The sequence below is a fragment of the Marmota flaviventris genome, chromosome 8 (assembly GCF_047511675.1).
Source record: "Marmota flaviventris isolate mMarFla1 chromosome 8, mMarFla1.hap1, whole genome shotgun sequence".
NCBI classification, from domain to species: Eukaryota; Metazoa; Chordata; class Mammalia; order Rodentia; family Sciuridae; genus Marmota; species Marmota flaviventris.
Genome location: NC_092505.1, coordinates 84,464,280 through 84,752,637, shown reverse-complemented (window position 1 = coordinate 84,752,637; position 288,358 = coordinate 84,464,280). Strand labels below are relative to the sequence as shown.

Genomic DNA, 288,358 nt, shown 5'->3' with positions numbered 1-288,358 from the left:
TCTGCACGTTCAAAAGCAGGAAAGTTTAAATTTTTAATTGAGGTTAAAATAATTTTTGAACTTCACTCTTATTCTTTATTTCACTGTGAAGAGCTAATGTTCCCACTTTTTATTTTACTCTGCAGAAGAATGGCATAGAGTGAGCACAGTTTCAAGACTTGACCTAATTCCACTCAGGCTGCAACTTATGAACCCTTAAAATTCCCCATCAAACCATAGGCTATGTTATCAGCAATAGCAAAAATAAGTAGCTAGCACACATTGCCTGCAGGTAAAGCATTGTGCTAACTTTCTTGCTTCAGAAAAAGTCACATCCCATGCACTGACGGGCTTATGTGTAAGGCATTGTATATGAATTTAAAAGGTAAAAGTTGCCACACGTATTATAGACAAGAACATCTTAAAGAATCTTAAAGAGAATTAATCACCATACTTTATGTAGGAGGAGAGCTCCAATCTGAGCCTTAAAAGGTGAAAACTTCGAGCAAGAAGAGGAGCCATTTCAAGCAAGGGAGTATGAGAGAAAAGGCACAGAAGTGGGAAAATGTATACCTTATTCAGACCAATGAACAAACTGTGGGCCTTCCACCCAAGATGCTTTAAGAGTAGAGATCATCACAGAAAATAATTAGAAAAGTGGTTTAAAAACCTGTAGCAAAGACTGCTGTTTGTCTACCTCCAAAGTCCTTCCTCCCCTTCCTTTTTTTAAGTAGAATACTGACTTTTGGATAGAAACATTAACAAGTGGAATAAAAGGTCACATTTCCTCAACTTCCTTAGCAGCTAATTGTAACCAAGTGACAGGGTTGTGGACAGTGAAATGTGAGAGGAAATGTCCTGTGAGATTCTGGGTAGTCTTAAAGTGGGGGCCCCAAAACACAACACAGGTCTACGTGAAGGAAGAGCTGGGCCAGAGACACCTAGAGGCAGGTATGAAAAGATGAAGGACAGTTCTTTGCTCTCTGTCCAGCCCCAAGTGCCAGCTGTGAGCCTTGTGGGAGACAGGGCTTCCATTAGAAGACAAAAGAGTCACTTTCATGAGGTCTTTGTGAGACGTTGGACCAGGATAGTGTTTTTTTGATGGCCAAGTAACAAAGAGCACTATAGTAAGAACCACAGTGCGGTTATAGAAGAAAAGGAAAGATAAATGTGAAGCTATTTTTGGCATCTCACAGGTTTGCAGCCCTGCAACACACTAGGAAATCATCCTGGTGAAGATTAGATAATTGGGAGCCATTCCTATGTGGCATGACAAATTTGAATTTGATGGCATGGGCATCGATGAGGCTCTGGATTAGAAGAGGTAGTTATGAGCCCATGGAAGTTCCCAGAGAGTAAATGAAGAGACACTTAGGTGACACCAGAAGTACTGAGAGAGGCTCTTAGTAGAGGAATGGAAGACTTAGGTTACATGGAAGAGCATAAACTTAGCCATTGAAATGTGAGTTATGCTATTAATGTCAACTTATTTTCTCAAAGCTTATTTGGCTCATAACAGCCTGCTACCTAAATATCAGTGATTCTAAGATGAGAGCCCCCACTAAAGCAACAAAGGGAAAACATAGCCAGAGGGAGCCAGGGCCTCCTCCATGGAGTTGAGATTTCCTTCCTGGGGATGGTTAACAGTGGTGACTGGGAAAGATGAATGACAACTAGGAACAATCCAGAACAGGAAGTAGCTCTATGGTAGGGAAAGAGCACTGGACTTCCTTAGAAAATCTGGAGCCCTGAGAAAGGACAAGTTCTTAGTAGCCTCACAGGAATTTTTGACACCTAAGAGATAAAAATGGACATTAATCTGGAGAAGGACCCTAACCTCTCCACATAAATTACTTTAACAGCCTCCATAGTTTCTAGAACAAGAATAATTTGAGGTTTCCAGAACCATACCCAAACTGCTCACAGGACTGAGTCACATTCTTTGCTGTAAACCCCAGTGCAGGGAGGACCAGAGGGCTCACCTGCTTCTTCTACTAATATGTTGTAGCATCTGATGAAATAATGAAGGCTCCTGACTGCCCATAACACCACAGGTTCTGACATTTTGCCCTACAAGGATGAATGTGCTGCTGAAACAATATTCTTACATTCAAAACATTCTTATATTTTACATGGACTGCTTATCAAACTGAAACTATATTTCAAAAAGACCCTTCTAGCATCTGTTCAATTTAGCTAAACTACTCAGTTGATCATTCCCAATTTCCTCAAAAAGAATTTGATATGCAAAAACAGAATATTGATTTCTCATTATGAACATTACTTGATGTGCACCACTAGGGTAGGGGAAGGAAAGGAAACAAACTTTTATGGTTGACTCTTTAGAAGGTTCCCGTGAACCAGAATAGAATATACATGAAATTTCTTTGGATTGTTGTCATCCTAACATTTTCCACATTCAAATAGAATCTTTAGCTAACCAGAAATCTACATATTGTTTTATAGTATGTAGGCACATATATAACCAGTCATTTGTTAGTGATCCTCAAAAATTATTTGAAATCATATATAGGAATCTGAATAACTAGTTATTTTAAATAACTCATGAGAGTAAACTCATTACCTCCTGGCAATTGGCATAGCCTGGCATGTTCTTTTACTAAAGATTGTGAACCCAATCTTTAGTAAAAGAACATGGCAGAGACCACAGAGTACAATATGGCTTAAGAGAAACTAGGCTGTTCCCCAGATGTCTTATTGCACATGGTATTTACTATTTGGTCTGATCTATTGGATGGCTATTTGGACCACTTGTCCCTCTGTTATTCAACAACCATTTGTTGAGCACCTACTATGTACTCAGTCTTAGGCTGGATGCTTAGGATAAAGATATAAATAATATTTACATAGTCCCCACTCCCTTTAAGCCTAAAGTCTGATTGAAAAAGATGCTAATAGCTAATTTTTATGGAGTGCTTACTCTGAGGTGACCACTGTGTTGTGATTTATGCATTTTATCTCAGTTCCTTTCCACAATAGCTCAAGAGATAAGAACAATTTTTTGAAGTGGAGTTTGAGAGATCTGAATTTTCCATAAGCAAAGTAGGAGAAAAATCAACCCTACAAGTTGAGGAAATAACATAAACAAGAACAAGAAAGTGAAGCTTGTAGATGTGGTCTGACAGAATCAAGGTTGGGGGTGGGGCAGGAAGGACTGAAAAGTTCACTGGGAGTCTTAATTCCCAGGCTAACAGGGTTTGGAAATCTATTCAAATAAAATAGGCATGGATAATGTTTGACATTTCTTTCTGCTTTTATTTGGACTACTCAAGATTGTGAACCCAATCTTTAGTAAAAGAATATGGCAGAGACCACAGAGTAGAATTTGGCTTAAGGGAAAATAGGCTGTTCCCCAGATGTCTTATTAATGAGCAGAGGCTACAGTTACAACTTTATTCAAGGAACCTACTAAGTGCCAGACTTGAGTCAAAAATCTGAAGATGAAAAGGCAAACAATGGAATAAGTTCCATGCCTGTGAAAGCTTGTAACCTAGCAGGAAATAGAGAGAAATTGAAATTTAGCTAAGTCAGTATCTTGGGAAGCATGAAGCACGGGGGCACAGTGAACAGGAGTATCTGACTTAGTATATTGGAGCCCAGGCCCCTGAATCAAAGGACTCTGAGAACTGAGGAGCAGAAGTTACCAAGTTAGAGGGGAATACAGCGGGCATAAGTGTGAAGGAGGAAGACTTAGTATTATTCTTTTTCTGCAATTTGTGTTTCTTTCTCTGTGAACCATGTATCTCTCTTCTAATAGTCTTAGGAAATAAATGGAGGAGTGGACAGCAAGGTATGGGGTTAGAAAAAGGCCAAAATTAAGTAGAAAAAGAAGAAACGGAAGAAGAAGAGAAAGGAAATGAGCAGAGAAGAATGGAGAAGAAAGAAAGGGGGTAGGATTGCATACACAGGCAGGGAAAGGGACGATGTACCTGCAGTTACTCCTAAGCCACACGGCCCTGATAGAGGCTAAAATGCTGAGAGCAGAGCAAGACCCAAGACCCAAAAGTTGTTTTTTTTGTTTTGTTTTGTTTTGTTTTGTTTTTGAGAGAGAATATTTAAATAGAAATCAGAAAGAAGAAAACAATCATTGATCATCTAGTGTGTACTAGATATTTTCACGTGTCTTCATAAAAGCTCTGCTTGATGGATATTATTGCATTATTTAGGGGAAAAAAATCTAAGCCTTTGGAAGACTGAGTGGCCAAGTTGACACAGTTGGTAACAAATGGCAATGACATTCACACCTGGGTCTGCTTTAAAATCTCCACTGATTCAAACAGGGAAAACACAGGGACGAGAGGGTGGAGGGCTGCACACAGCATGTGCCTTTCTCACCATTTTACTTGAAGCTGAGAAAAGAGTCATCCACATTTCAACAAAAATACAACCCTTGGAAATCATATAGGATTCACATTTATAAATATCTTTCATCTACTCCAGGCTCTACAAGTGATCTATGATCAATGGTCATAAAGAAATAAGAAAAAAATGTCAGATACATGAATTTTGACCCTAATCTTTTACCTTAGATTCACCAAGAGTTTCTCAATAATTTCAATTTAAAATGCAGAGACAGACACACATACATACACATTCACTTATATGCAAAGTTTTTAAAACTAATGTGATCATATCATGCATATTCAGTCCCCTTTCATATTAAATATAAGAATATTTAATATAAGAATATTTAATATGCAAGGGGATATTAAAGAATACACTGGTTTTACCTGATTCTTTTTACTTGATGAAGAATAGTCCCTTTTATGGATATATCATAATTTTTTATCTATTTGTCTATTATGGACTTAAAATGACTTCTGATTTTAATAATAACAATGTGGTATTAAGATTTTTTTTTCTATACTGGGGATTGAACCCAGGTCCCCATGAATGCTGGTCAAGGACCCTATCACTGAACTACAGCCCCAGAGTCTTTAAAATTATGGCCATGCACAAATGTATCTCTGCAAGTTAGACTTCTAGAAACAAAAATTACAAGATCAAAGTGCTTATACTTTTCTTTATTTTGGTAGATATTCTTAAGTTGCCTCAAAAATCTAAACTATTTCCTTCTTCAACCAGGATTAATGAGACCTAAAATTTTGGTAAAATTATCACCTTACGAGGAGTCTCGCATTGTTACAAAAATGAAGTTTTGATTTTCTGAACCTATGTTTTTTTTTTTCCAGAATAACTGGGAGTTTTATTATAACTAAATGGAAGGCTTGGAAGTTTTAAAACAAACTACCTGACATGAATTCCATCAGAACCTCAGCACAGGCAGCAGAAATTGAAGGCCAGGACGTGGGGGTCCAAGTTGGCCTCCAAAGACAGACAAAATCCTAGGGGTCCAAAAATAAGAGCAAGATCAGAAGTGGCAATCCTAGAGGCAACCATCAGGCAGAGCCAACAGTTTACACTTGAGAGCTTGGCCCATACAAAGCTGGTGAGGTTAGTAAAGTTCCACACTGGCTATTATTCTGTTATTATGCATGTTCACCCATTGCAAATATTTGCTGAGCATCTACTACATGCCAGTTACTACAATAAGCTTGAGAAGTGAAAAAAATGAATGTGCATCCCCAACCTTGGAGTTGTGCCTAATCTAGTAAGAAACCTTCTGCCTTGTTTTTGGGAACTTTGAAATTCTCCCTGATTCCAAGCCTTTGTTCTGCACTCTCACTCTACCCCCAGATTTCTTTCTTCCCTCCACATTGCACAACACTTTACAGCATGGTACAATACCAGAATGAGGAGGCCTGGCCAGGATGGGGAAGAATGTGCCGTGAAATCTAGGGTGCATTTCAGCCCCAGCAGGGTCACTAGCCAAGGCGATGGAAAGACACCCGCCTTTTCCCTTCTCCAGGCATGAATCAGTCTCACCAACCTGTATTTTTGGGTTCATTTAACATGTTGAACATTTAAATGCTTCCTGCTGCCCTGAGAAGATTAGGACAGTCGATTTGAAATTGCCATTCACACTGAAGTTTCTGGAACTGAAGAGAAAGAGTTCTGTTTGTCTCCATGGAGACAGCTCTGCAGCTGGAGGAACAGGTCCACCCATTGCATGTATCGGGTAACCTAAGGCAGTCTCTGAGGCAGACCTCACAAGGTGACACCTCAAGCCTGTCACAACATCTCCCTGCACTGTCACATGGCCAATTTACAAGAGGGAATAACATTTTCTTAGCTCATTACACTGAACCTGCAGGATGACTAATCCACCCATTCAAAGCCATCTCTGTATTCCATGGGTAATCTCACTCTGTGCTCAAGATCAGAGTTCAGGGCAGGCTAGAACCTCAGCCCAGAGTTAAAGTGTTTGCTATTCCTCTCCTAGAGACTTCCCTGAGGACCTCCTCTTCTGAAAGAGGACAGCTGGAAATTAGAAAGTCTAGATTCTCGGGTCTGGGGCTCAGTGGCACAGAGCTTGCCTAGCGCACGTGAGGCATTAGGTTCGATCCTTAGCACTGCATAAAAAATGAAAATAAAGGCATGTTATACATCTATAACTAAAAAAAAAATTAAAAAAAAAAAACCAAGAAAGTCTAGATTCTCTTCTTTGCGCTGACATTGGATGTTTGGTTTCAGAGAGTGCATCTAAAATGGTGACACAATCCCCAACCTTTTGGACATCACAGAACTGCCTTAGTAACTAAATATGGTAATACATGCAAAAGTCCTTATAACTGCATAATGCAATAGATATGAGATGATGATGATAGAGGAAGAAGGCTTGGCTTAAGCCTACCCAACTGGATAACAGGATAACATTGGTCAGCAAAATATTTGATTTTGTTAATGATAGTCAGCAAATTATTTAATTTAGTCAGTGTTAATACAACACCTCTCAGCATTAAAGCTTATTTTATTAACTGTTCTAAGTCCCAATTTTAGCCTTTTAGAAACCCAGACACAGAGTTTCTTGGATTCAGAGAGCAATATTTTGTGGAGCTAACAGTTACTAGTGAGGTCACAAAGGCCAGAATATGTGCCCATAGATATGCAAAAATAAAATTATGAAAGCTTCGCGTGGGAGAATCCTGAGGCCACACACGTTGCTTAACCTTTGTGCTAAATAGCTTCAATCCCCAGGGAGTGGCAAGACAAAAACAGCCGCACACTCTGGCTCCCGACCCAGCTGTCAGGGTGTGTTTCAGTTCATGTGGATTCTAACCTTATTGGGAAGTGGAATGGTGTGACTTGGCGGGACACTAAAAAAGTGTCCCTCCTCTGTGGAGCTCTCATTGCATACATCAACTGTCTTTTTTTCTTTTTTAATTGAGAAAGCTAAACTCTTCCTGCCTCAATCCTATGATTTCCACAGTAGGCCCTAAAAACTGGAAATGAGACTCCAACGCCTCCTTCAGCTAGGATGTTTAGAACTGGCTTGCTTTTCCAATACCAGAGGAGGAATAAAAAGGGGATGAGGGAGACAGGGGAGTGAGTGGATGGGACCACAGCCACAACCCCCTCCAATGAAATTACTACACAATGGGACTTTCTGCAAGACCAAAGATTGTATAGGACATAAAAGAAACGACTCCAAATCAACACACTTTATTTGCCAGTCACTCAAACAGTTGTTGAAAGCCCAATCACACACACACACACACACACACACACACACAGAAGAGCGCACACACACACACACACACACACACTGTTCTCGAAAGCGTGGTATTTTCTGCCTAAACCTTTTCTTCTCACTTGGCAGCCCTGTTGTGTACACGATCTCTACAGGAATGCAGAAAAGCCACCTGAGGGAGAAAATTACTAATCACTAAAAATTACTAATCACTCTCTCACACTAAACAAATCCCACCGGGAGGTTTTTAGTTACACGCCAGGATATGGGTTCTTTTTTTTCTCCCCCTTCTTCTTTTCAGGTTAATGATACAAAGGCACACAAAATTAAAGAAAAGGAAGCATGTCACATCTTAATATGCATTAGCACGGATATTTTTACATGATAGCATCTAGGTCTGAATCCAAAATAAAGGAAAAGTAGACTGAAAGTCTCTAATGCCCACCACTGGGTCTCTGGAAAGAAAGGAGTTGGGAGAGACTCATGCTTTGCCACAGCTCCGAATTCAGCCTGTCAACCACCCCCCCCACCCGACCCACAGGGCGTCCCTATCGCTTACACTAACATTCAACGACCTTTTTCTCACATGATATTCAATTTGCAAAGCTCATCCGGCGCCTGTCATCTATTCTTTCATTAAATAGATTAGCATGTTATGTATGGCGGGCCCCACCAATTTATACCCTATCTTCATGGTGTTTATCTCAGACTTGTTTATCTTCTGCTATTTCTTTAGTTGTTGTAAATAGCCTGAGCCCCTGTGCCTACTTAGCCCATCAGAGGTTGAGTGTATCCAATTCAATGGTCATATTACAAATGAGAGAGATTACTGGAAGCAGTAGAATTAAGACTTTCATCTGAATGCTCTTTGGATTCTTTTTTCTTCTTTATGATTGTTGTTTTCACTGATTATAAGACATGATATCATTCTCTATTTTTTAAAAAGTTTAAGCAAATCAATAGTGTATCAGCTGCAAAGTGACTGCATCTTTAATAACCCCTGCTTTCAGAGACCATTATATACAAAATATTCTTTACATGTACAAATATAAATATAAACATAGCTATAAATTTAAATATACCATGTAAGGTGAATAATATTAAATGTATAGGTCTATAATTTTCTTTTCATTTAACAATGTTATAGATGTCTTTTCATACCAATGAACATACAGTTACATACTACTTTGAATAACCACTGGGTCTTAATTGCATTAAGGGGTATATCATAACTAATTTAAATAATTTCCTATTAGTGGGCATGTATCTCATTCCTTATTTTGTACTCGCATTAATAACGCTTACATAAACAAACTTAGAAATATATCTTTGAATATCTTTCTAACTTTCTCCTAAATAAATTTCTAGAAAAGGAAAATTAATTCATCAAAAGACATAAACATTTTAAATTTTGAAATGTCTTCACCATGTACCTTGAGACAAAAAGATCCAACACACCCACATCCTCACAAACACTGCGTATGATCAATATTTTTAATCTTTGACCATCTGAGAGATAATGATTGAATACAACATTATATCTCTTAGGTTGTGAGTGAAATGGAATATTTTCAGGTGACTACTATAATAATATTGTAATGAAATCTAACTTGTTAAAGTAAAAATTCTTTACATTACTTTATAGATTGAAACTCCTCTTTACGTTGATTGGCTTCTGTCCATCTATCACAATATTAAGAAATCATTCTCATTTTATAAATGAAGAAGCTGAGTCCAAAAGAAAGTTAGCATATGGCTAGAAGAGAGTAAATAGTTGACAAACATCCTGCTATTTCTTTAAAAAAAAAAAAAGAAAAGAAAGAAAGAAAGAGAAAAATGGAGCATACTCTGAACTCCAGACAGAAAGTAGAAAGCAAAAATAAACTCACTTTTATCCTCATTCTCGTCCAAACCAGATAGAGTCTGATTGTAATTGCATATACAACAAAAACAACAAAAATATTTGAACTACTAAAGAATTTGAGTTTGTGTCCCCAAGCTCCAATATGTAGACTCCTTGTCTGTAGCAATAACATCTCAAACGCCAGTCATAACCATAGCCTATATTTTGTTCTTCCTTAGGGTGTGTGGTATAAAAATTGGGATGTATTACGTATGGTGTTTAGTAAAAAAGAAAGAAGTGACTTAACCCCAACAAAAAATTAGCTACTCTAGAGGCAATCTACTGTTGACCACGGGCTCCAGCAATGCATTGGGTAAACTGAATGGAGTCTCTTCGCCTTTAGTTTTCCTCCATAATGTCAAGTAACAGGAGGTACCTGGAAAAGCACATGCAGGAAGCAGTGTACTTCAGAAAGAGAGAAAGTGTGTGGGTGTGTGTGTGTGCAAGTGCACGTGTGTTAAAACGCCCATGTTACATTGGACTTTCTTATTACATTTTGTCATTCAGAACATTTAAACAACATCTGCTAATAACCTTGTCTAAAGTGTCTCCTTCCCCATTCCAGCCCCCACCTCCCAATGCACAGGCTTTGTTTTTCCACCAACCTTTATTTGGTTGGTCAGGAGCCTGTTGAGGCCTCCCAATCACCACCTGTGTGCAAAACCTGCCTTCCTCAAGATGGGCTCCTCTGCCATGGCACACAGGTGTGTCCTGAGGAAATGCTGGTATGCTCATTCTTCACTTGGGCAGAAAGAAAACAAAAAGGCAGGAGATTGAGTTATACACAGCCACAAATAGATGAAGAAGATATCTCAGGAGAAACCATGTAAGTCTCAACCAGATTTAGATAAATGCTGCCGGATGGTCATCGTGATGCAATTGGGACCAAAATAAACGCAGCAATCTGACTTTCATGTGACAGCACCAATTAATTTTAGTTGCTGTGGCAATGGAAATGCTATGATAAATAGGATTAAATTACTGGTGGGAAAGAATAGAATTGGTACGCATCATAAACACCTATCATGTGACATGTAGCATTTATGTGAAGACTTTCTATATTTTTCCTAAAAGGTTGCACTTTGTCTCCAAGACAAAAAGTACATGAATCTACCAACTGAAGTCTTTCTGATATCCTATCTCACTCCTCACCAGTTTGCTGACTGTTCTTCATGGCTCTATTCAGCTATCTTTCAAAATGAAAATATATCCCTAATCCTGGTGTGTGTGTTCTCTCTCTCTCTTTCTCTCTCTCTCTCTTGCACACACACACACACACACACTATATATATATAGTGTGATAATAAGTATGAAGATGCTGTGCTCTTGGGAAGGCCCTATGCAAGCCCTAGGATCACCCTGTCCTGTTAATATCATACATGAATCCAAGGGTACTAACTATAGTATTTACTGTACCTGTTGTGTTGAAAGAAGGCAAATTAAAATCCTGAAAGAAAAAAAGATCTTTTCATGAGTGGACAGGAGACTGCTTGTTTGCATTGTGTAGTTCTGTATTCTTGTATTTATTTATTTCTGGGGTCTGGCTCCCATGTTGCAATCAGCTTTCTAAGCCTTGGGCAATTGAAATACCAGTCCTTAGTTCCAGAGTATTACTCATTCTGTGGGTTAAGTTTTCTCAGGCAGGCATGCCAGGACATCAGAGGACCACAGGATAGAAGGCAGAGCAATTAATTTTTCATGTCTATAAGAAGAAAAATTATCTTAAGCAAATAGCATCAGTCAACATGAATACCGAATCATGATATTTTAAAGAGAGATCCTTGTAAAGGGAAACTCGTGCTTGTTGTTGTTGTTGTTGTTGTTGTTTCTGGGTTTTTAATTCCTAAATGTGGAAATGGTGATCCCAAAACTGACATTAACCTGTTTCTGACAGAAATTTGCTCTTGCTCTCAGAATGTTTTCAGACTATTTCAAGCAGGTCAGCAGAGCTGAAGGAACCTCAGCTCGGGGGTAAGACAATGAGGAACATAGTCACACAGGCTACACTAATGTTGAAAGGCCTGGGCATGGTGCTCCCCAGGCCTGGGAGTGAATTGAATTGTGGCAAGCCATAGACCCAAACGGAGTGCAGGGTTGGGCATGCGCAACATTACAGCACTGAGGTTAGAAGCACAGGCATTCGGACCTCTTGGTCTCAAATCCCACCCAGCTCAGCTTACAAATACCATATTTTGGTTCATGGTTTCAGAGGTTGCAGTCCACAGTCTCTTGGCCCTGTTGCTTTGGATCTATGGGAGCACAGTTCACATCATGGCAGGGATGTGTGGCACAGGTCTTCCACCTCATGATGGCTGGGAAATAAAGACAGAAGATGAAGGAGTAGAGTCCCAATACCTCCTTCAAGATCATGTCCTCATAGATCTGCCTTCTAAAGGTTTTGCCACTTCTCAATAGTGTCACAAGCTGGTGGCCAACACTTTAGCATGTGGGTCTTTGGGAAACACTTCTGAACTATAGCAGCAAGCCACTTAACCACTCTAAGTTACTAGGTCTTCACTTGTAAAAGGAGCACAGCAGTAAAACCTTCCTCATGAGTTTGTTGCTATAACAGAATGGGGAATGCTTAGGATGCTGTTAGCCACACACACTCTTGATAGGCTGCAAAAACTGACATTTCTATCCAGTGTTATCCTCTTGGAGGATACAAATGACTTGCTCAAGGTCTCCCAGTTAGTTATTCAGGACTAGAACTCAAGCCCACCTCCTCCATTGCCATTAGTAGGTGGCACTTCCATTACCTAGCAGCTCTCCCATCACCAGGGCCAACTGGCTTAGAAAAACAAGTCAGTTTCCCATGCAGCCCAGCCCCACCCAGTTCTACTCACCCCACCTTTGCCCTCGCCCTACCTTGCCCTGCCCTCCCCTCCCCAGCCAACCTGGGTAAATCACAGCAAGAGACTCTAGATCAGTCAGGCCCAAGTACCAGTCTAACTGGAAGGTGAGGCCAAAGTCCAAAACCAAAATCTTGCCGCACAAAACCAGGTTGATGATTGTTAACTATTGTAAGAAAAGGGAAGGGGCTCCCAATCTGAGAGGAAGGAAAGTGGAGGCAAATTATGGGAACCCCAATCAGTTTTTGCCAAGTATGTAAGTATGTGAGAGGATTGTCAGGATCTTGTAAACAGTAATAAGCCAAAGAAACAAGCCAACCTACACACAAGAGTGGAATGGAAAAGTAAAGGGCTCAGGCTACCAGCCCCAGGGTTCTCGAGAAATGGGAGCAGTGTTAGAAAAGTGAAAAGTGGCACAGGGGACCTGGGGGAGCCCCAGTCTGGGCAGGGAAGGGACTCCAGCATGTCACACTTGCACCAGTTCTGTCCCTGTCGGACTCACACAACACTTTGTGTTCAAGGCTGTCTGCAAGAGAAGAGAGAGAAAATCCCTGGGCAACAGGCCAGTGGCTAGCCTCAAGGCCATGGGAGAAGCAGAAAAGATTTCAAGGTGTTCACCCTGCAAGGAGGAGTCTTGATGGGAGATGGCAGCTTTCCCTGAATACATGAGGTTTTCCCAGGTGGACTCACTCTTTGTGGCTCCGAAGAGCAAAGCTAGGCTTGGTATACAGAACTTAGAGGCAGGCAAACCTCAGCACCCACAGTTACGGACTCCAGTGGGAGAGCTGAGCTCTGCTGGCGGTTGAGGAGACGGTGGAAGAGTGCCAGCAGGATTTTTGCTCAAGACAAGGCAGTTAAGGGAGTTGACCTCTGACTCTTGAAGACCCCTTAGGTTCCTGCAGGGAAAATGGGGCAAGTCAGTGGGCAGGCTCAGGTTACTTTTATTCAGAATGAGTCCCAATTTATGTGTCTTCCCTCCTCCCACCACTCAGGGTTTTTCTAAATAAGTAATTGGGACATAATTATTTTCTACACTTAAGTCCAGTAACATTTAGAAGCTGATTATCAACTATCTGAAATGCTGAATTAAAAATTCTCTCTCTCTCTCTCTCTCTCTCTCTCTCTCATTGGAAGCAGGGGACAATCAGAGGTGAGAAACACATTTTTTTAAAAGGTCAAAATTGAAAGATTCAACTATACACAGTTAGAACTTTCTATATGGTCAAATCAACATTAAAAAAAAAAAAAAAAACTAAAAGGCAACCATACTAGAAAACAATAATTTTTGAAATGTACGAGGCTAAAGTATAGTGTCTTAATATACAAGTCGTTCATATAAATCAAAACAGAGACAATACTACTTCCACTTTTATTGTTAAATATTCAAATAGATAAGGGTCACCTTCTTTTGTGTGGACCCACACAGTGGGGTTTTGTGCACAAGTATGTTCCCTTCAATGCAGGAAGTCATCCTGACCTCTCTTTAGACAGAAATGATTGGCACTGAACTTTAGTCCTACCTCTATTATTCATCTTTGGTGGGCTCAGTGACAGACTCTTCTGGTTTTTCAAGTTGAAGAACTAGAAAATCAGGTGGCACATTTTTTTTAAATTTTTGCAGAGACATCTTTTGCAAGAACTTCATAAGCATTCTGCATTTTATTTGCTAAAGACAAATATCTTTTTGAGAATGGTGCAGACATATTTGGTGAAACTTACTAGGAAAAAAGCAGGTAAGAGTCACAATTTGCTAGTTCCAGCTCTTCACAAGAGCTAAACTATAACAAATATCATTAAGTGTATGATGTCAGGGCCCCTTAGGCTTCTAACAGGAAATTTGATCAAAGGTCTCAAACAAAATTTGAAATGGCTAATTTCTATATTTCTTGCAGTACAGGTAGATTTTTTTTTAATTGCTAAAATTCCATTTTGTTTTTTTAATTTCTTTTTAGATATATCTGACGGTAGAGTGTATTTTGACTTATTATACATACATGGAGTATAACTTGTTCTAATTAGGATCCCATTGTTGCAATTGTACATGATGTGGAGTTTCACTGGTCGTGTATTCATATATGAACATAGGAGAGTTATGTCCAATTTGTTCTACTGGCTTTTCTAGTTCTATTCCCCCGCCCTTCCCTTCATTCCCTTTTTCCTAATCCACTAAACTTCTCTTCTTCTCTGTCCCCTCCCCTCGTATTGTGTGTTAGCATCTGTATATCAGAGAACATTCAGCCTTTGGTTTTTTGGGATTGGATTATTTCACTTAGCATGAAAGTCTCCAGATCCATCCATTTACCAGCAAAAGCCATAAAGTCATTTTGGCTTGCGGGAGGGGGGGATGGGGTATACCAAGGATTAAACTCAGGGGCACTCAACCACTGAGACACACCCCTAGCCCTTTTTTGTATTTTATTTAGAGACAGGGTCTCCCTGAGTTGCTTAGCGCCTTGCTGTTGCTGAGGATGGCTTTGAACTCACCATCCTCCTGCTTCAGCCTCCCAAGCCACTGGGATTACAGGCATGTGCCACCATGCCCCGCTAAAGTCATTCTTCTTTATGGCTGAGTAAAATTCCATTATGTTTATATACCACATTTTCTTTAACCATTCATCTGTCAAAGGGCACCTAGGTTGGTTCCATAGCTTAGCTATTGTGAAGTGAACTACTATAAACCTTGATGTGGAGGCATCACTGAAGTGTGCCAATTTTAAGTCCTTTGGGATAACTGGGTCAAGTGGTGGTTCCACTCCAAGTTTTCTGAGGAATCTCCATACCGTTTTCCAGAGTGATTGTACCAATTTGCCCTTCCATTAGCAATGCGTGAGTGTACCTTTGTCCTTACATCCTTGACAGCATTTATTGTTACTTGTATTCTCGATAATTGCCACTCTGCCTGGAGTGAGATGAAATCTCAGTGTAGTTTTGATTTGTATTTCTCTAAATGCTAGAGTTGTGAACTTTTTTCTTTATATATTTGCTAACCATTCCTATTTCTTCTTCTGTGAAGTGCCTGTTCAGTTTCTTTGTCCATTTATTATTTGGGTTATTTGGGGGGTTTTGTGTTAAGTTACTAAAATTCCATTTTGATGCTTGTATAGAAAAAGGTGTCAAAAAGCAGGGCATGGTTTAGAAAATTTCTAGACACTAACTCAAAAGGAGTCCCTGATATCATAAAATTTTAATCTTATGTTTTCCTTGTTCCCCAATAGGGAGAAAAACTCAGGGGTAATGGAGTAGAAGATTAGAAAGAAATATTTGTGAAGAAAAAGATATGAAGAATGGAAAACCTTCCCTGCAGGAGACATAACCACCATGACTGGCACAATGGTCAGAAGGGCAGGTCTGGGTGGAGAAAGAAAGAGGTGGTAGAAAAGAGGGAAGGAAGGAAAAGGGTAAGAGAGGAAAGAAGAAAAGGAATGGAAAAAGGAAGGAAGCGGGAAACAAAAACAAAACCTTCCTTCTTTATTTTTGTTCTTTTTTTTAAAGGGGAAAGCAGAAGGATGTGGGTATAGCTCTGTGGAAGAGCTTACCCAGCATGTGCAAGGGCCTAGGTTCCATCCCCAGCATTAAAAAAAAAAAAAAAAAAAGTGGGGGTGGGGAATAGAAGTTACAGAAGTTAGGGTTAGGAAAGTTGGAAGGAAAAGAAAATGAAAAAGGGGAAAAAAAATCAATGCAGACACTGTGATCAATTAATTCCCTGGCTGCATATCTCCTCAAAGGCAGACACAGACCCCCATTTTTTATATTCTTCCTTCCCAGTCCTCCTTGGTTGTAGCATTCTGTCAGTTGGAATTAAGTGGAAAGAATATTGACATTCTCCTTGTTTTCTTCTTCTTTTTAATTTTTTCAACTTTTTCTGTCATGTTAATTGTAGAAAATTTAGGGAGATGAAAGCAACAAAGAGTGAAATAAAATCCACCTTTACTCACCTCTCACAGATAATTTGGTTAGGCCAAGGTAGAGTCCTGCCTTTTCCCATCATTTTTACCTACAAAATGAGCACTGAAACCAGTGAGTGATAGCCGAATGTTGTACAACACTGCTTCCAATACATTTTTAAAAAGAAGGAGTAGAAGCCATTGACATTTTTTCTTTTTAGTTTATTTGTTTATCCTTATTTGTTATACATGACAGCAGAATGCATTTCAATTCATATCACACATAGAGCACAAATTTTCATATCTCCGGTTGTACACAAAGTAGAGTCACACCATTCATGTCTTCATACATGTACTTAGGGTAATGATGTCCATCTTATTCCACTGTCTTTCTTACCACCCCTAACCCAACCCTTCCTCTTCCTTCCCTTTGCCCTATCTAAATTTCTTCCATCCTCCCATACTCCCCCATCCAATCCCCATTATGGATCAGCATCCTCATACCAGAGAAAATATTCGGCATTTGTTTTTTTTTTTTTTTTTTTTGGCTTACTTCACTTAACATAATATTCTCCAACTCCATCCATTTACCTGCAAATGCCATGATTTTATTTTCTTTTATTGCTGAGTAATATTCCATTGTGTTTATACAACATTTTCTTTATCCATTTATCTACTGAAGGGCATCTAGTTTGGTTCCACAATTTAACTATTGTGAATTGTGCTGCTAAAAACATTTGATGTGGCTGTGTCACTGTAGTATGCTGTTTTTAAGTCGTTTTGCTATAAACCAAGGAGTGAGATAAGTTGGGTCAAATGGTGGTTCCATTCCCAGGTTTCCAAGGAATCTCCATACTGCTTTCCAGATTGGTTGCACCAATTTGCAGTCCCACCAGCAATGTATGAATGTGCCTTTTTTCCCACATCCTCACCAATGCTTATTGTTGTTTGTATTCTTTTTTTTAACTTAATATTATTTTTTTATTAGCTACCCATGACATTACAATGATCTTGGCAATTCATACATTTGAATCATTGGGGTATAATTTCTCATTTTTCTAATTGTACAGATTGCAGAATCACACTGGTCATAGAGTCACCTATATACATACAGCAATCATAATGTCTGTATTCTTAATAACTGCCATTCTGACTGGAGTGAGATGAAATCTTAGAGAAATGCAAATCAAAACTAATTGCTAGAGGTGTTGAACATTTTTTCATATATTTGTTGATTGGCCTTTGACATCTTCTAGATTTTTCAATGATGTAACTTTTTCAACTCATTGCTTCTTTGAATATATAAATGAATAAAAATTCTGATTTATTTTTGTTCAGAGCTGGCACCAGGGATTAGTAGCAAAGAGAGAAAGAAGGGAAAAGGAAATTGGTGTAATTCAGAAACTGAGTGGAATATTTTGAATAAACAAAGACAATAATGTGTAAATTATTTTCAGTGGACATAAAAATAGCATACCATTTACATAAAATGAATGTACAATTGGGTAGGAAAACAACATTACTCTACAGTCTTGGGTAACAACTTTCATTTCAGTCATTATTAGGGACTGTACTGCATCCTAACACCTTTTTCCAAACCAGTTTAAGGGCATCAGAAGAACCTCCCCAAGAAGTGACATCTATGTTGAGACCTGAGGATGTGTAGACAGATGTGAGTGGGCAGATGAGTGGACCTGGGGAAGTGGTGGCATAAAGAGTATCACAAGTGGATTGCTCCAAGTGCTCAAGATAGAGAAAGCCTGTCACTTTTCAGGACCTCAGAGGGTTTATCATGGGAGATGTGGAGTTGCAGGATGATGTATGAGATGATCCCAGAGATGAGGCCAAAGAGACAGAGGAGGCCAAACAGAAATAGTTATAGAAGCCAATTCTTGGTGATTTATAACAAATGCTCTTTATGGGGAAGGTGCTCATCTGGGGACTTCCTCTTTGTGGCACTCTACCCTGGAGCCTACCATGGTCCTTTGTGGCTCCTGCAAATCCTATCGAGGTTGGTCAAAGCCATCTGGTAATAGCATTTTTATAGCAATTAGAATGTTCTAGGCATTGCGCTAAGAATTATGCATAAATGAATGATCTAATCTTCATCATAATCTTACGAGATAGATATTATCCTTATCTCCATTTCACGGACTAAACTGAAACCCAGAGAAGTTAATATGTCCAAAGTCACATTGCCTAACTTAGCTCTAGCAGCCTTGCTCTAAAGGGTTACCCCACACACCCTCCTCATGAGCGTGTAGTGCCTATCATTTGGCCTGCACTTTAAACCATGTGGAACAGACACATCGACATGGGGAGTGTGTCCCAGTGACAAGAGGTCTCACTCAGTATGCTGTTTCAGGAAACCAAATTACTCAGCAAGTCCTTAGCTGAATATCTCAGTAATTCATCAATAGATAAGCCTCTCTCAGTGGCAACAGAGTAATAATGATTTGCTCTGGTATTTGTGTAGCATGTTATCATTTATGAAGTACTTCCTTGTGTCACCTCACAGTCACGGTGGTCACAACAGTCCTGTCAAGCCAGAAAGACAGGATTACCTGAGAATTATACTCTGTGGAGGGAGGTGCCTACCAAGGACACTAGTAAGGAGACAAGACTCAAACCTTTGGGTCCTGACTCATGGCCAAGGCTCTGGAGAGACTCATAGCTCCTGACCTTGGCTTGGAGTCTTCTTTTAGTCTAGTAGAAGTTACCTGCTAGTTATGTGACCTTTCTTCCTCAATTCTTTACCTCAAAAGTTAGGATAACAAGATCTATGACATACAGTGGGTATGAGGCCTAGATAAGGTAAGGAGGTGGAGGTGCCACTCAATAAATCCTGCATATCCTTTTTCTCATGGAGCAGGTGTTTGTGATGATGAACTTGTAAATGAAATCAGAGTTCAAATATTGTTTCCAAGAGGAGCCCATGTGGTGTATAGAATGAATAGTCAACCTCTCTGCCTTCTTTGCCCACCACCATTATCACAAATTCTGATTTTTCTCTTTGGAGTTTTCTTAAAGTAGATTGCTTAAACAGTAGCTTCCAGAAAATGTGCAGTGGGAGTGGAGGGCCCAGATGCCCCACCACATTTCTGAAGGTGACTAAGTGTTTGTCTGGCTCAGATTCAAACTCTTATGGCCAATAACAGCCAGAAGAGACTTGCTCCAGGACCCCTCCCTGCAGGCAGTACCAGACCCTGGCCTTCCTGATGCTCAGCCCAGCACGCAGCCCTTGGATCATACTCTGTTTTTCCCCAGGCTCCAGGGACTCCATTGTCCCCAGAAGCATAAAAGCCTGCACATGGGGTAAGATGTTCTACCAGACCATTTAAACCCTGAGAGCAAGCATCACGATCCATCTGCCACTGGCCCTTTTGGCTTTGTCCTGGCAGCCACTGTCTGCTAAGAGTATCCCCTGTGTTCCCCTGCAGAAGGCACCAGCAGAAATGCTGAGAATTGAGAGAATTCACTGTCACCTGAAAAATATGTAAGGAGAAGAAAAAAAAAAACACATGTCATGCTTTTTTATGTAAAATAAATTCGGGAGCTGAAATGTCTCAGGGAGAAAATGAGGCTTTGAATAGAAGCCTGCAACAGGGAGGGAATGGAGGGAAAAGGTTGAATTTTTTAAATAACCACACTTCTTTCCTTTAAAAAAAATTAAAAAAAAAAAAAAAAAACCACTGCCTGTTCAAGTGAGAATAAGCATCCTCCCCTGGGCTCTTCCCAGGACCTCAGAAGCTGAGGAGGAGGAAATGGCATAGTTGCTTTGCATCTTTCGGCTGAATTTCTGTAGCATTTGATTGCCCTGGTGGTGTTTACCTCACAAATGCTGCCTAGTTCAGGCCCCAAGGGAGGCGAAGCCAATGAAAAGAACTCAGCGGGCTGGAAGGTGAGCGGGCTGAGCATCCAGCAGGGGAAGCATTTTCAGAAGCAATCAATAAGAAGCCATCGCAGCTTGGGCTGCAGAGGACTCGGGGCTCCTTTGGAAGAGCAGGCACCAGGAGGATGGTGAGAGACAGCCAGCCTTTGGACTCTATTATCTTAGAGGGTGGACTCGGGAAATAGAGGCCTCACCAATCCCTGCCTCCACTGAAGCTTAATTCACCCCATTTTGTAAAAGCAAGAGAACACTATTTAGAAAAAGGTTTCCAGTGGGCTGTCACTTTCCCTTCTCACCTCCCTGCATCCCAGAGCCACTATGTATCTCTGGACTTTAAACTCCATCCTTTCCAGGAAGCCTTTGTGGATCCCCGAAGGCAGAGTCAGAGGCTCCTTTCTAGATCTCTCAAAGCAAGCTGTTTTACTCCTCCAGTGGCACTTCACTTGCTGAATTTTCGCTATCTTTTTGCTAGCCTTTTGCTTATCCCTGGCTCTAGCTTTTCTAAGAGCAAGAACCAGCTTCTTCACTGTCATATCCCTGTACAACATTATGGGTACTCAATAATTATTGGTTGAAAGTCAGAATTTGAAAAGAGCAAAAGAGATATTGGATACCTATTGACCAGAAAGGTGCCCTCCATGGTTCTGACTCACAACTCAGGCTATTTATTGCTTTCTCTGGAATGCTTTGGGTCATTCGCATGCAAGGAAAATGTTCTTCTGAGTTTAATTACGAGCTAGAGCAGATAAACATAAGCTTTGGTGTCAGAACAGCTCTGGTTTTGATTCCTGGCTAGCTAATGCATGCTGTCTGTGCAAGCTTGGAAAATTTTTGTAACCTTTCTTAAGAAATTTCTCACTTACCAAAGAACAGTTAGAAAATAAAACTCACAGAACTAATACAAAGCAAGTGAAATAGTCATGTGGTGGGTGAGACTCAAGTGTCAGCCCAGGCATTGCCCAGCTGGTCTATTTTCCAATCTTGTCCTCTTCTACCCAGTTCTTCAAAAACTAGCCTCTACCACAGCCTCCCAATTCTCACTACCTCATAAGGTGAGAAATGAGATAATTTTCTTGATTTTTGTTTGTTTTCAAAGACCTGGCTTCTAGTAAACAATAGGCTTCAGAAGATTACTGGCTGAGCAGCCCGCCTTCAGCAGAAGATCCCCCACTTCAGCGCCCAAGTATTTCAGGCACAAGAGCCTCAGGTAAGCTGGGAAAAGTGAAGGGAACAAGCTAGACATTGGTTTGGATGCCAAGCCCCTGCCCACTTGAGCCAAGTCCCAGTAAGAGAATCAGAGGAGAGAGATGACAGATCATTTTCAGGTTTGAGGAGCCCCTGAGAGAGGGGCCTTGAATCCCACTTGCTAAGAGGGTCTCCTTGTTAAATTGCAAGAAGCATGAAAGAGGACATAGGGTAACTGTGGAAGGACACAGCAGGTGGGGTTCCCTTGGGGGAGGTAATTAGACTATGGTTATTTCTTATGAGGAATTAAAGTATTTCTCAGGAGATGGCCAATATAGAAAAGAAAGGTACAAAGACCAAGCCAAACAGCTAACTCTCATGGGAGATGGAACAAGATGATGTCAGATCAGAGGAAGGATGTGCCATCCTCTCCTCCAGATCCATAAAGGCCTAAACCCAAATCATAGCAGTTTTGAGATCAGTATTAGGAAGAAGAGGGGAATTCCAGAGCTGTGTGGGTTTAAAGATGAAATGAACTAATCTAATCCAGGAAGGGACCGAGTTGATGTAAATATAACTGGACTAAGGTTTTTACTTTGGGGGAAAAAATGAAGATTTAAGACAAAATTTAAGTTCAGTAAAATTTTTTAAAAAATTTAAAAGCTGTATTCTTGCTTTTTTATGGGTCTTGAAACACACACAACCAATGTAAAGCACCTAAATAGGAACCTAGTACATAGAGGTTCTAAGATACCAGCTCCCCTTGGCAAGATCACCATAAATTTTTATGCTAAGACTTCTTTTTAAAATCTGAGACATTTGTAGCTTGGCTCAAGGAACCAGTTAGGTTTACTCTGAGGATGCAAACAAATCAATCAACAATCATTTACATCCAGCAAGTATAGAAAGAGAGCCCTGTCCTTCCAGGAAGTGATGTTGTAATTAGAAAAAGGAGATGATGTTCATCATTACCAATGGCCACTGCCATCATGGGAGTGAAGTCAGAAAGGCAATATAAAAGCTATGGGCTGTATCTCCTAAGTTGACAAAAATTCCAACTCCTCTTCTTCATTTCTAGATCTCTCTCCATGGTCCACACCACCATCTCCCACTGGATGCTGCTCAGTCTCTCTGCCCTGACGGCTCCTACACAAAGTGACTCTTTTAAAGCACAAATAGGATAGTATCAGTCCTCTATTTAAAATGCTCCCAAGAAGCTTAATTTCCATCCATTTACCCCTAAGGATGAGCTCAATTCCAAAGGCTATACTCAGAAGAAAATAGTTACTCTATGGTGGGAAAATCGGGCAAACCTACCTTAGCCAAGTGATGAAGGTTAGCATCACCAGTACAAGCACCCAGATACTAGGTTCTCACCTCCGGGTATTCTAACCAGAGACTCGTAGCCCTTATCATGAGAGGAGCAAAAGACAAACCCAAAAAGGAATATTCTATGAGATACCAAACTGATACTCCTCAGGGAAGTCAGGGTCATGGAAAAAAAGGGAAAGAGTATCACAGCCCAGAGAAGATTGGGGAGATACAACCATAAATGCATTGGATCTTGGAACAGAAGGAGGACATTGATGGAAAAATTAGTGACAGCCAAATAAAATCTGAAGATTTGTTAATAGTAATAGACCAATGCCAATGTCCTAGTTTTGACAAAGGAACCATGGTAATGTAAGATGTTAACAATAGGGAAAATTGGGTAAAGGATGAAAGGTAACTTTCTTGACCATCTTTGCAACTTTCACGTAAATCTAAATTGGCCTCAATTAAAAAATTTATTTCAAAACTCTGATGCAAACGTAATTTTCTATATACTTTTTAAATTAATTTTAATTTTTGAAACTCCATTTTTGTAAATGAAACAAACTTTTAGTTTTATGACCTCAAGGTATTCAGATACACTCAGAAGAACATTTATTCACTTTGGGCTCAAAAGAAAAAGATCCCAAAGACTCCACATTTTTTCCCCACAATCTCAATTCCTACATCCTCATCACAGCCTACAGCCATCTGTACTATCCTAGGATCTGACACCCTTCCTTCTTCAGCCTCTTTGCCTTTTCCCCAGTCATTCCCCTATTTTGCTATTCTTGGAAAGCTTCACGCAATTCTCTCCTCAGGACCTTTGCTCTTGCAATTCCCAGATACCTGCTTGGTTGCTCAGACCCATATTCAAATGTGAATTTTTCAGAGAGGTTCTCCATGACCACACTATGGAAACTCTGACCCACTCTGACGGACTCCCTCATCCTTTACCTTCCTTTCTCCTGATGCTTCTCATTATCACATTATCTGACATGATTTATTATGGACACATTTGGACAGGGGTTTTTGTTCGTTCTTGTTTCATTCATTTTTCTGTTTGGGTTTTTGTTGTTGTTGCTGTCAATTTTCTCTGAGGAGAGGGATTTTGTCTGCTTGTCTGCTTTGATCACTGCTATAACCCCAGTGCTTAGCAGTTCCTGGCACACAGCATGAGTTTAATCTGTTGACTGAATGAATATAAAAATCTGTGTAGTTCTTGCTTCTGTCCATGTCCTTTCAGGTGGCATTGGGCCATTACAACCATAAAACTGAGATTGCTTTCTGGGCCCAAAAGATACCTAATGATGGACATGTTTGATGTAAATCAAACAAAACCTCCTGCCTTGGACTAATTATAAGAAGCTACTTATAATTAGCCCATTGTTAAATTAATCAGCAAGCTTTTGCTACCTCATGAGTAAAGTTTAATTTCCCAAAGGATTTTGGCACTACTGATAAGCCCATGGGCAATGAACAATATTTAACTGCCAACAAATGTTAAATAAAATTACTTGTTTGGTTAAGATGCTGGTAAAATGCATTAATTAAGCCTTTTTAAAACTTATTTGCATGAATATGCCAGATTTCTGACTTTTATATCAAATATAGTATATATACTTCAAATTATAGCCCCTAACCTAGGGAACTTTATGGAATGATGGAAATGTTCTACAATTTAACTGAGGTGGTGGTTATTTAGGCAAATATCTTTATCAAAATTCATAGAATATTACCCTTGGTGTACATATGAACTGTGTGTAAGTTTTACCTCAATTGTTTAAAGTATGGCCCTAAATTGGTAATAATCGCATTGAACGCAACTCATATTAATAAAATTCATTTTGTATATGTATATGTTTATGTAGTATTCTCAAATGTGCACAGATATATATCATAGAAATCAACTTTGAATCATTTATTGATGGAAGTTTCTAACTGAAAACACTGTACCAGCCCGGCACACTGGCTCACACCTGAAATCTCAGTGGCTCAGGAGGCTGAGGCAGGAAGATCGCAAGTTCAAAGCCACCTCAGCAAAAGCAAGGGGCTAAGCAACTCAGTGAGACCCTGTCTCTAAATAAAATACAAAATAGAGCTGGGGATGTGGCTCAGTGGTTGAGTGCCCCTGAATTCAATCCTTGGTACCCCAAAAAACAAAACAAACAAACAACAACCAAAAAAAAATATTGCACCAATATTTCCAGTTATCATCATCATCATTAATATTATTATTAAACATAAACCATCTTGAAAATGTTGTTCCCTTCATTCAGAAAAATACAAAACAACAGATAGTAACAATTATCTCCCAAAATTAAAAATTAGCAACACAATCTCAAATGGAGGCAAAATTTGAATATTTCCAGTTATAGGGAGAATTTACATAAAAAACATAAATAGAGGTAGGCGGAACTGTGACCACCGACAGAAAAGGCCCAGTGGCCCGTGGCAGGACAGAGCTTCCAATCACTCCTGCAAGGTAGGCGGGCCTGCGACCCACCTGCAGAAGAGGAGCAGCGGCCTGCTGAGAGGCAGAGCCGCCCCCTCCCCCTGCGCCGGCAAGGTAGACAGAACTGTGACCACCCACAGAGCAGGCCCAGGGGCCTGCTGAGGGGCAGAGCCGCCCCCCACCCCCCGCGCCTGCCAGGTAGGCGGAACTGTGACCACCGACAGAAAAGGCCCAGTGGCCCGCGGCAGGGCAGAGCTTCCAATCACTCCTGCAAGGTAGGCGGTCCTGCGACCCACCTGCAGAAGAGGAGCAGCGGCCTGCTGAGAGGCAGAGCCGCACCCTCCCCTGCGCCTGCAAGGTACACGGAACTGTGACCACCATCAGAACAGGCCAGACCTGCAACCGACAGACAGAACAGGCCCAGTGGCCTGAGGAAGGGTAGAGCCGCCCCCCCCCCCCGCGCCTGCAAGGTAGGCGGACCTGCGACCCACTGGCAGAATAGCCCCAGAGGCCTGCCTGCGCCTGCAAAGTAGGCAGAACTGCGACCACCGACAGAACAAGCCTAGCGGCCCGCAGAGGGACAGAGCCGCCGCCCGCGCCTGCAAGGTAGGCGGACCTGCTACCGACCGGCAGAGCAGGCCCAGCGGCCTGCCGGCGTGGTAGGCACATTGCCCCAATTGGAGGAGGGGCACAGCCGCCGCCCGCGCCTGCGAGGGAGACTTTGCAACTATACAAGACCAATATAAATATATAGGGGGAAAATTCAATAGCACAACAGTTTCACCAAGTAGAAAGGAACGCGAACAGTATGAAGAGACAAGGAAAGAAAGGACCACAAGCAATGCAGGTCAACTCAACGTTAGAAGAGGTAATAGCTGCAGCAGATGGAATGTCAGATAAAGAATTCAGGATATACATGCTTCAGATGATCTGGAGTCTCAAGGAAGACATCAGACAGCAAAATCAGACAATGAAAGATCACTTCAACAATGAATTACACAAACAAATCCAAGAAGCAAAAGATCAACTATACAGGGAGACAGAGGTTATAAAAAACAAACAAACAGAAATCCTAGAAATGCAGGAAGCAATAAACCAACTTAAAAACTCAATTGAGAATACTACCAGCAGAGTAGAACACTTAGAAGATAGAACATCAGACAATGAAGATAAAGTATTTCAACTTGAAAAGAACATAGACAGCTCAGCAAGACTATTAAGAAACCATGAGCAGAACATCCAAGAAATATGGGATAACATCAAGAGACCAAATTTAAGAGTCATTGGGATACAGGAAGGGACAGAGTTTCAAACCAAAGGAATGAGCAATCTATTTAATGAAATAATACGAGAAAACTTCCCAGACTTGAAGAAAGAGACAGAATCCCAAATCCTAGAAGCCTACAGGACGCCGAATGTGCAAAATCATAAGAGACCCACACCTAGACACATTATAATGAAGATGCCCAACATACAGAATAAGGAGAGAATTTTAAAAGCTACAGGAGAAAGGAAGCAGATCACATTTAGGGGTAAGCCAATCAGGATAACAGCTGATCTTTCAACACAGACTCTGAAAGCTAGAAGATCCTGGAATAACATATTTCAAACACTGAAAGAAAATGGGTTCCAACCAAGAATTGTGTTTCCAGCGAAATTAAGCTTCAGGATGGAAGATGAAATTAAAACCTTCCATGATAAACAAAAGTCAAAAGAATTTGCAGCTAGAAAACCATCTCTTCAAAACATCCTTGGCAAAACATTACAGGAAGAGGAAATGGAAAATAACAATGAAAACCAACAGTGGGAGGTAGGACAGTAAAGGGGGGAAAAATAATCAAAGAGGAAAACAAACCATGTTTAGTAACAGAAATAAACAAATATGGCTGGAAGAACAACCCATATCTCAATAATAACCCTAAATGTTAATGGCTTAAACTCACCAATCAAGAGACACAGGCTAGTAGAATGGATCACAAAACAAGACCCAACAATATGCTGCCTACAGGAGACGCATTTGATAGGAAAAGACATACATAGGCTGAAGGTGAAAGGTTGGGAAAAATCATATCACTCATATGGACTTCGGAAACAAGCAGGAGTGTCCATACTCATATCAAATAAAATAGATTTCAAGCCAAAGTTAATCAAAAGGGATAAAGAGGGACACTACATACTGCTTAAGGGAACCATACACCAACAAGACATAACAATCATAAATATATATGCCCCTAACAATGGTGCAGCTATGTTCATCAAACAAACTCTTCTCAAGTTCAAGAGTCTAATAGACCACCATAAAATAATCATGGGAGACTTCAACACACCTCTCTCGCCACTGGACAGATCTTCCAAACAAAAGTTGAATAAGGAAACTATAGAACTCAATAACACAATTAATAACCTAGACTTAATTGACATATATAGAATATACCACCCAACATCAAGCAGTTACACTTTTTTCTCAGCAGCACATGGATCCTTCTCAAAAATAGATCATATATTATGTCACAGGGAAACTCTTAGACAATATAAAGGAGTAGAGATAATACCATGCATCCTATCTGATCATAATGGAATGGAACTGAAAATCAACGATAAAAGAAAGAAGGAAAAAGAATACATCACTTGGAGAATGAACAATAGGTTACTGAATGATCAATGGGTTATAGAAGACATCAAGGAGGAAATTAAAAAATTCTTAGAGATTAACGAAAACACAGACACAACATATCGGAATCTATGGGACACATTGAAAGCAGTTCTAAGAGGAAAATTCATTGCTTGGAGTTCATTCCTTAAAAAAAGAAAAAACCAACAAATAAATGATCTCATACTTCATCTCAAAATCCTTGAAAAAGAAGAGCAAAACAACAGCAAAAGAAGTAGAAGGCAAGAAATAATTAAAATCAGAGCTGAAATTAATGAAATCGAAACAAAAGAAACAATTGAAAAAATTGACAAAACTAAAAGTTGGTTCTTTGAAAAAATAAACAAAATCGACAGACCTTTAGCCGTGCTAGCAAAGAGAAGAAGAGAGAGAACTCAAATTACTAGCATACGGGATGAAAAAGGCAATATCACAACAGACACTTCAGATATACAGAAGATAATCAAAAATTATTTTGAATCCTTATACTCCAATAAATTAGAAGATAGTGAAGGCATCGATAAATTTCTTAAGTCATATGATCTGCCCAGATTGAGTCAGGAAGATATAGACAACCTAAACAGACCAATATCAATTGAGGAAATAGAAGAAACCATCAAAAGACTACCAACTAAGAAAAGCCCAGGACCGGATGGGTATACAGCAGAGTTTTACAAAACCTTTAAAGAAGAACTAATACCAATACTTTTCAAGCTACTTCAGGAAATAGAAAAAGAGGGAGAACTTCCAAATTCATTCTATGAGGCCAACATCACCCTGATACCTAAACCAGACAAAGACACTTCAAAGAAAGAAAACTACAGACCAATATCTCTAATGAACCTAGATGCAAAAATCCTCAATAAAATTCTGGCAAATCGGATACAAAAACATATGAAAAAAATTGTGCACCATGATCAAGTAGGATTCATCCCTGGGATGCAAGGATGGTTCAATATACGGAAATCAATAAATGTTATTCACCACATCAATAGACTTAAAAATAAGAACCATATGATCATCTCGATAGATGCGGAAAAAGCATTCGACAAAGTACAGCATCCCTTTATGTTCAAAACTCTAGAAAAACCAGGGATAACAGGAACATACCTCAATATTGTAAAAGTAATCTATGCTAAGCCTCAGGCTAGCATCATTCTGAATGGAGAAAAATTGAAGGCATTCCCTCTAAAATCTGGAACAATACAGGGATGCCCTCTCTCACCACTTCTGTTCAACATAGTTCTCGAAACACTGGCCAGAGCAATTAGACAGACGAAAGAAATTAAAGGCATCAAAATAGGAAAAGAAGAACTTAAATTATCACTATTTGCAGATGACATGATTCTATACCTAGCAGACCCAAAAGGGTCTACAAAGAAACTATTAGAGCTAATAAATGAATTCAGCAAAGTGGCAGGATATAAAATCAACACGCATAAATCAAAGGCATTCCTGTATATCAGCGACAAATCCTCTGAAATGGAAATGAGGACAACCACTCCATTCACAATATCTTCAAAAAAAATAAAATACTTGGGAATCAACCTAACAAAAGAGGTGAAAGACTTATACAATGAAAACTACAGAACCCTAAAGAGAGAAATAGAAGAAGATCTTAGAAGATGGAAAAATATACCCTGTTCATGGATAGGCAGAACTAACATCATCAAAATGGCGATATTACCAAAAGTTCTCTATAGGTTTAATGCAATGCCAATCAAAATCCCAACGGCATTTCTTGTAGAAATAGAGAAAGCAATCATGAAATTCATATGGAAAAATAAACGACCCAGAATAGCAAAAACAATGCTAAGCAGGAAGTGTGAATCAGGCGGTATAGCGATACCAGACTTCAAACTATACTACAGAGCAATAGTAACAAAAACAGCATGGTACTGGTACCAAAACAGACGGGTGGACCAATGGTACAGAATAGAGGACACAGAAACCAATCCACAAAACTACAACTACCTTATATTTGATAAAGGGGCTAAAAGCATGCAATGGAGGAAGGATAGCATCTTCAACAAATGGTGCTGGGAAAACTGGAAATCCATATGCAACAAAATGAAACTGAATCCCTTTCTCTCGCCATGCACAAAAGTTAATTCAAAATGGATCAAGGAGCTTGATATCAAATCAGAGACACGCCGTCTGATAGAAGAAAAAGTTGGCTACGATCTACATACTGTGGGGTTGGGCTCCAAATTCCTCAATAGGACACCCATAGCACAAAAGTTAATAACTAGAATCAACAAATGGGACTTACTTAAACTAAAAAGTTTTTTCTCAGCAAAAGAAACAATAAGAGAGGTAAATAGAGAGCCTACATCCTGGGAACAAATCTTTACTCCTCACACTTCAGATAGAGCCCTAATATCCAGAGTACACAAAGAACTCAAAAAATTAGACAATAAGAGAACAAACAACCCAATCAACAAATGGGCCAAGGACCTGAACAGACACTTCTCTGAGGAGGACATACAATCAATCAACAAGTACATGAAAAAATGCTCACCATCTCTAGCAGTCAGAGAAATGCAAATCAAAACCACCCTAAGATACCATCTCACTCCAGTTAGATTGGCAGCCATTATGAAGTCAAACAACAACAAGTGCTGGCGAGGATGTGGGGAAAAGGGTACACTTGTACATTGCTGGTGGGACTGCAAATTGGTGCAGCCAATTTGGAAAGCAGTATGGAGATTTCTTGGAAAGCTGGGAATGGAGCCACCATTTGACCCAGCTATTCCCCTTCTCGGTCTATTCCCTAAAGACCTAAAAAGAGCATGCTACAGGGACATTGCTACATCGATGTTCATAGCAGCACAATTCACAATAGCAAAACTGTGGAACCAACCTAGATGCCCTTCAATAGATGAATGGATTAAAAAAAATGTGGCATTTATACACAATGGAGTATTACTCTGCATTAAAAAATGACAAAATCATAGAATTTACAGGGAAATGGATGGCATTAGAGCAGATTATGCTAAGTGAAGCTAGCCAATCCCTAAAAAACAATGCCAAATGTCTTCTTTGATATAAGGAGAGTAACTAAGAACAGAGTAGGGTCGAAGAGCATGAGAAGAAGATTAACATTAAACAGGGATGAGAGGTGGGAGGGAAAGGGAGAGAGAAGGGAAATTGCATGGAAATGGAAGGAGACCCTCAGAGTTATACAAAAGTACATACAAGAGAAAGTGAGGGGAAAGGGAAAAATAATACAAGGGGGACAAATGAATGTCAGTAGAGGGGGCAGACAGAGAAGAGGGGAGGGGAGGGGAGGGGAGGGGGGATAGTAGAGGATAGGAAAGGCAGGAGAACACAACAGACACTAGTATGGCAATATGTAAATCAATGGATGTGTAACTGATGTGATTTTGCAATCTGTATATGGGGTAAAAATGGGAGCTCATAACCCACTTGAATCAAAGTGTGAAATATGATATATCAAGAACTATGTAATGTTTTGAACAGCCAACAATAAAAAATTAAAAAAAAAACCATAAATATCCAAGATGGAATTAAACCAAATGAAACCCTTAGTCCTTAAGGGAGGGAAAAAAGACACCTGTAGATAATTAGCATAATCATTAACACAAAAGAGAACACAGGTAATGAACTATGACCTATATGTGCTCAGCTCAACTCTGGGAACAATATTATGAATCAAATCCCAACAGTAAGATAGCTATCCAAATTATTTCAGAAAAAAAACCTTATAATACATATTTCTGTGTTTCAGTTGAAAAGAACTGATATAAGATTTTCTTGTTCAAAACTAACATCAAATTTTCCCAAGAGATGAACTTATATAAAGAATAAATATCTGCAACATTTCTACTTTCTATTCCCCAAAGATGACCTAATTTACTGCCAATTATAATATAAAAAATGTTTTTTAATTATATTTTTATTTAAAGAAGTCCTCTTCAGATGAAGGTAGGATCTGTGAGGCTGACATCCCTTCCCTCAAAAGAATTTGCTTTGACATCCACTGTCCTAATATTATTATAAGTACTATCACCACCTGAAATTACATTACCTGAAATCTCATTATCTGTTTAAGGGCAATTTCCTCCTTTGCCATGTGAGCTCTGTGAGAGCAGGACTTGGATTCTCCTATCTTTGTTTTGTCCTGATACTTTAAACAGTGGCTAGACATAATAAGCACTAAAGTCACCCTATTAGGCCACTATAATGATGGGCATGTGCCCTGGGGAAAAGGCGCCATGGGTAACTGTTTTAGTCAGCTTTTTCTGCTGCTGTGACTAAAGGATCTATCTGACCAGCACATCTGTAGAGGAGGAAAAGATTATGTGAGGGTTCACGGTTTCAGAGGTCTTAGTCCATTCAGAGGTCTTAGCTCCATTCCTGTGGGCTTGAGATGAGGCAAAACATCATGGTGGAAGAGTGTGGCAAAGGGAAGCAGCTCACATCACGGTGATCATGAAGAAGAGAGAGAGATTCCAGCTCCAGATACAAAATATATACCCCATAGCCACCCTCCCAAATCACTTCCTCCAGCCACACCCCACCTCCCTCTAGTTATCACTCAGTTAATCCCATAAGGGATTAATTCACTGATTGGGTTAAAACTCACATTCCAATCATTTCTCCTTTGAACCTTCTTGCATTGTCTCACTCTTGAGATTTTGGGGGACATCTTACATCCAAACCACATAGTAAGATGAAAGAGCTGCACTACTTCAGGTCCCAAACAACGGTGTCTGTCATGTAGGGAAATGGTTATGGCCCGCTGAGCAGGCAACATGATGGCTAGAGGGGATGAGGGCTGAAGGGGGCAGTGAAGGAGTGGTCAGGGTCACGTGCAGTAGGGAAAGTGCCACATAGAGCAGCATGTTTGCATTGGCTGGAGCCTAAGGAATGTGGCATGTGGCAGTTCTGGAGTAGTTGACCTGGGCAAAGCATGTGGAAACACAGCCTGCAAGCAAAGGATGTCAGCAGCAGAGCAGAGAGAGCCCATGAGAGAGGGGTCATGAGACATAGAAAAACTAATGCCAGAGGACATGCCAGTTATATGTAGATAAAAGTTGAAAATGAAAGAATTGGGGGGAAAAATTACCTGTAATCTATGTGCATTTCACAGCCACTGTCCTGTGTGGGCATTTCCATCACCAGCTTGGATTCCCCAGTTCACATACCACAACCCATTACATCCCAGGGAGGCGGCACAGCTACTGCCCTGGGCTCATGCACTGTTCATACACATGTGCCCCAGACATGCTCTGAAGGGTCCCTCCTTGTGTCCAGCCCCAAATGCCCTTTTCCATCTCTCCCTGCCTGCAGTTCCATCTAATTGGCAAAAACCAAATTTCCACCTATGCCCTTGTAATCTGTTCCATTAACCTTGCACAGAGTATGGAAAGTACTGTCTAGGAAATGTTGGACCATAATGATACCAGAGTCAGTGCCTGTATCTAATTCATTGAAAGATGGCAGCCCAAAGGAACCATTGTTAACGCCTACCTCCCAACTTTGAAGAATTGAAACTTACCATAATCAAATTCACACATCTGAATCCAGAACATGCCCTGTGAACTAGACTAGTGCAGATGGCAGCAGAGCCTGGACAGTGCAAGGTGACAGGCACAGTCTTGGTAAGAACATCCTCCACTTCACAGAGTCAGTCAGTATGAGACAGCTTGGTCAGAAATTAGATTAAGGGAAGACAGGAAGGGATTTGTTCCATTCCATCCAAAATCTTACCTTTTATCCATTCCCCAAACCAAGTCCTAAGAGTTGATCATTCCATTCTGAAAGTATGTAACGCAGCTGGCTGTTATCTTAGCTCTAGGTAAAATCAGTATAATATTGAGGTCAATTTACATGAAGCACAGCCTCAAATTTGTGCTCTAATGATGCTGGAAGTTTCAGGCAGTCCTCTAACATAGGATTGCCAACCTGAAAGAAGGGTTTTATTTCATGCTCTGCTTCTTTCACCAAATGTGAGGACACACCACATTACCCCTTGAGACCTGGAGTTCCATATGGCCTAATATAATTGACCTGCAGGACAAAGTACAGCAACGTCTTTGAGTTACAGGTGAATCGCTCCCAGTGCAGTTGTTACAGGATTAGGGCAGCAGGAACGCCAGCAAGACCAGATGTCCTGGATTATACACTAAACACACAGCTTCCTCAGCTGCAGCATGAGAAAGAGGCCAAGGGGCTCCCTCCCAGCTCACTGGGGTACACTGGTTTCTGGAGGGTTCTAAGGCCTAGAGATGAAAAACCTGGTCTTGAGAATCAAGGCACTGAATCCAGGTACATCTTCTAAGCCACTTCAGGAGGACTTTATCCTCCCCTTAAATCTTCTAAAGCTAGAAGACAGAGTGGGTCCATGGGAACAGAGAGCTCAAAGAAGAAACCAGAAGGAGTCCCCTAGAGACCTCAGGGCTTCTGGGATTACTTATCTGATCTCCCCTCCTCATAGCTTCAGGGCACTGGGGTTAACACCCCAGGGAAAGATGGATTAGGGACCGATTACAAAAGAGCCAGGATCAGGTGAGCAGGTAGAGAACAGGACAAAATCCACAGTGCAGAGTTAGTACCAAGTAACAGTGCCAGGAAAAGTTTCCAAAGGTGGATCCCGGATGAGCCCTACAGTTGACACAGCATCCAAATTCTTGACAGGGCAACTGTAGCCCAGTTAAGAGCACTGAGACTATCCAGACAAGCAGCCATGAACCCCAGATCATCTTCACACTATTTCTAACTAAACTAGTCTTTCCCCATATAAGATAGATAAAGAGACTTGTGTGTGCCCATTCGTTGACAGATTAAATTGGGTTTCCTTCTTATTTGAGGATTGTAAATATTTAAGATGTGTGTGTGTGTATATAGAGAGACAAGATTTTTGCATATATTCTACATGTTTTACATATTAGTCAACTATATAGATAAATAATTCTAGTAGCTATAAATATCTATGCATATATGTATAGATACATATATAATGCATAAGTATGTATAAGTATTTAGTTGATGGAGACCTAAGAGGAGAGACACTGAAAGCAATGGAGAGACAGAGAAAAAGAGTGTTAGAGATGGAAAGAAAGAGAAGATGAGAGACAGAGAAAGAGTTCTCCATACAGGAAGAAGCCAGAGTCTTATTTGTTTTTTGAGGTGGGGGTGGAGCACTTTGGATTCAGAAGACCATGACAGAAAAACAGTGTCCACATGCCTGGATGAGGTTTGAGTTATCAGCACCCTCCGATCTTAGTGCAACAGGATTTGCCAGTGGACCATAGCCACTGGAACAAAGGCGTAAAAAGGATGCACATTCCTTCACACACGCCATCCCCCGTGACCTCCAGGGTCCAAGGGCCACTTCTGTCTGTGGCATGTCCATCTCCTGTCATTAAATCTCTATGCCCTCAACCATGAAGAGTTGACTAACAGGGAGAAGGAAAAGGAGCTTGGCACCTTTAGCAATTTGGTAAAAGCCCCGGATAGGTATGTTTTCTTTAGTATTGCTGTTTTCCATCTTTATTACCTAAGGCTGTATTTGACTATAGATAAGGTGGGGGCAATCTTGGTTTTGGTCATTATGCTTCAGGATGTCACTGTTTGTTGATGTATACGGAGTCTTGGTCACCCTCTTCCTTTGCTAAATACAATGCACTTGAGTAAAGGGTCCTATCGGCTAGTTGATAGATCCACTGAGTATCAGAGCACTAAGGTATGCAAGCTACTCTTCAGTGTGGGTCACTTCCAATGATGAAGGCTGGAGGATGTTAGATTAGATTTTCCTGAAATTCTAGCTTTCATTTGTATAAATAAATGCCATCTAATGCTCAGCAGATACGTCAACTGAAATCTTGGGTTTCAAATAGGAATGACCGATGAAGAGATGTGCATCAGAGGATAAGAACTCTTCTGCTTTGCCTTTTTAAGTTAAAGTCTTGTCAGAAAGTGCCTACGTGCTAATGCAAAAATTATTACTAGAAAAAGGGTCAATGTGTTACAAGGAAACTGAATTTTCGTGTTAACAATGTTAGAGAAATTAATTCATAAGAAAATGAGTTTAAAAGACAAATTAGTTGATTTCCACAAACTGTTCACAAAATTATAACCCATCATTTTATGATTTATAAAGGTACCCCCCAAAAAATTTCTGATGGGAAGCATCTAGCGTGCATCCCTACATGTGTTCCTCTTTGCCCTCATTTGTTCCTCCCATTTATCACTGCTAGCTCACCAAAGTATGTAGCTATTCAAACAGAGAGAAAACTTGTAAATCCAAATTGTCTTCTGAGAAATCCCACAAGAATTTATAATAGTATTGAATGTCTTACTTATTAAAACTATTTACATTAACTCATAACTAATCTATTCATTTTTTTACTCATTCAGAAAAGATTTGTTGGCTAGAATATAACAAATTCCCTGCCTTCATGAAACTTACAGTCTGCTAGAAAAGAAGTCATTAAGCACCAAAAAAGAGGTCTTAGAATGTTTCACTGCAAGAAATATTAAATGTTTGCAGTAATGGATACGCTAATTGTGCAATTTGATCATTACAAACATACAAATGTATGGAAACACTATATTGTACCCCACAAATATGCCAATTAAAAATAAATGAATTTTTTAAAATAACAATGCAGAAATGCAATTGTAGTAAGTGATATGAGGAAGAATTACCCAGTCCTACTAAATCTTGGAGGCAACATATTAACCCAGAGAAGACATAGAATACTTTCTTAAGAAAACGGCAATTGCAATCCGTATAAAAAGAGCAGAATAAGAATCAAGGGATTAGGGCAAGAAGAACTACACATGCAAAGACCCTGTGGCAAGAGGAAGTAAGATGTATTTCAGAAATTAAAAATAAGCCAGCAACTTCATTAATCACTAGGAAAATGCAAATCAAAACCACAATGGGGAGGCTGGGATTGTGGCTCAGCGGCAGAGCGCTTGCCTAGCACATGTGAGGCACTGGGTTCGATCCTCAGCACCACATAAAAACAAATAAAGACTGTGTCTATCTACAACTAAAATTAAAAAAAAAAACACAGTGGGATAGCACTGAAAAACTATCAACATGCCTAGAATCAAAAAGACAGTCAATAACAAGTGGTGGCTAAAATGTGGAGAAATTGGAACCCTCATCCATTGCTGGTAGGAATCTAAACTGGTATAGCTACTTTGGAAAGGAATTTGTCAGATCCTCAAAAAACTGAACATAGAACTACCTACCACTTGACCAGGCAATTCTATTCCTAGGTACATGCACAAAAGAATAAATTCACACAAAAACTTTGGATATGGATACTCATACAGCATCATTCATGATAGCCAAAAGGTGGAAACACTCAAATGTGTACCAATTGATGAAAGGATATACAAACAATAGAACATTATTTGACAATCAAAAGAAATGAAGTGTAGACACATGCTACAATAAGGATGAACCTTGTATTTAAGATAAAAGAAGCCAACACCAGGCTAGGGTTGTGGCTCAGTGGCAGAGAGCTTGCCTCGCATATGTGAGGCACCAGGTTCGAATCCTTAACACCACATAAAAATAAATAAACAAAATAAAGATATTGTGTCCATGTATAACTAAAAATATTTTTAAAAAGAAGCCAACACAAAAGGCCAGATATTCTGATTCCATTTATATGAAATATCAACAATAGACAAATTTATAGTCATGGAAAGTAGATTCACGATCGCCAGAGGCCGCAGGAGAAGAGAGTGGAGAGTGACTGTTAATGGGATTTGGGGGTGATGAAAATGCCCTGGAATTGGGCAGTAAAGCTGCCTGCATGAGCTGAGAAGCATTTGAAATAACTGAACCCTATACTTCAAAAGAATGAATTTTATGTATTGCAGTGCCCCCACACACACCAAAGAGTCATAATTAAGCTTCTGCAAAGACCCTTACCATAATTGTTCTTATCAACAGGATATCAGCAAAAGAGTTCTGCAGAGGGATTAATACAGTTTGCAGCTTCCTGTTTCCTGTAAGGACTCAGTTGACCTTTCTTGTAAAAGATAAGTTTGCCTCCAAACTTGATACTGTAAAAAAAATAAATAAAAATTAAAATTACTATTTCTGCTTTCCATGGTAAAATCTTGTGAAAATCTCAGTCTAATATAAGAAAGTGACACAAAAAGTACTTCTTCTACATAAACTCCCACAAAAAAATGTAAATTCCCTCCCAATGGGTATAAAGCCCAAAGAACCTCCAGCCTCAAAGTCCAGACATATTTAGGCATTAGCCCCTTCTAGATTGCTACAGATAAAATAAACCTGCTTCCTTCTAAGTCCTGGGGTGTCCAACCTCATCAGCAAAAAGGGTTATGGGTGGTGCAATACAAAATAGGCTGAGGGAGGGAAATAGGAAGTTTGGGGGAACAAAATTCACCAAGTTATATTGTGTGCATGTATGAATATATAGCAACACATTCCACTATTATGTATAAGTATAATGCACCAATAAAATTATAATAAGGCTGAAACAAGAGAAAGGAGCAGGAACACAAAGGTCTTTTGCAACTTGAGGCTTTGGTCTTCTTTGTTCTAGGAGTATTTTAAGGGTAAAGATATGATTAAGAACCATTCCAAGAACCATTATTTGGGATGTCTTATAGATGAAAAATTAGAGAGCAAAAGTGAATACTGAAAGGCCAGCTAAATGTTTGTAGGATCTCGGGTATGAAAAGTCAGTAACTTGGACCAAATAAGGGAAGTAGAGATAGAAGTAAGTAGATACAAGATGCTTAGGAGGTAAAATCTCTACTATTTCATGCGTGTGATGGAAAGCATTGCCAGAGGCAGCACTCAGGTTTCTGGTTTGCATAACAGAATGAAGTGTACTGTCATTTGCTGAGAAAAGGAACCCTGCAAATAGACTGAGCAAGGGAAAGAAAAGTGCCTTCAAGATATCCAAGCAGAATGACCAGTACCCTGGTAAATATAGAGGGCTCAAGCCCAGAGAAGATGTCCAAAATGGAGCTAACATCGGTGAGACATCTGCATGAGGTGTTCATGGAAGCCACAGGCATGAATGAGAAGAGAAGAATGTGCAATGAAAAGAGGAGAGGGCCCAGGGCCAAGCCTTTAGAAAATATAATATCTCAAGACAGAGCAGAAGACAGTGAGCCAGAAGGAGTACCAGATAGGTAAAAGGGAAATCAGGGGTGTGACGTCAGAAAAGGAGAGAAAGCAATTGCTTCAAGAAAGGTGTGATACAGTTCTCCAGATGTCAATCTTGTTTCATGAAAAACATGTCCTGTGAGAAAGAAAGTCTGTGGTCAAATACTTTAACCAAAGTTATATCATTTTCTTTACTGCAAGACTACCAGATTTTTTTAGATTGTTAATGCATAGCTGACTCTACAATGGTATATAACCTATCCCAAACTTATTTGTCTAATAGAATCCTTTCTTGGAATGGAACACCTATTAATATGGTTCAAACATACTTTGGGAAACAAAGAAGGAGGCAACTTGTAGGTAAAGCTTAGTTTGGGGTCCACTCTCCATAATTCTCTATAACCAATAGATATGGAAGGGGAAAAAAAATCACATGTACCTTTGCTTCATCCTTTTTTTTTTTTTTTTTTTGCCTCCATAACACCAGCACCCAAGACCATTCAGTACATCAGATTAAAATGAACAGCCGAGGTAACTAGAAATAATAAAATAGAAGGCAGTGGAGTGGGCAGAGGGTATTTGATGTCTTACGCGATTTTTTTTTCATGTTCAAGTGTAGATCATTGTCTTAGTCCCTTGGGCTGCTGTAACAAAATCCCTTAGACTGGGCCATTTATGAGCAACAGAAGTTTGTCACTGATAGTCCTGGAGGCCAGGAAATCTAACATGAAGGCTACAGCAGATTCAGTGTCTGGTGAGGGCTGCTCTCTGTTTCATAGATGATGTGTTGTGGTTGTCCTCACATGGTGGAAGGAACAGAAAGGGAAAACAGACTCCCACAAGCCTCTTTAATAAGGGCATTGATTCCATTCATGAAGGCAAAATTTCCATGATCTAATCATTTTTCTAAAGACCTCACCTCTTAAAACTACCATTATATAGATAAGATTTCAATGTGAATCTTAGAGCGATACAAATATTTAGACCATAGCAAGCATCCAAGAAAATGCTTTATGGTAGGAGGATGGTCTTCATGGTCACATGCATCCTAGCCCCTGACCTTTCTCCTCTGAACTTATGGCCATGTCTGTCTAATGGAGCAGTTTTGGAGTATCTCTGCATGGCTCACCTCCTCCCACATCCAGCATTTATATGTCCTTCTGGAAAGAATCTCACCACATGTATCTTCTGCTTTCCCCTGACCATATCTTTCCCTAAGCCTGAGGTATTTGGTCTAGAGAAGAACATTCCCAGGAAATTTCTGAAACAAACTAGATAGCAGTTATACAGCAGGCTTTGGATATGAAGTTGGGTGGAAATAGGGTTGGAGTACAGATGATAGCTGTAAAATCTCAAGACCACAAAGCAATCCAGAGTTGGCCTAAGAATTATAAGTGGTCTCCTTTGGTATTATGTGTCCGCCATACAATCTTTCAGTACATAGCTGTTGTAACACACACACTTTCCAAGAACCAACACTGATTCTCAGAGACAGTATAACTCATAAGGCAGAAAAAAATATTTTCCTAGCTTCCTGTACATCTTCTGAGATCAACCATCTCACAATGGAATTGATACTTCATGTTGGAATGTTCTTCATATTCTTTTCATAAAGAATAATTCTTCTTTTTTAGATAGTTTCTTTTACTGTTTGCATCTAGCCAGTCTTAAATTATGCCCCTCCATACCTACCAAAAAAATAAGAAATAGCTCCATTGCTCAGCAAAGCATCTCTTGATAATTACCAAAACACTTGGTTTACAAGGAACCCCATCAAAATTTTTCTTGCAGTGGGAGAGAGTTTGTTTGATTCTGTTAGGTAAAAATGGTTTGGTTCTTCACTTTCTTAGAAAAATATTTGGGAACAAAGAGTTAGAATAAAGGTTTCTTCAACCCTTAAATGCAACAACATAGCTAAATTCACCCGTATAATTTTAATGTGTCACTGAGTTTCCTCAAAAAGATCCTTGAAATTCTAGAACTTCTGAAAGATAGTAATGGGTTCTCTGTGCCTTTTTCAAGATTTTTAAGTGACTGAAAGAAATCATGTACTTGATCACCATTAGGGAGTCCATGATACCTGTGAAAGTTTCTTTGGTTTGGGTGGGAATTACAGAATTTCAGTGTTGAAAATCTGTTGGCTGCACTTTCATTACAATGACCAACTTGGTGGCTTTAATTGTGTTTGCTTATTAAGATGGAAAAGCCTAATTAATAAGTATAATTTGATAAGAAAAAATCTTTCAAAATTCTCAGGTGATAGGACAAGTGACTTTCAGTGTTAACAATATTAGAAACCATTACTTCCAGTGTCCCCCAAAACAATGCATTCAATAAAACAGCTGTTTTCTGGCTTAGTAGTCATATAAGTGGGTGGTGTTATGCTGACAAATTTTTGTTTTGTTTTCTGTATTTGTTTACAGTTGAAAACACTTCTTCCTTTGCATCTACAAGGTTATAATTATTAGGTGTTCCAATTAAAGCCATGGAAAGACTCATCTATTGTTGCATGATTTTTAAAAACATGCTATCTTTTTTGATGACTATGATATTATTAATCAGCTAATTATCATCATTGGAAAATATGTGTCCAAATAGTTTTAAAAACACCTTCTCAATACAAAGTAATTTAAACTCTTAAAATGTGTATGTTATTTGCAGATAAGATGCATTTTTGTGCACGAATTCTTCCACTCCAAGCAAGGGCAAAAATAAGTATAGGACCTCACAGGAATTATGTGTTACTTTGTTGACTTGTGATGTTTTTGTGACATTCCATCCAAGCTCAGCACAAGGTCTTTGTCTGTCAGCAGTGGTCAGATAAATGATTAGCTGACACAGCTCTTCCTTGTATGGGTCACTGGCAGAACAGATAGGTTCAAATGTACAAGATGTTGGCTCTGGCTCTTCCTGAATGCCTTTCCTACTTCATTAAGCTTTAAGCATAGATGTTTATATAGGAAAATGACACACATTGGCACTCAAAAATATAAACCCGCTGCTTAAATGCAATATGGCAATCCATGTAGGAAGTATCTAACAATTGATTCCCAGGGAAAGTTTTTTATAAGGCTAACTGTGTTTTATTTTGAAGGTTTACTCCTATGGTCACATAATAATGTCAGAGCAACAAAACCCAAATATGGTCACAATTATCTATTCTCCCTCCCTAAATCACAGTCATAAATGCAAGAGATATCAACCACAACTTATTAAAAACAAATACTGACCAATAAAATTTATTTTGTGCTTATCTCAATGCATCTTAGAAGACAAGTGTTTGACTTAGCATTGTATTTTTCTAGGAATGGTTGAGGAAGACCAGCAAGTAGAAAAAGGACAGAAAAATCATGACTTGGAACAAGATGAGGATAATCCAAAGGCTAATATTAAACTAAAATCATAATCAAATGTAATTGTCTGGAATATTACTTAGCAATAAAAGAGAATAAAATCATGGCATTTGCAGGTAAATGGATGGAGTTAGAGAAGATAATGCTAAGTGAAGTTAGCCAATCCCCAAAAAAACAAATGCCAAATGTATTCTTTGATATAAGAAGGCTGATTCATAGTGAGATAGGGAGGAGGAGCATGGGAGGAATAGATGAACTCTAGATAAGGCAGAGGAATGGGAGGGGAAGGGAGGGGGCATGGGGTTAGAAATGATGGTAGAATGTTATCCAAAGCACATGTGTGAAGACATGAATTGGTGTGAATATACTTTGTATACAACCAGAGATATGAAAAAATGTGCTCTATATATGTAATATGAATTGTAATGCATTCCGCTGTCATATATAAAATTAAACAACTAATTTTAAAAAATGTAATTGTAAATCTTCCTTCCATAGAGAGACTATTCCATAGCAATTATAGCTTCAGTCCTAGGGGACCAGAGACCCCATCTCCCTGGTTCACCATTGCATTCTGAGAACATGGATCTTAGTGGGGTTTCATAAACCTTTGTTGGTGAATGAGTAGAGTTCAAAAGAACCTTAGATAGTCTGCCATTAGAACATAGAGGAAAGATGAAGACCAGAGGAATGGAATGATTTTATAAATTCACAACTATGTGGCAATATAGCAAGGGTGCTTCCAGAAGAACCTGCCAACATTTCATGGGAGAGGACTTGATCCTCCACTCTCAGAGGAAGGTCCATACCCTTTTACTCCAGGATTCTATTTCCTGTGGAAGTGACAGAGTTGAAAGTGGTCTCCCTTAACCTGAGATGTGTTTTATGCCTTATTCCATACCACTGGGGACCAGAATAGTTCTCAGAGACTCTTGTGCATCCAGATTGTCCAAACTTTACTTCTCTAAAAGTGGTAATAATTGTTGAAAAAACAAGGGATGGGCACAAGTGATGCTGACCACCCCAAATAAAGGGAAGCATTGTGAAGCTGGAGGAATCTTAACTTTCTGGTGAAATAGAACGTATAATTGAAAGCTAAGGATATATTAGACAGGGAAGATCCTATCCAGTGTCTAATTTTCATGATGTTGAAATGAAAACTAAAATCCTTATTATATCAGAAGAGGTGTTTCCTTTCTCATTTTGAATATGCTTAAGGGGAAATGGCATTAGATTTTGTCACTGGGAAAAACAAAACATTATCCTTTGTACATGGTTTTGTAGTAGAAGGATATTACCCTACAAGCTCAAAATTGGATATTAAAGACATAATCAATGTTTAAATTCTACAGATTTAAGGGTGGGGTTTAACAACCTGCTATTGTGTTAAAACAAAAATATGTAAGTCCACAAATCTAAGAAGCTGCACTTCAGGCTTTGGGACAATGAAAGTAAGACCCAAAGGCCAAATGTTTATCTTTCCATCATTACGATGCAGCTAGGTACATGTGGCCCTAAATGAGCACCATTCAGAAGAAGAGCACACATCCCGAACTCCAGGCCCTTATAATCAAAGACAGCTCTAACACAACTACCAAGTGGCGCAGAGACAATCTGACACACATAAACCAACCAAAGAAATTAATGAATAAATCCCCGCTAATTCCCAACATACACACAGCATGTGTTGGTTTCACAGGGAAGGGGTGGAAGGAAGGAGAAAATCATGGAGTCTATTTGTGCAGACAGCTTTAAGCCTGAAGGAACTCACAACTTGTTCAAGTGTATTCCACATGATATCATGATAGTGTTGGACAATCCAGAAGACCCTGCCTACAGGGGGATTTCATGACTGAGCGAGGTGAAGGTTTTGTCAACAGGAAATAGCTTGGGAGAATGCTCAAGGGGTGAGACTGAGATGATTTGACAAGTTACTAGATAGATTTGCTTGAGAGGCTGAAGGGCCTGAGGCCATAGGGAAGCAGAGGAAGATGGGAGAGGAGCCGAGGGAGACCTACATGGACAGGACTGCAGCCTCCACTGTGAAGAGCTAAGTGCCGACCCTGCAGAGAGCATCTGCTGGGTGCCTAATTTACCTACATAAGCATTTGGGAATTCCAAAGTATTCTCCCTTTGATACCTTTGGTTATAAGCACTTCGGAGGCAACAACAGTAATCTCCTGTTTTGATTGTCTTTATATGTATAGGGGGAAAAAGGAAAATAGGGTACTTAGACACATGACTAGACCTTGAAACCTAGGAAAACCAAATCTCAAAGCTGAAGGGAGTTATAAAAATAAGACTGAAGCAGAAGCACATTCCAGACACAAAGAAGCTCCAGAAGTGAGGTTACTTGTCACTTGCAGAAGTTACTTGTCACTTGGTCTCTTAATCTGGTGTTTAGTTACAGAGTCATAATCAAATATATCTCTGGAGAAATTTTATTTCACTCAATTATATTTACAAAACATCCTCCACAAGATAGTCACCATCCCGGAAAGGGCCAATGTGCTTGTTGATGTGACTCTATAAACACCTGTTGTGCTTGGAGTTCTCTGTGATCACCGCAGTGTGTGCTCTGCTATGCTGTTGCAGTGGAAGACAGTACAGGCGTCTCCCTCCCCACCTCCCACCCTAGGGGCTCCAGATCCCATGACACTGCCTGACATGGCCTGCAGTCCCACTGCCAGCAATCTTAGTGATCCTGTTAAGGCTCATGTCTATAAATACATAATCGAAGTTATTTTTCCTTATGTGTGATAATATGATATTAATCATATATATGAAAATTAGATTTAGGTAAAAAGATATTTGGCAACTGAATCATCTCTCTATCTTCTTTCTCCTCAATTTACTGCTAGTGAATAAATGCATTTCCAAGAAAAGCTATCTAGAGAACTGAAGGGTATTTACTTTTAAGCAAAAGAAAATGAGTTCAGAAGCTAGTAAAAAAAAATGGATTTTAAAATCAATTCAGAGATAGGGCAAGTAGCTAACAAACTCATTTTCTTTTACAGTCCAAAATTTATTTCTTTTGGAAAGAGGACCACACATTACAAAAGGAAGATTTTGCTGTACATCTTCACTTCTTTGGGGCCCAATTACATCTCAGATCTCTGTACTGCTGTGTATGTAGTATGTGCCTGATGTGAGTTTGACGGAGAGAGCTTTATTACTTCTGTTTTGGAAATCACAGTCAGTAGAGACAAAAACAAAGAAATTTTACTCCCTGACCCATTTTGGAAAAGTCACAATTATTTCTATGCAGGAGGGTTAGATGTGAATAATTCCAAACAAATTCACATGAACCGTGATTTACTCACAATTCTTACTCTGGCCCTTTTACTTGTTTTAAAACATAAACTAGACTCAGACCCCCAAGTCCCTCTGACTCAGACCCCCAAGTCCCTCTGGAGGCCATCCTAGTGGGCACACGCTCAGGTAGCACTCCAGCCCCACGCTCCTTCCCTCTTTCATTCCCAGCTGCCAAGACCTTGGAAGCTTTGAAACTCAGCAAAGAAGGGAAATCCATCCAGAACGGTCTGTAAAGAGGTAAAAGCCAACTGAGCCTGCATAGGCAGTGGCCACAGGATTGAAACAGGGCTTGGGAGAGACAGTCAGGACCCACCCGTTGCATTGGTCACCTGGCAAAGGGAACGAATGGTCACCATTTGCATGGGATACCACCATGGCAGAGAACTGACGTCACGAGCGGAGGAGATAACTTCATTGAAACCAGCATGACAGGTGTGTAATCCCCTAGCCATCTCTCTCCACACAGTGGGGAAACCTTAAGGGCCCCTCCCAGCTCTCCTGTGAGCGTGATAGCCAGACCCAGGGAATCAGGAGTGGCGCAGGACTCGCGGCGTGGAACTCCCGGCTACCGCTCCCACCAGTGCTGACAACTGAGGTCTCTTGCACCAGCTACCGGGGGCGTGGCTACCGGAGGGCAAGCAAATTCGCTGGGGGTTCTCAGCCCCAAGCTCTACAAACTTAGGGTCTGAGGGAGGCAAACAGGGAGAATGTGCTCAGGCGTTCATGAAAACAGGGCTCCCAGGAGCAGCAGACCTGGCGTGTAGCCAGTATTGTGGTGAGCGTCACAGGTGAGCGGGGCCTGGCTTGAGGAAACACAAGAGAAGGCCCTAGGCACTCAGGATTGGAGACCCCTCCAGTCGGGGAGGAAGAGCTGCTGCACAGTGATTGGTTCCCACCTATTGAGAGGAGAAGCTTGGCCCAGTGGGCACAGCTCCACCTACTGGAAGAGAAGTTAATCGAACTCTATGACTGCATTTATTATTTTTTTTTCTTTTTCTTTCATTTTCATTTTTTTGTTGTTGTTGTTGTTCTTTAACTTTTTTAATGTTTTCAATTTTTTATTTTATTATGATTATTATTATTTTAAATTTTAATTTTCATTTTTTTATTATCATTATTATTTTTTAAAAAAATTTTCTTTTCTTTCTTTATTTTCTATTTTTTTCTTTTGTCTTTTCATTTCTTTTCAATTTTCTTATTCCCCCTTCCTTGAATTCTACCTCCCTACTCTCATTCTCTTTAGTGACTTCTTCCCTTCCCTTCTAATATCTTTCCTCCCAAGCATCAAATAAATTTATAAGAGTAAACAGTAACTCAGCAGTCAAACAGAACAAGAAGTAACATGAGCAGCATAAAAAAGCAAGGAAGAAAAGGAGTACAAACAATGAAGGACAGCCTAAATATTCAGGAGGACCTAGAGTCAGCAGAAAAATCGTCATATAAAGAACTCAAGGAATACCTTAGACAGATGGAATGGAACCTTAAAGAGGATACGAGACAGCAAATCCAAACAGTGAAAGAACACATTGAAAATGAATTACATAAACAGATAAAAGAAGAAGTTAAGCATCTTTATCAGGAGATAGAGATTATAAAAAAAACTCAAACAATAATTCTAGAAATGAAGGAAACGATAAACCAAATTAAAAACTCAATTGAGAGTTTCACTAACAGAGTGGAGCAAGTAGAAGCCAGAACGTCAGATAATGAAGACAAAATATATCATCTTGAAAAGAGCCTAGCCAACACAGAAAGGCTGGTAAAAAATAAGGAGAAAAACATCCAAGAGATATGGGATAACATAAAAAAACCAAACCTACGAGTCATCGGGATAGAGGAGGGTACAGAGATTCAAACCAAGGGAATGAGTAACCTGCCGAATGAAATAATTAAAGAAAAATTTCCAGAAATAAAAAAAGAAATGGATATACAAATTGTAGATGCATACAGGACACCGAGCACACAAAATCACAGTAGACCAATGCCAAGACACATTGTTATGAAGATATCCAATATACAGAACATAGAGAAAATATTAAAAGCTACAAGAGAAAGGAGGCAGATTACATTCAGGGGTAAACCAATAAGGTTAACAACGGATTTTTCATCACAGACGCTGAAAGCGAGAAGATCCTGGAACAACGTATTTCAAACACTGAAAGACAATGGATGCCAACCAAGAATTCTGTATCCAGCAAAATTAAGCTTCAGGTACGACAACGAAATAAAAATCTTTCATGATAAACAAAAGCTAAAAGAATTTGCAGCCAGAAAATCAGCATTGCAAAGCATCTTGAGCAAAACACTACACGAGGAAGAAATGAAAAACAATAACCAAAACCATCAGTGGGAAGTGCCTCTGTAAAGACAGAGGGCGGGGGGAAAGCTAATCATGGAGAAACAAACTAAGTTAAAAAAAAAAAAGAAGATAAATAATCAAACATGGATGGAAGTACAAACCATATATCAATAGTAACTCTAAACGTTAATGGCTTAAACTCTCTAGTAAAGCGACATAGGCTGGTAACATGGATTAAAAAAACAAATCCAACAATATGTTGCCTCCAGGAGACACATCTGATTGGAAAAGACATACACAGGCTGAAGGTGAAAGGTTGGGAAAAAATATACCACGCACACGGTCCTCATAAGCAAGCAGGGGTGGCCATCCTCATATCGAATAAAATCGACTTCAAGACTAAGTTAATCAAAAGGGATAAGGAAGGACATTATACACTGTTAAAAGGAACCATTCACCAACAAGACATAACAATTATCAATATTTATGCACCAAATAATGGTGCTGCGACGTTCATAAAACAAATTCTCCTCAAGTTCAAGAATCAAATAGACCACAACACAATAATTATGGGTGACTTCAACACACCTCTCTCACCATTGGAAAGATCCTCCAAACAAAAGTTGAATAACAAACTATAGAACTCAATGTCACAATCAATAACCTTGACTTAACTGACATATATAGAATATATCAACCATCATCAAGTGGATATACTTTTTTCTCAGCAGCACATGGATCCTTCTCAAAAATAGACCATATATTATGCCATAGGGCAACCCTCAGTAAATATAAAGGGGTGGAGATAATACCATGCATTTTATCTGATCATAATGGAATGAAACTGGAAATCAATGATAAAAGAAGGAAGGAAAAATCCTACATCACATGGAAAATGAACAATATGTTACTGAATGATCAATGGGTTACAGAAGACATAAAGGAGGAACTCAAAAAATTCTTAGAGATAAATGAAAATACAGACACAACATATCGGAATCTATGGGACACAATGAAAGTAGTTTTAAGAGGGAAATTCATCGCCTGGAGGTCATTCCTCAAAAAAAGGAAAAACCAACAAATAAATGAGCTCACACTTCATCTCAAAGCCCTAGAAAAGGAAGAGCAAAACAACAGCAAATGTAGCAGAAGGCAAGAAATAATTAAAATCAGAGCAGAAATCAACGAAATTGAAACAAAAGAAACTATTGAAAAAATTAACAAAACTAAAAGTTGGTTCTTCGAAAAAATAAATAAGATCAACAGACCCTTAGCCATGCTAATGAAGACAAGAAGAGAGAGAACTCAAATTACTAACATGCGGGATTAAAAAAGGCAATATCACAACAGATGCTACAGAAATACAGAAGACAATTAGAAATTATTTGAAAACCTATATTCCAATAAAATAGAAGATAGTGAAGACATCGATAAATTTCTTAAGTCATATGATTTGCCCAGACTGAGTCAGGAGGATACTCACAACTTAAACAGACCAATATCAATAGATGAAATAGAAGAAGCAATCAAAAGACTACCAACCAAGAAAAGCCCAGGACCGGATGGGTATACAGCGGAGTTTTACAAAACCTTTAAAGAAGAATTAATACCAATACTTTTCAAGTTATTTCAGGAAATAGAAAAAGAGGGAGCTCTGCCAAATTCATTCTATGAGGCCAACATCACCCTGATTCCAAAACCAGACAAAGACACCTCAAAGAAAGAAAACTACAGACCAATATCTCTGATGAACCTAGATGCAAAAATCCTCAATAAAATTCTGGCGAATCGGATACAAAGGCACATCAAAAAATTGTGCACCATGATCAAGTAGGATTCATCCCTGGGATGCAAGGATGGTTCAATATACGGAAATCAATAAATGTTATTCACCACATCAATAGACGTAAAGATAAGAACCATATGATCATCTCGATAGATGCAGAAAAAGCATTTGACAAAGTACAGCATCCCTTTATGTTCAAAACATTAGAAAAACTAGGGATAACAGGAACTTACCTCAACATTGTAAAAGCTATCTATGCTAAGCCTCAGGCTAGCATCATTCTGAATGGAGAAAAATTTAAGGCATTCCCTCTAAAATCTGGAACAAGACAGGGATGCCCTCTATCACCACTTCTATTCAATATAGTTCTTGAAACACTGGCCAGAGCAATTAGACAGATGAAAGAAATTAAAGGCATAAAAATAGGAAAAGAAGAACTTAAATTATCACTATTTGCAGACAACATGATTCTATACCTAGAAGACCCAAAAGGGTCTACAAAAAAACTACTAGAACTAATAAATGAATTCAGCAAAGTGGCAGGATATAAAATCAACATGCATAAATCAAAGGCATTTCTGTATATCAGCGAAAAAACTTCTGAAACGGAAATGAAGACAACCACTCCATTCACAATATCCTCAAAAAAAATAAAATACTTGGGAATCAACCTAACAAAAGAGGTGAAAGATTTATACAATGAAAACTACAGAACCCTAAAAAGAGAAGTAGAAGAAGATCTTAGAAGATGGAAAAATATACCCTGTTCATGGATAGGCAGAACTAACATCATCAAAATGGCGATATTACCAAAAGTTCTCTATAGGTTTAATGCAATGCCAATCAAAATCCCAACGGCATTTCTTATAGAAATAGATAAAGCAATCATGAAAACCATATGGAAAAATAAAAGACCCAGAATAGCAAAAGCAGTTCTAAGCAGGAAGTGTGAATCAGGCGGTATAGCGATACCAGATTTCAAACTATATTACAGAGCAATAGTAACAAAAACAGCATGGTACTGGTACCAAAACAGGCTGGTGGACCAATGGTACAGAATAGAGGACACAGAGACTAATCCACAAAGCTACAACTATCTTATATTTGATAAAGGAGTTAAAAGCATGCAATGGAGGAAGGATAGCATCTTCAACAAATGGTGTCGGGAAAACTGGAAATCCATATGCAACAAAATGAAACTGAATCCCCTCCTCTCACCATGCACAAAAGTTAACTCAAAGTGGATCAAGGAGCTAGATATCAAATCAGAGACTCTGTGTTTGATAGAAGAAAAAGTTGGCTCCGATCTACATATTGTGGGGTCGGGCTCCAAATTCCTTAATAGGACACCCATAGCACAAGAGTTAATAACAAGAATCAACAAATGGGACTTACTTAAGCTGAAAAGTTTTTTCTCAGCAAGAGAAACAATAAGAGAGGTAAATAGGGAGCCTACATCATGGGAACAAATTTTTACTCCTCACACTTCAGATAGAGCCCTAATATCCAGAGTATACAAAGAACTCAAAAAATTAGACAATAAGATAACAAATAACCCAATCAACAAATGGGCCAAGGACCTGAACAGACACTTCTCTGAGGAGGACATACAATCAATCAACAAGTACATGAAAAAATGCTCACCATCTCTAGCAGTCAGAGAAATGCAAATCAAAACCACCCTAAGATACCATCTCACTCCAGTAAGATTGGCAGCCATTATGAAGTCAAACAACAACAAGTGCTGGCGAGGATGTGGGGAAAAGGGTACTCTTGTACATCGCTGGTGGGACTGCAAACTGCTGCGGCCAATTTGGAAAGCAGTATGGAGATTCCTGGGAAAGCTGGGGATGGAACCACCATTTGACCCAGCTATTGCCCTTCTCGGACTATTCCCTGAAGACCTTAAAAGAGCGTACTACAGGGATACTGCCACATCGATGTTCATAGCAGCACAATTCCCAATTGCTAGACTGTGGAACCAACCCAGATGCCCTTCAATAGATGAATGGATAAAAAAAATGTGGCATTTATACACCATGGAGTATTGCGCAGCACTAAAAAATGACAAAATCATGGAATTTGCAGGGAAATGGATGGCACTAGAGCAGATTATGCTTAGTGAAGCTAGCCAATCCCTAAAAAACAAATACCAAATGTCTTCTTTGATATAATGAGAGCAACTAAGAACAGAGCAGGGAGGAAGAGCAGGAAGAAAAGATTAACATTAAACAGAGACATGAGGTGGGAGGGAAAGGGAGAGAAAAGGGAAATTGCATGGTAATGGAGGGAGACCCTCATTGTTATACAAAATTACATATAAGAGGTTGTGAGGGGAATGGGAAAATAAACAAGGAGAGAAATGAATTACAGTAGATGGGGTAGAGAGAGAAGATGGGAGGGGAGGGGAGGGTGGATAGTAGAGTATAGGAAAGGTAGCAGAATACAATAGTTACTAATAGGGCATTATGTAAAAATGTGGATGTGTAACCGATGTGATTCTGCAATCTGTATTTGGGGTAAAGTTGGGAGTTCATAACCAACTTGAATCTAATGTATGAAATATGATATGTCAAGAGCTTTGTAATGTTTTGAACAACCAATTAAAAAAAACATAAACTAATTTTCAATTTCTAGAAAAACAGACTAATATGATGAGCCTGAGTCCTGGGTAAATGAAAACCCCAACCTATAAATATAGTCCAGTAGTTCTCACCTCTTCCTGTCTATGGTTTCAGTATCTGAAGTTTCAGTTATGGGTCACCTTGAGTGGAAAAGATCAAATATAAAACTCCAGAAATAAACAATAACTTCAAATGCACACCGTTCTGAGTGGTGTGATGAAATTTTGCTCCATTCCTTTGCATCACCCCTAGGGCATGAATCATCCCTTTGTCCAACATATCCACATTCTATTCACTACCCACCTATTAGTCATTTAGTAGTCATCTTTGTTATTAGATCAACTGTTATGGTACCACAGTGCTATGTTCAAGTAACTCTTATTTTACATGATAATAGCCTCAAAGCACAAGAGTAGTGATGAGAGCAATTCATGTGTGCCAAAGAGAAGGTAGAAAGTATTTCATTTAAGTAAAAGGGTGAAAGTTTTTCACAGGTATATAAGAGGGAAAAAACAGTATGTATAGGGTTTGGTACTATCTCTAGCTTCACACATCACTGGGAGATTATGAAACATATCCCCAAGGATGAGGAGGCCATGATACTAGACACAGAACAGTTTATTCCCCTTTTCTGGACTTGATTGCACATCTCTTGCTTTCATCATTAATTAACTATTTGTCAAAGAGAATGTTCCTATCTTCTTGATTAAATTGAACATCAGAAATCTCTTGGATCAGAGCAGTGGCTCTCAAGCTTGACTGAGAATTAGAATCACTTGGAAATTTTGTTAAAACACAAACCATTGAGCCCCACTCCCCAGATTTCTGATTTAACAAGTCTGGAGAAAAATCCAAGAATTTGCATCTCTAATAAATTTTTTGCTAATACTGAGACTAATTGGTACCAGGATGATACTTTGAGTACTATTGGACTAGAGAACATGATTATTGACTATTGTTTTTAATAGATATAAGAAACCTTGCCTCCGAGAACTACCAAGATCTATGTTTTCCCACTGAATATTTCAATGTTATCATTGGCATAGTTGACAATAGATTGGTAGAACCAAGAAAACAGTAAACCTCTTGAGGGGAACATTCCAGTGGAGTAGACAAAGGAAAACAAACAAAGACTAACAGGATCAGGTCAAGCTACAACTTGGAATGGGGACATAGGTCAGTAGTAGACTATGTGCTTAGCATGGGGGAAGCCCTGGGTTCAATCCCCAGCAGTACATACACACACACACATACCCACACACTCACACACACACAAGCTATAACTTTAGCTATCTCAAACTCTGACCTCTATTAGAGAATTTGACAGCCAAAAGGCCAAATCTGAACAATTCGTGGTATAATGGTTTAGATAATGGGATATCCCCCAAGAGCTCACATGTGAGACAATGCAAGAAAGTTCAGAGGTGAAATCATTGGGTTAAACCAAAAAAAAGACTTAACCTAATCAGTGCGTTAATAATCCACTGATTCAGATTAACTGGGCAAAACTGTAGGCAGGTGGAGTATGCTGAAAGAAGAAGGTCACTGGGGGCTTTAATCTTTTATATTTTGTCCCTGTTTTGCAGAGTGCTATCTTTGCTTCTTGGCCCCATGTCCTGAGCTGTTTTTCTCAACCACACTCTTCCTCTGTGATGTTCTGCCTCAACTTGGGCCCAGAGCAATACAGTTCACTGCCTATTGACTGGGACCCCTGAAACCATGAGCCCCCAAATAAACTTTTCCTCCTCTAAGTTATTCTTGTTGGGTATTTTGGTCACAGAAACGAAAAATTGACTAAAATACTTGATTCAGAATATCTGAATCACGTAAGTTGGTCAGGATATATATATTGCATGTAGAAGTCCAGGGAGCTGTGAGGCAACGGGAATCAAGTCAAAGATACAACTCCTAGAGATCATGATGGAGATGATGCAAATCCTAATTCCAGGACAGATCGTTCCCAGAATTTCAGTGGAGGGAATAAAGAAAGGCAGTTGTACGTGGTTATGATGTGAAATTGAAAGAAGTTGGGAAAGTCTCAATATCCAGAAGTGCCCATAATACACCACCTGGGAAACATCTCAAAATACCAATGTCCAGACCACAGTTCAGACCTTAAATAGAATCCCTAGTAGTGGAGCCTGGATATTAATATTTTTAAACCTCTCAGTTGATTTTGATTTCTAGCAGACTGAAAAGCACTGGGGTAGAATAGCAATCTTGATATCCTTAACATGTTTAGGGCAGGATGATGGGCCAAAGATGAAAACAAGACAAAATATACCAGTAATTTTTTTTTATGAAAACTTAAGTAGATTTAACTTACCAGTTTAAAGACCTGTACTTGGCTGGGGATGTGGCTCAAGTGGTAGCACGCTCGCCTGGCATGCGTGCGGCCCGGGTTCGATCCTCAACACCACATACAAACAAAGATGTTGTGTCCACCGAAAACTAAAATAAATAAATAAATATTTAAAAAAAAAATAAAGACCTATACTAATTTGGGGTAAAAATGGGAGTTCATAACCCACTTGAATCTAATGTATGAAATATGATATGTCAAGAGCTTTGTAATGTTTTGAACAACCAATAAAAAAATAAAAAATAAAAAAAGACCAATACTAACATACTGGAAAAATATACAAAGATTCAGGTATATTTATAAAAGACACTAAAAAAACTAAAATAAGGGGATATGTTGGGGAATAAAATAGATCTAATTGTTAAGTGAACAAGATGGACCCCACCATGTTACATGAAAGAGTACACTAACTTTTACACCAGCTCATTTGGAAAACTATGGAACTGAAGATCAGTTTCATAGGCCGGTTTTGGTTGGGCAAAGCCTGTTAACTGAATGCTTTAGAACAAGATAGTTCTTCCATTCACAAACAGAAAGGAATTACAATGGCATATGCTAATGTTTCTATTAAGTAATGATTGTATAAAAGATGGGTTAAAAGATAGAGTAAACATAAAAATTAAATGGGAAAGAAAATTCAAATATTTTTCTGCAGTTTTTCTTCTAGGATCTATTTTCAGAAATAGTATGTGTCAGCTTGGAAGATAAACAATAGTGTGTATACCTTTCTATTGTTCTTATATTTTGGTTTAGTATACATAGCAAGATATAAACTGTCAATAGTGGAAATAAAATGAACTCTTCAACTTTTTTGAAATAACATTTATCTTCTGTTTTAATTTCATTTATATGTTTACCTCTTCAGTTTATGCTCAAAATTGAGCTCATCAACTTTTTTCTACAAGCAATTTTTATTGGAATTTCTGTGTTGTGGTCTAATCTTCAAGTTCAGAAACACAGGGACCATTTAGTAATTGTCTTAGGGATGTGTGTGTGATGAATTCTGTTTCTGATTCATTGAAAATGCATCCTAGACTTAAAATCCCTCTATAAAATTTACTTAATAAGTCCTTACTGTTGAAGGAAGCATTAGAAATACAAACAATATGGAGCTGGGTGCAGTGGCATGTGTCTGTAATCCCAGCAGCTTCCGAGGCTGAGGCAGGAAGATCTCAAGTTCAAAGCCAGCCTCAGCAACTTAACAAGGTTCTAAGCAACTCAGTGAGACCCTGTCTCTAAATAAAATACAAAAAAAAAGGGCTGGGGATGTGGCTCAGTGGTTAAGTGCCCCTGAGTTCAATCCTCTGTACCAAAAAACAAATAAAAAAATAAAGACAATATGGAGGAGAGTTATGTGTAGCAATACTACATATAATACTAAAAAAAAATCAGAAAATTTCCATTTATCCACTAATTAGGAAGGCATAAATTAATTGTTGTGTCCAAGAAAGGAAATACTTTCATTTTTTAAGGAATATTTAATATGTGAAAATACTTATAAAATATATTGATATGTTGAAAAAGACTGAAAGATATGTAATAAAATGTTAACTTTTTACATTTCTATATTTTACTAATTCCTCCAATATGTAATTTTATTTACAAAGGGAAAACGAGGTATTAAGAAAGAAGGGAAAGAGAAAGAGAGGAAAGAAAGAGTACGGATAAAAGGAAGGAGAATTTCTTAGATGTTTTCCTTCTTTTCTCCTCATAATGGGACCATCCAAATTCAGTACCAATCATGGCACCTGTCCATCACTGTTTGGCTCCAATACCTCTTCCTTCCATTCTTCTACCTACCGTTGCCAGACCACACTTCCTGTGATCAAGAACTCCACTGAGTCCTAATTTTTCTGCCAAGAGTGAAATGAAATGCACGCTCTCATTTCTGCTGCTGGAAACATAAATTGGCACAACATTTCAGTAAAGCAATTTAGCAGAATATATCAATAACCTTAAAAATATTCATGTATTTTGGACCAAGCTGTCATTCTGATAATTCCTCTTGTGGAGGAAAAATATCAGATTTTTAAAAAAAAATTATTCTCATAGAAGTGTTACATACTTTAGAAGGAAAAAGAAACAGAGCCACAAAAGGTCCAACAATAATAACTGACTTAATAGCAAGGCCACAAAATATGATCTTACACGGCATCACAAATCTTACTTCCAAAGATTGTGTAATGGCGTGTAAAAATGCTGACAAATATGAACAGCAAGTTACAAAAGTGCATGTATAGTATTGTCCCAGATTATGTTTTAATCATAAAAGTAGATATTTTCATTGGGACAAAATATCTAGAAGGCAGCTTACTGAAGTTCTCATAAGCAGTTGATCTCTGGGTGGTAGACCATGGGATATTGTTCTTTTCTCTCCTTTGTTCATGTTTATTTTCTACTAGGAAGAGGTATATTCATTCACCTGGTCAATCTTATCTTTTATGACCCATACCTTCAGTCAGATGGTCCCCTCATTGTCCCTTCAGAACACCATGCTCTTTCCCACCTTCAGACCTTTGTTCATACTAGTTCTCCTACCTAGAATTCCTATCTTTTTCTCCAAGAACAAACTTCCACCTCTCCGTCTCTACAAAGGTTCCCTGGCTATGTTGATCTTCAGACATCACTTCTTTTCTCTGAACCTCTGTTTTTCTTCAGTTAGTGGAATTATATGCCATTATCAAGGGCATGAATTATCTCCTTTAATCCCCAAACCTCCCTGGGAGACTTACATCATTATATCCATTTCGTTGGTGAGGATACTGTGTGAATCAAAGTTATTAGGTGGCTTGTTGGACAGCACTGTTTCATTACTCTTTCATGATTGCATGTTCTTACATGCTTTGTCCCTCTACTAAGAGGAGACGCACTTTGTTTTCAAGGATCTTATTTTATTCAGTGGTGCTTTACTTATCTGGTATCCAATAATTCATTTTTGCCATAAATGTATTGTCCAAACAATTGTTTGCCTTAATTATTAATTATGCTAACCACTTATAACCATTTTAAGTATTGCATGCCTTTTTGAACTAAGTATTGTGAGCCTAATTAAGTTTTTCTCCAATATGTACAGTCAGTTATGGTACCAAGCTGTATCATAGTGATTCTCTCAGAGAATATTGGGGAGACGGGTAATTTGCCTGTATACCAAATGTCAGGCACAGAATCCTAGTGTGTCTTACATAAGTATCACCAGTGAGACTCCTGTATCTAATTCCCTTCCTCTCCTTCCCCCTATTAAAATGAACAGATGAGCTCATTCTAACAAGTACAGTATCATGTCTATGCATTTCCAGCTGCATCTGGCTGTTGCTAAAAGGAACTTAGTACTGAAACACAACTGGACTGACTGTAATTGAAACTGTAATGAAAAATGAGCAATTTAAAGAATGGATGAGATAAAAATCTGCTCTATTTCAAGGATCCTTATATAGAATTTATATTGCAAATTCCCTGTTAAACTCTGGAAAGATAGATAGATGATAGATAGAGTATTATACACATTCAGACACATGAACACACTGCAACTATTGCTACTGAAAGTCAATTCAGATTTTTTTTGTTATATGATTAACTTGCCTTATGATAGGAAACAGAAGAAGCAATTGGAAATATTCAACTTAGTAATTTGAAATATTAAGACTCTAGGACCTTCCCCTGGAAATTCTTTTTCCATTAATCTGGGTTGGGGTCTGAAAAATCTATTGTTTTTAAATAAGTGCTTTACATGATTCCAAGGTCTGCTTGAGAATTTAATCAATTGATGTTTGTGGACAATCAAGTCTCTGAGTCCCTTCCCTGCATGCCAATATGTGTCTTTTTTTTTTTTTTTTTTTCATAACAGGAGAGCATCTTAGCTGAGTTACAGGACACTTTTCCTTTCTTTGACAAATGATGAGTGCTTACTAATGGCCAGTTCTAGATGGTAACAATGAACAAACAAATCCTTTGATCTCAAGGTACTCATATTCTATTGGAAAAAAAAATGCAATAAGCAAATACACCGGACTGGGGGTATAGCTCTTTGCTATCAGTGTCTGCCCAGCATGTGTGAGGCCCTGGGTTCAATCCCTATCACCACACGCAAAACAAAAAAAGAAAAAACAAGTAGACAGTAAAACAGAATATGATGTTCTATAGGAAATAAAGCACAGTTAGGAAGATAGAAAATGACCAGGGTGGAGGGGGCTACTACTTTATTAAAATAGAGGGGGTTAGAGAGGCCTCTTTGATAAAGTAGTAACTAAACAAAGACCGGAGGGTGGGAGGGAGCCTCGTGTAGTCTGGCGAAGTTCATTCCTGGCTGAGGCACAGGCGCCCATTGTGCTGTCAAAGTGTGAGCAAAGGGAGAAGGTCAGAGGTGGGAGATGGGAAGTGCTAAGGGGTTTTGAGCACAGAAGTGATGCGGTCTGACCATTGTTTTCTAAAGGATCATTCTGGCTGTTGTGTGGAGAACAGACTCCAGTTAAGAGGCCACTGCAGTCATACAGGTGAGAGATCATGGTGGCTAGCATCAGTTGTTTGGGGCAAAGGGTCACAGGTTTGTTGCTTTCCCCCCCCCCCTCTCATATGAATCATATTATAATATTGTAGATGCTATATTCTATTGTCTTCTGACTTTCATGTTTCAAAGGGAAAGAACAAGGCCACTCGGACTCTTTTTACTTCTTTATGTAACTTGTTCTTTCTATTTGGAAACTTGTAGGACTTTCCTGTTTATCCTTGAACTAAGGTTTCCAATGTAGTAGACAAAAACAGCATTAAATGGAGTTATAGAGGATAGAGGTGGGTTATCAAATCTAGGTCAGAAAAACACAAAATTGGGAACAAGAAAACTATTGGAAGCCCTGGGCCTGAGCACATAGGCCAAAATGGGTTAAGGGCAGAAAGTCAGCTTTCAAAGAAAGTTCCTGGGGCCTTCTTTACCTGGCAGCAGGACAACTACCTTCCCCCACTGGCCTCAGCTCAGACCAGTTAACTTTAGATCCCAGCCACCAAGCTGTGCTATGGACATCCTAGGCCTCAGGTTTTTACTATCACTCTCCTTTGGGGGGGGTGGGGACAAGAAGAAGAAGAAAGAAAAAAACATGGAGTTTTACTTGGGGGTAATTTCATTGGCCACATATGTTGACAGCATTTAAATTCTCTGTGGCTACTTTCATCTGTATTCATAAGCATCTGTTCTAGATTCTTACTTAGGACTTAGATAGATCTAAGTATCTATTCACACATATCTGTGGCCCTGAAAGAACTTGGATATATTTATTCAAATGTATAAGTAGAAATTCTGCTTTATTTAGATGCATTTCTTGATTTTTTTTATTTCATATTTGGCTAAAAGCTGAGTTCATTCATGTCTATAAAAAGTCGGTCTCATTTGGGATGTAGGCAGGGAAGAGCCCTGAAGAAAGTATTTATGCCTTGTGCTATTTGGTGAGGGCAGCGGGAGGGGTGAGCAGGAAAGCCTGGCCAGGGAGGGGTAAGAGAGACGGAGGAGGCATGCTCCTCTGTTGACGGTGGAGGGTGAGCTAGAACACAGACTTAGGGCCATGCCAAGACACGAGCAGGTATCTGATGGAAGATGGCTGCAGGAAAGCTGATAACCATAATTTCCCTAAAGATGCACAGAAAGATAGAAGTGTGAGACAGACAACGTGCCTCTTTTATTCTGTGTGTCCTTCCCTTCTCTTTCTGCTCCACTGTTAGTATATGCCTTGTTCCTACTTCCTCCTTGTTACCCCAAATCACTGCATATTCTCTCTCATTTATTCTGTGAACATCTTCGTTGGCTGTTTCTGTATTTTGCAATAAAGAAACACTTCAGGGAATGATGCAAATAGAAGTTGCATATGCAACTGCAGATAAAACTAACAGATCAAGGGACACCAGGAGAAACACAGGGACCTAGAGAATTAAGCAGGCAAGACACCCAGGCAATAGAGACAGAGATGAACAATGTAAAATCCAAGGAGCCAGTTGGAGAACAGATGGGAATCCAGGACCGGACTGCTCTTCTCACATCAAATGGAAAATAGTAAGGCTGTCCAAAGATCTGGGGAGTAGGGAGAATGAGCGATGCAGAAGGAATTTTGATCCAGGAGCTTATTTCGAGGCAGAAAGAAGGATGGGGAGGAGGGGTTCCCTTCAAAGGTTTACAATATGCCAAACTGGTTCTAGAGGGAAATCTCAAAGACTGCCACCATTTTCAACCTTAAAATGTTCTTCTTCTTCAATGGCTAAGTTTGTTTTGAAAAATCCACGCCCAGTAAAATATTCCTCATGAAGAGTTATTTTTTGTTTGTTTGTTTTGTTTTGTTTTGTGTGTGTGTGTGTGTGTGTGTGTGTGTGTGTGGTTAAAGAATATCCCAGGAGATACTTTCTGTGTTGTATTGCCACCTTATGTGGAATTTTCTCCTTCTCACTTCATTCCTCATTAGGTTGGACTTGGGATAAAAGAGCAGAATGGGTCATAAGGTCCTGTTCCAAGTAATTAGAGAGTTTTTTTTTTCTCTTATCTAAATGTGCCTTGTTAGAGTATATCAGTGTCAGCCAGGTTAATTGGAACTTTAATACATAATTGATGTTAATTTATGGACTTTTTTGTTCCAGGATGCTACTGCAGACCTTAAAGTCAGGATACAGTTTTCTTGTTATTAATTATATACAGAAAGCCAATATCCCCTTTGAGAAGGGACCCATGTCATCTGTAGCTTATTAGAGATACAGTGTGTCAGCCGTAGGTCACATTTACTGCATAAGTCCTCCCTAAACTCCATACCACTCCTTCATAATGTAATATACTAATCACAGTACATGAAAATTGGAATTATGAGCTGATGCCCTTGCATACTGCATATTAAAATGTTTAATGTGCCATATTAAAAATGCATTATATTTATTTGGATTCTCTGTATCCCACAGGGCCAGAGAACCTAGTTATTTTTTAAAATCAATGTACTATCTTGGAATCAGAATTATCTCCACAAATGTGAAGGCAATAATGCGGCCATAACTGAGGCTGTCATGAAGACAGAATGCCAAGTGGAGACTATAAAATTTAGGTTTCCTTGCACAGTTGTCATCACATTTCAAATTCTTGTTAAGTCGCTCTTTTGGGGGATGAAGCAAAATGGTATGTCCCCCATTCAATTAAAGGTTCTATGTTCTAATTTTCATCCATCATGATGATGAGTGCTGGCTCAAGAACTCAGTGCAAAAGTACAGGATCATGCAAGACTTTTAAGCCAGATAGTCCTATATGTTCTGAATGTTTAGCCAAAAACCTTGAGCTAGAAATTGAGGAAAGACCCAAGTCCAATAGTCTGAACTCACCTGATGAATAGCAGTCCTGGATTTGCTGATGGCTAAAAGATGCCAAATCGACCAACTTGCCTAGACTATTCCATTTTGAAAGAGTGAAGAAGGCATGCTTTATGTAAACCTGATATGCCAGATTTTTTTCTAATATGTCACTACGTTTTGTTCAACTTAACATTGCCACAATGTGATCAGATATGACATAATGTGATAAACAACAGGGGTGTCTCACAATGGAACATGACACAACATGATGTGTCAAGTTTCTTTTGAACCTTTCTTGGGATCCAATATCAGCCAAAAGGAGGTCATTTTAATTATCAGATGATTAATTAATTAGATAGTGAATTGTCAGAGGTAGATGAATCCAAAGACATTGGAGTTCTGTATGTGCATGTTTATACACAGAGGGAAATACAACTTTTTTTAATGTAGTAATAAATGAAAAGAAATGAAAGTTTAAGCATTTGAATTATTTTTATTCAAGTGACATTCAGCACAACTTCTATGTATTATGCCAGATGTTGTATGAAGCACACTCAGGAGTAGAAAATCTGACCTGCCCTCAAAGGGCTGATATTCAAGTTGAAAATACAAACCTTCCCTAGAAACAATCTGGACAAATAGAAAATATTTAGTAAACATATATTTTTGAGCTAACAACTAAGGAACAATTCAAAGGCAATAAATAATAAAAAATAGCTACTTGTAGTACTTTTAAAAATATATTTGTTGTAGTTGTAAATGGACAGAATGCCTTTATTTTATTTGTTTATTTTTATGTGGTGTGAGGATCAAACCAGTGTCTCACACATGTTAGGCAAGTGCTCTGCCACTGAGCTATAGCTCCAACCCTACTTCTAGTACTTTGCCACTGTTTGCTTTTTAGGGAAAGTTATCATATTTCAGGAACAAGGGTGACAAATATTTTTTCGAAACAGCATAAAATATAAGTGAAATCTCAGTATCAAATACTTTTATAAGAGTTAACCAAAAACTTAAGATCCTATGTAAAACTTCAAAAAATCAGTGTTTAACAATGGAATATTATTCAGCCATAAAGAAGAATGAAATTATGGCATTTGCCAGTAAATGGATGGAACTGGAGACTATCATGCTAAGTGAAATAAATCAGTCCTCAAAAACCAAAGGCCAAATGTTGTCTCTGATATGTGGATGCTGACTCACAAAAGGCCGAGGGAGGGAGGAATGGAGGTTCACCAGATTGGACAGGGGGGAACTGAGAGAAGGGAAGGGGGTGGGCATGGGAAGACAGTAGAATGAACTGGACTTAACTGTCCTATATCCATATATGAATACCCGAACAGTGAACCTCCACATCAGGTACAACCACAAGAATGGGAAGTTATACTCCATGTATGTGTGATATGTCAAAAGACATTCTACTGTCATATACAAATTTTTTTAAATGCAAAAAATAAATCAGTGCTTGAAAAAGATTGTTTTTTACATTTCTTTTAAAAGCAGAGACACAGGATACTGGAAATACTCAGTTTTCTGGGAGGAACAGAAATCTTATAGCTCTCTTGGAAAAGGCTGCTAAGATTGTAAGTTCCTTTATACATATTTAGAAGGGTTTTTTTGACAATCAATGGCAATTAATGTATCATGCAGAATCATTGTCAAATGAATTTCTTAAGTATCTATTTGCATGAGATTCCATCCTAGGCATTATTAAGCAAAATAAGCATGTAGTTAATGTTCTGCAATCTAAGATGTAAAGTACTTTTTATTATTCTAAACTAATGAAGTAGTTTTTGTTTGATTTCCCCTCCCCACAGCATTTGTAATTAGTTCCACAGACCTTTCTGGGCCCTGGTCTCTTCGTTTGTAAAATAAGGATATACTACTCACTTGCAGAACCCAGTGATTGCCAGCAACATTTCAAGTCAAAATTTGTGCTGCTTTGTAATCATAGTATGTTAAAAATCAAAGATTACCAGAATGTTAGGAGGGATTTTTAGACAAGAAAAGAGCCATAGTGAACTTTAGATGTTTGAACCAAAATAGTAAAATCTCCAAGGCTTTCATCTCAATATAGCTGAAGCAATTACGATGTATTGCCTCTTTATGAGGTTTTCAAAATAATATTTTCTTGATCCCTTCTTTTCTCTCCCTCCCACTGCCAATCCAAAGCAAATTCCTATCTCCAAAGCACACCTAGAGTCCGGGCATTCTCTCCATGCCTAACAATACCTCCCTGTCCTGATGCACAGCATTTCTCCTGAGCACAACAACAATGGTCTCATTAGGTTGATGTCACTCCATCAAGCCCATCCCCCACATTGTCACACGTGTGATGTGCTGTCAATGAATCCCCGTGAATCTCTCCCAGCCTCTTCACTCTTAATTGACAAAATTTCTTGCTTCTTATTTCCCTGAGAAACTAGAAACAAATTAAAGAGAAATTCTACAAAGTTCTGCCACCTCCTTCCTACAGCCACATACCTGTGTCCACATGTGTCCATTCTGCCTACCTTCCTGTGGCTCAGTGACTTGCTTGCATTCCCATCTAAAGGCAACCTTTGTATTCTAGATCTCGTTCCTTCTTCCCAACTTGATGGCATCATTCCAATGATTCTCCCCTTTTAGGCACTGACAAATTTCTTCTCTATTGGATCATTCCCATCAATGAACAAACACTATAATCTACCAAATGGAAGAACGAAAACTCTTTCCAGACTTTGCCTGTGTCCCCCTAAACCACTACTCCCTCCAGACTGAACCTCTTCCCTGAACTTCAGGTTCAAGTCTTCTACTTCCCATTTCACTCTCCCATGTGCTGTCTAGCAGGGGTCTCAAGGGAGCATGTGTGCACTGAGCTCCCAGTCCTCCCCTAAACCTGTCCTTCACTCAGTCTTCCTTGCCTCCGTGGTAACACCATCCTTCCAAGATGCTCAGGTCAAAAACTTTGACTTCTCTCTTTTTGTCAACAGAAAATCCTCTTTCCTACACTGCTCCCACCTTGGTCTAAGCCACACCCTGACTTCAGAATTATGGTATGCACCAAATAATGTTTCACTTAATGGCAGGCCACAAAGACACTGGTCCCATAAGATTCTTTCACCTAGCGACATCAGAGTTGGCTTGGTTTATACAAGTACACTCTGTGATGTTCTCTCAATGACAAAATCACCTAATAACACATTTCTCAGAACACATCCCCATTATTAAGTGTCCACTACAATGGTCTTCTAATCAGCCTCCCTACAATTTCCACCTCGTCTCCCTTCAATCTCTTCTCAACAGAGCAGATAGTCATCCTTTGACTCATAAATTAGATAACTCCTCTGCTCTGCTCTCAACCCTCCACTGACTCATCTCAAACAGGGTGAAAGTTGGAGTCCTTATAATGATGCAAAATTCCCTACATAATCTAAGTCCCCGTCACCTCTCTGATCTTCTCTCTTTCTGCTTTCCTTATGCACCTTACTCCATATCTACAAGGTCTGCCAGATATTTCTCAAACATGCCAGGGATGCTTCTGCCTCAGGATATTTGCATTTGTTCTTCCCTCTGCCTGGAAAGCTCGCTGGCTAGAGATCTGCAAGGCCACCTTACTTACCTTCTGCAGGTCTTGGCATAAATCCATTTCCTCAGTGAAGCATTTTCTGATGCCCTATAGGAAATCGCACCTCCCCCCACTCCACAAACCAGACACTGTCTTCCTGCTCTGCTTTATTTTCCTCCAAAGCAACTACACCATCTAACATACTCTTTGTTAGCTTCATGAGAGCAGGGAGATTTTTAATCTGTTTATCTGTTTTGTTCACTGCTATTCTAATGCCTAGTAGGCACTTGCATTAGTCAGCTTCCAGTTGCTATAATAAAATAGCTGAGATAATTAACTTACAAAGAGAAAAGGCTTATTTTGGCTCACAATTCTGGAAGTTTCACTTCTAAGAGGGGGAAGAGCAGAGCTTTAGACCTCTGACAAGGCAGCACATCATGATAGAAGAACATGTTGGAGCAAACCACTCACCTCATGAGCCAGGAAGCAAAGAGTAAGAGAGGAATCAGTCAGGATCCCACAGTCCTCTCTAAAGGTACACCCCCAATGGCCGAAGAATCTCCCACTAGGTCCCACCTCCTAAACATCCACAACGTCTCTTAATAGCACCACACTGAGGATCAAAGCTTTAACACACAGACTTCTGGAAGACATCAACATCCAAACCTTAGCTGCATTCAAAAAGTATCAGGTGAATAAATGAAAATCTCTTTCAAAAGCTAATGCCTACTGTTGATAAGGGTTCAGAGCAACAGGTACTTTCACATTCTGCTAATTAAAATATAAATTTTAATATTTTTCTAGTGGCCAGTAAGAAAATTACTGGCAGTAAGAATCCAAAACTTTAAAAATATATATATTATTCAAGCCAGCAGATTCATTGCTGTAATCTAATCTAAGAACATTATTATGGATGTGTACAAAAAAAAACAAGTTTATATAAGAATGTTTATTACAGAACTCTGCAATAATAAAATATTGGAAATAATCACAAATGTCAAAATGAATTTGTTAGAATAAACTACAATGTGGCACATCTATACAGTGAAATTCTATTACAGCTTGTTATGGTAATATTATGAATTATACAATGATGTACAATGTAAATAATAGATACTATATAATAAATTTTTGAGATAAGAATGTATAAGATTGAGAATAGATCCTCTCTGGATGGTGGGATTACATATAATTTTATTCCTTTTGCTTGTCTACATTTATAATGAAAAGATATCACTATAGTAATAGGAAAGTGTGTCCCAGCACAGTGGCACACGCCTGTAATCCCAGTGGCTCAGGAGGTTGAGACAGGATGATCCTGAGTTCAAAGCCAGCCTCAACAAAAAGCAAAGGTGCTAAGCAACTCAGTGAGACCCTGTCTCTAAATAAAATACAAAATAGGGCTGGGGATGTGGCTCAGTGTTAGAATGCCCCTGAGTTCAATCCTGAGTATCTAAAAAAGGAAAGTGTTGCTAAAAATTATTTACTGAGCATTGAAAATATGCCATATACTTCAAATGTACCCTCTCATAAGTCATGAAGAGATACCATGAGGAATGTACTATGATTATTCCCATATTACAGCTTTGGACACTGAAGCTTAATGAACTTAAGAATTTTTACATCACACAATAAAGAGCAAAATCTATGCTCTTAGCTATTAAAGGAGTTGGATAGACAAGAGAAAAAAGTTTTCTTTTGTGATCCAAAGCAGTCACAATCTCAAAGCCAGCTGGGCGGGGATCACCAATTCTTGCCTCCAAATGTTCCTGCTCCCCTTCAACTCTGTTAGCAGCTGCATGAGCCCCTAACCCCCTCCTCACTTCCCTTTCCCAAGCAGTAGTTTCTCCCCTTCTCTTCCTCTGTGGCCTTCACCTGGGGCAGCACATCACCAGTGATTATCACAAACATCTCAGGACCTACTCCAGCACTCTGTGGTTAGGGTTAATGAACTGGGAGGCTTCAGAGTTATACTCTATGAATAGAATATGCAAAAATGAAGTATACTTATAGTGCATCAACTAGGGAAAGAGTATTTCTTTATTGAGATTGCTTTATTGAGATCTAAGTGGGAACTTAACAAAAAAGAAATGGGAGATTGATCTTAGGTCAGGGGTTAGTCATTCCTACTGAAAAATTAAAGAAAATTCACATAATGAATGACTAGTCTGTTTTCATATAACTACGAAAGACCTCCAACCTTTCAATTACTGTATTAAGTATACGACAATGACTAGTTTCAAGGAAAAAAAAAACATTCATTGTAGTGAATGGACATTAAGAAAACACCATCTCATTCATTTTGCAGTTACCCTCTTCCAAGGAGCTTAAATCACTAAAATAGATTCCATACATTGTTCATGATTTTCAGAGTACCACCATCCAGCTCTATACATATATACATATATATGTATATATATATATATATATATATATATATATATATATATACATATACATATATATATATATGTACATATATGTGTGTATGTATAATATATGCATACACACACACACACACACACACACACCAGATACCAGGGATTGAACCCAGGGGTGCTTAACCATTAAGCAATATCCTCAGCCCTTTTTATTTTTATGTAGAGATAGGGTCTTGCTAAGTTGCTTAAGGCTAAATTGCCGAGGCTGGCCTCAAACTTGTAATCCTCCTGCCTTGGCCTCCTGAGCCACTAGGATTACAGGCGCACACAACTAGACCCAGCTACAAATTTTGATTGAGCCCTTGATGTTGCTTTCACTATTGGAGCCTCTGGGAGTGATAAAACAAAAAAGAAAAAAGAAAAAGGAAGAGGAGGAGGAACAAAGAGGAAAAGGCATGGTCCTAACCTAAAGAAATTTGTTATTTCTTTTAGGCCTTAGGACCTCTGTCCTGGCCAACCCCTGCCCTGATACAGCTTGTCGCTGGCCTTCAGTTAAGACGAATGTCCCCATGGAGGAAGGCCTTCCTTACCCATCCCACGTCAACAGCCTCTCACCCCAGCCATGCCCTCTCTACCGTCTCACCCTCATTTTTTCTTCCCTGTACCTTTCACCGCCTGAAATTGCCAGATTTACTTGTGTCACCATTTATTGTGTTCCCTGGTACTTGAAAGCCAACTCCGTGAAAGCACGAACCATGTCTGACTTATCCACAGCACACGCTTGGCTTCAATAAATATTTATGAAACAAGTAAATGATTGAAAAGCAGGCAGATGGAAGAGAGTCGGTGGTGACTAGAGTCACCCAAGAAGACTCCGGGATGGGCTTTGAAGGATAAATGCTAGCAATTCAATCAGAACCTGATGAAGTTAATTCTTTTTTTTTTTTCTTTACCCCTCCTTACCATCTTCAAAAGCTAAACAAGGGCTGGGGTTGTGGTTTAGTGGCAGAGTGCTTGCCTGGCATGTGAGGCACTGGGTTCAATCCTCAGCACCACATAAAAATAAATAATATAAAGGTATTGTGATATATATATATATATATATATATATATATATATATATACACACACACACACACACACAAATAATTTGAAAGTAATTGCTAAATGCTTATTCAATTGAATAGCTTTATTTTTAAACAATTTCCAGTCCTGTGTATCATTTCTGATTAGATGTAAGAGTCAGCTCAGCAACCTTCACTGAGGTTGTTTTTTGGTTTTTTTGTTTGTTTGTTTGTTTGCTTGTTATTTTTTTTTATTTTGTGGTTCTGGGGATGGAACCCAGGACCTCTTGCATGCTGTGCAATCACTTTACCACTGAGCTACACTTCTGCCCTTGAGGGTTTCCTTAGTTCAGTCACAAGGCCAGCAGCATCCCAGACAGTGACCGCTCTATGTCTGGAGTAGGTGAAGCAGCTCTCAAGTCACCCACACTGGTGTCCATGTAAGCAAATGAATGCACTTGAAGCAAGCTCCTTTGCCATGGCTAGACCTCAGGCCTAACCTTAGAAAAACATTCATAATGTGAAATTTTGCCCAGTTTTGTAATTTAAATGCTGTGATGTTGCCCTAAGACAGTTTTTGGCTTCTATTATAGTTTAGATGTGAGATGTCCCACAAAAGCTCATGTGTGAGCCAATGCAAGAACGTTTAGAAGTGAAAGGGTGAGATTATGAGAGCTGTAACCTAATTAGTAGATTCATCCACTGATTAATATGGATTAACTGTGTGTTAACTGTGGCAGGTAGTGTGTACCTGGAGGAAGTGGGTCACTGGAGCGTGCCTTTGGGGTTAATATTTTGACTCCACTGAGTGAAGCAGTTTCTCTGTTCCTTGGAGGTTACGTCCTCAGCTGTTCTTCTACCACACGCTTCTGCCATATGCTCTGCCTCACCTGGAGCCCAAAGCAATGGAGCTTGCCGTCTATGGACCCAGATCTCTGAAACTATGAGCCAAATAAATTTTTCCTCTTTTAAAATTGTTCTTGCCAAGTCTTTTGGTCACAACAATGAAAAAGATGACTGAAATGGCTTCCATACTATTCTTTTTTAAAAATATTTATTTTTTAGTTATAGGTGGACACCATATTTTATTTTTATGCGGTGCTGAGGATCAAACCCAGTACCTCATGCATGCTAGGTGAGCACTCTACCTCTGAGACACAACCCCAGCCCTATTCTTTTATTTTTGGTAATATTTATACAAGGATTTGCAAAGAAATGCAAGATTTTGGTGTCCTCTCCATTAGATACTTCATAGGTTAAACTGTGTCCCCACAAATTTCAGATTTATAAACCTTAACCTTAGAATATCATTGTATTTGAAGGCAAGGTCTTTAAAAAATTAATGAAGTTTAAATTATACCTTTAGGACTTAGGTCCTCATCCTATCTTATAATCTGTCCTTTTAAGAATAAGTTTGGACATAAACATGTGCATGAAGAGGGAAGAGATCATCTGAGGATACAGCAAGGAAGCTATCTGCCAGCCAAGGAAGGAACCTTAAGAGAAATCAAACCTGCCAACACCTTGATTTTGGACTTCCAGCCCCTACAACAATGAGAAAACAAATTTCTGTTGTTTAAGCCACTCAGTCTGGTATTTTGTTATGGCTGCTCTGGAAAACTAGCAAACTAGCCCTACTCATGAAATTTTAAATTGTTACTGCATCAAATACAGGAACCAGGAGAGGAACTCAGTGGTAGATCACTTACCTAACATGCATAAGGTCCTGGACTCCATCCCCAGCACTGTAAGAAAACAAACAGGCCAGTCCCTGATTTATAGTAGTTGAATGTACAATTTTTCAACTTTTACAACCATGTGAAAGTGGATCCATATGATCATTCTGTTGTTCACTTTCAGTACTATAGTCAGTAAATTACACTTTATAAAACAGGCTTTGGGTTAGATGAATTTACCAACCATAGGCCAATGTAATTGTTCTGAGCACATTTAGGATTAGCTAGATATATGATGTATGATCTGTAGGTAAGGAATATAAAATGCATTTTTAACATATGATATTTTCAACTTACGTTGTATATATCAGGGTGCAAACCTATTGTTAGTCAAGGGGCATCTGAAATTGCACCCCATTTCCATCTCATGATTCCCAACACCAGGTGGAATACCAAAGAAGTGTGTTCAATTGGAATGAGATATGTGGAGAAAACTTAAAAATCAAAGATCCTTTTTCTATTCAAATTTTTAACAACAGTGCAGAAGAAAACCAGATAGCTGTTTGGGAAATAAGGGGTTGACAGATCTTTTGATGGTAGGACAGCAAGTTCATGAGCTCAGCTTGGTTTGAGTTTGTCAGATCAACACTGAGATTGAGAAGCCTTTTGTTTTTATGTATTACATCTTGATGAAAATTCCAAGTTCCAGGAAAAATTTGGTAAATAAGGAAAGGATAATGCACTATCCAAATATGTCCAATATATTTATAAAAATACCTCAATTCTTAGATCATAGAATTTTTTTAAAATTTTTGTCCCCCTGGAGATCAAGCCAGGGCCTCTTGCAGGCTAGGCAAGGACTTCTGCTGCTGAGGAACACTCCCAGCTCAAAAAGCTAAACTCTTACTATGTAAAACACAATTCATAAATTTGCAAGAAAGAGACCACTGTCACAATAATAAATAAATTAATAATATGAAAAATTAATTCACAAAATAATAAATTTAAATCTTACTACTTTTTAAAAATCCAATCATAATTATTGGTCATTTGGTACATGCTTAACATTGTAGCCAACACCAAGTACATGATATTGAGCAAAAATGGCCCTGATAACAAAGTACATGTATAAAGACATGAATTAGCGTGAACATACTTTATATGCAAAGATATGAAAAACTGTGCTCTATATGTGTAATAAGAATTGTAACGCATTCCGCTGTCATGTATTTAAAAAAATAAAATCAATTTAAAAAATGGCCCTGATATGCAAGAGTTCACAGCATAACATTAAATCCAATTCACAAAGAAATTCAAATTAATTGTGCTATTAATGTTATTTGTGCCATTTATAATAGAGGAAAGTAGAGACCACTTTAATGTTCAACAGTTGGTGATAGGTTAAGTAAATTGATGCAGACACTAAATTTTTTTAAAAAATTAATATCATTGGAAAATTCTCACAGCACAATATTACTAAGAGAACAACGCAACACAAAACTGGAGACAGCAACAGAATGAAACTGATGTGTGGCTATATGTAAATTCTACATTTTCTAGAGTAAAAGTGTTATTCTAATAAATAAGGAAAAAGTTTCTAAAATAAACAATATAAAGGCTTTTGACAAAGATACCATCTTATATTTTAATTACCAAGTAAATTGTCTAAACATACTCGTTTTATTTTTTAAATTGACAAAAATTGTCTATATGTACGATGTATAACATGAATTTTTGAAATTGTATAAGTACGCTCTTTTGAAAGATCACAATTTGGGTACATTTTGGAGCACAGCGGGGCTAAGAAAATCCTCCTGATGCTAGAAGTGACACAACAATTCTCTTAATTGAGCAATGAAATGCCACTGTCTTGTTTAAATTGTTTTTAAGAGAAAGTCAAAACTTGTCTTGACATTCACCTCTGCCTTTATAAGATAAACAGAGTTATTACCACCACCACCCCCAAAGAAGTTTAAAACCACAAAGAGGTCTGGGATGTCGCTCAATTGTTGCTCCTATATTTTATCTCTTGTACCAAATAAAATTAAAAACAAAAACAAAAACAGCACGGTACTGAGTTTCACTGGAGGCCTTGTATTTCCTCCCTCTTGCCCTGACTTGCTGAGGTCCACAGCTGACCCACAGCCGCAGGTGGCAGACTTCCGCGCCAAGCCCCGAAACACCGCTTCCCGCCCAGGGGAGGCACTTGGGCCCTGCGCCGGGATTTCAGAAACCTGTTCGTACCATCCCTTTTTGGCGGAACGATCTTATTTAGTAAATATTTATTTCGTTCCCTGAACACTCAGAACTAATCACTGCCACTTCTCTTTAATAATAAATGGTGAACTTCAAATGCGACAGAAATGAACCGACTAATCAGTGCTCGCCGGGAGGTGCAAAACTGTCTGAAACCCACCGATGGACATGAAAGACGGAGCATTTCCTGTTCCAGCTCTCGGTGGCCCAGAATAAACTTGAACCGAATGGGAAGATGCGGGTGCGGCCGCCCCCCGCGCGCGGGCCACGGGAGCCCGGGACCCATCTGCCCGCGCGCGGCCCGGCCGTCCGCCCCTTCCCCTGGCACCCCGGGGACCCTCAAAGCCCGCGGCTCTGCCTGCTATGCAATCTGGGCTGCTTCTTTGGGCTTTGAATGCTTCCTTTTAAACTCGCTGTTCAGTTACAACCAATTAGCCCTTTCCTTTTGCCCGGGCGATGAGTGGAAAGCGGAGAGCGCGGCCCGTGCGCCCCTCGCCAGCTCAGAGCCAACGCGCGGGTTCCTCACTGTGGGGCCGGGGCAGCCACACCTCGCCTTGGTGAGCAGGGGTCAACATGCGGGGTGGCCTTTATGCCAGCGTCCCTGCCCTTTGGTCTTCAAAGGCTTTTTTTATTGAATAGGTAAGATAAGGGCAGCCCCTTCGATGGCTTCATTAGGAAACTTACACCACAAATATAAAGACCACCCCGTATATTTTTCCATCATGGTGCGTGTATTGCTGTCCCCACTTTCGTCACTGCTGGTTATGGGAATGTTATAGGGTCTTCAGATATGTTGTATGATTTTCGTCCCAGACGCAGGGATGAAGACACTAAAACTGTGCGGAGACATATTTATTTAAAGTTGTTTATCCAAGATGTAATTTGAATTTCATATTCAGATGAAATCACGAGTGTTTGAGACGAGCTTACAATAATTTTCTGATAAACCGTATTTTAGCTTTAAATGAGAACTTTATCATAATCTCCAAATTATTCAATCTTTCGTATGATGCAGACCCAAACAGATATAGATGAAATTTCTTTTCAAATTTAACATATTTCTGTTATATTTGTAAATGTGAAATAATTAGGAATTGACACCAAAATGGCTTTGTCTCATTCATCCAGAGTTCTACAAATGTACTTTTAATTCTATCCATTTCAAAATCCCTAGTAGGAACCGGGAAAAGACTGGAAGCTCTTGTTCCATCCACAACCAGTCACTGAAAACAATACCGTGGAGTGTTCAGTGCTGAGCTTGGAGTGCCCCTCTGTGGAAGAAGCTAGGCACTACAATTTTTCTTTCTTAAGGTGACTTGGTTGGGGCTGTTCTCTAGGGAGCCTTGTTTCTCATGCTCTCCTCACCATAAAATCAGATGTTACTTTTCCGTTGACACTTAAGAATTGAACCTCTCTTTTTTCCTTATATTAAAACTTGAACATTTATTGAAAACAATGAATGAAGCCTTTTGTCTTCCTCTCTTCCCCAAACTCTCCAACTGAGGGTAAAACATTTTCTTGCAAAACCCACAGCTGTGCTCCTCCCCACCGTGGCATCTTGGGAGCAGATAAAAAGAAGTGGCAAGGAGCAACATGTGTATTGTTTCATGTGCCAGCTTTCCACAATTGGTAGTGGCTGCTACAGAGGCTACTGAGAACTGAGTTTGGACTTAGAAGGAAAAGAGAGGTATAATGCAGAAACTGGATTGATTACTCTGCTTCCAAGAAGCTGAAACCTGTCTTATTGATCTGTAATGGCATTGGCCATTGGCTTATTGTCGCTGAGTCTATTTGACTTATTTTAGTCTGTGTTTTAATCTTAAACTTTTACAAAAGCATTCATCATATCCCCTTTAACACTACCAAACAACAAATCCCATTTTTGTTTATGAGATACTTAGTAGCAAAAATTTCTCCCTCCATAATTATCACTAAAGTCTCTCTCCTGGTTTTCCAGATGCTAGTCCAGTCCATCCTTTCTCTACTATTTTGTTCCTCAATTTTAATTTGATCTGTGTGCCATTATGTGCTGTGTGCCACAATGATGCAGCTTATAAGCAGGAACTGGCAGAGAGTGTTATTACAACAACATAAACTGGAACTATCCTGGGAAAATAGGAACATATGGCTATCCTACCTAGAAATCCTAAAGTTCAAGGGAGAAGGTCACTGTTCCTTCATAGTACATGATGAACCACAAGGTTATCATGCACCTGCTACAGCTCCCCATAAAGTCACCACAGACTATGTTCCTCAGAAACAGGGTATGTGCTGCCTGATCATTTTCTCTTATTTGCTTGACAAGGTATTTCTAACTACAATCTCAGAGTCTTTGCAAGCTTCAAACTAACTCCTGAAGGAATATTAAATATTTGACACAAAAGGTTGCTTACTATTAGATCCTCAGATGTTTCATACAGAGATGACATTAAGTACCCCAGATGTCCAGAACAGTAATGCTTCCACTTAACCCAACTGATATGTTCCTAAAAATATATCAAGTGAATCACATTTTAATTTACTGCAAAACTGACTGAATAGTGAAACTGGCTCATAGTGAACCTCCTATAATTGTTGAACTCCTTTTAAAATGCAAAGAAATTTTTACATGCAAGATTTACTCTTGTAAATCTTGACTTCTATAGGCTTGGTTTTCTTACAACAGAGAAAGTGTGGCATAGAACTTTGGTTTTCATTAGAGGTGATAAAACTGAAGTCAGATGTTCAACTTATCTCAAATAGGAAATGTTTTCATTTGGTTACTTTTTACCACAAGGGACCAAACCCTGACTGGGCTTACAGAATGAAAGTAATACATTGGCTCATGAAAATGAAGCTCAGACATCAAGCAAGTGTTGATCCAGAGGCCCCAATAGTGTCACCAAAGTGCTTCTTTCCATTTCCTTCATTATCTTCCCAGTATTAGTTTCATCCTGAAGGTACATTAATGAAGCCACCAATTCAATCGTGGGTGCTCAAAGGACGTAATTCAGTGTTCTCTGAGAAGGAACAACATTTGAAAACACTGAGTCATCTGAAAAGAGATTTTTCCAAAAAGAAAATAATCTACAGATTGAACAGTATTTAAGAAGCAAAACTTTGTTATGAACCCATTTAAGTCCACAGTGGAGGAACTTAACCTCCTTTTGGTTTTGATGCAAATGTTTATATGCCAGTAGGGGGAGCTGTGGTGAGTACCAACATGTATTCCTGGCCTTACACATCACACCAAACACTGTGCTAAGAGAAACTTGGCAAACATGTGATCTGGCCTCTTCAGTGTCTAGGGAAGTAACTGAGACCCAGAAACGGGAGAACATAAATTTCACGTTATGAGAACTAAAGAGATATTTTAAAGGTGAATGGGTATCAAGGCTCTGCACACTCAAATATATTATTTATCAAGAAACAACTGAAGATCAGTGTCTTACCCAGAATTTCCCACACTCCAGACCAACTAGACCCCTGTGAAGCAGGGTACAGCGTAGTTTTCGAGAGCAAGCACACTTTGTTCTGATATTTACAGCTGATACCCACAGCTTCTTCTTGGCTCAACTTGGTGTTTTCTGAATTGAAAAACATAGAGCATGATGTCATGTATTGTAGAAAATATAATTAGTATATTAAACTTATGATTTTACCAAGATTATCATTTAGAATGAAATTATAGTTTCTCTATCAGCAACATTCTATCTTATATAATCTTTTTAACTTTAAATGTAGGTTCAGAAATAGCCATGAACCTTACACAGAATCAACCTTACACATTGAAAGACACTTTAACATGCTGCCGTATTCACAAAGCTTTGTATGCTCTGGATATTTCAAGGTTTAAGAGAAAAATTTTATAAAGCTTTAAAGACTATTAGTCTCATTAATGTTAGATCATTGATTTTTTTTTTAACTTTTTAAAGAGACGGAGCTCATTGGCTTTCAGTCAGCAATGTTCTCACTCCTCTATTTGTTTTGCAAGGAACTTCAAGTTTCTTCTGTATATAATCTTCAATCTGCCAAATTGTATGCATGACTTGTGTTGGTGTTAAGAGATAATTGCTCATTTGAACATTCTAAATCGAGCCTTCCATGGCAAGTTTACATTCCTCATGCGAGATAAAGTGAATGAGGAGATCAGGAAACTGGAGCTATAGGGAACACTGCTTGATCATGGTGAGTAAGATACATTTCATTGTCCAAATTACCTTGTGTAAACTCATCTAAAGAACTAGTTGTAAATGTTCTAAACACTATTTTTTAAAATTCTCCAAAAAAGGGTTTCAAATTTCTTCTTCCAGCAGTTTGGAAAGATTAATTTTTGTGAAAGACCCCTACCCCACATACACACACAAAAAAAGTCTCAAATAAACTATCTTTTATTGCATTTCTAAATTTGTAAGGATAAAAGAAATCTTCAGCATACTCCCTCCAAAATTAAAATTTAAAAATGCAAGATAGTGAACAATAATAAAAAGGAGAAAATGGGTTGACCTAAAGACAAAAGCCAATAAATACCAGATCTGTATAGCTGAATTAAATCTTGGACTAGAAGCAAGTTCATGTACTGAATCTGAAAGTCCCACATTAAGCTGAGATTTCAAAAAGACACTAAATTATTCTGGGGCAGTAGTTCCCCTGTTTCCTAGCAAAAGCAAAAATAAAAATTTCCTGGGGAAAACCTTTCCTAATGTATTCCCCCAAAATTCCCATAGATCAAAAGGAGGGATCCGGTTGTAGCTCAGCAGTAGAGCACTTGCCTAGCACATGTGAGGCACTGGGTTCAATCCTCAGCACCACATAAAAATAAACAAAGGTACTGCGTCAATTTCAAAAAAAAAAAGAAAGAAAGAAATATGAGCTCAAAACTAAAAACAGCAAATACACATGAAGAGAAGGAACTATTATTGCAAGTCATCACTAATTACAAACAGATGGAATTCATATTTGAAATTGTCAGACACAGATTACAAAATTGCTTCCTGTAAACTGCAAATAATTAAAGATGTATATTTCTGAATCCTATAGATTTTTAAACAATTAAAAATGATTAATTATTAAGAAGCTGTCAAAAATATCTTGCAGATTTGAATAATATAAACAAAATAACGTTTAGAAATAAAACTATAATTGTTGAAAGATAATTTAACAGATGGCTTAAATTTCAGATTAGATGTAGATAAAGAGGAAATTAATGAACTGGAAGATATATCTGAAAGACATCTACAGGATCCAGTATAAAGAAAAAAAGGAGGGCTGGAGTTGTAGCTCAGTGGTAGAGTGTTTGCCTAGCATGTTTGAGGCACTGGGTTCAATTCTCAGTACCGCATATAAATAAATAACAATAAAGGTCCATTGACAACTAAATATATATATATATATATATATATATATATATATATATATATATATATATATATATTTTAAGGAGGTATATATTAAGATAGACAGCAAGAAAGAGAGATTAAAAGATAAAGGCTTTAAAATACAACCAGGTACTAGAGAAGAAATAGAGATGATGGAGAAGCTGAAATATTTGTGAAGAAAATGACAAAGAATTGTTTAGAATTAAACAAGAATTAACAAGAAGTTAATGTATAACAAGCAATATAAATAGAAATCCATGAAGATGTACAATGTAGCGAAATGTAAGACCACAAAAGAAATTAAAATTAACCTGAAAGAAAGGGAATTATGGTTAGACTCTCAATAGTAACAATAGAAAATAAAAGAGGAATAACAACTCTAAAGTCTTAAGAAAATTTGTTAATTTAAAATTATGCATTCAGCAAAACCATCTTTTCAGAAATAAAATGAAAATGTCTCTATAGACACTATCAGTTGAACAAAAACCTAGAGAGTTTGTTACTAACAGATCTTCATCAGGGAAACTTCTAAAAGAGGTGCTTCCATAAGAAGGAAAGTTGTTGCAAAAGGAAAGTCTGAAATGCAAAAAGAATCAATTGATAATGATGTGAATGATCTTTTTTCATCATATATATGAAAAAAGAGAACAAAAATGACGAGGAGGAAAAGTGAAAAAAGGGAAGGAGGAGGAAAAAAGGGAAGGAGGAGTTTAAAAGATAAAGATCAAGCTTTTTAATCAAAAGTGGGTAATATCCTAAGATTCTTATATTTTTCAGGAGAGTATTTAAATACTCTCACTTTAAACTTAAATTTAATATATCTGATAAAATGACAACCTTGATTACTAAAAGAAAAGAGCATACTATTTTAACCAGTGCAGGGGTAACATGTGATTAAGATAAAGATTTAACCAAGGAAAAAAAAATAAATTAATTTTGAAAAGTCAAGAGGAACAAAGAAGCAAGAGCAAAAGACAGGCTGCACAGGGTGGTACACTCTTGTAACCCTGGGGACTCTGAAGGCTGAGGCAGGAGGATGACAAGTTCAAAGCCAGCCTCAGCAACTTAGGGAGACCATAGGCAACCTAGCAAGACCCTGTCTCAAAATATATGTTTTTAAAAAAGGGATGGGAATGTGGCTCAGTGGTTGAACACCCCTGGATTCAATTCTGGTAGTGGAAAAAAAGAAAGTGAAAGACATAGGACAAATTTTATTTTGGTAGGTTCAAGTCCAAATATATCAATAATCACAACAAATATAAGTGAGTCAAACACCAATTTTTAAAATATAGTTCTCAAAATATAGCTATACTGTTTATAATAGTCCCACCTAAAATATAAAGATGTGGAAAGATTCAAAATAGGAACATAAAATAAGAATTACCAGATGAATACCAAAATAATGCACAGAACATATTATTATTATTATTACTATTATTATTAGATAAAATAGAATGTAAAATAAAGAACATTATTGGGAATAGAGACAGGCACTACATAATCATCAAAGTTTTCAGTTCACTGTGATTCTAACAATTTTAAACATGGGTACACAAAATTAAATTGCCTCAAAATAATGTACGACATATCAGCACATTTCCAATAATTATTGAGAGTTTGAAAGACAGCAAATTAACACAGAGAAGTACTATTTAAACAACATATAAGATTGTTATAATTAACATATTTAATTATGTACCCAATAACTAGAGAACTTACATTTTTCTCAGACTCAAAGCAATGTTTCCAAAGATCAACTACTTACTTAGCAATAAAGCACATCTTAACATGTCTCAAAGAATCAGTATCATGCACACAATATTCTCTAGCAATAATACCATACAAAATTTAAAACATAATTACAAATTAAATGGAAGACTTCATTCAATGTCCCAACCGGCAGGACACATCAACGTGGGCGGTGAACCTAGGTGGGGAGGAATGAAGGGACAAGAGACACGAAGGATGACAGCAAGACAGGAATTCTGATCAAGCTGCAAATTTTTATTGTTCACACAGGGGTATTTATATGCTGGGGATAGGGAAGCTCTCTAATCAGCAATTGCTGGATGTGGGTGGTAAAACTGCCAGCTGCAAGATGTCTGATGATCCTGATAACCGCAGGATGTTCCAGGGAGATAGGTAGCTGCAGGATGTCTCCCAGGGGGCTGTTTTTTGTAAATGTCAGGCTATTCTTTGAAGGAGAATTTCCTTCTAGCCCCTGACAATTCAAACCATACATTCAAGAAATCCTATGAATCCAAATCAGAATAAGTACAAAGGAAAGTACATCAGAGTAAAACAGTTGTAAACCAAAGACAAGGAGCACATTTTAAAAGCACCCAGAAAGAAAAAAAGACATTATCTTCAGAGGAGCAACAGTAAAACAAACAACCATCTCCTTAACAGAAACCATGAAAGTCAAAAAACTATGTGCTAAGAGAAAATAACAATAGCATGGCCTTTTATATTCACTAAAAATATCCTTCAAGGATAAAAGCAAAATGTAGTTTTGGACATACAAAAATTAACTGAATTCTTCACCAGCAGACACGCATTAAGGGAAATGCTAACAGGTAGTCTTCAGACAGAAGGCACATGATCCCAGATGGAAGCACAAAGGTGCAAGAAGGAATTAATAATAATAAAGAGGATAAAGTGTGGTGAATATTAGTGAATATTTACTATGTAACACAATAAAAAATTGCCTTATGGGAAAATAATTGATAGATAATTACAATAATAGCACAAAAGTCAGAGAAAAGTAAGTAAAGTTGGAATGTTCTGAAGATTACAATCATTGCAACATGTGCAATTTTATTTACTAGTGTTGTACACATAGTGGACAAGTTCTCATGTAGAATATCTAGTCCATCTATATGTTTAGAAATGCTTGATTCATTTAAAAGTAGAAATAGTAGAATAAAACTTTTATAAACAGCTTTTAAAACCTGATGAGAAACACTGTGTTTGGAATTGTTAAACCACCTCTGAACTGAATACCATCTGTACTTGTTCATTGGGTTGAGGAAGATTGGAGAAAAGAAATTGCAAAAGAAGTTCTGTTGGCATGTGCTAAAAAAATCTCAGCTTATCTATTGTCCTGTTCTTTAGAAATATATATATCTTCATTGTGTTATCTGAGAAGGCCTAAAAGAAACAACATCCTAGAAGCAATGAACACCCCTAGCACCCAGATCTTGATCTTTAATATCAACTTCCAATAAAATAAAAAGAACTCAGAAGGACTTCTCAGAGAAAAGACTAACTGGGACAAGGACAGCAAATATACAAGAGGAACCTGGAGCAACTTGTAATGCCAGAAAGAAAGAGTTCAAATGCACACACAAGTGCGTGCACACACACTGATGGGAATATTTCAAAAGGACATAGGAATCAACTGAAAGAGCTCCCAATGGCCAAAGCTAGAACAATTTATGCAACAAAATAAATGAAGTAGTACTGGGTTGTAGCCCAAAATATTAAATGTTGAATATCTGTGAGCCCATACTGATATAAATAAACCAATGAATAAATGAACACAAGCAAAAAGAAACAAATGTCCAATACAAAGGAATTTCAAATAAATTACATAGGTACTCCATCCTAAAGGAAGAGGAGCAAAGTCTATGTATAAGAAACTTTCTTTCAAAGAACAGTAGAGAAAGTAAGGAAAGGAAGTGAGAAAAGAATATTTTTATGAAACTTGATAAACACTCTTTCAACCAGGAGAGCAAGGTCAACTTCAACAGTCATAAAACATATTGATAGTACTTGATATTATATGATGACAGTGGCCCTTTCTAAAACCTTTTAACAGCAGCCTAATCATTTTTAAAAAAATACAGTAAGTTACAATAGAGGGGCATCCTACACCATACCTGACTGGTATGCCTTAAAATTGCTGAAGTCATTAAAAACAGGGACTATCAAGAAGAATAAAGGAACATGACAACTGTGATGAGGTATCCTGGATGAGATCCTGAAACAGAAAAATTACATTAGACAAAAACTAAGTATACTTTCAGAGCCTATGAAATTCAGTAATAACATATCAATATTGATCATTAATTATACCAATATAACACTAATGTATGATGCTAACAACAGGGGAATCAAGGGGCAGAGGCTAGGTATATAGGAACTCTGTACCATCTGCTCAGTTTTTCTGAAACCAAAATGCATTCTGAAAATAAAGATTAGTTTTTAAAAGGCAAGATAAATGTAAACTAACTGAACAGATGAAAAAAATGGAAAGCTATAAAATAAGACAGTAAGCACATATCCAATTATATCAGTAATCTCATTAAATGTAAAGAGATGAATGTTTCCAATTTTTTTAAATATTTTTTATTGTAGTTGGACACAATACCTTTATTTTATTTAATTATTTATTTATTTATTTTTAAAGAATTTTAATTTTTTTTTCCCGGCGGACACAACATCTTTGTTTGTATGTGGTGCTGAGGATCGAACCCAGGGCCTGACACGTGCTAGGCAAGCGCTCTACCGCTGAGCCACAACCCCAGCCCCAAATGCTTCCAATTTAAAAACAAATATTATCTGTCTGAATTTTCAAACATACATATGTGTTATTTATGAAAGACAACTTTAATAAAAGATACAAAATGATTGAAAGTGAAAGAATGGGGAAACATGTCAAGTTAATACTAACCAAAAGAAAGCTGTGTATCTTTTTCCATGTTTTTACTTTCAATCATTCTGTCTTTAGATAAAAGAGTGATATGTTTGGAATATACTTCATCAGATAAAATAGAGCTTAAAACAAGAAATATTATTGAAGATAAAAGGAACACTCTGCCATAAGGTAAAGGACAATCACCAGAAAGATATGATCAGTTAAAATCTATTATTACCTAATAATGAAGCCTCAGGATTTTTTAAAGCAAAAATTGACAGAATTAAGAAGAGAAAAAAAGCTACAATCAGTAAGAGTTTTTTTAACACTTGTCTTGGTATTAAAAGAACAGAAAGACAAAAGCAAAAAGTCAGTAAAGATCTATACTATTTTATGTTCTTGATGAACAAACTGAATTTAGTAACCATGGATTTAGTAACTGCCCCCACAAATGCAGAATACAAATTGTACCCAGGCTATCTATTCTTCCTTAAAGCAAGTCTTAGCAAATTTTAAAATGTTAAATCAGAATATGTTCTCTCTGACCACAGAGGGATATAACTAGAAATAAATAACAAAAATGATTAGTTGGAGATTAGCTATATGCTTAGAAACTAAACCGCACAGATTTAAATAACCCATGGATCAAACAACAATAGACACTGGTAATTTAAAAATATTTTCAACTAAAAAATAAATGCAATATAACATTTAAAAACATATAGGTTGCATACAAAACCAGACTTATACAAGAAATTTATATATTTAAATACTTAAATTAGAAAAGAGATTGAAAAATCAATTATCTAAGCATTCATTCTCAAGGAGCTAGGTAAAGAAAAGCAAAATATTGCAAAGAAAATTGAAAAAACAAAATAATAAACATAAAAACAAACATGAATGTAGCAGAAAACAGACATGCAATATAGAAGATAGAACACAAGTTATAATATCCAGGAATGAAAGAGGAAATATCACTACAAATACCATTTATATCTTAAAATTAATTTAAAGGATGCAATGAATAACTTAGCCCAATAAATTTGATAATTTAGATGATATGGACAAATTCCTTGAAAAACATAACTTACTAAAAGTGACACAAGAACAAATAAAAAATATTTCACATAGGAAGGCTTTCACTACATGTATCAATATACACAGGAATATTTAATTTGCTAGTTTCTTCTTTCATGAGCTTTAAATTTTGTATCCACAAGGAACTTGCCTATTTCACCTAGTTTGCCAAATTTATGTGCCTAAAGTTGTATGTGATGTTCAATTTATTATCCTTTTAATGTCTGTAGGGCTGGTAGTAATAGCCCCTATTTTATACCTGACATTGACCATTCACATCTTCTCTTTTTTTCCCCCTCACTCTAACTAGATGTTTATCAATATTAAGGATATCCTCAAATAACCTGATTTTGATTTCAATGATTTTTCTCTATTGCTTTTGTTTCCTATTTTACTGATTTCTGCTCTTGACTTTAGTTTTTCCCTTTGCTCTGCTTACTTTATGCCTAATTTGCTCTTCTTTTTCCAACATCCTAAGGTAGAAATTGATAAAGTACTTCTACAAAAAAATTTACAATTAATAATCGTACTTATGATAAAAGGTTGAACATTATCCATTTAAGACCAAGAACAAGACAAGGATGTCCACTCTCATTGCTGCTATTCTGTATCATAAAGGAGATCATAGGATAAAGTAAGAAACAAAAAAGGCATACATATTGGAAATAAAGAAATCTCTCAATTTTTAGAAGCCACAATTTTCTATATAGGAAAATCCTAAAAAATCTACTAAAGAGAATGAATCAGTATAACTTTTCTATATTCAATATAAATACACAATCAGTGTACAACCACATCATGTACAACCACAAGAAGGAAGTTATACCCCGTGTATGTATAATAAGTCAAAATACATTCTACTGTCTTTTGATATGTAACTGAAAAGAACAAATAAAAACTTTAAAAAAGAAAAAAATCTAAAGGGGGAGGTAGTGTGGGGAACAACTGAACGGCAAATAAAATATAACATTTCAAAACATGTAGATTTCAAAACATGTAGAAATCATGATTTTTGCAAATTTGCAGGATAAAGATCACTATTAAAAAGGTAAGTCGTGAGTCTACATATTAGCAGTGAAGAATTGAAAATTGAATATAAAAGCAGAATTATTTATAATACCATCAAAAACACAAGACATTTAGGGGTAAGTCTAACAAACAGAGCAAAAGCTGTACACTGAAAAGTGTAAAACATTGTTAAGAAAAATGAAAGAACTAAATAAACATACTGAGGTCAACTGGTAGCATGCTCAATACTATTCCAGATATCAATTTCTTGCCGAATAGACCTACAGAGCCAGCACATTCCTGAGCAAGTTTCTAACAGGTTTATATGTAGAAATAGACAATCCAATTCCAAAATGCATATGGAAATAAAAAGACCTAGCATAGCATATTTCCCCACCAGGTACCCACAGAGTCCCTAAAACCAAGTTTCTCACTATCCTTAGGATTTAATATTTTCTCTCCTAACTATTTGCTCTGTAATAATTGCTAAATATATTGTATCTTGAATAATAATACATTATTTAAACCACAATCATGTTTTATGATGAGCAAAGATTGACATAAATATCCTCAATTAAAATAACTTTCCCTTCTTCATTGGCTGGTTGGGAAGAACAAAATTCACATGTCAATGTGTGAATTAATCTTTTTTTCTGGAATATAAAGTGTGAATCTGTGCTTCTGCCCTTGCAAGCCATAGAATAGTGTATTCTTTTCCATATTTTCGCAGCAGCTTCTGTCACTAACATCTGTTGCTCTTGGTATATTTATGTGAAGATTTATGCCAGTTATTGTGAGCGCTATCAAAAAGGAAGGTAGGCAGACCATGTGAACCAAAGCCTTAAAATATGAATAGAAGGACTTTATTTTAAAAGCAGCACCTATGCCATAATCCCTCAAACACATGCCTTTGGTTTGAGCTTTACCTATCTTTGTGGACGTGTCTGTCAAATAATTAATGATCCTTCTGATCATTTTGCCTCCTTATCCCTTACATTCCGCCACCCCCCTGCTTGACCCAGTCATCTCCTCAGACTTTCTGTGTGTGGCAAGTCTCTAAACCTCCTAGAAATTCAGGGTGGATCTCTGCTGCGCCAATTTGATTAGCTCATTTTTCAAAGTTTCTGGGTCGATGCGGACCACCACAAAGCCAGCTTGGCCAAGGGACGGAAATCAATAAGGAGGGAGTCCACAGGAGCGACAGGGGTCAGGTTCAGAAACCTTGCCACACAGTGCGCCGGCTTTGTTGAGCATCATGGCATGGGCCCATGTTCTGTAAACTTTTCATCTGCACACAAATTGCATTTCACAGCGATACTAAAAGGGTGGGTTACTTGTGCTGCATGTGGGAGGTATGGACACAAATCCTGTTATCAGATAATGGGATTAGCATGCATGCTTCCTGAGCACACTTACAAAATTTATTCCTAATCTTCATATACAGCTATCATGGGCCAGCCATTTTATGATACAACAAATAAAATTGCTGCCAAATCATGTTTAAAGCCATTATTATTGTTCTCATTATTTCCATCATCACGTCTGAGTTAAACTCCAACAATAACCACATTAAGGTGAATACTATTTTTTTTCCTCCCACATCCATACTGCCACACCCCTACTTGCCCCAAGTAAAACCAACTTGTTTCTATATGTTCTGAAGCTCACAGAAAATTATAGGCCTCAAGAGAATTAAGGGGAAAAAATCAGTAAGGAAAAAAGAAAATACCAGGTATTTTAGCAACACTGATAAGATGTCTTTTATGGACCTTATAACCTAAAAGCTACTATAAGTACTCGTTTAACATCTATGTTGTCATTAGCTTTGATTTAATCCTCTATTTAGTTTTAGGTTATGAGCAGCACAGGTACAGCTTGAATCCTGCATCCCAGTTTCAAAAATTCCATGTCTCTTTCATTTCTTGGGGCTAGGGACACCTCATACTGTGCATCCTGTGCTCTGGCTTCACCACTCCAGCTGGGGAAATTAATCTGCATGATTAATTAGACCATGATCCTCAGGGATGAGGTGACTGTTGATCCAAGTTTCTGAACTAACAATCAGAAAACCCTGATCTATCAAAGATTTTTTTCCTCAAATGTGAATTTATTTATTTAATTTGAAATTATTCAAGGGATGCAAACAAAACCCTTTTTAGATACACATTTAATGAATCATTTTGACTAAAAATTATGTGAAGAGAAACACAAAACATGTACAGATTAAATATATAATTCAGTAGTGATACATATCTATTCAACTATATGCACAATATATAAACATCTGAAATCAAAAGTATCCTAAAATATGTAGGTTGAATGATTACCTCCTATGCAAGATGAGTCTGATGAGAAATTATGAAATGCACCAAGTTTTATTTGGTACCAACACCATAACTCCCTATTTTGTATCAAATGGGATCCTTGAACTAGACAGAGCCTCTTTAGATACCATCAGTCCTTCCAGATGGGATCCTGCATACTCCAGATTAATTGCACTCCTCTATCCATCCTGAATATCATATATCATTCCCCCAGGATTTTTCATTTCATGACTGTATTAGGGGAATTTTTTTTTTGGGGGGGGGTTACTGGGGATTGAACTCAGGGGCACTCTGAACCACGTCTCCAGCCCTGTTTTGTATTTTTAATTAGAGACAGGGTCTAACTGAGTTGCTTAGTGCCTCACCCTTTCTGAGGCTGGCTTTGAACTCGCGATTCTCCTGTCTCAGCCTCCCAAGCCACTGAGATTACAGGAGTGAGCCACCACACCCAGCCATGCCTGCAATATAATAAGAGAATTCCATTCAATACCCGCTGAAGGTGTCAAACTATTGTAATCATCAGTGTAGTTGTGGACTGGAATGTATTTGCAGCTTACTACCTTCTGGACACTAGGCAAAAATTCTAGGAACTCACCCCTGTGCTAACAACCCTTCTGAATTTGATAGGGCAATAGACTCCTGTCTTATACAAGATTTCACTTTTCACCATTTTAATTACCTGCAGTCAACTGTGATCCAAAAATATTAAGTGAAGAATACCAGAAATAAACAATCCACAAGTTTTTAATTGTGCACCTTTCTGCGAAGCATGATGAAATCTCACACTGTCCCACCAGAGATGTGAATCGTCCCTTTGTCCAGCATATGTGCACTGCAGTCACTAACCACCCAGGAGTCTCTTGGTAACCAGCTCAGTTATTAGATGGGCTGCTGTGGTACCACAGAGGTAGAGTTTGAGAAAACATCACACAGTGGCCCAATTGCTCCATCACAGTGCCCACCTGCTGCATCTCACATTCTCCTCGCTCACCTCATCACCTGGGCATGGTGTTAGCCCCCATCACCACAGGAAGGTATGTGCAGTAAAACAGTTTATTCTGACAGAGACCACATTTGCTTAAGTTTTATTATAGTACGTTGTTATGATTCTTCCATTGTAATATTGTTATTGTTAATCTCTCACTACACCTAATTTATAAAGTAATTATACATGTACATGGGAGAAAGCATAATACATACAGGGTTCAGTAATATTCACAGCTCCAGGCATTCACTGTGGGACTTGGAACCTATTACCCCATGGATAAGGGAGGACTGCTGTAATCATTTCCTGGCTTTACTTTATAGTTCTACCATCCCAATATGAATCCTCAACCTATGTAATTTAGTTTTGACTATTTTTGAATAGTCATTCACACAATTTTTACCTTATTTTAAATGGAATACATCTAAATATGTGTTTTTTTGCATCTAGCTTCTTTTATTCAAATTATTACATAAAATTCATCTATGTCCATATGGTGGTTGTTGTTCCTTCACTTTTTCTTGCTGTATAGTATTTCATTTTATGAATATATCATAATTTATTTATTTCTTCCATTATTAATGAGTATTTAGTTTGTTGCTAATTTGAAGCTATTTTAATTCATACTGCTATAAACACTCTTGTACATGTTTTCCTGATATACATAATCACACATTTCTATAGGATATTGTCTTAGGAAAGGTATTTTTTAGTAACAGAATATACAAATCTACAACTTTACAAGATAATGATAGTTTTCTAAAATGGGAGCATCAATTCACCACCTCACCCCCTCCCAGCAGTATGTGAAAGTTTCCATTGTTCCACATCTCAGTCAACTTTTTATGATTACAATTTAAGTTTACCCAGTCTAATCAGTATGTAATTGTACCTCTCGGTAGTTTTAATTTGCATGATCTTAATTACTAATGAGTCTAAATGCCTTTACATATATTTATTGTCCATTCAGATATTCTGTCTTGTGCTTTGTCCAATTCTTTTCCATTTTCCATGAGGGTGTCTTTCTTATTTTCCCCTATTGAATTGTGGAAGGTCTTTTTATATTTGGAATATGGCCCTTTCCCTATTAGACGTGTTTCAAGTGTGTTCTCCCTCTCTGTGATTTTCTTTTTCCTTCTCTTGCTGTGACTTACTGTGTCTTCTGACACATGTAAGTAAATTTTAGCTATCTTTTTTTCCATGTGCCTTATTTTAAAATATCTTTTGCTATATATATTCTCCTAGATTCTCTTTAAAAAGCTTATTGTTTTGCATTTGACATTGAGTTCTACTTTCCACCTAAAATTAACTTTTGTCGTGATGTACAATATGGATCCAGTTTCTTTCTTTTTTTCCCTTTTCTGCATCCTTCTTCTCTTCCTTCCCTTCGCCTCCTCTTCGTCATCTTTCATTTATGGTTCATTTGCCTTTGTACCTTTTATTTAAAAGATAGTCCTTTTCCTAATACTCTGCATTGCCTCCCTTATAATAATAATCAATTCATAAGCATATGTATGAATGCTTCAACTCTATTATCTTCATTTCTCCATCCTTGAACCAAAACAATGTTTTATAATTATTAATGATTTTAAGCCTTAGAATCAAATAGAGCAAGTCTCCCCACATTGGTCTTCTTGATTTAAAGTATCTTGGCTATTTCCAGCCCTGTGCTTTTCCATATAAATTAACCATTAGCTTGTCAAGTTTTACATTCACACACAGAAAAATGGTGTTGCTATTTTTCACTAGGATTACAGGTGAAAGTTAATAGTAGTTTAAAGAGAATTAACATTTTTTAAACATTGGGTCATCAAATCCATAAACATTTAATTTGCCTTTATTTTCTTTCAAGTTTTACAGATTTCTTCACAAAGATTCTCAAAACAATTTAAGATCTAAAAGTAAATGCTATTTTGAATGGTATATTACTTCATTTTCTAAATATTGATTGTGGATATGTAGCAATGCAATTAATTTTTATATTAACTTGTATCCACTATTAAAATTGCTTTTATAATAATGCATTCACAAGTTCTTTCAGATTTTCTGTCATAATCCAATCTTCCCCCCCCCCCCTGTACTGGGGATCAAACCTAGGACTTCATGCATGCTAGATGAGTGTTCTATCACTGAACTACACTCCTTGTACATTTGGAGGACATTCAAGATTCAAACAATAGCAATTCCCTTTATCTCACTCTCACATACCAAGCATATCTCTCCTGGCCTCAATATTCCCAGGGCCAGTTGCCAGGCTACTAGGTAGCTCCCTCTAGCTCTAAGACTGCCATTTATTCTTTCACATAGCCAGTTCTCAATAATGATAATAATAATAATAGTAATATTGATGAATGCTTCATTTCTTTCTTTTCAATCCTTATACAGACCTTCAATATCCATGAGTTCCACTTCCATGAATTCAACCAACCACTGATCAAAAGTATTCAAAAGAGGGCTGGGGTTGTGGCTCTGCAGTAGAGCACTCGCCTGGCACGTGTGATCCTCAGCACCACATAAAAGTAAACAAATAAAATAAAGGCATTCTGTCCATCTACCACTACAAAAAAAATTTTTAATTTAAAAAATATATTCAAAAAAAATTTTCATCTATACTGAACACGTACGGACTTTCTACTTTTTTTCCCCTCAACAATACAACTATCTACCCAGAATTTAGATTATATCAGGTATTAAGTAATTTAAAGATGATTTAAAGTAATGGAAGAGGGGCTGGAGTTGTAGCTCAGCGGTAGAGTGCTTGCCTTGCACGTGTGAGACACTGGGTTTGATTCTCAGTACCACATATGAATAAGTAAATAAAATAAAGGTTCATCAACAACTGAAAAAAAATGGTTCTCTTTAAATAAATAAATAAATAAAGTAATGGAAGAAAAAAGAAGGAGAATTAAAGTACAGGTAAGGATGCGTATAAGTTATATGAAAATACTATGGCATTTTATATAAGGGACTTACACATCTGTAGATTTTGTTATTGGGTAACCAATTCCTCATGAATATTGAGTATTATACATCTTATTTCTTTTTTTTATCTAACTGATTTTTCTCGGACTCAGCTAAAATTATTAATGAAACGTAATAGTAGGCACCTTTGTATTCTCCTAATTGTCTCATTTGTACCCATTGGATTTTAATTTATGGCGGTAACAACACAGAGTGGTTAATGCCATTGAAAGAATAGATTCACCAGGAGAAGGGAACACACCATGTCACCTAGAACCAGTAAAGAGCACCAGATTTGGTGAGGGACAGAAGCAGGAGTAAGGCAAAAGCCTAGGCCAGAGCCTTTATTGGGATTTTCCTTAAGAAACGCCAGGCAGGGGACGGGGAATCGTGGAAGACTAGCTACAGTGGGGGTATAGCTCTGTGGCAGAGCATGGGCTCTGTATGCACGGGGCTCTGTGAATATCCAGTACCACACATAGGATTTGGCTAATTTGAATAGTACACAGCAGACTTTGAGCGATAGGGAGCTACCTACTTGCCCAATACCTGGCTCTCAGTATATTGAAGCCAGGGAAATATGCTTGTGACACATGAGTGTTAGATAAAAAGGAGTCGCTATAGTATGGATCTTGAAGATTCCCAAAGGCCCGTGTGTTGAAGGCTTGGTCCCAGCCTGTGGCACAACTGGGAGTGAGGAGCCTTTAGGAAGTTAGGGCCTTTCGAGGGAGGAAGTTAGGCCATTGGGAGAATGCCTTTGAAGGGATATTGGGACCCCTAGACCTTTCTCTCTCCTCTCTCTCTCCTGGCTGCCATGCAATTAACAGGCTTCTTCTGCCATGAACTGCTACTCTGATGTACTGTTCTACCACAGGCCCAAAGCACCAGGGCCAAGAGCACATAGGCTGAAACCATGAGCCAAAATAAACCTTTCCCTTATTAAGTTGATCATATCAGGTATTTGATGAAAGCCTAACTAACACAGGGGTGGTTGACTTGCGTATTCCCAATTAAGTTGTCTTTTTTTTTTTTTTGAAACAGGGTATGTTACCCAGGCTGGCCTCAAACACCCGGACTCAAACTATCCTCTTGCCTCAACCTCCAAAGTAGCTGAGAACTACTGGTGCACACCACCATGTTCAGCCAGTTGTCTATTGTCTACTAATTTTAGGAACTGTCCAGCTCAGTGAGGACAGTTTCTCCATAGCTAGGAAGATTTTCGAGATGTCAGCACATCATAAGCTATAGAAAATAAAAAACACAATAAACACACTGGTCTAAAAGAGAAAGCTTTTAACATTTCATTAGTTTTTGTTTTGTTTTAGCTATGCCTTATCCTAAAAATGTTCTTTTCTAATCCTAGTTTTTAAAAATATTTTTCCAAATTAGGGACAGATGTTGAATTTTATCAAATATTTTACTGATCAAAGGGCTGGGGATGTAACTCAGTGGTAGAGCACTTGCCTAGCATGCGCTGTGCTCTGGATTTGATCCCCAGCACTGAAAAAAAAAAAAAATGCACATACACATATATAGAACTGCCATGTCTTCTTTGGTGAGTTTAATCTTTTTACCATTATGAAGTAAAGCCCATTAATTCTATCACTGCTCTCTTCCTAAATTCTTTTTTATCTGATATTAATATATAGCTGTAGCCAGGCACAGTGGCTGGAAGGATGTTGAGGCAGGAAGATTGCAAGTTTAAAGCCAGCCTTAACAATTTAGTGAGACCCTAAACAACTTTGTGAGACTCTGTCTCAAAATAAAAAATTTTTTAAAAAGGCTGGGAATGTGACTCAGTAGAGCACCACTGGGTTCAATCCCCAGTACTAAAACACACACACACACACACACACACACACACACACACACACAGCTGCTCCCATTTTAAAACAAACTGGGGAGATGGGAGGGATTGGTATTTTACTTTCAGTCTTTCTATATCTTATCATCTTTATACTTTATGTATATTGCTTGAAAAAATATATTTATTATAAATATATATAACATTCATATATATGTGACTGCAATCATACAGCTTTTTAACTAGAGCACTGAGTCCATTTATAGTTAATGTTACTGTTATGTTTACTATATTACCGCAAAGCCTCTATCTGTGTGCTGGCTTTGGGTTCCTTTTTCTTGCTCCCCTCTTTTGCCTTCTTGTGTAGGGATTGCTTGGTTTTGTTTCATCTTGTTTTTATGGTATTTTTCCTGTTTGTGTGAAAGATATATTCTTTTAGATTTCTTTTATTAGTGACCCCAGAATTTCCAAAATGGATCTTTAACTGACAAAGTCTAATGTAAGTTGAAAATTTATTTATAAGGAAATTTTAAGGGCAACCGTAGTATCATAATCCTCCAGATGTCATTTTCATTTCTTCCTTTAAGGCTTCTGGCAGCATAGGATCAGATCATTTTATTGGGATTTTCCAGGCTGCCCACAGGATCGGGAAAAAATGGTTTACTTTTAGTCCATTTTCAAGCTATAATTGCAGTGAAAGAAGTGGGGACAGGTGTAATTTAGCAGGACACTTATCCTTTCCGTGTCCTAGATTTGGATCTGACACTTCTAGCTCAGCCTTATTACTGCCTCTTCTAAATTATAAAAGTGATCAAATGATGTATTAACATCCTGAACTTCCACCCTCTCCTAGATCTCAACACCATAATTGTTGACTGTATTTTTTGCTATTTAATGCTTTTTTAGAAAAAAAAAATTTAATGTAAACTTTTTTTTTTATTTTAATTAGTTACAAATGACAATACAATGACCTTGACATATCATTCAGAAAAAAATTTTAATATATTCCATTCCACTCTTCAATTCCAGCGCCATGGAGAGATCACCCTCAGTTCTGCAACTTTAGTTCCTGGAGCTATCTATTACCTTGAGAGCCTGGAGATGTGGCAATAAAGTCCTGCTATCAGGCAGTTGACATTCTAGTTGAAGAAAGAGTTGATAAACAGGTAAAAGTATCTGCATGGATTGAGCAGGTAGACTATGCAAAATGCTGGCAAAGAGCTTCTTAGGCAGGTGTTCTGGTTTGGATGTAGAATGTCCATGAAAGGCCCATGTGTTGAGGGCTGGGTTCCCAGTGCAGCAACATTCAGAGGTGGGCTTTGGGGAAGTGATTGGATCTTGAGGGCTCCAAACTCACCAGTGGATTACATTGATGTATTCACAGCTGATTGGACTATTGGATGTGGAGGAAACTGTAGGAGGTGGGACCTAGTTGAAAGAAGGGAGTCCTTGAGGGCCTGCCCTTGGGGACTATATCTTGTCCCTAGCATGCCTCTCCCCTCTCCTCACCCTCTCTCTCTTTCTTTCTCTGCTTCCTGGATTCCAGGAGGTGAGCAGCTTTCTTCCACCATGCCCTTCTGCCATATTTCTACCTTGCCACAGGCCTAAAAACAATGGAGCCAGCCAACCAACCAAGGACTGAAAACTCTAAAACCATGAGCCAAAATAACTCTTCCGGGGTTGGGGATGTGGTTCAAGTGATAGCATGCTTGTCTAGCATGCATGAGGCATTAGGTTCGATTCTCAGCACCACATAAAAATAAAATCAAGATATTGTGTCTATCTAAAACTAAAAAATAATATTAAAAAAAAAAACTCTTCCCTCCTTGAAGTTGGTTTTCTCAAGTATTGTGTCACAGTGACTAACACAGCATGTGAGGGAAGTTCAAAGGGCCTGAGATGGGAGAGTGCTTGGTGCTTAGAACCACAATAGGGAAGAAGAGTGCCTGAGGCCCAGACTGAGAGGAGGAGGGCTGCAGAGGTGAGGCAGGGTGGCCAAGACCAGAATGTGCAGGGCCTGAAAGGACTTCATTCAAGGATGATGAAAAGTTTTTAGTGAGGAGAGACTTGAAATGCCTTGTATTGGTTTGACATTGCTCTGGCTGCTTTGTGGAAAACAGCCTGTAGATCTTCAATAATGATTTAACACACTCTAATAAATTCTGTTTACCTCCTAAATTAACTAGAGTCATTAAACCAAAAAAAAAAAAAAAAAAAATGCTTAACTGACATTTCTACAGAAAAGACTACAGAGAAGTGTGGGGTATTGGGCTAGAAACCAGCAGTCCTGGTGTGTAGAAAACTCAAACCCTGTTCCCCTGGATCTGGCCTCCCAAGGGTCTGGCTGCTTATTTGAAACAGCCCGGCCTACAGCAAGAGACCTGAGAAAAGTGCTGCAACCTGGTCCCAGGCTGCTCAGGGGCCAATCACTCTCTGAAACAATCAAGGTCCTGTTTCCAACCTAGATCACCAGTCCCGATCTTCCCCTCCCTTTTCCCCAGTGGGAGCCTTTGTGTCCTCTGCACCCCATGCTTCATGAGGTCACCTCTGTCACCTGAGATGTCCTCAGAATGGAAAGATATCTGGCTGTTGAACCAGGGATAAAAGTTACAAAGGGCACAAAATAGATGACCATTGAGTAGTAGCTGAACACGTGATCCATCTCCTGCTACAGAAAGAGCACACTCAGACTAGCACAAGACTTCAGAGAGCAGAGAGCAGTTTTCAACCACTCAGGAAAATGAAGTGGAAGTGATCATGGCAAAATTAGAAGATAAATGTTTATGTTTAAAACTCTAAAGAAAATGGTTTTGCAATTCCTCAATTAAATGTGTGATCAGATGTTAAATATTATATATCCCATAATCGGCCATGAAGTCAAAACAGTCATTTTACTCCCTTGTATGATAATACTTCATCTTTTCAGAATCCTGCTATCCAGCTATTTCAGGTATCTAGAATACAGATAAGAAAGGCAGTACACACACACACACAAAAAAAAAAAATTATCCAAAGAATTTAGATAGATTGAACACAGTTTGTTTACTAGGCCTCCTACCTTTAACCATAGGAATGAAACTCACAACCTCTTTTAAAGTGGTTCTTTCTTCATAGGTCATTCCTATTTTCTCAGTTCTCTTGTCTTAGTTTGTTTTTTGTTTTTCCATCTTAGTTATACCCACCATGTTGATACGAGAGGTGAGAAAATGGGTTACCAGAGGAAATGTACAGAAATAACAGTCTGACATCTGGAGGCCAGAATGAAAATTTGAAAAAACAGGTGCAATATATCAAAAGATATGATAGTTTGGACCCATTTTGTCTATTCACAAAAGGTACTAAAGGACAAAAGTTACAAAAGGACATTGTAGCATTGTAGGCCTCCTTAGTAGATAATGATTTCTCATAAAGATCAAGAAAAAATTGTTTTTCTTGAAAAGGGCAAGAAATGGGTACTGTATTTAGCATTAAAACAGTCAAGATTTCTTTGAAGAGTGAGGGCCTGTGGAGGTGAATTTCACCTATTCTGACCACTATTTTACTGTAGAGGTTAAATATCCCTGATTCAAAAGTCTGAAATCCAAATGCTCCAAAATCTAAAATTTTCAAGCACTCATCGATGCCATAAGCAGAAAATTCCACACCTGACCCCATGTGACAGTTGCAGTCAAATACAGGTGCATTAAAAATACTGTATAAAATTAACTTCGGGTTATGTTAAGGTACATATGAAATATAAATGAATTTCTTATTTAGATTTGGGTTCCATCCCCAAAATATTTCATTATGCATGTGCAAATATTCCAAAGCCCCCTCAATATGAAATTTGAAATACTTCCAATCTCAAGCATTTCAGTTAAAAGACTGTAGTAAATTTTTTCGTCTCATCACATGGTGATTAGGTAATGCTTTAAAAAGCCACCTGATTATGTGATTAAGAAATGGGGATCTGGAATCAGACAGATCTAGATTCATCTACTGAACAGCTGTGTGATCTTGGACATGGTACTTAACTTCCTTGAGATCAGGTTCCTGATTTCTAAGATGAAGTAATCAATACCTCCTTCATAAAATTAGTGTGAGGATTAAATAAGATGAAGCACATTAGGCACTTACCATACACAGTAATTGCTCAATAAATGGAAGCTATTACTTCTATTATCTTAATGCTAGATGCAGTAATATCTAATAACCCTGGACTCTGAGCCAAAATGATAAGTCAAATTCAAATCTTGGCTTGCTACTTAACCTAACTGTGACATTGAAGTTACTAAATCTCTCTCTGCCTCCATTTCCTAGACTTTAAAATAGAGAAAGTGGTTGTACCTACTTCACAGAGAAGTGAGATAATATGCACAAAAAGTGCTGAGATCAGGGGCTGGCACATGGTGAGTGCCTTGTAAGTGTTGACTGTCATTGCTGTTAATAATTGACCAAACCATTATTATGAAGCACTTCACCTCCTTTGATTAAGCCAGGACTTCCTGACTCTATTTTCTTCTGGCAATCATGTCATAATCAAAGCACTTTTATGTATATCATCCCAAGCTACTCTCCTTCTGATACAACCAGGAGAATTTGATACAAACACATATATACAAATTTCACACAACTTATTTTACAAGTATATTAACTCAATCTTGAATCCTAGTATCAAAAACACAAGTATATGTTTACATTGTAACAAAATTTTTTAAAGAAATTAATGGTGTATAGTTTTGAAAAAATGGGTTTCTTATTCCTCTAAATCACAGATACTCTCTAAACTTCATACTGAGTCCAGCACAGTGAAATTAGTTTTAAAAAGTGCAATTCCTTTCATTTAGCATATGGGGGCGCCAAAGGATGCTTTAATCTGTGGTTCTATGTGTGGGACAAGGTGTACCAGGAGTCAGCCAATCTAGGAATACTAGCAAGATCTAAATTAACTGGATAGCCACAAGGAGCCTCAATTGTCAGCAGCTTCTTTGAACCTTTCATGTTTAAACTTCTGAAATTGATTCATCTTGGGTACTACCAGGAAAGTTCCTTACAAAAGTATGTCTAAAAGTAACCTTTTGTTGTACTGCCATTATGACAGTGCATTTGATTTTTGCCAGGAAGCTGTACTGTTTTCTGTTAGGCTGGGGAGGAAAACAAAATATATTCCCCAACGAATAATAATATTCATTTGTAAATAGCTTTGCTGAGCATTGGAATGGGAATACACTGTCATAATAAACTATGGGTGTATTTAAGGAAGTTGAAGCAAGGGGATGTTTTTAAAAACAGAAATGAGCAGGATTACATCAGATATTTCAAAACAATAATCCTTAACCACAATAATTTAAAACAAAAATGGCATTAGTTGGAGGATGAAGACAACTGCTGGGTAGATGTTCTTGTAGAAGTACGGTGTGTGTGTGTGTGTGTGTGTGAGAGAGAGAGAGAGAGAGAGGGGCGGGGAATGGAACCCAGGAGTGCTCTAACATTGAGTACATCCCCAGCCCTTTTTGTTTTTGAGACAGGGTCTCACTAGGTTGTTCAGGCTGGCCTTGAACTTTGGATCCTTCTGCCCAGTCATTCCAGGAGTGCACCACCACTCCAAATGGCAGAAGTACTTTTTGTATAAGGTTGTGGTGACCTCTTTGTAAGCTTGTGGTTCCAGCAGAGCCTTTTGTGACCGTTCCTATCAGGAAGTCATGAGTAAGAACTTTTCCTTCATAACCTCTTGGCTTTACTTACTCACTTGTTGACACAATTGACTTTATTTTGATTCTGACAGCTTTCACATTCTGTTTCCTTTATTTCATTTCTGGTAACTACAAGTACAGAAGAGCCATCAAATTTAAAATATAAGAAAAAAATAATCATGTATAATGCTACAACCTAACCCATCTCCAAAATTCAGCCTCCCAAATTCCCTATTTCTAATTTCTAGTCTCCTATTTCCCAACTGTTAATTCCCTCCACCAAAATTTTCCAATTGGCTAAATTCACAACATTTGAGGAATTTTAACTTTTTTATACCAAAACAACAAAAAATATCCATATTTCTACCTAGAACCGTATTGTTGTAAAAATGTTTCACTGTTGGAGTTCTGTGGCACAGTCCTGTGAATGCACTTAGCATTAATGAAATGTACATTTAGAAATCGTTAATTTGGTAAGTTTTATGTTACATGTGTTGTACCACAATTAAAAGAGTTAAAGATTTTTTCCAAAAAGAAAAGGAACAAAGCCCAAAGTGCTTAACCACTAACATTTTGATGCGCTTAGTTTAAATTAACACAAATAGCTCCATCCATGGTACAGAGAACCAGTGGGAAATGGGCCAATAATCAAACTTATGCTAAGAAAATAAATAAAATAACCTTGTGACTTTGGGACTCCCTGGGCATGCATTCTAGGGAATACACCAAACCCATTGCTATGGATAGTAAAAGGACAAGATAAAAGTGAAGATTAAGAATAGACCTTCAATTTTATCTGCAGTTTCTCCAAGGACTTCACCACAAGGTCAAAGTGACCCTGAGCACTTCTTTAAAGGGCAAGTGGTGAGCAAAAACTGGAAATGCCCTAGATCAACTTCTAACAACCACAAAAATTATTGAGTATCTATGATGTGGGGAAGGAATTTAAGAAAAATTCTGGGATACTATCTGGACCTCAGTGTGAGATGGAGATGAGGGGTTTTGTTGGTGGGCTTTAACAGATGGAACCGATTTAGAATTAGACCAAAGCAAGATTATGGACTCTGAGAAGTTCTAGAGGTAGGCTGTGCCTGGGCTAGAAGCTTCTGTCCAAAGCTTTATTTTCATATTGTTTATAAATAAACCTCAGCAGTGAGGCTGGGTTGTACTCAGTAGATGCATGCTTAGTCCTTGGGAGGCCTGGGTTCAGTCCCCATCACCAAAAGAAGCAAAGGAACCCTCAGAGGAATGGGGGTATTTGAAGGAATGAACACAGAATTGACTCTTAACTCTGCTAATCATGTTTTCCCAAAGGGAGATGAGAAAGGGAGACAAGTTCCCTTCTCTGAAGCAGAATCTTGGTTGGGGAAAATAAATGCATTGCATATAAAGTTTTGTATTAGTTTCCTGTAGCTGCTTTGGTGTTGGAACAACACCCAGTTTCTTCTTTGCCCTGTGAAGGTGAGAAGCCCAAACTCCATTTCACTGGGCTGAAGGTTGGCAGGCAGTACAGCCTCCTGGGCTCTAGTGGGGCAGCTATTTTGTTGCTTTTTCCAGCCTGAGAGCAGCATTCCTTACATTCCTTCTTTCCTGGCCCTTTTCTCCATCTTCAAAACCAGCATAGCATTTGGCTTCAGTGTTCACCTTGCCTTCTGCAGTGTCCAAACTCCTTCTGTCTCTTTCTTAAAAGGGCTCTTGTGATTGCCTTTAGGGTTCATCTGGATAATCCAGGATAATCTTTCTATCTTGAGACCTTCTAACTTACTTGCATCTACAAAAATATGGAAGATAACATTCCCAGGTACTAGAGATTAGAACCTGGATAGCTTTAGGACTTATATAGCCTATGACAGGTTTTATTTCTAAATTATGCTTTGGGGGTAAAGGGGAGCAATCCAGTGACCTTTTTTAAACTCATTAAGTATAATGAACTTAAATCACCTCAGGCACACTGGCCCTCTGTATCCTCCTTCACCTTGGATTATAACGAGCTGAATGGGGAAATATCCCTGGCTGCAATGGGCCAGAAAGAAAGTGTCACGAGTCACCAAGTCATAGCAGTGGTATTCAACAAGCCTGGAAAGAGGCCACTGATGGCCCAATAGTGTCCCCACCATTGTTGGTGTCAAACACGCCCTGCCTGCCCAGCTAGGGCTATTGACAAATGCCAGGGTGAGCAAGCAGGTGGTAAACCAACCGAGACCAGCACCAGAGGGCTTCTTGCCTCTTCAGCGCCTACCTGCAGGCCAGCAGAGGCGGGCACCAGAGATTGGGGCTGCACCCCTTTCCCTTCTCTGGTGTGGAGGATCAAGCTCTGGGTGTGGGTCATAAGCTCCTTTTTAGACTACCATCTGTCATGGTTCCCTTTCATTATTAATTATCTCGTTTTTGTTTTTAATTTGGCAAGGCTTGTGACTATGTTGTTCCTAAACCATGTGGTTCTCAAGGATTTTTCTTGGCTGTATCTTATAGACTTGGTGATGCTCTCAATAGAAATAAGGAAGTCTACAAGTGAGTAATCAAGGAAGCAAAGGAGACATCACTTGCTGAGTAGCTACTATGTGCCAGGTCTATGGTAGGTGCTTTATTTACATTATTTCATTTGTTCTTACAACAAATATATCATACAAGTGAAGAATTGAGGCTCCACCATGTTAAAGTTACTTTCACTAAATTACAAAGTTAGTAAGATGTAGGGTTCAGAGTCCAGCTTAGTGTGTTTGACTCCTAAGCCAGTTCCAGCTAACCCCCACCTCATGAAAGGGGAGCCAGGGAAGCAGATGACCACGCCATGTCGCAGTGGCTTTCTCTGCAGTTCCTTAATTCCAGCAGCAGATTATTCCTTCCTCACAGTTTCACACTCCTAACCACCAAACCAGGAGGTGTATGACAAGTAAATAGCACACCATTGAGAGATTGTTTAGCAAACTGAAATCTCGTTTATTCTGCTCAACAATTGCTCTAAGGGCCAGTAGTATATTGATATTTTGTTTATGCATCCTAGTCAGTAAAAAATTGTTAACAGTACACCTTCAAAAAACATATTTAAAAATAAATCATATTTAACTAGGCATGGTAGCACATGCCTGTAATCCCATGGGCTCGTGAGGCTGAAGTAGGAGGATCACAAGTTCAAGGCCAGCCTCAGCAACTTAGCAAGACCCTAAGCAACTTAGTGAGACCCTGTTTCAAAATAAAAAATTTAAAAAGGGTTGGGGATGTGGCTTAGTGGTTAAGTGCCCCTGGGTTCAATCCCTGTTACAAATAATAATAATAATAAATAATAATAATAAATTCTATTCAGGCACTGTTAATTGAAAAAAATAGGGAAGTAAACATTTAGGGCTGGGGATATAGCTCAGTGGTAGAACACTTGCCTACTCTGTGTGAGGCCCTGGGTTGAATCCCTAGCACTACACACACCCACAAAAGTAAATATTTATAATATTCTATATCAGTAGTTAGAAGTTCCAATATCTTCTTTCCATATTTGAATGGGCCAACTTGCATTCATGACTATATGAATAGCCTATGGGATGATGTCCTGTGTAGTTACAGTTCAAATACAAACTCACAGCTATATAACAAAATTCATTTATCAACATCTAAGTCAACCCCACTAATACTTATTAATATCTGCAATGAAAGTTCCTACTTCTAGAGCCAAAGAATTTAGGTGACTCTACTGTACCTTCCACATTGCTGATAAAATCATCTCAAACCCTTTCATGCCCAAGTGGCACATCAGTCTAAATTCAGAGCACACTTTCCTTGCTCTTCCCTCAATATTCTGATTACCTTAGGTAATGTGTTTAAAAAAAAATGGGACTAACTCAGAGAACACACCACAGAAATTTAGACTTTCATCTGAGCAGGGTGCAGTGGTACATGCTTATAAACCTAGCTATTAGGGAGACTGATGCAGGAAGATTTTAAGTTCAAAGCTAGCCTGGACAACTTAGTGAGGCAGACCTTGTCCAAAAATAAAAAGAGCTGGGGGTGTAGCTGGGTTACAGGGTTAGAAGGCATCTGTGTTCAATCCCCCCCCGTATCCCACCCTGACACACACACACACACACACACACACACACACACACACACAAATTGTTCTGAATTTGGGATAAAGAGTGGGTTGTATATCTCTACACTGTGGAAATTCTTCAATCACAAAAGAATATCCATACTCCAAACCACTGATATCTAATTTATGTTTTCTGGAGGAAACATGTATCCCTGAGTTGTCTGCCTTTGGAATATCTAAGATCTTACTCCCTGAGTGAGGAGGCTATCTGAAATATGTTTCCAAGCTACCCCTTCTGAGACATGACTTGTCTGAGCCAAGGAAAAAGCCTGCCCAAGCAGGTGGCCCCACTTACCCACAGAGAATTCTATATCTTGCACCACAGGTGAGTCAGAATAAAGGGAGTGTACTGGGAAAAGCAGCCAATGGTGTGTGTGTGTGTGAGAGAGAGAGAGAGAGAAAGCGAGAGAGAGAGAGAGAGAGAATGAATAAGGGAATGGGTGACTGTCTGGAGAGAACTGTTTAAGGAGGAAATCACATAAGGAGGAAGTGCTGAAGCAAATAACAAGTCAAAGTCCAAGTCCAAGAGGTTAAGGAACCTGAGAATTCCAGCAGAGCCCAAATTGGATGTGTCATCTGGGCAAATGACACAAAGGAAGATCATCCCTTCAGCTGTCTTTACATGCTTATCAAAATATAGGGGAGAAAAAAGATACTCCAAAGGGAAATGCCCTGTCAGACTTTGGTGGGCCTGGGATCAACAGGGAACCCTTTTAAAAATGACATTCCAATTCAGCAGACTTTGGAGGGGGGAAAGGGAACAGTGACCATGATCCTGGATTTTTAACGAGCACACTAAGGGATTCGGATGCAGGTGTTTCAAGGGCCACATTTTTTAAAGCACTGAAATAAATTATAGTAATGTTTAGGTTACTAGGCTACCATTGGAAAAGAACTGCTCTGAGGTTTAAATTGTGCATATGTGCATAAATGATTGAAGCTATCATATAATGTATACTATGTATTTTTCCACTAAAAAAGGTATCCAGAAATTTTCCATGTCAAATTAACTACTACAAATAAAAATGCCAGCACCAGGAGGCCAGGAGTGTAATGAATGACAACAAATTAGGAGAGTATTACCATACTCTTCTTACAGTGGGGTGCAGAACATAAAACACCTTTTAGGGTTATCTTATAACAATTATATCACAAAGTTAACCAGTAAAGTTTATACTAGCCCTGAAATACTTTGTAGTATGGGGCTTTTGTTTTGTTTTGTGGCATAATTCATGGTTTGAAAGCAATAAATAATAAATAAATACTGGGAGTGTAGCTCAGTGGTCGAGTACTTGCCTAGTATGAGCAAGACCCTCGATTCCATCCTCTGATATTGGAGGCAGTTTAGTGTTTTAAGACTTTGAGAAAAAGAACATACTAGAGTTGCCAAAAGTGTTCAGATCTTGCAACAACCAAAAAAATTACAAATACTTAAAGAAGCATTAAGATTGAAAGCAGTGAGTTCATAGTCAAGTAAAGCAAAAGAGAGTGGTAAATAGGTCTTGGGTTTGTTGTTTTTATGTATTGGCCCTATTTGTTGTATGATGATGCTCAGTGATGAAGAGACCTATCAGAATTTAGCAACAAAAAGGGGCTTGGGCTTACTATTGGTAGGGATTAAAGGAAAAGGTTTTCTGGGTTCTAAGGACAAAGAGTCAAGCACTGTGAGGCCCTTTTATGTGGTATTAATTGCATGGCTGGTTTCCACTGGATGCAATTTATTTCCCTGTAGCTTTCTATATACTAACATTCTGTGAACTATTCCATCCAATTGTCTGCATGGCTATGACATTGACATTCCTTCGAATGCAATAATTTACTCCTATAACTTGCACTAGTTTTTACTGAAATATCTGTTTGGCTACATATGCTGTCACTCCCTACAGAGAAATCAATTCAAATTTATTTTATGAGCACTTTTATATTTACTCTGTATAGACTATGTGGAAATGTATTCTAAGCTTTTTTTTTTTTTTTTTTCTAGTACTGAGTTTGAGTCCAGGGCAGTATGTATGCTAAGCATGTGTTCTATCACTAAACTACACTCCCTGCCCCTATAACTCATTTTTTGTACTAGTACTTAATAAAATGCAGTCCCATGGTTTTCCTTTACAGTACCACACATGTGATAGAGGACTTAAGTTACCAGTCAATTCATAATGTTTTACTGCTCTTCTGACTACTAATATTCAATGGTGATTAATATATTTCCTTAGCCCTATGCATTTTTGTATTTTTTCAAGGTTAGTGGAATATTATTATATATATTATATAGTGTTATATAAACAAAACTGTCTTCCGCTGGGGGGAAAAACTTTAACTTTTGTTGGGGAGGGGGTTACTGGGGATTTAACTCAGGGCACTTTATCACTGAGCAACCTCCCCAGTCCTTTTTTATTTTGAGACAGAATCCCACTAAGTTGCTGAGGATTTTACTACAAAATAACTTTTTAAAAAAATAACCCATGGCTGGGCATGGTGGCACATGCCTGTAATCCCAGTAACTCGGGAGGCTGAGGCAGGAGGATCAAGAGCTCAAAGCCAACCTCAGCAAATGCAAGGCAGTAAGCAACTCAGTGAGACCCTGTCCCTAAACAAAATACAAAATAGGACTGGAGATGTGGCTCAGTGGCTGAGTGCCCCTGTATTCAATCCTGGGTTCCCCCCCCAAAAAAATAAAAACTCTTTTTATTGTTTTTGCTAGTAACAAAGTCTAGAAACAATTCTGTGATCTGTAATTTTAATAAATAATAGAAATCTTACATCACAATTCATTACTTTAATCACACTATCTTATTTTTATTTTTATTTTATGCTTTTATTATTGTTTTATAGTTACACATAATAGTTGGGTTCATTTTGACGTAATCATACATATATGAAATTTAATTTGCTCTAATAAAATAACTTCTAATACAAGTTTAGAAACAAATCTATACTGAGTGTTTGCCATGTTGCAGGCAATTTTATGTGAATTATTTTACTTAATCCTTATGATAACCCTATCATTATCCTTATTTTACATATGGTGGAACTAAGACTCAGTGAGAGAAAGTAACTGACTCAAATCTCATAGCAAGTAGGCTTTGAGGAGGACACCAGGACCACATAGGTCCTGCCCTTATCTACGTAATCCTATCTGCCTCAAGGAGATCCTCTGGCTTCTGTTGGCTTCTGTTCTGACCAAGAAAAGGATCAGGAGGAAAATGGAGATTTCTGTGCCTTGTGAGGTAAACAATGAGCATAAAGAGTAGCAAACAAGACTATTATGGTTTGGGTTGCAAATGCTGCCCAAAGGTCATATGAAATAAGTAGTTTGGCTGGTTGATCATTGAAGGCTTGTCAGTACTATATGCTAGGAAAACTCTTCCAAAATTATTAGTGGAGGAATGCAGAGTTGGAAAGTTAAACTCCTTTACCTTATGACACCAAACATTAGATACATCTGTCATTTAATCCCTCAAAGAACTTTAAAGGCTTGGTGGTGCTATTCCTGTTTAAAAAGACAGGAGATTGAGTCTCATAAAAAGATAATTAATTTATTTAAAGATACACACAGAGTAAGTTATAGAATTTGGAGTGGAACCCAGGTTCGTCTCCTTCCAAAGTGCATACTTTGAACCACCATGCAATCGTGCTTCCTCCGCCTGTGCTCTGCAGGGATTCAATGGAGAGATCGGAGGGATCAAACAGAGTGACCAGGAACCCTCCTTTGTTTGTCTTTGGCCATGCTTTTGTGAATGCAAATGTGTATGTAGTGTGACATTTAACCTTCTTTCTAAGTGCTCTGTTTCCTCCTTCTTCCTTCTTCTAAGATGGTTAAGACTAATTGTTTATAGACTATTAAACAGAAAGAAACACCTAGGGAAAATAGAAGACCTGGGTTCTGCCCCTTTCATGACTTTCACAAGTTTAGATCCTCTGTAAAATATAACTTTAGAAAATGTTAAGAACATTTTCTCTGCCTATCTCACAGGACTGTTAGAAAAAAAAATCAACTTCATTCATTCATTTATGCATCTACTGAAAAAAATTTTTATCAAATGTCTGATATGTGAAAGGCATTGTTTGGATGATGATAATAAATGGTGAACAAAACAGACAAGCCCCTACCCTCATATACAGGGCCTCTAAGCAGAGGCTAACAAACAATAAAAATGTGAACAAATAAACAGAATAATTTTAGAGGAGATATTGAACCTGCACCAAACAGAGAAACTATGAGGAAGGGGACTATTTTAGATAAGAATGGTGGGAGGACCAAGGAAAGAATCAGCAAGGTGGTTTGGGTCTCATGCTTTAGTCTTTGCTCCAAAGAGCATTAAGGGCAGCAGGAGGAGCTGAGGGTATTCCAGGAGACCAATAACAGTGCAGCTGGAGCACAGTGAACAGGGGACAAGAGGAAGAAAAGAGGAGAGAGGTATGAAAGGAAATTGTTTTTATTTTAAGTGCCAAGGAGGGTGTTGAAGGGTTTGGAGCTGAGGAGCAACCTGATCTGAATAATTATTAAAGGAGATTTTGATGGCTGGTATGTGGAGAATGGATTGGGGTGGAGGGGAAAGGAAGGGGGTACTGAGGAAGTCTTGGAAGAAGGGTATTGCTGGAGTCCAGGAGAGAGACAACGATGACCTAGACCTAGGTAGACCTGGGTAGAGATAAACCAAGAGGACATATTGATGGATTGCAGCAGAGATCCACAAGTTGGATCTTGGTCCATTTATTAGGACCTCTTCACTCTGGACCATCTCATCTGTCATAGTCACAGGATCAAATTCAACTCTGTCATCACTAATCCATGATGCTTGAGATGGTTCCAGCAAGAAATAATTATGTTTTCCCACACTCTTTTGCCCTTACATGCATAGGCTTGGACTTCTTGGGGTTCCCTTGCTCAGGCTTCTTTGAAGTAACTGTCTTTAAGTATGAAGGTCTTAATAAGGGAGTCACGCCCTGCTTCACTCACCTGCCCGCCCAGTCCTGCCACTGCTTTTTTATTTTCTTCTATAGATTCAAAATGGAGTGTGTCCAAGAGCACAGAGGGTGCCAGGAAGGAACAGGATTAGACTTGAAGAATAATTTGAGAAAGGGGAGAGAAGGTGGGGAGAGCAGGGTGACTGACGGCAACAACCTTTATCAGACAAGCCTCAAGGACTTGCTTCCCAACAGGTTTCTTCCTTCTAGTAGTTTGATCTGAGAGTGAGAAGGAAGGGTGGACTTCCTCCTGGCTCTGCCTCTGATTCATAACAAGTCTTTCTTCTTGTCTGGAAGAAGTTATTACTCACAAAGCTGCCAAACTTGATAATTGGCTTTTCTGGGATCCTCCCAGAGAATGGAGTATAAATTTCACAGCACACAGTTATGAAATTTATATCATGTCAATTAAGTCAGCATAAGAGATGACAAGTTGTATTGTACGTACTATGTCATGATAGGTTGGCACTATCTACTTGTCATGACAACATGAACAATTGCCCTATTTTCATGGAAAGTTACAAAGCTAAAGCATGTAGCTGACTTGTATCCTTTTAATTTTTTTTTCCTAGCTCAAACATCAGTTTTCAGTAACATAATCTTCTGTGAAGTCTCATGGGGAGAAAAGCAATTTGGACATCCACACTGTAATTTGATTCATCGGAGTCTGTTGAATATAGCAGACACCTCGAGTTACTGTCTTACCTATGCTCGCAACAGGAGAGGTGCTTCCTCTTCTGTCTATTCTGCCTCCAAGCATCTCTCTTTACACTCCTTCTTTCATTCTCTCCACCAGTTTCAGACACTTAATGCATGCTACCTTTGCCACCTGCTTTCTCCCCCACTGTTGATCTTGCCTCCTTCCTTATTCTGTTAAATTCCCCCCACCCCCACCCAGTAGCTTTACTCTGTTCTGATCCACTGGCCTTTCCCTTTTGCTTACCCTCTGAATCAAGCTTCTCAGCCCCAGAATAAAACAAACAACCCAGGCTAAGTCGCTCTGTTTTTATACCACCCTGCCCCTCTCCTCTTTCTTTGCCAAACTTCTGGTCTCCACCTACTGATTCTACTTTTATGACGTCTTTTCACTTTGGGTGGAATCTAGTTCCACCTCCTGCATTCGGGTGCATCTACATTCTCCAGTGATGCTCACCTAGTCTCTCTGCCTTCTCTGCTCTTCATGATCCCCTATTTGAAAAGTTCTCTGTTTGAATTTCAAGAATTTTCTAGCATCCTCCCATCTCTTTTATCTTCCCTCCTCACCCCTTTCTTCTCTATAACCACTTCCCACAAAATCTTCAAATACTCAACTCCAGGCTTGCCGGGTACTTTAGAGCAGCTGTGCCTACCCAAGTGGCATGTCTCCAATGCACAGACTTTGCTTCCTGGACTGCAGTGTGTGGAGACTAGATATCTGGCTGAGAAACAACCTGATTCATTCCTAGCCCTGCTCCTTGGGACGGTCTTGTGTATGGGCCCATTGCTCATCCTGTTACAGACTGACCTCTCCCTCAGATCACACTGATCCATCTTGGCAGGACATTCACTTATTATGTTTTGGATCTTAAGTTTTCTCCTGGGGTTTAATTGTACATTTTAACTATCTCCTAAATAGTTCCACTTGATTTATTTATCATCGCCTCAAACTCAAAGCCTAAAAATAAATGTGATTTGCCCCTGGGGCAAAGGGGAACACAGTGCCTTTTCTGACTCACAGATTTCTATCAGTGGTGCCTCCATTCACATCTTAAGTCAGCCTCAAAATTCCAGTCATTTTTGTTTTCTCTTCTTGTTCTAATTACCAAGCCCTCTTTGTTTGAGACAGGGTCTTGCCACGTTGCCCAGGTTGGTCTTAACCTCCTGGGCTCAGGAAATCCTTCTCCTTTAGTCTCCTGAATAGCTGGGACAACAGACCCACCAATCCTGGCTATCAAGTCCTTTTAATTCTTCCTGGGTGCTTTCTTTCTTTTCTATTCCACTGCCACATCTTGCTTTCTGTAAACTATTGGTGACTAGATTAATCTTCACAAAATGCCCCTGCTCAGGAACATTTTTTTCTTATATTAACTAGAAGTTTTCAATTGCAAAAAAAAAAAAAAAAAGTTCAAACTGGAAAAAATTAAAAAAGAAAATGTATTGGCACACATCTAAATGAAAAAGTCAAGAAAACCTACCTTCAACTGTGATTAATATAAATACTCAAGCAATTCATTAGGAATCTCTCTCCCTCTACCCCTTGGCTGACTTGGCTTCAATGTCAGGGACTTTCTTCCTAAGTCACCATTTACAGACTTAATGCTGGTGAAGTGCAGCATCATTAGTAGAAAGAGAGGACTCTTCTTCCATTGTTCATCAAAAATCCTAAGGCTGACTGATTTGTAAGGCCTGAGTCAGGGGCTCAATCCTGGAACTAGGAGCATGATGTCACCCCTATCAAACTACATGGGTTAAAGTAGAGGGGGGAAATAAAGTGGAAAAAAAGCAGGTTCCCGTAGAACATAAAAGTGTTATTTCCAGAGGAAAGCATGTGTTCTGGGTGAGCAAAAGCTACAGCTGTCCAATACACATTCCTGTGACTATCTGATGAAATCAACATTTATTGACTGTAAGCTTGGTCAGACAGAAGCAGGAGACTGTGTCTGCTGTCAGATGTGGACAACTGAAAGCTTGAAAAAGAAAGAAAAAGTGTTAACATGAATATTTATTTAGAATAGGAAAATAAATGACAACTATAAATTCTGAAAGCTGAGAAGTCACAAATATCACAAGATCCAAAATGCAACAATATTTTTTTTAATAATTAACTACCTGGTAGTCCTCCATAACACAATATTTATCTGGTACATTTTTTTTTCCTTTACAGTACTGAGGAGTCAACCCAGGGATGCTCTACCACTGAGCCACATCCCCAGCCCTATTTTGTATTTTATTTAGAGACAGGGTCTCCTTGAATTGCTTAGTGCCTTGCTTTTGCTGAGGCTGGCTTTGAACTCAAGATCCTCCTGCCTCAGCCTCCCAAGCCTCTGGGATTACAGGCATGCACCACCACTTGACATCTGCTACATTTTTGTCTGTATATTCTTTCATCAGTTCATTTGAAAGGCATTTTATAATATTTTCTATAATGAAATAGAAAAATAATTCAGTATTTTGGTTTCTTGCGTTTTATTATTGGTATATTTCAAAACTTATTTAAGCTTCACAACTCATATTGATAAGGTCATATAAATATTTAGGATGTTATCAAATTTGGGGAAAGCTCATCAATCAAGCTTTTTAAAGAATGATCTATAACATTTGAAAAATTTTCAACAGACGAATTTCTGGCTCCTAACATTTTTAATTGCCTCCAGTGGTGTTGTGGAACATAAACACATCTTAAGAATTCTGATTCTGTTCTCCTTTGGGTGAAGAATGACATGTGAGGCAGCACAAAAATTGGGAGAAATATTCTTAGAAGCCATTCCATTTCCTATTGGAACGGACAGCAATCATTTTACTGAAGGTGAACCATGTAAATACAATCTCCACTAAATGTACTTCCAGCTCAATTGTCCCACAACTGGATCTGTAAAGCATTCATGGCCACTCCAAGGCCATGAGGGAAGAAGTTATAAAGGGCAAGTCAGAGGGGAAAGTTAGGGCAAAATTAATCTTTTGCAAAAACATATGACCACATTGCTAAGAAAAAAAAATGTGAACGAGTTTGAGAGGGACTCCTCCCGCCCCCCCCCCCCAAAAAAAAAAGTCACTGAGTGTCTTATCTAGCATATTGGTTGTCTGTCTCTGTAGGAGCCTCTGTTCTTTAGCCATTTTACAACTTAGGAAGTTATAGAAAACATATAGTGATATAAATGATTGCTGTCTAAAGATATGCATGTTATCTTGTAGGATACAATTGATTATGGCTCTGTGAATATTGACTTCTCTTGGGTCTATGTGTAAATGTATCTCAGCAATCCTAATTAACACATAAACATATAAGAAGTTAGATATATTGTTTAATATACATATAAAACTTTTTATATGTTCCTTCATTAATTAATGAGTTAAATAAGATACTTGACAATGTTCATCTTATTTGTACAAGGGTCATGCTTCTATCAGTTTTAAAAAATGTATCCATTGGGCTGGGGAGTATAGCTCAGTGGTGGAGATCTTGCTCATCCCCGAGGCCCTGGGTTCAAACCTCAGTACTGTGAATAAATAAATAAAGTATCTTCTATCCTTTAACAATATAAATACCTTGCTAGGGCCCTTCCTGGGATCTGGGAAGGGGGCTCAGGCATGACAGGAATTCAAATGCTTACATTTCCTTTGTTTCATGGAAAACAGGCCTCTGCTCTTGGTCCTGACATTTGATGACACACACAGATGATAAAAGGGATGACCTTGTGTGCTTTGAAAGGCAGGTAAACTCTATGTGAAATGAAAGTTATAAGGAAAAATTAGAAAAGAAAGAGCTTAAGAACTGACACAATCGTATGCAGGCCAAAACCAGCTTTCAACACCACTTGGGGTTGTATAGCTCCCAAGAATCAAAGTCCAGATCTCTTTCTGGCAGGCTTCTTCACACATTCCGTAAATCTAACTGTGTCATCTTCATTCCAGAACATCTCCCTAAAAAGGAACATTCTAAATCAGCAGCCACAAGTGTCTGGTTGCCGAGGTCTGTCTAACCACTTAGACCAGTTCCATGAGTCCTTGCACTGTTCAAAGAAATGAAACTGGATCAAAAGTCCAAGCTAATGCTTATAGGGGCAAAATAATGATGCTGAGCTAAAACACAGTATCCTAGATGACCAACTGTAAAATTCATATGCCTTTTTACTAAATCATGTTCCCTAAACAATAAACACCTTTCTACACCAGTGCTCAGGCTAGAGTGGCAGCTGCTACCAGCAGACCTGTACCTGATCAACCAAAGGCATTGACTCTTTCCCCTTCCCCTTAATTGAGTTCAGAAAAGTTACAGTGTTTCAAGATGAATTTTAATAGGTGAACCTCAAAGTAGAGTTATATTTATAGTGGTCTTCCATTAGAGCTGAAACTCAACTGCTCAGGGGTCCTACTTCTTACTCAGAATAGTGCTTCTTTCATGGAAGAAACAGACCTCAGAGAACTGTGCAAAGAAGACTGGGCTCAGAATAATCTGAAGCTTTTGAAAAATGCAGACCTTCATCTTTGACCTTTGAGTATTCTTCTGAATGGCTTTAAGGACTAAAATATGTGGTTAAGACAAAACTGGGAGAACTAGTTCGCCAAGAGTCAAAAGGTTTCCTCAGGTTAATCATATCAAGTTAAAAATATAAGGAGAAAAGAATAAAGGAAGAACACTGAAGTTGAGTGGAAGACCTCCAAATTCTTACAGAAGTATAACATTTAATATCAATTGAAAGTTACTATGTGTCAACTGTTATTATAGGTTCTACATTTGTGTTTACCATATCCTACATGAGGTAATTATACAGGATGAATAAGTATTAGGTATTATTGAGTCACATGACAGGATCATAAGGATTAGAAATGGTGCACACAGTGTCCGATACATAGTAGGCACTCAATAAATGTTAGCTATATTGTTTTACAAAAAAAAAAAATGTTTAGGATGAGGTGGAGCTCAGTAGTAGAGTGCTTGTCTATGATATGTGTGGTCCTGGATTTGATCTCCAGCATACACACACACACACACAGAAAAAGCCTAAAGGAACTTATAACCTTTAATATAGAGTGATTCTTAGATTGATGTGATTGATGGATGTAGATATAGATAATAATAATTGTCTCCAATTAATTGTACAAAACAATGGATTTCTTTTGTATGGCCCTAAAGGAAGTATTAAAAAAAAAAAAAACAGACATTATAAGGAGCCCGTAAAAAGAAAGGAACGAATGGAGAAAGAAGGAAGACAAGAAAGGGAAGAACAGAAGGAAGTTAGGGGCTTCCCTGAAAAATGATGATAAGCTCTCAGGTACCTGTGGGGCCATTCTAAAAGGCACAGGGCAGACCTTCAACAAGAATGATCATGAGGGGAATTCAATATCAAATAAGCTTGCAGATATGGAAAGATCTTAATTATTAGCCTAATATCAAATCCCATCACAAATCTACCCACATGGCCTGAGCCTGAGATATGAAAAAGAACAACATGGGGAATTTTCATGGGCTTCCCAGCTTCACAGAACAAACAGTTGTCTATCAGCTGGAGTTCTGATCAATGAAGCAAAGGATAAGGAATTCCTGTACAATCCAATAGGTCATTTATACACCATTCATTTTTAAAAGCTTCTTAGAATTAATAAGGGAGGACACTTTCCCCTATCAGCCCAACATTCCTGAGGCCAGTAACTCAATGACAACTTGTTTTTCATTCTGTGGCCAGAAGACAGTGGGTAATATTTACAAAGCTGTAGGGAGTTCATGTTAAGTTAATGTGATAATTAAATTCTTAGAAAATGCTGGATCTTTTTTGCAAAGTGAAGAATTGTCCCCCCTGTAATTGGGAAATTCAACATCTATAAACATTTCAAAAATAAAATACTAGACAACATTAGATTTTCACAGCCTCACTCAACACATTCCTTTACAAAGTTATTTTTCACTATACCAATTTAGAATTGGTTTTAAATTAAAAAAGAAAAACGAGCTTAGAGAACAAAATCTATGTTCACTGCATAGGGTATGTTTCTACATAAAATACTTTACAAAAATGGTATAAAAGTTCATTGGAATATAGTCACATTTCTGATATTTATTTGTTACACTCAGCCCCGGGGCAAATGCAAATCCCAGCAAGGCATTTTGATGTTAGATCTCACTAACAGAGATCTTAGTGCAGGATATGGTACAATAATAAAACAAGTTAGTGCCATATTCAGATTATCTGGATCAAATCTTGGCTCCACCACTCACAGGCTATTAACCTTAGGCAAATTACTCAAATGAAAATAATGGTTATCCATCTCACAGAAGTGTTGCAAGTTAATACAAGGAAAGAACAGGCATGAAGACATTGGTCAATGAATGATAGATTCCATTGTTATTAGGATTGATATTTAAGAAAGAAGAAAATACATTTCATTTCAAAAGGATTGATTGATGCTATGTTAAAATACAGTATCACAAAAAAAAAAAGCAATGGTAAAATTTGAATGCCTACGTACTAAATGACAATAAAAATTCTTATGAAAAATTAAATTACATTTTTAGAGAGGTTTTCTTGTTTGCTCTTTAGTATGCAAACGCTGAGGCATGCATACTTTTTGCTATGCATGTGTGAATGTGTAGGTATTGTTTGGTGGGTGGGTGTGTAACAGAGAGTCTCATAAGGGTATTTCATATAATTCTATAGTAAGATTTTCCACTCTGATGACTGAGATCATACTCAACAGCTCTGGAAGACAATCACGTTTGATAACACATGGTGGATTTTCTAAAGCTTCACTGTTATTATAAGAAGCAAACATGTCATATATATCATATACAATGATTTTTAGCAAATGAACACGGAATAATTACTCATAATTAGTGGGATGAATTGCATACCATGATCATTTCCAGTGGTGCCTCATTCTATAAAGAAATATTAATAATAGCTACCATTAACTTATTGAGTACTAAACATGTCAGGCATTTCCCCAATTTCTTTATGTGTATTTTCTAACTCTATCCTTATAACAGCCTTGTAAAGTAGATATTATTATCATCTTCATTTTATGGAGGCTCTGTGAGTTGAAGTAGTATGTTCAACATCACACAGTAGTTGTGAAGGTAGAATTAAAAAACCATGCAGTCTGGTTTCTAAGCCTATATTATTAATTCATTCATCACGCTGCAAAGTGATACCTTATCAAGCAACTCTTCACTACCCAAAGAGTTTACCAGAAATTTTATCAGCATATCCAGATATAAATTATATCCTATTTTAAAGAAGGATATAATTTATAAAACTTTAATAATTTAAAATAGGATATAATTTATAAAACTCTGGGGCTAGAGGTATAAAGATCAGCAATTCAGTGCTTGCTTGCCCTTGGTTCCATCCCCAAAACCAAAATCACCCAAAACACAAACAAAAACAAAAAAAAAGTGTTTGACTTAATAAACTAGACTTAAGATAAAGAATTGATAAAGAATTTAAATTAGCAAAAGGAAGACACTTAAGATTTTCACAACAAAATTTCCTGAAAATGAAGCAATTTTCTGTGAATGCAGCTATAATCTTTTTTAAAAAAAATTTAGTTGTTGATGGACCTTTATTTTATTTATTTATATGTGGTGCTGAGAATCTAACCCAGTACCTAACACAAGCTAGGCAAGTGCTCTGCCACTGAGCCACAACACCAGCCCCTGCTAGAATCTTTATCATAGCAAGAATGATGTACAACAATGTCTCTGGGATATACAGAAGGAGGACTATTGAATGCTATTATAAATAAATGTTTTGGAGATTTGTGAAATATAAACTTCATAAACACATGAAGTTTATTATGCCTCCCATGAGCTGCAATAAGAGAGGAAATGCACAATAAAAGTAGGGGACAAAGAGTGCCCAGATTAGAGGCAAAGGGAAGTGTACATTGTTGAATCCCCCAGGTTACCAGGAATAGCAGGTGTCAGGCATCCTTCAGCCTATTGAATAGAAAAATCCTCCTGGGTTAATGCAGAGATAAAGTCTTTTCACAGAATTTAAAGAAAACTTTGAGAGCCAACATTAGCAAAGGCTAAGAATCTAATGTAAATGGGCCCTATTAGAACAAACTGATGTCTCAATATGAGACAAGGTCAGCAGGGAACACACACGGAAGAGGATTGGCAGAAGCTAGAAAAGAAAGGAATGCAGATCAGACCTGAACCCAGGCTCCCAGGTCCTCCCAGCTGCAGCAGGCACTGAACATTTACATTGAAATTGTATATATTTAGTGTAGAGTACAGCAAAGTACACAGAGATTCTATTCTAGAGTAAACTGAATCAATCATAGGTATCTCTATTATCTTTATAAAATTCCACACTTAAAAACAAACAAACAAACAAACAAAATCTTCTTTAAGGGACTGGTATAGATCCATATCTGAATTTTTAAAATTCTAGTTTAGTCAATTCTCTCATTTTTATCCAGTCTCCAGCAAGAAAGAAAATGCTTTATAATTTTTGCCCTCAGGAATTTTTAGAGCTGATAGTGTACATAGGAAGTCAGAGGACCCTTCTAGTTTTCTGTATAAACTAAGTCTACAGTAAACATAGCCCTTGGTGTCTTGGTACAGAACAAGACAGAGGAAAGTAGTTTTTAAGCAGAAAAGAGAGAAAACAGAACTCTTGGGGACTGGATGAGGGATGGAAGTCAATGGGCTCTTAGCAGAGGGATGTGCATTGCATGGTGGCAGTGCCCAGAGGACCTAAGGCCTCCCAAGGAAGACCTGTAGTGTTCTTAGGAAGACAGACCTCAGACACAGGGGCTCCCAGGACCCCGCATGAGTCTCCTATCACTAGCATTGTCCAGAAGCTGCTAAGCCCTCAGACCATCTGATAAGACACAGGCATGTAAGTAGAAACCAGGGTGGATCACTATCATGAACTAGAATGGTCAGTGTTTCCCCAGAATCTCAGCAGGGTCTGTTGAGATGAAAGCCAATCACAACAGTGAGTGAAGGCCCAGCTTTGCTTCAGGATGGGGTGGGGGTGGGGGAGAGGTCTCCTAGTCTGATTTCAGTTGCTGGGATAAAATAAAGGCATGTGATACTTCCTGCACAGCTAGGTTTGTGAACTGAAATTCATCCCCACAGCAGATAGCTATCTGGAATGGAGGGATACTGCCTGGCTTTTACAGTCACAGTCTTGGTGTCCACAGTGGGTAAAATCAGATAACTGATTTCTCTTACAGAATGATGTCTTAATAAGCTTCAATAAGTAGAGAGGTTTTTTTTATTTTTGTTTTTTTAAGTACTTGCTCCATTTAGTAATTTGTTATTATCCCTTTTCTGATTCATTAGGAAATGTTGTCTGGTGTATTAATCTTATAAGGGTGGGAAAATTGGTCAACTGCTCCAGTTCACCAATTTGAACTCTGATTGATCAAATAAGGATCTGAATTTACAGTATTGTATATATCTTGGATACTTGAAGAGATATTTTTCAGGATGTTATAAAGGTAAAACATTTTACTTTAGAAAGGTAAAAACATTTACCAGATTTTATTTATCTTGATCCCTATGGAATGACAGGTAGAATTATTAAAATTTACATTGGAAACAAATATTTCAGTTAACTTTTTAAAATTTATTTACTTTGGTGCTGGGGACCAAACCCAAGGCCTTGAGCATGCTAAGCACAAATTCTACCAATGAGATATGCCTCCAAGCCCTCAGTTAATTTTTAAAGGTTTCATCACTTCCAATTCTTTATTTTAACAGGGAATGCAAACCTGTTTTCATGTATTCCTCATTTCAAAAGTCATAGTTAGGGAGTTATTTATTTATTTTCATACCAGGGATTGAACCTAGGGGCACTTAACCAATGAGCCACATCTCCAGCCCTTTTTATGCTTTATTTTGAGACAGGGTCCTGTTAAATTGCTTAGGGCCTCACTAAGTTGCTGAGGCTGGTTTTTGAATTTGGTGATTTTCCTTCTTCAGCCTCCCCAGACACTGGGATTACAGGTGTGCCCCACCATGCCTGACCAGGAGTTTATTCTTAGCATAAGAAATTTAAGACATTAAAATGAGTATAAAAGAAAAAATATGATACTGTCTCTTGATCTAAAATGAAATTGATCAGCATAGATTCCTTGCCCAAATAAGAAGCATCAATAAAATGTAAACCTTTGATAGCAAATGAACCAAAATTGTTAGATAGATAACCGGAAATTGAATTTTATTTCCCACTCCAGAAATGTGTGTGTGTGTGTGTGTGTGTGTGTTTCCTTGCCATTACAAAATTGTGTGGAAGAAAGGAAGGAGGGTAAAAAGAAGGAAGGAGGATAGAAAGAAAGAAAAGGAAGAGGGAGGGGAAAGAGACGGGAGGGGAGAAGGGGAAAGACAGACTCAGTTTTCTCTTAATCTTACAATCTAATTGAGAGAAAAAAATGGATCTGAAAAAAATTCAGAACAAAGCAAAACACTCACATGCCAAGTTAGATGCTATACTCAGCTGATACATCATTTCACTAAACTGAAAATTAAACAACCACTTTGTATATGTGAAATATTTTATTATCCTCTCTTAGGTGTCAAAATATATATCAATATCAAATAAAGGGCAAGCCACTTGGAAAAGAATTGAGAACCACTGGAATCAGTCATCAAGGACGCAGTGTTCATTCCTGGTGCTGGAGGTCAAACCCAGGGCCTCATGCATGCTAGGCAAGTGCTGTACCGCTGAGCTACATCCCCAATCCAAGGATATTCTCTATTGAATTCAACAAAATCCAAAGTTACCTGTTTATATGTCTCTATCTTTGGGGGGTTGTTGGCTTTAATTTTCTTTGCCCCCTCCTGTCTTCTCCTAAAGCCATAAAAACCTGTAGGCCCAAGTGATTTTGTAGTAGTAGAAAGTATTCAGGGTGTGAGTCTCCCCTGCAGCATTCCTGCTTAATCTTGGGCCAATGAGTTAACTTTCCCTAGTCCCCATTTCCTCATAGGTAAAGGGGCAATAACATTGCCAAACTCACAGAGTGAAGAGAAAGGAAATGCAGCCAGGAGATCGCACCTGGCAAGAGTGGGCATGCAATGAGTGGTGCCCTTGATCCTTTTCTTTCAGGACGGGGGTATGAAAAGTTAGGAGGTCTTTGTTCTAGAGAGTGCTTCTCCAGCTCATCTGAGAGGTTGTTAAGAGTAGGTTCTGATTTCCTATCTCTGGGCGGGGCTTTCACCATGTTGCTAGTCCAGGCGCACACTTTGAGTAGTAAAGTTTTAGAGGTAAAAAGAACATGGAACTGGTAAGGGGACAAAGATGAATATAGAAGGAAATAGATCAACATTTATAGAATACCTACTGTATGTCCAGAAGCATACACACAAATACATTTCTTCTTTTTTTCATTTTATCCTCAAAATAATTCTGAGGAGTAGGTTTTATTTCATAATACACAGCAGGATGTTGAGAATCGGGTGCTCTCACTTCAAAATTTTACATTTGATGCACACCTTGAGAGAGGACACAGACAGCCAGATCAGTAGAAGTAGACAAAGACGGTTGAACCTAAATGGAACAGAATGACCAACAGGGTGGGCATAAGGGACCTGAAGTAGAGAAAGAGAAGGGGCTCAGAGGATTCCGAAGCACAAAGGCAATAAATGCTCTTTCTACCATCTTCCTTCAAAGCCAGAATAGTTGCTGTTCAGGCTTCAACCCTTTACCTTTTGTATTAAATCATCCACAAAGCATGCAACTCATGCAACTGTCACTGCCAACTGTGGATCTGGTCCAACTTCACCTTCCAACGAGTTTCTATGGTTACCAAGATAAGAAAGAAAATGCAAAGAGAGGTCCAAAGGAGAACAATCAAGCCCCATTCAACCACTGAGCTTCGCCATGAGTTCATAGCTAATCTAAGTTTAACAGTAAACTAGCAAACAAGAGCTGGAGCCAAAGGCATGAGTACATGATTACAATGAGGACTAACAGGTGACAGTCACATGAAAAAGAAAAATGTTTCCAGAAATGTTTTACTGTAAGATAGCAAGTACTGTAGTGGTTAGGTTCCACATACTGTGAATTGAATTTAGGGCAGACACATAAAAAATACTAATAAATTATAACCTTAATTTTGTTTTCTGGATGACATACTTAATTCTCTTCAGGTACCATTCAGGAGTAAACCAATTTAGACCCAAATTAGTAAATTTCTTCAAGAGTTGCTGAGCAACTTATAATTATTAAATACTGAGAATTCACATAATGTTTTTTATACTACCAACTCCCTTCCTGGGGGACGCAGAACTTTAGATGAGTAGAATCAAATAGATTTCCTTTCTTGTTTGCCTAGGTAACATCTAGCTAGAATGATGCCCCAGGGTAATCTTGATCCAAGAATTAAAAATAATACCAGGAAAATAGCAAACGAAAATGGTCAAGAAAAAGCATAACCAGCTTCATACAAAAAAACAACAACATGTATTTAGTATGATCAACATGTATTAAATTTATTTACTCTTCACAAAACTGTGGGCCAGATGTTCATTTTACAGATGATGGGACTGAGGGTCATATGAGTTAATTAATTTGCATGTGGACATACTACTAGTAAATGGCAGAAGTGGCAGTCAGGATTTGGTTTTTGTTTTGTGTTTTACAGAGAACATGGAGATTGTGATAAAAAACAAAAACAAAACTGCCTCCCTGTATAAGTTTTCTTAAGAGAATCCCAAATTCTCAAATTTTTATTTGGGCAAACTGCCACTTGGAATAAAAAACTATATCTCCCAGTCTTTCCTGCAGGTGATTGTAGCCAATGTGCTTAAATTCCGGGCAATAAGATATCAGTGCAAACGTTACCTGGAACTTGGAAGGCAGCTATGCTCACCATTATACTACCAACGCCATCCATTACCTGGAACTTGGAAAGCATTGATAGCATCTCTCATATGGTCAGCTTGCCATCACTGTCCTCCATTCTGAATCTCTGGTTCTCATTTCTCAGGTCATTTCCAACTAGGACTCTACACCAAATATGAGCTCCATCCCAGTTGTCTAGACCTTTAACTTTCCAAAACCCAAACTTAATTCCCACCAGTTCTCGTCTGGGGATGATGCTTGTCTGCTCACCTAAACGCCCCATGATGAAAAGACAGTCCCAGATGCCCAAGTGACACCAAGGAGCCATTATTTCTATCTAGAAGCTGACCAAGTTCATATTGGTCCTTGGTGCCCATTCTTATCTCCTTTCTCAGTCTGTGAGAATAGAACCCAGCTCTGAGCCTTGGTAAGCTGCCTGGGGTCCTCACTGTCTCCCAGCTACTGTCCTTATTTCCAGGACCAGACTGTGGTGTATCTCACCTCCTCACAAACACACCTCTTTGGTTTATAATGTAGTCCTCACAACATCCAGAACTGCTCTGCCCTTTCAAATCAGATCCCCTTTGGCCATCAACCCCTGCATGAAACAAACTGATCTTTGTTGTGGCCACTGTCCTAACCCTAACAAGACATCATCAAGCTGTTGTGATTCCAAACAGCAAGATGCCACATGTACACCTTCCCCAGTATATCCCTGGTCAGTAAGTTACAAATCTGTCTTGGCTCAAAATTCCTCTTCCTTCCTAGTGCCATCATTCAGAATGCCATTTTGTGAGGGGGAAAAAAGGACATCAAGGGACAGAAACTCTTTTATGATCATGAAATTTGTATATATGCGCATATATATTACATATATGCATACACACACATATATATTATATACACACCACAGAATTATGCTAAAAATCTGACCATTATTTCTACTTTCTTAACAACAGATGTGAAAATGTGTTCTAAGTAAAGATTCTAATGAAATCAAGAAAGATGCTAGAAGACTCAAGTTGGCAAGGAGTTCAGTGTCTGAGCACTAAGTTCTTGCATGCATTGAAGCAATTGTTTGCTCTTGACTAAATAAATAGGCATAAAGGGGCTGCTTAATGTCAGTTAATCTCATTAATGTCAGTGAAGATCAAGCTCTTAAATACAACTTCCCAGGGAGGGCTCACACAAAAAAATTAATCCAGGAAAGGAGGAAAACTTTATATTTTGAACAATTTCAAACTCCTTAATTGCATTTGAGTGTGGAAAAACCAATGGAGATATGAATCATTTTTATCTGTAGGTCTGATACTGGAGACAGAGGCTGACGTTATTGCTCTGCAGTGCACGAGAGGAAAAGGGACATGATCAAATTTTGGATATGTAAAATTTAATTCAGCAAAATGCTACCATGAAATCCACCCTTCCACTCTGTAAAGGGCAGAAAGAGAAAAAAAAAAAATTGCCCAGGAAAACATGAATTCTTCATGGGTATTTGTGGGGGAAGTACTGGGGATTAAACACAGAGGGACTTACCACTGAGCCACATACCCCGCTGTTTTTGCTTTTTGTTTTCTTTTTAAATTTGAGGCAGGGTCTCACAAAGTTGCTTAGGGCCTCAGCTAAACTGCTGGTCTCTAATTTGTGATCCTCCTGCCTCAGCCTCCCAAATCATGCGTTTCTGTGCCTAACCTTCATGGGTTTTAAGATAGAATACTTATTAATTCTGGAACTAAGCTGAGAAGGCTAAGTAGCAAGGGAAAAAGTAAGTTAAAGATTCCTTTTGTGTTGATACAAGGTGGGTGGTGCCTTTCTTAGGTGAAGATCCAAATGGAATAAGTGTTTAATAAGGGAATAAGTCAAAATTCACTTTTTATATTAAAATTGTTATTTCTAAGGCTATCTTCCCAACTTTCCTGTAGATTTAGACTTCTTTGTACTCACTGCACTTGGGACATGCCTCCCGTACAGCATATATCATATTGTATTGTAATGGTTTAGCTTGTCTGTCTGCCAACTAAGCTACCTGGGGTCAGCAATTGTTTTATGAGGGCTGCCAATTTGTACTAAACTGATAAATAATTTTATTCCATACAGTAGTAGTACAAGACCAATAGAAGGTCTACATTTCTAATATGGAAAAATGGTAATGGAAAAACTAAAACATGTTTCCTTTAGTCTTTTCTCTAAGACAAAATCAAATATAGCAAGCAGGATCATCTGTTCATGGTTTTTAGAAACACATTATTTCAGGAATATGATTCATGGGAAGGAAAGACTACTTTCGTATAAAATGTCTGTCAGTGTTGCAAATCTTAGTGATAATTTAAATACTGCTTCTTTCTATTTGGGTTTCTTGAAATACATTTTTATTAGTCAAGGTTCTCCAGAGAAACAGAATCAATTGGATACATCTACCTATCAAAGGAAATTTATTGTAAGAATTGGATTATGTGAGTATGGAGACTGGCAAGTCATAATCTGCAATGAAAGCCAGTAGGCAGAGATCCAGGAAGAAAGATGATTTTACCAAGTCCAAAGCCAATCTACTGGAAAAGTCCCTTTTAGTTAGGGGAAGGTTAATCTTTTTTGTTCCATTTGGACCTTCAACTGGTTGGACAAGGCCCACCCATTTTATGGGGAACAACTTGCTCTATTCTACCAATTAAAATGTTAATCTCATCCCTTGCCGAGACACCCAGAACAATAGTTGACCAATTGACAAAATTAACCACAACATTCATGTGACAATGTCTGAATAGGCTGTTTGCTGTATATTGTTCTGCATAAAGAAAGTCTGCAAGAAGGCATGATTGAATAGGATACTACAAGTTTTGTGTAATCACACCTAGCATGGACTTTTACTTTAGTAAGACCTGGGTTCCAACCTTTGCTATGCCAGTCTAGTGTCTATGTGATGTTGAGCAATTATCTAGGTTTTTATACTTCAGCTTCCTCAACAGTATTTCAGGAATAATAACAGTAGTAACTCTTCATGGAGTCATAAGGACCAGATACACAAGTCACTTAGCCCAGGACCCACACACAGTAAAACATCAATAACATCCATGTTGCTATAGCCATTTCCACATTATTTTGTCCTTAAATGGTCCATTCCTCAAGACAAAGACTTTTTTAAAAATATTTTTTAGTTGTAGATGAACACAACGCCTTTATTTTATTTATTTTTATGTGGTGCTAAGGATCGAACCCAGTGCCTCACACATGCTAGGCAAGTGCTCTACCACTGAGCCAAAACCTCAGCCCCAAGAGAGAGACTTTTTAAAAAAACTTTTCAATCACACTTCTTGTTTAATCCATCATGTACATTTGATAAGGTCCTATAAGTTTAATTGGCCTCCAATTTTATGGCTTTCCTTTATGATAACAGTGCCAGGTTCAGAATATACTTTAATAGCAGAATTGTTTGAGATTTTTTCCCCCAAGAAACAAATCTGGGAAGTAGTTCATATGCTATTGAGATGCTGGGGAAAGCTAGACAAAATTCTTAAAGCAGAAATAAGCTCTAAATAGGCTCTAGTGAAGAAAGATAAGGAGTCCTTCAAATGTGGTAAATTAATTTGCAAATGGAAAAGTGTGGTGAATACAAGCCACATTATACGGGCTTCAATCACAAAACAAAACTGATGTGAATGAGTGTGGTGGTGCACACCTGTAATCCCAACAACTCAAAAGGCTGAGGCAGAAGGGTCACAAATTCAAAGCAAGTCTTAGCAACTGAGGCCCTAAGCAACTTATTGACACTCTGTGTCAAAATAAAAAAATAAAAAGGGCTGGGGACATGACTCCATGGTTAAGTGTCCCTGGGTTCAATCCTCATTATCAAATGAATAAATAAATATTGATGTGAATTTTCTTTTGCAGTGGTAGGGATCAAATCCAGGATCTCATGCATGCCAGGCAAGTGATCTACCATGCAGCCACATCTCCAACCTTGATGTAACTTCTATTTGAAGAACTGCCAAATAATACATATCACTTATTCTATATATTTCAATACATACCTTTTTGAAAAAGACTTTTCTGGTTTTTGGTACCAGAGATGGAACTCAGGGGTGCTGAGCCCCAGCCTCAGCCCTTTTTCATTTTTTTATTTTGAGACAGGGTCTTGCTAAATTGCTTAGGGCCTCACTAATTTGCTGAAGCTGGCCTGGAACTTGCAATTCTCCTGTCTCAGAGTTCCTAGCCACTGGGATCATAGGTATCCACAAAAAGGACTTTTAAAATAGCCTCAATACCACTACTTCCCCATAAATCAAGAAGAATTACTTAATACTTTTAAATATCCAATACTCACATTTTCCTTTTTGAAAGTATAAAACATTTTTAAGAACAGTTTATGCAAACTACACACAATGTCTTTACATTGTTATTGTTTGATGTATAATGTATATATACATGATATATATTGTTTGATATACACACACACACACACACATATATCTTGAAGTTTGGTGTCTGTTCTATTTTGCTTTTTTTAATCTATAATTTCCCCATAGGTCTTCTTTTTCCTTGAAATTTTGATTATTGAAGAAAAAGGACCATAGCCTTATAGGAGTCCCCACTGTCTAAACTTTGACTGAATATCCATATAGTAATTGAACATGTTCCTCAAGCCTGTGCATTTTCTATAAATTAAAATCTAAGACTTCATCATTATATAAATTTTTTTTTGGTGGGGGACAAGACTGCCTCACTGTTACATATTTCTGTCAGAAGCCCAGAAGCCACACATTGCCTGCCATCATCCTGGCATGCTAGCAGCCATAGTAATGCCTATATAGTGATATTCTAACTCTATTATTCCTTCTTCATTTATTGACTATAATACTATAATAAAGAAGCATTTCAACAATAAATTTGGCAAGGATGTGGGGGAAAAGGTACACTATGGCTATTGGGACTGTAAATTGGTACAACCATCTGGAAAGCAGCATGGAGAATCCTCAGAAAAGTTGGAACCATCATTTGACCCAGTTATCCCACTCCTCAGCATATATACAAAGGAATTAAAATCATCATACTATAGTGACATGGCCACATCAATGTTTGCAGCAGCTCAATTCACAATAGCTAAGCTATGGAACCAACCTAGGTGCCCTTCAACAGATGAATGGATTTTAAAAAGGTGGTATATATACACAAAGGAATATTCCTCAGCCATAAAGAAGAATGCAATTATGGCATTTACCAGTAAATGGATGGAACTGGAAACTATCATGCTAAGTGAAATAATCCAATCCCCCAAAACCAAAGGTTGAATGTTCTCTCTGATATGTGGATGTTAACACACAATAAGGAAGGGGGAGAATAAAAATTCATTCGATTAGACAAAGGGAGGGGAGTGAAAGAGGTGAGAATAGGAAAAACAGTAGAATAAACTGAACATAACTTTCCTGTGTTCATATGTGAATATACGACCAATAGAATTTCACATCATGTACAACCACAAGAATGAGAAGTTATACTCCATGTATGTATAATATGTCTAAATACTTCTATTATCACATATAACTAAAAAGAATAAAAAGATATCAAAAAATTTTCTCATCAATTACTAGGTTACTCTGAGAACCAGGTTATATTAGGATAGATGACTATTGAAACTACAATTTCATTAAAACTTTAGTAACTAAGTTTTATAAATTTGATATTATATTATGGAATGGATCATTATTCATCAGTGTCAGCTGCTGGATTGTCTGCAGTGTCTGTAATGCTCACTTGTATTATGAAATAGGCACTCAGTTTCAATTAAGGTTGATGAAGGAGTGTGGTACCTAGTTTCTACAGGCAATTAATAAAAATTTTAGTCTATACCCTAATATTGATTATTTTGCTTATACTCATTTCTTATTATTGTGTATAAAGAGATAATGAGTGTATTCATTTATCTATCTTTTTACTTTTTTGAATAATTATATTGGGATAAATTCCTCAAAGTGGAATAACAAAAGTTTTGACTATATTTACAGCTATTGTTTCTTATTGCCATATTCCTTTTTAAACAGATTGTATTAATTCATAATATCATCAAGAATGAGCACAGTCAGAGCACAGTCATCCCACTACTAGGTATGTATTCAAGGGACAGGAAATCAGAATATCAAATAGATATCTGCATCCTGATGTTTACTACAGCACTATTCACAATAGCCAAAATAAGTTATCAACTGAGGTATCTATCAATGAATAAATGCTTACAGAAAATGTGGTGTATACACCCAATGGAATGCCATTCAACCATAAAAATGAAATTCTGTCATTTGTAACAACATGGATAGAATTGGAGATCATTATGTTAAATGAAATAAGCCAGGCACAGAAAAATAAATAGTACATACTCTCACTCTAATATAGCAGGGTCAGATGCTAAAACGTTTGATTTCATAGAAGTAGAAGAGTACAATGTGGTTGGTTATCAGAGGTTAGGAATGGTGGGTGGGGATGGCTGGCAGAAAGAGGTTGGTTATTAGGTACAAAAATAGATCAATAAGAGAAACTAGTTTTGGGTTCTATGGCACAGTAAAGAGACTCTAGTTAATAATAATAAATTGTGTATTTCAAATAGCCAGAAGAAAGAATTCTGAATGTTCCCAATATAAAAAAAATGATAAATATTCAAGGTTATGGCTATACTAATTGCCCTGATGTGATCATTACACATTGAATATTTGTATCAAGATATCACACTGTACCCCATGAATATGTACAATTATTATGCATTGATTAAAAAAAGAATGAGCACATAATTTTAGTATTGACAACTGTTGTAATAAACAACTTTTTTTCTCTTTTAATAGATATAAAATGCTATTTTTAAAATGCAGTCACTCATATTCCTTTGATTACTGCTAAGGGAAGGAATGTCATAATTTCCAACATTTTTTTCTAACTATATTCCTTCTTGGGTAGAAGGAACATTTTTCTTTGGTTATTAAAGGACATGTCTGAACAAGTAACTATGTAACAGAAGCCAAGAATTTTTAAATCTGGTGAATTCTCAGTTTTCATGAATTGACTTGAGAGAAGTGGGCATAGATATTTCTGATTTTAACTTCTTCTTTTTTTTTTTTTTTTTGTAAAGTTGGGTTGGTTATACTTTAGCCATAATAAAAAGCTATTAAGAAATTTCTATGAATGTACATACCATAAATTCTTAGGAAAAAGTTAATGCCAATCATTTTAAGTCTTTTTTTTTTTTTTTAGATAGCAGGGATTGAACTAGGGGCACTCAACCACTGAGCCACATCTGCAGCCCTATTTTTAATTTTATTTAGAGACAGGGTCTCACTGAGTTGCTTAGCACCTTGCTTTTGCTGAGGCTGGCTGGCTTTGAACTCAAGATCCTTCTACATCAGCCTCCCAATCCACTGGAATTACAGGCTATTTTAGTATTTTTTAAAGTATAACTTTAAAATAGGAATTTAGCATACCAAAACAAAAGTTAGTCTAAGATTACATTAAATTATATCCCTGGATTTAGAGTCTTAGTTTGTCCATACTGCTATAACAAAATACTCTAAACTGGGTAGCTTATAAACAAGAGAAATTTATTTCTTACAGTTTTAGAGGCCAAGATCAAGTTGCTGGCAGATTCAGTCTTTGGTGGGATCACTCTCTACTTCATAAACAGTGTTTTCTCTGTCTTCACATAGGAGAGAGGACATGCAAGACCCTTCAGGCCTCTTTTATGGAGGCACTAACCCCATTTGTGAGGGTTCTGCCCTCCTGATTTAATCACTTCTTCAAAGGTCTCACCATCACATTAAAAATGAATTTTAGAGGGACACAAACATTCACACCATGGCATTCTGGATTGGGAATTTACTCCAAATAAAAAAACATTATTAGCCTCTACACATTCCTACTTGGATAAAAAAAAAAAATGGGGTACATACAATTTAAAAAACTTAAAAACCTATTCTTCTGAAAAATCAACATATTTAGCAAATATTAACTCACTAGATTTTGGGGGTGGGTACTGGAGATTGAACTCAGGGGCACTTGACCACTGAGTCACATCCCCAGCCCCCCCCCTTTTTTTAAGAGACAGGGTCACACTGAGTTGTTCAGCACCTCGAGTTTGCTGAGGCTGGCTTTGAATTTGCCATCCCCCCTCAGCTTCATGAGCCACTGGGATTACAGATGTGTGCCACACAGCACCAAGCTCACTGGATTTCTTGAAAATGGGAGGAATAGGGGTAATGTTTTGGGTGAGGAAGTTTCCCTGGGGGTTGGAATATATAATGACATTCCCTCCCATTTGGATTTTCCACCAGAAAACACAGTGGCTTTAATAACTAATCCTATAGTCATCCTGATAAACATAAATGGACTGACTTTCCAAGCCTAATCAGGGCTTTGGCAGAATCCAAATCAGCAAACCAGAGGAGTAGGAGGTTCTGGAGGAAAGGAGAGTAGCTAGCACAAACTGGTACCAGCTTAAATCTCATATGCTAGCCAGGTTCTCAATGCCAAGCTACTAGTTTGACTTTAGTTGATTTAAAACTAACAGAGTTTTGCTTCTCCATTTTGAACAATTGCTGGCTTTACCACTTTTCTTTACCCATGTGGACACAATCAGTGACAGAATACCCAGGTGACTGATTTTACAAGACTTTTTTTTTTTTTTTTTTTTTTTAAGCTCCCATGGATTTTACTTCTAGGAAATTTAATCAATTGTTTTTCCTAGTATATAATGGACTTTTCTTCTTTTAAATGGTACCTCAATGCCCAATTAAGTAATAAGTATACTAATTAAAATAACAATGATAGTGTAGAATTAACTTTTGAAAACTAATGAATTTATCAAAGGGTTATGCATTAGGAAACCTTAATTTTAAAACTAGCCTGTTACTGATGTAGTCTACATCTATATCCCTATTTCCCTATTTCTTCCATTTCTGAAACCAATGTAAAATTAGAAATATCAAAGTAAGAAGTATGGGCTGGGGTTGTGGCTCAGAGGTAGAGTGCTTGCCTGGTATACGTGAGGCTCTGGGTTCAATCCTCAACACCAATAAAATAAAATAAAATGAAGTGCCGTAGTCTGTCTGGGCACAAAATCACGAGCCACCACACAGCTTGTAGATTCAAACAGCAACTCTTTATTCCCGAACTCACACCAGCCATCTACAAACACGTTCTGGGGAAATCCACCCCCACTGGGCTTCTGTCTCCCAAAAAATACTGTCTGAATCCCGTGAGAACTCAAGGGGAACTCAGGCAGCAGGATACGCCCTATTCCCAGCAGGAATAACCTTAAACCTGGAACCACCCTAAACCCGGATTGTCCTAAATCGGGAACGCCCTAAACCTGGATCCGCCCTGGTCCTTGAGCAAGGTCACCTTAGATGCAATGTCACTGCAAAATGTCCTATTTCCAGGAGTCCTTCCACTAAGCAACATGGGGTACACTGGCAAGGAAATTGTCATAACTACTTGGCTAATGGCTCCCAGCAATGAAGACATTCTGTCCACCTATACCTAAGAAATAAATATTTTTTAAAAAAGAGTAAGAAATAGCTAAAAGCTCAGTAATCACTCTTATAAATAGTACATGGGAGGAAATACATCGAATAAAGAGGTATCCTGAAGACTGGGAAATGATATCATCATCTGGTCAAAAGGGTCAAAATCAACAGAGATGAACAAAGTTATCTTAAAGAAACAAAATAGACTACCACCTAACTGACATATTGAAGATAAGAATGGTAGATATCTGATCAGTCACAGAAACAGGGAAAAAGAGATTCAAAGCCCAGTTAACTTTTATCTCAAAGAAACAAACCCATCTAGTTTCTGCAAATATCTGGTCTACTTTGTGGTAATCCTTGGAGCAGAAATGCATGTACTTGGCTCTATTAACATGATGGCATTAAATATAACACTTGCATAAATACCTCCTCTTCTTCTATGTATCTTCTGAAAGTTGGGCTTATTTTGGTTTGTGTTCAGTGAGAATAAGAGGAAGAGAAATTAAACAACAGGCTTTCTAACTCCTGGGAAGTTTTCTTTCTCACTGTAAATTAATAAAATAGATTTCTGATTTCATGTCAGTTTGTTAGGAAATTTGCTAAATTGAATATCCTGTTTGATAAACTTCAAAATATGGTGAAACAGGTTTTCTAATCCTGCCTGGACAGGCCTCTGAAGCAGTGATTTCTCTAAGTCTTCTCTAAGTAATCTCTTCACTGACAAATGTCAAGCAGAACTTTTCCATTTCAAAATTAGCACATTCTTACTAGTGGGCAGAATGCACACCAGGTCCCATTTCAGCTACAGTATGTGAACATAATGGTGGGTGCAGAGATGACATCCAGAAGTTAACCATCTGTTCCCAAGGTGATGTAGCCCTCCCTTTCCCCCTCTCCCTTGAACTATGGTCATGAAAAATACAGCTCCTAATACACAGTAGGTACTTAATAAATGTGTTGAAGTGTTGGCTGCACTTGTAAAAACATGATGGCCTTCCATGAGCAGGGGAGAGGCCCCTCACCATTCTGACAGTATCTTCCTGACTACTATTAAATGACTCCACCATTCAGTTTCAGAGAGTGGATCTAAGGAGAACAGAACTTCTCAAAACTTGGGTAACTTTTTTTTTTTGTTTTGAAGACAATTCCCGGGTTCCTAGGAAAAAATAAATAAAGATAACTGAAAATAAATAAAGATAACACAAGCCTCCTGGGCTTAGGTTCTCTAAGGTACTTTGTGGAGATTCAGCCCTCCCCTTCCAAGTTTCTTCCGCCTTCCGTCAGGGCCTCAGGGGATTCTCACACTGCTAGCTCCAGTCCTCAGCAACCACAAGAGCTCCTGCTTTCACTGCTCCCTAATTTTCTTTTTTAATATTTATTTTTTAGTTATAGGTAGACATAATACCTTTATTTCAGTTTTATGTGGTGCTAAGGATTGAACCCAGGGCCTCACGTGTGCTAGGCAAGCACCGTACCACTGAGCTACAACCCCAGCCCACTGCTCCCTAATTTTGATCCCTTTGAGCAGAAAGACAACGAAAAAGTCAAGCTTTGGTCTTGTTCTTACAGCTCTCGGAGCTCAGATCTTCCTTCATCCACCTTTAACCTGTGGAAAGGTAATGCAGGGGCAGGCTGTATCTCTTCCTAAATGTTACTGAAAGTCCCAGGATTAAACATCATCAGAGAACTGTGTGGTCACAACCTTGGGGCCCCAGGTGTTGCTCAGGGCCCAGGAGAGACACCAGGTAATCTCATCCCTGCTGCTGCTTTGGGGTAAGGTTGCTTGGTGCTGCTGCTGGCTGACTCTTCTGCTGGTCCCAGAAGTCTTAGACATATCCATGCCCACTGCAAATTCAAATGAGCCAGTAAGTGAAAGGCTATAAGAATAAAACAAACTTTGAGTTTTTCCCATTATACCTTCACAGCATGGAACATTTCTGTGACCCTAGATGTTGGGGTCCTCCCCAATACACAACACCAAACACTTCTCCAGTGTATTCTCCGGTAGATACCAGCTGGCTATCCTCTAATTCAATTCAATTTTGACACTATCTGCCTGGAAATAGAGGAAGACCCCATAGGTTGAGGGTTCAGTCCCAGAAGACTGCCAAGCACCTCAGACTCCAATCATAAGCATAGATTGTGGCCTGTTTTTCTGACCAAGTAGTTGCAAATCAGGGTTCCCATGGTACTCTCCTTGGGTCCAATCTATTTGCCAGTGTGGCAATCTACTTGCCTATGATAGGGGAACATACTTTCATTTATGGGTTTATTATTAGGGATACTAAAAAGGAAACAGATAAACAGAGGGAAGTGATGCCTAAGGCAAGATATGGGAGAAGGGGCCTAGAGCTTCCATGCCATCTCTAGAAATATCACCTTCTGGGACCTCCATTGTTCAGCTATCAGAAAGCCCTCAGAACTCAGTTCTTTCCTCTTTTTTTTTTTTTTCAAGGACATCTCATTAAGTAAGCTGATTGATCAAATCATTAACTATTGGTTTATCAATTCAACCCTCAGCCCTTTTCCCCTCCCCTAGGTTAGGTGGAGGTACTGTAAGCTCCAACCTTCTAATTGCAAGGTTTGTGCCCCTGGCAAACAGCCCCCATCCTGAGGCTAAGGAGGAAACTCCAGCCACCAGTCATCTGATTAGCACACAAAAGATATGCGTCACTTTGGAGATTCTAGATATATAAAGATATTTGTCGAGAAATGAAGGACAAACCTTCATTTATTATATTTCATAATATTATAGCAAGAAATACACATATGCTGCCCAGAGAAAGATCCAGTATGCCTTTGGTTGTCATGCTAGGCCTCCATTAAGACATGTTAGCCCTGTCCCTAATGTCAGATAGGCCAACCTTGGAGAGGTCTTATAATTTCTGCACTCCATACATCACCTACACATAAAACCTATCATTTCTTTCACCATACCCGAAGTATTTCTGCATCCCTTGTCAAATTTTTCTGCTTTGGCAGATAGATGTGGTATATCCAGTTCTCAGAGCACTGATGCAATTTGCTAAATAAAAATGTGCTTTGTAAGACAGCAGACTTTTTGATTCACCTGTTGGTCTAACTGCCTTTAAAAAATATACAGCACATGCTAATAGAATTAGAATTTTCTCTGATACTAAGGATGGAGTTATATAAGTGACTTGGACATTATGGATCTTCATAATGTCCATATGAAGGCTAGGTTTTTTTATTTTTGCACTGGGTTTTTTATTAACAATGGAGAGAAAGAAAAGGTAGATAAGAGAGAAGAAGCGAAATATAATGCTAAGGGGTTTCAGCCTATGATACTTGGATTTGGGATATTAAAATTATATAAAAGTAAATAAAGTTTAAAAGTATATAAAAATGTTAAGTTTGTAATTTACCATTTTTGGTGTGTTTAATCATTTGTCTGAATAGGGGGCATCATCCAAAAAGGGATGAATAGGGGCTGTGGTTGTAGCTCAGTAGTGGAGCGCTTGCCTAGCTCATATGAGGCACTGGGTTCTTTCCTCAGAACCACATAAAAATATATAAATAAAATAAATGTATAAAAATACAATAACATTTTAAAATGTTTTTAAAAGGGATGAATAAAGAAGGTAATTTCTACCTATGGAGACATTTTTGCAAAATACAACATGGGCTAAATTAGTAAATACAGGATGCTGGTGGAATAATGCAAAGTATCCATTATCAACCTAGTACTTGCATGCTCATTATTATGGCTGAGAACCTAATGAAAAACATAATTAAATTTAAAATTCATTGTACAAGTAGTCAGAGTAGATAGAGTACCAAAGCTATTCATGTTGGGGCCTGGGAAGTCAACACTAATCACTGGCTGGTTTTCTCTATTTTTTAGTCCACTATACTAGTTAAGAGCAAGTATTTTGCCAGGCGATGTGGTTTATGCCTGTAATCCCAACAGCTTGGGAGGCTGAGACAGGAGGATCACAAGTTCAAAGCAGTTTCAGCAAAAGCGAGATGCTAAGCAACTCAGTGAGACCCTGTCTCTAAATAAAATCCAAAATAGGGCTGGGGATGTGGCTCAGGGTTGAGTACCTCTGAGTTCAATCCCTGGTACTTCCCCACCCCCTAAAAAAAGAGCAAGGATTTTAACTTGAGAGAGACCTAGGTTTGAGTCCTGGATCTGACACTTTCTAGGTGGGCAATCTTGGGCAAACTGATGAACTTTTACATATTTATATGAGTTTTCCCTCCTGCAGAACAGTAATGATAGTATCTACATCTTTGCTAATAACCACAATATTTAACTACTGGAACAGCCTGGGTACCAACACATCAGAATGAAGTCTGGCTGCTAGAGCAGAGGTCACAGAGGGTCTCTGCCATGCCATTGTTAATCCTCTAGTTTCTGGATTTGGGGAGGACAAGATGGAGAGATAAGATGGGAGAAAAGATGGGAAATTGGAGAAAAAGGTACAAAGGACACTTGGGGAGCTTGGGACATCAGCTCTTCACTACCACAATAAAAGTACTTCAGTGTTTTAACAACCACTTTGGCCGTATGGTAGATAGAAACTGTGCCATCCTCAGGTTACAAAGAAGGTTAATTAAGACAATGTATTAAGTTCAGGGATTAGGGCCTAGTAAGTGTTCAATAAATAGTAGGTATTATTATTATTAATTCTGTTGTTATTTAATGTCTGGTATGTAGATTAAATTGGCAGTAGTGGATTAAAGACCAATGAAGGCCAAGTACATATTTGCATTGTTATAGCTTTTCTAACTACTAAAATGATTGCCACATTCATATTATGAGAGTAAATGACATCATGGGAAATAATATGAAAAACCAGTAAATAATTTTAAGGAAAATCAAGAGTAACTCCTATAAAACACCTAGTAATATGGGAATATACCTAGTTTGCCATACAGTGCAAAAGAAAATTAAATTCACAAATGTAATTGCATCTGACAAATTATTGGCATAAACCCAGGAATGGCACAATAAAAAGAAATTGACAAAAATGATAAAATCAATTTTAGCATCCTCAAAGCAATTTGAACCTTAATTAACTGCTACTGATAATTTGAAATGCGATGGAACATTTTTACATTTCTGGGAGTACACATTAGAGATGAATATCTTCAGGTAAATTAGCAAGCAAATAAGAATTTTTCCTTATGAAATACATCAGCTCAAATCTGAGTCTTCTGAAAGCTCTCTAATACTATACAACTTAATAATTTCACATACTATCATTATAGAGCCTAAAATGAAGTGGCTATTTTAAAATCTTCTACTTATTTTTTTAAACATTCAAAATAGGATAATGTAATGGATTTGGGGTTTGTGAGTTGAGCCTCAATTGTTTCTTGGCACTCAATATTAAATCAATTAAGCACCAAATTACTATGTCATCTTGCCATGACCTGAAAGTCTCCAGTGAACATTTAGTGGTTTGGAAAATGTTGCTGAGATGAAGTGAAACAATAAGTTTACTGACAACTAAAATCAACAGTATTTTCTTCTTAAGCACTTTCTTTCAGATAAAATGGTAAAAGGTCAACATATCTTTTTTTTTTTATTCCATAAGGTAAAACAACCTTTACCGCTGTTAAAAGGGAGGTATATTTGAGAGTTTCAACCAACTAAGGAAGTGCACAGACAGAACCGAGGGTCTTACTTTCTGACTCAAATATATTTTTCCACGTTCTGATAGTAGGTACAAGCTAATTTGCATTACCAATTAATCAATATTGTACCACAAGTTCTGTTGTAGCTTCAAAGGGATTTTTTTCCACTCAAGTAAGTCTAAGAAAATAGAAGTTGCTATTCACATAAACTGTTTGAACAGAAAAAATTTAAAATTGTACTTACAGTAATCAGATTGTGCACTATTATTAAACATACAGTGTGCATTTGTAATTTTCTGGCTTCTGTTGATTTATGAGCTTTCAAAAGACTCAGTCTGTCTGAATGATGAAATAAAGACAATTGCTTGCAGGGGAGAAAGGTTGAAACCAACTGGGGATACAGAGAGAAAAGACAGCTAAGGACAAGATATTAAGGATCTGCTCTCATCCACAAAGATGATATTTTATGGAGAGAGACATAAAGAATACAAACTTTGAGATCCTCACACTGTATATTCTCAAAAGATGTCTTTTATTCCTTATTCCACAATTATTTTACAGAGAACTGTAAAGACTCTGAGACTCTGATGTGACTATGAACTGGTCTTAAATAAGAAGAGATTCTTTCTGGTAATAGATTAGCATACCTTCTAGGATGTTCCCCATTTATTGTTATAAATTTATTTATTATTATATACAATAATTTGTTATAAAAATTTCTATATTAGCCATAAGAATGTATAGTGTTTGATTATTACATCATAAACTGTAGCATTCGGTAAATAGCACAATTTAATCAAGCTTACTTCAAAAAATATTTTTAGTTGTAGATGGACCCAATACCTTTATTTAGTTTTTCAATGTGGCTGAGATGAAGTGAAACAATAAGTTTACTGACAACTAAAATCAACAGTATTTTCTTCTTAAGCGCTTTCCAAACCACTAAGCCACTAAACCACTAAATGTACCTCACATGTGCTAGGCAGGCACTCTATCACTGAGCCACAACCCCAGCCCAATTAAGCATACTTTTATTCTAACCTTTAATCAACATAAATTTGAGTCAGATGAGGAAAAAAGGGATTAAAGAGCAGACTGTAATTTATTTACTCACCTTCTATATAGAGGATGATATCATTAATTATTATTAATAATAATATTAAATAAAATAGGATCAACATAAAAATTAATAATACTCATCAGAGTTATTTTACAATAGGTGATTGACAGCAACAAATGCTCTCCTTTGAAGAATACAAGTACTTTCTGTCAGTGGTGCACCTCTGGTCTTTGATTCAAAGGGCAGGGAGAGGTTGGGAACTCAGTTCCCAGGAAAGGGCAAGAAAAGGGAGGGAAATCCAAGAGGAAATCTCCAGGTTTCAACTGGAGACAGATTCCATCCATACGTTCTAAAAAAATCCATGAGAACTGTAAAGACTCTGAGATTCTGATGTGACCATGAACTAGCCTTAAATAAAAAGAGATTCTTTCTGGTATAGGATATTGAGGAGCAAAGAGCAGGATTAGGGGCTAGTAATGAAGTATTCATTTTAGGGAAGTATTATGGTTTGATTATATGGCGTCCCCCAAAAGCAGAGGAGACAATGTATGCTTGTTAACAGGCAAAATGATTAGATTGTGAGAGCTGTGATCTAATCAGTAGATTAATTCATTTGATGGGTTAACACTGAATGGATTACTGGGTAGTAAATGTTGGCAGGTGGGGCATGGCTGGACAAAGTAGGTCACTGTGGGTGTGCGCTTGGTGATTATATCTTGTTCCTCTGGCTCCTCTCTCTCTCCATCTCCCCTTCTCTCTCTCTCTTTCTTTTTCCTGTCTAGCTACAATGAGGCCAGCAGCTTTCCTTTGCTGTGTGCTTCTGCTATGATGTTCTATTTCATCTTGGGCCCAGAGCAATGGAGCTGGCCGACCATGGACTGAACCTCTGAAACTGTTAACTCAAAATAAATGTTTCCTCTTCTAAGTTGTTCTGGTCTGGTATTTTGGTCACACCAATGAAAACCTAACTAACACAGGAAGTTAGTAGGGACAGTATTGAAGCTACAAACTAAGTATTGTACCAGAGTTTAAACAGCAACTTGATAAAACAAAACAGATGGAGCTAAAAATAAAAATGATGGCGGCAACATAAAAACTGGCATGTTTCCCAAAGTACTAATTAATTAATTAATTAGTAAGGAAACTTGCATCTTCTCATTTGACATATTAAAACAACCCAATAAAGTAAAAGTAAAATGTCATTTGGAATCCTAATGCAACCTCACACCCAGTGGAACTAAATCCTATTAATTAGCATTCATACACATTATTGAATTGTTCAAGGTTAAATGATGTTTGCATTTTTCTGTACAGGTACATAGATTTAAAAAAACATAAAATAGTACTGAGAAAAAAGTATCTGTGTGTAAGTCTGTAAAATTGTTCAGCTTTCTTAATATGATTGAGGATTTTTCATCCTTTTTCCACAATACTGTATCTAACAGTAACTTTTTCTTCTTATAATGATCATCCTTAGCCATCATAATATGAGTGAGTTGACTTTCTGGTCATGCTAGTGATTCTACTAAGTTAGATGTTCTCTCATTGCATTTGAGGGCTAGAAGTGCAATCTACAGTCATGAGACAGAGTTTTTCCTCTGTGCAAAACTAACAATCACGTCTTGGGGTTAAGCCTTCAACTTTACCTTTATTAATATCTCTGAATAAAAAAATCCAAGTGTGCTAAGTAATAAAACATGCACACATCACTTCCTCTTGACACAAGCACACACATTCACGGGCATAAATGTATGCACACATACATTCACAGAGACATCACACTCCTGTTTTGTGGATACAATGAGTAATCTCCTTTTCACAACAGGATGTTTCTTCATGCAAGATCACTGGGTGTTGTCTATGCTGATTAGCAAGAAGCATTATTCCATCCCCCAAAGTTACCATGTCTTAGGTGAATAATTGAGGACCTGGTCAGGAAACAAATACATCTTAAGGTGAAGGTGTCAGAACTAAGAATATCTAAACTTTATCTTACAGACTTTCTTTATTCTATAAAAACTGTACTTTCCTACATAGTTCAAATACAGTCCTTCTGAATACTTTTGTCTATATTTTTATTGTACTCTGGGGTAGTACCTTTGATCTGGAACTATAAGCTACTTCTTTTTTTAATATATTTTAAACTGGCACATAAAAATAAAAGTTATAGATATGAATGGAATATCATATAATGTTTCAGTACATGTATATACATAGTGTAATGTTTAAATCAGGTTAGACATATCTATTTCCTCACATCATTTCTTTATAGTGAACATTTTAAACATTTAAAATCTTTTCTTTTAGCTTTTTGAAATGTATGGTACATAATTATTAACTATATTCCTCCTACCAGGCAAGAGCACCCCAGAATTTGTTGCTCCTTACTGTAACTTAGTACCCACTGATCTTGAACTGTCAATTTCTTGAGGGCAAGGCCTATGGGACTATTCACCTGGGTACCAGGCACAATGACTGACATGTGCTAAATGTTCAGCAAATATTTGTTGAATAAATGTGGCAGAAGGGCTGACGGTATAAAGGAGGACTACAGTCTAATATTCTGGAACACCAGACTAGGAAAAGGTTTACTATGATTTTATGAATGGATCTTATAAAACTGTCAATAGTAAATATATTACTACATTATTTATTAACTCTAATAATAAATATATACAGATCTACATTGTATTTTAATATAAATTATCTAGAGGAAACTAATTTACCTCACCAGAAATACAATATTAAGTAGAGTGTAAAGTCTTTGAATTAATCTTGCACAGGAAAACACCTCATTTCATTTGGTCTTCTCACCTCATTGTTTTCATCTTCTTTTATCCCCTATATTCATAAAAATCCAGTTTATCGTTCTAGAAGATTCCTTGATTTCTCCTCTGGTCACTTAAAAGTTGTTTACTTTTTATAGGATACCAAGTCAAGCAAACACATATTTGCGCTCTTCATGAACTTTACAAACTGATGAAAAGTCCCTGCCGTATGGAAGAGTCTCTTGGGAAAGACAGACATTAAAGAGAGACCACAGTAAACAGTGTCATGGTTACCAATGTGCAAAGTACTTGTAGTACAGGGCACTGTGGGAATGTTTAATGGGGGAAAGTACAGAATGACCTGGTTGGAAAATTCAGCACTTGCCTGGGGCACCAGCAAAGCAAGACTCAGAAAGAGGCAGAGAAAGAGTGAGCACAGGACAGCATGTGTGAGGAGACAGAATGAGATCACAGAGTTGAAGAAAATCTAGGAAGAAGTTATTCAAGATACATATACATTTTGTTGTATGCTATCTCAAAAAAATAGATAAATGTTTATTTGTTTCATGCTTTTATTTTTATTTGGTTGGCAGACAGGAGCACAGCCACCAGAATCCTTTAGGTATTTAGTGATTATGAATGTTTTAGCTCTGTAAGGAGACCTAACCTCTAAAGGGATAGCTTTAAAGCTAAGATTTAGATGATGAAGAAGGTAAAGAAGAATATAAGAGATTTCCTGGCAAACGGTATGTGCAACACACAAAAAGAAGTATTATGGTTTGATTATATGGTGTGGCCATTCATCTCTTTTTTTCTCCTCCACAGGGAATTACTTCCAAAGGCAGATCCCTCCAGCTCAAGGAAAAGCTGTGGGGCCATGTCAAGAGAGAAACCACTAGCAGGTGGTCACAACAGCATAGACACAGGTTCAGTCTGATTCAGCTTTATCATTGTGACAAAGTTTCAAATACATACTAATGTGCTGGGACCTAGTTAAGTGCCAAGTGTTCCCTAGGGTTTCTTCTGCTCTGGGTCCTCAGGCCCACTGCCAGATCTCAGCTCTCTTCTGTCCAATCTTTCTCTCCCCTAATTCCTAGAGAAATAAGGCTTCTCCTCCTGGTTGCATTCTCTTTCTGCCCAAGTATCCTATCTCACCTAATCACAAACCATTCCAGCTACTATCCTTGGTCTATCTCAAATCTCATGTTCTCAACCTTCCTGAGCACCAAGGAAACAGTATGCTTTCTTACATGTTATCTGGAGTCACTCAAAACTCTGCCCCAGTACACTCTCACAGTGCTCTCTGCCACCCTTTTGTAGTTATTATCATGACACTCCCCATGTCCTTTGTAGTGGTGAAGTGGCACCCACTTTCTCCACTGAAAAGTCTTTACTGGGCTTCTCCAGAAATCTTCACCTTGTCTGATTTTAGAAGTGTCAGCAAAAGAGTCTCTGCAAAAGAGTTCAATGTAGATAAACTTCCTATTTTTGTGCCGTCCTGTTTACTTGGCCACAGGCCGAGAAGATACCAGCACTCCAGGTGCTGGACACCCCCTTACTAGTTTTTCACAAACATATCCAGTATAGTACTTTGAAGAAATGTGCAAACAAGGTCTCTGGCCTTGAACTGGGCTTCACAGAGATGTCTACATTTTTTTTTTTTTTTAAAAGACAGAGTGAGAGAAAGAGAGAGAGAGAATTTTAATATTTATTTTTTTTTTAGTTTTCAGCGGACACAACATTTTTGTTTGTATGTGGTGCTGAGGATCGAACCCGGGCTGCACACATGCCAGGCGAGCGCGCTACCGCTTGAGCCACATCCCCAGCCAAGATGTCTACATTTTTAAGATAAGAAAGTTATCAACTGGGCTCCATGGTAACAGCTAGCAGGGGGAGAATAGAAAGGGGAGAAGCAGCTCTCCCCTTCTCAGGTATTGTCCTTGAAGGGTGTTGTCCTTGAAGTTCACATAAAAGCAGCTTTTTCTTTCACTGTCCAGAACAGTGAAAGAAAAAGCTGCTTTTATGTGAACTTTTGCAGACTGTGAACTTCTGAGCCCCTCCCCTTACATGCTGGGTATAAAACTCTGGAACTACCTGAACTTGAGGTTCAGGGGATTAATTGATTCCCGAAAAAGCCATGCCTTCTGAACCAGGCTGCAGCCAAATAAAAACTGTTTCCTGCTATCTTCGGTGCCTTGCCTCGTTTGTCCCTACAACAGTGGTAAGCTATTACCAAAGTCAAATATTCAGTCTAGCCCCTGAACAAGTAGCCCTATTCTTCCTGCTTCCCAGTCAGAAGTTTCTTAGAACTAGTACCCCTCGATTCCTAACTTTTAACACATTCTACTTCTTGCAACCCAAAGAAATACAATCCTTTATTTCTCTGTAACTCAGCAGTCTTTACTTGGCTGCAGTCTTTAGTCATTTTATTTTCTTCTATCAGTCTCCTGCTCATAAAATTAACATTTAGAGTCACTTTAAATAGTGAAAGTGTGAGGTGCAATTGTGGTGAAGGAAAAGGAAATCAAATAACCTCCCTCAGAGGAATAGACAAACTCTAGATAGGGCAGATGGGTTGGAGGGGAAGGAAGGGGGAATGGGGTTACTAGTGATGGTGGAATGTAATAATCATTATTATCCAAAGTACAGGTATGAAGACATGAATTGCCGTGAATATACTTTGATTACAACCAGAAATATGAAAAATTGTGCTCTATATGTGTAATAAGAATTGTAATGCATTCTGCTGTCATATATAATTTTTTTAAATGGTAAGAAAAAAAAACCTCCCTCAGATTGTCAAGGGCCCACTCTTACTTTATTTCAAAAATTAATCTTTATGATTTCTAATCATGACTGATTTAGTCTTATATTTTCTTCTATTTCTTCTAGTCCAAAGATTGAAATATATACAGTACAAGATATAAAAGCAGTGGAGTAACCAGCTAAAGGGAAACTAACAGTAGAAAAAAATAATAAACTGAGATAAAAGTAATTCACAAAATGTGCAGTAAGTTTCTGAATTTTTAAACAAACAACACAACGACAGGAAGCCTGCATTCAATTACATAATTCAAAATGCCCATTAGATTAGAAAACAAACTAGTTGCTCAAGGGAAGCACAGTTTTTTGTGGTACTGAATTTCTGCAAGTGCTCAGTGCAAGAACACAGTGTGATGAGTGAGCAGTTGTCTCAGCTGTAAAACTGTTGTGGGGGTCCCGCAGCCACTTCTGCAGTCACTGAACTTAGAATGTTTGCGTGATCCTGGACTGCAGTCCAGTAAAAGTAATATTAGGGGGAGCCAAAAGAAGACTAGCCAAAGAGAGAGTTCTAAGGGTTTTTCTTAAATCTGAAAATAAAATTTAGATGGCTTCAAAGAGTGCATAGTTTTCAGGAAATTCTGCATAAACATGACTTCTCACAACTGAGCATGTCTGATCATGTCTAGAAAGCAGAGAGTGGTGGTAGCAATTTAGAGCTATTATTTCAAAAATTTGCACAAGCAGCCATCAGAACTAGGGTTAATGTTTTATAAAAGTTAAGGAAATAGACAAAATATTTGTGGGCTAGGCCAAGATTTTCCTCAGAAAACAATCTTGGATCCATTCTAATACAGATAAGGGCAATGTGACCTCAAAGGTTTTGCCAGTGAACACAACTAAGAATGTTTTTGCCTAGAAAAGCTATGACACAACTGTTAACAAACACCTACCTAATGCAGTTATTTTAATCATCAAAAAAAAAAAATACCCTCAGAATATCTAACTTTGAGCATGAAAGCTTCTATTGATGGCTTTAAGACAAAGTATTACAAAACTAATGCTTCTAGATGGCTAAATAATTTGCTCTATTATGTAGCATAAGTAACTCAAAGTTGGGTAAGTATTGGAGACTGCCAAAACATAGTAGTTCTGTTTTATGATTCTGGGGATTGTACAAAAGGGTCCTTTATCACTGAGCTACACCTCCAGTGCTTTTTATTTTTTATTTTGGGGCAAGGTCTCACTAAATTGCTTAGGGTCTTACTAAGTTCACGAGGCTGGCCTTGAAATTTCGATTCTGTCTAGAGTTCCCAAGTCACTGGGATTACAGGTATGAGGCACTATGCCCAACTACATCATAGTTTCTAACAATATGAGTTAACCATTTCAGTTTTGTTATAGCCCACCTGAAGTCATCAATATTTCTGTCAATCCAGGCCATCTGTCTATTTAAGCTTTTTCTCTCAATGTCAAAAATACATATAACTAAATTCATGCATTTTTGATTTGATGGAATGCCACAGATTGCACATCCAAAGGAAATATCAAGTTATTAAAGGGCACCTTAAAAAAATCAGAAACAAGGGAGGTGCAGAACATATTTATGTTTTATATACTTTTTCATCTTTCAAGAAAGAGATCATTTTTATGGATTCTAACTCTCACAGTGGTTTTGCTTTTCAGTTCTGTGTAAGTAACTGAGTTCACGTAACTTAGCACATAACTGATATCTGTTTAAGGAATTTTCAGGGAACTATGCAAATATGTAACATGATTTTGTCCTAATGCAATTCTTCATAAGAGATACTAAAATATATGATGATGTTTAGTTCTAGAAGTTTATTTATATATTTATTTTCCTTTGCCTGAAGACTGATCTGGTATGGAACTCCTGGGATGCTTTTTAAGTGGAACAGATTTACTATTAGATTTATGATTTTGAAGAAGTAGAAAGTAGCTATTTTTAAAAAAATGAGATAAAGCAGATTTGGGGACCCATCTGATAGCTCCCCTGCTTTAGAAGTAATTAAGGCAACAAACTAGCAAGGCTCAGGGTCCTCCATGCAGATTGACACTGAGTGCCCTTGACTTGAGGATGGAGACCACTGGTCCTATTACATAGTTTGGGATCTAATACAATCATTCAGGATGCTTTGCTCTATATTGCCTTGGTATTCTGGGCCTAGATATTTTTCTCTAACTACTCAGTCATTGGCCTTAATTCATTTAACAAACACTTTAGACACCATGAGTATCAAAATTAATGAGCCAAAAATCCTGTCTTCGATAAACTCACAGTATGCATTTTCCATTAGTGGTTCCAGAAATTCTGATCAAGAAAAATGTCTCTTTGTTTTGTCTGTTATACCTGCGAATGTCTATTACACCAAGCTAGGAGACAGTTTTTTTCCCCGGGAAGGAACGTGTCTCACAAGCAAAACTAGCACAGAATTATATTAACAAGTTTACTCTACAGAATGAATCATATTTGCCATTAATTCAGTGGCTGTCACACAACATTGGTAAATTATTGTCTTTGAGTGTCTGTCACCTCACTTGGAATGGCTTTTAAGTTTCAGGTTTCCTTGACACCATGGCATCATTTCCTATAAAATGCTTTACTTCTGGCCCTTTGCCAGTTCAGCATTTTTCAACTCAATTCTTCACTCTAGCAAGTTTCCTACCTGACCATTTTTGTTTCTGTTTTTCCCCTCATCCTATCTCAAAGCATCAATACTCTGATGAGTATTTCTACCATTTTTCTGGTTAGAAAACTCCAGGAACTGCCAATTTCCTATACTCTTATCACTAGCCAGAAATTCTGTCCCTATTATGCCTCTCCCTACTTATCCAGCCCCACTTCTTACTATTCCAAATTAGTTATTCTACCTCAAACATCTGCATCCTGACTCAAGTATTTGCTCCTATAGTTCTTCTAGTGAGAAAGCCTCTCTCTCTCCTCCATCCTCCTATTTCAAAAGTTCAGCTCTGTGGCTGGGGATGCAGCTCAGTGGCTGAGTGTCTGCCTAGTTTTGCTCCCCAAGACCACAAAAATACATAAATAATAAACTCAGTCTCTTTTCTTCTGAAGCCTTCTCCAATTGTATTGTCCATATCATTTTTCTAAAATTAGTGATTATCAATATAATAATCACTAATTTCAGAAAATTGATATAAATTAAGGCCTAAAAATATAAATTTTTAGGCCTTAATCCCTTTCTATCTTGAATTGTTAAATGATTCCCTATTCCAAATTCTCTTTCCTACTAGATTATAAACTGCACCCAGAGCAAAGGGCCTAATTTGTCCCCTTCCAGTTTTAGGCAGTTGTTATAAATACATTTGATGCTCAAAACATGTAAGAAATTATTGTGGAATAAATGAGTTATCACTGACTCCAAACACATTTTTTTCTTTCTTTTACAGCTGGCATCTGGCTTCTTAAGTTCTGTATTTTCCTATCACAATGTATTTCGAGCTTTTCCAATAGCAACCAAAGAAATTCCTTTTATATTGTGACTTGACAATGGATACTTGTGCATCCATACACATACACACATAAATAAAACCAAAATTTCACAAAACAATACACATTACTTACATTGGGCAATGTATTCTGATGTTTTCTAATGTTTTATTTTTTAAAACACCCATCATGACACACTAAATGAATTTCACAATCACTAAGGGGTTATAACTATAACATAAATACTCTGCTATTTTATTATGGTCCTGATTAATAAGAGATATCCAACTCTTCTTTAAAGAAATGCTTAGAAAGAAATACTGCTTGGACTACTCATTCTGTTCCTTATAGTTGAGCTTCAGTCACGATCTTTACATTATTATTATTATTTGATATAAGGGATTGAACCCAGGGGGGTCTAATCACTGAGCCATCTCCCCAACGCATTTTTATACTTTATTTTGAGACAGGGTCTCACTAAGTTATTTGAGCCCTCACTAAATTGCTGAGGCTAGCTTTGGTCTTGCAGTCCTACTGCCTCAGCCTCCTGAGTTACTAGGATTTCAGGCATGTTACACTGTGCCTGGCTCTTTACATAATTATCTTGAGGTCACTTTCTACCACCTTCCACCATAGCACTTAGAATCATCTCCCCATACACCCCAACTGCTATCTCTCAAAATTTGGGACACAAACAATGATACATAAAATGTCCTCTGGAGGGCTGTTTCTTATCCTGACTATTTTTAGTGGCATATAAATAAAAGTTTCCAGGCCTAATATAATCAAACCACTTACAAATGAATACAAGTAGGATGGTCATCTCTGAGGATGCACTCCGTTGCCTGACAATCCAGAATCTGCTTCGCCAAGTTACTTAACCTGAGTCTTCATTTCTGCATCCACACTATTGGTATAACACTTACTTCAAAGGATTGGTGGGGTTCAAATTAGAGCATGCACATAGAGCTTGATAAAGGTCCTGGAATACAGTACTCTGTGAATGGCAGTAATGTTTTATACATAACAAATAAATACACCTGGAACTTCATTTTAGGGTAATAAAGTAGGTTCAGTCCTAAGAACAAGAGTAACATTACTTTTTCTCTTTAAATATCTTGCTATTTTTTGAAATTGAATGATTTATAATATAGAATTCCACTGCTAGTTTCATAGACCATAAATATCCTGCAATGAAGCTTCTATTTGTAGAGCTGAATAAGCATTATATAATAAGGATTGCCTACTGAAACTAAAAAAATGAGTATACATATGCAATGGCTTGCCTAGTCATGCTAATCTAGATTTAGATTTGTTTTTGCTTGATTTTTTTTTCAAACCATAAACGACCATCTGTTGGTGAAGTGTATTTTCAATCAGTAAGAATACAGCATACAGACGCATAACACAAGAGGTACATGGGGCTGCTTTCGAATAAAGTCAGACCTTCAAAGTGAAAGCCTTGTTCAAGCTGCTTTTATATTTCTTACTTTGTCATCCACACACTTAGATTTACCTAGTAAGTCAAGATACTTCTGGGGTGTTTCTGACTGCAGAGTTTTGGCGGTCAAAAGCAAACTAGTTCTCCATTGAAATCATTTTTCTCCTAACCTGTCCCATTTAGCACCTCGGAATATCTCGCCCATTCTCCCATACACACTGATGCCGCCTGGACCAGGCACTGGGGAACTGCAACCCTTTTAAACCCACTAGTCCCATCTCAGTTATTTGCTAAAGAGGGAAGAGTTGTGTTGGCAGAGCCTTGGACAATTTAATCGAACCACAACAGGAACCTCTGAGGATTAACCTTCAGTCACATACACTCCAGATTGCGCGTGTGTGCTGGCGGACGCGTGGACCCAAGAGGGCAGAGAGCCAAAAACAGACCTGCAACAGGAGGCAGAGACAGCGGAGTGGGCCACTAGCTGCGGACTCGAGACAGACTTACAGAGCGATTTAACCCGAGCCCGAGAAAAGCAGACCGCGGCAGGACGCATACTCGGCGCGGAGAGCCCCGTTCCCCTCCGCGATCGCGTTCGCCCCCGCCCGCACTGCCGACCCCCAGCTCCGAGCCGTGGCGGGGAGCAGCCGGCCCCCAGTGCTCCGCGCACCCCCTTTCGTCACGTCCGGGGGCGGGCCGGAGCGCCGGGGGCGGGGCCGGGCGGGGCCGGAGGGCCGGGCAGGGCGGGGGTGGGGTTGTGGGGGTGCTTCGGGTGACAACGGTCAATAATGAAGGTGGCTGCGGCGAGGTGGCTGGCTCAGCAGAGCCGGGCGGGGGCGGCGCCGGGGCCGCGCCTGTAGGAGCTCCGGGCCGGCGCTGCGGGATGGGGACCCGGCGCGAGGAGTGAGGTGGCTGCGGCGAGCGGAACTTCAGCCCGAGGGGCTCATCTGCTCCCCCTCTGGCTAGTCGGCCTCCACCTGCAGCCCCTGGGCCCCAGCGCCCCGCGGGGCCGCGACGGCGTCGGCGAGGGCATGTGGCGCTGGGTCCGGCAGCAGCTGGTAGGTGTCCCCCGCCCCTCGGGCGCCCGCCCACGCGTGGCCTCTCGGCCCCGGGTGGCGGGACTGGGCCCGCTGCGCGGAGATAGGCCGCGGCGGAGGCGGGCGCGGGGCCCGGGCCGGAGAAGCCCCGCGCTGCCCGGGCCGCAGAGGCTGGCGCTGCGCGGAGGGAGGCAGCCGCTTCCTGCCGGCGCTTCTCCGATACTTCCTCCTTCGCTCGGCTCCTGAGCGATCGCGGTCAGAAGATGAGGGTCTCCAGCGGAGTGGGGGTGCCCCCTGAGGAGACTGCTAGGGCGCCGGACGCGAGGTGGTCTTGGGGAGAGGAAAGGGGCTTGGGTGTCTTGCCTGTAGCAATTTAGAACAGGTTTGGGTGAAGAGCCGGGAAGGACTTGCCTTCAGCCCCCGCTTGGCACCGGGGGGTCAAGATTTACTTACTGTTGCGTTGATTGACAAGGAGGAGGATACCTTATCTCCTACCTCTGGACGAAAGAAATTTTTACCCAAGGCCTAAATGAAGGAAAGAGTATTCCAATTCCCCATCTAGTTTCGAGAAAGATGTACAGTAGTTATGAAGAACTAGTTTCCGTCCTACCTTGTCCTCCCCCCACCCCAAGCGAAACTTTTAAACCATACCTTTTTTTTTTTTTTTTAATCCGATTGTACTTAAGGGGCTGTTTGAACGAAAGGGGTATTTAACTTTCAGTATTACTAGAGCATCTGGAGGAAAAGAAAAAAGAAAGAAAGAAATCTTAGGAAAGGGTGACTTTAGGCATCTAAAAAGCACCACCTTTCCCAGAATTTATTCAGAGAGAAAAATCTTTCCTGTCTTCTGGCAACTGCAGTCCAAAAAATACCCTACTAAGGCAATGGTGACAATTAGGACAGAAATTACTTCAGGCTGAAGAATCTTAATACTTAATACCTTATCTGTGTGATGAGGCTTGCTACTGTTTATTCTAAATCTCACTGATTAAATGCTTCTACATTTCATTGTTTTTGTTTACTAGTTTTAAAAGCAGTGGTAAACCTTAATGAAGCAGAAACTGTTTTTGTGGGACTAAAACATATCGTTTTCCCTGTTCTAGAACAACATTTTTATGTTAAGAGTAAGTATGATGTTTTTTAGTCAACCTTCTGTTACATCATTTTCAGTGGGTATCATTCTCAAAAAAAAAAAGAAAAAAAGCTTATAAATAAAACTAAGAACTGCCGCCACTCACTCCCTCATATAAATGTTGGCTCTTTATTTTTAGCGAGCTATAAATTCAGGTACTCCAGATGATATGCTTTATTAGGAAACTAACCTAATGATGTCATTATAATAGCATATTGCTATAATTCTTTGCCTTTGTTGCAGTAAGCTGTAGCACAGTAATTTGACTCTAGTAGTTAATTATTACAGATGTGATCTCGTGCTTTTGATTTGCCAAGTGTTCATGTATATGAGGTTTGATTTAAAATCATTTACCTGATGATGGGTTTGTATGGCAGGAAGATTGTTCTAAAGTGATTCTCTTAATGCTTTTACTAGTAGATTTTTCAGCTTTAGGAATTTTTGTTAGCCTGAAAATAATCCTGGTTTTATAACCATGCTCATCTTTAAGATAGAAAATCTGGTAACGTTTGGAAAAAAAATGGCTTCAAATGAAAACAAGTAAAAGGAAGAATCAGAAGTTCTGTGGTTAATTTATAAGGCAGCTGTCTTACTGGAATGGTTAACAAGTTGAACAAGTTGCTGTGCATTTAAAAAAAAAATGCTATCACTGACATTTAGTTGCTCACCTTACTGGTTTTACTTTAAAGTTATCAGATCTTCTAAGTATGTAATCAGACCTGTGCCAGTGTTGGGCTTTGTATCTGTGATTAAGTTTGTGTAGTCACTTAAATTATACATTCAAGGCAGTGAATACACAGAGTAATGAAAGTATATTTTACTATCCCAGTCACAAACAGCTATTCTAGCTATTCAGTAATAACTAGAATTAGTTACTACATCAAGCAAGAATTGTTCAATTCAAAGTCTAGGTTATACTTCCATTAGCTCAATGGGTTGAGTCACCATGTGCTTTAGTGTTAGGTTTATTTTAAAGTTTAAAAAATGAAACAAATTTGGGGAAATTAAAAATCACAAGGAGTTATAAGCACACTTTATTCATTATATGAATCCTGATTTTCAGCTACTTATACTGTCTCACTTTAAAAAAATTACAGAAACAACTCCTATGCTCCAGTTACTTCTAAATACAAAATATTTTTAATGTTTGACATCATGGAAAAATCAAAGGTTGATATAAAGTTAGTATTTTCCTTGGGAAAGTAGAGAAGGAAAAGACTTTTTTTAAAACTTCTTTTTTCTTTCTCATTTGTTCTCTGTTTTGGGTTCACAATATTCAAATTATTTTAGGCTAAAAAATTTTCTCACTGTGTCTTTCTGGTAAAGTTTATATTATTCATATAGTATACACATTTTCAGTAGCATAGTGTATAACTCCTCTTACAGTTGACAGGACCTTGATTATAATAATGGCAATACCATTAGCTACCCACTGAATTCTACTATTTAGAGATGTATGGTAGCTATTGACCACATGTGGATATTAAAATTAAGATGTGAATTCATGTAACTATTGGCCACTATATCAGTCATTTCAGAGCAGAATATTTTCATTATCAGAAAATTCTATTGGAAAGCTCTGATGTAGACTTTTAAATGAAGGTTTTTGTCAACATTTATTTTAGTTGACACATAATATTTCTTTATAGGGGAGTATAATACTGTGTATTCATAATACTTAGTGTGTGTAGGTAGTCTAATGCGCTAAACACTGGAGGTACACATGGAAATCAGTGAGGACCTTACTCTGCTTAGTACCTTACATTTGCTGTACTATAGGCATTGAGTATGTGTTTGCTGAATAAATGATGAACATGTGAATAAAAGAATGAACTCTGTTATTTCTGGGTTTAGACATAAAGTGACAAAATTCAAGATTGACTAGAAGAAAACTAGAAAATAACTAACAATGCAAAAGCACAGTTTAATATGTCATATTAGGATAACTGTTTCTCCATTTTTTTCATAAATGTAGTCCCTTTAGATTTATATTGGAAGGAGCCTGATAAGATTGTTTTTGCTTCACTGGGAAAAATGGGAGCTCTTAAAGAAAACTCCCTCACTTTCTGTTCTTTTGCCCCTCACATTCACCATACTCGTTTATACCTATGTTTAATTCGTCCCTTGTCCACCTGTCACAAAGGAAGGTATGGTCCTTCTCTTCTACAAGTAAGTCATTCCCCTTGTGCTTTTGATCCTATTATTTCATCTGCTCTCCGTTAATTATCATTAGAATATTTGTTGTTTCTCTTTTCTTTTAACCTGTAAATATGTTCAATCCTCCCTCTGCTATTTTCTTTGCCCTGAACCTATAACTGCCAAAATCTTTTTAGTTAAAAAAAAAAAAAAAAAGGTCTATTCTGAATAACAGTGCCATCTGGTATACTTGCAATGTGGTTAATTCAAATTGAGATCATCTTTAAGTATAAAATAAACATTGGGTTTTAAAAACAGTATGGAAATGTAAAATATCTTGTTATAATTTTATGTTTCCTTTTCTTTTCATAAAATATAGTTACTAGAAAATTTTAAAGTATGTATGTGTCTTGCATGTGTGACTCGTGTTAGATGTTTATTAGTGCTCCTGTATGACATTAAAAGTGAGCTTGTGTTTCTGTATAGCACATTAAGTGGAACGGTCTCATTTACTAGACTAGACTAAAAATATCTTAGGACAAGGACTGTATATTACTTGTCTCTATATCCTTGCACTCAAGGAGGAGCTGGGTCCTTGTAAGTATTCACCCACCAAATGCTGGTTCAATAAAATTGAATGAGTTTAATTCAACATCAGTTTGGAATTATTATACTTTGTCTCTCTCCCAGGTAATGAATAACGACTATTTTAACCTCAAGAATGAATGTTTAAGAATGTAGTTCTTTGAACATATGCTTTTTTATTTCTGTGGTCAGACATATATTCTTTTTTTTAGTTGTAGATGGACACAATACCTTTATTTTATTTGTTTCTATTATTATGTGGTGCCGGGGATTGAACCCAGTGCCTCATGCATGCTAGGCAAGCATTCTACCACTGAGCCACAACCCCAGCCCCTAGACATATGTTCTTAAATACTCAGTTTTTTATTTATTGGGGTGAGGAGTGGTAAAGCAGTAGAGCAACCACATATTTCTAGCAGCACTGAAGTAGAGACCTTGTTCCAGATCCTCCAAAGAACCTTATGAATCACTGTTATTGTCATTAATATTTTTTAGACCTATGCTATCCAATGTGGTAGCCACATATGACTATTGAAGACTGGAAATGTTCCTACTTCAAATTGAAATGTATTAGAAGTGTAAAGTACATGTGAGATTTTGAAGATTTAGTTTGAGGGGAAAAGGATCTAAGCTCATTCATAATTTTGTGACTACATGTTGAAATTATACTGGGTTATGTACATATACAAATATGGCTAAATAAAATGTATTACTGGATTAATGTTACTTATTTACTTTTACCTGTTTTAAAAGTTGAAACTAAGGAAATTACATATTTGAACAGCACTGTTTTAGATTGTGGTGATTATATGTAATCTCTGTCATAGGCAAATTCAAGAAAGTTTTCACTTCTAAGGACTTTCTGATTTCACCTATGCTTTTTTCCTGTAAGTTTTCTATTTCTAGAGTGTTGGTCTCATTATATTCAAGAGCCTACAGGCTGCCTGATATACTAACCAATGTGTATAGAAGTTCTGGTCTACACAAGGAAAGAATTGCTTCTGGCTGTAGTGGGGTTCTAGACAGCATCTAGCCATGCTGTTCTTCAGTTTGTCTCTGAAGTTGAGTGTTAATCATTCTAAATAAGATAATATTCATGATTAGCCTATTTTTTTTGTTTTACCAGAAATGCATATTTCTTTCAAAATATTAAAACTGAACTCTTGATATTTGAACTCATAGCCATGTTAGATTTTATTCTAAGGGATTCTTTGTTTTTTTCCTGAAGTTCTTCTATTATAAAATTTAGTATAACAAACGGGTAATCTTCCTAAGATTTTTATATGGGAAATACTAAGAGATTTATTTCTATGCCAGTAGTTCTGGTTAGAAATACATATATTTGCATTTTAATAATTCTGTGTGTGTGGTTGTAATGGAGTCAGTAAACTTTCCCCAGTCTTGCAAATGAGGCATGCATTGAATTTTTGTTGCTTCTTCTTGCTTGGAAATGGCCGTGAGGGAACTGTCTGACTCTTAGGAGATTGCTGGGACACTAAATTTTCATGCTGTGACTAGCTTGCTTAGAATAATCTGTATAGTTTAATTTTTTTTTATTTTCTTCTTTCCTTATCCAGTACATGATATAGTTAGTAATCCCTTATTATCCAGAGGGGATTGGTTCCAGGACCAAAAAATCTGCAGATGCTCAAATTCCTTCTGTAAAATGGTGTAATATTTGCATATAGCCTGTGCATCTCTAGATTAGTTTAAATACATGTTACAACATAAATACTGTATAAATAGTTATTGTAGTATATTGTTTAGGGAATAACCACTTGAAAATGTACATGATTGGTACAGTTTCTTTTTTCAAATATTTTCGATTTGTAGCAATTGAGCCAATTGTATTGCCAAATTCTTTCCAAATTTGTAACATATAGTCTATCCTAGTTAACATTAAAAATCAGTTTATGTAACTGGGCATGATGGTGCACACCTGTAATCCCAGCTGCTCCAGAGGCTGAGAAGGGAAGATTGCAAATTCAAGGCCAGCCTCAGCAACTTAGTGAGACCCTGCCTCAAAATGAAAATAAAAAAGGTCTAGTTCAGTGGTATAGTGCCCCTGGATTCAACCCCCAGTATCACAAGGAAAAAATGTAACTTATTGGGGAAAAAAATCATATTGTTTCTCTTTCAAACTAGTAGGTAATCCAAAATTTCAATTGAATGTTAAATTTAAAAGTATTAATTAAACCCTGTTTGTCTCCACATTTTAATTGGAAGTAGAGTACCCCCAGGAAAGGGGGGAAACTAGGATATGCACAGGTATCTTCCATTCAGTTATTCCCCTACATTTTGCAGAAGTTAAGAACAAAAAGAGATGTGTCTTTATTGCTGATGCTTATTATGTGAAGCCAGTATACCTGATATAGCTTATTTTTATATTCTTTAAACCTTTTATTGTGGAAATTTTCAAGCATATACAAAAGTAGAGAAAATAGATTGATGATCCCCCTTTATCCCTTACCCAACATCAGTAATTATGGACTCATGGTTAATCTTGTTTTATCTGTTTTCCCCACTGACTATCCTTATTCCCTTGAATGATTTTGAAGCACATCCCAGATATTATATAATTTCACCCTTAATTTTTTTTTTTTATCTCCAGAAGATAAGAACTCCTTTTGTTTTAAGGGACCTCATATAGCTCATGCATTCCCTTTCTCCTTTACTTCTTCCTTCTAAGCAGCCAACTTCTTTAAAAGTCGAATATTGTATATTGGGCGGTGACGCACACCTGTAATCCCAGCAGCTTGGGAGGCTGAGACAGGAGAATAGCAAGTTCAAAGCCAGCCTCAGCAACTTCGAGGCACTAAGCAACTCAGTGAGACCCTGTCTCTAAATAAAATACAAAATAGGGCTGGGGATGTGGCTCAGTGATCAAGTACCCCTGAGTTCAATCCCTGGTATCAAAAAAAAGGTCGAATTTTTTTTTTATGATTACATATCTGAGCAGAAGAAATCATAGATAGAGCACATGAATCCAAAAAGTGCTTTGCTTCAAAACAATAATGTTATACACTATAAATGTTTTATAATTTTATTTGTTAATTAAAGTGCTTTGCTTATAACAAAAGAATGAATGGGGATAGTTTTAAGTTGGGGGGGGAATAAATTATGTTTACCTCTTTGTTGCTGCTTAAAAACAATACATACAGAACCCTTTCTCTCACCTTCCTCTGCCACTACACAAACTATACTTAACCTGTTACCCAGATTATTGCAGAGCTTCCTAGTTTACCTCATTGTTCTCTCCTTCTGTCCCTGCTGTTTCAAATATAGGAGCCAGAGTCATCTTATTAAACACATTAGATCATGTAATTCCTCTGCTGAAAACCTTCCAAGGGCTTGCCTTTCCTTCATGTTCAGAATAAAAGCCAAAGTCTTGGCTTTATCTGTATTCTCCCATCTTCTCCCAGACCACTTCTCATCTTCCCGGCTCTTCACTCTACTTTATCGGTACAATTCAGATGTTCCAGGCACACTTCATTCTCAGTATTTTTGTCCTTATTGCTCCCTTTCTACCTTGAATGTTCTTTCTCCAAGTATCTGGCCCCTTCATTCCCTTCAAGTTTTTATTCTAATTTTACCTTATCAGTAGTGAAGCCTTTTGTGGGTGTTCAAATTAGATTATAACCCCCTGTACTTCCCCATCACCATTTCCCACTTTATTTCTCTTAGTACTTTGTCACTATTTTGCATACTCCATAATTTACTTGTCTTGATTATCTCACAAAGGCAGGAATTTTTGTCTATTTTGTGTTAGTTTTCCATTTAACAAAAGCTGTTTCTCAATTCTCCATCCCCTTTTAGTAACACCGTTTTTATCATTTGTTTATTAATTCAGCTTAAACATTTTCTTGAACATCTACACTGTGATAGCATGTGGATAGGATTTTGAACCATCAAAAAATTCATGCCTCAGCTAGTCTTTTGACAAGGCTCTTTTTTTATAATAAGTATTGTTGCTAGTCCCACCCCCATTCAGAAAACGTTGCAGTGACTATTCTTGTTTGTTTTTATTTTTGAATTTTTGAAGAGGAATACCTCCTAGAAGTAGAATTGCTGGGTCATGGAGTGTACACATTGTGATTGCCACTTGTTTCTTCACTTTTGTATCTTCTTAACTATAAAAGAAATACAGATATTCTTGCTTATCTTAGTTCTCCATTGTGCTCTTTAAAAAACATCAAGTTAACCTGGTGTGGTGGTACACGTCTATAATCCCAGAAGACTAGGAAGCTGAGGCAGGAAGATCAAAGGCTCAAACCCATCTTCAGCAACTTAATGAGGCTCTCAGCAACTTATCGTGACCCTGTCTCTAAATAAAAAATAAGTGGATTGAGGATGTAGCTCAGTGGTTAAGCACCCCTGCGTTCAATCCCTAGTACCAGAAAAAAAAAAAAAATCATGAAGTACATAAAACTCTAATAATAAGAGTATACTGATTCCTTATCATGGGGAGACAGAAAAATAGTTCTCTAATCTTTTCTTTTTCAACTTTAAATATTGTAAAGAAATAGGCTTCTTGGGCTGGGGTTGTGGCTCAGTGACAGAGCGCTTGCCTCACATATATGAGGCACTGGGTTCGATCCTCAGCACCACATAAAAATAAACAAAGATATTGTGCCCATGTATAACTAAAAAAAAAAGAAGAAGAAAAGAAATTGGCTTCTTAACTTAGATATATGCAAGGAACTCTCAGAGTTTGTGGATCGCTGCAATTCCTTGAACGGTTAAAGGAAATTAATGCAGTGCTTATGTGCCCGTGCTGATCAACATTTTTTTCTAGTATATATTGTCAGAATTCAAAAAAAGAAAAAAGAAACATGATCATCTTAGAAACTTAAGGGAAAGTGAAAGTCAAAGTTCTGAAATAACCAGATATGCTTTTTTAAGAAAATTTATTTATTTTTACATGGTGCTGAGGATCAAACCCAGTGCCTCACATGTGCTAGGCAAGCTCTCAAACACTGAGCCACAACTCCAACCCCCAGCAGATATGCTTTTAATTAGTGTTTTTAGTTTGTAGTCTCCTAGACCATAGACTCCCTGATGATGTTCCATTTAAATTAAGTAAAATTTTCAGTGATCTATGGCAAAATGAAAAATTAGCACAGTGTAATGTGTGTATTTGCATAAATTTTAGATGTCCTTGATTTTTGAAAAATGTCTACTTTTTAAGCTATAAATTTATTTTAGAGAAGTTTTAGATTAAAAGAAAAGTTATAAAGAAATAATACAGGGCTGGATTGTGGCTCAGTGGTAGATTGCTTGCCTAGCATGAGTGAGGCACTGGGTTCAATTCCCAGCACTACATAAAAGTAAACAAAATAAAGGTATAAAATATTTTTTAAAAAAGAAAGAAATAGTACAGGGGATTACACTCCTCTCCCATCCATTTTTCTTACTGTTAACATTTTATGTTACTGTGCTACATTTGTAGTACCAATATTGATACAAAATTATTGGATTTTATTAGTAAGTACCCTTTTTTCTGATTTTAAACCTCTGGGATATCACATTACATTTAGTCTACAGTGCTAAGTAAAATTTCTCAGGCTTTTGAGAACAACGGTCTTTCTTATAAGTCAGGATTTGTGTTCCCTGCTTTCTTTTGTCTTAATATTCTTGTTTGGGAAAATAAGAAGTTGGCAACCCTCTGTCAGTTTTACTGTGAAATCCAAAAGTCAGTATGATGATGATTAACAATGAAAAAGTCTCCAGGTTTTGTAACTTTTATTCAGTAGTAACTGCTATTCCCATTTATCCACCCTCTCTACCTCCACCCAACCTCATTATAGTCTGACTTTAGCCCCTTTAATTTTACCTGAATTGTGCTGGCAGAAACCACCAATGATTTCAGTACTCTCCCTCCCTCATCCTTCCTTCTTTCTTCCTTCCCATTCATTCCCTTCCCTCCCTCCCTCCCTTCCTTCCTTCCTTCCATTTCTTATCTTTCTTTGCAGCATAAGAAATAATTCTTTTGCATTTTCTTCCTGGGTTCCTGCCACACTACAATTCTTATTCTCCTTCCACTCTGATTTTTCTTCTTTGCTTATTTCATTTCTCCCCCGTGCATTTTAAATGGTGACCCTGAGAATTTCATCTCCTGCCCTTTTTCTCCTTTTGCTTATACTTATCCTTGGCTTTAATCATCATCCTTGTTCTTACTGAACTCCAATCTCAAATTCAACCCTCTTTCCTATATTCAGTTACTTCCTAAGTTAGTAAATATCCATGTTGATTGTCCCATATTCAAACCAGAAAATAGTTGTGGTTTGATCTTAAATATATGAGAGGTAATAGGAAATTAAATGATATCTAGGCAAATAAGGCCTGAATTGCTAAGATTTCATCAAGTTGGCAAAGAATAAGTCATATATTTCTTTTGCACTTTTTAAAGAATATGGTAGTTGTAAAATAGTTTAAACTTATGTGTCACCATTATCTACCCATAATTTTTACCTTTAGCAGACCTTAACTTAAAATTGGAGTGGCTCCAGTAGCTTTAATCTACCTCAGTTTCTTTGCCCAGAATAAGATAATATCAGAGGAGAATGCATTAAGGGGTTGAGGGTATAAATGGATAGTCTGGGATGCCAGCAGAAAATGTAGTATATGCCAAAGTTTTTTGAACCCTGGTGCAGGTAACCTTGATCAGGGAGTCCAAATTGTTTGTTTCTTGGTACCAGAGAATTCCTGATAATGAGTGCTGGAAATACTCTGAATTTTGTACCAACTGTATAGTTTTACTGTTAATTTTTTAAGAAAATTTTAGTTGTCACTGGACCTTTATTTTATTTATTTATATGTAGTGCTGAGAATTGAACCCAGTGCCTCACACATGCTAGGCAAGCGCTCTACCACTGAGCCACAACCCCAGCCCAGTTTTACTGTTAATTTTGATAATATGTTTGTTTTGACTACATTAAAATAGGGAAAGGTGTTAATGAAACAAAGATTCTCCTTGGGCATTTTAAATAGGGAGTAGGGAGATGGGGGACTGATTATAAAATAAGATTTTAGGTTAAGTAGTCTTAAATTTCTTTATGTCATGAAAATCTAATGAAGCCTATGCACAATTAGAAAAATTTGTATATATGCAAATTGCCTACAATTTCAGGGATTCACAGAACTGAGGCCCATTTAGACCCTGCTAAGTCAATTTCTATATTTTTGGACAGCTTTTTTCTTTTTACTCAATTCATGATGAGTTGAACTTGTTGTGGAGAAGATGCTACTGAAAGGTATAGGTTTAATTTTTATAAGGGATATTTAGTTATAATTTAGAAACATCTCAAATTTAAATGTTTTTTGTTTGTAATAAATACACACATACATTCACATAGTCTGCATGCCATTGATTATAATATGATTGAATGAGATATATGAATTAATCACAACTAAAAAAACTCAGTGCATAAGACAAACATTATTCTCCTTTTGGAGCTGTCATTTAATTTGTGGTATCTTAGAATGTAGAGCTGCTGTATAAATTTTTTAAATACAACTCAACTTAAAATTAATTTTGTGGAGCAGTATTTCAATACATGCTCTTGAAATAATTGTACAAATCTCAGGAGTTCAAGATTTTAGCACAAGATCACTGACTCATATCATCCAGTAGGGATGAATGGGGAATGATGAGCTTGGTTACATGGAAAGTATACTCGTTAATTTATAAATTCTAGTCATAACTATAGTTCTCTGTTATTTTGAGTACTTTTTGTTGGTTTCTTTCTTGCCTTAGATTACAGACTAATAAATCCAATGTTGGTTGATTTTAGCAAAAAGAGTAAAATAAAATTCTGTATTAGTGGTTCTCAATCTCAGTTGTTTTGACATCTTCTTAAAGATTTATATATTATTTCAGGCCCTTAAATCTGCTTTTTTCCTCTAACTTATCTCAGAAACTTACCTGCTGATTTGTAAATTTAGTGTTAGATAAAAGTAATAACATATCAGGTACATTTTATTAATTTTAGTTAGCTCCAGCAGGTTTCCATCTCAGTCTGTTGAGTTGAGCTGAAGGCAGAGTGATACTGAAAAAGATGGCAGGAACTAATATAAGGAGGGGGCATATATTAATATGGTCACAAAGTGGATGTTAAATAAATATGCCTGTGTGTAGAGAAACTCCTGTGAACCTCTTTTGAAAAATAAAAATGTAGACTAATGCAGTAACATTCAAACTACTTGTTCATTTGCTCACTTATTCATTTTTAAATAAAATTGTGAAATGTTTAATAGAAAATGTATGAGCAAAACAAATATGCATGCCATCATAATTTTTCCTTGAAAAAACTGATTCTGAAAATGGACATATAATGAATGACACATGCACATCCACAAAATGTGGTCATTACTAATGCAAAGTGTTATAAAGACAAGATTGAAAGTCATAGGACTTTAAATAGCATGAACAAATGAAATTACACATCATATATTTTATGGAGCATACAAATGTAGTTAGTTTGCATAGTTCCATATTTGCTGTTTCTAAGATCACAAAATAAAATTTTAAAACCAAGAATAATAGCAGGTAAATACCATAAATAATACTGTTAAATTTCTGATAAACTAAACAAAATATCCTTCTAGATAATTGGGAATTCCCAGATCTATCTGCTTAATGGAAATGTAAGAATGCTAAGCATTAAATGGTAGCCAGATTGATTAGTGGATTACTGAATTAGAGTCTTCAGTAATATCTAAAAATCAATCATTTTAAGTTTGTGGATATCAAATAATTGACTGTTAATAACTTAGTACTAGTTGAAGTACTAGTAAATAGTTTTTGAGCATTATTTTTAAAAATGAGAAAATCAAAGGAATTTCTAATCATTTGCCCGTTAGCAAAGATAATGTAGTTGGGGATTGCTTTCAGTCTGTCAGAGGGTTCCCAAGATCTGTCAAGGGAGTTACTACTTTGGAAGGGAATAGAGTATTATAGAAATAAGATATTGATATTTTTCTCATCAGTGAAAACTTTTCAGTAGAGATTATTACCAGTGTACCTTGCAAGATTTTCTTCTGAATTTGAGGCCACTATATGTGTTCCTCAAGGAATATTATATTCATATTGGTGTTTCAGTATGTCATTTGATACTGTAACTGGCACAAATAAACAATCGATGGAATGAATCTGGGCAAGACAGTGTGTGATGCATTCTAAGTCCTCTGGGAATAAAGCTGTTTGAAACCAAGTTGATCTCGGTGTAGAAGAAGTAAAAATACCTTCCTCTGCCCTCGGACATGGTAGATGCATATTAGCTATGTAGGACTGCCATATCCCTTAGGAATACTCCTAAGAGAAGACAAGACAAGTAATATGCAGAATGAAAAAAAGGAATTCAGTAGTGAAAGAAGCTTTGTCCTCGAATAATTCTATTGGTCTCCTATATGATTTTTTAATTTGTATTAATATATCTGAAGATATGAACTATTTTTATTACTGAAGGTATATTTTGTTTATATCTGAAAATAATATACCTGTTTACTTGCAAAAGAAAAAAAACAACTCTTCTAATAATTAGATTGAGTCTATCTGCAGTTTAATTATATATGTAATCTGATCAATTAAATAAAACAACTTATGAAGTATCATAACAACTAACCTTATTTACAAACATTACTTTTTCTCATTTGGTCTTAGGGTTTTGACCCACCACATCAAAGTGACACAAGAACTATTTACATAGCCAACAGGTTTCCTCAGAATGGCCTTTACACACCTCAGAAATTTATAGATAACCGGATCATTTCATCTAAGGTAAAGATTAACACTTTTATTATTATTAAAATTGTAGATACATAGCGTTTTATTTTGAAAAAGGATTTATTGTGTGTGTTCAAGTTTATTTTGTATCCTTACAAAATAAAATGTGGTTAATAGATTTATCTTAATTAAAATGATGAGTTATGAAATAAAAGGAGTTGCTGGTTGCTGTAATCAGGTAGCCAACATGCCAAAAAATTACCTTTAGTTCTAATTAAACTAAGGAGCTAATACTTATATTTATGTGCTAGGTAGTATATTCATTACTTCTCATATCATTTAATCCTGAAAACAACCCTGTGAGATAGCTATTATTGAATCTATTTTACAAAGTGTTATTATACTCATTTTACTTTTCTTTTAAATTTATGCTGGGGTATTTAATTTTCCCATGTTTACACACTAGTAAGTGACTAGACTGGAGTTTGAACTCCATTCCATATGACTTTAAAGCCTGCTTGCCTCCAGTCTTATCACTTTTCTGTAAATGTTTTATGGTACCAAACTACTGCTTTACTCTTCTTCTTCCTTGTTTCATTTTTCTGTGTGACATTTTTAAGATGTCTTAGTTTATTTGAAGTTGAAGATTATACAGGAATGCTATCTAATAGACTTTTCTCTCATGTTGGAAATGTTTTCCGCATTGTTCAATATGATAGCCATTAGCCATATAGGGCTGTTGTGGCCTTGAATGTGACCAGTGCAACTGAAAAACTGAATTTTTAATTTAATTTAAATGTCAAGAGCCATATGTGACTAGTGGCTATCTTATCGAACACTACAGTTATAGAAGATTGGAGTCAATAGAAATTGAGTGTAAAGTTCTTAAGTCATAGCTAATGCTTGATAGAACACTGTAAGAAACATCTTCCCTCCTTTCCAGAGAGACTAATATTTTTTCTGTAATTCTGATTTCATCTTACCTAAGGATGTTGTCTTAGTTCAGGTGTTTCTTTGTCCTACCCCTTTTTTTCTGCTTTCACATTATTTATATATATGACATACCCATTAATGATGTCTTTTATTTTGGACAATAGCTCTAGAGCAGCAGGAGGAAGAGGAAATACCAGAATCTGTGATGATGGAGGAGCTCTATACTAATGACATAGTTTTTAGTAAATTATGTCAGAAATTAACATCCTTGAAATTTTTAAGATTTTCCTTAACTTGGAGTATTATTTAAATACAAGAAAATTCATCAGTTTTAAGTGTATAATTCGATAACTTCTGATAAATATATACCATGTGACCACCACCACAGTCAAAATGTGCAATATAGCTATCACTCCACAAAGTTCACTCATGCCCCTTTGCAGCCAGTCCCCCTCCTCCTTACCCTTAGCATTAGCAACCACTGATCTGTTTGCTATAATTATAGTCCTGCCTGTTCTAGAATTTCATATAAGTATAATCATACAGTTCAGATCTTTTGTATCTGACTTATTTTTACTTAACATAATGCTTTTGAAAGTCAGGTTTGTTGGTACAAGTGTCAGTATTAGTTTATTGCTTTCCTAGTGTACAGTTTAGCTGCTAGCCTGGGTTTATATCATTTATATCCTGAATTTGTGTCATTTTCTTTGTGTGGTTCTCTTGTATTTTCCCCTTACATTTCCAGCTAGCTTTATAACTCTGAGCGCTAATATCTATCACATTTTTATATTTTGGTGAATAGGTCACGGTTGTCTTCTGTTTTGCTGCCATAGTTGTGGAAGTTGAACAGTGTCTCCAAGCTACGAAGTCCAAAATTTCTAGTTCTGTTTTCTTACAATTTTTTTCTTCTTTCCTTCCAAACTCTCTTCCATTTTAAAAACACTTTTCAGGATTTTAAATAGTTCTTAAATCTTTTTTTTTTTTTTTTTTTTTTTTTTTTTTAATTTTTACCTACTGGGAGTTCACAGGACCACTTCATTAAACTCTTCTGCCAATACAGAAAGCTGATTGTCCTTCCTGAAAACTTTTAGAATTAAATAAATGCCACTGTGTGGCTTATTTCATAAGCAGGAGTATTGTTTCATATTTTGACCACAATTTCAAAAATATAGATGTTTAAATTAACATTGCCTTTTTAAAAACTTTTTCACCATAAATAAAGACTGTCATTACTACCTTCTTTCTTTTTTATCATGCCACTATTGCTTTCATAACTTCCTTCCCAACTAGATTACTTGCTATTACGAATGCTGATGTCAAATTTGCCTACCAAGGTACCTTTGCTAGATTCCTTCCTGTTAGCCACAGCTTTTAAAATGTAAAATTTTGTGGAGATTCTAGATTTTTTTAAAATATAGAATTCATGTCTTTGAACCCGATTTTAAGATTGTAGATATTTATGTAGACACTATTACTTTTTTCCTGAATGTAAGTGAAGCCTGACTCTTGATTGTTCTCTTTTTACTATCTTTTTACCATCCTGTTATCTCCTTAAACTCTTTCCAGACTGTGTTATCTTGTCCCACAAATCCATGATGAATTTTCTCATACTGTCCTGTCTTTCTCAAATGTTCTCCGTTATTTGCTTTTAGTTTTCAGCTTGTTGAATGTTCCTTGTTTAAAGCCCCCATCAAATATGACCCTCTTCATTAACTTTTTCGTTCTCATTTTCTCCTTTTCCTTTGAATTATTCATGTTCTTTTGTTTCCTTCATCTTTGAATACAACTGTTAATATTTTGTTCTTAACCTCCTCTATTTAATAATAAGTTTCTTTGTTTCCCCTATCAATTAAGTGTTATACACATTTTTAGGTACATGATCTGCTTTATTTCCTTTCATTGGCCATAGTAAGTACCCTATATTGAATTTAAACTTCTTTGTAAAATATTTAATTTCAATGGGTATAGTAACACATGCCTGTAATCCAGCAGCTTGTGAGGCTGAGGTATGAGGATTACAGGTTTGAGACCAGCCTCAGCAACTTAGCAAGGCCGTAAATGACTTAGTGAGATCCTGTTTCAAAATAAAAAGGGCTGAAAATATAGCCACCCAATTGTTACCAAAAAAAAAGCATGTAATATTGCACCAGAGGAAATTAGATAAACTGCTTCTTCAAAAATTTTAAATTAATTTATTGCTTTTCGTTTTCAACTTGTTGAATGTTCCTTGTTTAAAGCCCACATCAAATATGACCCTCTTCATGAACATTTTCTTTCTCATTTTTTCCTTTTTCTTTGAATTATTCATGTTCTTTCATTTACTTTATCTTTGAACACAACTGTATTTCACATTGATTAATTTAAGATTTTTGAAGAAACAGTTTATCTGATTTCTAAAAAATCAACAATTTAGTAGCAAAATTGATAAGTTCCAGTTTATCTAATTTTTAACCACTAAGGCTTCATTATCTGAAGTCAGCATATTTGAGGGGGAAAAAACTTATTTTGACCATTTTTATTTATTCATTCACTGATTCTGCAAAATTTTTGATCTCCAACCTTGGGCCAAGTGTAGCTTAAGTACCTGAAATACAAAAATAGATAAAATAATGTCCCTGGTCTCCGGGATCTTACATTCTCCTGGGAGAATAGACATAGGGTAAAGTAAAAGTTCTATAAACTATCTCCCTATTTTATGTATAAAGTTATGTTGTGTGTAATGATGCAAATAAAATCTTTAGTATATTACCCTGTCCCTATAAACAGCATTATGAGCTATGAACTGAGTAATTAATAACAAACACGTAGCAATTAGGATGAGCCACGTTCTATTCTACATCTTCATTTATTAGCTTATTTAATCTTTTTAAGAACCCTATAAGATATATGCATTATTATTATCTTCATTTTATAGAGGAACAAATGTGGGACACAGAGATTAAGTCCAAGGTTATTTATTTAATGAGTGTTATAATTAGGATTGGGGCCGCAGTAGTCTAAGCCCCAAGCATCTAGCTCTTGACCATTAAAATCTACTGTCTTTTTAAAATTGACATTGTAACAGAGTTTCATTTCTCTTCTTGAGACTTTTTATTATTTATTTATTATTATTAATTTTTTATTTTTATTAGTTATACAGAATAATGGGTTTCTTTGTGGCATGTTTGTATGCTCATGTAACATACTTTGATCATTTACAATCACCTTTATGAAATTGTTTATGGTTTTCCCACTAATAATTTATCTGAAACATTCTTATTTCCTCAACATACTAGATAATTTTTCCATATTCTGTACAAAAAAAAAAGATAACTGAATAATTTGACCATTTTCTATTTCTGACACTGAACCAAATGAAATAAATGTTATCTAGTGTCAGCATTTCCGTCAACTTTTATTCATGTTTACCATTATTTAATTTTGTATAACAAAGTCCAAAATAAATTATTAAAATATTGTCTTAGACCTGCCTTCTCTAACTTCTAAAAAATCAACAATTTAATAGCAAAATTTATAAGTTCCAATTTATCTAATTTTTGAAAAATGCATTAAAATTACTAATAGAGGAAAAAGGAAAGTAGAATAATAAGAACTACTGAAACTAGAAACCAGAGACTAGTTTCTATAGCATCTAGAGTTACAAAAGTGGGCTCAGTGGTGCACACCTGTAATCCAAGCTACTCAAGAGGCCAACGCAGGAGAAATCTTGAGTTTGAGGCCAGCCTGGGCAACTTAGTGAGACCCTGTCTCAAAATAAAACATAAGAAGCACTGGGGATGTAGCTCAGTGGCGGGTTCAGTCCCTATTACCACACATGTGCGCGCATGCACACACACACACACACAAAGGAAAAAAAAAACTATATGAATTTGATGATTTAGTAAATCTGATTTTACTTTTCTTATGTTTACATCAATATAGCATATATTATATTATTTTAGGACATTAATTTATTGATACCTTTTTTCTTTCTTTTTTTTTTATAGTATACTGTGTGGAATTTTGTTCCAAAAAATTTATTTGAACAATTCAGAAGAGTGGCAAACTTTTATTTTCTTATTATATTTTTGGTTCAGGTAAGCTTTATCACTTAATGGATTATTGTTTATAAACATGTTTTCTAAAAATATGTCTTAGAATAGGGAAAAATTACATTGTGTTCTTAGGTATTTGACCATGGGATCATTTTTTTTTTAATATTTATTTTCTAGTTTTCGGTGGACACAACATCTTTATTTTATATTTATGTGGTACTGAGGATCGAACCCAGCAACTCGCACATGCCAGGCAAGCGCGCTACCGCTTGAGCCACATCCCCAGCCCATGGGATCATTTTTTTAAAATAAGAGGTGTCACAATGTAGTCAAAGAATAAATTCTCTAAATCACATCTAGATTTCTAAAAAATAGCCTATGGATTTTAAGATCAGTTGTATTTTGTTTCATTACTGATGTACCATAGAGCTGATAACTGAAATCTAAGCTAAGATATAACCTATCATAGTTCAGAATCCTGCCCAGAACATATTTTGGCTGTTAATATACAGTGCATATTTTTGGCACATGCCTGCCTATGGAATCATCTTTGAATAAAGTGAAATTCTTATGTTTTTTTAATTTAAGTTTTATTTTAGCTGGGTATAATGGTTCATGCCTGTGGCCCTAGCTGTTCAGGAGGCTGAGGCAGAAGGATCACTTGAGCCCAGGAATTCGAAGCCAGCCTGGACAACATAGTGAGACCCCCATCTCAAATAAAGAAATTTTAATTTCAAATTTTTTAAACAGTTTTAATTTTAAGAATCTCCAGGAGTACAGAGTCTTTATTCAGGAGAGCCTTTTCTGTTCATTATAATCTGGTTTGCCAGTTTCTACATCTTGATATTATACTTTTTCTTATACATCCAAATTATCAAGAGAGAAGCCTTTGAAATCACTGAGTATAAATCAAGATGTAAAAATAGTGATTATCATTTTCCTTCAGAGGTTATGCTTTTAGGAGAAAACTTCATAAATTTCTTTCAATATGGCATTGAAAATTTTTAATGAGCTCTTTACTTTTCTCTCAGTAGAACCTGGGATTTCAAAAGAAAAATTTAGGGCTGGATTTGTAGCTCAGTGGTAGAGCCTAGTATGTATGAGGCACTGGGTTCAATTCTCAGCACCACATTAAATAAATAAATAAATAAAACAAAGGTATTATGCCCATCTACACCTAAAAATATATTTTAAAAAAGAAAAGTTAATACTAGTCAATCATTTTAATGCTTTGGGAAACATTTACATTTTTTTAAAATTGCCTTTCTTTATGAACAGAGTTCAAGGATCTCCTGATTTATGTGTGTTTGGTTTTCTTGGAAAAGTGAGAAGTTATATTAGCCATATCCAAGTAGTATGCATGGCTTTGTGAAATAACTAGCTAAGATCAGGAATTTAGCATATCTGTGGAATAGAACAAATTTAATTGCCCTATTCAGAGTAAAGGAACAGTAATAAGTCATAAGGCCCCTGTTCTTTCTAACCATATGTAATCACTGCTGTAAATACTTCTTTACTTCTCTAGCAACTTATTGAAACCTCAGTTGTATGATTTACATTTTAATTACAGCATCATTTTCTTTGCTGTCCCCCTCTGACTGCTGGATAGAACAAAATTGCTTGTAGGAAAAAACCTTTTCCATACTCCCATTCCTAGTTCTCGCTTCCCAGTGTTGAGTTTATTCTGAATGCGAGGGTAAAAATTACTGACAGATTTATCAGCATTTTTCAAGATGTGCAAATAAATTGTAAAACAAGATCTGAACAGCTGTAGCTCCACTTCTGGGCAATATTGAAGAAGAACTTAAAAGTACCCTGTGTGTTAAGAAAGCAGAGTGACTGAGTCCACACTAGCAATGTATGTGGGTGTACGATACAGATTTAAATATTCTACCAATCCTTATATCATAGCCAATAAGGTGAAGTTGTGAAATTATAAATTAAACTATACTTGCTGCATAATAGAATGAGATTTTAGATGTTAATAGTATGATGTACATGGTGTAAAAAAATAATACTCTGCATTCTTTTTAATCTAGCTCATGATTGATACACCTACCAGTCCAATTACCAGTGGACTTCCATTATTTTTTGTGATAACAGTAACCGCCATAAAGCAGGTATGAAATACTTTCTATTATTGTTGTTTTCATTCAATTCATTTAGAAATTGCTAAATCTTTCCACAACAAAGTAACATTTATTATCCTGAAAAGAACTCCATTTCTAAGAAAGCAATAAATTTGTTTAATATATAATAAAATTAAACTGTTAGCCAGTCTATTATATTTCAGGTACCTGATGACTGATAAATGATTACTATTATTAAAATATTGCTCCTTTGACACAGCTAGGAAGCATGTTAAAAACAAATACTATATGTACAAGCCAATTTATATATGAAACAATTTATTATAATCATCTTAGTAGAATCTGGTGATATTTGAAGAAAATTAGTTTGAAGGAATATGTTTACAGGTAGTAAAACGCGTACTTCTGGATTGAACATTTGTGAATAAAAGTTGTATAGTGCTTTCTTAGTTTTTACAACTATTCTTTTATGTAAAGTAGCACCCTAACGAAAAAAGTTTCAGCCAAATTATGAGTTTACATTAAAATCTAGGTGTAGAGACACAAAATTATTGGATAAACATACTAATTAAGAAATAAAGTCTTCTTTAAAATATCATGTTGTTATAGCTAGCACTCTCAAAAAATCTTGACAGGATCTCTGATTATACAGAGATGTGATCCCTACCAACGGAGAGAGTTAATTGACTTTTCTTATCTAAATGTGATGAACTTTCATTTTGTAATATATAGGGCTGGGCACAGGGTAATCCCAGTGGCTTGGGAGGCTGAGGCAGGAGGATTAGGAATTAAAACCCAGTCTCCAAAACTTAATGAGATCCTGTCTCTAAATAAAATGTTTAAAAAAGGACTGGAAATGTGGCTCAGTGGTTAAGTGCCCCTGGGTTCAATCCCTGCTACCAAAAAAAATAAGAAGAAGAAGAAGAAGATGTAGAGATAAGGTATAGATGGACATGAAAATAAAATTGACAAACACTTTGGGATGAAGTATGTTCTTTATCATGTAAGGAGGATAAGAGGAGTCTATGGATTAACAATTAAATTATGAATCTAGTGTAGCAAAGAATATTGAGCCACAGCTCTTAGTTTGATTTCTTTCTTTACTCTTCTATCAAGGAATAGAATTGGTGCATATAATTCAGTAAGCATTCAAATCATTCTGTACAGTTTTCCAGATGTCATTTTTCTCATCAGAGTAACACATATTCATCCCTTGTACCTCTTTTATATATATATATATACTTTCCTCTTAAGTGATTTCATCTAGTCTGGTGATTTAAAGTAACATCTGTATGTTGATAGTTCTCAAATTTATATCTATCTTTAAACTATTATTTGAACTTCCAACACATGTACAACTGTTTACACAACAGTTCTGTTTAATATGTCTTACAAGAATCTGAAACAGAACTCTTGATGTTTTTCCCTCTAACGCTTATTTTAAAGTTTATTAATGGCTCTGCCATCTCTCCACCGCAAACCTTGGCATCTCCTTCTTTGACTATTTTTGTCCCTAGCTTCAAGATCTACCTCATTAGTCTAAGTTATCATGATCTCTTCCCTGGACAATTGCATTATTCTTCAAATAGTTTCTCACTTCTACTCTTGCTCTCCTGCTGTTTCCATACAATAGCCAAATTGATCTCTTAAAATCAGATAATACCACCCTCCCATTTAAAACTGTGCAGGGTTTCTTGTCTGACCAAAACACAATCCATTTCAATGATCTACACAGACATACAGTCTAGTTCCTGGTTCTCTTTATTTCCCATTGTTTTTACATTTACTCACTGTCCTCCAGCCGTACCCTTCTCTTTGTCCTCAAATGCAGTAAGCATGCTCCTATCGAAAAGCTTTATGACTTGCTGCTGTACTCTTCCTGGAAAGTTTTTCTACCAGGTAATTGCATGGCTCAATTCCTCATTTTACTTAGATACTTGAACTTTGGCTTTTCCTGGTCATAGCATACCATTCCCTAATGTTTTTTTCCATCTTTTTTCTTCATATCATTTATTCTGACTTGGTATTCTGTTGAATTAATGTTTGCTTAAAGTTTATCATTTTCATTCAAATGTTTAGCTCTCTAAGGACAGAGACTGTTTTATATACTGGCTTATTTCCAGTGACTGAATGAGACCATACACCTCTATGGGCTTTTAAATATTAGCTGAATAAATGAATAAATTAACCTATTGAATATTTTTTAAAGCAATGTAAAATGTTGTTATATGTCTTGTCCTTATTTCTCAGTATATATTGGCCAAATATGAACTGCATTTAATTGGAATTTGATACCATTCATGAAGTGAGTTGAAAAAAATTATGGTATATACCTATCCATAAAACGATCATTTAGTATAATTACAATAATAATTGACATCCTGTCTTCTTCTAAAATGGGTTAGGTAAAAATGCATAAAATCTAAAGTAGGAAACAGGGAAATTATACTTCAAACTTGAGTTAGTATGGTTATTGCTGTTGTGAACTAAATTTTTTTTTTTTAATTTTTTTTTCATTGTAGATGAACACAATACCTTTATTTTGTTTGTTTATTTTTCTGTGGTGCTGAGGTTCAAACCCAGTCCTCACACATGCTAGGCAAGCACTCTACCACTGAGCCACAATCCCATCCCCTAGAACTAAATGAGAATTTCTTGACACCTAATGCAAAAGAGGAAATATATAATTTTCAAAGAGAAAATTTAACCTATAAGGCTTTTCTGCCTTTCTCAAAGCAAATTTCAGGACTTGAATTTTTCTATTTTGTAATAACTATTCCTAAGTTTACTCATTTAATAAACAAAGAAAGTACTTTCTTCGATGTATTATTCAGTCTTTATGTCTGTCACTATAAATCAAGAGAAGAAATTTAGAAAAATTGTAGAAGTGAAAGTTGCTATGATCCAACCTTATTGGTATTCTTTTCTTCTCCCTTTTTAGTTTGCTTTTGCTTTTTTCACTTTTGCCAAAATAGGAAAGACTCTATTACCAGTTGTTTGTTTTTAAATTTTTCCCATCTGTATATACCTGTCATGTATTCTCAAGATATAGTGCTCTGGTAAATAAGATGGTCTCTACCTTTTAGGAGCTTTAACTCCATGAAGTAGGAAGGTAAGACCAAATACAAAAATAACCACATAGAGTGGTAATAAGATATGCTAGACATGACTGTTCAAAAAAGTGATGTAGCACTTCATCTGGATGATCAAGGAGGATTCTGTGGAGGAATGTTATTTAGATGAGTCTTAGAACATGGATAAAATAACAAATGAAAAATGTTAAGGTAGAAATAAACTCAAAGACTCAAATGAGAGAAAAGACAAGACCTATTTTGGGGAATTATAAGGCTAATTAATGTTTGAGCCTCTTTAGGAAAATACTAAGAGGTAATAGTAGAAATTAACATAGATACTAAATTAAGGAAGATACAAGATTCTTGCTCTAAGGTTTGGGAGTCACCAGGGATTTTGAGCAGGATAGTAAATTAAAACAATGTTGTAGGAAGATTGATCTGACAATAATACGTACAAGGAACTAGAATTTATAAACTTATATTAGAAAAGATATTGCCTTTATTATTATAGCTTTGCTGTTAATGTCTTCCAACTATAAAAGTGTACTTTTTGACGGTTTCAGAAAAGATGTTTTGACTCCATTAAATTTTTCTCACATTGACATATCTTAGCTTAAATAGGGCCAATATAACTTAGCCTGTCTATCTAAAGTGTTCATATAGGTAAGGATATTTTCCACAAACGATAATATAAAACATAGTCTATAATTCTATACCTTACTTTCTATCACTTAATGTTATCTCTTAAGTATCATCTCATTATCTGTACTTATACTTTACCTTGAGTCTTTGATTAAATAACACAGAAAGTCTTTTCTACTTAAAAAAAATTATATTCCTTAACATCAAAAGATTCTTGGTGAAATATTTGTCTGTTTCCCTTTCTAGTAATGACCCATATAGCCTACCCTGTTTTGAATGGTACTACAGATTGAGCATTCTTTATCTGAAATGGTTGGGATGAATTACTTTGGATTTCAGGGTTTTTTTTTTTTTTCAGATTTTTGGGATATTTGCATGTGCAAAATAAGATACCCTGGGGATGGGACCCAAATCTAAACATAAAATGTATTTATGTTGTATATTCACTTTGTACTCTTGGCTTGAAGACAACTTTATACAGTATTTGAGATATTTTTGCACATGATGTTTTACACATGAGATCAGGTGTGGAATTTTCCACTTGGGGCATCATGTCATTACTCAAAAAGTTATGAATTTTGGAGCATTTTGGGACTCCAGTTTTCAGGTTAGGGATGCTCAACCTGTAATTATAATTAATTCTTTTGGTCTATTGTTTAAAAAAGTGAACAGAGTCAATCTCAGTTTCAAAATCTTCTTTTTCTTCTGTTTATAGTCTTTAATAATACAGTGTGAATTTATGTTTTGTAATTAAAATAAAATATTATTTGTACATTAAAGTGATAGAATTTAGTGATGGAATAGTGTTAGGAAAATAGGAGTCAAGAATATGACTTTGCAAGGTCTGGGGATATAGCTCAGTTGGTGTAGTGCTTGCCTTGCGTGCACAAGGCCCTGGGTTCAATCCCCAGCACCACAAAAAAAAAAAAACCAAGAATGACTTTGTAGATTTTTGGCATGAGTAGCTGATAGTGACATTTGTTAAGTTAGGAAATATGGAAAATGCAACAAATTTGGGGGGAAATATCCTAAATTTAGTTTGTAAGATATTTATGAGACATCAAACTGGAGATAATAATGCAGTTAGATATTAAGTTTGGAATCCAGAAGGATATGAATTAGAGATAGAAATTTCAGAATTACCATATATTTTGTATTATATGAATACACAGAAATAGTGAGAATGAAGTGTGAGAAAAGGGTCCACAAAGGTAATGTGGACCTCCAATAAGGAAATGGAGAAGTAGCTAGAGAGAGCCTATGAAAACAGGAACCATGTATATCATGAAAACCAAAAGAACAGAGTATTTCTAGTAAGAACAAATGTCAAATATCTGGTGAATGAAATTTTTTTTTATTCTTTTTTTTTAAGAGAGAGAGAGAGAGAATTTTTTAATATTTTTTTTTTAGTTTTCAGTGGACACAACATCTTTGTATGTGGTGCTGAGGATCGAACCCGGGCCGCATGCATTCCAGGCGAGCGTGCTATCGTTTGAGCCACATCCCCAGCCCTGAAATGTTTTAAGGAAGTTTTCACAATGTTTTTCTTACTTGATCAAAATGGTTTTAAAATTATACTGAAAGGGGTATTTTTTTATTCTTTGTATATTTACAGGGATATGAAGATTGGTTACGACATAACTCGGATAATGAAGTAAATGGAGCTCCTGTTTATGTTGTTCGAAGTGGTGGCCTTGTGAAAACTAGATCAAAAAACATTCGGGTATGCATCTAGTAAATAATAGAAAATAGTACTTTGATATTAGAGCATTAATTTCTATCTTGATTATACTTTAGTACAACAGGCTTTAGCCTGTTTTTTCTACATAAATGTAATATGATAGGGTCTGGGGTGCAGCTCAGTGGTAGGGTGCATGCCTAGCATGCTGGAGGCCCTGGATTTTACTCCTAATACCAAAATAATAAGAAATAAAATAAAGTGAAATACTCTGATAAGGTACTTATTTAGAATCTAATAAAATAAGTCCTTACCTTTTAAAAATCTGTTTACTCAGCTTTCCCCCCAAATTTTTCATAGGTGGGTGATATTGTTCGAATAGCCAAAGATGAAATTTTCCCTGCAGATTTGGTGCTTCTGTCCTCAGATCGACTTGACGGTTCATGTCATGTTACAACTGCTAGTTTGGATGGAGAAACTAATTTGAAGGTTTGTTCATATATATGTTAGAGTGCTGCTACTTGATGAACAAAATAGCTTTGTGTTATTACTGATATTTTCCTTTGGTTAAGTAATAAAATTTGATCTGATGAAGGAGAAATTTTTTTAAATTACTGAAACTTTTAAAAAAGCATGATTTTTAAAAAGAATAAGTGTTATTATGTATCTATTTTAAGAGTAGCCCAACATGGTTTAGTCAATTCAAGCTGAAAATGGAAAGTATATTTTAGGAAAAATATAGTCTTATTATTATTTGTGATGATTATTTTTTTGTGTGTGTATATACACACCAGGGATTGAACTCAAGAGCACTCGACCACTGAGCCACATCCCTAGCCCTATTTTGTGTTTTATTAGAGACAAGGTCTCACTGAGTTGCTTAGCACCTCAAAGTTGTTGAGACTGGCTTTGAACTCGTGATTCTCTTGTTTCAGCCTCCCAAGTTGCTGGGATTACTGGCGTGCATCACCATGCCTGGCATGATGGTTTTTTATCTAAGGGACAACTTTAAATTTTTTCAGTTTTCAGACTACAGCCAAGAGTGAAAATTCACATTTTTTTCCCTGTTAAATTGCTTATAATAAACTTTGAACAGTAGTGACTGTATGCACACACTTCATCTCCTTGTATGTAAATGGCCTCCATAGACAGGTAATCTCAGCAACCCCTTTCTTCTTTCCCTTCTGTTTTATTATCTAGCTGAGTTATCTCAAGTACAGTAGGTTTTATCTGTAAAAGAGATTTGAAGTACCTGATATCTAAAGTCACATTTGGTTACAGTTTAATCCTTTTTTCCCCCTAGACACATGTGGCAGTTCCAGAAACAGCAGTATTACAAACAGTTGCCAATTTGGACAGCCTTATAGCTGTAATAGAATGCCAGCAACCAGAAGCAGATTTGTACAGGTATGATGTTCAGTGTACTCATTGTAAATCCCATTAATAGACTTCGTTTTTTGGTTTTATAACCATAAGCAGAAAATCAAATTTTTATCTAATTAGTAATATTATTTATGGAGAAGGTAAAGGAAGGGTGAAATTGAGGACAGCAATTGGGGAGGGGATAAAAGCAGTTTTTACCAGAATTCTAAGCAGAAGATATGAATTTAAAAGCAATACTTTTATTCACATGCCTTCCGTTATCTTCTACTTCTACTGTTATGAACCAGCATGCTCACATATAGCTCTAAAATCTATAGAGCTACAGAAGTAGTATTATTGCTTTTAAGCCCTCATAGATTTGGGGCTTTAATAAATATACTGACAAATTACAGAAGCATTGTAATTGGACTGATTTTTATCACATAAGCAAAGTAAAAGTTTATGAGATTTTTTTGTTGTTTCAGATTTTTACTAGCATTAAGTATTATAATTTTAAAATGTTTACTAATTTTATAGCTAATGATTTTAAACTATATTTTTTATCAGAAAGGTTAAGTCGTTTTCCATGCTTGTTTTTGTTTTTCTCTCTTAAATTGTGCTTCTTTCCAATTGCCTATTTATTAATTGGGATTACATTATTCCTCTTTAAGAACTTTTAATAGTTTATTGAAAGTAACTCATGTGGTAATGAGTGATCTGTGCTAAACTACTGAAAAATAGTGCTCCTTTGTATTTAGGAGCAGCCTCTAGCATGTGCCTATTTCACAGAAGTCTTCGTTTTCTCTTTTTTTGGCTGCTTTAGTTCTCTTTGTTTTCTTTCTACCCATTTATATTTTAGACTTTTACATAGCTCTTCTATATTTAAGATTTTTCCCTAATAAAATAACATTTTGCTTCTAGGAATCTATCTTAATGAAAATGTGAAAGGATATATATATGCAGTGTTATTCAGTCAGGACTATATTGTTTAGGCTGTTCATAAGTTGAAAAATAAACCTAAACTTCATAGTAGTGGTTTAAGTAAATTATGCAATAACCAAGAAATGCAGTACTGTGTGTGGCTATTAAAAATAATGATGTAGATATGCTTTTGATTGGGCATGTTAAGTTGGGAGAAAAATGTTAATATCACTATTTATATTGTGATCCTGTTTTTGTTTTTAAGATACATACATACATGCATACGAATATAAAAAAACCTGGAAAACGTACTCCAAAATATTAGCAGTATTTGTATTTGGTAGTGGGATTACCAACATTGTGAGTTTTAAAAATATTTTCTTAATTGTTTTATAAAATATTCATATATTTGAGTATGTATGTAGCTTTTGTATTTGAAAGGGGAATAATAAAGTGATTTTGAAGAACATCAAATGTGGATTTGAAACAAAGGATAAAGAAGACACAAGATGGATTGGGCCAGTGTGGAACTGACCTGAACAGATAACTTAGAAGTGCCTAGAATCAAGAATAACAGAACAGGGCTGGGGATGTGGCTCAAGCAATAGCACACTCGCTTGGCATGCGCGAGGCGCTGGGTTTGATCCGCAACACCACATAAAAATAAAATAAAGATATTAAAAAAAAAAAAAAGAATAACAGAACAAATAAAAAGAAAAGAAACAGCTCCTTTGTTGGAATTTAGCTAAGGGAAACAAAAGTACTGATCACACATCATCTCTGAAACGTGTCTAGAGAAACACTAGCTGAATTTTTTTTTTTTAATTGTTTTGTTTTTTTTGTGGTGCTGGGGATCAAACCCAGGGCCTTGTGCATGTAAGGCAAGCACTCTATTAACTGAGCTATATCCCTAGCCCAAATTGTTTTCTTTGAATCTAAATTCAAAGTCTAGGAGTCAAGACTACATAAAATTCCACTATAAGTGGAGAAAATAAGAACAGTACTTCGCATTGACATAAACTGACAAAAATAGAAACAAGAAACTGGAAAGAAACAATGAAGTCAAAGTCTCCAAGGGATAAAGGATCTGTGACTTGGAAACAGAATCATAGGGGACATTTGAAAAGGGAGTACTTAATATTTCTTTGCCTAAAGATTAACATGATACTTTGTCTAGAATTTGCTTCAACTCAGAATTTGCTTCTTACTATAGTAGAAATAACTGTGTTCATGAATTGACTCCTTGCTCTGGTGATGTTTTGGTGGTAGATGGGATTGAAAGGCCCAGCTGGAAGTCCATTATAGAATGGTTTCACTCTAGATTTCAAGCAATGGACACTTTAAATATAACTGCAAGGCTAAAGAAGTCCAGAAGTTCACTGATAGGTTTTTTGCTTACTACTCTATCCCTACCATATAACTCATACATTAAATAGTTGCTCAGTGAATATATGTTGAATGAATGAATGTATAAGCTGGTTCAGTGACATATAGTCACAAGAGTCATTAGTCAATTATAATGAAACATGTAGACATTCATTGTTGGCTAAGTAACATATGCATTTTTGTGTAAAAACTATAAATTCTCATGATGATCAAACAAATAATAATAGTAAAAACATAGCATTTATATTTTGAAAATTTTTTAAATTTATTAATTACCTGGAGTAGAAAAGGCAAGATTACTAAGTGTTTTAAAGCAAAAGGACTATCTTTATAATTTCTAGCATGAATATTGAACATTCATATATGCAAAAGGTTCATTTTTGTTTTATATATATGCAACTAGTGCTAAAACTAAGGTGTTTCACCCATTGATTTATAAGTAATATATTTTTGTAACATAGTGCATTCTTTTATAGATTCATGGGACGAATGATAATAACTCAACAAATGGAAGAAATTGTAAGGTAAGAATAAATTCACATTATCTAATTACTCTTAATTGGGAACTCTTTGTGGGAGGGGCTAAAAGGTAAAGGGAGATTAAGTAAACAACAATGCATCAGAAAAGTTTAATATAAAAGCATTCAGCACTTTATATGCTGGTAATTTATGGTGGCAACGAGTAAAGGTAAAATATCTTAGAAAATGTTATCAAGTAATTTAGTAAGATTTGTATATTTTTATTTCTTTCTTTAATAATATTAGGTAGTACCTTTAAAAGGAAATAGCTGCTGTGTTCAGATCCTTATGTATTTAAAGCCATGCTTAAAGTCAAGAACATGAGGGCTTGGAGGCATAGCTAAGTGGTAGTCATGTGCTTAGAACCCTGGGTTCTGTCTATCCCCAGCACTAAAAAAATAAAGAATGTGAAAAACTTCATATGTAATATTTAGCAAGTATAAATGCAATGGTCTTCCTGACTTCATAATCATGGATTTCAAACTGGAGTATGTAGGGACCAGTCCAGGACCATTCATTCACTCTTCTATTGGTTATTTGCTTGGTTGATTGTTTTGATTTGTTTTTCCTCAAAATTCAGGTTAATTTTTGGGATTTAAATGAAAGACTTTGGGTCAGTTCAAAGATTAGCTGGTAGAAAGAAATTACATAACTTTAAAACTTAATTTAGAATCAATGTTGGAATCAACCCTTGAATTTCTAATCAAATTTGACATGCCACCTCTTTTGGGGGGACATGTTCATTTATATATATATATGTGTGTGTGTGTGTATTTTTTAGTTGTAGTTGGACACAATACCTTTATTTTACTTATTTTTATATGATGCTGAGGCTCAAACCCAGCACCTCACACGTGCTAGGTGAGTGCTCTACTGCTGAGCCACAACCTCAGCCAAGATATATTCATTTTATACTAGCTGCATGAAATAAGTCACTAACAGAATGAATTGGGCATTTTTAAAATGAAATCCTAAAGACAAGCCACCAAAAATTCATGCATCAGCACTGATTCACATTTTTAATAAATTTTAACACAGAACCACATTCTGTAAACTTTAATAAGATCTTGATATGTGTAAGATCCCTGCTGAATAACTGACTGGGTTTTATTTTTATTTCTATAGTGAAATAATGAAAAAATATGTGGATTCATCATCTTCATTAACATTAAGATATTGTGGCTGGTAAAGGAAAGTAGCAGTTTTGTGACTTCAGCTCCTAGTGGCCAAAAAATGAACCACTTTCTTTACTGTAGCAACTGGAGTCAACTGATGAATTACCTTTTAATCTGAAGCTGTCATTTTAGCCCAATTTTGTATACCAGTGTCAACTCAAAAGATTTCTATCCATTGTTAAATCCAATATTAAGTGCAAAAGAATGGTTGTATAACTTCTGAATAGTTAGTTGCAATATTCATAGAGAGGACTCCAAATACGACTATTTAATAAAACCATACTTATTAGCCATATTCCAAACACCTAGTCCTCCTTGGTTCTGTTGCAGTGTTTGGGTTTGCAGATACTTTCATAAATGGTTCAGATTCTGTTCAATTTAGAAAAATATATATTTCAGAAAAGCATAAGGAATATCAACACACTGAAGGTTTTTTTTTTAACTTATCAATAACAGACTCTTCATTTTGCTATCACTACAATTTCCTTTCTAGTTATACCTTGTGGTTTTGAATCTCCTTTATGGAGAGAAATTCAAACAGCAAGAAGACCTGTGCTCCAAGAAGTATTCAATGCAAGTAGTCAAGTTGTAATGTGCATTCCTGCGTACAAAAGACACTAACAAACTTTCTACATTATATTTTGTAATCCAGCATAATTTTAGTTGTGCAAACTCATGCATTTATACACAAATCATACTATAATCATTTATAATGCATTTTAATTCTGTATTTCCCTTCTAAAGCTGTTTATTAATTTTGCTCAAGTTTTTAAAATTTTATCTTTTACTAAACTTTCTTAAATTACTGCTTTTAAACATTTAAAAAATTTTGAAACTAGTGGCTTTGTGAATTTATTACATGTCTAATTTTATTTTTCAGCCACTAACTTTAAAGTGACGTAAATGCTAAAGCAGGTGTTTGTTGTTATAATAACTAACATCATGGTTGGCCTAGGTAGCAGAGTACCTGGGATTTTGGTTTTATATGAAAGCAGAGTTGTAGCTATAGCTTGAGTACCTCTTACTGAAGATGTCCTTTAATTGAATTGAATTTTTAATATATTCAGTGCTCTTTGATGTTCTCTTTTTTCTTAGACCTTTGGGACCAGAGAGTCTCTTGCTTCGTGGAGCCAGATTAAAAAATACAAAAGAAATTTTTGGTCTGTATATATTTTTAAATTTTTAATTATTATTTTGTATTGATATTATTTTGTATTTTTTAAGAATACAGCATGTATGGTCTTTTTGTTAAATAATTCAATTCTTATAATGTTATATATTATAATTTTCTTACAAACATTGAATTAATTTTGTATTTTTTGTTGTTAATCCTTGTTGTGTTTTTTGTTGTTGTTGTTGTTGTTTGAGTAAGAGACTAGAAACTTGCTCTTATACTGTCTTTGTGGATACTTGTAAAATAATGCCAAGAAAATAATTCTGGTATTTCTAGTAATGTGGATGAGAGCTAATATAATCTACCATTATGGTATAGTAAATTATCTCTATAATTCCGTTGTGATTATTTTTAGATTAGATTAATTACTGCTCTCTTATTCATTCATATGTTCATTTATTCAGTGAATTCCTGTTGACCTAACTATAAACCACATATTATTGGGACATATGCTGTCTTTATCAGAATAAATAATAAATAGTGCTCTTGCCTGGGAAAATGAATTTAGTACACTCTGAACTCACTCTAGGCCAACTGTGAGATTCGTGATAATCTTTATGTATCAACTAGTTTCTCCCATTTCAGAATACTTCTTAGTACTCTGGCCCACTGTTGCCCACAGGTTTTTAGGTCTTGCTTCTGATTTTCTTTTTTTTTTTTTTTTTAATTGGTTGTTCAAAACATTACAAAGCTCTTGACATATCAAATTTCATACATTAGATTCAAGTAGGTTATGAACTCCCAATTTTACCCCAAATACAGATTGCAGAATCACATCGGTTACACATCCACATTTTTACATAATGCCCTATTAGTAACTGTTGTATTCTGCTACATTTCCTATCCTCTACTATCCCCCCTCCCCTCCCCTCCCATCTTCTCTCTCTACCCCCATCTACTGTAATTCATTTCTCTCCTTGTTTATTTTCCCATTCCCCTCACAACCTCTTATATGTAATTTTGTATAACAATGAGGGTCTCCCTCCATTACCATGCAATTTCCCTTTTCTCTCCCTTTCCCTCCCACCTCATGTCTCTGTTTAATGTTAATCTTTTCTTCCTGCTATTCCTCCCTGCTCTGTTCTTTGTTGCTGTCATTATATCAAAGAAGACATTTGGTATTTGTTTTTTAGGGATTGGCTAGCTTCACTAAGCATAATCTGCTCTAGTGCCATCCATTTCCCTGCAAATTCCATGATTTTGTCATTTTTTAGTGCTGCGTAATACTCCATGGTGTATAAATGCCACATTCTTTTTATCCATTCATCTATTGAAGGGCATCTGGGTTGGTTCCACAGTCTAGCAATTGTGAATTGTGCTGCTATGAACATCGATGTGGCAGTATCCCTGTAGGACGCTCTTTTAAGGTCTTCAGGGAATAGTCCGAGAAGGGCAATAGCTGGGTCAAATGGTGGTTCCATTCCCAGCTTTCCCAGGAATCTCCATACTGCTTTCCAAATTGGCCGCACCAGTTTGCAGTCCCACCAGCAATGTACAAGAGTACCCTTTTCCCCACATCCTCGCCAGCACTTGTTGTTGTTTGACTTCAGAATGGCTGCCAATCTTACTGGAGTGAGATGGTATCTTAGGGTGGTTTTGATTTGCATTTCTCTGACTGCTAGAGATGCTGAGCATTTTTTCATGTACTTGTTTTTTTTTTTTAATTTTTTATTGTTGGTTGTTCAAAACGTTACATAGTTCTTGATATATCATATTTCACACTTTGATTCAAGCGGGTTATGAACTCCCATTTTTACCCCATATACAGATTGCAGAATCACATCAGTTACACATCCATTGATTTACATATTGCCATACTAGTGTCTGTTGTGTTCTGCTGCCTTTCCTATCCTCTACTATCCCCCCTCCCCTCCCCTCTTCTCTCTCTGCCCCCTCTACTGTCATTCATTTGTCTCCCTTGTATTATTTTTCCCTTTCCCCTCACTTCCTCTTGTATGTACTTTTTTTTTTTTTTACAATTATCTTTAATTTTTTATTGTTGGTTTTTCAAAACATTACATAGTTCTTGATATATCATATTTCACACTTTGATTCAAGTGGGTTATGAGCTCCCATTTTTACCCCATAACAGATTGCAGAATCACATCAGTTACACATCCATTGATTTACATATTGCCATACTAGTGTCTGTTGTGTTCTGCTGCCTTTCCTATCCTCTACTATACCCCCTCCCCTCCCCTCCCCTCCCCTCTTCTCTCTCTACCCCCTCTACTGTCAATCATTTCTCCCCCTTGTATTATTTTTCCCTTTCACCTCACTTCCTCTTGTATGTACTTTTATATAACCCTGAGGGTCTCCTTCCATTTCCATGCAATTTCCCTTCTCTCTCCCTTTCCCTCCCACCTCTCATCCCTGTTTAATGTTAATCTTCTCATGCTCTTCGACCCTACTCTGTTCTTAGTTACTCTCCTTATATCAAAGAAGACATTTGGCATTTGTTTTTTAGAGATTGGCTAGCTTCACTTAGCATAATCTGCTCTAATGCCATCCATTTCCCTGCAAATTCTATGATTTTGTCATTTTTTAATGCAGAGTAATACTCCATTGTGTATAAATGCCACATTTTTTTTATCCATTCGTCTATTGAAGGGCATCTAGGTTGGTTCCACAGTCTTGCTATTGTGAATTGTGCTGCTATGAACATCGATGTAGCAGTGTCCCTGTAGCATGCTCTTTTTAGGTCTTTAGGGAATAGACCGAGAAGGGGAATAGCTGGGTCAAATGGTGGCTCCATTCCCAGCTTTCCAAGAAATCTCCATACTGCTTTCCAAACTGGCTGCACCAATTTGCAGTCCCACCAGCAGTGTACAAGTGTACCCTTTTCCCCACATCCTCGCCAGCACTTGTTGTTTGACTTCATACTGGCTGCCAATCTTACTGGAGTGAGATGGTATCTTAGGGTGGTTTTGATTTGCATTTCTCTGACTGCTAGAGATGGTGAGCATTTTTTCATGTACTTGTTGATTGATTGTATGTCCTCTTCTGAGAAGTGTCTGTTCAGGTCCTTGGCCCATTTGTTGATTGGGTTGTTTGTTATTTTATTGTCTAATTTTTTGAGTTCTTTGTATACTCTGGATATTAGGGCTCTATCTGAAGTGTGAGGAGTAAAGATTTGTTTCCAGGATGTAGGCTCCCTATTTACCTCTCTTATTGTTTCTTTTGCTGAGAAAAAACTTTTTAGTTTGAGTAAGTCCCATTTGTTGATTCTAGTTATTAACTTTTGTGCTATGGGTGTCCTATTGAGGAATTTGGAGCCCGACCCCACAGTATGTAGATCGTAGCCAACTTTTTCTTCTATCAGATGGCGTGTCTCTGATTTGATATCAAGCTCCTTGATCCATTTTGAATTAACTTTTGTGCATGGCGCGAGAAAGGGATTCAGTTTCATTTTGTTGCATATGGATTTCCAGTTTTCCGGACACCATTTGTTGAAGATGCTATCCTTCCTCCATTGCATGCTTTTAGCTCCTTTATCAAATATAAGATAGTTGTAGCTTTGTGGATTAGTCTCTGTGTCCTCTATTCTGTACCATTGGTCCACCAGCCTGTTTTGGTACCAGTACCATGCTGTTTTTGTTACTATTGCTCTGTAATATAGTTTGAAATCTGGTATCGCTATACCACCTGATTCACACTTCCTGCTTAGAACTGCTTTTGCTATTCTGGGTCTTTTATTTTTCCATATGAATTTCATGATTGCTTTATCTATTTCTACAAGAAATGCCGTTGGGATTTTGATTGGCATTGCATTAAACCTATAGAGAACTTTTGGTAATATCGCCATTTTGATGATGTTAGTTCTGCCTATCCATGAACAGGGTATATTTTTCCATCTTCTAAGATCTTCTTCTACTTCTCTTTTTAGGGTTCTGTAGTTTTCATTGTATAAATCTTTCACCTCTTTTGTTAGGTTGATTCCCAAGTATTTTATTTTTTTGAGGATATTTTGAATGGAGTGGTTGTCCTCATTTCCGTTTCAGAAGTTTTTTCGCTGATATACAGAAATGCCTTTGATTTATGCGTGTTGATTTTATATCCTGCCACTTTGCTGAATTCATTTATTAGTTCTAGTAGTTTTTTTTGTAGACCCTTTTGGGTCTTCTAGGTATAGAATCATGTTGTCTGCAAATAGTGATAATTTAAGTTCTTCTTTTCCTATTTTTATGCCTTTAATTTCTTTCATCTGTCTAATTGCTCTGGCCAGTGTTTCAAGAACTATATTGAATAGAAGTGGTGATAGAGGGCATCCCTGTCTTGTTCCAGATTTTAGAGGGAATGCCTTCAGTTTTTCTCCATTCAGAATGATGCTAGCCTGAGGCTTAGCATAGATAGCTTTTCCAATTCGAGGTAAGTTCCTGTTATCCCTAGTTTTTCTAATGTTTTGAACATAAAGGGATGCTGTACTTTGTCGAATGCTTTTTCTGCGTCTATCGAGGTGATCATATGGTTCTTATCTTTAAGTCTATTGATGTGGTGAATAACATTTATTGATTTCCGTATATTGAACCATCCTTGCATCCCAGGGATGAATCCTACTTGATCATGGTGCACAATTTTTTGATGTGCCTTTGTATCCGATTCGCCAGAATTTTATTGAGGATTTTTGCATCTAGGTTCATCAGAGATATTGGTCTGTAGTTTTCTTTCTTTGAGGTGTCTTTCTCTGGTTTCGGAATCAGGGTGATGTTGGCCTCATAGAATGAATTTGGCAGAGCTCCCTCTTTTTCTATTTCCTGAAATAACTTGAAAAGTATTGGTATTAATTCTTCTTTAAAGGTTTTGTAAAACTTCTCTGTATACCCATCCGGTCCTGGGCTTTTCTTGGTTGGTAGTCTTTTGATTGCTTCTTCTATTTCATCCATTGATATTGGTCTGTTTAAGTTGTGAGTATCCTCCTGACTCAGTCTGGGCAAATCATATGACTTAAGAAATTTATCGATGTCTTCACTGTCTTCTATTTTATTGGAATATAGGTTTTCAAAATAATTTCTAATTGTCTTCTGTATTTCTGTAGCATCTGTTGTGATATTGCCTTTTCATCCCGTATGTTAGTAATTTGAGTTCTCTCTCTTCTTCTCTTCGTTAGCATGGCTAAGGGTCTGTCGATCTTATTTATTTTTTCGAAGAACCAACTTTTAGTTTTGTTAATTTTTTCAATAGTTTCTTTTGTTTCAATTTTGTTGATTTCCGCTCTGATTTTAATTATTTCTTGCCTTCTGCTACATTTGCTGTTGTTTTGCTCTTCCTTTTCTAGGGCTTTGAGATGAAATGTGAGCTCATTTATTTGTTGGTTTTTCCTTTTTTTGAGGAATGACTTCCAGGCGATGAATTTCCCTCTTAAAACTGCTTTCATTGTGTCCCATAGATTCCGATATGTTGTGTCTGTATTTTCATTTATCTCTAAGAATTTTTTGATTTCCTCCTTTATGTCTTCTGTACCCCATTGATCATTCAGTAACATATTGTTCATTTTCCATGTGATGTAGGATTTTTCCTTCCTTCTTTTATCATTGATTTCCAGTTTCATTCCATTATGATCAGATAAAATGCATGGTATTATCTCCACCCCTTTATATTTACTGAGGGTTGCCCTATGGCATAATATATGTTCTATTTTAGAGAAGGATCCATGTGCTGCTGAGAAAAAAGTATATCCACGTGATGATGGTTGATATATTCTATATATGTCAGTTAAGTCTAGGTTATTGATTGTGATATTGAGTTCTATAGTTTCTTTATTCAACTTTTGTTTGGAGGATCTGTCCAATGGTGAGAGAGGCGTGTTGAAGTCACCCATAATTATTGTGTTGTGGTCTATTTGATTCTTGAACTTGAGGAGAATTTGTTTTATGAACGCCGCAGCACCATTATTTGGTGCATAAATATTGATAATTGTTATGTCTTGCTGGTGAATGGTTCCTTTTAACAGTATATAATGTCCTTCCTTATCCCTTTTGATTAACTTAGTCTTGAAGTCGATTTTATTCGATATGAGGATGGCCACCCCTGCTTGCTTACGAGGACCGTGTGCGTGGTATATTTTTTCCCAACCTTTCACCTTCAGCCTGTGTATGTCTTTTCCAATCAGATGTGTCTCCTGGAGGCAGCATATTGTTGGATTTGTTTTTTTAATCCATGTTACCAGCCTATGTCGCTTTATGGGAGAGTTTAAGCCATTAACGTTTAGAGTTACTATTGATATATGGTTTGTACTTCCAGCCATGTCTGATTATTTATCTTCTTTTTTTTTTTTAACTTAGTTTCTCCATGATTAGCTTTCCCCCCGCCCTCTGTCTTTACAGAGGCACTTCCCACTGATGGTTTTGGTTATTGTTTTTCATTTCTTCCTCGTGTAGTGTTTTGCTGAAGATGCTTTGCAATGCTGGTCTTCTGGCTGCAAATTCTTTTAGCTTTTGTTTATCATGAAAGATTTTTATTTCGTTGTCGTACCTGAAGCTTAATTTTGCTGGATACAGAATTCTTGGTTGGCATCCATTGTCTTTCAGTGTTTGAAATACGTTGTTCCAGGATCTTCTTGCTTTCAGCGTCTGTGATGAAAAATCCGTTGTTAACCTTATTGCTTTACCCCTGAATGTAATCTGCCTCCTTTCTCTTGTAGCTTTTAATATTTTCTCTTTGTTCTGTATATTGGATATCTTCATAACAATGTGTCTTGGTGTTGGTCTACTGTGATTTTGTGTGCTCGGTGTCCTGTATGCATCTACAATTTGTATATCTGTTTCCTTTTTTATTTCTGGAAAGTTTTCTGTAATTATTTCATTCAGCAGGTTACTCATTCCCTTGGTTTTTGTCTCTGTACCTTCCTCTATCCCGATGACTCGTAGGTTTGGATTTTTTATGTTATCCCATATCTCTTGGATGTTTTTCTCCTTATTTTTTACCAGCCTTTCTGAGTTGGCTGGGCTCTTTTCAAGATGATATATTTTGTCTTCATTATCTGACGTTCTGGCTTCTACTTGCTCCACTCTGTTAGTGATACTCTCAATTGAGTTTTTAATTTGGTTTATCGTTTCCTTCATTTCTAGAATTATTGTTTGAGTTTTTTTTATAATCTCTATCTCCTGATAAAGATGCTTAACTTCTTCTTTTATCTGTTTATGTAATTCATTTTCAATGTGTTCTTTCACTGTTTGGATTTGCTGTCTCGTATCCTCTTTAAGGTTCCATTCCATCTGTCTAAGGTATTCCTTGAGTTCTTTATATGACCATTTTTCTGCTGACTCTAGGTCCTCCTGAATATTTAGGCTGTCCTTCATTGTTTGTACTCCTTTTCTTCCTTGCTTTTTTATGCTGCTCATGTTACTTCTTGTTCTGTTTGACTGCTGATTTACTGTTTACTCTTATAAATTTATTTGATGCTTGGGAGGAAAGATATTAGAAGGGAAGGGAAGAAGTCACTAAAGAGAATGAGAGTAGGCAGGTAGAATTCAAGGAAGGGGGAATAAGAAAATTGAAAAGAAATGAAAAGACAAAAGAAACAAAAAAAATAGAAAATAAAGAAAGAAAGAAAAAAAATTTTTTTTAAATAATAATGATAATAAAAAAAGAAATTTAAATTTAAAAAATAATAATAATAAAATTTTAAAAAATTAAAAACATTAAAAAGAAAAAGTTACAGAACAACAACAAAAAAAATGAAAATGAAAGAAAAAGAAAAAATAATAATAAGAAGAAGAAATGCAGTCATAGAGTTCGATTAACTTCTCTTCCAGTAGGTGGAGCTGTGCCCACTGGGCCAAGCTTCTCCTCTCAATAGGTGGGAACCAATCACTGAGCAGCAGCTCTTCCTCCCAGACTGGGCGGGTCTCCAATCCTGAGTGTCTAGGGCCTTTTCTTGTGTTTCCTCAAGCCAGGCCCCGCTCACCTGTGATGCTCACCACAATACTGGCTACATGCCAGGTCTGCTGCTCCTGGGAGCCCTGTTTTCATGAACGCCTGGGCACACTCTCCCTGTTTGCCTCCCTCAGACCCTAAGTTTGTAGGGCTTGGGGCTGAGAACCCCCAGCGAATTTGCTTGCCCTCCGGTAGTCACGCCCCCGGTAGCTGGTGCAAGAGACCTCAGTTGTCAGCACTGGTGGGAGCGGTAGCCGGGAGTTCCACGCCGCGAGTCCCACGCCACTCCTGATTCCCTGGGTCTGGCTATCGCGCTCACAGGAGAGCTGGGAGGGGCCCTTAAGGTTTCCCCGCTGTGTGGAGAGAGATGGCTAGGGGATTACACACCTGTCGTGCTGGTTTCAATGAAGTTATCTCCTCCGCCCGTGACGTCAGTTCTCTGCCAAGGTGGTATCCCATGCAAATGGTGACCGATCGTTCCCTTTGCCGGGTGACCAATGCAATGGGTTGGTCCTGACTGTCTCTCCCAATCCCCATTTCAATCCTGTGGCCACTGTCTATGAAGGCTTGGTTGGCTTTTACCTCTGTAAGTTCAGAGGGGCCGACCAGTTATTTCAGCGGGATCGTTAGTGCTGAGTCACAAGAAGCAGGTAAACCGGAGCTTGAATGCAGCCAATCCGGGCTCGGTGTGTGTGTTCTGAGGGGCCCAGACTGTTTGCCCCAGATCCACGTCAGCTCAGCATTGCCTAGTGGTCCTGTATGCATCGTCTTCTTTCAAGTCTTGTATCATCCTGATGGGGTGGGGGAAGGGAGGGAAGAGTCCAGCAGCAAAACTATAACTCGGGATGATGGCGGGGCGCTCGCGCCGCTTCCTCCGGTGAGTCTCAGCCTCGGGCTCCCGCGCCTCGCTCCGCCGCGGCCTCCGCAGCCAGCACCGCCCCAGCCGCTCTCCAAGGTTTATTCTTATTGCTCTTGAACCCAATTCTTTTACTTTTGGAGAACTTGAATGGCCAGAGGATTAGCCGTTTTTTGGAAAGGGGAAGTCGTTCCAGTGGAGACCGCGTGTGCCCAGTCTACTAGCTTCTCAATTCCCTCAACCTCGCTCCAGCTCTTCACTGTCGCCAGCGTGGGTTGGTTTTTCAATTTACACCGCACTTGAAGCTGCCCTCTCCTGAACTGCAATCACAATCCAGGGTGCGTGTGGCCACTAGTTTTGTGCGCAAAACCACCAGACCCTTGCTTCTGATTTTCTTTTCCTGCTACCTGTATTATATCTTATCTCTCAGTATTAGGCTCTCTGATAAATCTTATATTATATATATATATATATTTTTTTTTTTTTAATAGAAAATAAGCATTGGCAAGGATATGGAGAAAGAAGAACCCTATTTCATTGCAGATGGTAGTGTAAAATGTCACAGCTTCTAGTAAAACAGTTTGGCAGTTCTTCAGGAAGTTAAACATAGTATTACCATATGACTCAACAGTCTCACACTAGGTATATACCCAAGAGAACAGAAAATGGGTGTTCAAAAACTTCCACAAGAATCTTCATAGCAGCACTCTTCACAATAACCAAAGATTGGGAACAGCCAAATGTTCATCAACTAATGAATGCATAAGTAAAATATGGTATATCCGTATAATAGAATACTACTTAACCATAAAAAGGAATGAAGTAATGCATGCTACAACATGGATGAGCCTTGAATATTGTGTTAAGTGAAAGACGTGAGACATAAAAGGTCACATAATGGTATGATTCCATTTATTGAAATACCCAGAATGGATAAAGTCATAGACACAAGTAGATAAGTGGGTCCCAGGGGTTGGGGAGAGGAGGGAACTAGGGAACTAATTATTTAATGGGTGCAGAGTTTTCTTTCAGAGTGATAAAAATATTCTCTGGTTTATATGGTTGGTTCTATAAAATTGTGAATGTTCTAAGTGCCCCTGAAAATAGTAAATTGTATGTTATATGTATTTTACCATGGTTTTAAAAAATCCATTTTAATGTTCTGATGGCAGAAACCAAAGTAACTCTCCAGGGCTTTTAGAGCTCAAGTAAGTATATTTTAGTATATCTTTCTAATAGTGTCTCCTTCATGCCTGTTTACCTTAAAGCAGTGGTCCCAGTTTTGTACACTCTTAAAATATGTATTTGAATGCCTTTAAGTGGGTCTATTTTCTGTTGTTTGCCTCAACACCACTTTTTCCTGTTGTTTCACTATGGCTATTTTTACACATTTCTACAGTTCCAGTGCCCTTTCTCATTTGAGTTATGACCCCTGCCTTTAAGGAGTCATTCTAATAATAAAAATTCCAGGATAAAGAGTGCATGATTAGTCCTGTATTATTTCTCAGATTAGTATTTAGCATTAAGAATGAACATTTGCTAATTATCTGTTTGATTCTAGACATTTTGTTAATTTTTCATACGGACCTCCCAGTTCTATGAGGTATTTTTCCTCCATTTAAAGATGAGGAAATTGAGACTCCAAGAGATTACTTATACATAGATGTGGAACTAGTAAATGGCAGGCTAGTATTCAAACCAAGGTCTAACTGCAAAGTTTTTATAAGGTTGTTTTTGCCAAATGTCATTCATTCCCAGTATTAGTCCTGTTATTACTGTCATTCTCACTCATCTCAGAGTCTTTTATGTAGGCACACATTTTTTTAAATGGCATTTTCTTTGCATTTACGTAATTTACTATGATGGATATCCATATTATCTCTCCAGTGCTTATGGAATGATGTCTAGACTCCAGATTCTGGCATTGGGGCTTTCACACATGGCCCCGATACATTGTTTCAACCTAACAAAGTGCTTTTCTGTTTCTGTCTTTGTTAGTTAGCACTGTTAACTCGGTCTTTTTCATCATTTTTCCTCTATCAATTCCAACACAAATAATATCTCTTTCAGGAATCCATTATAACTCTGGCACAGGACTCTCATGGCCTCCTTGTCCAGCAGGCTGAGTGATTAGGGTTTCTACAAAATTGGACTTGGAAAGACTTTAAAAACTTAAAAGACTTAAAGAAAAGCCAAAAGTACAATAACTGTCAGACAATCCTTTTTTAAAGATGGTTTCATGCTGTTGAGCACATTTATTTCCTGTGAAACAGCCCAGAGGATTATTTTTAAAAGAAGTTTTGTTTTGTTTTGTTTGGTAGGTGTTGCTATATACACTGGAATGGAAACTAAGATGGCATTAAATTACAAGAGCAAGTCACAGAAACGATCTGCAGTAGAAAAGTAAGAAAATTTTTCACTTATTTATATATAATTATAACTATATTTGTTATATATATATATATATATATATATATATATATATATATATATATATATATATATATGTAAAAGACACTGTCCTGCCTCCAAGGACACAATTTTATTGACATATATGTCAATAAAATTGTGTCCTTGGAGGCAGGGCAGTGTCTTATATTTTTATGTACAGGCAGCATTTTGCATGTTGTCATACTAAAGTATGACTTTAAAAATAAATATTGTGTTGGGTAAACTGTAGAATCACTTGATCAGGCTAACCTTCCTATGATAATAATTTTTAAAAGGAAAAAAACACGTTTTAAAATAATAAGCTATTAGAAAATACTGGAAATTGACCAGAAGTAAGCAGAAACCAGCAAGGAGGCTAATCTTGAAAGATGTCAACACCAAGGGAAAAGATTTGAATACAACTTTTGTCTGAGGGCATTCCCAATTTATGAACTGCTAAGGACATCAAAAAGTCTAAGCATGGAATGTGGATTCAGCTCAGTATAGCATTTGCCTAATGTACATAAGACCCTGGGTTCAATCTCTAGTACTGCAAGAAAAAAAAAAAAAAGAAGAAGAAGGGGGAAGAGAGGAAGAGGAAAGAAGAAAAGAAAGTCTGAACTTTACTGGATTAAAATACCAGAGGACATGATTCAAAGGTGATGGAAGAACAGCTGGAAAGTTAGGGACAAATATGTAAGGAGAGAGCTAGAGAACTTGAAAACCTCAGAAATTTCTTTCAGATCCTTGCCTGACTACTAGAACCATATATATATGTGCAAGGTATACCTAGTGGGCTTGGGGAAAAAAATAAACAAAATAGTAGTAGGAAGCTGAAAGAACTGAACAGAGAATTTCACTACTTCTCACTGTGGAAGTAGTGAAATTCTGTGGAGACAGAATGGAGGGGGTTAAGTCCAACCAGGTTAACTGCCTAATGAAATAAAAATCAGCACTCTTCTGAGAAATATGAAATAATATATGTTCTGCAGCCTATTATTTAGAAAGTCCAGTATGCATTAAAAAAAAAAAAATAAGCAGACATAAAGCACTTGCCTGGCATGTGCAAAGTCCTGGCTTTGATACCCAGTACCACCAAAAAGAAAAGTCTACAGTGAAAAAAGAATGTAACTCATACTTTATTGGAAAAAGCATTCAATGGAAATTGTCTCCAAAATAATCTAAATCTTACAATTAGCAAATAAGAATTTTGAAGCAAGGAGCGAAAAGAAAATACGAATGAACAAATGAGAAAACTCTTGTTTTTGTTCAAGGGCCTAAAAGAAAACATGAATGAACATAGGGAAATGGAAACTTTAAAAAAGAATCCATGAAAATTATTGAGCTGAAAAATATAAGTACTAAAAGATAAACATTACTGGATAAAGTTAACATCAATTACTGAACTTAGGGAAATTATTCAATTTTAAGAACTGAGAGAAAAAAGATTGGAGAGAAAAGAACAGCACTTCAGAGGAGGTGTGACAACATTAGACTGTCTAGCTTTAGTATAAGTGAATCCCCAAGTAAGAGAAAGGGGCAAAGTAAAAAAAAAAATATTTGGAAAAAATGGCTTGAGACTCTAAAATTTGGGGGAAAAAAAAAAGCGTTAGTTTATACTACCAATAAAGATCATCAAATGCTAAATGGAAGAAAATGTAGAACACCTGCAGGACTTAGAGTTAAGCACAGAGTTATTAGATATAATAATTAATAAGTTGGATTTCATCTAAACTAAAAATCTTTCCAAAGTTCTGTTAAAATGATGAAAGACAAGTTATATACTAGAAGAAAATATATGCAAACCATAAATCTCCCAGAGGCCTATTTCTAGATATATAAAGAACTCTTAAACTGAACAGTAACCCAAAAATTCAGTTACAAATGAGCAAAAGATGTGAATATATATTTCACCAAAGAAGAGTTGCAAATAGCAAATAAATACATAAAAATATGTTCAGACTATCATGTCCATTTACAAGAATGGGGGTCCTAATTAGAATAAGATATATTTTGTGCTTGTATAATCTTATCAGAATTGATTCTACTATCACATATAACTAGGAAGAACCAATTAAAAACAAAGCAAAACAAATTTTAAAAAGATATTTGCATCATTACCTATTAGGGAAAAGCAAATTAGAACCACAGTGAGGTATCGCCCCACCTATTAAAACAGCTAAAATAAAAAATAGTGGTAACACCAAGTGCTGGATAATAGGTGAAGAAACTGGATCTCTCATCATTGTGGAAACAACACTCTGGAAGATAGTTTTTCGGTTTCTTACAAAACTAGACATGCATTTACCATACAGCCTAGTAATTGCACACTTGGGTATTTATCCCAGAGAAATGAATTTTATGTTAACACATAAATTCATACAGGAATGTTCATACCAACTTTATTTGTAACAGCAAAACATAACTTTATTAGGAGCACTTCTCAGTATCCTTTAGTGGGTAAATAGTTGAACAAAAAATCTAGTACATTTATGCAATGAACATTACTTAGCAAGAAAATAACAACCTGAATAACTCTTAAAGGCATTATACTTGGTAAAAAGAGTCACACTCAAAAGATTATATACTCTTATGATTTCAATCTTACAACATTCTCAAAGTGACAAAATTATACAGCTACAGGAGAGGATAGATGCAAATATTGTTAGTATTAGCACAAGGGAGTTCTGTGGCAAAGTTCAATATATTGATAATGGTGGTTAATCTGTATATAGCATTAAATTACATAGAACCATTCACACACATAAAAATGAGTACAGATTTTATAAATGATGAGAATGAATCTACAGTCTAATTTACTATACTGTAACAACATCGTTTTCCTGGTTTTGATATTATGCTACAACTATATAAGATGTCAACATGGGCTAAGAGTACATGAGACTCTGTACTGTTTTTATAACTTCCCGTGTGCCTGTAATTATTTTAAAATAAAAAAAAATTAAAAGGCAATTGATGCCAGGCATGGTGGCGCATGCCTGTAATCCCAGCTACTTGGGAGGCTCAGGTAGGAAGGTCTGAAGTTCAAGCCAGTCTGAGCAACTTAGAAAGATTCTTTCTCAAAATAAAATTAAAGTGGGTGGGAGGGTGGTGAGAATGAGGAAGTCAGTGGTAGAGCACTTGCCTAGCATGTGCCATGCTCTGGTTCAGTCCCTAAAACTAAGAAAAAGAAGCAATTAATGAAATGACAGGATTTAAAAAACTAAAAACACACACAAAAAAAATTAAAATTAAATGGGTAATTTGAAAGAAGGAAAGTACAGAATAAATGAGAATGGTAAAATGTTAATATCTTTGACATTTTAAGCAAGCAGAAGAGCGATGAGGGAAGTGTGAGCAAAGACAGAAGGTGGGGCATGACTGACTGGGTTAATGATGTCAGAATTTGGAGTCAGGCTGATGTAAATTTGAACTTCAGATCCACTGCATATTAGTTATGTGGTCTTGGACCAGTTGTTTTATTCCTTTGAACCAAATGTTTATCTTTAACAATGTGAGCAGTACAAAAGGTGGAATGTCAAACACTGTGCCTAATACATAATACCCAAACAAAAAACAGTTACTTTCTTGTTCTCTTTCCTCTCCACCTATTCTCACTATAGCATAGAGTTTACGTTGTAGGATAGTGGAATATCAATTACTTGCATAGTTAAGATAAGGGTAAATTATGAAGGTCTATGGAGAAAATCCAGAATTCAGGCATTTTTCCATCCTTAAGAGTTTTTACAAAGCCTGAGACCTGCATTTGCCATCAATACATGTTAGATGTATGGGGGTTCATTATACCATTGTTTTATTATTTTGTATATATTTGGATTGTTTAATAAGATGCCATTTATTTTATTATATGAAAAATGCATGTTTCTAAACTTAACATCATACAGGTGACATTAAATTTGACTGGTGAAGGGAAGAGGGATCCTGACTTTGATGGTTTGGAGAAAGTACAGAAATATATTTGGACTTTGGTCTTCAGCAGGAAAAACAATGGATTAATCTCTTCTTCACAGAATGTTTATAAAGATAGTGGATGTGCCAAGTTTTGTAAAATTTTAATGCATATAGCATTAAAAAAAACATAAAATGTTCTTTTGTTAGTACATTTGTAATTAGATGGGTCCTGAAAATACTTAAAATTCTTCAAACAATTCTTTACAGCAAAAATAATTGGCCAAAGCTGTTATTTACTGTAACATCTATATGTATCAGTTCTTTTATTGCTAGTAAATAGATTCTTTTGAATGGTTATTTCTTGAAAGTAAAGACTGTGTCCTCTAAAATAGCTGTAATAATACCTTATTATTTTATTATCTTCTTTAATAGAAGTATTAATTACTAAGCAAATGAAGACAGTAACTTGGATGTTTTGTATTGTCTTTTTCTTGCTTCAGATCAATGAACACATTTTTAATAATTTATCTAATAATCCTTATCTCTGAAGCCATCATCAGTACTATCTTGAAGTATACATGGCAAGCTGAAGAAAAATGGGATGAACCTTGGTATAACCAAAAAACAGAACATCAAAGAAATAGTAGTAAGGTATTTTATGGTGCTCTGCTATAAAAGAAACTATTTTTTTTGGCGCAGTTAGTGCTTTGCTAGTGGCTTGTGATAGGAGGGAACACTGTGATCACATAACCATTAGTACTGACAAAACAACATTGCAAGTGAAGAGCAGTCAGCTTTTCATAGCTTAGGATGTGTAAGTAGTTTCGTTCCCTGTGGAATGACTTGAGTAGTTAAAACAGATCACAAAAATTTAAATCTGACTATATTTGTATCTACCTCAATACTACAAATTCTGTTTTCTATTCCATTTATTGTATATTGAAAATTATTTAAAGAGCAAGTTGATTTATTTTCTATCCTGTCTATATAATTCAGGTTTCTCTGTCTTGGTGGTATGAAGTAACTCACAAATTATATCATATAAAGGTTTAAACTGATTAAATGTGGACTACCAAGAGAATTTAAACTACAATTTTGGTAAATAATTGTACTCCAAATTTAACCTTAGATTAAAATATACACATTGAAAGATGTATTTGGATCTCTAGGAGATCACAAAGCAGATAAAATACAGGATGATATTTTCAATACCATTCACAGTTATTTTACCTTTCTCAGAATTCAAATGGAAATTTGGCTCTGCTATGCTGTGGATTAAGGCTATCCCTGTAAAATCTGTACTTCAGAGTTTTGATTTCTTATCAGTTCCAACCTAGCAATTATCTTACATTTTTTTGGAATTTACACTCAATTTTAATTGTCCATGGTTTTGAAGGGAGTAGAGTGGGTAAGTGCACTCCAGAGGGCATAATTATAATTTTACCAAAGGCAGTTTCAGTAATATCAGGTGACTTTAGCTTCTGAAAAGTAACAAATTATTTGAATTTATTGTTTTCCTTTACTCTGATCAAGAGTCTAAATAAAGAAAATAAATGTTAAAAAGACAATTTAATAAATGAATTTCAATTTGTGATATTATCCTATTTTGGAATATAATTGATGATCTGCTTAGTTATGAAACCTTTTGATAAGAAGTAACACAGAAGAAATTCTCATGCTCTTATCAAATAATCATTTCTTTTTTCCTAGATTCTGAGGTTTATTTCTGATTTCCTTGCTTTTTTGGTACTCTACAATTTCATCATTCCAATTTCATTATATGTGACAGTTGAAATGCAAAAATTTCTTGGATCGTTTTTTATTGGCTGGGATCTTGATCTCTATCATGAAGAATCAGATCAGAAAGCTCAAGTCAATACTTCTGATCTTAATGAAGAGCTTGGACAGGTGAATATAACCAGAATATTTTATTTTTAAAACAATACATGTACAAAGGCTAATATAACAAATATTACAAAGTTCATATCAAAAAATCCCTGCTTTGCTCTACATCTTATTCCATTTTTAATTTTTAAATTGCTTCTTTTATTATTTATCAATGTATTTCTACACCCTTTCTTAATTTTAACATGCTAGAAATTATCTATTATGAAATATGAAGATAAAGTCATACTCCTCCTTCCCATACATATTCTGACACATAACCCCCCTTACTTCCCTAAGCCCCTCAATATTGTTATTTCACAAATTAGAATTTATTATTTATTGATTGATATCATTTGACTACTATTCATTAATTCCTTATTCTTTATGTTTCCTATAATGATGTTATTTTGTTTTCTTTCTATATATTTTGTTTTCCTTAGAATTAGAGTTGCTTTGTTCTTTCATTTGCATAATTTCCACATACCACAAACAAGTCCTTAACAAATACATGAAGCTTCTTGCCTCTGTATGTTCAAGCATATCAGTTAGTTAGGAATTTTTTTTTCTTCTCCCTCTCTTTCTTTGTCTCTCTCCCTCTTCCATCCCCGACCCTTTTATTTTTTTCTTGAAGATGGGGTCTTCCTTTGCTTCCAAGCAGAACTCAGACTCCTATAGTATAGTCCTCCTTCCTTAGCCTCATGAGTACCTGGACTACAGGCATTCCTCACCAGACCCACCTTTATTATCATTATTATTATTATTTTACGTAGCAGAATTCCTATGTCTCTGGTGTTATAGTTATCTTTACTATTCCCAATAATACGGACATTTAAGTGTTTATCACTTATATTTATTTCTTGCTCGAAGCAGTAAACTCTACTTTTCCTTTTTTTAATTCTGTTTAGATACACATGACAGTAGAGTGTATTTTGAAATAGTATAAATACATGGAGTATAACTTAGGTGAACTCTTCTTTCTACATAGTGGTGCTCTTTTATCCTAGAATCTTGGCTGAACTTGGTTATTTGTTCTAATAGATATTTCAATGGATTCCTTAGGATTTTTTTTATATACAATGTCATTTCATATGCAAATGGAGAAATTTTCCCAGTTTATTCAATCAGGATAACTTTTCTTTTTCTCTTTCTCCCTTTTTTTTTTTTTTGGGGGGGGGGGTGGACTAATTTCCCTAACTAGTACTTCAATACAGTGTTGATAAAAGTGGCCAGAACAGATATCTATGTCTTATTTCTCTGCATTTAGGAGAAGGGCATTCTATATTTTGGTAGCTGTGAGGGGTTTTTTGATATCTTTTATCAAGTTGAGGAAGTTCTTTTTATATTTTTAGTTTGTTGGTTGTTTTTATCATGACAGGCATTGAATTTTGTCAAATCTTTTTTCTGTATCTATTAAGATGGTCATTTTATTAATAAAGTACAAATATTATTAATACAGTAGATTACATTCTTTTTTTTTTTTATGTCGAATCCGTCTTTTATTCCAGGAATAAATTCCACATAATCATGGTAGATAATCTGTTTTATATGTTTCTGTATCTGGTGTGTGTGTGTGTGTGTGTGTGTGTTTGTGTGTGTGTGTTTGTTCATTGGTCTGTGGTGTGTTTTTTCTTGTGACAGCTACCTCCCTCCCTTTTTATTTTTTAAATTTTTAAATTTTGCAGTACTAGAAATTGAACCCAAGACCTTGAGAACACTATTCAAGTGCTCTGTCACTAAGCAACATTCCCAGCTCTTACCTCTCTTTTTAAGTTATCATTGTAGGAATCAAGTCTTCACTGTAATTCTGGTTATATCAAGACTTAACCAATGTGCCTCTCTCTTCATGGACCTACCCTCTTCTAGGATTAATTTTCTGGAATTAGTCTCTAAAAATATTAAAATAATTTTTCTTAACTACCTTTTAAAAAATGTTTTTTTTTCTTTCAAACATTTAATTTTTTCATTGTATTTGTTTCCTGCCCTCTGTTTCAGTTTTCCCTATTTTGGACAACTTTCTACATTTCTTCAGATCCAGATATCCTTTTACCTTCCAGGTTATAAGGCATTCCTTATATCCTTACTTTAGTGATAATTTTTTAGTTATATTATTTAAAAATTAGTTTACCCAAGAGATAGAAATGAATTTCTTATACTATATGTGAGTCAGTTCTTCAGAGGAATTATGTATCTAAAGATGCTACAAACATCAAAGCTCGTATAGATTTAAAATGTTTTGTGTTGCCTTGTTTAGTTTCTTTGGCATCTATATTGTATATGCATGGACTTATGCTTGAAATCTCAACATTGGTGTACTAAGGTTAATAGATCAACTAGATTTCAAGAGACAGAGAGACAAAGTTTTTGTTATTCAACAAAGGACCTTGAATACAAGGTTTATTTTGTTCTTTCTCTCTAGGTGGAATATGTGTTTACAGATAAAACTGGAACGTTGACAGAAAATGAGATGCAGTTTCGGGAATGTTCAATTAATGGCATGAAATACCAAGAAATCAATGGTAGACTTGTACCTGAAGGACCAACACCTGACTCTTCAGAAGGAAACTTAACTTATCTGAATAGTTTATCTCATCTTAACAACTTATCCCATCTTACAACCAGTTCTTCTTTTAGAACCAGTCCTGAAAATGAAACTGAACTAGTAAGCAATTTCTAAATTAATAAATAAACGTTTCTATAGGTATGGTGGTACTTGCCTGTAATCCCAGCAACTTGAGAGGCTGAGGCAAGAAAATCCTAGTTAGCTGAAGCTGGCCTGAGCAGCTTACCAAGATCCTGTCTCAAAAAAATAAAAAGGACTGGTGACATAGCTCAGTGGTAAGCCACCCATGGATTAAATCCCCATTACCAAAAATAAAGAAATAAGTGTTGCATATGCATTAATTCTCTTCAATAGTTGATGGATTGTGGGGGAAAAGTTTGTATCTTTGGAGCAAGGAATGAATATTTGAAATGTATATATTTGAATATACTACAGAATATAAGCCTAAGATTTTTTAGTTTCAGCCCAATTTAACTTGTCACGTCAAGTGTGTTAGTCTGAGTTCTCCAGGTATTTAAATGAAACAGAGTTAAGAAAAGCTGGTATTCCCTTGAAGTAAAGAAACTGAGAAATAAGCTTAAATTTATTTAACACTTTTTGAGTCCTCACTTTGTCCACAAAAAGGTATTCTCCTTTACTTGCAGTTTGGTTATACCTTCTAAAAAGATGCACATATGTTGAAGGATCTTAAGCCATTGTGGTGTTTCATGGCTCTTTGGGTCATTGGACTCTTTCTTGTTTTAGCTGTTAGGATTCTGTCTGTAGTTTCCTTAATGATATTGGGGAACGCTGCTTTTATCATCGATTATTATATTTTTACAGATTAAAGAACACGATCTCTTCTTTAAGGCAGTCAGTCTCTGCCACACTGTTCAGATCAGCAATGTTCACACTGATGGCATTGGTGATGGCCCCTGGCAATCCAACCTGGCACCCTCCCAGTTGGAATATTATGCATCTTCACCAGATGAAAAGGCTCTAGTGGAAGCTGCTGCAAGGTAATTGAATCAAATTTCCTAACCCTCAGAAAACAACCTTTTAAGTAAATGTTAGAATATTAGAAAACCATCATTTAAAATTTTCAAGCATAAATTCATCAATTTGAATTTTCTAAGATCTCTAAAACTCTGGTTACCATGAAGACTATAATAAAAGTTATAAGAAATACTTATGGTTATAATATTCTGGACCTCTCTGATCCTTCAAGTTCTTAAAAATAATGATTTATTCAAAGAAAACATTTTAAAGTACATTTTAAACTTTCGTTTTAAATATTTTTACTTAAGCTAAGTTATAATAATGTCTTTTTTTTTTTTTCTTTTTTGGTACCAGGGATTGAAATCAGGGGCACTTGACCATTGAGCCATATCCCCAGCCCTATTTTCTATTTTATTTAGAGTATCACTGAGTTTCTTAGCACCTTGCTAAATTGCTGAGGCTGGCTTTGAACTCATGATTCTCCTGCCCTCAGCCTCCCAAGCTGCTGGGATTATAGGCATGCAGCACTGTGCCTGGCTAATAACATGTTTTTAAATATTTTTTTAATTGTAGTTGGACATAATACCTTTATTTTATTTATTTATTTTTATGTGGTGCTGAGGATCAAATCGTGCTAGGTGAGCACTCTATTGCTGAGCCACAACCCCAGCCCCTGGCTAATTATATTTTTAAATATGAAATATCATCCATTAATTCTTAAATTTCTTTGTTCTTTTAATCCCTAGAATTGGCATTGTGTTTATTGGCAATTCTGAAGAAACTATGGAAGTTAAAATACTTGGAAAACTGGAACGGTAATTTTTTCATATGTAGTGGTATTCTCTATACAAAGTATATAGTACTGAACAAGGATCAATAAGTATAGCCCATGAGCCAATTCTGACCTCCAGTCTGTTTTTTTGTATAGCCTATAAATGACATTATGTTTTTAAAGCATTGTTTTTTAAAGAAAGAATATGCAGCAAAGACTGCAAGTGGCTGGCAAAATTGTAAAATATTTACTTATCTGGTTCACATAAAGTTTGCCATTCTCTGCTCTAAAGTCATGTCAATATCACATTGTATCTCCTCACAGTTATAATAATATTCTGTTTTAAATCTTTTCCTGAATTACGGCTATGCTTATTTTTAGACACTATTGGGGTTGGGTTTCATTAGTTTTTACTCATTGAATAAAGAAAACTTTTCTTAAATTTATTTTACTTGCTTGTTTGTTTATTTTCTTGCAGAGCTAGGAGGGATCAAAACAGGCCCTCAAACATGCTAGCTCCACTTTACACTGAGCTACACCCCAACCCAACTATCCTCCTATTTCCTGTGGTTTTGTGTTTCAGATATTAAAAAACAGCAGTCTCGTTGCCATTATTTCGACTTTGATAAGTTAATCCATGCCTATTATACCTTTTGTGGTTTTATCAGTTATGAATATATTTCAGTTCTAGGTATCCTTTTCCAAACTCTGCTTTTACAAATATAGGGTCCATTCTTTAGGTACTTTCTGTGGCAGCCTGTCTAGGTCATTTCATTAACTTAAAACCATCATTCAACTCAGTGTTATTCTATGAGATGTGGAAGGTATTTCATATGTCCATCATTGTACAAGATTTATCTGGATTTTTCAAGCCATCACCTATTCACACAAATTCTTTTTTAACTCCATGAAGAGGTATCTGTTCATATACACAACCAGGCTCAAAACTTGGTTGTGTATGTGAACCTCTGATAGTAATTTGTGTTGTTGTACTTGTCAAAATAAGTGTTGAAAATAATTCACCTTTTTTAGTGAGAAAAACATGGAACTGGGCAGATCTGGATTCCAGTGCTTGCTCTCCCACTTACAAGCTTATTTAACTTTATGAAAATTACTTAATCTTTCTGAGTATAATAGTCTAAATCTGAAATGAAAATGTAATTGAGATTAATTTGTTATTTTAAATAGTGTTTTGTTTTTTATAGGGATTCTTTCCAAATTTTCACTTATCATTAATAGGAAGAGTAAGGTTTTTGTCTTTTTTTTTTTTTTTTCCTTTTTAGGTACAAATTGCTTCACATTCTGGAATTTGATTCAGATCGTAGGAGAATGAGTGTAATTGTTCAAGCACCTTCAGGTAACCAATCTGAATTTTTATGACTTTAATTTACCTAGTATTAAGAGCTTTATAACTTATTTTTTTCTTTTAGGTGAGAAGCTTTTATTTGCTAAAGGAGCTGAATCATCAATTCTTCCAAAATGTATAGGTGGAGAAATAGAAAAAACCAGAATTCATGTAGATGAATTTGCTTTGGTGAGTATAAATTTCTGTGCTATAAACCAACAAACTCTAAAAGATATAAAAGATTTTGGGCTTCATTTTTTAAAATATTTTTTTAGTTGTAGATGGAGACAATACCTTTATTTACTTATTTAGTTTTATGTGGTGCTGAGTATTGAACCCAGTGCCTCGTGTATGTGAGGCAAGCACTCTACCACTGAGCCATAATCCCAGCCCCTTCACTTTTAAAATAATTTGTCAAGGCTAGAATTGTAGTTTGGCAATAGAGTGCTTACTTAGCATGCATGAGATCATGGGTTCACCCCCAGTACTGTAAAAAATAAGAAAAATATTTATCAAAAATTATGAAATTCTTCACTCTATTGCACTTTTGACTTCCTATTCTTTACATAAAAACTCATTTGTGGGACTAGGGTTGTAGCTCAGTGGTAAAGTGCTTGCCTAGCACATGTGAGGTACTGGGTTCAATCCTCAGCACCACATATAACAAAGGTATTGTGTCCATCTAAAGCTTAAAAAAAAAATGTTATCTGCTTAAAATGTAAGTCTTCTCTTCAAATCTGTTACAGTCAGGGGCTGGGATTGTGATTCAGCGATAGAGCGCTCGCCTAGCACTGGCGGGACCAGGGTTTGATCCTCAGCACCACATAAAAATAAAGGCATTGTGTTGTGTCCATCTACACCTAAAAAATAAATATTTTTAAAAAATCTGTTACAGTCAAGGCACTTTTGGTTACAAGGACTACTCAAACTGCAATTTAAAAAAAAAAAATGTTTAGGGTTAAGAATATAGCTCACGGGTAGAGCATTCACCTATTCCTGGACCTGGATCAAACCCCAGCAGCACCATAAAAAAGAGGCACAGTTCCTAAAGCCCCAGCCACTGGGAAGTCTGAGGCAAGATAATTGGTTGAGCCCCAAGAGTTTAAGATCAGCCTATGTCTTAAAAGTGAAATCCTGTCTCTTAAAAAAAAAAAAACAAAAAAAAAAAACTGGGCTGAGTGCATGTTTGGCATGCACAGTGCCTTGGTTGTTACTAAAGGAGTATAGGGAAATTCAAATGTGAAGAAACCAGAACCCTCATATATTGCTGATAGGAAGAGAAGTGGCATGGCTTCTTTGGGAAAACAGTTTGGCAGTCCCTCAAAAGGTAAACATGAAGTTATTATTTGACCCTGCAATTCTATTTTTAATTATATACTCAAAAGACTTGAAAACTTTTGTCTACACAAAATCTTATACATGATTGTTCAAAAGCAGCATTGTTCCTAATAGCCAAAAAGTGTAAAAAACTCAGAGGCCCAACTAATGAATGGATAGACAAAATATGATTTATCCATTTAATGGAATATTGTTTAGCCTTTAAAAGGAGTGAAATACTGAACCAGGCACGGTGGTGCACTCCTGTAATCCCAGCAGCTCCAGAGGCTAAGACAGGAGGATCCCAAGTTCGAAGCCAGCCTCAGCAAAAGTAGGGCACTAAGCAACTCAGTGAGACCCTGTCTTTAAACAAAATACAAAAAAATAGGGCTGGGGATGTGGCTCTGTGGTCAAGTGCCCCTGAGTTCAATCCCTGGTACCAAAAAAAAAAAAAAAAAAAGGAATAAAATACTGATACATGCCACAACATGGATGAACCTTGAAAAGACTGCTTGAATAAAAAAAGCCACTCACAAAAGGTCATGTTACATTTACATGAAATATCCAGAATAAGCAGATTCTTCGAGAAAGCAGATTAATGGTTCCTAGAAACTAGAAGAAGGGGAGAGAAAGGAATGTCTGCTAATGGGTATGGGATTCCTTTTGTGGGGTAATGAAGTATTCTGGAATTAACAGTGATGATTATACACTTGTGAATATATTAAAAATCACTGATTTGTACTTTTTCAAATTAAAAGGGTATATTTTATAGAATGCAAATTGCATCCCTTATTTAAAAAAAATAAAAGAATTCAGGTGATTCTTATAAAAAGAAAGAGTCCTCATTTTAATATCCAGAAAAATGCCAGCACATAGTTGACTGGCAGTATTTGTTTTTTAATGAACTAATTGATTCATATATTAATAACTGGATACCCCCTGTTATTCATTAAACATGTTCTTTTTAGGTGTGAATCATTTATAAATAAGGGAATGCCAGTGTCTAGAAATTTGCTTAATATAGTCATATGATATTTTTAAAAATTTTTTTGGGGGGACAGTTGTAGATGGACACAATACCATTATTTTATTTATTTATTTTTATGTGGTGCTGATGATCGAACCCAATGCCTCACACATGCTAAGCAAGCACTCTACCCTGAGCCACAACTGCAGCCCCTCATGTAGTATTTTTTTAAAATCTACCCTTTCTGCCATTATTAGAAAAGTATGATGGGTTTTCCTGAGTAAAATATGCAGCAAGGAAAGGAACTTTATAAGCCTTTAGATTTAAAGATACCAGCTTTCAGAGATTTAACTTTGATCCCAGTGGAATCAAATAATCAAATATATATTTCTAAGTTTTGAAAATTTTATTTCATTGTCAAAGACAAAACGATATTATTTCAAATTTTAATTGTTAATTTGGTAGATCTAGAAAATATAGTTTGATAATAACTATTTTACAGACTTCTTTATTTGAATGTCAGACTTTAGCATACAAAAAACTGTCAGAAAATTATAGTCTCCTTTGCCTAAAAATGAAAGCAGATTTGTAAGTTCAACCAAGTGAATAAACCTTGTACTTTCTTGAGAGTCATGAAGGCATCATTATAGAACTTTCTGGCTTTCTGTGTAACCATTTTAAAACTATAAATAAGATAGTCCTTGCAGTCCTTTCTAGGCTCTAATATTGTACAATCCAATAAACTTAATTATTTTCAGCAACTTTTTCAGAAATTCAAAGAGGGCTGATGTGGGACCCATAACTCAGATCATGAGGGCTTTGTGACATTTATTTCCTTACTTAACGATGATAGTACTTTTTAAGTTATTCATAATTGATTTTTTTTTTTTTTGGTAATGTGATACTTTTGTTGTTTATTTTATTTATTTATTTATTGAGTTTCTGTTTTATTCTGATATTGGGGATTAAACTCAGGGTCCTCAGTGTATGCCAGTTAATTTCATTTTTCATTAGTTATTTGTCATCAATTTTTGTCTTTAATTTTTTTTTTTTTTTTTTTAGAAAGGGCTAAGAACTCTGTGTATAGCCTTTAGACAATTTACATCTAAAGAGTACGAAGAAATAGATAGGCGCCTTTTTGAAGCCAGGACTGCCTTGCAGCAACGGGAAGAGAAATTGGCTAATGTCTTCCAGTTTATAGAAAAAGACCTGATATTACTTGGAGCTACAGCAGTGGAAGATAGGTAAGTATCAAATTAGTAAACAATTATCATTTTTCTCTCATAAAAATATTTTAGCCAAGTTTCTAATGTATGAAATAAGTTCTGCTTATTAACAGCCTATTTTGATGTACTTAAAATCAAAATATAAAAATATTTAAAAATCAGCTGGGCATGGTGGTGCATGCCTGTAATCCCAGTAGCTTGGGAAGCTGAGGCAGGAGGAACATGAGTTAAAGCCAGCCTCAGCAAAAGCAAAGCACTAAGCACCTCAGTGAGACCCTGTCTTTAAATAAAAAATACAAAAAAGGCTGGGGATGTGGCTCAGTGTTGAGTACGCCTGAGTTCAATCCCTGGTGCCCAAAAATTTAAAAAAAAAAAAAATTAAATCAAAATAGAGAATTAAAGTCTTAATTTTTCCCAATCAGTATATCATATTTTGTTCTAGCCAAACATCTGAGATGGACTTTAAAAAGCACTTGTCTGTAGTTCTCCCTGTAGTCTTGAATACTCTTCAGCATGTACCATTCAAAGACATAAAGTACCTGCCTACTTCTCCATCCAGACCTCCCAACACTGTTCCTTTCTACTTTATGCCTCAATGATACCACACTGACTATAGTTTTCTACACATGGACTATAGTTAGAAAATATTCTACTTTACCCTTGTTCCTCTAGCAAGGCTGTGCCTTCTGCCTGGATGATTCTTCCCTTCTGTATCCATCTGCAAATACTTATTCATAAAATACACTTTGAACTCCACAAAATTTAAGGCACAATATAGCATAGATATTAACCTCACTTCAATAAGATCTTTCCTGACACCTGACAGTATTAAAAATTCTCTTCTTCATGAAGTCACCATGTTTTTAGGTAGTTCCATTGTTCCTGTGGTACTTTATTATATATGTATTCCCTTAACCTGTGAATTCCTTGCATCCCATTTATTTGTCATTATTGCCAAGTATCTCTCAATGTTTCTTCCATTAAATTTAATTCTATATTAAGCCTGTAGTTTTGTATTTTTCTACCCCTAGATCTAAGGGTGTTTATATATTTTTTAATCTAGATTTTTATTTGCTTTTTAGTTCTACTCATAAGAATTCTTAGATTCACTTGAAGTTATATAGGCCTCTGTTTTCCACAGTCTGGTTTTTTTAACTACAAGAGTGATTTTCTTGTCAAAAAGAAAATCAGAAAGATAAATCTTTTGATTTGAAATTTAAGATTTTCTAGGGCACAGGGGGTATAGCTCAGTGGCAGAGTACTTACTCTTGCCTAGTAAGCATGAAGCCCTGGATTTGATTCTCAGCACTGCCAAACGGTGCAGGGCTGTGAGTAGGGGAGTGAGCACTTCCTAATAAAATAGGAGTTTATGAAGACCACATAGTTTGGTCTCATAAAATTCAGTTTTGAAGATAGACTCTTAAAATGTGAAGTTGCAGATTTTAATTGGTTGATTTTTAGGTGAGCCAGATGATCATGATCATTAGTCAGTTTATTCTTGTTTCCTCCCTAATAGGAGAAATTTTCATATATTGCTATGCTCTAACATGCCTAGGTTGAGTTCAGACTTGACTTTACACATACTATGTAGTTTATATTTATTAGTCAGAAAAATATTTTCTGTATCCCATTTTGTGACTTTCATTTTCAGACTACAAGATAAAGTTCGAGAAACTATTGAAGCATTGAGAATGGCTGGTATCAAAGTATGGGTACTTACTGGAGATAAACATGAAACAGCTGTTAGTGTGAGTTTATCATGTGGACATTTTCATAGAACTATGAACATCCTTGAACTTATAAACCAGAAGTCAGACAATGAATGTGCTGAACAATTGAGGCAACTTGCCAGAAGGTAAGAATGTAGATATCTGAATCATGCAGTTTAGGATCAACCAACTATAGTGCAACAAACTATAAGTCAGAAATGACCTACTACTACCACTGTCCATTTTTTATGGTTCATGAGCTAAAGGCAATTTTTACATTTTTTATGGATAAAAAAATAGTCCAAAGATGATATTTCATGACATGAAAATTACATGAAATTCAGATTTCGGTATCAGTAAATAAAATTTGACTAAAATACAACCACATAAATTTGTATACCTACTGTCATAATCATTGCAGCATCAGAGTTGAGTAGTTGCAACAAACTTTATATAAAGTCCTCTCATCATTTCACACTGGTGCTGGTATACTACAAATCACAGTGACATAGTTACAACTCAACAGTGTTTTGAGTGCCATGCCTGGCACCATATTTTGACATTTTATATATTGTCAGTATATAATCATCATGACAAAACAAGAAAAATGGACTCTAATATTACAATTTTTAAGGCACAATTTAGTGGGGATTACTTTATTGTTGAATTAGATTGTAAAACATTTAATTATGCAGTGGTATTTAGCTGGACCACCTATTTGAAATTACCTTGTCAAAGATGAATTCCAAAATCTCATAATACGGTTCTATTGTATTAAAATATCAAGACTCATTACAGATCAGCAGTCAGTATTAATAGATGAACATTTGTAATTATTTAATAGTAGGGAACATAAACTTTGAACTCCACTTTAGCAAAATATTATTCCCCCTAAAAAAAAAAAGATTATCATTCTTTTTATTAATAGGCTTCTGCTATAAAAGAAAATTGTATTGAATTTTTACTACATTGTTGTAATTTCTTTTTTCTCTCATCATATAAGTACCTATATAACATCCTTAATTTTACCTTTCCACCCACAAAGCCTGAAGTTGAAATACTTGCTCTCTGAGCCTTTCCAAAAATATTTGATAACTCCTTGTCTAGTTCACATGCCAAACTGGGAAATTAAATCTGCATTTTACTGTTGAAAGATTATTTCATAAGAATAATTTATACTCTAAACCATCTTTTTTATGGTACTGAGGGGCTATCAACCACTAAGCCACATCCCTAGCCCTTTTTTCTTACATTTTATTTAGAGTTAGGGTCTCACTGAGTTGCTTAGGGACCTCACTGAGTTGCTTAGGGACCTCACTGAGTTGCTTAGGGACCTCACTAAGTTGCTGAGGCTGGCTGTGAACTCACCTCCTGCCTCAGTCTCCTGAGCTGCTAGGATTACAGGCATGTGCCACTGTGCCCAGCTCCAAATTATCTTTTTTACAAATCTGTTTTTTAGAGGTAGTTCAGATTTATTTAAGTGTCTACATTTAACCATCTAATTTATTTTTTAATATTTTGGTTTTTTAGTTGTACTTAGACACAATGCCTTTATTTTATTTTTATGTGGTACTGAGGATCGAACCTGGCACCTCCCACATGCTAGGCGAGTACTGTACCACTGAGCCACAACCCCCGCCCTAAACATCTAATTTTTCATAATAAATTTAGGAGTGCTTTAGTGTGAGCATCAGGGCCGGTTGTATGTAGACAAATTAGGTCTCCTACAGGTACTTGTAATTTGCAGTCTTGTGATTTTTAACTCAGAAAAACAAACCACCAAAGACAATGCCATAATTGTTAATATTCATTCAGTGTTTCATTTATGTTTGTTATGTAGGCATTGATGTGGTACTAAAGACTAGATTTCATCAAAAAAAAAACTTTTTGAAGGGATATTTTTAAAAGACAGTACAAAAGAATGCCAAAAGAATCTTGAATACAAAAAGGCACTTGTTCTAGGTAATTATACAATTAGAGTCAACATCATTGTGGTTGCTTAAGTATTTGAATACCATAATGTCAAGGAAACTCCCCCCAAAATAGAAATCAATTGCTTAAAATCATGTACCTTATTTATGCTTTTAAAAATATTTTTCCTGGGCTGGGGATGTGGCTCAAGCAGTATCACACTCGCCTAGCATGCGCAGGGCGCTGGGTTCGATCCTCAGCACCACATAAAAATAAAATAAAGATGTTGTGTCTGCCGAAAACTAAAACAAAAATATTGAAAAATTCTCTCTCTCTCTTTTTCTCTCTCTCTCTCTCTCTCTCTCAAAAAAAAAATATTTTTCCTGATTTTAAAAATAGTAATTGTATACTTAAAAAAATAGTGAAAATTAAAGATATATTGGTTAATAATGTAATACAAACATCTAAATATATTTAGCATATTTTCTTTATATCTACTATATATGTGCTTTTAATGAATGTGTTATGATCATTAGTATTCATTTCTCTTTTTCTACAAAAACTGTATTATTAAGTAAAAAGTATACACATATTATATTCCATGTCTATAGGTTAAAACCTAAAAATTTACATAAAGTAACCTAAATTTAAAATTTACATATAGTAAATGTTAGACTTATTATCTTAGTCTGTTTGCATTGCTATAACCAAGTACCAGAGATTAGGTAATTTATAAAGAACAAGAACTTACTTCTCATAGTTCTACAGTCTGGAAAGTCCAAGATCAACACACAAGCAGGTTACATGGTGAGGGCTGCTCCCTGCTTCCAAGGTGCACCTTATTTGGGTAGAAGTTATGGAATAAAGAACAGGAGAGGGCAAACTCAGTGTTTTTATTTTGTTTTGTTTTGTTTTGTTTTCCTTTTTGCTGGTACTGGGGATTGAATTTAGGGCCTCATGGCATGCTAGACAATCAGTCTGCCACTGAGCTATATCCCCAGCCTTAAGGGCAAATTCTCTGAAGCCTCTTTTATCAGAACAATAATCCATGAGGGTAGAGCCTTCATGTCTTAATCACTTCCCAAAAAATCCCACCTCTCAGTACCATCAGAATGAGGATTAAGTGTCACCAACTTTGGAGGTGACAAACCAAGCACTTGCTATGTAAAATTTATATTATATTTTAGAAATGTATCTTTTGGTGAAATACAGTTTCTCATATGACCACATGTGAATAGGATTTTGGTGTATAGACTTTCATATGTATCTGTTCTTAAATTTTAACAAAAATATGGAGTGGAGCAAAGAATTCCATATCTTTGAAAGTCTTGCTTTTTGTATCCATTCTTCACAAACATATATTATCTCCTCTATCTAGATGCTAGGAGCATGATCTTGTAAGTTGTGGTGTTTACTCTCAAAATTCTTAATAGCATATAGGGAGAACAAAGAAATGAGTGCACTGTCCATAGACCTGTCACAATAGAAATGTAACTGAGGCAAGAACAAAAGTTGTGGAGGACAGAAGAGGGAAGTTTAACCTCAGACCAGGGTTAGCAGGGAGCATTCTGGAAGAACTGATGGCTATTTTACCTCCTGAGAGATGAACTATAAATTGGGCAGAGAGTGACACCAAGAAGCAAGAAGCAAAAGGGCAGGGGAGGGGGTTGGTGGCTCAGTGGTAGAATGCTTGCCTAGCATGTGTGAGGCACTGGGTTCATTCTCAGCACCACATATAAATAAATAATTTTAAAAAATGAGTTTTACCATCAACTAAAAAAAATTTTTTTTTTTTTTTAAAAAAGAAGCAAAGGGGGTTGCGGGTGCAAGGGCCAAGAGCTGGGAGGGTGCATGACAGTAAAGTGTGGTTAGAGAATGAGGGAGTGGTGAGATATGAGGCCACTGAGATGAGCACATGCTGTCTCTTGTGTGCTAGAACTTAGATGTTTTTCCATATTTCCTAAATATTGTCCCATAGATTTACCAAGCCTGCCTAGAGGAAAACTGAATTTAGTGTTCCTTGGGAAGATTCCCTAGGAAAACTGGTCTGATCTGCCCCACTCTGGGCTGCTACTGCTTCTGAGGGATGTTGTTCAGGCAATGCTTAGAACAGGCAGAAGACACCAGCACAGCCCAGGTTTCTAAATAGGGAAGAAAATCAGTCAGCATAGGTGTTCTGTTTAGTTATTGGAGATTAAGTAAAGGGAAAATATAGACATTTTAAAGATTTTCATGGTGTGGAATACATTGCCTAAATGAAGTGCAACACAATAATGATTAGACAGAATACAAAAGGCATCCTTTTAACTTATGATTTCTATTATAAGACTAAAATCTCTCAATGGTTAGATTTTATAGCTTGTTGCTTATTTATTATTTTTTATTTCTCATTTTAAAATAGAGGGATATTTCTCAGAAGCATCCTGTGAATTTGTAGTTCTTTCTTTTTTTCTTTTGCTTAGCATAATATTTTTTAATTTATTCTAATTTTATGACAGCAGGATGCATTTCAATTAATTTTACACATATAGCACAATTTTTCATATCTCTAATTGTACACAACATAGAGTCACACCATTCATGTCTTCATACATGTACTTAGAATAATGAAGTCCATCTCATTCCACTGCCATTCCTACCCCCCTTCCCCCTTGTGGTACTTTCTTTGTGGTGTATGTAACACAGGGTTACCTTGAATGCCGGCTTTCACAACATAAAGGAGTGTGCACCAGAGGTAAATCTGTGTACTACTTTATCAAGAAACTCCTATAACTGCTGTGTGCAGTGGCACACACCTGTAACCTAATCTACTGAGAAGGCTGATGCAGGAGGATTGAAAGTTCAAGGCCAGTCTAGGCAACTTAGCGAGACCTTGTCTTAAAATGATAAATTAAAAGGATTGAAGATATAGCTCAATTGTAGAGCATGCCTGTGTTCAATCCTCAATACAAGAAGGGAAAGAAAAGAAGAAGAAACTCTAATTACCAAAGGAGGATTGAAGGAAAAAAGTTGTACAAAATAATATGTTTAGTGATATATTTGATTCCTTACTAGTATACCCTCGTTACCTCTTTATAGCAACAAATAGTTTGACCAACTGCTAGTAAGCAGACCATACCCTGAGTAACATTTGTTTATTGTATCCCCACAAGTAGGGTGTTATTTTTGTTCCACCATAGTAACATATGGCATTACAATCCAGTATAGGAATTAGTATCAGTGGACATTACTATTGCTTCATTTCTTTCCTTCCTACTTACACATATTGACTGTAGGACATGGGTTTTCCTAAACATTCTTGATTTCATTTAACCTTTTAAAGTCAGGATTTACTAAATATATGTAACAAATAATGCTTGTATTTTTGTAAGTATTTTTCATACAGTTTTGAAACGTATCCTCAGATTATATGTTACAATTCACATCTTAGGACTGATATAATATTTATATATCAGTTTGTTGTAAAATTGAATATCATCTATTTTATTCATCATATTGTTGACTTTTAGTTCTACTTAATTTTAATATTCAGGTAATACAACTGAGTTTGTTCCCTGGCATGTCAGTCTTATAACAATTAAGTCTATGGTTGAACTATCCATCTTAAAGTAAGAATTTTTTGTTCTGTCTTACAGAGGATATATTTTCTCTTTCAGAATTACAGAGGATCATGTGATTCAGCATGGGCTGGTAGTGGATGGGACCAGCCTATCTCTTGCACTCAGGGAACATGAAAAACTATTTATGGAAGTTTGCAGAAATTGTTCAGCTGTATTATGCTGTAGAATGGCACCACTGCAGAAAGCAAAAGTATGTATATTTTACAAGTTCTATAAGATATTTAGATCTAAAAATATTAAGGTTAATGCCTAAATAGTTTCAATATGGTGGTATGCAGTATATGAATCTTTCTAGGAGCCAGTCTCTTCTCACATTATGAATTTTAATCATGTCCATTTAATTTTTAGGATTCTCAGAAGAGTACATATTGAAGTTTCAAGTATTCATGACGCAGAAAGTCTGTACTAAATAGCAGTTTGTGATCTTGCCAAACACAAATTTGAACTGTGATAATTAACATTGAACAAATTACTTAGTGAAAGAGCCTAGGAGTCTTGAATTCATCTGCACTTTCAGATGGTTCTGTTGATCTCTGTTTATTTCTACATTCTCATGAATTGATAATTCTTTGTTAAAAGTGGCTATCAAGTGATAAATAGGACTTTAGTAAAAAGTTAAAAAAGCCAATTCACTTGTAATGCATAGCTATTATGTATAGGAAATATTTACTTTTTAGCTACCTGTGATTCAAGTGAAAGCCTATGCAAACATTTTTTGTAATCCCACATTAGGACTTAGGCTATATTCTTCACAAATATCTCTTGCAATGCACATCTAAATATGGATTGTTTCACATATAAGTCTTAATAAATTAGATAATTTAATTTTGGGGGGGCTTTAAGGAATTTCATTATAGTGCACATATTATAATTCACATATCCTAATGTGTTAACTTTTTGTTACTGTGACAGAACCTGAGAAAATCACCTTGGAGCAGGAAAGATTTATTTTAGTTGACTGTTTCAGAAGCTTCAGTCTGTGGTTATTGTTTGGGGCATGAGGCAAGGCAGAACTTCCCTGGTTGAAGAACATGGCTTATGAAAGTTGCTCAGCTCATGACAGCCAGAAAGCAGGGGATGGGGGTCCTGGGGACAAGATATAGTCATCCAAGAGCATATACTGAAAGACACCTCACCTCAACTAGATCCCACCTCCAACAGTTTCCACCACTTCCCAGTAGTCCATTTAAATTATGAATCCCATATGGATTAATTCACTGATGAGGTTAGAGTCTTCATGATGCACCATTTTCTAAAAGCCCCACCTCTGAACATTACTGCATTGGGGACCAAGCCTTCAATACATGAGACTTTGGGTACATTTCATTTCAAAACACCACAACCAATCTATGGATACTGAAACTGGAGACCAAACAGAGTTAATACCTAGGGACTTGTTATTTCCTTTTTTTTTTTTTTTTTTTTTTTTGGTACTAGGGATTGAACCCAGGGCTTTACCACTAGGCCACATCCAGCCCTTTTTTTTTTTTTTTTTTTATTGTTGTGTTTTATTTTTGTTTTGAAACAGGGTCTTACTAAGTTGCTTAGAGCCTAAGTTGCTGAGACTGGCCTTGAACTTGTGATCCTCCAACCTCAGCCACCCAAGTTGCTGGGATTACAGGAGTGCCCCACCATGCTTGGCTTGCCTAGGTTCTTTACAAAAGGGCATTCAAGAATGTCAGAGAAATCTGAATTTAATATTGATTGCTTTTTTTAAACTTCAGATTTTGCTTATTACAAAAGAAAACAATGGTTGTTCCTTGATAGCAAGTAAAAGAATAAGAAAAAACATTTTGTCTGACAATTCAATTATTTGAAGTTATTTATTAATAATTTTATTTTTTATACAAGTTATTACTTTTTGAAAATTTAAGATACATTTTAAAAATTATTTCTCATTACTCAAAATTCAAACATAATACCCTGTTTGGTTATGACATTTCTAAAAGACATTCCTAAAACCTTAATGGAGGCATTCCTCAAAAAAATGAACCCCAGTACATAATATTATCTAATATAAAATTAAATATTTTTTAGTATTATCCTTATTGTAGTCATTTGAGAAAAATGACATTGCACAATGCAAGACAGTCAAAAATTTTATCATAAAGAAATAATTCATTGTATGTCTTCCAGGTAATAAGACTAATAAAAATCTCACCTGAGAAACCTATAACACTGGCTGTTGGTGATGGTGCTAATGATGTAAGCATGATACAAGAAGCACATGTTGGCATAGGTGATTGACTTTTTTCCTGAATTTTAAAGTTGCTGTAATTATTTGGTGTTTTTGGATTTTCCTTTTGTAAATTAAAATACAATGTCAAATATATACATGAAAACTAAATGCAACGTTGGTAATATGTCTAGTGTATCCGCATCAGAAATGATTATAATTAGGCACACTATTTAGGATATTTTAGTTATAAATTTTAAAGGAAATATTACATTAGTGAATCATATCTTTGCCAATTTTAATTTATAATAAAAATAACTTTATTTTTACATGCCATCTCATACCTTGTAAAATACTTTCACATTATTTTATCCATAAATTTATGATTTACATGGTTGCCCTTATGGTTTAAAATTCTTTTTTTAATATTTATTTTTTAGTTATAGGTGGACACAATATCTTTATTTTATTTTTATGTGGTGCTAAGGATCAAACCCATTGCCTCACACATGCTAGGCGAGCACTCTACCTCTGAGCCACAGCCCCAGCCCCCAAATTCTTATTTTAGAATTACTGTGATTATTTGTGAAACTAAAGGTTCTGTAACACATTTAAAGACAATTTTTAGAGATGAGAAATAATACTAACAATAGTAAAAAGATAAAAAGTCAAATAATTTTGTGATTTTAATGCCTTTATTCTAATTTCTATTTTGCCTAAGACTTTATTGGGTTCAGAGTACTAATACCATTAGTATTAGTAATAAATTATTATAATAAATAATAAATTTAGTAATAAATTATTAATCATTTCCTATTTTAACATATTCTGACTATCTTCTTCTGTCATTTTATTTTATAAATACAGACTCAAAGAGAAAAGTATGGATATAAATTTTTTTGCTGTTGTCAAAGGATAAAATTTGAGAGTTAGGCTAACATTTGTTCTGTAATAGTCTTCATTATTGCCTATGACAGTTTTCAAGTCTACTATTTCCAATTTATCCCTCAAAACAACTCCTTCCTCTTTGGGATAATTAACTGTTCATTTTGAAATTTTAATTTTCTTTCTAGTTTGTACACTGTTGTTCCCCTTAAATCTCCATAATAATTTGATAATTTCATATATCATACATTAAAGCATACAAAATTTGCTTAATATATGACAAAGGAGATGTTTCAAATAAGAAAGGAAATACATTATTCAATAAAAAGTGTTGATTAAACTAGTTAGTTATTTGGGAAAGAAGAAAAAAGTTAAGTCTTCTATTATTAAAGCAAAAGAAATTCCATATGGATTAAGGATTTAAATAATTTATCACCATAAAAATGAATTGAAAATGTAATGAATAGTTCTATTATTTGAGTTGTGGAAAGTTCTCTTAAGTACAATACCAAAGCAAGGAACTTAAGAGAAGTTTTTTGTTTTTGTCTTTTGGGGGGATACAGGGATTGAACTCAGGGACACTTGACCACTGAGCCACATTCCCAGCCCTATTTTGTGTTTTATTTAGAGACAGGGTCTCAGTGAGTTGCTTAGCGCCTTGCTGTTGCTGAGGCTGGCTTTTAGCTTGTGATCCTCCTGCCTCAGCCTCCTGAGCCACTGGTATTACAGGTGTGCGCCACCGCACCTGGCTTAAGAAGTTCCTTGTTATAGAGAAAAAATTAGTATGTCTGGCAAAGGTAAAATCTCCCCCAAAACAAATTTCAGTGGGACACTAGTAAGGAATACTTGTAAAATAGATGACCAAGTCTTAATACTTCTAAATATGTGAAGTCTTAACAAATTAACAAGAATAAGAAACACACTCTAGTAGATATATGTGGAAAGATGTGAGTTCCAAATGAGAAGTATAAGATGAATACAAAGTATATGAAAAAAGTGTTTCATCTCTGTAACAATCAAAGGAATGTAAGTTAAAATTGCCTAGTAGATTGGCAACAATTACAAAGATTGATAAATCTGAAGTTGACAAAGATACAGAATAAAAAATGATTTTATACAGCTTTAGGGAGAGTGTAAATTAGTATGCCCTGCATTATTGTGCATGACAAAAAAGTTTAATTCTATGCTTCTTGATCAATAGTGCACCCAGGAATTTCTTCTAATAATTGAATGTGTTGTAATGATATGTATATCGTCAATAAAGTTTATATCTATAAAGTAACAAATGCAAGTTACAAAACAAATACTCTCATTTTTGTACACATTTTTATATATATTAAATACATCTACACATGCATGTAAAATACAGAAAGAAAAATTCTAAGAGGATATAGGCTAAAAATTGTTTTTCCCCGTAAGTGTTGTGAATATAGATTTTTTTTTCTCTGCCTCTTCATTTTAGAACATTTTGATACTTTCTTTTTTTTTTTTTTTAAGTTTTTTTTTTTTTATTTTTTAAACTTTTTTTTTTTTTTTTTTTTTTAGTTCTTGACAGACACAACATCTTTGTTCGTATGTGGTGCTGAGGATTGAACCCGGGCCGCACGCATGCCAGGCGAGCGCGCTACCGCTTGAGCCACATCCCCAGCCATTTTGATACTTTCATGATAATTTTTTTAAATAATTATTTTTTAGTTTTAAGTGGACACGATATCTTCATTTTATTTTTATGTGGTGCTGAGGATAGAACCCAGTGCCTCATGCATGCTGGGCGAACACTTTACCACTAAGCCACAACCCCAGCCCCATGACAAAAATTTTGAAGGTTAATTTTGAAAAATAATTTTTAAAAGTTGCTTTTGGTCAAAAAACACAAACATGGTGATCTCTGATTTTGTTTTTTTGAAACCTAAAGGATTATTGTAACCTAAAGTACTCATTTTTCAGATAAAATGATGCACTGATTTCAGATTGTACATTTTTTTCAATTTATTTATTTTAAATTTACATTTTTCTTTTAAAAGTACATTTGACTTACTTATGACAGTTTAAAGTAGCTAAATATGCCTATTTTTTACTACAGCAAAGTTGTTCAAGTTTAACATTTTTATATTCACTAGAACTAGTAAAGACAAAGTTGTTTAGCACTCTTTTCATTAGATGTTTATTACCCAATACTTTGTGCTTATTGGTACAATAATCGATGCTTCTGCTAGATCCTGAACTTTTAATATTATTTTTATTTTAATTGTATTTTTTTATATTGTAATTCTTTGAATATTGGTGTTACATGTCTTGTATATATTACAGCTTTATATTAAACTACACATTTAAGTAGGACAACCTTTTGGATCGCTGCTAATTGCTGTATATTAGGATTTAGTGTTTCTAAGTCCAGGTTCAACTACTAAAATATTTAAGATATTTATAGCTGTTTCATGAAAATTAAACTTATGAGTTATCAGTGGACATTCCTTTTTGTCTTCTTTATTACAGGAATCATGGGTAAAGAAGGAAGACAGGCTGCAAGAAACAGTGACTATGCAATAGCTAGATTTAAATTCCTCTCCAAATTACTTTTTGTTCATGGTCATTTTTATTATATTAGAATAGCTACTCTTGTACAGTATTTTTTTTATAAGGTGAGTTTTATATGGATTTTTAGGATCAATTATTGATGTAGTAATTTGAAATTTTAATTTAAGGAATGTTATAACCATATTAATTATTCTTTCTTTAATTATTTTAATGACATATATGACAGCAGAATGCATTTTGATTCATTGCAAATTATTCTTAAAAAATAGTTTCTGTAAATAAAATATCGGTACCTTTGTAATTAACATGTACTGACAGAACAACGCAAATCAGTGGTTTTCTGGGACCAAGAGTATAGGTGATAGATTTAACTAGAAAGGAATATAAAAGAACTTTTGGAATTGATGGGAGAGTTCTCTAATTTTATGGTGATGTTGGTAGTATATAAATTTGTCAAAATACATCAAAACTTACACTTATATTGATGTCTTATTCTGTACATATTCAGCTGCAATAAGTTTGATTTCCTTAAGGTTACTTCATCTTGAGTAAATAAGTTTTAATTTAACTCCAACTTGATGATTTCAAGCAGAGGTTAAATTTGTTTTGGTCTGTTAGTAAGCTAGTGAAGTGGTGAGCTTCTCAGTACAGGGTTTTTGTATGCATAAAGTGAAATACTTAGGATTACAAATAAAAATGTTGAAATACATTTCTATCTCTGGACCCTTTGGGAAATGTGGGAATCTGTAGACGTCATGTTAAATGCCTCTGTTACTAAAACATTTAATATGCCAGAATGTCTTATATTGCATATATTTCTATAATTTATAGCTGTAGGCTGGGGATAGAACATAGATTACATATTACTATAAAATGATGTGGCAGTTTTCTTCTAATTTACTGTTCTGGCTTTTACTTGTAATATGAGAATAGATTGAGGTAGTAAAATGTTTTGATAGTTCTGTTTATTGTGTACTTTAAATATTTTTGCATTGTAAAGCTATCATGGCCAAAAAAAAAATTAAGTAAATCTTGCTTATTGTACTGTGTATCAACTATATTGAATGAGAGTTGGAAGATTGAAAATTCAAAATAATGGTATTACTTGGCAGTGATGGGAGATGAGGGTATGTTCATTCTCATATCTACACTGCTCCTTCAAATGCTTTTAGGTATTTTTTAAATAGAATGAGAAACCTACTTTCCCATTTTATGTGGACAAGTCCTTATGAAAAAAATCCTCAGGTTGCCATATTAACTGAGATTGTGTTTCTGGACCCTTTATCATATTTAGGAATTTTTTTCTCTTTTAGTCCAAAATATTTTAATTGTTTTCCATTTAATCTTTTTTTTTTTTTTCAGAATGTGTGCTTTATCACACCCCAATTTTTATATCAGTTCTACTGTTTGTTTTCTCAACAAGTAAGTAAATAGAAGCTTGTGTTTCGTTCTTTTAGAATAAGATAAGTGTGTTCAAATTTTGATAGATATCTAGAAGGACTTTTTCATTTTTCTAAGTCCTGCAGGTAACTATACAAACTTCTCTGAGTATTATGCTTAGTCAGCATAACATGCATAATATTTATTCTGGTTTTCAGTCTAAAGTCTAATGTTGATACCAAAAATTTATTTTAATTCATGACGCTTTTTTTTCATTTTTCTTAGTCCTGTAAGTAACTAGACAAAACTTTTCTGATTAGCAATTAGCATATCACTCATAAATTTTATTTATTCTAGTTTTCAGTTTGAGATAAATGTTGATAACAAAATATATTAAAATTCTAGATGCTTTTTAAAGAATTGATATTAACTCTTTAACAGCTTGTGAGAAAATTTTGATAATTTGTTTCAATTATTTTGTGATATTTCTACAGAATCCATATGAAGCCACACCAAATAACTATTTAGAGGTTCACCTCATCTTAATTCTTGGCTCACAATTTTTTAAATTTTTTTTGTGTGTGTGTGTGTGTGGAGTTGTAGATGGACAGCATGCCTTTATTTTATTTATTTCATTTTTATGTGGTGCCAAGCATTGAATCCAGTGCCTCACACATATTTGGCAAGCACTCTGCCGTTGAGCTGCTAAGCTCAATGACTCACAATTTTTTATGAACTTTAGTGGTTTAGTCCAGGGATGACATACAGGTTTTACCACAGAAGCTAATGTAAATAATTGATAGAAACACCTAGAATGCTATGTTAAAAAGGTTTCTGGAGTTTAAGAGAGGGAAAATGCTGTAATTTATTAGTGATTGTAATGGGCACAGAGTGGGTCTTTAGTTGTACACATGTCTCATATTTGCCATTCCTGATTTACTGTTTTATGTTACAGAAAAGGAAAGTGAAATTCAAAGAGATTAAGTAATTTGCCCAAAATAAGATAGCTAAGTTCATGACTAAACTATGACTTAGACCTACTGCTTCTGACTAATTGAGCACCCTTTTCACATACCATACTTTATCAAGTTAAGCAAGACATGTATTCTAATTTATTGAAAAAAATAAGAACTTAATTATCTTAAATTGTTAGGTTTTCTTTTCATGTGTCGTTCCTCCTTAATTACTATTTTCAACTCTGTTTACAAGCTGAACTCTGAATTTTAGATATCTACTCAGGTAGGCATTAATTGTCAGTAACAGTTTATCTGAATTAAATAAAGAATGCTATAAGACCATATGACAAAGGGACCTGACCTTTTTTGATTACATGTTCAGGGAGTTTACAGTATAACTTGGGAGTCAGTATTAATAGCAACGAAACAACATATAAAAGCATAGGCACAGTGCTAAGCTTTTAGTACCAACAGTGGCATCTGTGACTCTTTAAAGAACACTATCAGCAAGGACTTGTGTCACTGTGAAAAGTTTCATAGAAGAAATTGAGACTTATTTATTTATTGTCCTAAAGAGAGTGAGGGATGTAGATGGGGAGACCAAGCTATGAAAGCAAAACTATATGTGTAGCATACCGAAGGGATAATAAGAAGCTTAGGATGCATATAGAATTGTTTAAAACTATTATCACAGTGACCAAGTTGTGGAGAATCTTGAAATATAGATCCAGTTCACTATAATTCCAAAAACAACTGACATAGCAAAATATTTCAGTTTCTACACAGAATTTAAATCTAGGAACACTATATGTTAATGTCCATTTAAAAAACTAATTGGAGGGCTGGCGTTGTGGCTCAGCAATAGAGCACTCACCTAGCATTGTGTGAGGCCCTGGGTTCGATCCTCAACACCACATATAAATAAATAAAATAAAGGTATTGTGTCTACCTACAACTAAAAATAATAATAATAATTAAAGTAGATTTTGTTTTAATTGAAAAAACTGTAGTTTTATCCTTTTTTAACATGCTTATTTGTGATTATACACAAAAATATAATAGGAATACATAATTTAGAATGTCAAAATTTCCTCTTATTTCTCTTTCTAGACACTGTATGACAGCGTGTACCTGACTTTATACAATATTTGTTTTACTTCCCTTCCTATTCTGATATATAGTCTTTTAGAACAGCATATAGACCCTCATGTATTACAGAACAAGCCCACCCTCTATCGGTAAGTATTTTCCAGCATTTAAGTGTCCATTGTTTTCTGATTACAAGTATTGTATTTAATGGTTAGCAGTTTAACACATACCTAAAAAGTAAGCAAATATGTAGAAGTGTCTGCTAAGGGGTTGGAGAGTAGTAGAGCTTAGCTATTGAGGCCCTGGCTTCAGTCCCCAGCACCACAAAAATAAATAAATAAAAATATTTTACTAAGCATGATTATTTTATGGTTTATAGTTGCTGAATACCAAAGAGAAATTTTGAATTTTTCCTATGTTTTTAAGAATGCATGCTTTCATTCCATTAATACCTTGGGTGATTGTGTAATTTGTACTTAACTGTTGTAAACCAGTTAATATTCTACTTTGTGTGACAAGTTATTCAGTAATTGTTAGTCTCTAGAATTCCTTAAGAACTAATTTATGTCTTACTTTTGCCAAATTTATGAATGATAATCCATGCAAAATGCAAGTTGATATTGATCCCTGTTCTCTGCTTTATTCCTGCTTTTCTAGAAGCAAGTTATCACCAGAGCTCTGGAATCAGGCAGGGATAGCTGAAGCTTCCCTTCATAAACTCTTATTATAGAGAGGCTACGGAGGTACCATTTACAGAGGTGTATCCAGTTATCCAAATATAAAATAACTTACTTTGATTTCCCAGGTTATCTAGCACAGGGCTTAACCCAAGATTAACACAGATTATTTTTCCCCATAATAACTATTATTGAAAATGCAGAAGCCAACTCAAATGACCTCACTTGAAGGAGACATAGTCAGACTGGTTGAATATCAACAGAATGCAGTACAGATAAATCAGCTTTTCACAACTAAACTGAAGTCATAATGCCCATATATTTCTTTATCAAATGAGAAAATGTATGAATTTCATTATGTGAACTATAAGCTGTTACCCCTATGTATGCTATTACTAGAACTGGTGGTTTGTCAATTTGAGCATATTTATTCTTCTAATATTTTCTAAAAAATTTAAATTAAAACTCCTTGTTTTTTATTATCAAATTATAATAATTATTCTGTAGGTAAAATATGAATCCTAATGTATTCCTTTTTTTAATTCACAGGGACATTAGTAAAAACAGTCTCTTAAGCATTAAAACATTTCTTTATTGGACCATCCTGGGTTTCACTCATGCCTTTATTTTCTTCTTTGGATCCTATTTTCTAATGGGGAAAGACATATCTCTGCTTGGAAATGGCCAGGTAAAATATATAATGTCTTAAAGAATGCTTTTTTTTTTTTTTTTTTTTTTTTAATTTCAATATTTATTGTTTAGTTTTCGGCGGACACAACATCTTTATTTGTATGTGGTGCTGAAGATCGAACCTGGGTCGCACGCATGCCAGGCGAGCGTGCTACCGCTTGAGCCACATCCCCAGCCCCTTAAAGAATGCTTATCAATATTTTCATTTGGTTTAGTTTTTTATAATTTTCTGTCATGGAAAATAAAATATAAATTCAACTTAAATTATAAAATTTCAGATACTAAATTAAAATACAAATATAAAAAGGTTTTAACTTTTTTCACTTAAGTTTCATACATTAATGAATTCCTTAGAACTGCCAGTGTGCAGTTCTAAGGAAAACATAACTGTAATACAGTGTAAATAAAATGAGACTCAAGTTACTAGACTGTTTTGCTGTTCAAAAATTAGTTTATACAAAGATATATGTTAATACCCCTGCATGCTGTTTACCTCAGGACTGTATTCTAATAACAGGTATCATTTATTTGGTACTTACTTTTGTGCTAAGTGCTGTATATATCCCATGCCCATTATCCTTACAGTAATCCTATTACAAGGGTGTAATTACTCCTATTTTTCAGATGAGAAATAGTGGTTGTTTGATTTTAATTGCATGAATTGATTGTTTATTTATGGAGTGCCACCATACTCTTCAGTGCACACTGGCAGTTCTAAGGATGTCATTAAGTTACTATTTAATATGGCCACTTTTCTGAAATATGAAATTTAAAAAAGAATACTAAACAGTATACTGTTCCACTGTGCCTTGATTGGAGTGCTTATGTTGAGACGCTTGTGGCAGAACTAGGCCTCTCTTTCTGGCTTAGGTGGGTTAGAAGAACAGAAATGACAGTGGTTGGTACTATAATAGACTGGATTCCTTTGTTGTGTCTGTCAGCTTTGTGTCTCTGATCAAAATACCTGATGAACAATTCAGAAAGATTTATCATGGCTCACTGTTTTTAGAGGATTCAGTTCATAGTCCACTGGCTTCTAGACAGAAATGTGGAACATTACAGAGGAAAGCTGCTCAGCATATGACAGCTGGGAAGCAGAGAAAGAGGCAGATAAACCTTTCTATTGACCTACTTCCTTCTCACCTCCCAGGAGTCCATTCATCTCTCAGAGCCCTCATGATCCAATCTTTGCCTAAAAGACCCACCTCTGAACTTTGAAACATTGGGGCTCATACTTTAGCACATAAGCTTTGTGGGGGACATTTCATATCCAATCTATAACACTTTATTTCTTTTTAATTGGCAACACTTGGATCTTACATAATATGTTTGGAGACACAGAAATACAATCTTTGCAACTGAAAGAGTATAAGGTTTTATTTGTTCACCAAACATATTACTGAGGACCAAACATTCCCAGGTAATATACTAGGCTCTGAATTATATATAAGAGTAACTTACATACTTTGATATGAGTTTAGAGTCTTCTAAGTGTGACTACAGAAATGGAGCAGGTACACTAGTAACAAAATAGGCTAGTGCAATTAAGGAAACAGCTTTCAAATATATAGAGGCCTTATCCATGCTCATCTCTTTAGGTTACAGGGTAGGAACATAAATGTTTTGTCACTGCACTTTTGAGGACATATTAAGTCTGATTCGGATAAAAATATGAGTCTAGTTTGTTTTGTGTAACACAAGGGTACATCACTTTCCAAGTAATAATTATCTTTTATTTTCCTCTGTGCCAGTTATATTACATGCTTTTGCTTATTAAATCATAATAATCCTGCATGAGAAAAAATTATTTTTTAACTTTTTTACATATTAGAAAATTTATAACCTCAGAGAGATAAGTATTATAAGAGTAGAATTCTAACTCAGTCTGTGTGCTTAGTCATGATCCTTAATACCTTTGTAAAAACAACTGTTAGCCTGGTGCCCTTCTACTCAGCCTTGCCACCTTTGCAGGGTATAGTAACCATAGAGCACAGATACATGAGAGTGCCCACTTCCTATTAAATAGTAAGGTGGAAGCAGACAGATGAAGAGGTCAAGGAGTATTAAGGCAGAAGTCATTGAATGAAAAGAAAATTAAAGAGATCTTTTTTGCTAGTTACTACTTTTTTTTTCCTGGTTTTAAAAATATGTACACATTGTGGTAAATATTTTTAAAATATAGGAAAAAATATAAAGAAGGTAAATCATGGTCTAGGGTTGTAGTTTAGTGGTAGAACACTTACCTGACATGTGTGAGGCTCTGGGTTCAATCTTTAGTAGCACCAAAAAAAGAAGAAACTAAATTGCCTGTTATACCTCTATCCACATATTATTGCTTCTGTTTTTAAACAGATTTTGTCTGTTTTAACAAATTTCCTTTCATTCGTTTTGTAACTTTTGCAGTTTTCATTATCATTATAATTTGCATCTCCTTATTTCTTAACATTCTAACCTGTGATTTTTCATATTATTATAGTTTTTTTCATAGCTACACAATACTCTATTACATTATGTGAGTATTCTTTTTTTCCTTTTTTTTTTTTTTTTTTTTTTTTTTTTTTGTGGTGCTTGGTATTGAACCCTCAAGCCTTGTACATGTGAGGCAAGCACCCTACCAACTGAGCTATATCCCCGGCCCAAGTATTCTCTTACTTTGAGAATTTAAGTTTGCTTCTACATTTTAGTGGCTTTTTGTTGTTGTTGTTGTTGTGTTTTAAGAGACAGTGTCCCACTATATTTTACCCAGGCTGATCTTAGACTCCCAGGCCCAAGCGATCCTCCGGCCTCAGTCTCCTGAGTAGGTGGAACAACAGGTGCACACCATCATGTCTAGCTTTAGTGACTTTTTAAAATTAAATTTTTAGCATTCTTTATACAAAGATAGAACCTTAATTCAGGATAAATTGTTGGTCTTTAGTATAAAAGTTTTTTCTCTCATCACCTGCTTAATTTGTTTTTTTTTTAACACAAATTATAAATCATTAACCTTCAATTATTAACCTAATGCCCCCTTTACCTTGCCAGTTATATCATGCATGTAGTGTATGTACTAATAAAAATTAATATGCTACTTACTGCTGCCTCTAGAAATAATGGAAAAGAAACACACACTGGAACTATTCAGAATAGGATTTACATTCTGGCACCTGTAGTAGTAGTAGTTGTTGTTATTATTATTATTTAGTATTATTATTATTTAGTTTCCTCTCCGCTAAAATAAGAGGTGTGTCCCTACCTTGCAAGTTTTCTGTATTAAGTGACACATAAAACATTAATCACAGTGGCAGTTAATACAAGTACTTGGTAAGTCTTAGTAGTAATAGTTGCTATTTATACTATCAAATCATTACACTAGAGAAGGCCTGTGCTGATCTACTTTTCCCAGAAATTTTCTTTTTAACTGTGAAAGTCCCCTTGCTATCTTTTCTAGTTCTAAACCATTGTTAATGTTTCCTCTTTAGGTTGCTTTTGCCTCTCTACCTCAGTTCCTCTCTTCATCACTAGTTCTTATTTGAACCCACAGACCCCTGTCCTTTAGCTCCAGCTCCCTCTTTTATATCTGTGCTAAAAATCTGTTTAGAGTTGTATCTAGTACAAGTCTCATTGTTCAGTGCTCATATGTTGATGCTTCCTGTTTTCCATTGCCGCGGTCCGGCTGCAGCAAAATAACCCGGGGGTGACAAGCAACTTGTGTACATTGATACAGCAGGAGTGGGAGCCGTTTATTGTAGGACAGGAGGGGTATATATACATTACACACAGCTTATCTTAATTAACATAAACTAGAGACAGCAGTCAACCAATAAGGAATCTCCACATTTAATGGCTCTATTTCATTAGGCAAAATGTCATGGAGTATTTGCTCCATATAATTGAGTATTTACATTTGGGGAGTAAGTGTTAACTATCATTATATCTTCTTGTTGGATTGTTACCTTTACTAGGATGTAGTGGAATTTTTTTGTCTCTTCTGATTAATTTTTGCTTGAAATATGCTTTGTCAGATATGAAAATAGCTACTCCTGCTTTTTTTCTTGAACATATGCATGGAATATTTTTGTCATCCTTTTACTTTCAGCCTTTGGATGTCTTTGCCTATTAAAATGAGTCTCTTGTGAACGGAGTATAGTTGGATTATGTTTTTTGATCCATTCTGGTTATCTGTGTCTTTTAACTGGGGAATTGAGACCATTAACATTTGGCATTAGTATGGATATGTGTTTGTGGTTTCCTCCCATTTTTTTTTTTTTTTTTTTTTTTGCTATATTTTGACCAGTCTGGATTCTTATTTAGTGAATTCTTCTTCTGTTGAACTTCCTGTGTTTGGGAGCTTTGGAAATTGTTCTTTTGTTTCTCTGTGTGCAGTTTATCTGAGTATTCCTTGTAGTGCTTGCTTGGTGCTCATGAATTCTTTCAGTTTATTCTTGTCATGGAAAATTTTTATTTCCCCCTCAAATCTGAGCTTTGCTAGGTATATTAACCTTGGCTTGTTTTCTTCTAGGGTTTAGAATATCTCATTCCAGGCCCTCTTTGATTTTAGAGTCTGAGTCAAGAAATCAAAAGTAGGCTTTATTGGTTGCCTCTAAATGTGACATGATGTTCCTCTCTTGCAGCTTTTATTATTCTTTTTTTATGTTCTGTTAGGTATTTTATTATGATATGTCTTTATGAGCTTCTCATTTGAATACATCTATTTGAGGTCCTATAACCCTTCTTTTTGTGGACGTCTATCTCATTTCTGATAGGAAAAGTTTTCTGTAACTATCTCATTGAAAATGTTCTTTATGCCTTTAGTTTGTATCTCCATATTCTTTTTGGGTTTTTTAGAGAGAAAGATTTTTTTTGAGAGAGAGAGAGAATTTTAATATTTATTTTTTAGTTTTCGGCAGACAAAACATCTTTATTTTTTTGTATGTGGTGCTGAGGATCCAACCTGGGCCACACACATGCCAGGCAAGTGCGCTACCGCTTGAGCCACATCCCCAGCCCTCCATATTCTTTTCTATCCCAATGATTCTCAGATTTGGTCTTTTAATGTTGTTCAATAGTTATTGTATATTCTGGTCATGTTCTGTAATTTTGTTCCCTTTATTGCATTCTGTGTAATCAAAATCATATAACCTATCTTCAAGGCCTAAAGTTCTGTGTTCAGTGACTGGGGTTCTATTTACTACACAATCTATTGATGCCTTCAAGTGAGTTTTTTGATTGATTGTGTCTTTCATATCTAAGAGTTCTACTTAGTTTCTTTTCACTATTTTTATGTCTTTATTAATAAAGTACTCTTTCATCTCCTATACTTGCTTTCTTAATTCCTTAATTTCTTAATTCCTTCCTTAGATATTCTTTTAGTTCACTGAACATTTTATTTTATTTTTATTGGTTCTTTTTAGTTATACATCACAGTAGAATTCATTTTGATATAATTATACAAGCATGAAACATATCTTACTCTAATTAGGACCCCAGTCTTGTGGATGTACACAATGGTGGGATTCACTGTGATGTACTCATATATGTACATAGGAAGATTATGTCAGATTTATTCCACTGTCTTCCCTTTTCTTACCCTCCCTCCCTTCCCTTCATTCCCTTTTGCCTAAACTTCTGAATATCTCTTCTTCCCCCCTCCCTGCCATTGTGGGTTAGTATCCAAATATCAGCAAAAACATTTGACCTTTGGCTTTTTGAGACTGGCTTATTTCACTTAGCATTATAGTCTCCAGATCCATCTATTTACCAGCAAATGTCATAAAGTCATTCATCTTTATGGCTGAGTAATACTCCATTGTATACATATACCACATTTTCTATATCCATTCATTTGTTGAGGGCACCTAGGTTGGTTTCATAGCTTAGCTACTATGAATTGAGCTGCTATAAATATTGATATGCCTGTGTCACTATAGTATGCAGATTTTAAATCTTTTGGATATATACCAAGGAGTGAGATAATTGGGACAAAAATGGTGGTTCTATTCCTAGTTTTCTGAAGAATCTCCATACTGCTTTCCAGAATGGATGCACCAATTTGCAATCCCATCAGCTGTCTATGAGTATACCCTTTTCCCCACATCCTCAGCAATTTTTATTGTTTCCTGAATTCTTGATAATTGCCATTCTGACTAGAGTGAGATAGAATCTCAATGTAGTTTTAATTTGCATTTCTCTAATTACTAGAGATATTGAACATTTTGTTCATAAATTTTTTTGACCATTTGTATTTCTTCTTCTAAGAATTGTTCAGATCCTTTACCCATTTATTGATTGAGTTATTTGGGTTTTTGTTGTTAAATCTTTTTAGTTCTTTATATATCATGGAAATTAATACTCTACCTGAGGTGCAGGTGGCAAAAATTTTCTCCCATTCTGTAGGATCTCTTTACATCTTGATTGTTTCCTTTGCTGGGAAGAAGCTTTTTAGTTTAAGCCATTTCATTTATTGATTATTGATTTTACTTCTTGCACTTCTAGGAGTCTTTTTGAGGAAGTCAGTTCCTAAGCCAGAATGTTGTGCCTACATTTTCTAGGATGTACAGGTTTCTGGTCTAATTTCTAGGTCTTTGATCCATTTTGAGTTGAGTTTTGTGCAGGGTGAGAGATGGAGATTAAATTTCATCCTACTACATATGGATTTCCAATTTTCCCAGCACCATTTGTCTTTACTTTAATGAATGTTTTTGGTGCCCTAGTCTAGTATGAGATAACTGTGTTTATCTGGGTTTGTCTCTGTGTCTTCGTTTCTTTTCCATTGGTCTTCATGCCTATTTCAGTGCCAATACCATGCTGTATTTGTTATGATAACTCTATAATATAAAGTATATATATTTTAGTCGTCAGTGGACATTTATTTTATTTATTTATATGTGGTGCTGAGAATCGAACTCAGTGCTTCACACATGCTAGGCAAGTGCTCTACCACTGAGTCATGACCTCAGCCCCCTCTATAGTATAATTTAAGGTCTGAGATTGTAATGCCTCTTACTTCACTTTTCTCACTAAGGATTGCTTTGGCTATTGTGGGCCTCTTATTTTTCCAGATGAATTCATGACTGCTTTTTCTATTTCTATGAAGAACTTCATTGGAATTTTTAGGAAAATTGCATTGAATCTGTATGGTACTTTTGGTAGTATGGCCATTCATTGAACATTTTAAATCATTTTTTTTATAATCTTTCTCTGGGTTTTCATCTACTTCACTATCAGTAGGATCCTTTGTTGGGGAGTTATGGTATTTGGGGAAAGATTTTATTTGCCTGTTTTCTCACATTTTTAGAAGTCTTGCATATCAACTGAGGTGGATTCCCCTACCCCTTTTTTTGCTCATCCTTTTGTGTGTAAATAATTCATCTGTTCTGGGACTTCTCTCTTCTTTTGATGTATGAGTAGATGCCAAAGGGTAGGAATTGAGTTCTCTCTCTGATTGTTTCTCCTTAGGTCCTTATTAGTTTGGGACTTTGTGTCCTCACTTCTTTGAGTTGGAATAGTGTCAAGGAATGTTTAGTTCAGCAGCAGAGTTTCTAACTTGTGAACTTTTAGTGTCCCTGTAGTTTTCCAGCACCTCACAGAATGGGGCAAAATAATCTATAGTAATAACCATTACAAAGAATACACAGCATTAAAGTTAAATACCCAATTTTTACTATTCCATCGTCAACATTAATTTATTGGTGGTAACCAATAAACAAGAATGGTTGGTTCAGCAGTTGTCAACAATAAAAATAATTACCATGAAGTAGATCTAGCTTTAATGCAAATAGCAGGTGTCAACTATATCACCCACAGCAGTAATGATTGTATTAGCCTTGATGTTGGGGGCAGGAGTTGTATAAACCAATTAGTTTTGAAAGATGGTAAAAATACAGTCAATTATGAGAGAAATGTATTCGGAATTTTTACAAGTTTACAATTTCAAAAAGTGAACAGAAAGGACTAGGCGCCTTGGCGCAGGCCTATAATCCCAGCAGCTCGGTAGGTATAGGCAGGAGGATCGCAAGTTCAGAGCCAGCCTTGGCAATTTAGCAAGGCACTAAGCAACCCATGAGACCCTGTCTCTAAATAAAATGCAAAATAGGGCTGGGGATATGGCTCAGTAGTCAAGTGCCCCCAAGTTCAATCCCCAGTACCACTGCCCCCCCAGCGTGTGTGAGGCACTGGTTTTGATTCCCAGCACCGCATATAAATAAATAAATTAAATAAAGGTCCATCAATAACTAAAAAAATATATATATTAAAGAGAGAATGTAGAAGAGATGTAGCAGGTGGTGTTTCTATGGAAGGAGGGGAAAATATAGAAGAAGCAACATATTGGGAGAGAGGGAGAGAAAACAATAGAATATAGCTGTTAGCAGAAGATTAAGAGAGAAAGAGAAACTTATAGAAATAAACAAATGAAAATAATACAAACAAAACTATATAATCTATAAAACCTTAACCATCAAAAGACAATGCTAGGAAAAATAATTCATTTTAAACAATTCTAAAACTGAAAGAAAAAAGAAACAAATGGGTGTATGTATATATGTCCCTGAACCAATCAGCACAGTCAGAATTCACATGCACCATGCACACACATTCTCTCTCTCTCTCTCACACACACACACACACACACACAGAGAGAAAAAAATTTTTAAATGAAATTTAAAAATCCAAAATCTTAATGAAGAATGAAGGAACCATCTTCTTATCTTCTTTAAGATGGTCAAAGTAGTTAACTAGATTTGAGTGGTCACTGTCTATGTCCAAGTCTTTTTTCTAATTCTTCTTGATTTATGTTTTGATAGAGCAAGCAGGGTGGGGCTATTGACCCCTTCCTGTTTTTGTGTTGTACTCTGAGCTGCCAATTGGAGTGGCAACAAGCCATTTGATATAAGATTTGCTTCCCTTCTCACCAGTATGAGGTGGGATGGGTTAGGACATACTGTCATTTGTCATTTTATCCATTAAGACCAGTGCACTCCCAGGATACAGCTTCTGCAGTGTTCCACAAGGGGAGCTCTAGCAGGTGGGAGAGCATCTAATCAAGCCTCAGGGGCTTTGTGGGGTGATGCCTTCTTTGGAGAGACTAGATTGACCCTCCCCTAAGGCTAGACCATAGTGGATCTCTTATGCAGGACTGCTTCCTTGGAGACTCCCAAGAATTCCAGTCATGGGGCAGAAGGGCTGATTCTTCACTCACTCCAGCCCACAGGCACAGCCTTGCCAGTCTTAGTCCCTGAGTGTTTAACCCACCCCATCCCCACCCACTCTGACTCCGGCTATTTCAGCTGATCACATGAGCCACCAGACACAAAAGAGAAGTGAGTCAGGCTCCCCTTCCCCTTCTAACTCAAATGCCCCTGAGTAAAGTCTTCTTCTACCTTTTTCACTCATATCCCACCAGGCCCAGCTTAGGTCCCTCAATAAGCACCTGCTAGAATATTGTGGTTGTGCATTGTTGTTTTTTTTTGTTGTTTTTTGGGGATTTTTTTTTCCTGATGTCTTGGGTCCCACGGTCATCACAATGGTATGTTCGCCCCAAGATAGCTCCTGCCTCAGCTCTCCATAGCCAGTTGAGTTTCAGAACATGCTTTTCCAGCACCAGTGTGCAATGTAATCTCTGGATCAGCTAAGATTAGGCAGCATTTTTTATCTCAGGTTTTTTCATACCAAAACTGTTCTCCAACTCTCTCTGATGAATCCATGCAAGCAGTGTCTGTGGAGCCATCAGATGGGCTCCATGTATTCTTTCTTCTTTGTTTATGGCACCCAAATTTCTGAGTACTTAAGCCACTTTTATTAAATTTTAGTGAAATCCCTCTTTCACCATTCACTGTGTTTGTCTACACTATGGCCAACTTGGAATGCAGCTTTCCTCTGCTCACCCATCTTCCATTTCCCCTATAATTAACATCCCTTTTTATTTTATCTTGAGAAAAGTTCTTACTAAGTTGCTGAGGCTGGCCTCAAACTTGTGGTCCTCTTGCCTCAGTTTCCCCAGTAGTTGGGATTATAGGTATATGCCACTAAATCCAGCTTACTTGAGAGAGATTTTCATATAATTTAATTTTTTTTTTAAATCCCCAACATAGCATCTAGAAAAACTGACTTCTATGAAATTATCTTTTAAAACAGCTTTACAGCCAGCATGGTGGTACATATTTATAATCCCAGCAGCTCAGGGGACTGAAACAGGAAGATCCCAAGTTCAGAGCCAGCTTCAGCAATGGCAAGGTGCTAAGCAACTCAGTGAGACCCTGTGTCTAAACAAAAAAATACAAAGTAGGGCTGGGGATGTGGCTCAGAGGTCAAATACCCCTGAGTTCAATCCTGGTACCAAAAAACAGCTTTATAATTTATGCCTTAGTAAAGCTATAATTGACAAATAATTTAAAATATATAATTTGGCACTTTTTTACCATACTACTTTTAAATGTGCAGTTCAATAATGTTAAGTATATTCACTTTATTTTACAGCAGAGGTCTAGAGCTAAAACTTTGTACTTATTAAACAGCTACTCCCCATTTTCCTGTCTCCTCTCCCCTTCCCCTAATCTTTGAAAATCACTATTCTGTCTTCTGTTTCTATGAGTTTAACTATCTGTGAAATTAATTTTTTTAAAGCTAAAGTATACAGTAAATTAGGTGACTAAAAATTAATGACTATATTTTTTATAAAGGATAAGTTTATTTCCTTCATTGACCCATGCAGAATGTGTTATCTGGGACATGCTTATTCTAACAATGTTGCTGTCGTACACAACATTTTTGGAAATAGTTAATATAGTCATTCTGTGATCTTAGCAAGAAACTTCCTTCAGGAAGAAGCTTTGTAAAATTATAGATAAGGAAAAATGCTATGTGAGATTATAAATACGGAAAAGAAAGTAATAGGAATATGTGAGAGAAACAAGCTAGATTGAGAGTTCCTCTCCAATTAAACTTACTTCAACTACATGCCATGAAAAAGGTATCATGGCTACCATAAGAGTGTATGAGATGGGTAGGGATATTATAGTGAAGGAACAGGAAGGAGGGAATAGTCACATGGTGAGAATAGAAAACTAAGATGATACAGGGAGGAAAATATCAGAACAGTCTCAGAAGTAGCCGAATTCCCATCCCAACACTTGATTACATTCTGCTTCTCTGGTAGTTTCAGCCAAAGGCTTCAGAAAAAAAAATGGGGAATAAAGATACATCCAAAGCTTGATATCTACTACAGTCATTCTTGTTGGTCAGACATGAAAATTATAAACTCGCTAGCTACTTTTTAAAATGAGATCCTCTCCAAATAAGGGGTTTCATTTGTTGTGTGTGTTTTACCAAAATATATAGGAACTCAGAAGAAAGTTTCTACTATTAATGATTTTTCCCTTCTTTATGAAAGTGTACCCAGTTTAAAAAAAACTAAAATAATTAAAATTCAAAAATATATAGGATGAGAGGGTAAAAGCAAAATGCTATTAGAGCAGTGTTATTCCACTTAGACTTCTCTAGTAGAGATTTTGGAATTGTCAGACCTTGGATGCCATTCTAAATAGTATATTATACACTATTCCATCATTTTAAAAATTTAACAAAGGATTAAATTCTTCACTCCTTCATCAATGCAGATAGGTACTGATCATTTGCCAGATTAGTTGGAGGTAAATAATGAGCTATACAGTCGACTGAGAAAATGAAATTTCAAGTTGTTTTTAGGGAAAGAGGAAAATAAAACTTTATGTAATGTTTACTGTTATTTTCTTTAATTTCTAATGATTTCTCCCTATTTCTTATCCTTAATTAATTTATCTTACGTGCTGTGTATGTCATCAGCTGCTAAAACCTAACTATCAAATGGTAAGAGCTCTATTAAGACTAGAAATGAACTCTCTGGCAACTGTGTCCTGCTGCAAAATGCTTTATTTCAACTCAAATGATTTAACTACTGTAATTACCAATCAGGTCTTTCAAGAAAATATACACAGTTTAATTCTTATGATGAGTAAATACAGGCTCTTAAATAAAAGATTATATTATAAAAATACCTTTGATTGTCTAGTTCATTATAGAATTTCCTGGCATGCTCATTTATTCATGAGAAATACTTAAAGCACTCCAGGCACCTAATAGGAAATTAGACATAGCTGTATCTTAGAGGAAAATAGAAAAGTAGACTGTCTCATAGACTACAATCTATCATTTATTATAATGGGTCTGTAATAGAAACAGTTTGTACAGGAGCTGAACAACTGATTAACTCTGGAAAAGTAATTTTTATATAGATACAAGTGTAATTAAGTTAAACCTGATGAAGCTTTCGCCTTTTGTGAAAGCATCTCTTGCTTAAACCACTATTTTCCTCTTATAATTGCCCTCTCATTTCTTCACCATCAGCCTTTCATCCTCTTGGATCAAACACACTGACAAACAAGTTCTAAGCTCTCCCATCTTCTAATAAAAGACATACCTGCTTGGCCCACAACCTTCTACTTAGGTTACAGTTTTCTATGTCTATTTAGAGCAAACTTGAAGAAGTTCTCTTTTCTCACTGTTTCTACTCCTGGCTCCTATGCTTCTCTGAATGTTATCCACTGGAGCGTTGAACTTTAGCACTCCCAACAAAACTTTTCTTTATGGTCAACACCAATTCTACATTCCTGCATCTAAAAGCGTGTCTGAGACCTAATGAAATTGACCATCAGCACAATTTATGAAGCCTTCCTTATGGCCATGTTATCTTCTGTCAACATCTGTAACTTACTTTGGCTTCCTTATATTTTTTACTGTTGTTTTTTTTTTAGTCTTTCTTCCCACCCTCAGAATCAGGGTTTCTCTCCCTCTAAACTGTTGGTATTTTGAGCTAGGTAACTTTTTGCTTTGAGAGCTCAATCTGTGAATTAAAGGATGTTTAGCAGCAAGCCTCTACTTCTGCTCACTGGACACCAATAGCACACACACACATATACACACCTCTAGTTATAACAAGCAAAAATGACTCTATATCCAGCCAAAAGTCCCCTGAGAGGCACAATCACCCCCAATTGAGAGCAACTTGGTCTAAAGTAGAGCAGTGGCATAGGGCTTGGTTGTGGGCCACCAGTTCTTTATCTGTGTAGAAGGTGCATTCATCTCTCCCATCTGAGAAGTGACCCAGAAAGTTAACAGATTAGGATAGAAAATATTCTGAGTAACTCTGTCTCCTAATTTCCTGAAATTCAGGCTCTATTTTAAAGGGGGGGGGGGGGGGTGCAGCTCAGCAGTAGAGCTCTCGCCTAGCATGTGTGAGGCCCTGAGTTCGATCCTCAGCACATGTAAAAATAAATAAATAAAATAAAGGTATTGTGTCCAATTACAACTAAAAAATAAAAATATTTTTTAAAAAAGAAGAAGAAGAAAGCATACAGTTATGAATACAGACCTGAGTACACTGGAAAGTGATTTTGACCCAAATATGTCTCATTTATGCAAAGCAAATATAAGTTCAGCTCACTTCTCCTTAGCCACATCCCTAAAATGACCTCTGCAGGTCCATCACCAACCAGTGATGTCAGAATAGAAAAAAAACTGCAGTCTTAACTGATAGATTACAGTTAAATACATTACTTTTGGGGAGCTTACAAAAAAAAGTCCACATGAATGTGTTTCTGTGGCCCTTTCTAGAACCTCAAATGAGGCTTATGCAAGAGGAAACCCTGAATCTTCTTCTGCTTCTAAGTAAGATACCACATAAAATGCTTTCAATCTAAACCCAGTAAAACTAGATACTGACAAATAGATACATAGTTTTTACCATTTCCAGGCCTGGGTCTCCTGGCTGCAACCAAGTATCTGTCCCTAAAGCCCTGGAAGAGGAGACCAGCACTCCTCCAGGAACTGAATTGAAATCCGCTAATTGTCTGTATTTCTGGGTCATTATTTTAGAGGTGATAAAAGTAGGAAAGTAAGCAGAGGTTCAATATAAGTTTTCCATTCTTTGTATCATGACACACTTCCAAATCACTCTCAAATAAGGGAATGTTAAGTGATGTTTCATTGTTAATAATGATAACTGTTATTTATTATTTAATACATACCAGATTCCTTGTCCTTTTTGCAAACCCTAATTCTTACAGAAACCTGTGAGATTTATCATTTAGAAATGATGTGAGATACAATGAAGTAATATAAGTAAATGCTAATTATTAGAAATCTATGGGTTTCTATTAAAAACAAGACCTTTTAAGCAAATTATTAAACTAATGTTAAGATTGTGACTACTTTGTAAATGAAATTAACATAAACTTCTGGTTATATTCTTACCCGTGTTCCTGATATTCTTTAGGGATTCTGCGTGTTTAATGAACTTTAGTCATTTCAGCTATAACTAGGACTAAAGTTCAGGCAATAAATACTTTCTCAATGGCATTAACTGCATTTTCACATGGAATCTTTTGAAGATTAATTCCATTGGCCATTATCTTTTCTTTCAGATATTGGTTTTAAGTTTAAATTTCTTTTTTTCCTGCCCTGCTTATGTTGTATCCAGAAATACTGTGGCAAAGTGATCTGCTGTCTTTTCCATTTAGAAAGTTCCCAGAAAATAATTGTGGTAGAACAGAGTTTTCTTATTTTTACAACATGGTAGGAATAAAACAGTCACCAACAGCTGTATCATTCTAAAAATAACATGTGCCACACAACTCTTAAGCCCATATTGGTTTTTCATTCTGATGATATTATCCAAAGGATCATTGCACATGATAATAATAAACATAATAATACTTTATTATGGTGGTTCTCATATTTTTATCTATATATTTGTTTTTTTAATTTTTTCAATATAATATTTATTTTTTAGTTGTAGTTGGACACAATACCTTGATTTTATTTATTTATTTTTATGTGGTGCTAAGGATCGAACCCAGGGCCTCACCAGTGCCAAGCAAGCGCTCTACCGCTGAGCCACAACCCCAGCACCTATCTATTTATTTTTTATTGGTTCTTTTTAGTTATACATCATAGTAGAATCCATTTTTATATAATTATGTAAGCAAAATCCATTTTTATATAATTTTGTAAGCAAGGAACACATCATACTCTAATTAAGACCCATTCTTGTAGATGTACACAATGGTGGGATTCACTATGATGTATTCATATATGTACATAGGAAAATTATATCAAATTATTTCCACTGTTTTACCTTTTCCTATCCCCATCCTTTTCCTTTATTCCTCTTTGTCTAAGATACTGAACTTCTATTCCTCCCCTCACACCTCGCCCTTCTTGTGAGTTAGCATCCACATATCAGAGAATATTTGACCTTTGGCTTTTGGGGATTGGCTTTAAAAAATTAATTAGCATGAAAATCTCCAGATCCATCCATATACCAGCGAATGTCATAAAGTCATTCTTCTTTATGGCTGAGAATATTTCATTGTATATAGAAACTACATTTTCTTTTGTCATTCATCTGTTGAAGGGCACCTAGGTTGGTTTCATAGCTTAGCTGTTGTGAATTGAGCTGCTATAGACATTAATGTGGCTGCATCACTCCAGTATGCTGATTTTAAATCTTTTGGATATATACTAAGGAGTGGGATAGCTGGGTCAAATGGTGGTTCTATTCCTAGTTTTTTGAGGAATCTCCAAACTGCTTTCCAGAGTGGTTGCATCAATTTGCTATCTCACCAGCAATGTATGAATGTACCTTTTTCCCCACATCTTCGCCAAAATTTGTTGTTGTATTCTTTAAACTTTATTAATGAGCCAATTTTATATGTAACTGACTTAACATAGTTCAAATGATTTTGAATAAAGAATGAAATTACCTTTTACCTTACTTCTCTGATTAACACCATGTTATTCTTTCTGTTCAGATGTTTGGAAACTGGACTTTTGGCACTTTGGTCTTCACAGTCATGGTTATTACAGTCACAGTAAAGGTATGATACTGGAATTAGAAACATAGATACATTTTGTGCCTGTATAATTAGCAATTGAATATTCTTTTTTTCTCCTCCCCCCCCCCCACTATCAGTAGATGTTTTCCTTATTCAACAGTGGATAATTTCACTGATTGCTATTTTAGTATTCATTTAAATTTTTTATCTGAAGTTTTCGGAAAACTTCAGCCTATTTTTATGATCATATTGTCATAATTCATAATAGTCACTGAAATTGTACAGCTCTGTATATATACAAAACACACAGTTGTTTTAGGCTATGGAGTTGAGATAGAATCATCACATGAAATTTCAGTGCTGCTTTCCCAGAGGCAAAATAATAAACTTGAAATTATATAACTTTCTACTAGCAGCCTTTCATTAATACTTATATTCTGTGAGACTGTGCGGTGAGACTTTTAAATACTTAATGTGCTTTATCCTTGAGTTTTATCTAAGAGAATAATGTTTTATTATTTTACATTTCTAAGACTTTTCAAATTTTTTTTAGATGGCTTTGGAAACTCATTTTTGGACTTGGATCAACCATCTTGTTACTTGGGGATCTATTATATTTTATTTTGTATTTTCTTTGTTTTATGGTGGGATTCTCTGGTGAGTGACTTTAATTATATCTATTCAACTATAATAAATATAGTTATGGGTTATATTATGAATAAATTCTGCTCAGAATAGTTTTGAACCCCATCCTAGCAATAAGTTCACTTCTTTCAGTTTATATTGTTTGCCTTTTGTGCCTTTGATCTATTTACTAAGCAAAAACTTTAGAAGTTAGGCAAAAAATTTGGATTTAGCTAATCATCAACTTTTATTTAGTGTCATAGAAGGATACTCTATGCATTTTGTTTGTCTGTAATCCTCTTCCCAGAGTACTCTTAAAATTGTTTATTTTCAGCCATGTGCCGTGGTGCATGCCTGTAATCCCAGCGGCTCAGGAGGCTGAGGCAGGCAGATCATGAGTTCAAAGCCACCCTTAGCAATTTAGCAGGGACTTAGCAGTTCAGTTAGACCCTGTCTCGAAATAAAATACAAACTAGGGCTGTGGATGTGGCTCAGTAGTTGTTTATTTTCAAATATGATATGTTTCTATGATATCTTGATTAAGTTATCTTTCAGTTGTTTTTTGTTGTTGTTGTTTTTATTAAGCCCACTGTCTTTCTTCTCAGGCCATTTTTAGGTTCCCAGAATATGTACTTTGTATTTATTCAGCTCCTATCAAGTGGTTCTGCTTGGTTTGCCATAATCCTTATGGTTGTAACTTGTCTCTTTCTTGATGTTGTGAAGAAAGTGTTTGACCGACAGCTTCATCCTACAAGTACTGAAAAGGCACAGGTAAGCACTTTTTATTTCAATATCTTTTTAGTTAGGAGCTTTAGTTATAAACAACTATGATTATAATTTGCTTATGTCATAAAATAGAAAATAACTCATTCCTATATCAAGTATTTTATAATATAAACATTATTAAAGTGATATTTTTAAGTCATTTAAAATTATATCATGTTATTAATAAAATTCCAGGTATTTAAATATCAAACTTTCAAGTTTTATTCACATAATATTAGGAAATGTGTTAAATAATATTATCAAATTATTCCAGATACATCTAAGATATATGGCCTTGTCTTAGAAACATTAGAATTCAAGTAATATTTTTTATGTTATATGGTTTTTAACAAAAGAATATGAAATAAATTCTTTAACCTAAATAATTTTTGCAGAATGAATTTTTATAAAATATATTCTTTCACTAAATATTTATTAATAAACATTAAATTACAGCAAATATTAACAGCATGTTACATAGTGCTTAAGAATATGATGTTTAGATCCTGATAGATCTCAATTTGAATCCCAGCTCTGCCACTTAGTAGTATTATGACTTTGAATTCTAGTTTCCTCAATGGTAAAATGATAGATATGTTTTTTTCATTCCTACTCTAGTTAAGATTAAATGAAAAAATGTTTAAAAATAGTATATGTCCAAGAAATGGTACATATTTAGTTGAATGTGCCTTTTTTGTATGTTTAATTGGTATAGAATATATTTTCATTTCCTTTTATGCCTTGTTAAAAGCTGAATTTAAGCCAGGTACAGTGTATGCATCTGTAATCCCAGCTACTTGGAAGACTGAGGCAGGAAGATGACATGTTTGAGGCCATCTTCTGTAACTTGGCAAGACCCTGTTTGAAAATTAAAAAAAAATAAAAAGGACTAGGGGTAGAGATCTCAGTGGTAGAGGGACCCTGTGGGTTCAATCCCCTGCACTGGGGGGGAAAAAAAAAGAGCTTGAGTTCCTTAATCATTTAGTCCAAGCCAGGTTGATATTTTTTCAACATTATTTTTGTTTCATGCCAAGCAAATTTTATTAAGATTTTGAAAATGTGTATTCATCTTACAAACAGAAAAAGTGCTAAGTATTTAGTGATTTAAATTATGATTTCTAAATAGTACATTGGTTTTAATTTATTTACTTCGGTAGTTTTTTGTTTTGGTTTTGTTTTTTTTTTTTTTTTACTTTGGTAGTTTAATACAAATACTATCTTATTTGGATTAGAATTCAAATGCTGTTTCAGCCATTTATAAGATAGCTGTATGTCCTTGATTAAGTCATTTTCTTAGGCCTCAATTTCCTTCTCTATAAAAATCACAATAATAATTATTACCTTATGAGGGGCTGGGGTTGTGGCTCAGCAGTAGAGTGTTTGGCCAGCACATGTGAGGCACTGGGTTCCATCCTCAGCACCACGTAAAAATAAATAAAATAAAGGTATTGTGTCCAACTACAACTAAAAAAAAAAATTGTAAAATAATAATTATTATTATTACCTCATGTGATTTTTGTAAGAAAGAATGAATATACGCATCTGTCATCACTGTGCCTGTTGGTCCAAAATTTTTTAAAAAGTTGTCATTTTAAGTATGAGGAAGTGAGAATATATCTATAATATTGATCTCTAAATGGGACTGAAAAATCAGCATAATTGATTACTATCTGCCTGTGCATATATTTATATCAATATGGACAGACTTTTCCACTCTGCAATATATTACTTAAATCCATTACAGACAGGTTTGTCTGTTTATCTGTCTTACTATTTCTAAACTTGGGTTTTTGGGTTTTGATTTTGGGGTGTTTTGTTTGTTTGTTTTTGGTTTTTTGTTTGTTTGTTTTGCTTTTTTTTTTTTTTTTGTAGTGGGGATTGAACCCAGGGTATTTAACCACTGAGTCATGTCCCCAACTCCCTTTTTTTTTTTTTTAAATTGTAGTTGGACACAATATCTTTATTTTATTTATTCATTTTTTATGTGGTGCTGAGGATCGAACCCAGCGCCTCCCACGTGCTAGGTGAGCGCTATACCGCTAAGTCCCAGTCCCAGCCCTTTTTTATATTTTATTTAAAGACAGGGTCTCACTGAGTTGCTTAGGGCCTCACTAAATTGCTAAGGCTGGCTTTGAACTCACAAAACTCCCTTAGCCTCCAGGGCTGCTGGGTTTGCAGGCATGCAACACTGTACCTGGCTTAAACTTCAGATTTGTAAATTTACTATTTCTAAACTTTTCATTTATAGTTAAAGAGTATTATTTTTAATACATTGTCTATGATACTTTCCTAGATTTTTAGAACAATTTTCTTCCCTCTTGGCCTATATGAAGTTATATTTAATGAAAATGTATGAATAATATCACTTAAAAATGTAATTCTTTATAAAAGTAAATTGATCAGATTTATCTACATTTATCCTTTGAAATGCTGTGGTAGACAGAGCATTTATAAACTTTAGTTGTGTTTTTCATAGAGATTTCTTAATTGATATGAAAGTGATAATATTAGAATCTATTACCTTTTCTATAGCCTCTTTCCAAAGGATTACATAGGAAATATTTGGTACCTTAAGGTAGGCCCTTCACAAGAAAAAGGTTAAAAGTGCTTATGTGTATTTTGGTTCTTAACATAAGTTAAAGGGAATGAGCATCAAATCAATAACTGAATCTGTATGTGAAAGCCAGTATATTCTCCCTTTTTGGCTCACTAAATTCATTTCCAAATGACTTACCCAGATGTTCTAGGCAGTCTCTTTCAAGAAAAAAACCTCCACTTCCACTGAAGGATCTTCTAGCACACTGGTGGCATTTGGTGGTTGGTTGGTGGTTGGTTGGTTGGTTTTATTTTTTACTGAAACAGTATATGGTCATTCAAATCCCATATGTGACATTATTTCTTGGCTACAGGCAGTAATCATTTTTTCAGCTTCTACCATCACTTCTGGTTTCAAATAATGAAGAAATGGTTAGAAAATTGTCAACTACTTCATTGTTTTACTAAAAGTAACAAGAAAAATCATATTAAAAGAAGAACTATCAGCATTTATTGTGAGCTTTATTCTTCTGTAGAATAACCATGTGGTGTTACAAGTGAAAAAATAATTTTTTTGATGGCAAAGCCAACACAGTTCAAATGTCAGTCATATATGTGTACCATGTACATTTCCTACTCTTGTGGGAACAGATGTTCAATATTTACAAACCTTGTCCTGTGTCTGTCTCATAGGTGATGAATAGAGCTCACTGACTTGTTGTGTGTTCCATCCTTTTTCTGTCCACTTATAGATGTACTCCAACACAGTGGCTTTAAGTGATGAGTTCATCGCACTGCAGCCTTTATCGAGGGCAAGGAATCAGCTGAGCAAACTTAGGTAGAGTAGGAGGAATAGAACCTCATTAACTCTTCTGCATGCTAAAGGTCAATTAAACCATATCCAAAAGATAGGCAGAGGCATGAATAAAGAGTGGGGTATTTTTTGTTAGCACAGCTCTGTCTCTGACTAATTTGACCTTTATTAGTATTATGTTAAAGCCTAAAAATCATATCCATTTCTTCTTTGAGAAGAAAATTCAGATGAAAATTCAACATAACAGGACAGAGATCTGTACCTTGTTATATATTTTACACTTGAACTATCTTTTCTAGCACAATTTTAATGCTTCTGCTTGTCACATTGTTCATATTTAAGAATGTTCCTGCATGTTGAGTAATTAAAGCTACAGAAATTCATCATAAAATTTAAAATACTTAAGCTATCGTTACTTGGAAGTGAGATTTGCCCATTTTTTATCTTGCCTTAATCTGTGTTGTAAATACATGTGTGTTTGTGTTTGTACACTGTAATGGCTGCCTAAGCATTTCATATCCTTGCTACTATTCAGAGCATCTATAAATTGAACAATATATTTTATGTCTTATATAAACCTTTATTATCAGTTCTGTCATGGAAATTTAAATCCTAGAACTTTTGATAACAGCATATCATAATAACATACTAAGTTTAATGCCATTTAAGTTTTGAAGAGAAAAAAGTCATGTAACTAAAGTTTTTCTTTAGTTTTGGCACTTTTCAGTTTCTTGCCTTATCAATATCTTATAGATTCTTAATCATGTATATTTTTATATTGTTTTTTCTTCTCAAGGTTTCTAATCTTTCCAAATTCACTTGATCAAATGAATGGTTTTGACAAAGTACCACTTAACCTTTTTATGTAATACTGACTTTATAGTTTTGAGCTGTCTTAAAGTTTTATCAAACCTTTGGCCTTTTTATTATTAACTCAGGATTTTTTTAAAATATTGTACTTTGAATTTTTTTCAAAGATAATCATTATAGAGGAATACACAAATGGGTTTCTAAGTGCTAAACTAAATTTCATATTTAAAACAAGAAAAAACAAATGTAAAGATTTGCTTTCATTTTTCTTTGAGCCAGGTATGTATATTACAGCTTTATCAGTAGGAAACAGTGGCTATATATGTCACATTTTTTAACATCTAATTATTTAATTCTAAGGCAGTAGGAGAGCTCATTATTTTAAAAAACACACTGGTCAATGAAGATAACTTTTGCATTGCGAATAATCATATTGTTATGAAATCACATTTTCGCATATCATCTTGCCTTAAATCAAGTGACTCTTTTTGAGCATTACTAGACCTAAAAAGAATGAGGAAGTATATTATAAATCAGAGAGATCCCAGGCTCTCTAATACTGTAAGAAATTAGTAAGTTTAACATTTCTCTGCAAAAGATCACAATGAGAGCAGGTTGACCATCCCCTGTTAGGTGATGTAACCACAGAAAGAGAGCACTGGTTAGCCAGCGACCCACCTGAATGCTGATGCTGCACTTTTTGCTACTACCAGTGGTCCTAACCAAGCATACTCCCAGTTATGTTCTTGTTTCTGGGCCTCCACGTTCTTTACCCATCGCATGATCATTTTATGTACTCTGTTCTATTAAATTAATATTAGCAGCAAAGAAAACAAAAAGAAGAAATATGCTCAATCAAAGGCCAGGGAGAAGTAACAGTAATTCATATGAGCTATGAGTGGCTCCTAGGTGGGCATTTCTTCATAGCTGATGGTGAACATCTCTGCAAATACACCCTATAAACTTTGAATACACCTTTTTTTTTAACTGTTTTTTTTTTAAGAGAGAGAATTTTTTTTTTTAATATTTATTTTTTAGTTCTTGGCGGACACAACATCTTTGTTTGTATGTGGTGCTGAGGATCGAACCCGGGCCGCACGCATGCCAGGCGAGTGCGCTACTGCTTGAGCCACATCCCCAGCCCCTTTAAACTGTTTTGAATGGTATTCCATAGGTGTGATCCATAGTTGCTGAGCTATTTAATCCTGGTGATGAAGAGCAAGATTGTATAGATATCATATATCTTTAAGAGCTCTCAAATCTTAATCAGGATAGTACTTCTTAAGATTGTTTAACAAGCCAGGTGTGGTGGCTCAGGAGGCTAAGGCAAGAGGCTGAGGTAGGAGGATTGCAAGTTCAAATCTCTAGCCTCATCAACTCAGCAAGACCCTAAGCAATTCAATGAAACCCTATCCCATCCCCTGGCTGGGTGAACCCCTGGGTTCAATCCTTGGCATGGGGGTGGGAGAAATCCTTTAACACATACTATTTATACTTTTCTTTTGACTAAAGAGTTTCTGTGTATTATAGGCAAAACTAAACTGTCTTCACGTGAACTTACTATACTCTTGGAACCAAGGAATTCTGCTGCCTTTTTTTTTCTATGTAAGAAATATACTATAGTATTTTTCATAGATACAGTTATTGGGCAGTAGTCCTAAGACTGGAAGAACACAGAGATGAGGCAGAATTTGTCTTTTATTCATTATGGACATGTTCTCATAATTTAAGAAAAGTTAAAATAAAAAAGGCTATGGCACATTTTTAAATTAAACTTCTTTAGAAGGCCTGTAATACAAATATAAGATAAAAAGAACTAAGATTCATGAAATTAGTTGGTCCTCACTAAAAATATATTTCAGATTAAAGATTAATGTTAACAAGTAAATCAAATCAAGCTCTTTGTTCACATGTCCAAAATTTGTAAGGTTATAGGAGCCTTATTCTCTGCTGAATTCCACTTAGAGAAGTCTCCTAAGTTGGAAGCATGAGAGGTGAGAAAATGGACATACCTTTGCAATAAGAATCCAACCTTGTAGCAATGAGTTTCATAGAAGACAAAGAATTATTTTAAAGGAAACAGTTTTACTAGGCTGTATATTCAGTAAGAGCTTTGTGCACTGGGAAATCATGGCTTTGTGTGCTTTGTTGTGTACCCTTAAGAAGCTCCTATTAACCCTATCTTGTGATAGTAAATGTGCTATTGTATGAAGTTTCATTTGTGCCTTACACACTGTGGACCCAACTTATTGCTTTGATTCTAAACCTGTATAATGTGAGAGTATCATTCTGTAATATGAGACTTGTTGCTTTTCTGTCCTTCTAGATGGAAGAAGATAAGGGTTCAGTCAGCTCAGCATATGAATTTGCTGAAAGCCAGCACAGAGGGGAGGACAGTAGGCACCTGCTAGCTGAGGCTTGCAGCCAGCAGGACAGTTGTTGCGTGCACTAGGTAGTACTGCGCTGGACCTTCCTGGGGACTCATCTGCTAAGTTCTCATGCTTGGGCCATGCCATGGAGCACTGACCTGATGTTTCCATGTTTACTTTTCTAATTCCTTCACTGTTTCTCATGACGTCGTTTTAGTCTTTTCCTTTTTTTGTGGTCTTCACATTTTTTATGTCTATCACTGAGTATCTTATTAATCTTTCTTTGGAGTTACAGTGAAAAGTCATACTTCACCTCAGGTATTTTCAACACCTCTTGTCTTATATTCAAGAAGTCATTCCTTCTCACTTCTTTTTTTTAATATTTTTAGTTCTAGATGGACACAGTACCTTTATTATTTATTTGTATGTGGTACTGAGGATTGAACCCAGTGCCTCACACATGTGAGACAAGTGCTCCACCACTGAGCTATAACCCCAGCCCTTCACTTCTCATTTTGAAAATATGTTATGCTGTATTTCTGACTTCCAAAATCATTTTCCCCTTTGAAGTTGTGGCTGTATAACATTTTATACATTTTAACGTAGACATTTATATAAACCCACCTCTTGAGTTGAATAATCAAACAGATAAGTGTTTAGACTTAGTGATTTTCTGTTGGCATATATTTAACAAACTTTCAGTTCTTTTCATAAATTTTTGAAGTCATATCTTTGTAATAAAAAATATGAACTGAAAAGGGTTTAGTTTACTCTCCTTTTAAGGAGTAAGACCTAACTGCTTCTAGACCTAATTAGGATATGCAAAAGTGTTTTGATTGGTAGTAATTATGAAGGATAAAAATGCCTACCACTAATAATTACATTTTTACATGGACTAATTGCCATTTTATTATAATTACTGATCAAAAAGATGCTGTTGTCTTGTGTGGGATAATCAAATGATAAAGCAAAACTTTAAAACAAAGTCACTTAAAGATTATATACTTTTCAACTATTATGTATCAGACCATATTATATAACAGAACACATATAATAATTGGGAAAAATCCTAATTATTCTATAAAACATGTTTTAAAATTAGATTCTTTAGTGAATTGACCTAAATGGATTGTCCTAAGTAGAAAATTCCTCTCAGTTATTAGAAACTTAAAAACTCTGAATTTTTATTTTGCTTTGGTATGCTTCATGTGATTGTATGGTGCTTTAATATAGAAAGATTTTTATTTTCTCAATATACCCCAATTGAGCTACAGGGAAAGCTCATGTAAAGAACTTAGCTTGGGGGCTGGGGATGTGGCTCAAGCGGTAGCGTGCTCGCCTGGTATGCGTGCCGCCCGGGTTCGATCCTTAGCACCACATACAAACAAAGATGTTGTGTCCGCCAAAAACTAAAATAAATAAATAAATATTAAAAAAAAAAAAAAAAGATCTTGCTTGGCTACTATTTGTATTATGCTCCAAGCAGATATTCTACTAGGGTACCTAACTATGCTAGAACTATAAAATTAATGTCCTCTATGATAGTAGTTCCCCAAGGGTTCTAGTTCAAGTTGGTATCTCATTAGACTGGGATCTGGTACTACTCTGCTTTAAGATGTACATTAAAATGTACAAGATAGCTGGGAATTAGGTTCTTAGAATGCTCCCATTAAATAATAGGGGCCTTATTATTATTACAAGAATAATTAGTGAATTTTCTCCCTTATACCCTCTGATATTAATTTATGCTCCCCATTAAGTTGGAGGATTAGTGTTTTTCAGATACTGATACTTTCCCTTACCTAAACTATAAATTCCTAGTTGTATATCGTCATTTATATAACCATTTGAATAAGCACATCATTAAATTAAGGGGACTTTAGTCCCCTTTGAAACTAGGAGTGAGCCAAATAATCAAAATAAGCTTACCTTTTAAATATAATTCTTGCTGTTTGTTTGTTTTCATCAATTTAGGCAATACACACAGACATCTCCTTTCTAAAAAGCCCTAAATGACAGTATGGAAGTATTTTACTTATATTTATAACTGTCTTTCAAAGTTCCAATATTTCAGAGTTATTTGTTTTACTGAAGGAGAAGGGAAGAGGAAGGGAGTTTAGAGGAATGAACATGTTCTAGAAAAAGGGGCCTTAAATGAAATGCCAGCCATCTGAATGCCAGCACTAACAGCTGTCTACATTGCAGTTAATGAGATGAAGTACTGATTTATTTTAAGGATTTTAAAATGATTAATGATTCTTTTTTTTTTTTAATACCTTTATTTTGTTTTTGTTTTTTAACGTGGTATTAAGGATCGAACCCAGGGCCTCACGCATTCTAGGCAAGCGCTCTGCCGCTGAGCCACAACCCCAGCCCTCATTAATGATTCTTAACCAGATTTGTAAGTCAGTAATATTTGATGATTATTGATTTCATATTAAAAATAAATACATTTCTATAAACACAACATTTTTACAGATAAGTTCTCTCTCTTTTTTTTTTTTTTTGGTACCAGGAATTGAACCCAGGGGTGCTTAATGACTGAAACACGTCCCCCCAAGCCCTATTTTATATTTAGAGACAGAGTCTCACTGAGTTGCTCAGGGTCTTGCTAAGTTGCTGAGGCTAGCTTTGAGCTCGCAATCCTCCTGCCTCAACCGTCTGAACCACTGAGATTACAGTGTGCACCACCGCACTCGGTTTCCGGATAACTTCTTTTAAAGCTCAACAGGGCATTCACACTGATTATCCAGTATATAATACAACTTTAAAAGACAAAGACATAATAGAGTTAATAGTATGACAATTCTTATCTAAACTTAAATCATGTCATAGAAGTGATCAAAAATGCTAAAAGTGTAAGATAATTTTTTAACATCTTATAAGATTTAAGGAAGATATCAATATGAAAATAATGAATATAAGAGCAATGAGCCAGAATTTATTTCAAAAGGCAAGTTCTATAAAGATGAACATTTTCATTGGCCATACATAGTCATGTTGAATATCCAAGATGTTTTGCTTGGCAAGCCTCCTAGCTCTAAATTACGTAGTTGTTACTGGGAAGCAAGTATAGTAGAAAGTGAGGCTCACTAATAAATCTTCTGGTAAATTAAAAACTATTTCTTAGTGCCAGGCATGATGGAATACGCCTGTAATCCCAGCTGCTGGAGAGGCTGAGGCACAAGGATCGCAAGTTCAAAGCTGACTCAGCAACTTAGTAAGGCACTGAGCAACTTAGCAACACCTTGTCTCTAAATAAAAGACAAAAGGGGGCTGTGGACATACCTCAGTGGTTAAGGGCCCCTGGGGTTTAATCCCTGGTGCCAAAAAAAAAAAAACAAAGAAGTTATTTCTTGGTGCCACCAGATAAGGTCTCACTACCATTAGTTGTTTTTTTTTTTTTTTTTTTTTTTGCTTTTCTGTGTTTATAAATAGCCCCCTCCCCCCCAAAAAAAAAAAACCCTTTCCTTACTTTGAATGAAATGAGACTAAATACTCCATTCCATTTCTGCCAACCCTCATTCCAAGTTGTACTGGTAGCTGTGGCTACATCATCTCTGGCTGAGCTCCTGGTTATGTATGTTAGAAAGTAGTGGAACTTTAAAATCTGCTAGAGAATAGTACAGTATTTTCTGTAGAAATCTTTACAGAAACAGTTACCCAGCATTCAGCATTTTCTAAGCAGCTGGGGCTCTTTTCTCTTTGAGGGAAAAAAAGGAAATAATTTTAATTCAGAAGATAATCTGAAAAAAAATTAGTTTTTATAACAGTTCTGACATTTCAAGATATTTATCCCCCTCCCCCCCCCATCTATCTCTATCTATCTCTGTCTCTCTGGGGTTGTTCATAATTTAATCCCTGTCCTTAGATGATCAATGCAGAGTAAGGTTAATACCTACAGTCAGATCCAGAGTAAGTAGTATTCTGCATGTATGTGGACTCTCATGCTAGTGATCTTCTGGATCTCCTTTTCAGTGACTCCCAATCAGTTGGATGAGCACCAGCTATGAGCAAAACATATGTCGTTAAAGTAAGAAGTCCAGACAAAGGCCTGGGGTTGTACATCAGTAGTAAAGCGCTCACATGTTTGAGGCACTGGGTTTAATCCTCAGCACCACAGAAAAATAAATAAATTAAATAAAGGTATTGTGTCCATCTACAACTTAAAAAACATTTTTTTTAAAAAAAGAAGTACCATACAAGATCTTTGTCATTCCCAGTATCTCTGCTGAAATGTGCTGAAGGACCAGTTTGTTATTTTCTTGATTATAATTTCCTGTCCATCATGAACTAGTGCTTTTATGAGAACAGTAAAAATGAATTATTAGGCAAATGAAATTTTTTAAATATACAAAATTACTCCCAATTTTTAAGTTATTATTAGATTCAACAGTTATAAAGTTGTTCTGTCAGATTTGTATAAAATTGTCTAAACTCTGTCAGATTGGCATAAAAATCTTAAAACTCTTTCTCTCACCAGACCAGCAACACTTGCTTTATCAGCCAGCAACAAAGTATTTACAGATGAACAGAATCAGGGATCACACTTTGAGCCACACTACTGGTCGTTTTGCATGGGGGCAGTAGTAACAACTACTCCCTTACACCTAAGCTAAACTTGTGGTGAATACACATGATACTCTGCCCCCACACAGTTATTTGTTCTCTTTCATCACCCTGAGATGCCCTTTCTTTCCCATCTCCAGCTATGGCAATCCCACTCATCCTGCCGGATGTATTTCCAATGCCATTATTTTCATCAGATCTTTCATGCCTTCCCACTAGTACCACCAGCATCTAGGTCTGGGCCTTCCCCTCTCTTTTCTGAGTAGTTTGCCTCATACATAGTTGAAACAGGATAGTAGCTTGATAAATAATTTGGGACTTTGTAATCAAAGAAACCAAAACTCAAGTCCCCACTTGAATGTGACCATGAACAAATTCTTGATCTCTGTTTCCTCCTCTTAACTGGAAATGATTGCTTGGCACAGTGGTGCATGACTGTAATCCCAGCAATTCCGGAAGCTGAGGCGGGAGGATTACAAGTTTGAAGCCAGCCTTGGAAACTTGGTGATACCCTATTTCAAAATAAAGTAAAAAAAGTTGGGGATGTAGCCCAGAGTAGAGTGTCCCTGGGTTCAATCCCCAGTACCAAAAATAAAAAGTGGAGGTGATTATGGTGCCTCTTCCAGAAGGTTGTGTTAAGCTTTCAATGAGACAACTCATGAAAAGCATTTTTCTTAGTAACTAACACATACATAGTAAGCATTCTCTTAATACTTAATACTCTTAGAATGTCTTTCTGCCCTGTCTCTCTCAGCTTTTTCTTTACCCTCACCTCACTAGATTGAGGGTGGGGTTGCTACACCCTATGAGCACTGGCCCAGTACCTTGTTCAATAAGTGTAAGTTGATTTTAAGTGATGCTAACAAGCAGTGGAATGGAATCCAGAGGAAAAGATTACTCATAGTTGGAGAAATGAGGGAAGTTTCCTGATAATGATAAGATTTAAACTGAACCTTGGTGCAAGGTCAGCATTCTACCCTCCTTCATGACAGCTGCAACACGCCCACTGGCAGGGTGCATTTCATGGTTGGCTGGTATGGAGTCTACAAAGGAACTCAGGAAGTAGAGCAGGAAAGGCAGCCTGGAGGCAGGTTGGAAAGGGCCTTAAGGCCACTTGAGGTGTTGTGTTTTATCCTTTGACTCCAGTGGGAGCACTAGAGTCAGGTTCCTTCAGAGGGTGAATTTGAGGTTGGGGAAAACTGGAGACCAGTTTGTGACAAAACTGGGAAACTGATGAAATCCTGTTACTTAAACCAGTATTTCCCAAACCATTCCTCTGAATATTAATGTTCCTCCTGGTATTGATTACTGTTTCCTGGTGAAACAGGGTGGTAGAGTGTGGGGGTTAGTGAAAAAAGAGAATCCTAGTATGTGAAGCTTCCCCCGAGGAGACCAGCACTCCGTACGTGCTGTGTGTTGAATCCTGTCTTACTGACAATCTTTTACTTAAGTCTGTTTAGGATTTAATTGAATTAGTGTTTTCCAAACTTAAGTGACTATAGATTTTGTTTTTCTTCTGTGAAATATCTAGAAACATCTCAAAAAACAGAGTTTAAGAGACAGTGCCCTCAACAGTTCTAAACCAAGGGTATCTAAATGAAACAAGTAAGATTGGGCTCTTTCTCAGTGTTTAGCAGATCCTAGGATATTGGTGCAACCAGGCAGTTGCCAAACAGGAGCAATGTTCTGTCTCACACTGCTCAATGTTGGGCAGGAGCATGGATCTCATTGGGACCTCACTGATTGCTTACACTCAGAAGGCCAGGGTATTTATGTTCCACCACATTCACCTCTCTGTCCATTGTGTCTCCACAAATGTCCTTTGTTGCCATGCCTCCACATGACACATGGTGATTCCCAACCTTTGTGGAAGTGTCCATTCTATTGAATTTGTTTTTTTATTGTTCTCCTTCCCTTGCCTTCAAAAGATCTGTTATGCAGGATATTACATATTAATGAAAAGTGAATTAAAATTAATTATTTAAAAATGACAACCCTTGAGAAATTTATTAGGAGCACTCCTGACTAGCAAAACCAGGGTTGGGATTCATTAAGCTGTGTGGTCATACCATATTTTTTTTCTCATTCTAACATAATTAAAATTGTTATTATAATGTAATTAATTATCTTGCTGGGCTGTTTTTGCCTGAATCAATATAAATCTTGGATATTTGAGAACTTAATTCAACTTTAAATCTTAATAGTATTATTTATTAATTTGTTTAATGAAGTTTAACCCAATGTGCCACTAGACCACTCACTGTTAAACAGATAATGAGATGGATGGCACTTCATAGTTGGTTAGCAATTTAAGGTAAATGATATTTTTTTCAAAGATAATTATTGAGTGGATTTATGTAGAGTGCTTAGATCTGGCACATAGTACACCCTGTATCAAGTGTTTGCTCCTATTATTGTTATTATTCTTATGGGAGATTGGGCATAGGTTCCTGTCTGGTTGTTACTTCCCAGTCTTCCAGATAATTCACATTCCAGTTTCCATGATTGCTACACTTTTTTTTTTTTATTGTAATTGCAGGAGCATTTCACCTAAGCAAAGACTCCAAGAAAAATTAGAATTTGCTGAATTTCTGAGTGATTGATATAAATGAGAATTGATAATAATAAATTATTAAAAAAGGCTATTAAATTCCTAAATCCTTGCAGATTTAAATACTGTCTAGCTTGTTATGTTTATATAATTTTTTACTAGACTTGTCATTAGGACACAAGGCTTTTAAATATTGTTTATGATTATGCTCTATAAAATTAAAACCTTGTATACAGTTCCATATTGTAGAAAACATATATACTTATACACATTGCTTTTGGTTTTAAAGTGCTTGTGATTTTTTTTTTTTTTTAGTGCTTTTATATTAGTCCAAATCTATAAATAACTAATTTTTTTTTTTTTCTTTTCAACTCCTCCAGCTTACTGAAACAAATTCAAGTATCAAGTGCTTGGACTCCATGTGCTGCTTCCCAGAAGGAGAAACAGCGTGCGCATCTGTTAGAAGAATGCTGGAACGAGTCATAGGAAGATGTAGTCCAACACACATCAGCAGGTGTGACATTTCTCTAAGTAGCCTTTGCTGCAGATGAGTACCTGTAAACTGGAACAGGATGAACCTGCAGCTCTAGATATCCAATAAATCAGCAGCTGGTTTTACCAACTGAAGCAGGAAGTCTACTATTTATTAGCACTCTTTGATGGTAGATTTCACTTGTGGCTTTGGGGTGGGGTTCTTTCACTCACAAAGGAAGAGAAGGCACCTTTGAAGAGACTTTTCATCCAATGAACAAAATAATTCTGTTTATATTCTTTCTAAAATGTAGTAAATACGAATGTGTATATGATACTTTCTTGATTTGTATAACTTTCTTTTTTTAATAATACCTCTACTACTGCTTGATTTCCTGCTGAGCTTTTTCCTATTTGTCTTTACAAAATAATCTCCACATACAGTGAAGTCAAAGGTCTTTGCTTTTCCTATTCTTCATGTCTGTTTTCTAGTCAATCAAGGTTGAACACAGAAGGCTGTATTTCTGCCCCCGACTTCTTACATCTGTAATGGAATTAGTTGTGATTTTTAAGTTTCTTTAATTTGATATTTATTGTCTAATTAAAAGTTTACAGGGTTAGGGTTGTGGCTGTATGATAGAGTGCCTGCTTAGCACGTGTGAGACACTGGGTTCGATCCCTAGCACCACATTAAAAAAATATGAGTTTTTTTTTAAAGTTCATAAGTTAGGTCTTAGGCCTAATTTATAAGATTATGGATCAGAAGAATCTTAGCATTTTTGTCCCCTCCCAAATCTATTTTTTGAATTAGATTTATCACAGCTTGCTTTTGTGGATCATATTATGGATCAAAAAATGCCATTTTTTAGCAAATCCTATTTAAAACTGATTTGACACTGAAGTGGATTCATTCATTCATACATTTACCCAAGATATATATCATTATTGAGGGGATACTAGGGAATAAAAATAGCTCTCTCTGTACTTGGTGTTCTTTAGGGGAATGATATCATACTCCCAAAATCAGAACAGCAGTGCTATGGTGTGCGTGAAGGCTTACAGTGGACACAGATAGATGTTGATGCCCGTTGTCCACAGTGTTCCATATGAATATTATCACTTACCATCTCTGCCATGGCTTTGGCTTGGGAAGTGCCCAGGAGCAAGAAATAAAGGCTGGGAGGGACACTACTCTTACCTACTAATAAAGAATTGTTAATATTTAGTTAGCTTTGTGTTTTTAAAAAATTATGAGAATGATATCATTCATGTATTTTAACACTGAGGTAACTTTTACTGGTTAACTTGTTAGTTCTCACTTTGGCTTTGGATATGGCCAGGACTTTATAGTGTAGTTGGGCTGATAAATAGCATTTCTATGTTAATATAATGTCCATGGTTTCAACCCTCATTTATTCTGACTTAATTATAATATGTGATCCAAAATACTTTAATAATGCTGTGATATTATTTTGTAGTAATTTCATACCACATAAAAGTTTACCATGAGCAGTTAAATTTACTGAGGATTTTGTTATATCTTATGCAATGGTATTATAAAGTACACCATAAGAAAGTAGCTCTGTCATGCACTTAGGCTGGTGAGTTTCCCAAAAGATGTTCCAGAAGGATCTTGTGTTGTTATTTTACCTGGTAACAGTTTTACTGCAAAGAACCAAGACAGGAATTAGATTAAGATACTACAATAGAACTTAAGTAGAATTTTTGAAATTTCTACTTCAACAGAGATTCCTCTTATATCTTTGATAATGATTTTAAAAGCTAGAATTAATTTTAAATGAGAAAAAAAATTGTTCACTTTCTACATCTATCCATTTCTCTAATATCAATTGTATGATGCTCCAGTATGCTTTGCACAGCCTTTTTTTATTACCCCTTTTGACCCTGTCTCCAAGGGTTATTTAATTTATTTTGGCAGTTCTCTTAAAGGTAGCTATTACCATCTCAATTTCTAGTCATTCAAAGTTGTATCATATTCTTTTCTGAGACTTCCTTCCCTAAAAAATGTTTAACTTTATCTTTACTATCATATTTGACACACTGTAAATCCCTTTTCAGTGTTGTCCAACATCTCAGGTTATATTATTTGTTACTGTTATCATTTTCTCCTTGTACCTAAAATGAAAAATCTACAAAGTCCTTTTAGATCTGTCAGGTTGTATTTTGGGGTTTTTTGTTTGTTTGTTTGTTTGTTTGTTTTTTAGGGGATAAAATCATACAAAACACAGAGCTACTTGGTGCTTTTCAAAGGGCTATATGAAGATTGCCATAGGTCCATCAACATTATATTTAGACTTTAATAGTCATTTTGATATGTAGAGTCTTGTTTTTGTTTTCTACATATAATTGTATTTGTGAAATATGTTTGGCATTTTGATTTTGGAGCAGGCTGTCTTTTTATTTCTATTTCATGTGTAATTTAAGGCAAGACTGAGAACTCCATTACAAAATATAGAAACTTCATGGCTACTTGTTCCATTGAAAGATTGTACATAACAGTAGTGGCCATCACTTAAAAAATACAACAGTGCTTTTATATTACAGATTTGTCTGCTGAAAGTTCTTACCATTCATACACAAAAATTTTACTTACATTTTATTAATTAATGTTGTCAAAGGAATATGCCATATTACAAGCTCAGTTTGAAAGGGAGCATTATGCTGCTTTGTAAAGGATAAGCCATGTAGTAGCCTAAAGAGCTGTCTTAGCAATGAATGATTTTCTGTATGTATTTTACTACAGGTACTTTATCCTAATCAAAACAATCTTTTAAACAGAAAGGAGGTAATAGTTAATATGTAGTTCAGCTGTTAAATATTCTATCAGAAATTATATTTAACATGAATACACATGTGTGCTTTGAAAAGATAAAAAATGAAGGAAACCTTGCCTAAAAAGATTTCTTGTGTAAACAATGGTTGGAAAGAGGGAGGACTAATACAAAATATTTCAGTTTGGAATTGCACATTTGACTGCAGATAATTGGGTACTGGCAGTTAAGTTATAGTTAAAAGCATGCTTCCCCCCGCACCACCATAAGTACTTAATTAACTTTGTAAGAAACTTTTATATTCTCATTTTTATTAATGTATCCTATAAATACTGGGTGCCTAATGTGTGCCAGATGCAGTTCTAGATGCTAGAAAGACAATAATGAACAAGTCTCTTCCTTAAATTAAGGTAGAAGTTGTTCAGGCTTTTCTGGAAACCAAGCTTGTTTTCCTATTTGCCCAATTTTGTAAAATTTCTAGATTCCAAACTTCATTATGACTGTGCTCTCTTTGACTTGAACTACATACAAACTGAGAGTCTGTAGCAAACAGAAGATGTTTGATAAAGAGGAATTGGGGCTGTTTTCAATAATAGTCTCTTCCTCTGATATCTCTGCTTAGGCAAAGCAGGAACTGTGGCAAAAGTTATATAAAATGTATTTGTTGTTAAGTGCTTTTAGTCTCCTAAGAAAAGCCACTCTTTATGTGATTATCCTGCTATGTCCTTGAGTTAGGGTAATCTATTTTAGGCACAGCAGGCTACTTTGGGTCTTGAGTTATTTTAGCTTAAGTTAACTCAAGCTAATTTAAGTTTACAGCTGCAAATAAAGTATTACATATTGAATTGCTCAAGGGCCTTATCACTCCAACAATAATTAACTTTTCCAGACCAATAAAGGATCATTTTTTTTCTTAGATAAGTGAAAATGCTAGTGACCTGCAAGTGTCTTTGATATCTTTTGAGTAAACCATTTGCTGCATTCAACCTAATTAGGTTTCAATCTTTAGAGTAGAATTTATAGCTGAAAAGATGTGACAAATAAATACAAATTTCATTCCAAGGCTTTTGGTAAGTGTGGATGTTGTTTTTTTCTGAAATGTCAAAATAGAGTTGTTTTTCAGTAAAACTTAATGTGTATAACTCTTAGTAACGTTTATTTTTACTGGGTTATTAGGATTTAAAAAGCATCTCACGCTTTACTACCTATAGAAATTGTTTTAATGCTAATGAATATTTGAATTTTGGCTAATATTTTTATATGATTTATAGAGCATAATTTTTCCCTAGTTTTTATATAATATAAATAGATTGGTCATTCAATGTTGGTCTGAAGAACTTCTCTTTAGCATTTAAAAATGATTGAATCAGTGATTATTTTAAAACTCAAATTGCATTTTGGTCCTAAGTTTTACAGTCAATTTTTTTTCTCAATTAAAACATAGGTCCTGGTGAGCCAAACTTTTCTCTTATTGTTACTTTAGATCATGGAGTGCATCGGATCCTTTCTATACCAACGACAGGAGCATCTTGACTCTCTCCACAATGGACTCATCTACTTATTAAAGGGGCAGTAGTACTTTGGGGAGCAATTTCACCTCCTTTCCTCAGATTCAGGGTGATCATCCTGTAAATGGCCACACTAGCTGTGAAATTACTTTCTGAAATCTCTGGAGTAGTTCATACTCACTGAGAGTAATAATGACAAACAGAAAATTAAAATGAACCCTTCTCTCCCTTTAATTTTAATCTATACATGTTAAAATTTGTGAATAAAGAGACATTTTCAGTCTCTTTGTCTGGGTTGTCCCTTGTGCTTATGGGACTCCTAATGGCATTTCAGCTTGTTGCTGAGGCTACTGTATTTTAATATCAAAGTAGAAGGAGATAACTTCTAGTTATGTGTATTTTTTAGAATTAGCTTGATTGACTCTTCTATTTAAACTTGCTTCTGTAAATTATGCTGAAAGTTTGCCTTGAGAACTCTATTTTTTTATTAGAGTTATATTTGAAGCTTTTCATGAGGAAAAAAATGTGAATTTTAAGGAATTCTGGTCCTGCATTGACCTGTGTTGTTAATTCATTAGTGTTTTTAAGTTCACAGAGCAAATTAGAATATATTTCCAATAATTATTTACTGCAGTATGAGGAATAAATTTATACCTATACCAAATTTCTCTAAATGTAGCCCAGCTAGTAAACCTGATAAATGCAAAGAGGGTTTATCATATCTTATATATAAATCAGAAATCAGGTCCAGTCACCAAATTTCAAAGTGATGTATACTAACATTTTTGTGACTGAATATGAAGAACCTATAGTGAGTAAATGTGATACTATTATCATATTATTAATTTGTCTTTATCATTGGATCTTTTGCATGCTTTAACCTGGCTAATATATTTAAATTTGCATTCTTTCTCTCTCTTTATCCAAAGGCTCTGTTGAGTATTTTATGACAATGTTGTAAGTTCAACTATATCAATAAAAAACAAATTTGGACAGTATTTAAATATTGCAGATACTTTTAATTATACAAATCAAATTTGGGTAACTATGCTGGGTATGGTGATGCATGCCTGTAATCCCAGCAGCTTGGGAGGCCAAGGAGGGAAGATAGAAAGTGAGTTCAAGAGCAGTGTGGGCAACTTAGCAAGGCCCCATCACAAAAAAAAAAAAAAAGAAAGAAAGAGTAATTAAATTAATAAAAATGGAACAGCCTCTTATGGCCAACTTAGAATTATTCTTGCCTTTCTGTAAGAGACTTCAGAATAAAGAATTTCTGCCTTTTTTTTTTTTTTTTAGTGTATGTTATCTAAGTTGCAGCAGACCACCACGGTAAATTAAACTGTGCTCAAGGTCCCATATAAGGTATATTGTTGGTTGGGACTGCGGAAAGTAAATCAAACAAAGTCTAAAACGCTAAATTTTATCAGCAGTAAATAAATTTTAGCAGCAATAAAGTGCTAACAATGAATAATTAGGTACATGTCACTCTGATTAACTCATTACATCTCAAAACTTAATCTCAAAATTTAATTTCTTCCCAAATCTATTATGTAGTTTCAGTATTGTCATTTGTTTTGTTTAAAAGTAATGTTATTTTAAAATTTTGAAGTATCAGTTTATATACTGTAATCTAGCTCTAAGCATACTTACAATTGTAAGTAAGTGAGGTTTTTCTAGATTTCCCCTTGAGAATGTAATGTTTCCTTTTTGAAGATTTATTGTGCAATTCTCTACTCATTTCCCATTTCATGAATCCAGGACTTCTGGACTTGGGCTGGTGGCGAAAGAACGTAGAGCAAGAATTAAGACTACACTCTTTTTTGCTAGTAAATTATTTACTTGCTAATCTAATATTTTTTCAATAATGAAGGATATGAAATTATTCATTTCAGGCTAAATATCAATTTCCATAAATAGCCCTTCTTTAACAGATATTCCAGTTAGATTTAGAATGCTCTCTTATTCTGGAAGTATGCTAAAGGAATAATATGTTGTATAATGTATACACTCACCAATTCTTATTCTAGAGAGAAATATTGCAGAAATATTCAGTGGAATAATTTAGTGGAGGACAATATGAAATTTGCTTTCTCTTGGAATGTCTTATAAAGCACACATATAACAAAATGAGATTCAGTAGGTCTGCCTTAGCAGTGTTTTGTGCCACCAAATAAACTAACTACTGACGCTAGAGAAGGACCACAGAGTCGTCAAGTAGTCTATGGCCAGCTGCAGGGAGATAGGTCAGATGGCCTCCATGGGTCTTCTCATACATTTGATTGTAATTTTCTGCACTCACCCATTTGCAGTTAGTGAAGAATTTTTTGTTTCATTGCTTTTATTGTTTTGGTGCTGGAAATCAAACCCAGGGTCTGCCTCGCTCATCCTAGGCAAGTGGGCTACTGCTGAGCTATCCCAAGCCCTATTTATATTTTTCAGAAAAAAAAAAAAAAATGCTTGAGCATGCATGAACCCTGAGTTCAGACCCCAGCACTGCAAATAAATAAATAGTACTATGTGCTCACCCTGCTTTTTTGTTCACAACTTCATTTTTTAAGGAAAATCATAAATTTTTTATTTAAGTAGTAATGCAGCCTATAAGCTTCCTGTACTTTTCTAACACTTATACTACAAAACTTTACTACATAACCAGTATTCACAGATAATTTCCCCTTGCATGTTCAATGTTGATAATTTTATTCTTATCTGCCAAAACAAGAGTGAGATGCTAAATGTGTTACTGCTAGTTTACTAAGGTCTGAAATCTTTTTGCCTCGCTGGCTTTCCTTTATCTAGTCTGAAGTCTTTAGGCCTAGAGATAAAGACGATCGATCGCCAGGTTAGTTTCCAGAATTGCCCATCAGCTTTTTCAGGTGACTCGGTGCCCTGCCTTGGCTTTTAACAAGCACAGGCTCAACCTGGAAGGAGAAGAGTGGAGATTGAGAACTATAGCTGCCAAGGCTTGCTGAGGATGGAGGAGAGAAGTGGGGAGAATTAATGGTCTCATTTCTCTAACTTTCCTTCTCCTTGGGTCTGAAGTTTGTGCTATATAAAGGCTTCCAGAGCTGACCCAAACTCTGGCACTCTCCTGAATAGATTTAATTGAGGCAAATCACCTTGTTGGGAGATAACTGCATTCAGCCCTATTAGTAGTACCAGGACTGCAAATAAATACTGCAGAAGATTGTGAAATTGACTTGTCTAATAATCTTGAGACTGATGATTGGCAGGAGTCAGGGAGATATATCAAAATTAAGAGACACAAGTTTTCAAAATATACTACTTTAAAAATCTTTTGGAGGCTAAGGGAAAGAGGAATTGTCCATGTTTGTGTTTTCTCTAAAAAATCGATTTGGAGTATAAGCAGGTATTAATAAAATTAACAAACCAAAGAGTTGTATTAAAATATGTTCTATTAGTTTTGGTCCCCCTATAGATAATTTTATTTCTATCTTAAAATTAGTTATCTATTTTCATTTTAAAAAAACAATATATTGCTGTTTGAGATGAAATAACTTGAATGATATTCCTACAAAAAACAGATAGTAACTAATGATATGTTTGTAATAATGGTGATTTGTTAGATTTTTATGAAGAATGAGTAGCTAGAAATATTGTAGCAATACTTAGTTTAAAACTTTGGACCTCAGACACTGTGGTTGTCTAATGTAATCCTTAAAAATTATCTGCATTGTCAGTAACTTTACTATATTTATTGTATAGCTCTCAGTAATTTTTTTAAAGTTTATGGAATTATATTTATCAAATAAAAGTATTTCTATATAATTAAGTGTTTCTCCATTATTTAAGCATTTTTTTAATTTTTTTTTAGTTGTAGATGGATACAATACATTTATTTTTATTTACTTATTTTTTTGTGGTGCTGAGGATCGAACCCAGTACCTCACAGATGCTAGGCGAGCACTCTACCGCTGAGCCACAACCCCTGCCCTATTGGTATTTTAAGCTTCTGTTCATCATAACCAGCACTGCCAAACTTGTTTCAAGATAAATGTTACTGTGTTTACCCTCCATTATAGTACAAGAGTATCATTTATGCCTTTCACTAACTGCATTTTTGTAATATAGAAGTATCCAGATTTTATAAGAAATTAGTACAATTCTTGAAGAAGGGTCTGAAAGAAATGCACCAATTGTAAAGACCAGTACACTTCAAATAGAAATTACATCGTTCATGAAAATCCATCCAAGACCACTTGTGAATCTGGAAATGCCTTGTAAACATAAAATACATACTCTTTAAGAAATATAACTGTTCAAGCCAAGTGCCGTGGTGCATGCCTTAAACCCAGCATCTGGGGAGGCTGAGAAAGGAGGACCATAAGTTCAAAGTGAGCCTCAACAACTTAGTGAGACCCTGTCTCAAAAAGGGCTGGGAATGTAGCTCAATGATAGTATATCTAGGATACTTTAATTCCCAGGAGTGTAAAAAAAGAACAAAAGAGAAAGAAATATAACTGAAATATATAGAAAATATTCCAATTTTGGTTAGAGTACAGATAATTGTTTAATCTACATTTATTTAGCAGTTTATTTGTTTCAGTACTGGAGATTGAACCCAGGAGTGCTTAGTCAACCGCTGAGCTACATCCCCAGCCCTTTTTACTTTTTGAGACGGGGTCTCACTGAGTTGCCAATGTTGGCCTCAAATTTGAGATCCTCCTACCTCAGCCCCCTGATCTCAGATCTTGGGCATCCATTTATATATTTTAAAAGAGAGTTGGGTGGTTTGACTATCTCTAAGGTGTTTCTGACTTTTGATACACAAGAAGTAGAACATAACAAATTATACTGAAGAAGAAATCATTGAAGAAAAAATTTAGGACAAAAAAAAAAACTTATGGAAAGCATTTTGCCAGAAAATTTCGTGAGTTCAAAACAATTCAAGTTTTATATTGAAGAGCGAACTGACTCAGAGGAAAGGGCTATGGTCAATGGAGATAAGTCACCCACACCTATCTGTGAACACCTCCTTTTGTAAGTGGCAGAGATCCTTTTAAGTCAAATGTTTAGTACTAACATCTTAAGATAAAATGATTTGTATTCAGATACGGTTATTAAAAGCAAAGTACACAGATGTTAGGGTTGCAGTTCATTCACTTTTGACTAACATATACACCTATGTAACCCATGCCCCAATCCAGAAGAAGAACCTTCATCATTCCTGATTTTTTTTTTTTTTTTTTTTTTTTTTTTTGGTACCAGGGATTGTACTCAGGGACACTTAACCACTGATTGACATCCCCAGCCCTTTTTTGCATTTTATTTAGAGACAGGGTCTCACTGAGTTGCTTAAGGCCTCACTAAATTGCTGAGGCTGGGCTTTGAATTCAAGATCCTCCCGCCTCAGCTGCTGGGATTACAGGCATGCACCACTGTACCTGGCCCTGAAAAGATTCTTAGTGCCTCTTTCCAGTGAATCCATTCCCCTTCCCTACCATAGCAATAAAAGAGAATAAAAGGAAAACTACTCCATTTACAGCCATTTACAGTAGCCTCAATCATTTTTTCTGATTTCTATGGTTGAAGATTAGTTTTGCGTGTTCTTGAATTTCACATAAATATTGTAGTATGTTCATTTTTGTATCTGGCTTTGTTGTTCAGCATGTCTATTTGATTGATTCATGCTGTTGCCTGTATCCACGGCTTGTTTCCTTTTGGTACTCAGGAGTGTTCCATTGCATGAACATAAAATTTCCTTCCCTTTCTCTTCTTGTGACCATCTGGGTTATTGATTATTGCTATTATAAATAAAACTATGAACATTCTTTGTGGAACTGTGTTTTCATTTCTCTTGTGAAATAACTAGGAGTAGGATTGCTAACTCATAGGCAGGTTCATGTTCCTAAGAAACTGCCGAAATGTTTTCCTCAGTGGTTGTGCATAACGTTTTATGCACTAGCAGTTATGAGTTCCACTTCCATATCATTGCCAAGATTTGGTAGTGTCAGTCTCTTTAATGTTAGCCATTCTAATGGATATGAATACTTATGATTTTAATTTGCATGGTAAATAATGACATTTAACTCCTTTTTATGTACTCATTAGTAATTTGTCATTTTTTTCAAAGTAACTGTTCAAATCTCTGGTCATTTGACTACTTTCTTAATGGTAGGGAATCCTTTATGTAAAGATGTAAATCCTTCATCAGATATGTTTATTGTTAGCATTTTTCTCCCAGCCTGTGGTGACTTTGGAAGCAGAAGTGTTTTGATGAAGTTTAATTTTTTTTCTTTTATGGTAAAGTGATTTTTAGGTCCTTTAAACTCCTTGTCAACCCCAATGTCATGAAAATATTTTCCCATTTTTTTAATTAACTTTATATATGACAGCGGAATGTATTACAATTCTTAATACACGTATAGAGCACAATTTTATAACTCTGGTTGTATAGAAAGTATGTTCACACCAATTCGTGTCTTCATACATGTACTTTGGATAATAATGTCCATCACATTCCACCATCATTGCTAATCCCATGCCCCTTCCCTTCCCCTCCCACCCCTCTGCCCTATCTAGAGTTCCTCTATTCCTCCCATGCTCCCCCTCCCTACCCCACTATGAATCAGCCTCCTTAAATCAGAGAAAACATTCGGCATTTGGTTTTTTGGGATTGGCTAACTTCACTTAGCTTTATCTTCTCTAACTCCATCCATTTACCTGCAAATGCCATGATTTTATTCTCTTTTATTGCTGAGTAATATTCTATTGTGTATATATGCCACATTTTTTATCCACTCATATACTGAAGAGCATCTAGGTTGGTTTTCCCCTCCCTCTAAAAACTGGAACAAGACAGGGATGCCCTCTTTCACCACTTCTATTTAACAGTTCTTGAAACTTGCCAGAGCAATTAGACAAAAGAAATTAAAGGGATACACAGGAAAAGAAGAACTCAAATTAGCACTATTTGCTGATGACATGATTCTATACCTAGAAGACCCTAAGTTTCACCAGAAAACTTCTAGAACTAGTAAATGAATTCATCAAAGTAGCAGGATATAAAATCAACACCCATAAATCAAATGCATTTCTGTATATCAGTGACAAATCCTCTGAAAGAGAAACGAGGAAAACTATTCCGTTTACAGTAGCCTCAATAATTGGGAATCAACAAAAGAGGTGAAAGATCTATATAATGAAAATTACAGAACTCTAAAGAAAGAAGTCAAAGAAGACCTTAGAAGATGGAAAGGATAGGCAGAATTAATATTATCAAAGTGACCATACTACCAAAAGCACTATAACAGATTTGATGCAATTCCGGTCAAAATCCTAGTGACATTCCTCAGAAATACAAAAAGCATGGGGATGGGGATGTGGCTCAAGCGGTAGTGCGCTCGCCTGGCATTCGTGCAGCCTGGATTCGATCCTCAGCACCACATACAAACAAAGATGTTGTGTCCACCGAAAACTAAAAAAAAATAAAGAAACATTAAAAAATTCCCTCTCTCTCTCTCCCCTCTCTCTTAAAAAAAAAAAAGCAATATTTTCTTTTGATGGCATTATAATCTTACCGTATACATTTAGGTCTGTGATCATCTCCAGTTGTCTTTTGTGTATGTAATAGAAGGATGGAGGCTCTTCATTCTTCTCAGCTCCATTATAAGCTTATCTGTTTTAATTAGTTCCATTTGTTGAAAATATTCTTTCTCCATTCCATTGGGTTGGCATCCCTGTTTAAAACTGATTATCATACAAATGTGAATCTGGGGACTCTCTTCTGTTGTATTCATTTATCCTTGCACCAGAAGCAAACTTCCCTGATTACTATAGCTTTATGTTTAGCTTTGAAATCAAGTTAACGTGATCCTCCAACTCTATCATCAGGATTGTTTTGGCTTTCCTGGGTCCTTTATATTTCCATATAAATTTTGGAGCTAGTAATTAGCTTTTTTAAAAAAAAGGAACAGAAAAAATTGATATGTTTTGATTTATATTGCTCTGAATCTATAGACCAATTTGGGAAGAACGGACATTCCTCCTATCCATGAACACGATCTCTCTGCATTTATTTAGATCTTTTGTTTCTCTTAACAATATTTTACAGTATTCCATATAGACATTGGACAGATCCTTTGTTAAATTCCTGTTATTGGGCTGGGGATGTGGCTCAAGCGGTGGCACGCTCGCCTGGCATGCGCAGGGCGCTGGGTTCGATCCTCAGCACCACATAAAAATAAAAAAAGATGTATCCACTGAAAACTAAAAAATAAATATTAAAAAAATTCCTGTTATTGTTATTATGGTTTTTATTATGCAACTATAATCAGAATCCACAACCTTGCTGAAAGCACTCATTTGTTCTTGTCTCCTTTTGTATAGAATCCTTTGAGTTTCCACATACGCGTCATCATAAGTGAGAATAAAAGGTTTTAACTTTTTTCTTTCCAATATTTTACCTTTCATCTATGATTACCTATCACACTGGGCCAGAACTTCTGGTACAATGGTAAATAGACATGGTGAGAATAATGGAGGGAGGAATATATACATACACACACACACACACACACATATTTTTTGTTATAGTTGTTTTACATATATGTATATATGTGCATATATGTATAAATATACATGTGTATATATGACATATATACATGTATGCATATTTACATATTTTTTTCTTTTGTGTTGGGTTGAACCCAGAGCTTCATGATTGCTAGGTAAGCACTCTACCACTAACTAGATGCCTAGCCCTATCAATATAATTGTGGAAAATATTTTTTCTCCATTTATTGATTTTTTTATTATTATTTGACAATATGTGAATTGCCTTGGTTGATTTTCAAATGTTAAGCCAACAGTTCGCCTGAAGTAAAATCCCACTTGGTTATGGTGCATTTTTCTTTTATATTTTGCTATCTTAGTTTGGTTTTGCTGCTATTACACACTGGTTAATTTATAAATAACAGAAGTTTAACTCATTGTTCTGGAGACTAGAGAGGCCAAGCAAGAGCATGGTGCCAGCATCTGGCAAGGGTCATCCCGTCTGAATTTATCCTTTTATCAGAAGCTCCCTCTTGATATCTAACCCACTTCTGCTATAACAATCTTCATCCATTCAGGAGGTTGATGTCCTTATGACCTGATTACCTCTTAAAATTCCCACCTTTTAATATTGTTACTGTGGCAGGTAAGGGCTGGGAGTGTAACTCAGTGGTAGAACTCTTGCCTAGCATGTGCCAGACCCTAGATTCGGTCCCCAGCACAACAACAAAATAAATTCCTGAGTTTTGCATTTTCTAATATTGTGTTAGACACTATTATGGAGAATATCAGTCTGTAATTTCATTTTTGTATAATGTCCTTGTCAGGTTTGGGCATTAGAATCATGGTGGCCTCATAAAATGATTTGGGAAGGTTCGCTCTTTGCCTGTTTTCTGCAAGACTTTCAATAAAATTGGTACTATTTCTTCATTTAAAGTTTTGAAGAATTCACCACAGAAAACATTTAGGCCTAGAGGGGTTTTGTTGAGGAATGTTTGTTACAAATTCAATTTCTAAAGCAATATAGGACTATTCAATTTTCTATTTCTTGTGACAAATTTGGCAAGCTGTGTCTTTTAAACAGTTTGTTCATCTCGTGCAATTGTATTCTTGACATTGTTCAGAATGTTCTCTGGTTATCCTTTTAGTGACTGTGAGATCTGTAATAACGTTCCTGCTTTCTTTTATAATTTTGGTAGCTTTTTTCTTACCTTTTTTCACCCTGACCCATCTGCTGGATGTTCAATCATTTTCTTAAATCTTTTCAAATAACCAACTCTGGCTTTGTTAATTTTTCTCTATTGTTTTCTGTTTGATTGCCTTCAGCTCTCATTTATTGTTTCTTCTATTTATTTTAGTTTTGGTTTGCTTTTTTGTGATTTTTTGAAGCTCAGTGTTTTAGTTAGCTTTTTTATCATTGTGACTGAAAGACCTGATAAGAACAAATGTAGAGGAGAAAAAGGTTATTTGGGGGGTCACAGCTTCAGAGGTCTCCATCCATAGATGGTTGACTCCATTTCGCTGGCTCAAGGTGAGGCTCAAAACATTATGGTGGAAGGATGTGGCAGAGAAGCAACTCAAGACAGCAGTCAGCAGAGAGAGCTCTGCTCACCAGGGACAAAATATAAACCCCAAAGTTATGCCCCCAGTGACCTACTTCAACAACCACACTCTCCCTACCTAGTTAAATCCTACTAGTGGATTAATGTACTGATTGGGTTAAGGTTCTCATAACTCAATCATTTCACCTCTTAACTTTCTTGCATTGTCTCACATGAGCCTTTGGGGAACATCTCATATCTAAACACTTAGGCAATAAGAAACACTTAGGTAATGTATCCAAAACCCTTCTTGTCATAAAAGTCATTTCATATCTTTCCCTTTTTATAGTTTTTTTAGATGCATCCCACAACTGTTGATGCATTTTTGGTAAATATTCTTTTGTGATTTCCTCTTTGACCCCTGGATGATTTAGAGGTCCTTCATTTGATTCCTAAACACTTGGAGTTATATATCTTTGAACTGATTTCCGTTATAGACAGAGAACATACTCTACATTACTTCAATATTAATATATTCTTGGGAATATATTAAAACCCAGCAATTAATCTATCTTGAATCGCCCAAATGCACTGCAGAATATAGAATACACCTGGTGTAAAATGTGTGTCCTGTAGTTGGGAATGTGATGTTCTATAAACATCAGTTACATTAATTCAGTTGATGGTGTTATTCAAATCTATGTCCTTACTAGGTTTTTGTTTTTTGTTTTGTTTTGTTTTTTGTTTGTTTTTGGTGGTTGGTTGGAGTCAGTTCAATCAATTTCTAAAGAATAATTGGTAAAATCTCCAACTTTTAATTGTGGATTTGCCCATTTTTCTCATTTTTGTTTGATATATTTTGAAGCTATGTTATTAGGTGCATCTACACTTAGGATTGTATTTTTATTATTTATTTCACCAATATGAAATGTCCCTTTTTTTCCTAATCTGATGTTAATATAGCCATAGTAGTTCAACAGTAGAACTACTGTAGTAGTAATATAATCACAACTACTATGATTATATTACTAGTAAGTTGTACCTACTATCTTTTTCTATTTTTTTTTAATTTGTGTCTTTATATTGAAAGCATAGCTCTATAAACAGCATCCTGTTGGATCTTGCTTTTTATCTACTCTGACAGTGTGCATTTGTTGGAATGTAGCCTATTGTGTAGTTATTTATATATGTGGATTTAAACTCTTACCCTTTATCTTCTGTTTTTTTCCATCTCTCCATTGTTACTTTCTTGTTCTTTTCCTGTCTTCATTTTATTTTTGAGTATTTTTTTAACATTTAGTCTCTTCAACTTTTTAGTTATACCTCTATTTTCAGGGGTTAGTCCTAGGGTTTGCAATATATCATCCTTACTTAGAATTAGTCTGGTTTCTTTTTTTAATATTTATTTATTATTTTTAGGTGTAGTTGGACACAATGCTTTTTTGATTTTATTTATCTTTATGTGGTGCTAAGGATCAAACCCAGGGCCTCCCACGTGCTAGGTGAGCGCTCTACCGCTGAGCCACAATCCCAGCCCCTGTTTTCTTATTATACCATTTTATCTATAATAAGAATCTTCCAAGAGTATAATTCTATTTATCCCTCTTCCAGTCCTTTCTACTATTGTCGTATATTTTACATGTTATAAAACCCATTTTTTTTTTGCCTTAAGCAACCTTTTTATGGGGGGAGAGGTGTACCAGGGATTGGATTCAGGGGCACTTGTCTGCTGACCCACATCCCCAGCCCTATTTTGTGTTTTATTTAGAGACAGGGTTGACATAGAGATTGAGTTGCTTAGTGTCTTGCTAAATTGCCAAGACTGGCTTTGAACTCATGATCTTCCTGTCTCAGCCTCCCAAGCCGCTGGGATTACATACATGCACCACTGCACCAGGCACAACCAATTATTTTAAAGAAATTAATGTTTTAAAGTCTTTTTGTTTACCTATATTTGTCATTTCCACCAGGCTTTATTCTTTATTATTGTTAAGAAAAACAGTATGGACTCACAATGGTGGTATAAGAGGGATAATTAAGAATGAGAATACCAGAATTAACTGGCCTGGAGAAAGTGTCAACACATAATACAAACCCTTTATAAGAACTTCTGTTGGCTGTGGTTGTGGCTCAGTGGTAGCGCGCTCGCCTAGCATGCATGAGGCACTGGGTTTGATCCTCAGCACCACGTAAAAAAAAAATAAAGGTATTGTGTCCACCTATAACTAAAAAATAAATATTTAAAAAAAAGAACTTCTGTTAATATCAAAGTCTTATAGAATTTATGGTACAGGTGGTAATCTAAATGTCCATTGTTTGAGAAAAGACTTGTAGGGTGTGAATACTCCTTGCACTACACCTGAAGTAGAATCACCCTGCAAGATATTTAAAAATATTTGTGCCTTTTGGATTATCTCCCTGGGGAGGCAAGAATCTACCAGCTCAATGCTGAACTATCTTGCCAAACTGCTCAAGGTGCCCAGGTAAAAGACACTAAAGCGTCTGGTTCTGTAATTTGGAATTACTTTTTTTGTTTGTTTTGAGAGAATAAGAAACCCACATGTCTAATCTCAACCTTAGAATTCTTCAATTCTACCCTGGCCCAACATTTCCCACCCTCCCTTAGTACTGGGGATTGAACCCAGGGGCACTTTACCATTGAGCTACATCACCAACCCTTTGTAATTTTTATTTTGAGACAATTCTTACTAAGTTTCCCAGGCTGGGCTCGAACTTGCAATCCTTCCACCTCAGCCTCCTGAATCACTAAGATTGTATGTTTGCACCAACACACCAGGCTCAAGCCTATTTCTAATCCATTTGTTCCCCATCACAGTAAATATCACTATCATCCAAAAACTGTTGAAGTTTTCTTTCATTCTTCCCCTCTGACCTCCAACCCCTCTTTAAGTTCTTTGGCCTTGCCTTTAAAAGTATACTCCTGGTACACAATACCTTTGTTTTTATTTTCATGTGGTGCCAGGGATCGAATCTAATGCCTCACACAAGCTAGGCAAGAAGAGCACTACCACTGAGCCAGAACCCTGGCCCCTTTAAATTTTTTTTTTTTAATGTGTGCACTCTGGATCTTCCCTCTCTTCTAGAATTCTCCACGCAACAGTTCAAACCAGCATCCCTACTAGCTTATACAGCAACTGCTAATTGGCAGGAAACCTATCTCCAGAGTATCTTTTAAAAGTAAAACTTGATAATGAAACCACCAAGTGACCCAGTATACCACTCCTCAGGTTTTATCCTCTAGAAAGTCATCATACTATAGCAATTCATGCACACCCATGTCTATAGCAGCCCAGTTCACAATAGCCAAACAATGGAATTGGCCTAGGTGTCCATCGACAGATGAATGGATAAAGAAATGTCGCATATGTACACAATGGAGTTTTATTCAGCCATAAAGGAGGATGAAATGATATCATTTGCAGGAAAATGGATGGAATTTGAGGACATTATGTTAAGCAAATAAACCAAATTCAGTCGAGGGTATCTTTTTTTCTCATGTGTGGAAGCTTGAAAAGAAAAAGGAAAAGAGAGGTGGGTTAGGTGGATTCCAAGAAAATCAAAGGGAGACCTATAAAGGAAATGAAAGGAAGCAGAGGGAGGGGAAAGGGAAGGAAAAGAGAAAATACTGAGAAATGATATTAGCCAAATTATATTGTTATAGTGTGTGTGTAAGATTATGTAACAATGAATTCCACCATTATGTATAATTATAATATACCAATAAAAATATGGGAAAAATAAATAAAATAGAAAACAAGTAAAATTTAAATAATTTTACTTCCTTTCTTTAAAAATTTCCAACGGTGGGCTGGGGATGTGGCTCAGTATTTGCCTAGCATGTGCAAGGCCCCAGGATTCCTAGTACTACAAACAAAACATTTTTAAAATCTCCAAAAGTGTCTCATTGCCCTTAGAATGAAATTCAGACCCCTTTTGCTGCTTATAAAAGCAGTTATGACTGGTTCCTTGCATGTCCCTCTGATCTTGTCTAACACACACTCCCCAGTGGGCTGCCACCTCACTAGCTTTCCTTTTATTCCTCAAACTCCCCTAGTTCATTCAGCCTCAAGGTCCTCACATTACTTTTTGTCTCTCTACTAGATCTTCATGAGCTTTTTTTTTTTTTTGGAGCTGTGACCCTGCTGAAGAGATTCAGAATCTTAAGAGTAGGACTAGACAGTTACATTAAAAATAAGCAACTAAGTAACTCAGTATATATACTAAGTAACTCAAATACACTTTCTTAAATAACATTGTTAATGAATATGGAAAATAAAAGCATCTGGATATGAGATTCACCTATTTTGCTTGTTTGTTTCCCTTAGAAAAAGTTCTTTCACATTTTATACATATATCGGTTAGGATGAGGCCACCTGCTATAATAGACACCTAATAAAAACAGGCTTGAAGAGGTTGACACACTGTGATTCAGAGGTCAGTCACAGCCAGCCCCGTTCCATGTAGTCATTCAGGGACTCATGCTTTCTCATCTGATGCTGTGCCCTCCTAGGACATTATCCTCACCTACATGGTTGAAATTGGGTTATCATGAATTGTGGTTGACAGGACGAGGAGAGAGAAAATGCAGAAAAGAAGTGCTACCTAAACCTCCAGTCCAGAAGTGAGACACATCAAGTCTTCCCACATCCTGTTAGCAAGAAATTAGTCACCTGGTCACTCCTTACCACAGGCAGGAACCAAGCAACATCCCCAGACAGATACCAGCATGCCAGCCACAACTTAACTACAGAAAGGAAGAATGGATTGTAATGGCCTCTGCCCCAGCAGATGCAAGACGGCTTGTGAAACACTTCAAGTCACTCCATAACATCTATTCCATCAAAACCAAACAGAATATGTGAACTGGTTGCATGTATCTCAGGTGAAGGCATCCTGGACTGATGTAGAAGAAACCCTAATTTTACAGATGTGAATTTTTTTTTTTTTTTTTTAAAGAGAGAGTGAGAGACAGAGAGAGAGAGAGAGAGAGAGAGAGAGAGAGAGAGAGAGAGAGAGAGAGAGAATTTTTTAACATTTATTTTTTAGTTTTTGGCGGGCACAACATCTTTGTATGTGGTGCTGAGGATCGAACCCGGGTCGCACGCATGCCAGGCGAGTGCGCTACCGCTTGAGCCACATCCCCAGCCCCCAGATGTGAAAATTGAAATAGACTCCTCCTCAAGGTCATAGTGATCAGTGGTAGAATCAAGGCTGTGCCTACTTTTCTGATACCTGCCAAAATGTAACAAGTGAAAGACAACCACATTCTCAATGCCAACAGTTTCCAATGTACTAAGCTCAATATCAAAGAAATGTGCCCACTAAGAAACTGCCTATGGGACAGAGTTGAATCATGCCACGTTGTTTTTCTTCCATATTGAAAGCAGCAGCGTATCCTTATTGTGTTGAATTCATAAAAATCTTAATGAAAAGTAAAATGCATTCATTTCCTTCCAGTAATCTTGTTTTAGAAGAACAAACACTGGCAAAGATTTAATAATAAAAAAATAAAAAATGATGTCAAAATGCAATGTGAAAATAGCTCTGTCACTTATTAGGTAGTTATTAGGCACTTCACTTCTCTGAGCCTCACTTTTCTATTCTAAAATGGGGAAAGTGATGCTTTGTCTTCATAGTGCTTTCAAGATTGAGTGCTATTGGGTCCACAAAATGCTTGGCACAGTCTGGAACATGGCAAGTGCTCAACAAGTGGAAGCAAAACAAAAGAACAGGGACACTTTACAAAATAGCCACATCTGTGATGCTTGAATTGCTTTTCAAAACCTCAACACTGGTGCCAATTCTCTTTTGGGGAAGAAAATAATTAACAAACTTATTCATTCATCAAGCATTTAGTCAGCGATAAACACGGTCTATAGAAATACAGTCTTGGAAACCCCCAGGCAGTGATGTCTGACCTGCTGTAGAACTTTGTGGCCACCTTGCCCATCTCCAAGGCACCAGATTGCCTCAGTTAGCTCTCCTCAGAATTGTTGTGCTGGTCTCCTCCTCAAATTAAGTGGGGGAGCACTAGATTTTTCAGACTAGAATTTGTGCAATGAGAAAGTTTTGATTAGGCTACTTTACAAGTGATGGTCTCAGTCGACCTGTTTCCCAACTATAGGGATGAGTGAGAAGAAGCCAACCTGCAAGATTCCTGTGAAGCTAAACTACATTGGACCTTATGACTTGCCATAGTCACATTCTATAAAGTTGCCCCATTTCTTCTAGAGATAAAAACAGAATTAGATTAACACAAGCCACTGGTCACAACATTTTCATCAATCAATCAATTGATATATAACCTTGTTTTATGTGTGTTTCTGATTAATATATGCTGTAGATTTGTTAGCACTGAACTCATGGTCAGCATTACTATAACCTGGGTCTAAACAAAACTTATACACGTATTTCCTCTGTAAGGCACATCACAGTCTTCTTGGCTTGGTAACTACACAGCACTACACTTGTGGGCAGGGACATTTAAAGCAGTAAAATTGTCAACAAAAGGTACAAAAATGCAAACAATGTGGCACTAAATATACCCCTTCCCTGTTTTTCCCTTTCACAGAATTTCTTACTAAATGTTTTAGTCAACCGTTTGTCACTCTGACCAAAATACCTACAACAACTTAGGCGGACGGGATTTATTTTGGCTCACATTTCTTGAGATTTAGTCCATGGTCTGCCTAGTTCATTGGTCTGGGCCCAAGATGAGGCAGAACATCGTGGCAGAAGGATGTGGTGGAAGAGCACTACTCCATTTATGGCACCCAGGAAGCAAAGGGAAAAAAGGGTCCACAGGGGAGATGCACCTTCCAGGGTTCACCCCCAGCAATCCACCTCCTCTAGCCACAGCCCACTGCCTACAGTTGCCACCCAGTTAGTCCATTCAATCTAGAATTGAATGGACTGATTAGGTTATAGCTGCCACAATCCAACCACTTCACCTCTGAACATTTCTGCATTAACACAGGAGTTTTTGGGGGACACTCCATATCCAAACTATAATACTGTATCTCGTATCATATATTTTATTGATTTTGGGTATTGCATCCCCCACACTATAGTGTAAGCACAAGAAAGGAATGATTTTGTCTACTTTGTTCACCGATGAATTTCCAATTCATTAAGAAATTAGGGACATTTACTTGAATAAGTTAGTAAATAAATTCTGAAAGCCATGGGGAGTCACCAAAGGATCTTTTTATATAAATTTACTGACAACAATGCAAACAAGTGATTGGAAGAGCAGCAGACTAAAGAACATTTAGGAAGACGCTTCAGGAATGCAAGGCCTACGTGAAGAATTTAAATGAAGGTGGTAAAATTAGGAATCAAGAACATCATATAGACACATGAAATTTTTAAAATTTATGATTGCTCCCAAAACTGATCTACAAAGTAAACACAATTTTTTCTAGCTGATCTTAGTAGGTATATGGATATGCAAGGGATTCCAATTACAACAAAGGAATAGAGTCGGTCTCATTTTCTGATTTTGAACCATTGCTACAAGGCTGGGGATAGTTGTTGGGTACTTGTTTGCCTAGCTTGCATGAGATGCTGGCTCAGTTCCTACCACTGGGGGGGAAAAAACTAAACTTTTATGCCATAAAAAAACACTACCAATAAAGTGAAAAAACAATCCACAAAATACAAAATAGTTTTAAATCATATACCTGATAATAATCTAGTATCCAGAAGATATAAAGAACTCTTAAAATTCAACATTAGAAAGGCAATCCAATTAAAAAATGGACACATAATCCACCAAGACTGAATCATAAAAAAAAAAATAGAAAACTTGAATAGACCAATAACTAGTGAGGAGATTTAATCAGTAATCCAAAACTTGCCATAAAGTGGGACTCAATGGTGCACAACTGTAATTCCAGCAACTTGGGAGGCAGGGGCAGGAGAATCACAGTTGGAGGCCAGCTTCGGCAACTTAGCAGGGCCCTGAGCAACTTAGCAATAGCCTGTCTCAAAATAAATAACAAACAGGGCTGGGGATATGGCTCAGAAGTTAAGTACCCCTGGGTTCAATCCCTGGTACCAAAAAACAAATAAGCAAAAACTCCCCAACAAAGAAAAGCCCAGAACCAGATAGATGATTTTACTACTACTACTACTACTACTACTAATAATAATAATAATAATAATAATAGAAAACTACCAAACATTTAAAGAAGAATGAACACCAATTATACAAGAACTGAAGAAGGAAACTCCCGAACTCATTCTATGAAGCCAAAGCCAAAGAGTTTACAAAAAAACTACAGGTCAGCATTCCTGATGAATATTGATGCAAAAATCCCCCACAAAATACAAGAAAACTGAATTCAACAGCACATTAAAAGGATTATACCACAGCTAAGTGGAAATCATTCTTGGAACGAAAGGATGGTTCAACATACAAAACTCAATTATGAAACATCACGTCAGCAGAATGAAGGACAAAAACACACAATCGCCTCAAGAGTTGCAGAATAAAACATTTAACAAGACTCAACAACTTCTCATGTTAAAAAATACTCAGCAAACAAGAAATGAAAGTAAATGACCTCAATTTCATAAAGGCTAACTATGAAAAACCCATAGCTGTCTGGGTGCCATGGCACATACTTGTAATCCCAGGGGGTCGGGAGGCTGAGGCAGGTGGATCATGAGTTCAAAGCCAGCCTCAGCAACAGTGAGTCACCGAGCAACTCAGTGAGACCCTGTCTCTAAATAAAATACAAAATAGGGCTGGAGGTGTGGCTCAGTGGTTGAGTGACCCTGAGTTCAATCCCTAGTACAAAAAAAAAAAAAGAAAAAAAACCCCCATAACTAACATCATACACTGGTGAAAGATAGCTTTGTCATCAAGATCAAGGACAAGACAAGAATGCCTATTTTTACCACTTTTCAATATAGTACTGAAGTCCTAGCCAGAGCAACTAGGCAAGAAAAAGAAAGAAGTAAAATTCTCTGATCACAGATGACATGCTCTTACAAGTGGAAAACCTTAAATATCTTGTATATATACCCACACATGAAACAATGATTAGGAGGGTGGGGTTATGGCTCAGTGGCAGAATGCTTGCCTAGCATGTGTGAGGCCCTGGGTTTGAGTCTCAGCACCACATTTAAATAAATAAAATAAAGACCTATTTACAACTAAATTAAATATATATTTTTTTAAACAAGATTTTTTTAAACTTTATTATTTATTTATTATTTGTATGTGGTGCTGAGGAACGAACCCAGGACCTTGCACGTGCAAGGCAAGCACTCTACCGCTGAACCACAACCCCAGCCCCTAAATATATATTTTTAAAAAACAATTATTAGAATAAATGAATTCAGCAAAATAGCAGGACACAAATCAATGCACAAAAATCTATTGCATTTCTATACACTAACAATGAACAATCCAAATAGAAACTTAAGAAAATAATTCCATTTACAATAGCATCAGAAAATAAAATACCTAAGAATAAACCTAAACAAAGGAAAGAAATTGCTGAAAGAATTTAAAGAAGACATAAATAAAGGAAACGACATCTCCTGTGTATGGATTAGATGACTTAAATGTCGTTAAGATGTCCATATGATCCAAAGCAATCCGTAGATTTAATGCAATCCTTATGAAAATCCCAAAGGCATTTATTGCAGGAATAGAATCCATCCTAAAATTCAAATGCAATTTCAAAGAATTCCAAATAATCCAAACAATTTTCTTTTTGCAGATAAAGGTTTTTATTTCAATCATACTCTTTATAAATTACTGAGGCCACTGTGTAGCCACCAGAGCTGTAGTTCTTGGTCTCTTGCTGCTTGGACCATGTTAACCCCCATCTCCTCCTTGGCCTGGAGGTGCTCACCAGCTCCCTAGTCTTGCCCTTCCACCTCAACCTGGGCAGCCAGGAGCTTCTTGCATTCTCTTCCCCTCAGTCCTTAACAATGATTGATATAGTCTCCAACTACAGATCTGGCTCTCGTGGACATTACACATGAATGGAGAATCCACCTGCTTTTGAACACGCTCCCCTGCACCCTGCAGGTACAGGCTGTGACATGTGGGGAATCAGTCATCTTAGATTCACAGTATCTTCTGGACCACCTGCAGAATCTGCATCTCCTCACCCAGGCTACCTTGTCTGGCATTTGAGCATCGGCCATACCATTTCTCTTATTATGTCCATGTGTCCGCCCTTCTGGTAAGCCTAGGTGTTTTTCAAGCATGGAGTGGGGAACAGTCAGGCACAGGATTGCAGATGATCAGCCTCTCTCTTACCATCTTCCAGAGCTGCTGATAGAAGTTGGCATTTTGATTTCATTGACTTCCCTGGGGACACCAGATGATCTTTGGCCACAGCTCAGGGCACTCTTCTGATGCTTGGACACCTTCAAAGTTGTGGCTACAGAGGCAAAAGGAAAGAACTTGCTCTCCAAGACAATTTTTGAAAAGAATAAGTTGGAGGACTCACAACTCCTGATTTCAAAATCTAGTACAAAATGACAACAAGGAAACAGGATGTCACTGGCATGAAAACAAACATATAGACCAACGGATCAGAAAAATCCCAGTAATAAGTTCTCACACATATGGTCAAATGGTCTTCAACTAGGGTGCCAAGACCACTCAATGGAGAAAGGACAGTTTTTTCAAAAAATGGTGATAGAAAAACTAACATCCAAACACAAGATAATAAAGTTAGATTCTTCCTTATACCATATGCAAAAATTAACTCAAAATGGATCAAAGACCTAAACATAAAATCCCAAACTATAATGCTCCCAAAAGAAAATGTAAAGGAACCCAGTGACTTAAGAAGCTGAGGCAAGAGCTTGGCAAGTTTCAGGCCAGCCTCAGCAACATAGCCTTTCCCAAAATTCAAAAATAAATGTAAAGGGTTGAGAATGTATCAAAGTGGTAAAGTGCCCCTGGCTGTAATCCCCAGTACCAATAAAAAAAAAAGAAAGAAAGAAAAGAAAACAGAGAAATCGTCATGACATTTGATTGTGTGAGCTCTTGGATATCACACCAAAAGCACCTGCAACAGAAGCAAAAATGGACAAACAGGGCTACACATCAAACTGAAAATCTCTTGAGCATTGATGGACACAAAAAATAGTGAATGGGAAAAAATATCTGTAAAACATTTATCTTTCAAGGGGCTAGGAAAAAACTCCTACAACTCAATAACAAGAAGAAAATCAACCTGAGTTTTCAAATAAGCAAAGGACTTAGACATTTCTCCAAAGATGATAAACAGAAGACCAACAAGCATGAAAAAAAAAGTTCCATATCACTAATCAGGAAAGAAATGCAAACCCGAACCACAGTGACATATTACTTCAGAATAAGTAGACTGTCTACTGTTAAAAAAAAAAAAAAAAAAGAAAGAAAGAAAAAGATAACAATAGTTCAAGAGGTAAGGAGAAATGGAAATCTTTGCATACTCTTAGTAGGATTATAAAATGGTAAAGCTGCTATGGAAACAGTATGGCCATGCCTCCAAAACTTCAAAGCAAAACTACTATATGATTCAGCAGTCTCACTTCTGGGAACGTATCTCAAAGAACTGAAAGCAAGTTCTCAAAAAGATACTTGCCATATCCATGTTCATAAAAGCACTTTTTACAAGAGTCAAGAGGTGGAAGTAACCCAAGTGTCCATCAACAGATGAGTGAATAAATGGAGTATGTACATCCAATGGAGTATGTACATCCAATGGAATATTATTCAGCCATAAAAAAGGAAGAAAGTCTTATCAAATGTTTCAACATGAACAAAGCTGGAAGACATTTTGAAAATAAGCCAGTCTCAAAAAAGACAAATACTCTGATTCCACTTATATGGGATCTCTAAAGTAGTAAATTCTATAGAAAAGAAAAGATTGGTGTGCCAGGCGCAGCACTGCACACCTGTAATCCCAGTGACTCAGGAAGCTGAGTGAAAATTTCAGGTTGAAGGCCAGCCTCAACAACTCAACAAGAGACTATCTCAAAATAAAAGATTAAAAAAAGGGGGGTGGGGTTTCGGCTCAGTGGTAGAGCGCTTGCCTCGCATGTGTGAGGAACTGGGTTCAACTCTCAGCACCACATATAAATAAATTCTATTGACAATCAAAAAACTAAAAATGGGAGTTCATAACCCACTTGAATCAAAGTGTGAAATATGATGTATCAAGAACTATGTAATGTTTTGAACAACCAACAATAAAAAAATTTAAAAAAAAGATAAAAAGGACTAAAGAGGTAGCTCAGTGGTAAAGTGTCGCTGGGTTGAATCCCCAGTACCCTGCAAAAAAAACAAAAAAAAACAAAAAAAAGGAAAGCAAGAAAAAACAAAGGTTGGAAGTAACCAAGGGCTGGGGGAAGGGTAGTAGGGAGTTTCAGTTTTGTAAGATGGAAAGTTTTAGAACTCTGTTGCACAAGTTTGAATGTACTTAATACTACTGAACTGCACATTCCAAAATGGTTAACATGGTACATTTTACGTTGTTTATTAGTATAATAGAAAAAAAAAAAAAAACTGGGCTGGGGATGTGGCTCAAGCGGTAGCACGCTCGCCTGGCATGCGTGCGGCCCGGGTTCGATCCTCAGCACCACATACAAACAAAGATGTTGTGTCCGCCGAGAACTAAAAAATAAATATTAAAAAATTCTCTCTCAAAAAAAAAAAAAACTTCATGGACAAAGATTTAAACAGATATTTGCTAAAGGCAAATATGCTAATGGCCAATACTCGAATTAGCATTAATCACTAGGGAAATGCAAATCAAAATCACAATGAAATTCTTCATACCCACTAAGATTGCTTTAATCAAAAGATAAATGATAACAAATGTTAACAGGAATGTGGAGAAAGTGGAACCTTCATAATGTAGCACTGGTAGAAATGTAAACTGGCGCAGCTGCTTTGGAAAACAGTTTGACTGTTCCTCATTTAAAAGTTAAACATAGAATTACTGTATCAGCAGTTCCAATCCTAAGCATATATGTAAAATCAGTGAAAACAGGAACGGCATAATGATGGTGCACACCAGTAACCTTAGCTGCTTGGGGCCAAGGCAATAGGATTGCAAATTCAAGGGAAACTTAGCAAGACCCTGTCCCCCCACCGTACACACACAAAGTGAAAACAGGTACTCAAACAAATACTTGTGGATGGATGTTCATACCCCCATTATTCAGCAATTTTCTGCACTACATTTGGGATCAGCTAATTCTTTATTGTATAGGGTTGTTCTGTGCATTGTAGGATGTTTAGCAACATCGTTGGCACCACTAGATGCCAGTAGCACCACCCCATTCCAATTGTAATTAAGAAATGTTTAAAGACATTCTTACAAATATCCTCTGGGGCAAACTGGCCTCTCCTTGATCTATAACACTATCCATCAAAATCCCAGCAGGATTTTAGGCAAAGCTTTTTTTTTTTAATAGGAAAATTTGATTCTAAAATTCATATGGAAATGCCAAGGACCAAAGTTGAAGAACTTAAAGCACCAATGTCAAAGCATAAAGCTGCAGTAGCCAAGGCAGAGTGGTACGTGTATGTGGAAGATGACACATATTGTGAGAGAAATGTGACAGTTGTTAGAGCAAAATGGAGGCACCTAAAACAAAAGAGAGAGAAATAGATAAAGCAGGGAAGTGACAAAAGAAAGGTTCTTACCCAGAACTACTATAGTAACTGATAGTAACCACAGTAACCAAAGAGCGCCAGAACCACACACTTCCACAGAGCCACCACAACCTTTGTGGAAAAAGTGCTTCTACAAAGACATCTGCCCAGCAACTGTCTGTTTAACCTCAGACTGATGCCACTGCTGTTATTATTTATTGAAGCCAAGGAGATTCTTGTTTCAAAATATCTGATGCAGGCTCACCTATAATCCCAGCAGCTCCAGAGGCTGAGGCAAGAAGATCGCAAGTTCAAAGACCTCAGCAAGCTAGTGAGACTCTGTCTCAAAAAAATATATATAAAAAGGGCTGGGGATGTGGCTCAGTGGTTAAGCACCCCTGGGTTCAATTCCTGGTACCAAAAAAAAAAAAAAAAAAAAAAAAAAAATCAGAAATCTGATGCAATCCTGCTCATTTTTGTCCTGGAGGCTGAAGCAGGAGGATGGCAAGTTTGGGATCAGCCTTGGCAACTTAGTGAGATCCATCTCAAAATAAAAAATAAAGAGGGGCTGGGGATGGAACTAAAAGCAGCCCTGGTTCAATCTACAGCACTGAAAAAACAAGACAAAATAAAAACCCTTGCCCTTTGCCCCACGGTCTTAAAATATACCCATGGTTTACTTATAGCACATGTATTTTCACTGCAATGTTCTGCTATTCTCAAATAAATATCATTATTCCTTGGAGAATCTCTATTTTTTATTGAAGTTGACAAAATCACAGAACAGAAGAAAGTCCAGAAATAAACCCACACATATATGGGCTATTGATTTTTTTTAAATTACTAAGATAATTAAATTGGGAAAGAATAGCTTTTTTAACAAATGGTGCTGGAAAAATTAGACATCCTTTAAAAAAAAAAAAAAAAGTAGAGGGGCTGGGGATATGGCTCAAGCGGTAGCACGCTCGCCGGGCATGTGCGCTGGGTTCAATCCTCAGCACCACATACAAATAGAATAACGATGTTGTGACCACCGAAGACTACAAATAAATATTTTTTTTAAAAATTCTCTCTTTCTAAAAAAAAAGGTAGAAAATTAGACCCTTACTTCACATACCATGTGTATACATTATCTCAAATCGAGTCATAAACCTAAATTGAAGACCTAAAACTATAAAAAATAAAAATTTTAGTGACCTTGAATCAATATTTAGTGTTTAGATCCAACACTAAATATTTAGTGTGTTTAGATCCAACACTAAAAGTGTTTCCTGTTGAAAAAGATTTGATAGAACTTTATCCAAATTAAATTTCAATCCCCGGAACAACAACAACAACAAAAAAAAGAATAGAAAGAAAGAAGGAAAAGGAGGGTGGAGAAGGAGCCAAAAAAGTAAACACAAAATACATATCTAATAAAGGACTTGATCCAGAATCTCTTTAAAGTATTTGATAATCCAATAAGAGGAAGGCAAACAAATCCTATTCTAAGGATTTGTATCTTCAAGGATCTGTAAATATAAAGATGGGTGTTTTTTCACAGAATTTTAACAAAGAGATCAGGCCCACTGCTGTCTCAAAGTACTTTTAATAATATTCTCTGTAAAGCAGTGGTATGTCCTGCTTCTTAGAAGTCAGGAGAAGGCTGGGATAATAGAGACAAAAGGGATTCTGCTAACTACCCACAACAGATATAAAACCTAGCCTGTTTTAGTCATATTTTCGAAAGGGTTCCATTTGGGGCTGAATTGTCATTTTATGGATTATTTCTTCAAACTGAATAGAATCAAAATGCTCACCAAAATGGGTATCTCATGCTGAGCCAGTTGGTACTTAAATTGGAAACAGCCAGTTGTGATCTCAGAAGTGATAAGGTTCTATGGAAAGGACAAAAACCGTCTTTGAGAAGAGTCTGCATGCCAGAGCTTAAGCGGTTAAATCAGCTAGGTTGAGAGCTGGTAGGTACCCTGCATGACTGGATAAGCCCTCACAGCCATATCCTGGCACTAAGCATCTCTAGACCAAGGGATGGCTCATCTCCAGCCTGGTCAAAGGGAAAGGCATATTCCAAAGCAGTGGGGTCTCTTACTCTGAAAGAAACCGACAAATCAAACAGGCTCTCTGTAAGGATCTGGCATAAATAAACTAACTTTAGAAAACATTTTAAAGTAACTACTTTCTAGACTCCTCTTTCTCTATAGGAAATGAAAGATCTTTTGCTATGAAGAGAAGTTATTCTTCCCTTGTAGACGTAAAACACTTCATGTTGTAGTAACTCATAGTGGGCAATGGGTTTGGACTGAACTGCTATTTGTCTTCCTGATATATAAAATGAAGATACAGCTTTTTTCGCAACGGGTTTGCCGCCAGAACACAGGTGTCGTGAAAACCACCGCTAAATCAAAGCCAAAATGGGAAAGGAAAAGACTCACATCAACATCGTCGTCATTGGACACGTAGATTCGGGCAAGTCTACCACTACTGGCCATCTGATCTACAAATGTGGTGGGATCGACAAAAGAACCATTGAAAAATTTGAGAAGGAAGCTGCTGAGATGGGAAAGGGCTCCTTCAAGTATGCCTGGGTCTTGGATAAACTGAAAGCTGAACGTGAGCGTGGTATCACCATTGACATCTCCCTGTTGAAATTTGAGACCAGCAAGTATTATGTGACTATCATTGATGCCCCAGGACACAGAGACTTTATCAAAAACATGATTACAGGGACATCTCAGGCTGACTGTGCTGTCCTGATTGTTGCTGCTGGTGTCGGTGAATTTGAAGCTGGTATCTCCAAGAATGGGCAGACCCGTGAGCATGCCCTTCTGGCCTACACACTGGGTGTGAAACAACTAATCGTTGGTGTTAACAAAATGGATTCCACTGAGCCACCCTACAGTCAGAAGAGATATGAGGAAATTGTCAAGGAAGTCAGCACCTACATTAAGAAAATTGGCTACAACCCCGACACAGTAGCATTTGTGCCAATTTCTGGTTGGAATGGTGACAACATGTTGGAGCCAAGTGCTAATATGCCTTGGTTCAAGGGGTGGAAAGTCACCCGTAAAGATGGCAGTGCCAGTGGAACCACATTGCTTGAAGCTTTAGACTGCATCCTGCCACCAACTCGTCCAACTGACAAGCCTTTGCGTCTGCCCCTCCAGGATGTCTACAAAATTGGTGGTATTGGTACTGTCCCTGTGGGCCGAGTGGAGACTGGAGTTCTCAAGCCTGGCATGGTGGTCACCTTTGCTCCAGTCAATGTCACAACTGAAGTAAAGTCTGTTGAAATGCACCATGAAGCTCTGAGTGAAGCTCTTCCTGGAGACAACGTGGGCTTCAATGTCAAGAACGTGTCTGTCAAAGATGTTCGCCGTGGCAATGTTGCTGGTGACAGCAAAAATGACCCACCAATGGAAGCAGCTGGTTTCACTGCTCAGGTGATTATCCTGAACCATCCAGGCCAAATCAGTGCTGGCTATGCTCCTGTACTGGATTGTCACACAGCTCACATTGCTTGCAAGTTTGCCGAGCTGAAAGAAAAGATTGATCGCCGGTCTGGTAAGAAGCTGGAAGATGGCCCTAAATTCTTGAAATCTGGTGATGCTGCCATCGTTGACATGGTTCCAGGAAAGCCCATGTGTGTTGAGAGCTTCTCTGACTATCCTCCTCTGGGTCGTTTCGCTGTTCGTGATATGAGGCAGACAGTTGCTGTGGGTGTCATCAAAGCAGTGGACAAGAAGGCTGCTGGAGCTGGCAAGGTCACCAAGTCTGCCCAGAAAGCTCAGAAGGCTAAATGAATATTACCCCTAATACCTGCCACCCCAGTCTTAATCAGTGGTGGAAGAACG

At 36.4% G+C, this 288,358-nt stretch overlaps 2 protein-coding genes and 1 long non-coding RNA gene across 6 annotated transcripts in view; 2 read left to right on the top strand and 1 right to left on the bottom strand.

Annotated features, from left to right (window-relative positions):
• Positions 1 to 130,305: 130,305 nt before the first annotated feature.
• On the bottom strand, positions 130,306 to 148,370 carry LOC139706787 (uncharacterized). Its single transcript, XR_011708433.1, has 2 exons — positions 148,307 to 148,370; positions 130,306 to 132,542 (listed from the first exon to the last, which is right to left on the bottom strand). It is a non-coding gene; the product is annotated as an uncharacterized lncRNA (long non-coding RNA).
• Positions 148,371 to 148,576: 206 nt separating this feature from the next.
• Atp11b (ATPase phospholipid transporting 11B (putative)) lies at positions 148,577 to 261,811 on the top strand. Of its 4 annotated transcripts, none has more exons than XM_071615440.1 (30): positions 148,577 to 148,857; positions 162,351 to 162,467; positions 167,333 to 167,422; positions 169,420 to 169,500; positions 174,802 to 174,909; positions 175,225 to 175,353; positions 176,168 to 176,271; positions 179,010 to 179,057; positions 181,323 to 181,387; positions 192,454 to 192,535; positions 196,975 to 197,125; positions 198,185 to 198,382; positions 200,778 to 201,020; positions 201,744 to 201,919; positions 202,646 to 202,714; positions 203,955 to 204,028; positions 204,102 to 204,205; positions 207,363 to 207,544; positions 209,178 to 209,381; positions 214,803 to 214,956; positions 216,903 to 217,005; positions 220,324 to 220,469; positions 221,728 to 221,787; positions 223,812 to 223,939; positions 225,017 to 225,155; positions 240,982 to 241,047; positions 241,559 to 241,662; positions 242,235 to 242,400; positions 256,423 to 256,556; positions 260,789 to 261,811. In XM_071615440.1, exons 1-30 carry the CDS (start codon positions 148,831 to 148,833, stop codon positions 260,868 to 260,870), a joined length of 3,534 nt encoding a protein of 1,177 aa, XP_071471541.1. In that variant the 5' UTR covers positions 148,577 to 148,830; the 3' UTR covers positions 260,871 to 261,811. The 4 variants fall into 4 exon arrangements, with proteins under 4 accessions (XP_071471541.1, XP_071471542.1, XP_071471543.1 ...); XM_071615441.1 differs by having other exon boundaries at positions 260,750 to 261,811; XM_071615442.1 differs by lacking the exons at positions 256,423 to 256,556; positions 260,789 to 261,811 and adding an exon at positions 245,682 to 245,786.
• A 25,044-nt stretch (positions 261,812 to 286,855) lies between these two features.
• LOC114098033 (elongation factor 1-alpha 1) overlaps positions 286,856 to 288,358 on the top strand; it is a 1,585-nt gene continuing 82 nt past the window's right edge. The window contains exon 1 of the mRNA XM_027942117.2: positions 286,856 to 288,358. This exon is cut by the window's right edge and continues 82 nt beyond it. Coding sequence (XP_027797918.2) covers positions 286,919 to 288,307 — 1,389 coding nt within the window. The 5' untranslated portion in view covers positions 286,856 to 286,918 and the 3' untranslated portion in view covers positions 288,308 to 288,358.

Bases quoted from the DNA above. Each gene is read 5' to 3' on its own strand.
- Atp11b (XM_071615440.1), top strand. From the start codon at position 148,831: ATGTGGCGCTGGGTCCGGCAGCAGCTG. The intron at 175,354-176,167 runs GTTTGTTCATAT...TTTTCCCCCTAG, and splicing joins ATGGAGAAACTAATTTGAAG to ACACATGTGGCAGTTCCAGA. The intron at 241,663-242,234 runs GTGAGTGACTTT...CTTTCTTCTCAG, and splicing joins TTTTATGGTGGGATTCTCTG to GCCATTTTTAGGTTCCCAGA.